Here is a 288,358-nt window from a genome sequence, read left to right as displayed (position 1 = left end):
TAATATGATAAAATCAGTAATATCAAAAGATTTTATAGCTTGTTAATAAGGTGCAGGAGTACTAAGAAGAGAATAGAACATTGAGATAATATAAGTTTTAAGAAAGAGCCTTCGAAGGGAATAGAAACAAGAGAGAAAGGACCAGAATATTCCTGGAGGGAAAAACATAAGCAGAAGAAGATTATGTTATCAAACGTGAAGGCTTGGTAATAGGAAAAGAGAGAATCACCCATTTTGTCACCTCCTTCACAGAATTGTTCTGAAACTGCTCCAGAGGTTTCTCTTTTTCTTTGACCAAACCTTTCTCAGTACAGTTTCAAGTTCTCTGCCACAGGGCATTCCTAATCTATAGCAATGCTTAGTTTATGATTAGCAATTAATTGTTGTATTCAAAAAGAAGGAAGGAAGCCTCTTAGCGGAAGCATTCTAATCTCATTTTGCTCTTTTTACTGAGTATTATTTCCTTTCAGCCACTAGAGGGAAATGTGAACATTCATTTTTCTTCCTAAAACTAGGAGAAATCTTCCTAAAGAAAAGGCCCTGCCCCCATCCATCTAGTGCGTGTTTCTCTTGCAGAGCACTTGGCATGAATCACATTTTCACACTTCCTCCAGTTAGGCTTTTAAGAAAATAACACAGGATCTTAGTAATGTGTGAAATATCATAAAATAGCATGGCTCTGTTTTGACAGTTTTCATTAAATTTCTCTCTTTAGTCTTTAGAAGCCAAATCCTAATATAACTCTTCCCGCTCTATACAAACACAAATACACACACACACATATCATAATCTATCAGGAATGTATTTCCTTCTTTTGTGATATGTTCTTTTTTTTTTTTTTCCAAATACAAGGATGGTAATTCTAAGGAAAAGAATGGAATGGTTTTTCTAGGGATTCTTACTTAAATTGAACACATTTCAAATATATCAACCTAAGTCTTGAGAATGTATCAGTCAGTATTCAATAAAGAAACAGAACCAATGTGTCTGTGTAAATAAAATAATAATGTATTGGCTTATGTGATCATGGAGACTAAAGCGTCCCAAGATATGCAGTTAATAAGCTGGAGACCCAACAGTGCTTGTGGTGTAATTTCTAGTCCAAAAACTGGCAGGCTGAATTCCTAAGCAGAGCAATGTTTTAGTTGGAGTTTGAAGAGCAGAAAAGACCAATGTCCTACCTCAAACTAGTCAAGCAGGAGGTGTTCCCCTGACTTAAGAGAGGGCAATGTGCTTTACTGAATCTACGGATTCAAATGTTAATATCACACAAAAACACCATCAGTGTCAAACTCAGAATAAATGTTGAACAATTGCCTGGGCACCCATGGACCAGTTAAGGTGATACACAAAATTGTCATCACAAACAGACCAAATCCTTAATAATTTTCCTGTGCTATGCCTGGGTCAACTTTTTTTAATATTTTAATTTATATAATTCTTACATCATTTTTCATTTTTGCACAATGTATGCATTTTCATTTTGGTTATATTCCCCATATAATTGCACCCCCCCTTATTTTGACCCTAATCCTTCCTCTCCCTGCCCCCCCACCTCCCGTAGTGTGTCTCTGGTTTATAGTTGCTTGTTGATTTTGATTTTTACTTTGCATTAATTAGTCTTTTTCCTGGCCTTATTTAGGTTTTCTAAATTCCTGCTATAAGTGAGACCATCTGGTATTTTTCTTTTTCTTTGTGACTTATTTCGCTGAGCATTATCCCTTCTAGCTCCATCCATGTTGCTGCAAACTGCATGTGTTTATCTTTTTTGATTGCTGAGTAATATTCCATGGTGTATATGTACCACATCTTCTTGATTACCTGGGTCAATTTTTGCTAGGACAGGAAGAGATCTTTCTCAATTACAGGGATCCCTACTGCTTGAAATTGAGTTCTAGCACCTGAACCCTTTCCCTAACCCTAGCATAAACAATGGCAGCTAGCCCCTTTCACTACGTTGGGTTGGGCTGTATGAGATACTGCAGTCCCACGCAGAACAGTTGGGTTCTCAGATGTATCAGGGCAAGAGAAATATGGACTACCCAGCCATGTAGAATAGATAGTCCCAAAATTGTATTTTTTGAGTTGTTGTATTGGAGACAAACTACAGAGACTGTCTCCTTACTTTGTGGGATCTGTTCTGCAAGAGGAGATACTGGTTACCTTATAGGGAATGATGAATAATAATAAATAAAACATAATTAAGCAATGAGAAAGTGCTTGGTAGAAAACAGGAATCTGAAAGGATGTAGATTTAAAAAAGAAAGAGATCAAAGATCCTATCAGCAGTAAGTCAATATTACAGTAGAGACCTATAAGAGGGAAAATGCCAGAAAGGTCAGTGTGTTCACTTTTTCCCTACCACAAGTGAGTGTTTATTCTTTGTCATACTTTCACCTAAATTTATATGCATAATTTTAATCTTAACCACCACCCAATGAATTCAGTACTACTATTGAATTTGAGAAAGCTTTCGTCAGATTTCTATAGAAAAAACAGAACCAGTCAAGTGTGTGTGTGTGTGTGTGTGTGTGTGTAAAGCTAGGAATTGGCTTTTATCAGGTCCTTATGGGACAGAATCTCAACTATATTTAGGAACATTAGGTAAGTTTCTATAGCTATTAATTTGGAGACAATTTATGTTACTATTTCTATGGATATATTGCCTTCTATTTGCAAAGACAGTTTCTGGGCCAAAATCAAAGGGATCTCTTACAGTATTGCTGAAGTATTTCTAGCAAAATCCCTTGAGGTGTTATTCTCTTTGGGGGAGAGGTAGAGATTGGGAAGGTCAAACCAACATTTCCAGTGTTATTCCACTCTATAACTTTTTTGTTAAACTCTGCTTTTTTATGAAATGGTCAAGGCATCAGTTACTTGAATTCTGGGCCTTGGTTTTCTAATCCATGGAATAGGCATAATGTTTACCACTAATTGGATTGCTGTTAGTTGCAAATGAAAGAACTAGAAGATTATAGTGCAGTTCCTCTCTCTACTGTCCCATATGTCCCTTTGGTATAGTATATACAATCCCATATATACCTACATACTCTCAGACAAGCTGTATTAGACAATGTTCATGTAGTTTGTATTGAACTTCTATGACAACCTGTCAAAATTCACATTTCTCAGAGTCCATTAAAGTTCCATGGGTGCTCTATTTAGTTTTGTATATGTCTCATGAAGGAAGTAACCCAGCACATAGCAAGTTCTAGAGAACTAGAAACTGTGATAGAATCCTGCCTATCACTTAAATTACTGTTTTGTCCTTCCCTGCTTATCCTGCCTAATGTTGATTGGTACTTTACAATTACAAATTCTTTCATTTTACAGTATGCTATTATTTTTTAAGGACCTAGAGCTCAAGATAGAAATTCCTAACTCAGAAGGTGTCATTTTCTGTTATTGCAGGTGTTGTTTTATAGTCACAGGCTAAGTTATTCTCATCTTAAAAAATGGAGTCTTTGGTAATTTTTATGATAACCTGCCCCATTCCTAAAACCTAAAAATACCTCGGTATATTGCAGCAGTTCTGGATCCATTGCTTTGGAGTCACAACCAAAGAAGCTCTCCCATCTTTCTGCAGAGTGATGCAACAGCTAACTTTCAGTAAGCAAAAATAAAAAACCCACACTTGTCAACAAAATAAAATTAGACTCTTACTAATAGGCTACAAAAGGGACTGCTGGTGTTTTAGGCAAAATTTATTGATGATGACAGGAATTTCTGGCTATTTTTTATCTTGTTTTCCTTTACCTTATATTCTGTTTTCCTTATTTGATCCAGAAGTGAGAGCTGAACTTTTTTTTTAAAGATTTATTGATTGATTGATTGATTTATACATACATACATACATACAAGCACTGGGTAGAGTCAGAAGCGCTGGAGGGTGAGAGAATTCACCAGAGCGGGGAGCAGAGCAGGCAGAAGGACTGAAGTACACTGCTGAGGGGAGCAGCGGGCGGCAGGAGAGGTCTGCGCGCCATGTGGGACCCTCCTCCGGTGGCCGTGGCCGGGAAGCAGCTGGGGATCGAACCGGCGCAGCGGAGGTTGCGGGCAGCTTCACAACCCAGTACTCAAATGCTGCACACCGGGGAAGCCCCCGAGAACTGAACTTTTTAGTAGATTATTTCCCCTAGGAACCTATCAGAAAATCTACATTTGGTAGTGTGGATGTATCATTATATATTTGCGTGACCCAAATGGGTCTGTTACATCCTAATCTGTGTGTATATATGACAAATCCAGAGCAGAATGAATATCCATTGGTGTGGGGGGAGCAGGATGTGAGTCAATGGGTCTGTTAAAAGGGGCCTGATTCAAGGTAAACAAAATGCCTTTACGTCTTCAAATAACAGCATAATATTTGAAATCTACCTGATCCTTGTACTCAGGTACAAGTTGAATCTACTCAGGTGTTGCATATTCCCTGGTATATGCAAGTTCCCTGGAAGTGTTGATCCCGAGATAGATATTTATAAAGGAAGTTTATTGAGGAAGTGCCTTCAGAAGAAAAAGGGCTTCATCCCATGTCCACAAGGAGTTCTGGAGCATGAATTATGCCACAGTCAATGCCACTTTGAGGCCGGGAGTCAGTATTGTCAGTCTCTGTCAGACATCGGTGGCTGACCTGTGGGGAGATGACTTCTCTCAAATGGAAGTTCTCTGGGGAAGAGGCAGTTGGGGGACCTTTGCGATGATGTTCAATGCTGTTGGGGTTTGGGTGCACCTTCTCAATGAAGGGGATCTTAGTAGGGTAACAGTAGCATACAGTTCGGTCAGAAATATCTCTTCTCACCCCATTTTAAGAATTTAAAAAAGGTCATTTCCCTTGCTTGTATTTAAGGAATAAAATTAACACTGATTACATGATTTTCAAAGTTGTCAGTCAAAAGCAATTTTAATCAGAACCCAGTATCTGGATGGCACAGGGAACTCTCAATATATTTTTTTAAGATTTATTTATTTATATAAGAACCGGGGTACAGGCCAGATGCGCAGGAGGGTGAGAGGATTCACCAGAGACAGATTGGGGAACAGAACAGGCAGACTGCCTGAAATACACCGCTGAGGGGAGCAGCAGGGGAGACAGAAGAGGTCTGCTGCTCCATGTGGGTTTCTCCCCAGCTGGCCGGTGCTTCAGAGGCTGTGGACAGCTTCAGAGTGCAGCGCTCAACCACCTGCGCCACCAGGGAGGCCCCAAAGATAGCTTTAGCTTCAACGGCAGTTGGGATCATTTGGTTTGTGAGTAATTTGTGGTGACAGACATGTAAGAACATTCAAAGCTTTAATTGAGGCTAATTGCCAGAAAACCACAACAAGAACTAGTTGTATGTTAAAAAAAAAAAAAAAAATTTCCTTCATCAGCCCTACCAATGCCAGAACAAATTTCCATATAATACTCAACTTTAAATCTGCAAATCTGACTTATGTTTATTCATTACTCATATGAGTAGCATATTTTCATAAAAGATTGGTTCAAAAAGGTCAGGAGGTAACCAAAGGGCGAAACTGGACTCGAGTATGATACTGAATCATAGCTGATATTACGAGAATGATCAGTTGCACTGTCAACTGCCCCTCTTAGGGGAGGCTAACTTTTGCAGTTTTAGTCTGATGTTGCCATGAGGAAATACAAAGTGATACCAATAATTTCTGGTTTTGAAGATAAAAAGGAAATATGGATTTTCTATGCAAATAACCAATTTTAATATGTTGCAATAAGTATGTGTAGGCCTACACTGTTGAGGTCAACTCTGCCCAAAGTTATGGTGTTCCACTGGAGGTCTGAATGCCTGCTCATGCAGCTGGAATAAAAAACAATATACTTTGTATCATGTACAAAAGGGAGTTTTGCAATTAAAAGTCAGTAAATATTTATTAAATGATTGGCTGAGAAATTATGGAGGCTTACAGCATTAGTCATTTACCAGCATTTAGGAAGATAAGCAGTTGACCTAGGATCACTGTGCTAGGCTTGAAACTAGAGGTAAAAGATTGTATATTCACCATTCAGGTGTTTGCTGTGTATCTAGCTAGATAAACAGATATGGAGAAGACAGAGACAGGCTATGAGGTTGAAAATAAAACAGGAAAGTTAACAGTTTCAAGAGCTATGAAAAAGGTAAACACAGCAGAGGAGCAGCTAATCATTCAAGATAAACTCCCCAGAAGAGATAAGAGCAAAACTGAGCTTTGGACACCAAGTTGTTGGCCTGTCAGTAGGCCTGGCAGGAGAGAAGAAGTACTTTCAACAGAAAAAAAATAGTACATGCAAATCTATGGAACAGTGGTGGTTCAGGGTGATGCACATTTGACACCTTAGGGTGAAAGCTGAGAAGAGTTATCACAGGTGAATCAGCAGTCAGTTTGGTTGGAAAGTGTGCCTTGGAAGCTTGGCTTATAGCACAGAAGTGATGGGAGCCATTGAAAATCTAAAAGAAGAGGGTGAGCACATTTTGAGATTGGCACATGAGTAGATACAATAATTTCTCCTGCTACGTGGTAGTACCTCCTGCTTGCATGAGTGAGTCTATGAAGACAACATCTGTCTGTATCATCAAGCACTTCTTATTGGCCAGGATTCCATCATATGGCTACTGATGTAACCAGGGTATCCCCAGTGAATTTAAGATCAAACAAAATAAAACTTGTTTTTTAGAAATCAAAGATGCTAATATAAATAATGTACCCCCCAAAATTGTAACTTAGGGCCTCCCCTGGTGGCGCAGCAGTTGAGCGCTGGGCTGCGAAGCTGCCCGCAGCCTCTGCAGTGCCGGTTAGATCCCCAGTCGCCGGCGAGGGTCCCGCCATGATAGACTCTCCTGCTGCACCCCCTGCTCCCCTCAGCAGTGTATTTCATCGTCTGCCTGTTCTGCTCCCCACTCTGGCTCTGGTGAATTCTCTCACCCTCCCGCGCTTCTGACTGTGCCCAATGCTTGTATAAATAAATAAATCTTTAAAAAAAAAATTTGTGACTTAAATTAGGACTAAGTGACATTTTGTTATGAAATGCAGCTGTGTATTAAGAAAATTTTTCCTGGAATCAATTGTATTTATAGATAATAAAAATTGTGGGTAATATGAACAGAAATTATGTGTACTAATCATGAGTGACCGTGTGAAATGGAAGTCTAACCAAACATAAAGTTGCTTATTTTGCAGACATAGCTGAAGACAAGTTAGACACAGGGCAGGTTCTAAGAAAGTCAAATCATTTGGAATATTTTTTATTGCAGCTGATAGCACATACTTAAATAATACTCTCATTTTTGTGGTATTTATTAATATTTTTACTATATAAAAATGTTGGAAAAGACTCAAGAAGTCAAGGAGAGATACAACCTCAGCAAGTGACTTAAAAAAAAAATACATTGAGGACCTCCCTGGTGGCAAAGGGGTTAAAGACTCAATGCTATCAAGCTATCACCAGCCACTGTGGCACGAGTGCCATCCCCGGTTAGGGAGCTAACCCACATGGCGCAGCAGACCTCTCCTGTCTCTCCCACTGCACCCCTCAGCAGTGTATTTCAATAGATCCGCCTGTTCTGCTCCCCACTCTGACTCTGGTGAATGTTCTCAACCCCTGCACCTCTGGCCCAGATCCCAGTTCTTATATGCATAAATAAATAAAATACATTTTTTTAAAAAATTACATTGAAACAATCTTGAAAGATTTAGTGCAGATTACTCTGATGTACAAATTATACTTCAATGGCTTTCTCGTGAAGTCAGTAGCTATTTGTATTGCTACTATAACATTATAGTATTTGCTGTATTAGATAATAGTGAAACTTAGATCCAAGGCAGCATAGTTTTAGAAGGACCTGTACATCAATTCTGCCTACTACATTGCTCACAGAAATGTGTGCTAGGAAGTTTAAAATCTTACCCATTATGGATGTGGTTATTAGTTCCATTAACTGGAGATGGTCTTGTACCCAAACCACAGACAGTGCAATACTTTACTTCATGAACAAGTGGTTGGTTCCTATTCTGCTATAGAACATACAAATTTGGTGGCTTGGCCATTCATTACATGGTGCTAAAGACTTTTTAGACTTGTTGGGGGGAAAATATTCTTGTTCATGTTTATTCACAGGGAAATTTTAGAAATAACTTATGGGAGAGTTTAGATCAAAACTTAACCCTTTGGGTTATAATTACAAGCCACATGATTATTTCAAAATTTTTGCATGGGACATTTATTAATGATAGCTAATTATAATATTTCTTTGCTGTTTCCTAAGGAAACAGTTTAAGGAAACTCATTTGTCAAGGTAGAGTAGAATCCACTATCATAATAAAATTGGTCTCCACTCCCCTGAATGAAAGAGATGGCCAAACCTGACCCAAAAGTAGGGATTTGAGTTTGAAGAATGGTTTTCTGATTTGAGGCTTTTAAAAAAGAATTAAAATTGTTCAAAATGTTATTTACAATATTACTGTACTCACTTTTGTGAGTAGAAAAGTAAGAGATATTAAAAACTATTATAAAAATTCCCTGTTAGAATACTGTTGTCACCAGCTTTTATGATAATGAATAAAACAAAACACCATTCCTAGTTTAAAAATATGAGACTGAATTCTATATAACACATACCACAAAGTGCAATCCAAGATCTGATATTGCCAGGTTTCTGGTTCCTAGTCAAAGAACTCCACTACAAAATTTTAAATGCAATAATTAAAAATTTCACACATTTGTGTCTGTATGTATATGTTTAATCCTAAGCAAAATTATCAATCAATGGAACAAATCCAGCAAGCGAGCAAAAATAGGCACAATATAGGCAAAGGATATGGTTTACTCTAATATGTTTTCTTTGTGTTACATCCCTGGTCCAACTTATTTATCTATGTGGTAGTACCAAGATTCTTTGGTCATATAAATTTGCAAACTCTCTTGGTTCCATTCTGGGAAAAAATGGACGATATAAAAGAATGGATAGGCAGATGAATGAATGGGTGTTAGGAGGGAGGGAGGAGGAGGTAGTGGAGAGAGGGAGAGAGGGAGAGGTGAACAGAGCGAGAGGTGGAGGGAGGGAGAGGTAGATGCAGAGACAAATAAATAGCAGCAATGGATGTCACACACTTAGTTGTGCAGGATATACAAATTGTTTATATTTTTATCTCGCTACTTTGAGCTCATAATTACACCAAGAAAAGGGAAACTTAACCTCATTCAGTTTAAGATATCTTCCCCTTTTCTGCAGAACTGTGGTTCAGTACTGAGGAACTTGCATTTGGGTTGCCAGAACACATCATTCATTCCCACCAGTTTTTACCGGGATGTTATGGTTTACCCTGGTCCTCATTTGTGTTTATTCATGCTGCTGCTACACTGTCCCCTCCTCTTGTGTAAAGGCTGTCAAATCTGCTCACAGATTGTGGGCCCCCATTAGAGTCAGAGGGACCATTTTCTTCTACTGTTAGGTCATCCTGGGACATGGTGCTTTTGTCTGTTGTCCTCGGAACTCTCCTGTGTGGATCCATCACAGTCAGCCCTCCTCTCTGACTCTGCTCCTTCTTCTGCAGAGTGTTAATTCTCTCTCCTCCCCTAAATCTCTCAGTGATCTTGTCAGTTGTCTGTGACTCTTCCCAGAAAATAGGATATCAGACCCTCTCACTAGATTCCACCCAATTATCTATTTACATCATATCTGTTCTTCTCGACATCTTCCCCAGTCTAGAGGATCTTTTTCTAGTAAAAAGGGGAAGCTCCAGTGTTGTTTTTCAAACATTTTACATGAACCCAAAGCTATCACTTTTCCCTACAGAGATAAGAATTTTAGAAGCAAAGTAAAGAAATAGCTCTCAACTCAAGAGATGTCAACTTTTTTGCCCTGTCGCTTTCCTCTTCCGAGGTAATAAACAGAGACAATAATTGGGTTAAGGGGGTTCAAGTGTAAGGAGACAGGAACAGATTGAGGAGCTGGGAGGAGAGACAAGATTAGTAGAAGAAAAGAAAAGTTGAGAACCACTGTTATAGGAAATGGTATTTTAAAAGCACTCCAGATGGCCTGGATACTTAAGTCAGAGGGCAGACTTGTCAAGTGTCTGGGTGATGATTCTCATCTTCCTTTTGTTCTGGTTCCTAAACTCCAACTCACTGGATTGGAATCTGAGAATATGATCTGGACACCTGTGTTTGTTTTTTGTTTCATCCTGCTTTGTTTATTAATGCTCAATAGATTTAATCTATTCTCTAGCATTGTAATAATTAAAAGGGAAAGATTGCAAATGCCCTCTCAGATGATTTCCTTCCTTGAAAATAAATATGCTTTTTGAGTAGATTACTCACTCTTTGACTGCTAACATATATGTCTCAGTTTATCTGAGACATTCATGGAAGTGAACTTTTCACAGTGTTAGTTTTATTCCACTGCCAGGTTAATGTTAAATCTTCTACTACGTTTGGTTTGCTTAACAGTGGTATGTGTGGTCATTTGTATCCCTCCATCTAGACACTTAGCCACTCAACATTTGATGGGCATCTACTATGTGTAAGAGGGGGAATACAAATAAGGCTAACATCTGTCACTGTCTTTATTCAGTCTACTGAGAATGTCAGACATACACAGCCCAAACACAAGGGCTCTAGTAGAAACTGGCAAAGCATTTTAGGGAATTTTTGCCTGACTTTGCCTTCCCTCCCTGAAAGACAGCAGAGAGTCAAATAGCCAGTTACTCTTTCTCTAGCCCCTAGTAAGTCTCCTACTTTCCTTTTCCCAGATAATTGCAGCCATCCTAAAAGTATTTTCTTCTTGTCAATTACTTAGTTTCTTTTTTATTCACTTAGCTAATTTTGACCTTCAGATTTAGGGGATTGAGTTAATAATGTTTTCTGATCTCACAGACCACTCAGCAATTTATCAACTACCTACTCACTTAATAAGGCTAGAACCAGCAAACCACCAGGAGCCAGGAGCACAGAGACAATGGACGAATAGTTCGAAGTGAGAAGATAAATCTCTTCTATTGCACATTATTTACTTGTTGTGACAGAAACTTTCATTTCTGAAACCCTGGAGTGTTTCTAAGAAGGAAGGGATCATTAGCTTAATTCAGAACATCTGAGAACTAAGCTCCTTTGTCCTAGTCCTTTTCCCCCTTTCAGCATCCCTTCACCCTCTAATGTTTTAGACCATGTGATGGTCTCTCCATTTGGAGAAATCTCTCTCCATTTGGAGAAATCTCTCCCCTATGTGGGTTAAGTGGGTGACATCAGTTAAGGAAATAAATATTTCTCTAGAAAGCAATGTGGCTTCCTTTTTTGACATGTCATGAAAAGCATAACTAAATGAAATTGAAAAATAATGAAACAGCTTTCAATTCACAAACATTTATTGTATCATAGTCACTTGTTTACTGCCAGTCGTCCTTATGAACTTAGATTCTGGGGGAAGGAATGTCTGTTTTGCTATCAAGTAGCTTTACTTTAATTTCCCAATATAGTAAAATTCAAGTGGTGTATCCTGTTTCTTAGTTTATCTGAGCCCCAGTCTTCTCTGTTAAAATCAGGAATAATAGTGACCTTGTGCTTTTTGCTTCCTTTGTACATGGCATTTTCCTCCTCCTCTGACTCTTTCCATTTACTCTGACTCTTACCCACCCTGAAAATCAAGTGCAATTCACTATTTGCTTGGTTGCTCTAACCACTGTGATCTGTCTCCTTTGAACTCTTTATAGAAAAATGATGTAAAATATATATGAAATAATTTTAAAAAAGTACTCTTTATATAAATAGATCTTCCCTGTGTCACTCAAGGAGCACTTATACTCACTATCTTTGTAAAACATAGTTCTCAAGGAGAGAGAAAAGAGCCAAAGATGTAGGTTTAGAACAAATAGTGGGTTTTTTTCCACCTGTTTTGGTTTCAGGCTGCCATTAAATGCATTCTTGATCCTTCAGCAATAAAATAGACTATCCTGGTACTTCTTAGGCCATATTCCATTGTAAGTTCTCGACTCATTTATCAAGTTCCAGTCTGAAATTTTAAACATAAAGGAAAACATATAACCGAACACTGCCATTCCAGCAGGCTGTAATATTTCTGACTATTCTTGGCCATTTTTCTCACCTCCCAACGGAAACAGGAAAATTAGAAATTTTCCCCTTAGTGACTAAGATCAGTATCACCATTGCTGCCAAACAATTTAAAATTAGTAATTTTCTGTCCAGCACTGCAAACCATTTGGCTAATTGCACACCCCAGTCCTGCTTACCTCTAATGAAATTTCCTCCAAATCACTCTGACACTACAGATGTGTTATTTTGTTACTTCCAATACTTTGACAAGGTCTGGGAGTCATTTTAAATGGTCTTCAAGAAGCCCTACTTCCTATACCAGATGACAGACAACTTGTCCACACCAGTTCCCAAGTGGCCCCATCTGGACAGAGTCCATTCTGTCTGGGACTGTGTTGCACCATCAGCTTGGAATATTGCATTTTCTCTTTGAATTGGATCTCCTAGGGTGTCTAGCCTAAACTTACTTACACACTATGTTCAATATGATTTTAGGATTGCATTTAAAAGGATGTCATCATTCTATGACCTCCAAATGTGTAGTTATCTTTCATTTTACTTATTGATGAACATTCATTTCATTTTTATATTTGGCCACCATCTGCACTGTTTCTCGGTCATTTCTGTTTTGGCTATAGGGTCTACACAGCCTGGATCAAAATTTTTTCTCCTTGAGAATCTCAGACCTTTTAAGAATATCATTCTGGGGGCCTCCCCGGAGGTGCAGCGGTTGAGCGCTGGGTTGCGAAGCTGCCCGCAGCCTCTGCAGTGCCAGTTCGATCCCTGGCCTCTGGGCGAGGGTCTCACATGGTGCACAGACCTCTCCTGCTGCCCACTGCTCCCCTCAGCAGTGTTCTTCGTCATTCTGCCTGTTCTGCTCTCCGCTTTGGCTCTGGTGAATTCTCTCACCCTCCCGTGCTTCTGACTATACCCAGTGCTTGTATAAATAAATAAATAAATAAATCTTTAAAAAAAAAAAAAAAAAAAAAGAATATCATTCTGCTCTCTGTATTTACCAATTGCTACAGATGCTGCATTTTCCAAGATAATATCTAATTCTAATATTCTATTTAAGCTGTATATGTGCATCTTTATTTATAGGCTCTACTCACAGGTTTGGAAAATGAGGTTCTCACAATCTGATCCTAGCTCTTAAGGAAACTTCTATGGTTCTCTTAGAAACAAGAAAGTAAAAATTGTCTTAAAAACAAAATAATAAAAATTGTCAGGCTGTTTAACACAGATGAAAGCACTGTATCATTTCATAACAATTTAGGATCAGGAAGGCAGAGAAATATTACTCTGAAGTAATATCACAAGCATGACCTCAGCAGAGTACTCTACCCATTGACTTTTTAAAGTAAAATACTTGTTAACATCTTTGTTCTGGAGCTGGGGGGTTTAATGGACCTGGAGTGGGATATTCCTGTCAGGAGAACCTACTTTTTGCAGACCTGCAGACAGAATCCCTCTGGCTGTTGCAGCTCCATATGGTCCATGTGGGGATAAACAGAGCATAACTGATAGGGATTCTCACGCTTCCACCTCACAATGAGCCTGGTGTGAAGTAGAGGCTATGACAGAGGTAGTGAAGCTTCCAAGATGGCTTACTGGTGGAAGAGGTCCACGTTTGTCAGCTTACTTTATCCCAGGATCCCACTACCACTTGGCTAGTAGAATCATATGAATTATAAACTTGGCCCAGGGAAAGGACTGGAAGAAGGAAAAGGATATAGGTCTAGGTTCTGACTGTGCTTCTGAAACACACTGAAGTTCCTGGATCTTTGCTTTGCCACCTGCAAAATAAAATGATTGGAGAGGGTGGATAACTCTTTATGCTTTTAAAAATGGTGGTAGCCTTTTGCCAATAAAAAGTTAGGCAAAGCCATGGCATGTGAGAGTCAAAGCAGAACCACACTGAACTGGGGTCTGAAGAGGGGTCTCTTCAGCTTCCCCTATACATGCCTGAGGACATCTTATGATAGAGCCTGAAATTGCTAGCTGCCACATCCCCAAGGGGGCTTCTGGCTCTGACAGAAAGCAATCTTCCAAGTTCCTTGATTATTATGAGGAAATATAATTTCATTCTGTTTTTCTGATGTGAATAAAAGGAAAGAAAGTACAAACTAGGGCATGGCCATGTGTTAAGTGGCTTCATTTTGTTCTGACTTCTTGAGGGTATGAGAACACACCAGAGGTATGGGGGAGTTCTGTGCCTCAACGCAATCTTCCTCCATGAGATAAACCAAATGAACATAAAGAAATAAATGTATCCTGGCAAGACACCACTTCCTTCTCCCTCATCTTCACCTCCATGAAAGAGTCAAGCAAATTTTTGAGCTCCACTTTAAATCCTAATCCTAAAACCTCAAAGGATTGAGGCAGGAGATTAAAATGTGATCTAGAGGGGAGATGGAAGGGGAAACTTTGGCATATGACATGTGGCACTTCCAAGAAGACAAACTGTTGTTGACTTTGGAAGATCAACCTCTGCGTCTTTGGTGATTTTGTTCAGGCTCCTGGAGGTGACCCTCCCTACTAAGGGTGTTACTAGAATTAGTACAATAATCGCTGAATTTACAGATTTCAGATTGTTTACTGCCAAAAAGTTAGCAATCTACTGCAAATCACTAATTCTCACAGGCCCATGAATGAGTAGTGTATGATCTGCTACACAGGAAGTCCATTTTTTTGTAAAGTTTAAAGTGCTGAAAACATGTAAATATGCTCTCTGAGATATCTTCCCAATCTACCCCTCCTTCTCTCACTTTCTTTTACTTCTCCTCCCCTCTTATGAAGAGATAGGGGCAAAGGTAAGGGATTATCTGAATGTATGTGGAAATAAAAAAAAGAGAAGAAAAATAACCATTCTTTTTCCAAATATGCCCACTGCCCCTCCAGTCAAGGGGCAACAGTGCCCTTTACTGGTTTTCTTCAGTTGAGGTGAATTGGGTGTCTTTTGTATTTCCTAAAGGCCTACTGAAAAAGAATTTTGTCTGGAAATATGTAAGCATTAAAGTGTAAAGTATAAATGCTACTTAATTTAGAGGTGAGTCAATTCATTTAATTAAAATATAAGAAGCCAAGACATGTTCTGTTCATTCAACTGAATTCCAAGAAATGTAATCCCACATTGAGTCCAGGTTTAGAAAGAAAGACATGTTGTCTTATTTAATGCTGAGACTTGTCTAACCTGGGAATCTCTACCTGAAAGTTCTTATCACAAACTTATTAGAAACTTCTTATTAGAAACTGTTGGAGAAATTGGTCCATGATACTCAATTAACATTATTTCTCATCTTAATCAGATTAGTCTTTTTTTAAAAAAGTATAGACTTCATAGAAAATTTTAGAGAGAAAGAAAACTTAGATGTGTGACTAATTATGTAAAACAGAGTAAGATCTTTGTTCTTTTCTACTTGGGTGGTTCAATGACCGAGTCCAAAAGTCAGGGATAAGAAGTAGCAGCAGCTAGTTCCATAGGGATTGGACCTGGAAATAGCTAAAGTATCACATCTGCTGTATTCTTCCTGTCATGAAGTCTCAGAAACAAAATTCATAGATAGGACTTGGAGTCTACCTCTCAGTGAAAGTAATATCAAAGAATTTTGGGAATACATACACACAAGCATACATAAAGCGTCACCATGTATATATTTTAGAGATTCTGACTCTCCTTATTGTGTGACCTTGGGGAGATCATTGAATTTCTGTGACCTTCAGTTCCTCATCAATAAAATGTGAATGACCATGATACCTACCTTGTAGTGGTAAGATCATATGTGTGTATACATAGAAAGTACTTAGAATAGCATTGTGCTCCTGGTGGTAAACCCTGCATGTGTTACTATTACTGTTAGTGTTGATATATGAAAAAAATTTGCATATAGAAATGATAAAATCCTATCAACATGTCTTATGATGCGATTAAGACTGGCGTAGGCTCCACAGAAGATCTTCCCACTCTATATGATTTTATTTCATAACAAAATATGTGAATCTACAATATTATGGTGAATCTCAGTGGATACATACATCGCTAGGAGTTTATGCTGACACTTGTGATGTACTCCAATGTTGCAAAAGACAGAAGCCAACATCAAGATTTGCCTTACACTGTTAAGATATACCTACAGATGACTTCATGCTCCCTGGGAAGAAACAATAATACACACATTCTGCTAATCAGTGAATAAGAAGCCTGAGACTATTTGAAGTAACAGTTTTCTATTTTAGTGGAAATTAGAAAATTCACCTAAGCCAAAAACAACTGTAAGATTCATCATGTGAATTATGGGGACTTAGATCACCCCATTGTTAAAGGAAAATCCTCTAAACTAGCTTTGGGCCTCATTCCCTAGTACTTATGTTGAACTCAGCGGTCTGTGTCGCTATTCTGCTGTAACGACTCCTTTTGCTAAGAGTACTGAAGCGCCTCTTGTTGGGATTGAAACACTTGCCTTTTGATATCCCATCAGACAAAAGGTAAATCTCAAAGTGTGATGGGAGATTTGGTCAAATACTAATATTTAAACATTAGTAACCCCTCACCTACTAAGTCACTAGCAGGCACACTCCCCATTCTCCTATGGGCTATATGGAACTTGCTTTGTCTGTAGAAAAAAGTCTTTGGACTGAAGAGATCAAGTACCAGAGGAATAGATGAAAAGCTGGGGACAGAGTTGATGCATAGGGACGATATCCTTCTGCCCTTGTGTGCAGAGAGTTCTATGCCCCGCTTGCTCTGGCATCCCGATAGGCGGACCAGCAGCAGCCGTTAATCCAGGTGCCCTGAGAGGGCCACTGTCATCAGACATTAGCTTGTCAAGCTTGTGCCCACACCCAGCTTTTCCCAAAGTGCCCACAGAAATCCTGTTGTTGTCAGGATCTGAGGGTAGGACCTGAGCTGCCTGGAAAAATGCTCAGCAATGGCGCAACTTAAACAAGTTTCCTACATAGTTTCCCCTCCCACACCTGCTTCACTCTTCTTTAGACAGGGTGATTCATTTCCGATCCTTCCTACCAGAGCGAGTGGAAGAGTCTCTAGCAATGTTCCTGCTTTATTGCAGTGAAAGCTAAACCATCAGGTGTGTGCTGAGCAAAAGTGTTCTCTGTCCCTAGCGTGGGCTTTTCTCCTCATCTGCATGCTGTTTCCCCTGCATATCCCAGTCCTGCTCCACAGACCCTGTGCATTTAACCTTGGGTGAGTAGTTTTTTTTTAAAAGATTGATTTATTTACGCATACAAGAACTGGGGTACAGGCCAGAGGTGGGGGGTGAGAGGATTCACCAGAGACAGAGTGGGGAACAGAACAGGCAGATCTACTGAAATAACACTGCTAGTGGAGCAGCAGGTGAGACAGGAGAGGTCCACTGCGCCATGTGGTTAGCTCCCTGGGCGAGGATCTAACTCGTGCTTCAGTGGCTGCAGACAGCTTCATAGGTTGCATCTTAACCCCTTGCGCCATCAGGGAGGCCCTTGAGTGAGTAGTTTCAATGTGTGCTTTATATGTTTTCATTCACTGTATCCTCACAATAACCCTATGTGGGAGGAAAGGTTATTAACCTCATTTTAGAGTTAAGCCCTCAAGAGAGATTAAGTTCTAGAATTATACCACATGCAGCAGAATATTTGAAATTAAATCCATTAGGCTCATTCCGCACCTTTTAATGTCTGTAATACACTATTCAACCTATTTTCCCTAGTAACTTTGAGAAGTGGAAATTATGAAAAGTAGGAGCAGAAGGAAATACCTCATTAGGTTATAACTAGGCACAGTTCATGTGATATCCTGTAAGGAATCTACAGGAAAACAATAGCAAAATCTTTGTATCTTTACATGAGGGAGGAAAAAAGAAATGAGCAAGACCAGGGGAAAATTGAAGCTAAGACTTGCCTAAGCTAAGACTTCCTCGGGGTTCCTAAGATGTTTTTGTAAGTTTTTTTCTCAGTTTTCTCACTGATGTGTAACCACTTGTTCTGCACTGTCTGTGATAAGTGTGAGGAAGGGATTTCCAAGCTATGATATTGAGAACTCCTGAAAATAGGTCAGCAAAGTGAAGAAACTGATAATTCCCCAACTGAGACTTAAAAGATGATTAGAACCAGGTAAAAGGTGCAGAACATTTTAAACTTGGTGAAGAGTGTGAATAAAGAGATGGAAATCCAAAAAAAGTGTGGCTTAGGGATAACTACAGATAGTTTATTTTTTCTGCAGTATAAAGCACAAGGTGGAAAATGAAAAAATCGAGGTCAAAATAGGCAGACAGAGTCCAGAAAATGGAGTCCACTTGAGGTGTGCTAAAAAGTTTGAACTCTAACCTGTGGATAGTGAAAAACCATCCAGTGTTCTAAAGTAGACAAGGGTTTGCATTTTTATGTTTCTATTAGACATGTGGCTATGATATATGGTTAAGATTTAGGCATAGAAAACTAATAATAAGACTATTAATTGTCCTGATTAGAGATAAGGAGAAACTGACTCAAGTCATTGACAATAACATTGAAAGTGTGGAAAGATCCAGGAGATATTTGAAAATGAGAAATCAAAGACTTGATGCCTGACAGGATATAAGAATTCTGTAACAAAAACGAAATGGCTTGGGTCACACTCCAGGGTTCCCATATTGACATCTTCCATGATAAAGTGCTGCCTTTCACTTTCTCTCTCCTGATGCCAGACCAGAGCCAGCCCACTACATCTTCTCCGTCTTTGTTCATGGAACTCTTCATGGATCTAGCCACACTTCTTTGGTTGGGAGATTGAGGGGTTTTTTTAGTTCAGTCCAGGACACCTTCCTCACAGGCTCAGGAAAGGGGTTCGGAGTTTATCACTCTAAGAGGGCTCACCTCCTTCTTAGTTCTCTGTATCCCATGAGGCTGGAGAGCATCAATAAGTCCATTAAACAATAGCATGACCATGATGCCTTTCACTAGGAGAGGAAACTGCCTCTATATATCTGTATTGGAGAAGAGACAGATGGTGACTTTTTCTTTTAAATTGAGGTTATATTAGTGTACAACAATATTTTTATTTTCCAAGATTACATTTTCTTCCAATGTCCATCCCAAATGTCCCATCACATGGTGACCTTTTAATACTGCTAGCACAAAAGTGTACTCTGCCAGAAAAGGTGGGGGGACCTGAATCAGCTCCATCAGTCTCTAGGTAGCAGTTCAGACTGTGGCAGTGGAGGGAAGCATGCAGGGAGAAATAGAGAATGTGAAAAATGGCACGAGAGTAGATCCTAGGGAAACACCTAGGATATGTGTGGGTGAGGAAGCTAACACTGAAAATGAAGTAACAGGAAAACCAACAGAATAGTTTGCTGTAACAATCTGGGGGTAGAACATTTTAGAAGGGAACAGTAATTAACTGTCAACTCTTTACTAAAATAAGGTTGGTATGGGAAGTATCCATTTGAATTGGACATTAATGTGCTTAATAAAAGTTGGTTCATTGGATTTGTTGGTGCTAAGAGCTAAGATTATAGTAAGTGGGTGTTTGGGAGGTAAAGAAGTGACTGTGAGAAAAAAATCATGTGGAAAGGAAATCATAAGTGATGAAAATAGCGGGGAGATGTTCTGTGTAAGCAGGGGTGTGATCCAAATTAGAGGACTGTATTTGTACTGAGCCAGAGAAAGGGAGATTCATGTTGTTCTACAAACATAGAGAGGAGGAAAAGTATGACCATGGAGAAGTATTACTGCAGCTAGTCAGAGAGAGATTTCATGCCTCAAAACAAACAAACAAACAAACAAACAAAAAAAAACCCTGAAAAATGAAGTACAAAGGGAAAGATCTGAGACTGTATATTTTAATTTTAATTGAATTTATGCTTGCTGCTGAATTTCATGAAGCTAGTCTTAAAGTATGATGCTGTAAGCACTGTTTTAATGTACATTTGTTTGTAGCCATATGCAGGTCAAAGATCAGCTTCTGAAAGAGCAGGTTGGCAACCTCACAGAAGAGGCCTACCTGGTTTTTTTACTCTTGCCCTTCAGAGATGTTAGAACAGTTGCCCTGAGCCAATTCCCTTGTCAGGCAGAGAGGGAAGAATGTGAAAACAGTCTAGACACCCATTATGTCAAGGCCCAGGTGGTCGGATAAACAGGAAGAAGCAGCAACACAAGAGACGAGCTCCTAGAGGTATTTTGCCAGCAAACAAAGCACTTGGCAAGATCCAACTGGCATCATTTTCTGTTCCTTATTTGAAACACACATCTGCCTGGACAGGTGATAACTTGTCTGTGACAGAGCTAAGCTAAGACTTAGCTATCATTTAAGGTCTTTTCCAGCTCTGAGCTACATTTTGTGGTTTTCTGCCAGGGGAAAGTATAGTACATGAACACAGATATCTTCTGGGCATTAGAATAAGCACAGCAAGAAGCGCGCCTAGGAATATGTACAATCAACACAGTGCAATTTGAGGAATGTAGTAGATGAAAATGTTAAGCATCACCTAGGAAAGTTGTCTTTTCTCATTGAAGAAAAAAGTTGTTCGATTATCTTCAGGTTTAGATACCTGAAAAGGTATGGGCCTAGGTGTCAAGTTAGGGCAAATCAGTTTCAGTGGAATTCAAATTATGTCAGGTATTCTAGATGAACAGAAAAATGCCAACAACCATAATGAGGTTCGGGAGCAGGGTTAGGAATTAATTTCCTGTCTTCCTAGAATCAGGGTGTCTCTGTGCCTCTCTCCTGGGGTACAACCTGGCCAGTCTGGAGAACACGGTGTAGATGAGCCACCAGGGCAAACAGAACACAAACAAACTTGCTCTAACTTCCCTGCCCTGTCACTTCCCTCAAAGAGCAGCTTTTTTTTTTACTCTGCATCTACCATACAGCTCCATCTCAATGCATTTTCACAGCATAGATGCTCATGCTCTTCCTCTTTCCCTTCAGCAACATGCATTTTTTTTGGGTCCACTTCCTTGGGCTCTTTAGAACATGACATTGCCAAGGGGATACCCTAAACCAATCTGTCTTTACAGAAAATTCATCATTTTTTTTAATCACAAGGGAAGAAAATAGATAAAAGCTTATCAAGTAAATCTAGTTCTTCTCAAACAAGATAAACCCCATAGGTTTATCTTGGGGTTTAAATGAGCTTAATGAGCTCTTAAATGAGCTAGTAGGGACAAGATTGAGAGGCTAATGTCCCCAAAGTTCAAAAGGTTCCTGTTTATTCAGATGGGAATCATATTAGTTTATGTATTCCATTAATGCTTAAATACATGTACATCTGGAAAGAAATTATAACTCTAATTTTTTTAAAGATTTATTTATTTATGGATACAAGAACTGGGGTATAGGCCAGAGTTGTGGGGTAGGGGTGGGGATGAGAGGATCCACCAGAGACGGAGTGGAAAACTTGAAAAGGAAAACTTTGAGAAGTAAAAGCTAATTATTTACATCTGCACAGTTGTTTTTTTTTTTATTGCAATAATGATGGCAAGTACCCCAGAAAGCTTGTGAGCATCAACACAGCCAAGTGTTGACTCTTAGTTTATGGAATCTTCAGCAAAGATTAGAGAAATCATTGTGGTTAAAAAAAAAAGGCACCCACAAATTTGGGGCATCCCTGGTGGTGCAGGGGTGAAAGACTCAGCACTATCAAGGTAGCCAGCCACTGCGGCCTTTCCCGCTGCTCCCCTCACCAGGGTATTTCACTAGATCCGCCTGTCCGGCTCCCCACTCTGTCTCTGGTGGTTCCTCTCATCCCCACCCCCCCCACCCCACAACTCTGGCCTATACCCCAGTTCTTGTATCCATAAATAAATAAATCTTTAAAAAAATTAGAGTTATAGTTTCTTTCCAGATGTACATGAATCTAAGCATTCCTGGAATACATAAACTAATATGATTCCCACCTGAATAAACAGGAACCTTTTGAACTTTAGGGACATTAGCCTCTCAATCTTGTCCCTACTAGCTCATTTAAGATAATAGATGACATATTCCTTTCAAAAGCAGCCTCTCTGAGCATGGACTTCACACTGGGGGTATACATCTTATAAATGATTGTGAAGATACACTGATGATTGGCCAATATGAATTGTATACATGGATCTCTGGAAAGATGGTTGTCCATAGAAAGAAATCACTATTTCTCTAAAATAAGCTCCAATTTTGACTTATCTTTTGTTCTCTAAAGGTTTTACTTCTCAAAGTTTTCCTTTTCAAAAATTTTGTGTTGCAGAAGAAAATAAAAAAGCAAATGTTTTTCTTCTCTGGATCTTTTATTCATTAGCATTGAATAACTCAATCTACAGCTGCAAAATCTGGTGAAATTTGGATTTTTAATATAATCATTACTAATAACATTGATGTGGATAAAGATAGGTTGCATCAGTGCCCATAACTCTGGTGACTAGCTCATCAAAAGCAGATAGAATAAGGGGGGAATTAGGTCAGTGAATAAGGGTATGCGATTATTTTTTGTAGTGATAATCTGTGGAACCAGAGAAACTAAGAAACTATTGTTTTCCTCACTGCTCTACTTATCCTTTCTTCCATCTTTAAAATGGACTTAGTTATAAGACTGCAAAAAGACAAATTGAATCTCAGCTTGGCAGTAAGCAGATAAGAACACTCCAGTGACTCCTGGAAAATTCTTTGGCCTCTAGAGTAAGACTCTGGGTACAAATGTTGCCTCCAAATATACTAGTTCTATGACTACAGGAAAGTTTTTGAACTTCTTTATGCCTAGTTTATCTACATAGTTGAGTAATACCAGTTCATGCCTGTTAAGGTTGTCAGGAGCCTTACTGTTTGTAAGCACTCAAATTGGTGCCTGAACAGAGTATGTGTCAGAGACTCTTAGCTCTATATACGCTTTTCTCAGTCTTCTAGGAAATTCAGAGTTCTCCTAAATTCTCTGGTTACTGTGGTTATTTATATCTTAACACAGATTGATAGGAAAGGAGAAAGTCAGGCAGAGAAGGAAGAAGCTGGAAAGAATATTATTCTCCAGATTCCATTATAGATTCTTCATAGTAGGAGATACAGAAGAGATTGGAAAGCAATTTAACTCCTTTGGGTGAAATTGAAGGGCTTGGTTTGGACCAGCTGTTGTGTTTTTTAAAAAAAAAAAAAAGATTTATTTTATTTATACAAGAACCGGGGTACAGGCCAGATGCGCGGGAGGGTGAGAAGATTCACCAGAGACAGAGCAGGGAACAGAACAGGCAGGCTGACGAAACACACTGCTAAGGGGAGCAGCGGGCATGACAGGAGAGGTCTGCTCACCATGTGGGTTGCTATGAGGCCTGTGGGGAGGCACTGCAGTGGCTGCGGACAGCTTCACAGCGCGGCTCTCAACTGCCTGAGCCACCCAGGAGGCCCCAGCTGTTGGCTTTTTTAATGAAAGGATCTTCTATGGCAAAAAGTACTCTCTGGAGATCTGGAAAAGTTGAACATAGCTCCCACTGCACAGTATCCTTGAGTAGAGGAAGTAGCACTTTACAGTGAGGAAGAGATGTCCTTCAAAATACATAAAACTTACCTTCCCAATGCCTTCCCAACCACCAATTTTTTAAATTACATTCATCTCCTCCTCTAACTCCTTATACACTCAACCCATGGTTCCTTGCTGTATTTTTTTTTTCTTCATAGTACTTACCATCTTCTAACCTACTCTCTACTTTATGTATCTATGAGTTTGTTATTTAAGGTCTCTTTTTGATTGGAGTTGTTGTACACAGAGAAAAGTGCATCTGTTACATTCTCTGTCATCTCTCTAGAGAGTGTAACAGTGTCTGGCACACTGCAGGGGCTCCATATATATTTGTTGAATAAATGAAGGAAGTAAGAATCATTTGATGCAAGCAATGGTTTAACATGGTGCCACACTTTTTAATTACTGGACCACTCATGTAGCAACACTGACACAAGAGCTGTTTGAGAGGATGAAGAAACCTGAAATAAACACACAGAAACAAAAGAGAAGTAGAAACTCTGCTCATTGTTGCTTTCAATCTCATTTGAAAGCTGTTGGTTGGGTTTAAGCCCTCGAGGAAAAGCTTTGTGTGTCAGCTTTCTCCTTCCCCAGTTCCTGGACCAAGCAGTGTAAGAAGGACTGTGGAAAATCTCAGCTTGCTGCCAGCCCTCAAAGAGGTGTGTAAGAACCTGTGGGAAGCAAACCTGAGGGTAAAATTCCTCTGGACCACACCTCTTCCTCTGGGTAGGGATTGGTGTGCATGGTGTAAAGCATCATAGATCACTGAGCAGAGATGTGTGGGCACCTCAACAGGAGGTGCTCAGATTCTCAAGAGTCCTGTCTTAGCATGCAATATTCATTGGCTCTATAAACCGATGAGTGGATATCAACTGTAGTTTCATTTGTGGTAAGTGCTGATGAGAAAACCTGGGATAGTTCAGCCTAGTTGTTTCCTGAAGATAAGGCCTACCTACCCCCTGACCAGTGGAAAATCTCTAGCCAGGAAACAGTCCTTTATAAGGTATGTGCCTCTAAAGTAACCCCTAGCTGACTAACTTTTTAATCTGTCTAGTTAGAGGACTAATAAAACACATATGAAAGCCAGAATAGAGCTGTAGATGGTAACAATTTGAAGCTATTTATATGCTTTGAACATTGTTAACTCAAAACCCCTATACAAATTAGCCCCTGATTGTCTGTAATTCTATATCCTTCTCTTCCCTAGACCACTACCAGAGCACTCACGAGCACACACACAGCAATTTGCTTATGCCTTTCATACTTTAAACTCTGCTTAGAATGCTTTCTTTTCCTTTTAACCTATTTTATTTTTTTAAGATTTATTTATTTATGGAAGAACTGGGGTACAGACCAGAGGTGCAGGAGGGTGAGAGAATTCACCAGAGACAGAGGTGGGAGCAGAACAGGCAGACAGACCAAAAACACTGCTGAGGGGAGCAGCGGGCAAGACAGAAGAGGTCTGCTGCGCCATGTGGGTATCTCCCTGGCCAGCCAGAAATCAAACCCGCTCAGTAGAGGCTGCAGACAGCTTCACAGTGCTGCGCTCAACCCGCTGCACCACGGGGGAGGACTATCCTTGGATTGCTTTATGACCCAGCTAGATGTCTCCCCTGTCCACAGTTTCATTTTGGGTAAATAGTTTCTATTAATCTCACCCTCCTCTGAACAACAATTAGACCTACATCCCATAACCTTAAACTCAATAGTCTTGCCATGCTCCTGGTCTGTTTTAATGGTTAGGTGAGTGGCTTGCACTGTGAATGTTGGGCGAGTGGCTGTATCTCTCTCCATTTCCTTTTTCTTCTTTGTTTCTCTTCCACTCCAGTTCTATATTAGAATAATTGGCCTGAAAATACAAAGTGATCGTGTCATTCCATATCTTAAAAATCTTCTATTTCTCCCCAATTGCCTATGGAATAGATTCCAGTTGTATTTTGTCAATCAAGTCTCTTCAGTAATTCCCAACCCACTTTCTACATTATCCCCTGCTAACCTGTCTCTAATATTTTGCTCTTGAATGTGTCCCTTTGTTGTCTGGATACCACAGGTCTTTTTATGTGCAGTTTCCTCTGCTTGTGATATCCTTCTTCCCATCATTACCTGCTTACCCTTGTGAACCCCAATTCAAAATTCACCCAGTATTTGCAAAACTTTGTCCACATCTATATAATTACAGTTAACACATATCTCTCTTATAACACTTCCTTATCAGGCTTTTATTGGGCATTTATTATGTTTTAGGGATCAATACTAAGTGCTGGAGACATGGAGAAGAAAAATCTCAAAAAACCTCAAGGAACTCTCAGTCTAGTAGAGAAAAATGACAAGTAATGGGTAATCATGCCATGAGATCAGCACAGCACAGTGCAGGACATTGTGTCAAGTGCTTTAAGAACATGAAGGAAGGCGGCAAGTCTGTTTTGAATGCAAAATGAGAAACTGAGGAAAGTTTTCATGAATGAAATAATAATTAACAGCCTATTTCCTAATTCAGCCTAGAATTCAATAAGGGCAGGAGTTAAAGCTTCATCCTCTTTTTGTCCTTCTTGGATTAGCAGTGTACTCAATGCAGGTTTAGTTAATTAATTGTGAATAAAGGAGGATGGACTAAATGAACTTGAAGTAACTTTCAAACTCTGAAGTCATAAAAGTTGTCTGTATGGAAGTCACTGATACATTAAGAAAATGTTTGCAACTTTTGGTATGAAAATCAGCCACTAGTTCATGAAAATAAGGCCACTAGAGCACATTTACTGTCCTGTTTGAAAGCAACACTATAACAAGAAATAAGACTTTCACATGGGGCTGCAAAATTGAAGGGCAGAAGAGATTTGAAAAACAACCAGTGGGTTTAGGAAGTTGTTCCATAAGAAAGTTAAATCAGAGAGAGAGGAGAAAAAGATATAGTCTCACACAACTAAGTTCTCTACTTCTCAAAATTTTGAGGAAACAGGATGACATGAGACCTCAGGATCATATTGTTCCAACTTTCAGTTTATAGGAAATAAAACTGAGAGCCTCTAGTTAAAACATCACCACAAGGAAATACAAAAACATATCTAGAATGTAGAACATGGGACATTCTATGAGAAAATCTAGCTGATCCTGTCTATTAAGTCCATTGTTACAAAAACAAAAGCAAACAGAGAAACAGGAATCATATGGGACTGTTTTATAATAAAAGTAAAGAAACTGAATTTCATCAAAAGACAGTTCAAAGACAATTGAGAGCAATTTGAATATAGATAAGATATAAGGAGATGCTAGGGAATTATGATTAATGTTTCATTGTGCTCCTGCTAGAGTATCAGCAGAATATTCTTATTTTAGGAAATACCAGCAGAATAGATTAGGATGAAATGTCATTGGAACTTGTCTCAAATGGATGTGGGAAAGAGATAAATAGAAAAGTAAAGTTCTCAAAACATGAGCAACTCTATCAGAGTATATATCTAACAGAGTTTACCAAGCCAGGCTATTATCTTTTTGGTATACCTGCATTGTTTTCATAGTTAAAATATGAGGTAAAAGGAAAAAAAATAATAAGAGGAATTTCTTAATGCAGAAAGAAAAGAACAAGTAGACAACCCACAGTCCAAGAGCACAGAAACTCTGCCAAAGTTCCAGCTTGAGGAAATCCTCCAAATTCAAGTTTCAAGCTTCAGGGAATCCTTCTGGCACTAAGCAGAAGTGATGGTTTTGTGATGAGGGCTAAATAGAGCCATTTCTGCAAGATAAACTGTGAGGCTGAGTTACAAAGGTATGCACATCTCCAAGTCTGACTTAAGGAAAACATAAAAATAGGTTTTGTAGGTTAAGGTTAGAAAGGAACCCTCAGTGTGTCTGTACAGTTTACACAAACTGCATGTTTGATAGCTGTGTTCTACATTTTCTATTGATTAAACTTCGTGAAGGAGTACTTACCCAAAAATTTAGGAATTCCTATGACACCTGAAAAATTAAGGAGGCTAGATATGTCAGTCAACAATATCTCTGGAAAACAGTACCTTGAAAAAAATTACAGAAATATGTTTGGATCCTTTTTACTTTATTCTCTTAGAACCTAAGGAAAATCAAGTACACTTAGTGGAAATTAAGTGGTGAGCCTAAAATTTCTTTCTGTATTCTTCATTTGCTTTTTGTTTTCCCCTGAGAAAGCTAGCTGTATGCTGGCAAAGTATACTATACACTCATGATTCACTATCCTGGGAATGAAGAAACAATAAACTCCCATTGCTCCTGGCTGCATGCTAGATGTTCTACTTTGGAATGCTCCTCCAAATGACCCCGGGCCTGACTTGGCTAAATGGGTGTTGGAACCTCCAACCCCACAGGAAGTAATCCAGACTCACTGCTCACTGACATACCCTCCAAAACTGAAGTATCTTGGGTCTTCCCAGCTCAATCAGTGTTCCATCAAGCAAGGGACCACGTGCTGCATTTGGAAATATTCACGGAAATTACCATGGAGAGTTGTCTCACACCAAAAATACATGTGTCTTTCATCATTCTGCCTTGAGAAAGTGGAAGATAGATACATTCCCTTTGAAACTGAACAGTTCAGAAGAAAGAAGCCAATGCCCATGTGAGCTAATCCAACTTAGGAAAATATTTTATTTTTCATTCAAGTTAAGCCTCCTGCCATTTCAAATTTATGATCAGCATTTAAAGATATCCATAGCTATAGATCTGTACCTACCTATGTAGGTAGGTAGATAGGTTGCATGTACTATATATAAGCTCCTATAGTATATAAGCTTCTGGAATGTTTGTCCCTTAAGTTTCTTCTGTTTCCAGATTTTATAACAAGTTCATGAGTATTTTTTCTGCATATTTCAAACAACTCCTTTATCTGTAGTCCCTAGAATAGAGAGCAGAACTGTCCTAGTGTCCAGTAGCCAAATCCCTAATTTGCAATTTGAGAGCTGAATAGACTTCTAGGAACTTCTCTCCAGCCCAGAGCAGGGGAAAGAAAATTCCTATTTTCCAAAAATCTTCTTTTATTTACACAGTGGCTGAGTGAGAGCAATGGTCACTATGGAGACTCCCCAGTCTTGCCATGGTCAAAAGAAGGTACATAACCATAAAGTCACCGAAGGTATGTCCTCCCAACAACTGTCTTTCAATTCTGCCTCCTCTCATGACCCTTGAGCAGTCTATAAAGTTCATTGGAATTCATTTTCATAGTTTCATTGAATTCCTTATCCTTTCCTTCCCAAGGGATAAATTGCATTTTCTTCTACTATTTTCAAAGTTGTATATTTTTTACTTATAAGATCCATATGTACATGCTTAATAGTTTTGTCTCATGTTGCCTCAATTTTAATTCTGGGTTAGATCCTTCCCCTTCGCCTTTGCCTTTATTTTTTTCCTTTAGTTCTAGGTTTTAAAACAGAGACCATAAACTTCCCCCAAAACATTTGATCACCTTTATGTTCTCATCACTTATTATTGCTCCTGAATAGGTTTCTCTTATTTAGAACATTCTCAAAAAATATTTTCAGTATAGTTTCTTTATGAGATAAGCCTAAGGCTGTGTTGTCTAAGAATATTTTAAATATTAAGAAATATTTTTATTAAACCCTTTTTTGAATGAAAATGTAATTTGTTATAAAATTCTTAGTCCAAAGTTTTTTCTCAAAGCTTTAAAAATAGAACTTCCTATCTATCACCATTGAAGTCTGGGCACCATCTTGAGGGGGTCATACTCTTCCCTTCAATGGCATGTGGTATGTGTAGATGCCCCCTACCCACTCAACCACTTAGGCTAATGATACAATCCATGTCATTAGCTATCTAGACCTTTGCTCTCACAGAAATCCCTCCATAAATATTCGACACCTATTTTGACTTCAGCTAAGTATTGTCTTAGGCTCTTCATATGTAAAAGTTTAAACTTGTCAGGACAAGCTTAGATGAGAGAAATTGATGAGCAAGACCTGATAATTTGATGCCAGAAAGCAGTATATAGTTCACATCAATCATTACAGAAAGCTACTCTGTACATGCCAACAGAGACAGTCACAACTAAGAAAAACACTGCTTAGTTTTCTCTCTAAGGCCAAATCTCAAGACTTGGTAACACCAAGCAGCCATTACTGCTTAATAGACTGTTTCATTATCCTTCTTATAAGATTAAATGGAACCTAAATAAGGTATGTGGATGGGGTGATGCTAGTCAATGACCACTATGAAAAACTTAAGTAGAAAACCTGAGAAGTATAGCCAAACCGTGACTTACTGGCTCATGATTTATCTGTACATCCATTCATTAAATGCACTTTTTAGTACTTACAGTGTGTCAAAGTCTGAGACAACTGTATGCTAGGAATAGAAAGGAAGCTGGCCCATGTGCAATTGACCACATGGTGGGGAAGTAGGTAAGTATGAAGGAATCTCACAGGCAAATGCAACATTATAACTAGGAGAAAGGCTTTGTAAGTTAGAAATTGAAACAGAATTACCAGATGGTTTTCTTTATGTGTGTAATGAAAATAACCAAAGCAAATGAACAACTAACACAAAAAAATTATCTCAGTGAAAATATGGTGTTTACCAGAGAAGGGAGGGGAGGGGAATGGAGACAGGAAAAAAAGATAGAGGGGTCAATTTGATAGTGTAATGGCACAGAAATTTGGTGTGAGTGTGGTGAAGCAAATATCCATATGGAGGTGTGATGCTGTAACCCCAAAATTTATATAGCAGTGGAGAACAATGGTAACCCAATAAAGTTTAATTAAATAATAAGTTTTTAAAAAAGGGGAGTATGACCTATTCAGGGGTGTCAGGGAAGACTTCCTTGTGGAGGACATGACAGATATTTGATGAATGAGCAGTAATTAAACTGAGAAAAAGACCAGGAAAAAGACTAATTACAATGAAGTAAAAATCAAAATCAACAAGCAACTATAAACCAGAAACACACTAAGGAGGAGGGAAGGCGGGAGTAGGATCAAAACAAGGGGGGTGGCAACTGTATGGGGCTATAACCAAAAGAAGATATTCTAGACAAAAGGGAAGCATGTGAAGAGTCTGTGAGAGGAAGGACAGTTGGGCAGATGCATGGACAGAAGGAAGGCCAGAAGGATTCACTAGGGAAAATGATGATTCACAAGATGGAAAAATGGGTTGAGGCCAAAATGTGTGGGGTCTACTGAGCCATTTTGGTCTGTGGCCTGTTATCAAAGGAATGCCTTCAGGTTTTTCGGCACAGTTATGAAGATGTGATTGACATTGCATGTGGAAATTTTCTGCTTGGCTGTAGCACGAAGAATGTACTGCTGTGGGGAGAACCATCCATTGTGTTGCTGAATAACATTTCCAGCAACTAAAAATATGCAAGTTTAAGTGGAAGCAAAATTTTCCCTCACATATCAATTTAGCCTGCTTTGTAATATTGTTTGCCTATGTCCACCAATAGAAAAGTTTTAAATTTTGGAAATTATTCTGACTTCTAGAATAGTTTCAGGAGGAACTCTGGTATTTTTAAAATGGATTTCTGGAGGTCGATCACCTGAAAACTGATAGTATTGTGCCTGATGATTCCTGATGCTGTGGTGCTTATTCTTTCACCAGTATCAGAAGTCATCTGGAGGACCTTTTGAAACAGAGATTGCTGGGTTCTATTACCAGAATTTCTGATTCAGTAAGAATAGAGTGGCGACCAATAATTTGTCTTTTTTACCAAATCTCAGATGATGCTGGTCCAGGAACCACATCTGAGCACCATTCTATATCTCAACTGCTAATGCACATTGAAATCACCTTGGAAACTTTAACAATGCCAACATAGGGTGTCCCCACATCCAATAAATCAGAATATCTCAGGTAATTCTAAGGTCTGCATGTTAGGCTGAGAAATAATCTTCTGGTAAATTAGACAGTTAATATTAGACATTAAGTTACATTATTTCTTCTCTCACCTCCCTTAATTTCCTCCTGACTCTTTAAAAACTAGACAAAAAAAAATTGGAGTTCCACAACAAAAATAATTTTGACATACATTTGATTTATAAAATGTTTATCAGATTTTTCTGTATGTGCAACTGTTTCACCTTTGTTTTCAAAATAGGATCATATTATTCACTATTTTTTAATATGTATTTAATATGATTTTCCCCATTCAACAGTATACCTTGAACAAATTTCCACATTTCCATATCAATGAGTATACTCTTAAAAATATCACTTTTTGTTTATTTTCAGCAATCATCGGGAAATTAATATCAAAATCAAGAGATACGATCTCATACCTCTGAAAATGATCCATAGCAAAATGACCAGAAACAAAAAGTGTCAGCTAGAATGTGGAGAAAAAGAACCATTGTACACTGTTGGTAGAAATGTAGACTGGTTCAACCATATGGACAATAGTGTAGACATTTCTCAAAATATTAAAAATAAATCTATTAATGCTATATGATCTGGTAATTACAGCCCATAGATGCAAAACATTAATTCAAAGGAATATATACCCTCCTTTGTCCATTACAGCACTAAATACAGTAGCCAAGTTGTAGAAACAACCTAAGTGCCTAACCGCAAATGAGTGAATAAAGAAAATGTGGTATATAAACACACAATAGAATACTACTCAGCTATTAAAAAGGTTAAATGTTGCTATTCACAACAACCGGATGGAACTGGAAAGGATTACACTAAACAAAATAAGTCAGAGGGAGAAAGACAAAAACCTGATGATTTCATTCACCCAAAATGAATGTGTTATAAAGAACAAAACAAAGGAATGGACAAAACTAAACCAAAGAAAACCCTAGAAATTTGACTACAGAACTTAGGTTACCAGAAAGGTGTGTTTGGAAAGAAGAGAAAAGGAGTGAGGGGGCCTAATCGCCTGTGGTGGAGGGTTATTGGTGCCATTGTGGTAGGCGTGGTGTAGTTTTATGTATTTGAAGAGATTTGAATCTATTCCCCTAAAACATATACAGGGTTGTAAACCAATGCTATCTCAATAAAATGATTAAAACTACTAATAAAAATATTTAAATATATATCATTTTTAATACTGATATATTACCCTATTGTGTGAATAGCACAATCTCTGAAAACCATTATAATAGTAGCCTTAAAACTCCTAAAATAAGAATTACCAGGTAACTCATGTTTTTCAGGTTTGGTAGATATTGCTAAATTACAGAAAAATGTATATAAATTTATACTCTCATATATGTGTGTTCCATTTCACCACACTTTGACCAATCTCTGTTAATTATTAAAATTATTTTAATGGAATACTTGAAAAATTAAAATATATATAATTTTTTAAAGTTTATCTAATTTTTCCTCATTAAAATGCCAATAATTAACATCCATTCAGTTCTCAAATAGCATATTTAATAAATGCCTACAGTATAGGTATTGGTTAGTTACCATTTTTGTGGCATTGGTTGGTTTTGAAAGCCATATACCCATTCATTGTCTCTCTCATCCTCCCAGATTTTAATATCAAATGTTTTGAAACTCATGGTCCCCCAAAAGAAATTATCATACAGATCAGTACATGTGTGTGTGTATTTCCAGGTTATGACTCACAACCTAGGAGGTGAATATTGGCTTCAGTGACCTAGGTACTTATGAAATTCAGTTGTAGGATTTCCTACCAAACAGATTGTAGTCATCAGGGTGGGGATTCTCTCCCTCTCCACTGCACTCCCAGCCCTAATTCCTCCAAAAATGGACAGCTATATTCAATCATACCAGCAGCTCCCACGCATTTTGATTTTAGTGGTTGCCTAGACCATTTATCTTACTTACTCATAGCCCAATTGGCTCTTGTGGTCAACTTGCCCTCTGCGGCCTGAATGTATTGGACACTTTTTACTTTGGTATATCTTGGATGATAAAGCCAAATGACATTCCAAAGTGCTTTTACCAATTTACATAGCCACCAATAATGTAAATCTCCATATTCTCACCAACACTTAAAGTTATCTTTTTGATCTAATCTAATATGGTGGGAAATACTAGTACCTCATTATGATACTCATTTACATTTTCTTCATGTTTAATGATGTCAAATTTTTTCTTATGCTTTTCCCATTATTTTTTCCCTATTATTTTTAAGAAACTCCAATGAGGTGTTTACTTCTGCCACTCCAGTGAAACTACTCTTGTCTAGTAACAAATGACCTCCATACTGGTAAATCACTTCCAACTTCTGAGCCTCTTGATTTCCAGAGTCATGCATCTTTTGTTTTCCTCCTACCTCACTGACTATTTTTTTTTTTTGTTTTAAAGATTTATTTATGCATACAAGAGCTGGGGTACAGGCCAGATGTGTGGGGGGTAAGAGGATTCACCAGAGACAGAGTGGGGAACAGAACAGGCAGATTGACCAAAGTACACTGCTGAGGGGAGCAGCAGGTGAGTCAGGAGAGGTCTGCTGCACCATGTGGGTTGCTTCCCAGCTGGCTGGTGATTGAATGCATGCTGCAAAGGTTGCGGACAGCTTCATAGGTTGCATTTTAAACCCTTGCGCCACCAGGGGAGCCCCCTCATCGACCATTCTTTCTCAGTCATTTTTTGCCAATTCTGCCAGTTTTTCCTAAATTCCCACATATTAAAAGTGTCCTGTTCACCTTCCTTATCCCCTTTCCCTACTCTATATAATATATAGAATATGACACTTTATTATCTTTCACTACTTCTATAATACAGGATGAAAGTAACATGAGGACAGCAATTGTTTGATTCACTTGTACATTGACATAGTCCTTATACCTAAAACATTTCTTGTCACATTACAAGAATTCAAAAATTATTTGATGAATAAGTGAATGATTGATTGACTGAATGAAGCAATAGAGTGGATATGTTAAGAACTGGAAAATATATTCTCCCAAGAAATAGTTAATGAATAAGCACTATATTCATAACCCTATTTGAAGGTTGACACCCCGGTCTTGGTATGACTTGCATCACCAAAGTTTAAGTTCCAAAGACTGGTGCCTTTGAGTTTACCATTGATACAGAGATGGGTAGAGAGGAATCAAATCCTTCAAAACATCTGGCTTTGTTTTTTGTGGCAAGTGTCAAGATACCTCAAAAGAAAGCACCCAAAATAACTTTGTAATCAGTTTACACTACAATGTAAACTAAGGAAGGGTGTGGTTTGTTAGCAGTCACATTACATCACTTCATTCAGTTCAACCGGAACCTTCAGAACTCAGTAGCTATTGAAATAGTAGCTAAGGTGTAGCTGGAACTAGTTACCAACCTGGACTAAAGTCCAGGTTATAGAATAAAAGTAGTTGATAAGCTAAACTAAAGTCTTCATGGACAGAACAAGCTTCCAAACTGAAAATTAGCACAGAGAAATGCCAAAGTCTGCAAGTTTGGTAATCATAAAAATGCAAAAAATCTCTGGATTTTGATCCAGGGAAAACCAACAGAATCAACAGAACAACAGAATGAATGGATGAGAGATGTAGGCCCATCTCAGGTCAAGAACAGGATAGAAGGATATTGGATGGTTTCACTTATAGCAGGAATATAGGAGAACCAAATAAGACATCAGTGTGAAAAAATAACAGTACAAAACACAACAAAGCAAAAACAGACAATTATAAATCAGAGACATCCTGCAGGGGAGGAGGAGGGACAAGGATCAGAGGGAGGGAGGGAGGAGCACAGGGGGCTGAGGTGATGGTGCACAAGTGCACTGGTGAAGGACTACACCTATGGGGACTACACCTGAGGGGGTGAGGGGAAGCAAAATTATTTAAAATTGAATAATGATGTAAAAAATAATTTAAAAAAGAACAAAAATAGAAGGTACAGAGATTATTTGGTAGCATTTAATATTCATTTTGGGTTCTGGGCTGGACAGCCTAGATCACCTAAAGGCATTTGTGGTATCAGGTGTCATGTTGGCTGGATGCCACCTACAGAAGCATATTTCTAAATTCTTACTGGAGACATAAATTTGAAGAACAGAAAAAAAGTGACGTGGAAGGTTTTACTGTCAGAGCCGAGACACATTCTAGATAGGCTGAGTTTCTTCCTCAGATTCTTGACCACTGTTCAAATTTTCAAAGGTAGATTTGTGGACTGGCTGCCTTCTAGATGTACAAAAAGACATTTTGGCCAGTAAACCACTAATGAATGCTTTTATTCTTGTGTTACTATATTTCACCTTGTATGGTGGATATTATTTGTATTACTTTTATTCTTCCTTCTGAATTATAATTATGAGAAAAGTAGAGGCTATAGTTTGCCCATCTTTAAATCTTTCCTCCTTCCGTTACCTCCACCTACCCCGTTGCCTTAAACATGGCAGGAGCTCAGTAAATACTGTCAAATTGAATGGCATGTCCTCCAATGTGTTAGAAGTCATCTTACCCTTAGGGCATATTGAAACTCTCTTACAGTATGAATTTCTCCTTGCCGCCACCAACACAACTGGACCAAACTGGTTTGCCCACACTTCCTGTCTGGGTAACTAGAAGTGAAACTTTTGCTGAGCTTAAACATTTGTCACAGTCTCTTGAGATAAGATCCTTGCTTCCCCCACAAGATTAAAGGAAATAAACAAACTTGGGTTTATTGAGAATTGGGAATTGAGCTCAGAAATATTTATGTAGCAAATATGGCCTGACTATATCCTGTGGACCTCATATATTTCCTTAATCATTTAAAATAGTCTGCTTTGAAAATAAATAAACATGAGCTTGCATTCTGGTATTTGGTAATCATTTTCTACATTTGGTTCAAATTAGTCAATACCTTCCAAAGTCATTGAGGAATAAATAACTATAAACCACCATGCAATAGACCTGAACTGGAACTCTCACTTCCCCCAGTCATTTCTCTGCTATGAGTAAGTGGTGATGAGTTCACGGTCTCTTGCTCTGTTCTGTCCACAGCAATAATTATCAACGTGTGTGATAGCTGGTACCATCCATTGGAATATGGCCTCTTTTCTGCTTCTAATCCATTTACTTCCTGAAATTGTATTTCTTTTTAAAGTGCTTGTACCTGTGTTTTATCAGGGGTATTTCACAAGAAGGGAGTGGGGAAGAAAGAGAAGGTGGAGAGAAAGCATGCAGTATTATGAAAACTATAATGTATAATCTCATCATGCAAGAAATGATTGTGGGATGTTTGCTCTACTTTGGAGTTTTAATGACAGACTTTCACATATGTTGCTGAGAATTTTTTTCTGTTGTATAGAATAAATAATGTCATATTTATTAAACTCAAGAGCAATGAAGACAATAAGGTTAATTTCATGAATCAATGTTAATAGGCCACAAATACCTGGATATCTGATCAGATATTGGTCTAGATGCCACTGTGAAGCAATATTTTAGATGAGATTTATATTTAAATCAGTGGACTTTGAGTAAAACTAACTTTTAAAAGCACACTATCCTCCATTATGTGGGTGGGCCTCATGTAATCAGTTAAAGACCTTAAGAGAAAAAGACTGACAGACTGTCATATCCCAAAGAAGGAATTCTGCCTCCAAACTGCCTTCATACTCAAGTTTCACCATCAACCATCAACTTTTCTCTGAGTCTCTAGCCTACTGGTCTACCCTGCAGAATTTGAGCTTCCCAGATCCCATAATTACATGAGCCAATGCCATAAAATAAAATCAATCTCTGTCTCACACACACACACACACACACTTTGTTCATGCACTCACCCATAGAGTACCTACCAACACCAAAATATGCATTTCCATTCTTACTCTTGCTTTTGAAAGATAGACATTCCCAAGATGTCCAGAATAGCACTGGCATTCTTGTGGTCAACAACTAGGTGTTCTATACAAGTCAAAGATTGAATAAATTCAAGGTTATTCAGAAGTCATTGGCTTGATTCTAAAAGGAAATATTAACCCATGGAGCATTATTTCCTGAAATATTACTATGAGGAAATTCAATCTATAATCACCAGAATCGATCTACAATAATTATTATACATTGATAATACTATGTGTCCAGTATTTTCCAAATATTCACTCTTAAAACCCTGCAAGAACACACTGTTGAACTCACAGATACCTTTACCCAAAGAGTTGCCTCAATCAACATTGAATTTTTAAAGACTATTAGTTTGATGAATTGTTAATCACTCAGCATTCATTGAGGACTTTTTTTTTTTAAAGATTTTGTTTATTTATTTATACAAGCACTGGGCACAGTCAGAAGTGTGGGAGGGTGAGAGTATTCACCAGAGCCAGAGTGGGGAGCAGAACAGGCTGACAATGAAATACACTGCTGAGGGGAGCAGCGGGTGCAGCAGGAGAGTCTATCGTGGCGGGACCCTCGCTGGCGACAGGGGATTGAACCTGCGCTGCAGAGGCTGCGGGCAGCTTCTCAGCCCAGCGCTCAACCGCTGCGCCACCAGGGGAGGCCCTCATTGAGGACATGTTTTATTAATTGAATGCCTGTTGTATTGCATAATGATGGTCTAAGACGGGTCAGTGGTGATATATTTTAGAAAGATTTCCTGAAAGCAAAAAAAGGTCAACTCTCAATCTTCAGAAAAGAATTAGTGCATATATAAGACATTAAATCTCAGAATTAACCCTGCCTTCTTTCCTTCCCTCCCACATCAATTCCAATCAACCATCTAGTCTTCCAAAGATAGATCTTGAATCAGACCACAACTTTTATTGTTACTGGTAGAATCTTAACCCAATATCATTCACAAAGGCTGCCAAAAGAACTTCCCAATTTGTCATTTTGCTTCTATAATTGTTCCGTACCCTCAGGAGTCAGAATGATCTTTTAAAATATAAATTTGATTATGTTACCCACATCTCCAAATACTATATTCTACACTTACAATGAAATTCTAAACTTCTCTTAGCTTATGAGGTTTCGCATAATGGAACTCCTGTCTTCCTAGTGATGATCACCTTTTAATACTCCTCTGCTTGATCTTCGTGCTTTATCCATTCTGGCTTTATATTTATCCCTATATGTGGCAGTCTCTTCCCTGATTCACACATTCAACCTAGAGTCCCCACCACCATCAAAATATACTTTCCGTTCTTTTGCTTCTGAAGGACAGGCCTCCCTAAATTGTCCAGAATAGGGCTTTCCAAGATGTGTTTCTTTGGCATGTGGATTATTTAGAGCTAAGGTCAATTAAGACCCAGCAGGTTCACAAGAAACTTTCACTACTCCTATAACTACCTAAAAAAAACGGAAATTGGGGATATTACCCAGAATTACAATTTTTACCAGAAATAACCTTTCTATCAGAAAATCTATGTGACAGGGCAAACATGTAATTACAGAACTTCTGGTCTTGATCGCATTAATCTATTTCCCCTCATCATGTGAGTTCACCTCCTCTCTCCTTGCTCTAGACCCCTCTCCCATTCTTTAGATCAGGATAAATGCTCTTGTTTTGCCCCATTTACTTTAGAATCTGTATCCATTTAAGTTCTCCGTATTATGTAATTAAATTTGTTCTCCTACTAATCTTTCTCTTGTTAACTGGTTGTTGAACTAGCCTAAAACAGAAGCCAGAAGAGTAGAGGGAGGATTTCCTTTACTATACCCTCCTATTTCTCCTATTTGTTAGTTTTCCTCTTGTGTATTTAATGTTTAATTAATTATCTTATTTACTTGTTTGCATGCTTTTTATCTGTCTGATCCTATTAACATGTAAGGATTTTCCTAGTCTTCACAGTATTTACAATTCTTAGCACATTACCTGGAGAATGAATTTTTCTTCAGTACATTTTGGATGACTCATTGAAGGTTCTATAAATGTTTCTTTTGAGCACTCATCAATTCCCTTGATGATGGAAGGCTCTTAAGTGAGCTCTGCTCTTAGCCTCTTTTATGGTAAGTAAGCCTTGTCTCTCATCCAACATTGTTGATACTTTTCTACGCAGTTTCTTCAAAGACCTTCCCCAAAACCAATTTATCTACTTTAGTATGGATGTATGTTCACTTATGTCAGAAGCAACATCTATTTTCTTGTAAAAATTCATTAGGTGAACCATTTATTTTTCATCTCCAGAATTTAAACTACTGAAAAGTCACTTTCCTTTGCTTGGGTACTGAAAATGGGAAAACAGATACAATTTACATTATGCTAAGCATAAGGTTATATTCTAATTGAAGTTTTCAAACCATCACCAGATGGACTGTGAACCAGGAACATACCAAGCATTTTCAGGATGTTTCTGCCTGACAACAAAATATTCTATCCATGCAGTTAAAATTTGGTCTGTCTGGTTATGTTTAGTCTCTACAATGATCATCAAAAGGCATTAGCGTCCTTGGACTAAACTAAAAGATTTATCTATTGTGATTTATTGAGCATGTGGCTAAGTTACTATTTTATCTTAAAGTTTTATATTTTTCTTTCATAACTGAGTTTCTTAATAGTTTTAATTATGATAATGATACTTAGTGTTTCTTTAAATCTATTTGCATTTCTTCCCTTTCTTCCCTTTTCTTTTGGAGTTGATGTGTTCTCTCAGGTAAGAAATACAGTTTGGAGAAAATTCCCCTAGAAAGTGAGAATATGTGAAATCCAGTCTTGAGTAGCCCTGTAATTCCATTCTGTGCTCCTACCTGGTAATGGAAATTTCCATGTCTCTCATGATCTAGGTCCATGAAGAGGGGTTTTAAATCCACATGATATGGTCCATTTAAATCCACATGGTCCAGGGCCTCCATGGTGACAGAAGGGGTTAAGTCTCAGCTATCAGTTGAGCTATCTGCATGATATGAAGCTATCAGCAGCCACTGCAATATAAGTTCGATCCCCAGCCAGGGAGCTAACCCACATGGCACAGCAGACCTCTCCTGTCTCCCCCACTGCTCCCCTGAGCAGTGTATTTCAGTAGATCTGCCTTTTCTTCTCCACACTCTGTCTCTGGTAAATCCTCTCACCTCCTCATCTCTGGCCTGCACCCCAGCTCTTTGTATGCATAAATAAATCTTTAAAAATAAATAAATAAATCCATATGGTCCATAAGCAGAGATAGTCCCAAGGTGTGTAGAGTCAGGGCAGCTGAGAGTTTTAAAGAATTAGATAGAGAGATGGCCTGAGGTTAGGTCATTTGTGGTGAAACTTTTTGGACTGATTCTTAAATCCAATTTGTCCCTAATTGGCGGACAAGTCTTCAGACAGAATGTTACAGTTATGGATCACCAGCAGATGATACCTTGTTTTGTTTTTTTAGTCACCAAATGGTGAATTTAGCTGTTTTATTTCCTTGTGGAAGTCTCAATATGGCAGCTTAGAGTCAAAATGAAATCTGTTTCCACAACTGATTGATAGATTAGATGGTGATGATGATGATGTTGAAGGAGGAGGAGGATAGATAGGTTTAAGTTAATCACAGTCCTCTGATAGGTTTGAGTTAATCACAGTCCTCTGAATGCACATTTTTGTCACCGGTCCATGCTGGTTTCTGTTTCTTTCATTCATTCATTGCTGTTTTTTCCTTTTCCCACTCCTGTTCTCTACCTCCAAACCCTACATCAGAGGCAAGAATTCTAATGAGTCTAATGTGTATCTTTTTATTTGTTCTTATGAAATAAGAATTTTATGTACATGAATTTTAAATTTATGTAAATGGAATTATTTATAGATTTCATTATGATTGTCTTTTGTTTGAAACACATAGCCTCTAGCTTTTTTAACATCCATTTATAAAACTCTGGCCATACTTCCTTCACCAAATTGTCCTTCCTTATAGAAATTCTCTATTTTTAATTTGTTTCCACCCCAGGAGTAGACTGGAGGATTGCTTCTAATTATCACCACCAAAAACACCACTCTGATGAGCTTCATTGAAAATTTCCTCTCTGGAAGTGTTTGAGAATGACTTTGCACTGATTATCCAGAAGTGCAATTGTTGGGTCATAAAGTATTGGGGTTATTTATGTAGACTAAGGACTCCTAGAGAGGTCTCTAGACCAATCTACTCTGCCAAAATGATGTACCATAACTCCAGCAACACTTAGCAATGTCCAGCTTTCTCACATTTTTTTTTGCCAGATTAACAAATGTAAAGGGATATCTTATTGTTGATTAATTTGCATTTCTCTGATTACTAATGAGTTTGGGAAGTTTTTTTTTTTTTTCTTTCAAGACAGCTTTATTGATATATGTCATCCACCATACAATACACTCATTTAAAGGGTAAAATTCACTGGCTTTTAGTATGGTCACTGGTATGTGCATTAATCACCTAGAAAAGCTCATTCCCTTTAGCACTCATTTCCTACCTCCGAGTTTGGGAAATTTTTTTTATGCTCGTTAGCCTTTTGGATTTCCTTCTCCATAAATTGCCCAATCATGTTGTTGGCCCATCTTGGGGATTAGAAATTCCCGTCATCTTGTTGATTTTCATGTGTTCCATATATTAAACATTAGTCTCTTGTGGTTTTTAACATTTAAACATCTTCTCCCACTCTGTAATCTGTCTGTAAACTTTGGTCATGGTATCCCTCATTGACTAGAAAGAAATTGTGATGTAATCAAATTCATCAATCATTTTCCTAATGTCTGGGATTATTTTAGAAGGTAGCATTGCTTAAGAGTATTTCCCCCCACCTCAACATCTCAAAATATACTTCATTTTCTAATATATACTTTATAAATTTGGTCTGAATTCCACTGCAAACTACCATTTGCATTGTATTATTCCACATATAACAAACCTACCTTCATATCATCCACAAAAACATCAGCCCTTGCCCCAATTAGTTTGCCAAATTACCTTCTCTGTACTTACACGGGTCTGTTGCTCTGGACTCCGTGATCTTGAAAATATTTTTATTGCTATGACATTTTTGGTATTCTTAATAACTAACAGAGTAAGTCTCTTCTCTATAGTCTTCCTTTTCTGAAATGTTACTTTTTTTTTAGTTTATTCAAAGATTGGTATTAAATTTTTACTGGGTTTACACTGAATTTATAGGTAAATGTGGAATAAATTGGTTTCCTGATAATACTAAGCACTCACATCTAAGATAATAAAGTATATCTTTATTCAAGTCATCTTCTAAATGTATGTTCTTGGGTATTTTAACTTCTGATAAATTTTTTTGTTGTGATTGAGAAATATCTCTTTTTAAATTTCACTTTTACTACTGATGAAATGTGCTCTTGTTATTGCAAAGTAACCTTAAATACAGCAAACTCATTGAACTCTTAATTGTTCTAGTAGTTGATATGTTGGTTTTTCTAATATATCATCATCATCGCTTATAAATCATGAGTTTTATCTTTTTTCATCCAATTCTTGAGTGTACATTTTTAAATTTTCAGGCAGTGTTCATATATGTCTAGTATAGTGTGAAATAGTAACACTGGTCCTTGTCTTATTCCCAGTCTTCAAAGGAATGCACCTAAGATTTCTTCATTCACCACAATGTTTGTTCTAGGTTTGGCACATAAATTTTACTTTGCTAAGGAATTTCCTGGCTACTTTGAGTTTTCTACGATTTTTAGATTATAAATAACTTTTGAATCACCCTTATCTGCCTTTGGAATCAAGACTATACAAGGTTCATGAGTTAAGTAATAACAATTTGTTAGGCAATACACCACCTTCCCTACTATCTTGAATAACATATGTAAGTTAGTAAATCAATGGAAGTTCAGAGTTCCTTTCCAATATGGGCAATTTGGGCTCTGGAAATACAGATTTTATTACATTTCTTGGTAGAAAATATTTGTCTTTTTCAAACTCAGTAATGTTTCTTGTTTGGTGTCTCCTATCTTGGTATGAGGGTGCCTGTCTTTTCAGGTATTACTTTCCATAAACCAAGAAGACTTTACTAAAGGAGGAATTTGCTTACATTGTTGTTCAAACCCAGTTTTGTTACATGATGAGTGGAATCAGTGAAGGATATTAAAACCATCTTTGGTGAACTAATGATTTTTGATGCTTTTTTCTCATTTTAATGTATTTATTGATTTGGTACTCTTTTACACAACTGTATAATTTTGAAATTAAACCTTCATACCTTTATATATTTACATACTTCACTCACCCTCCACCAAGAAGACTTTACTAAAGGAGGAATTTGCTTACATTGTTGTTCAATCCTCATTCCTCCCATATGTGCTCTGGTAACCTGTATATTTTCATAGTCTAAGAATTATTCTTGTTGTCTTATCAGTTTATTTCTTTGGTTTTAAAATACTCTGAAAATGAAAAATAAAATAAAATATTCTGAAAATGAGTGAAACCATATGATAAATTGTCTTTCATCTCAAGATCTATCAGTTTTCACTCAAAACATACCATTTTATCTTTTTAATAGCTGAATAGTATTCCATTGAGTATATACAATTTCTCTATTCAGTCAAGTAGTTCCTCTACTTGACTATTATGAATAATGCTACTATGAAAGCAAGAGTTCTTGTATTAGTGCTTTCATATTCTTTGGGTAAATACCTATAAGTGATATGCTGGTTTTATAGAGTTTTAGTTTCTTGAGGAATGTCCATGCCATTTTCCACAGAGATTGCACCAAGCTACATTTCTACCAGTAGGGGATGAGTATTCTTTTTTCCACATCCTTACCAAAACCTTTTTCCAGAATTTTTTATATAGGCCATTCTCACAGGGGTAAGATGTAAACTTACAAAGGAAGGGAAAGATCTCTACACAGAAAACTATAATACATTGTCAAAGTAAATAAAAGAAGACACAAAGAAATGAAAAAGTGACCAATATGCATGGACTAGGAGAATCAACATTCTTAAAGTAAACATTCTTTTTTTAAAACAAATTATGTATAGAACTGGCTTATAGGCCAGAGGTAGGGGGCAAATGAGGATTCACCAGAGACAGAGTGGGGAGAGAACAGGTGGATCTACTGAAATACTGCTAAGGAGAGCAGCAGGTGAGACAAAAGAGGTCTGCTGCACCATATGTGGGTTAGAGCTCCCTGGCAGGGGATCAGATCAAACTCAGTCTGTAGTGGTGATAGCATGATAGTGCTAAGACTTAACCCCTATATCACCAGAGAGGCCCTTAAAATAAACATTCTTAAAAGCAATGTATTCAATGCAATACCTATCAAAAACCTGTGGTCATTTTTCAATGGAATAGAATAATCAACTAAAATTTGTATGGAAATCACAGAAGACCCTGATTAGCAAGAATAAACATGAGAGAAAAGAAGAAAAACAAGATCTCACACTACTGTCTTCTAACTATAGTGCACAGTAATAATAATTAAAACTATAAGGTATTGGAACCCAAACAGAACCAGAGATGTATGGAATAGAATAGAGAGCCCAAAAATAAATCCGCACAAATATGGACATAGGAGAGAGAGAGAGAGAGAGATCTTTGACATAGGAGTCAATGACATACATTTGAGAAAGAAAAGCCTCTTTAACATATAGTGCTGGAGATCAGAATGTGAACATGGTGGCGAGGAGACGCTGCGAGTAAGATCTCCCATTAAAAAAAGTTAATAGGGAGGAAAAGCGGCAGGTCCCAGTGAGAACTGGGACACGGAAGATAAACAGGTGACTCCAGCAAACTGCCCGAAGAAGAAAGTCGCCATAAAAGAGGACTAGAAGGGAGGAAAGCGCAGAACCCTGCTCCCCTCCCCCACCCACAAAGTCAGCACTCTCCGACCAACAGAGAGGAGGAAAAAAACAAACTAAAACGACCAACAAGAACAAACTACGCAGCAAGCGGGACTGTGAGTGGAAAGGAACTATTGCAGCTACCACACCCCGTGAACGGGAGCTGTGGAGAACCCAGCAGGATTCGCCACGGCGGTGAGCGAACGGCTCTGGGCGCCATTAGAGAACAACAAAGACCACCAGAGGACACCTGCACACAGCACTGGGCCGGCCAAACAGGGACATTTCTTCAGTAAAGACTGCCTGAAACCAGCAGAAAGCTCCCTCAGAAGCCAGAGATGGCTCCTGGAAGAGCCAGAGGGGAGCAGAGAAGTTCACCCAAGATGCCGGCCAGTCCGAGCAACACAGTGTCCCAATGCATACAACAAATTAGAAAACAGACAGTAGGGAGTAGAAGAACCACACGGAACCGAACAACTCCTCAGGAAAGAAGCACACCACAAAAAGAAAACCACCCCCCAGATTGCAACGACAGTAACTTAGAAGAACTTCTGAGCCTTCCAGAAAGAGAATTTAAAATTGCCATGATTAAAAAAATGACAGAACTCATAAAGGAAAACAATGATCAGAAGAAGGAAATTGAGACCCTAAAGAGGGAAAACAATGGTCAGAAGAATGAAATTGAGTCCCTAAAGAGGGAGTAAAAGAAACGCAGGAGATCAAAGAATTAATGGAGGAACTAAAAAACTCTGGGAAAAGCAATGAAAGCAGAATAGATGAAATGGAAGAACGAATAAGTACTCTTGAAGACACAGAAATAAAAAGAACCAAAACAGAAAAGGAAAGAGAAGTACGAAGGAAAAAGAATGAAGAAAGACTTTGGGAACTATCTGACTCCATGAGGAAAGGAAATATAAGAGTTATAGGAATACCAGAAGGAGAAGAGAGAGATGTAGGAACAGAGAAAATATTCCAGGAGATAATTGAAGAGAACTTCCCAAATGGGAAGAAGGAGCTGAAAATTGATATACAAGAAGCAAGAAGAACACCAAACTTCCATGACGAAAGGAAAAATACAGCAAGACACATAATAGTAAAGCTCCCAAGAATCCACGACAAGGAAAAAATAATGAAGCTGACAAGAGGGAAGAAACAGATAACATTCAAAGGAAAACCAATCAGGCTGACATCAGACTTCTCTGAAGAAACACTACAGGCAAGGAGAGAGTGGAGGGACATAGTCAACAGACTCCAAGAAAACAGATGCCAACCAAGAATACTCTATCCCGCAAAGCTCTCCTTCCTCTATGAAGAAAGAATAAGGACCTTCCCAGACAAACAGAAACTCTGGAATTTCATTACGACTAAACCCCCACTCCAAAAAATACGACAAGGAATCCTAAAGCCAGAACCTCAGAGGGACGAATAACAATGAAAGAAGACCAAAAAAAAAAAAGTTATTAAAAGAATAAATAAATAAAATCAAAGGAAAGACAAACACAATGGCAAATACAGATGCTAACATATCAATATTAACTCTAAATGTAAATGGACTAAACTCTTCAATAAAAAGACACAGAGTCGAAGGCTGGATTAAGAAACAAAACCCAACCTTTTGCTGTCTCCAGGAAGCACATTTAGCTACAAAAGATAAAAATAGGCTCAAAGTTAAAGGATTGAAAACAATCCTACAAGCAAATGGACCAAAAATGAAAGCAGGAACAGCTATACTTATATCAGATAAAACAGACTTCAAACTCAAAAAAATAAAAAGAGACCCCAACGGTCACTACATTATGATCAAAGGGACAATACTTCAAGAAGAAATAACACTCATTAACATATACTCACCAAACGAAGGAGCACCAAAATATATCAGACAACTGTTGTCCTCTCTGAAAACAGACATCAGAGAAAACACATAGTGGGAGACTTCAACACACCACTATCAACAATGGATAGATCAACAAGACAAAAAAATAAGTAAAGAAACTAAAGCTCTAAATAAGGACCTAGAGTATTTGGGCTTAAGAGACATCTATAGAACACTAAACCCAAAAAAAAACGGAGTACACATTTTTCTCAAGCGCACATGGATCATTCTCCAGGATCGATCACATACTGGGGCACAAGACAAACATCAACAGATACACCAAGATTGAAATCATACCAACCATCTTTTCTGACCATGAAGGCATCAAACTAGAAATAAACCATAAAAAGAAGGCAAGGAACTATCCTACCTCATGGAGATTGAAAACCACACTACTGGAAGACCACTGGACTAACGAGGAGATCAAAGAAGAAATTAAAAATTTCTTTGAATTGAATGACAAGGAGGACACCAATATCCTAAAAGTATGGGATGCAGCAAAAGCAGTAATAAGAGGAAAATATATAGCAATAGAAGCTCACATAAAAAAACAAGAAAGAACTCAAAGAAACAACCTAATCTCGAAGCTCAAAGATCTAGAAAAGAACAACAAAAAAACCCCAAAACCAGTAGAAGAAAAGAAATAATAAAAACCAAAGCAGAAATAAATGAAATTGAAACTAAAAAAACAATCCAAAAGATCAATGAAACCAAGAGCTGGTTCTTTGAAAAAATCAATAAAATAGACAAACCCCTAGCCAGGCTCACAAAGGAAAAAAGGGAGAAAGCACAAATAAACAGGATCATAAATGAAAGAGGAGAAATCACAATGGACGCAGCAGAAATCAAAAGAATAATCAGTAACTACTATGAATAGTTATATGGAAACAAGTTCAACAATCTAGAGGAGATGGACAAATTCCTACAACTCTACAATCACCCAAAGCTAGATAAAGAAGAAATAGAGGGCCTCCCCGGTGGCGCAGCGGTTGAGCGCTGGGTTGCGAAGCTGCCCGCAGCCTCTGCGGCGCCGGTTCGATCCCCGGCTGCTCCCCGGCCACCAGAGGAGGGTCCCACATGGCGCGCAGACCTCTCCTGCCGCCCGCTGCTCCCCTCAGCAGTGTACTTTGGTCCTTCTGCCTGCTCTGCTCCCCGCTCTGGCTCTGGTGAATTCTCTCACCCTCCCGCGCTTCTGACTGTACCCAGTGCATGTATAAACAAAACAAACAAACAAATAAATAAAACATGCCTCTGTAGAGAAGAAAAAGGGAAAAAAAAAATAAAAAAAAAAAAAAAAAAAAAGAAGAAATAGAACACCTAAACAGACCAATTACAAGTAGAGAAATTGAAATGGTAATCAAAAACCTCCCCAAAAACAAAAGCCCAGGACCTGATGGATTTACAAATGAATTCTACCAAACATTCAGAGATGAATTAGTGCCTATCCTTCACAAACTCTTCCAAAAAAAATGAGAAGGAAGGGACAATACCAAACACGTTCTATGAAGCCAACATTACACTAATACCAAAACGGAACAAGGACAACACAAAAAAGGAAAACTACAGGCCAATCTCCCTAATGAACACTGATGCAAAAATCCTCAATAAAATTTTAGCTATCAGAATCCAACAATGTATCCATAAGATAATTCACCATGACCAAGTAAGATTCATGCCAGGGACACAAGGATGGTTCAACATCCGAAAATCAATCAACGTTATCCAACACATCAACAAAAAGAAATATAAAAACCATATGATAATATCAATAGATGCTGAGAAAGCTTTAGACAAAGTGCAACACCCATTCATGATAAAAGCCCTTGAAATTCTTGGGATACAAGGAACATACCTCAACATCATAAAGGCCATCTATGACAAGCCAACAGCCAGTATCATTCTCAATGGTGAAAAGCTGAAAGCAATTCCATTAAGATCTGGAACAAGACAAGGATGTCCACTCTCACCACTGCTTTTCAATATAATACTGGAAGTCCTAGCCAGAGCAATAAGACAAGAGAAAGACATCCAAGGAATCCAAATAGGAAAAGAAGAAGTCAAACTATCACTATTTGTAGATGACATGATAATATACATAGAGAACCCCAAAAACTCCACAAAAAAACTAATTCAACTCATCAATCAGTTCAGCAAAGTGGCAGGATACAAAATCAACACACAAAAGTCAGTAGCCTTCCTATACACAAACAATAAATCTGAAGTAGAAGAAATAAAAAAAAAATCCCTTTTATTATTGAAACAAAAAAATCAAATATTTGGCCATAAATCTAACAAAAGAGGTAAAGGACCTATACAAAGAAAACTATAAAACACTGTTAAAAGAAATAGAAGAAGACACAAAGAAATGGAAAGACATCCCTGCTCATGGATTGGAAGAATAAACATTATTAAAATGGCCATCCTACCAAAAGCAATATACAGATTCAATGCTATTCCAATAAAAATCTCAATGTCATTCTTCAAAGATAGAACAATTATTGATGAAATTCATATGGAATCACAAAAACCCCGAATGGCCAAAGCTCTCCTGAAAAAAAAGGAAGGAAATGGAGGCATCACACGCCCAGACTTCAAACTATACTACAAAGCCATAATCATCAAAACTGCATGGTATTGGAACAAGAACAGACATACAGACCAATGGATCAAATAGAAAATCCAGAAATAAACCCACAGATTTATGATCAACTAATCTTTGACAAAGGAGCAAAGACTATGCATTGGAGCAAAGAAAGTCTGTTCAATAAATAGTGCTGGGAAAACTGGGTCGCTACATGCAAAAGAATGAAGCTTGACCACTACCTCACACCATACACAAAAATCAACTCAAAATGGATTAAAGAACTAGACATAAGACCTGAAACCATAAAATACATAGAAGGAAATATAGGCGAAACACTACATGATTTGCACACAAAGATATCTTTACAGACACATCACCCAAAGCAGTGATAGTGAAGGCAAAGATAAACAGCTGGGACTACATCAAATTAAAGAGCTTCTGCACAGCAAAAGAGACAATAACAAAAACAAAGAGAAACCCCACCAACTGGGAGAACATTTTTGCACCCAACACTAATGATAAAGGACTGATCACAAAAATCTGCAAAGAGCTGATGAGACTCAACAACAAAGAAAATAATCCCATCAAAAAATGGGTAGAAGAGCTAAAAAGAAACTTCTCTGAAGAGGAAATGCAAATGGCCAACAGACATATGAAAAAATGTTCAACATCACTTGTAATCAGGGAAATGCAAATCAAAACTACAATGAGATACCATCTTACACCAGTGAGAATGGCACATATTAAAAAAACTAGCAACAACAAATGTTGGCGAGGGTGTGGAGAAAAAGGAACTCTTCTGCACTGTTGGTGGGAGTGCAAACTGGTCCAACCACTGTGGAAAGCTGTGTGGAGATTTCTGGACCTACTAAACATAGAGCTTCCATATGATCCAGCAATTCCACTCCTAGGTATTTACCCAAAGGACACAGAAACATCAATTCCAAAGAACACCTGCACCCCTATGTTTATAGCAGCACTGTTTACAATAGCTAAGCTTTGGAAACAACCCAAATGCCCAAAAATAGATGACTGGATCAAGAAGATGTGGTACATATATACCATGGAATATTACTCAGCATTCAAAAAAGATAAACACATGCAATTTGCAGCAACATGGATGGCGCTGGAAGGGATCATGCTCAGCGAAATAAGCCAAAAAGAAAAAGAAAAATACCGGATGGTCTCACTCATAGCAGGAATCTAGAAAACTTAAATAAGGGACCAGGAAAATGAATAACTATAAGAAAGTGAAAATCAAAATCAACAAAAACTATGAACCAGAGACACTTTTAGGGGGCAGGGGCGGGACGGGAGGGATTGGGGTCAGAATGGGGCGCTGCAATTGTATGGGAAATATAACAATAAAATTTATTATCTAATAAAAAAATAAATAAATAAATAAATAAAATAAAAAAAATAAAAAAAAATAAAAAAACTAGCAACAACAAATGTTGGCAAGGATGTGGAGAAAAAGGAACTCTTCTACACTGTTGGTGGGGGTGCAAACTGGTCCAACCACTATGGAGAGCTGTGTGGAGATTTCTGGACCTACTAAACATAGAGCTTCCATATGATCCAGCAATTCCACTCCTAGGTATTTACCCAAAGGACACAGAAACATCAATTCCAAAGAACACCTGCACTCCTATGTTTATAGCAGCACTATTTACAATAGCTAAGCTTTGGAAACAGCCCAAATGCCCAAAAATAGATGACTGGATCAAGAAGATGTGGTACATATATACCATGGAATATTACTCAGCATTCAAAAAAGATAAACACATGCAATTTGCAGCAACATGGATGGCGCTGGAAGGGATCATGCTCAGCAAAATAAGCCAAAAAGAAAAAGAAAAATACCGGATGGTCTCACTCATAGCAGGACTCTAGAAAACTTAAATAAGGGACCAGGAAAATGAATAACTATAAGAAAGTGAAAATCAAAATCAACAAAAAAACTATGAACCAGAGACACTTTTTGGGGGGTGAGGGGCCAGAGGGGAGGGATTGGGGTCAGAATGGGGGGGTTGCAATTGTATGGGGGAATATAAAAATAAAATTTATTATTTAAAAAAAAACAGTCTGGAAGCTTTAGACAGTCACAGACAAAAAAGGTGAAATTAAATCATTACATAACTCCACACAAAAAGTAGTTTAAAGTGGATTCAAGACTTGGACATATAAGGCCTGAAACCATAAAATACTTAAAATACACTCCTGACCCTCAACCAGAGAGATTCATGGTTGAATCTTAGAGACAAAATTCTAACAGCAAGGGAATCAAAGATCCAAAATAAGCCAGAAAGAAAAAGAAAAATACCGGATGGTCTCACTCATAGCAGGAATTTAGAAAACCTAAATAAGGGACCAGGAAAAATACCAATTATAATAAAGTAAAAATCAAAATTAACAAGCAGCTATAAACCAGAGACACACTACAGCTGGGTGGGGCGGGGGAGGGGAGAGAGGGTTTAGGGTCAAAAAAAAGGCGGTGGGAATTGTATGGGGAAATATAACCAAGATGAAAATGCATACATTGTGCAAAAATGAAAAATGGTGTAAAGATATGTGAAATAAAATTAAAAAACTAATGGGACTATATCAAACTAAAAAGCTTTTGTATCGTGAATGAAACTGTTACAAAGGCTAAAAGACAACCTGCAGACTATGAAAAGATACTTGGACAAGAAGACACTTGTCCAACAAGGGGTTAATTTCCGAAATACGTAAAGAATTTATATAACTCACCAACAAAAACAAAACAACCCAATCAAAAAATGGTTGAAAAACCTAAATAGACACTTCTCCAAAAAAAGACAGAGAACGTGCCTGCTCAGCAGTTAGTAGGAGGCCAATAGTAGTAAGTTCTGGGTGGCCTTCCAGTAACTTAAAAGCAAATAATAATAATAATAACATGACAACCCTTTTTTAGGAAATTAACAAGTTTTGAAGTTTCACCATTAGTGAGGTGGGTTTGACCTAATGGAAGTAATTTGTGGAACAATTGTCTGGCTGAAAGCAGAAGCCAAAAGGTAGACATATTTTACTTGTTAGGCTTCATATTCTTCCCATCATTGTTCCCCACAGGGAATACCAAGAACTAAATGGCTCCAGATTTTAGCACTAATAAGGCCAAAATCAATATTTATGACTCAAAAGTTTTGTTTGTTTTGTTTTTGCTTCCTGTCTGCTATTAGTGTGTTGTTACAACAGGAATTGTTATTAACAAGCAATTGCCAAGTCAGCATCTATGTAACTCAGTTATTAATAGCATTACAGGGCTATGCAGTATGATTTTTGTCCTGTCAAAGCAGAGAAATCCATAAGAAAGACCAAGGTATGGTTAGTCCATGCTGCTATTTCCGGAGATGCTGCTCTTCCACATTTCTTTTTTCACTATTAACTCAGAATCTAATTTGCAAGAATTTCCAGATTTCTTTTGTGATACTGAGGTTTCAGAAAGGATCCCCAAGATAATTAGGATTTCAACAGTTTTCAAGATAAAGCTCAACTTCTAGATTCTAGTCCCAAGAGGTCATGACAAAGCATGTTAAATCCCTGTGCTCACTTGAATCTGTTTCCTATCCGCGGTGAAGTGAAATTGTCTTTGTCATGAGTTTTTGTGAATTGGGGCTCACATGGACCACTCTGAAAGTCGATGAGAGTGTGCTGATGGTAGTGACTTGGAAATGTCTTGCTTTAGCTCAGTGCTGCCATGCAATTTCCTATACGTTCTCCACTTGAATTTACCTCCACCCTTTTCCTTCTGGTACTTTCGTCTTCCAGATAATACCATTCACACTGCAGTGGAAATGTGAAAAGGAAGGGTGAGGCTGAAGAGTTTCTTTAGGTCATTGTCAGCCCTCCTGAGGCAATATGTCAGGGTAGGTTTCTTAATACCCAAAAGACCTGTTCATGCCAGTCGCCCACACTCGCCTCAGGAGGATAAACTTCAGATGGAACTCACATCATCATTCTTGGAACAGCTCCCAGTTGTCCCTGAGGATTAAAGAGACAAAGGATAGGGTAGAGGAGATCAGTCCTATTTGCAAAAGGGAAAACAGCCAATAGTGTGTGTTTAAATATTGCACCTATAAAATTCCTGTATTTTCATTCTTTCATTTTCATGCTTATTGAAGTACCGTTGGTTCATGACATTATATAGGCTTCAGTGTATGGCATTCTTTTTTTATTTATACAAGAACTGGGGTATAGGCCAGATGTGTGGGAGGGTGAAAGGATTCACCAGAGACAGAGCAGGGAACAGAACAGGCAGACTGACTGAAAAACACTGCTGAGGGGAGCAGCGGGCAAGACAGAAGAGGTCTGACACACCATGTGGGTAGCTCCCCAGGATTGAACCCACACTGCAGAGGGCGCGGACATCTTCACAGCACTGTGCTCAACTGCCTGCACCAGCTGGGAGGCCCCAGTATATGGCATTCTAATTTGGTATCCCAGAGTTTCTTGGGTTAGTGAGTTTTACTGAGACAGTACACATAAAATATCTTAGAATTTAGTTTGTATTAGGAAGGTAAGCGAGTTTATCTTCACAGTCCCTCTTTGTCATTCTTAGTTTTAAAATCCTTTATTCATCATGAGTGGAAAAATAAAGTGAGAAAAGTTAAAACTCACAGCATTTTGCTAGCCAAGTGTATATAGCTTTTCTCTTTGTTCCACATGCATTTACGTGCTCACTCAATAAATAGTGAGCCCTTATTTTGTGCAAAGCACTGATATCTTGAAAATAGTGTAGTATTTGGTGACTGATCTTGTGTTAACATGACTTGGGGGAGAGAGGCTTGATAGTTTGGGTTGTTGTTTTGCTTGGCTTAGCTTTTGCTTGCCCCACTCAGTACCTCCTGAGATACTTCCAAATAGAAGGCCAACAAGTATTTCTCGCCATCACAGAGTAAGTCAGGAAAGACTGGGAATTTGAACCCAAGCTACTTTTCTCCTCTCTTGACCAGACTGTGCAGCTGCTAGTTGGGAGTTCTTTAGCAAATCTCACAAGAACATCCACACGAACAAATTTGGTTATTTTTTTTTCCCTCCTCCATCCTTTGTGTTCATTTTCTTTTTTTTAAAGATTTATTTATTTATGCATATAAGACCTGGGGCGCAGACCAGAGATGTGGGGAGTGAGAGGATTCACCAGAGACAGAGTGGGGAGCAGAACAGGCAGCTCCACTGAAATAGACTGCTGAGGGGAGCAGCAGGTGAGACAGAAGAGGTCGCTGCACCTTGCGGGTCACCTCTCCACCTGGGGATTGAACTCATGCTGCAGTGTCTGTGAATAGCTTCATAATGCTGCGTCTCAACCCCTTGCGCTGCCAGGGAGGCCCACCTTTTTTCTCATTTTCTTTCTAGTGAAACATTTGTATGTAGTCAGTCAATTTAAGAAAAATCCTCTTTTATGTAGTTCACAAGCTCAACAGAGATATCTAATAAATGTAATCATGGTCTTATAACTGTACCTTAATCCAATTATTGAAAATTTTTTGGGGGGGATTTATTTATTTATACAAGCACTGGGTACAGTCAGAAGTGTGGGACGGTGAGAGAATTCACCAGAGCCAGAGCAGGTAACAGAACAGGCAGACCGAAGAAATGCACTGCTAAGGGGAGCAGCGGGCATGGCAGGAGAGGTCTGCGCGCCATGTGGGACCCTCGCCAGTGGCTGGGGATCAAACCGTCGCTGCAGAGGCTGCGGGCAGGTTGGCAGCATAGCGCTCAACCGCTGCACCACCAGGGGAGGCCCTTGAAAATTAAAGCAAAAAGAAAAGTAAACTTCAAAAAAGTTTGCACTATGGTAATATTTGAAGGTGGGGCAGTTACCATTCTATAATATGGACTCACTGTTCTACATACTGTAGTTGACACATTGAGAACACTTTACATATATTTCGATTGAAAACCTCTACATAATCTTTTTTTTTTTTTGAAGATTTATTTATTCATTTATGCAAGCACTGGGTACAGTCAGAAGCGCGGGAGGGTGAGAGAATTCACCAGAGCCAGAGTGGGGAAGAGAAACAGTCAGACTGACGAAATACACTGCTGAGGGGAGCAGCGGGCAGCAGGAGAGGTCTGCGTGCCATGTGGGACCCTCGCCGATGGCCGGGGATGGAACCAGCACTGCAGAGGCTACGGGCAGCTTCGCAGCCTAGCGCTCAACCACTGCGCCACCAGGGGAGGCCTCTACATAATCTTTTAAGGCCAAATCCTTTTTTTTAAAGATTTATTTATTTATACAAGAACTGGGGTACAGCCAGAGGTGCGGGAGGGTGAGAGAATTCACCAGAGAAAGAGCGGGGAATAGAACAAGCAGACAGACCGAAGACAATGCTGAGGGGAGCAGCGGGAGAGGCAGAAGAGGTCTGCCACACCATGTGGGTCACTCCCTGGCCGGCCGGGAATCGAACTGGCACTGCAGAAGCTACGGACAGCTTCACAACGCTGCACTCAACCCACTGCACCACCGGGGAGGCCTCATACGGCCAAATCCTTTAAAACCAATGCAAGTTTATGCTCTCTACTCTGTAGGAGATTAACTAAATGAAGAGCTTAGTGACTGATGACCTAAGATCACACAAGTTCTATTTAACAAATCTATGTCTTCATATACTACTTATGCATTTTCTGAGAACAACAGTTTTAGCCTGTGATTCTCTCTCATCCAAGAGACCCCACACCAAACCATAAATGCTTGAGAAATTCTCAGCCAAGCCAGACTGTTGAGAATTACTTCCAGTTCTGAGCTTTTTGTTCCTTGTGGATACTTTGGAAATGAGAACAGTTGTGTGAACTGCCTTCTCTATTTACTCACTTTGGCTTTACTTCCTGCTAAAGGAAGAATATTTTCCCATATATGTACATCCTCAACTTTGATATATTACCAAACAAGTCATGGCAACATCTCTTCTGCAAATGGGAGTCCCATTTGTGGAGCTATCTGCAAAAGGTCTCATTTTCAGTGGCAATGCTATGATGCATTGTCAACACTAAACTCACTGTCTCTCTGGTAGGTCCAGGGCATTCCAGAATATTCATGTGTTTATGCAATGTGAAGAGTAGAAGATATGCTTCATTCTTTTGCAGGATTCACAAAGACCCATGGGAATTCAAGCACACTGATTTGATGCTTTCATGCAAAGGAGTATAGACCCAGATCTGAGAAAAACATCATCTGGCTAATGACTGAGAAAGGAGGTACTGACAGCATATTTTGATATCCAATCAATCTCTTGATAAGAAATTTATATTTCATTTGTGCTTCATTCCTCTAAACTCGGTCGTCATTTCCTTAGCAATGTCATGAAATGGGAACTTCAGGAGGACCCCCAGAAGCAAACTATGATATGTGCTAATAGCCAGCAGGTGGTGCTCTGAGGGTCTACCCTTCATGACCCCCACCCTCACTGTTTGCATCTTCCTTAGTCTTGAGTCTCCACTCCTTGACCCATTCTAATAGGCTAACTGGCTTTCACAGAGTCTAGCAAGCAATCATCTATCCATAGACCTTATGGTCTAGCACTATATACCTTCATTATACCTACATTGTACCTACATCTTCATTGTACCTTCATTGTACCTACATCTAGCACTATGTACCTTCATTGTACCTACATTCTGTGACTTGGTCCCTTTCTGTGTAGTTTAGAAGACAAAGGGAACATATTCAAAGCAATTAAGTGGCCATACAAACTTCCAGGATGGGATTCCTAAAGTAAGGGAGTTCAAGGTGGATTCTAGTGATGGAAAGCACACAGGCAAGAGGAATTCAACTGCTTTTGATGATTTTCATGCCAGAAAGGAAGTCAGAGAAGGGTATTCCAAAAGAAGGGAATTAATAACACGAAGATCAAAGTGTGCAGAGTGGGTATGTGGGGCTGGACAGGAAATTAACAGGGATGAGATCAAATGACAAGAGCAGAAAGTTTTAGGAAATTAAATCATCCTCCCTTGGATTCTAGCCTGCCTTCCTTGTGCACTGGAATCTGTCCTGAACCCCAGGACCTCCTTTGAAAGAGGCAACTGAATCAGCTGAGAGTGTAGTTTAGGTTGCTGTATGAAGCCAATGGAGAACCAGATCCTGTGTTTTTCTTTTTTTTTTTTTTTTTTTTTTTTTTTTTCTTGCAAATCTTTATAAATGAAATGTATTCAACACATATATTAACACAAAAGGTACACTAGTCAGGGTTCTCTAGAGAAATTGAATCAATATAATCTTTTTCTTTCTTTTCCTCTTCTCTCCCTACTCCTCCCTTCTCCTCCTCTATGCTCCCCCTTTCTTTTTTTTTTTTTTTTTATTCTTTTTTTTTTTTTAAATATTAAATTTTATTTTTATATTCCCCCATACAATTGCAAACGCCCCAATCCTGTGTTTTTCTTCTTGCTAGGGCAGCGATAAGGACCTGGCACAGAAGGCTCTCGCTTTCTCTTACTCTCTCAAACTCCCATCCTCACCAGCATCACCAGCCATCATCAAGAAGAGTTGTTCACACCAAGAACAGTGTAGGCAGGCCTACCACATTGCTCACTAGGAACAAAGGCTGAGATATTCTTTTTTTATTTTTATAAAGAACTGGGGTACAGGCCACATGCACAGGAGGGTGAGAGGATTCATCATAGACAGAATGGGGAATAGAACAGGCAGACTGAAGAAATACACTGCTGAGGGGAGCAGCAGAAGAGGTCTGCCATGCCATGTGGGATTCTCACTGGCTGGCCAGGATCAAACCCACGCTGTAGAGTCTAAGGACAGATTCACAGTGCAGCACTCATCTGCCTGTGTGCCCAGGGAGGCCCAGGCCAAGATTCTTAATCTTCCATGTGCTAAGTGTACTCTCTGTCATGCTGGCTGCTGGGCCCAGTGGGTGGCTGCTTTCTAGAGAGCTGTCATCAATTCTTATTTGCTTCAAGATAGTAAAAGCATCTAATAGTCCTTCTGGCTTAAATTTTAATTCAAACACTTCCCCTATGAAAGTAACAAAGGAGAAAATTGTCTTTGTAATACAATTCCTCCTCAGGAAAAAGCACACCAGCCTTTTTCCTCTCACCCGTCAGAATTCAAATTCTCATCAGCTTCTGGGTGATGGTACAAAACAGAACTCAGGTTTCTGTGTACATTTCTCTGACAGAACTTTGAGCTCTCCAAGAACAAAATATTGGGTCTCATCTGCCACTTTCATCTTTGCAACCCACTGCTTAACAGAGTGCCTGATGCCTCTTGAGTGTTCAGCAAGTATAAATGGAGAAAATACCACAAAAGTTCAAGTCATTGTCCGGAAATTCTTTCTAAGACAAAGCAAATCACAAATGAATGAATGATTGACTTAATGAATGAATACATGTATGCTTACTTCACCCAACTCAGTGCCATTAAAACTTTAAATTTAGGTTAATGCTTCCTTGAAATTAAAAAAGATTAAATGTCCCCATCTAATCACTAGGTCTTTTCCAAGTGGCAACTATCAATAGCTTTAAGCAAGGTCTTATCATATATGTTGATTTTGCTGTAAAGAAGATCCAGGTATTTGTGAGAAGATAGAATGAAAGGCTTTGTTTGTTGCATGATGGATGGAAAGGCCTAGGTTGTAGAAAAGTGTGCTAAGAAGACATGTAAATGGTACAAAGGCTACATTATGTCATCAGCTGACCTGTAGTTAATCAAGTTGCATAATTTTTCTGTATTAAGGAAAAGACCCTATTCTTATTGCTAGAAAGTAATCCTTTCTTCTAAATACATAATTAGTATTTTTTTTTTCAGAAATCTTTTTTGCATACCAGAGTGAAGGCTAACAACCCCGCCCCCAAAAAAAACTTTCCATAGAAAAAAGAGAAAAATAATTCTAGTATTAGGTGGAGAACTAGAGGAAAAAAAGAATAAACACTAAATGGGTTTATTAAGAAAATATGTGTCACAAAAAAATTACAAAGAAATGGCAGTCTTTAATTCCTCAAGGCCTCTGAAAAATAGCCAAGATAAAACTCACAAGTTGGTGGCCTTTTATAGAAGTCTATTGCGTGAACACAGCAAATACCCCAAGGTACATGCACAGCTTTCTCCAACAGAGCCATTGCCTCACTTTTCTTTGGACTTCATACTCTATCATCAACACAGGCAGGTAATCAAAAGAATGTGACCAATGAACTGGCCTGTGTGTTGAACCCAGGCAATCTAAGCCTTCAATCCCTCTCCCCTAGGAATGTGCATTCCCAGAAGCTCCTCTAAGGATACAGCGTTGGGAAGGTGCATTCTAGTGTGTGGTGTGGTGTTTGACCCTCTAGATTGTTTTGGTGGCTGAATACAGCTAAAACCCCCATAAAACTTTGAGATTACATAAGGGCTTGCACAGAAAAATACTCATCTTGTGACCACCTAAGACAATGCCTTGCAATTAAGTTGCCTTCTTCATCAAAACTGCTGCTACCATTCTGGAGTAGCCTGCCTTTTTGTTGTTCTCTCGCTGCCCTTTGGATATGAGGAGAGTTTCAGATTATACCAGGGATGTACCTGGGTTGGGCCCCAACAAGGAGCTAATTGAAATAATTTATCTTGCCCAAACTTGTCCCACTATTTAAAAGGCCACACCATTCACTGGCATTGTATTTAGGTCAATTGGCAATTCTACCGAGAAAAGAGAAGTAAGAAGGAACAGCATAGTCGTGGTGGCAAAAGAAATTCCCAAAGCTGGAGCCCATAGATGTCTCCTTTGGTTATCATATCAACAGAGCCCTAAGTCTCATGCACTTTAATACCCAACTGCCCTCCTTGCCCCCCACCTCCCATACACATAATGCATTCATACACCCACCTCTCTATTTCCTTCTTGGAGTTTTCCAAGGTTACCCAGCTCTCACTCTCCTTCCTGTTAAAATCTATAGATGACAATTCCCATTTTGCATTTTATTATCTGAGTCTTCTAGTATTTCATATAAGTCTTCTAGTATTTCATGTAAGAATTTTCTCAAACTGCTAAGTCCTTGATGATCAGAGATGTGCTTATAGGATATTTGTCTTGGAACACTCACCTGGCCCTTAAGTTGTGTTCAACATGTCCTAAGCACTTAGAAAATAACGATTGATGGGCTGTTCTAAATGGGGCCTCTCATCCTACAGGTTTATTTAGCAACCTCATCTTTTTTTAAAGGTTTATTATGCATACAAGAACTGGGGTACAGGCCAGAGGTGCAGGGGAGTGAGAGGATTCACCAGAGACAGAGTGGGGAGCAGAACAGGCAGACTGCCTGAAATACGCTGCTGAGGGAAGCAGCAGGCAAGACAGGAAATGTCTGCTGCGCCATGTGGGTAGCTTCCTAGCTGGGGATTGAATTCATGCTGCAGAGGCTGTGGATAGCTTCATAGGCTGTGTCTTAACACCTTGCACCACCAGGGAGGCCCAGCATCCTCATCTTTAGTAAAAAAAAATTCAAACATAGTGTCTTCCAGTGACACTAAGAGAAAAGAGCTAGTTGAATTTACCATCATTTTCCCTAACGCCATTAAAAAAGAAAAGAAAAGAAAAAGAAAAAAATGACAAGACAAATTATACATAAGGGCTCCTATGGGGCAATTTTTACCTTGCATGAAAGGATGTGTCACTGAGACCCAAAAGGTGAAGAAATTACCTCGTACTTCAGAGAGAAAGATCAATGAGCTGTCCCTCCTGCAAAACTCTGGTTTTAATTCCATTAAGGGAGGTCTTGTCATTGGAAATGATGTGAAAACTCCATTACTTGGTAATTACAAACATGTTTCTTCAATAGCCAATATAACTCTCCTTGATATCATTTGCATTGCCTTCAAATTACAAACTCCTTCAGACAAATACCCGGTTCCTATTCATTTGCGGTTCCTATTCTTTTGCAGTTCCTTTAGCTTCCTCCCTAAATTGATTATATGGTATTCAATAAATACTTGATTAAATGACACTATTATTTTCATTTCAGATACCTATATGTGTCATAACAGTTACTCTCAGTCTAGGCAAAAACTCTGCTCCCAGTGACATGGTATCTTGTGAAGATCACATTCCTTAAACCAAGGTTTATAGTCTGCATTCATGAGTGGCCTAATGCTGTAGAACAATGAAGAGTTCAGTCTCAAACTACCTGGGCCTGTGGCCTGGCTTTGCTACTTATTTCTTGTATAAATGTAGACACGTTTCGGGCCTCCCTGGTGGCTCAAGGGGTTAAGTATCAGCAATCCGCAGCTACTGCAGCATGAGTTAGATCCCCAGGTGGCCAGGGAGTAACCCACATGGTGCAGCAGACCTCTCTTGTCATGCCTGCTGCTCCCCTCAGCAACGTATTTCAGTCAATCCACCTGTTCCCCCAACTCTGTCTCTGGTGAATCCTCTCACCCCCTGCACCTCTGACCTGTACCCCAGTTCTTATATGCATAAATAAACAAACCTTAAAAAAAAGTAGACAAGTTCCTTCTCTACTATTATTTGGTGTGGGTATTTTATAAGGATTAAATGATATGATCCACATTGCAACAGTGCCTGGTTTACTACATGTTCAATAGATATTAGTTAGTTCTCCTGTCTAGCTCCAGAGTGTTTTTTAGCTACCTGGAGTTCTAGACACATTCTGTGTATATGCTGAAATCTAGAGCCCCCACACCAAGAGCCTACTGCTCCCTCTTGAATGGCCGTAAGTGGCAGTTCAGGCAACATCCTGGCGCACCGTGGAGTTAGAGCAGAAGACAGAGTCAGGGCAGAGCTTCAACTTGTCCAAGTTCAAGCATATATAATAATCCAAGACACATTCCACGACAAGAGTTTGCAATTGCTTCTTCTCTCTTTGCATGTTTCCTTTCAGTAGAACAGTAGTACAAGTCAGTACAAGCATCAAGAAAATCTCTGGGGCTTCATATGGAGGATTTCTTTCTTAAATGTCATCTGATAAGACCAACGTCCAAAACAAATGATTGGAATTGGAGAGTACTTTGTATGTGTTATGATCAATATGACCTTTGAAAAAAATTTACAGATTAACTTTCTGAAGTGGATATCAAGAAATTATCAACTTATCACTGTTTCTAATTCTGTGTCTGCACTGTCTGGAGAACTTTACAAATAACTTCCTTTTTGCATTTGGATTTTCCCCAAGATAAACTCTGACAGTATTCATTCCTATTCTACTGTCAGAGACTATCTAAATTCACTCCAAGATTTCCCCAAAACAGTAGATCAATACAAGGAGATAAAAATCTTTCTAGAGTTGGGTCACTTCTCAAATATTTCTACCTGTTTTCATGATTTCTTAACAAGGAAGTTTGATTTTCTGGCATAAGTTATAAAAAAATATTTTAAAAAGAATTCTACAATATGAGGAAAGGCAGTGTTCAGTATGGATTTACTTTCAGGGTATAATAACTTTAGGTAGGAATTATTTAGAATTTTTAAAAATATTATTTAAAAATTTCCTGTGAACTAAGATTGCAAAATGCAAATTTTGGAGCATCCTGAGAACCCTCCACAAGGTTGTCATGGGATTTACAAATCTTATCCAAGACATCTTGAATCTTTAATCAGAATTGCTCAATCTCAGAATTCCCTGAAAATTCCAAAACTGAGGAATTCTTTATCACAGATGAGAGACTAAATCTTGTTAATGAGAGAACAATAATAACAGTAGCAGGTGATTCCCTAATATTTCTCTTTATAACTTACAAATGAAATTTTAAGTACATTACCTACTTTAATTCTCACAGCAAACTGTGAAATGCTTATGAATGATATAATTATTCCAATCCTTATATATGAAAGGACAGAAAGAAGAATCAGTGAAGATAACAATGGATGGCCACTTATTCCCTTACCCATTCATTCAAAAATTACTAGTGAATAATTACATATGCCAAAATATAAGATACCTTGAAAAGATAAAACAGTAAACCAAATCCTTACAAAATCTACAGTTAATGAAAGTTACTAATCACTAAAGCGATAATAGCAATATAATAGCAATAAAATAAGTGTTGTGATGGAATGTCTGAGATCAAAGAGCAGAGAGCCCTACTTTATTTTTTTCTTTTTTTAATATATTTTTTAAATTTTTTACATCATTGTTCATTTTTAAACAATAAACAATATTTGCTTCCCCCCACCCTCAGGTGTAGCCCCCATAGTTTCCTTCACCAATGCACCCTTGCACCATCACCTCAGTCCCCTGTGCTCCTCCCTCCCTTTCTCTCCCTCCTCCTCCCCTGCAGTATGTCTCTGATTTATAATTGTCCATTTTTGCTTTGTTGTGTTTTGTACTGTTATTATTTTTTTACATTGATGTCTTATTGTATTAATGTAATTAAATGTTTAACTATGCAGATTTTAGCTCTTTTAAAATCTAGGAGAAGAATGCATGATATAGGATATGTTTTTTATTATTGCTTTTGATTAGTAAAGTGACAAGGCTTTACTATTGAGAGTACAGGAGATAACATTGATTTGAGATTACTGTTTGTGTGGATTGCCAAGTCTTTCATCATTTTCACAATTGTGTAACATAGTTTAATCATATATAATTTTCACCAGGAATACCAAAACACAAATTTAAAATAAATACATTTTTTATAAAAATTTGTGTGTTTAAAACATATACTCTGAATTTAGATTACTTAAGTAGGAATACTAATCTAAGAAAAGGAGCTGCAATCACAATCATTTGTAACTGGTTCACATAAGGACTCTACAAATAGTTTTTCTGAGAGACTCAGGCCAAAAAGCATATTAATAAAAGATAAGAGATTGGCCAGAACCAAGACAATTTTTAAACAGTGGCACAACCCTCCCAGAATTGTTAGGATCGATAGAGCCCAAAATGAATTAAGGCTTGTGGGTAAAAAAAAATTCCAAAGCAAGAAGACTGTTTTGTTTTCGTTATGCTTGTTTATTTTAAAAAGACTAATGGAAGAGAAGAGCATGATTCCTTGGTGATAGTATCATGTTAACTTTTTAACTTTATTATGATAGAGAAAGCTGAGTTTCCCTGGACCTGCTATTTTTTCCTTCATTTTCTGTCACTAACATTTATTGAACACCTGCTGTATGTGAACCCCCCGCATTTCCTGTTTTTGCATATGTGTTTTGCTGGCACATGAAAGTGATTTTGTAGACCTAGCATGCGTGGATTTTACCAAGGAATGTTGCCTTTCTTGCAAGCATACAGGTGGATTTAGAAGATGTTCTGATTGGGCATGTTCGTAATTGTCAATGAAAGGATCTTGACAAGTACCCAGGAAAAAAGTGTACACATAAGACTTTGGTGATAGACACCAGTGAGGACCTGTGCTAGACCATAGGAAAATAAAATAAAGGCATATTTCTATTCTCAAGATTATAGTGGATTAGGAAAAACAGATGCTTATGCAGATAATAACAACTATATATCTGGTACCATAGCAATATAGAACAGAGTCGTCGATTCTGGTGATGTGAGTGTGGAAGGCAATGTCATCCCAATAAGAAAGATCCTTGTACTCATTTTGAAAACTGTTTCTTTTTACCTCATTAAATGATTTTGAAAAACACCTTCTTGTGTTATTTAAACTAGCCAAACCCCAAAATGCATCTGATTGTTTTTATAAAAATAATTCTATCCATTGGTTACTAAAAACTATCTAAAATATTGAGACAGTCTAGTTCTAACTAAAACCATAATTATCACAACTCTGTCTTATTGTTGAAGATCCACATTTTTCTTACTATTGCCCTCATTTCCATTGCTTCTGCCACCACAGACCACTCCTCACTTGGGCTTCCTCAGTAACCTCTTAGGTGGGCTTGCTCTGCTTCTTTCAACATGTCACCCAAAAGCTACCTTCTCAGAAACAAGCCTGATCAACTCATACATTAAAAAGAAAAAAACAAAAACTGAAAAGTCCCTAAATATGAACGCAGAGATTTCTTGAATTAACCCTCTAGCTGCTTGCCCAAGGCTTGAGCTCCTTTTGTCCTAGTATCAGCTCCCATCTCCTCTCTCCATACATCGTCTTGACCAGGACACACTGGACACATTCTCTCTTCCACAATTCTGTGCCTTTGCTCACGCTTCACCCGCTGCAGGGAACTACTTCCTATCTTTCGACACACTTAAATTCAAATGCTTCCTCCTTCTTTCTCTCAGTTAGCTAGAATTTGTTAAAATTGTCTTGTAGGCCTTTTCTTATCATTTGATTCATTCCTTATTGCATCAGAAAATCTAGTAGAAGAAGGACTGGGCTAGGATTTGGATAATCCATATTCCAATCCTGAATTTGCTTCTTAACCCCACATTCTCAGTTTGCAAGTGAGAGACAACTTTTAATTCTTTAATTCTTTGATATGGATCCATCTAGTTCTCTTACTATTGATAGAAGATGATACAGTGTTTTGTATATCTTTGTAAATCACATTGTTTCATAAATCTTCACAATATCCATAGCACCCGGGTGCACCTTGTACTTTGGTAAACTTCAATAGATATTTGTGAAGTTGAGTGAATGAAATAGAGGATGAATACCTGGACATGCCCTTTATAGAAAATAAATTGAGTCATCCTTATGTAAGTAATTTAAATAACTATTTAAATGAAGTATACCCTCTATTAAAATGTTCCAAGAGAAGATCTAAGATAAGGGATGTAAAAGAATAAGTCATAGAGATTAAAGTCTTTCAATATTATTAGCGCCAAGTACCATGAAAATATACAGTATGCAAATGTAGAAAGTGTTAAAAGACTGAATATATACTTGGTTAGTAGAAGGAACACATTGAAATTTAAGATAGAAGTCTACCTAAAATAGCTAGGTATAAAATGCTAATAATACAAAAGTAATTGGCATCAAATGAAATTTTTATTGCCAGTCTCAGCTCTGCTATGAATTCTTTTACCATAATCCTTCAACAGTCCTGTGCAGTAGAAATGTTTATCCTCACTTAGCTGATGAGAAATCGCACAAATTGCTCAAGCTCCTACAAAGTATACATACCAGAGTTGGGATTTTAAGTCTGTCTAAATCTAAACTCATTTCCTAACCACCCACGATATTGCATCCCCTGAGATGATGCATCCTTGAAAATAACAGATGGTTTTTAATTTACTAAAAAGTAGTGGATAAGCCTATTTTTTTAAAGGAAAGAGGAGAAAGAGTAGTTTGTTAAAAGGATTTATAGGTTCAGAACTGAAATTTTGTCAGAAACTGAAGCTTCTCCAGTAATTGACTATTTTCAACCTTTTCTTTCTACTACATTGTGTGGTCTCTCCCTCCCTCCTCTCCTGTACAGAAGGGAGTCTTTGATTTCCCCTTATATTGGTTCTATTCTTTCTGCCTATCAACAGCTGTATGACTTCATTTAACTTTTCTACTGCTAATCAGTATTTTATCTTCCTGTGTTCTAGATCCAATTCCTAAGAAAGGGAATTGCATTTCCCCACCTCATTTTATTGCATCAAGTTGGTTCATACTCTGTGTCTCCAACACTCTGCTGGGAAGAGTGTGTCCTGACTAGTCAACCTAGTTAATCCCTAATAAACTTGCCAAGTAGATGCCTTTCTTTTCTCCCTTAATGCTGAGATTGTTCCCCTTCTACCACTCCACAGACCTTTTTACTTCATTTATCATCTACACTTCCACTTACTCCTCATCTGGCAACACTATTTACCATTTATTCCTCAGTCCTTGAAATCATAATTCTTCCCCTATTATGCCAAAGAAAATTATCTCATTGACATCACCAGCAACTTTCTAAAGATAAAATCTTGGCATGCTGTGAGTCTTCACCTACTCCCTTTGAGGAGAGATGGGGAACAATGAAACTTCCTAATGCAAGCCAGATAGGAGGACACCTAAAGAAACTTTGAAATTATTTCTTGCAGTTGAGAAATAGAAAGAACTCGTGCCTGACTCCCACCTGAGAAAGCTAAAGATGACAGTGGACTGCTTAGCAAATTCACAGGGAAGAGAAAGGCCAACTCCTTCGTAATGGAAAAAGGAGAATCTTGCAGCATTGAAGTGTGACTGTACTCTCTGAGTTGGTAGGGGCATGGCACGTGTACAAGTGGATAGATGCAGGACTCACAGGAGGGTCATGGGCAGTGCAGTGATTCTTCCAGGGTCAGAGTGACCCCCAAAATAGAGAACCACTTCTTAAAGTCAAGGAAAAGTATATGTACCAAAGCATCATTTATAACTTCTATTTAATGATGAATCACCCAGAAGTTGATCAGGTTTTTGCTTCTTTTCTCTAATAAAAAAATACCCCCCCCAATAAAATTGTGTCTTTAGGATAAAACACACATAGGCAGGAATTCATATCCAAGATACATAGATATACTTCACCTAAGGACTTAGTCTGTTCCATCAAATGTACAAGACTATGTTTCTGTTCAATTAACTACCATCTTCTGCAGCAGAGACTTAACCTGTAGTGATACAACATACTCTGGGTCTCCGATGGGGCAAAATGGAAGGTGAAGAACAGTGTGAGAAGAGTTGGTGATAGCTTTGATGGTATGAGTGGGGAGAGTGGAATTGAGAAACTAGATGGAGGTCAGACTGTGAACTCTCTAGCTAACCCATCAGAGGCTGGGACAGCTATAATCAAAAGCTAAACTTCATCCAGCTCTTAGTTTTGCCTAACACTTGCTAGCCCATGTTTTATACATGTAAGGATTTATCTAATATATTCTCTAGATCACTAACATTAGTTTGATGCCCACTGATAAATCAGCTACAGTCCACTTACCATCATGCTTTTATTAAAAGACTAAAATGTTAACAGTTAATTGAAGAAACAAGAAAACAGTACATATAAAAGGAAGGCTGAATTTACAGTACCAGGAAATACTCTTGGTAGCCTCTTTTCTGATTTCTGCAGAGAGCTCTGCTTGCCCTGGATAATCACTCCCATGTGTGTCTTTTGCTGGGAGTATGGCCATTTCACTCTCTCCCTGGCCTGCCTTGATTTTCCCAGAGTGAAGCAGAAACAGAAGGGTTGTAAAGGAGAGTTTTGCAGAGAATGGTGAGCCTATCAACAAGTTCATCTGATTTGTGGTGTTTGCTAGTTACTGTGGTTTAAATACTCCCACCGTGGCCAATTTTAAGGATAGTTGTATTTAGTAACTAGTTGGAAAATCCCTGAAAACTTAACAATTGGCTCTCACTAGCGGCTGCTAGTCCACTCAAGCACACTGCTAGATCAACAAAGATGAATAACACCAAGTTTCCATAAATATATATGATAAAAATTTAATTTCCTGAGAAGATATACAAATGCAAGAAGAACAAGGCATACAAGTCTTTGGCCCTACAATTACTCAGGAGATGTTTTTTTAAAAAAGACTAAGAAATTTCATGGCCTCAGGCTTGGCCTACTCCTGAGCAAGTTTTGATATACACAATACAGTATTTTTAAATTAGCTTTATATGTGATATAATTAATAACAATACAGTCTTTTACAAATATCCATAAATATTTTAAGTTGGATTAACAATTATCATATTACATATCTTTCAAAAAGAACCAACAAGCAGCTAATTAACAGAGTCCAAAGATTTAACAGGGTGTCATTGAGTGCTATTCATTATTTTTAGAAGTTGACATATTTGACCAAGATAGACACTTGGTAGTAGGATATGGTTGGAGTAAACCCTGAGCAACACCCTTGTGCTTCCTTCTCCAACCAGGGGAAGGGGCGGTGTGGGATGTAGAGAAAGATCTGTTGTAGCATTTCTCTACATATCTTGGATTGAAAGTGAATACACATCCTGATGAATGAATATACTAAACTTGATAGACTTACAGAATGATGACAGAAATACTAGCTCTAAAGCTGAGACAGTAGAATACAATGAGAGGCCTGCTGGCCCTGTTAATCTCTAATTCTATGGGTTGAGGCATGTTATCTTTACTCCATCGTCCTCCATATTCTCATTATTAAAATTGTGCCCAAAATACCATCCCTTTAACTTTATAAGCTTGCCATTTGATATATGAGAGTACTTTAGAAAAAGTTCTCATGAAACCCTATGTGAAAGTCCAGAATGACTCTTTTGATCAGTTGGTTTTATAAAGCTCTGCATCCTGAGTGTGATGAAATCAAGGGAAATTCCCAAGTAAAGTGCATTCCATTTGCTGCTACTTATGCCTCTGTCCCAACAGTTTTCTAGAATGTTTCCTATCCTCTAGCACAACTAAAGTGGGGTGGTGTTGGCATATCTGTAGCCACTCTACCAATCTATTTTTTATAGAGGGTCTCAGAAAATGGGGGATATGGGAAATAGTGCAAGAATATAAGAACAAAGCCAGGCTACTCTCCTGGTTCTTTTTTTATGCAAGGTGTGGCTCTCATGGGAATAAGTCCTCATTTAGCCACCCAGCCAGTCAAAGACTCTTTGAGGAGCTTCTGTGCTCCAATCAATTCATTTTGTTGTGAATTAGCAAAGTGTCTTTACTAACTCAGTGTCAATAATAACCAATTATCTTTGTCCCATCTACCAAGTCTCTTTCTGATAAGCAAGAGAAGAAAATTTGCATGTAGAGGAGTTCTGTTTGTGTTGACTTGTGTAGCCAAACTTTAGGTGTTGAAAATTTGCCTCCTCCAACCCCCTACTCTCCCACCCTCTGCATGTGCTAAAGAAGATAGGAAGACCAAATCAAGTCTCTAGGAAATCAATTTGATGTTTTCTATCAAAACGACTGCCAAGTATGTATTGTTCTCTAGAACCTGATGTTCACCGTTGAATATCAACTCTATTGTATCTTCAGCGTGCAGTTTACAAGGCCTTCCTAAATACTGGATTTTAGATTTGTCTGTAACAGTTTGTATGATGTCTTTATTCTTAAGTAGCTGTACTGCAAAACGAGCTTTTTCCTGGTAGGTTGTATTGGGAGCCACTTGACCGTAAATTATGTAGTAGCCTTTCTGGAGAATCCTCAGCTTCCAGTCAGCTATCTTATCCACGCAAGGAGATTCAGGAGATGTCATTTGCCATTTGGAGGCCAATGGTCCTATAGGAAATTTACAAGGGAGAAGAAAACATGGAAAGCATAGTTATTTCATCACTTTCCTAATTATAATTCTTTCCCATTGACAGGTTGTTGTTGTTTTCCCAACCTGGTCTGTACTAGTTCTCTCCAACCACAAGTTTAGTATTTTTAAGTATCTATCTACTCCTTATGCAAATCCTAAGTGTCTCTCTTACTTGGGGAACTCTAAGGAAATGGGTTTGAAGTAGAAAAACAAGTTGATTTTTTAAGTGGCACTGCATCTTTTGTCAATTAATATATGAGCAAGGAATAAAAGCAAGAGGGAGGAGAGAAGGGGGAAAGAATCATACCCCAGGATTATATCAATCAGACCTCACAATACTCATTCCTTTTCTATGAAAATGCTGTTACTACAAGTCACTGTGTCAATGAGATTTCCAGATAAATCCATAAAAAATAGAGCTCTCCTTGCCTTCTTCCCTCTGCCTGCTTTAGTTTTCTTCATAGAAGTTATCACCATCCAGCGTGTTAGAAATTAAGTTGTTTATTATCCATCTCATAATCACTTGAATAGCATCCTGAATTTTTTTGAATTTATATACAAACATTTATTTAAATTTTTTTATTTTATATATTTTTACATTATTTTTCATTTTTGCACAATGTATACCTTTCATCTTGTTATATTTAAGTTCATCCTGAATTTTATTCATTGCTATATCTCAGCACATTATAGAGTTTCTGGTACCTAGTATGTGCTCAATAAATATTTCTTGATGACTGATACATCCATTTTCTTGAATGAGTTGATTTGTGCCTAAATTATGGCTCTTGTTATTAGTTTATAGGTAGTTTATCATTCAAGATCCACTTGGGATATTATTATCCAACCGCAAAGCAGCTACAAGTAAATTCATGAGCTTTAAAATGGAAATTATTTGACTGTTTAAATGTAAGTATCCCTAGTTTGATGCTATCATACAAGGAATGGGGAAAGACCTTGTCATTTATTTTCATAGGTATACATATTTAAATATTTACCAAATGTTGTTTTTGCATAGTAGCATGTTCCAGAGTCCTGAGCAGTGCTCATACCCCCCAAAATGTTTATATGGCCTGTTCTTTAAATCTCCACATATTTAGTTTTGGGGCAAAGTCTTTATTCCATAATGATCAAGAAGCCTTGATAATAAAATACCTTGGAAAATATAACACATTGACTAAAATTCTTATTTATATGTAAATGACAGACCTAAGACTCTGGAGGTAGATTCAGAAAGAGAATGAGAGGTGACTAGAGCAAGAAGCAGTCTCCCTGGGCCCTCACTGATCTCAGTCCCAGTGAATTTATTTCTACTTGACATGTAACAGGCAATAGACAAGTCACCAGGAAGAAGTGCCATTGGTTCTCTTATTTAATTCTGTGGTAGAGGCCACTTAAAGCCTTAGCATCACTTGAGGTTCTCAACTTTTACCACATCAAGGGGCAATTTCAAACATATCATGAGTTCCACTCCCTTCACTAGAAAAACAAAAACAAACCACAATGGCAGAGACAAATGAAAGGATTCCTAATTCCCACAAGCCACGCTGTATAGGAACACAGGGGTAGCTGTTAACTGTAGAAATGTTTTGCTCTCAGCTGCAAATATGTGCTTGACTTGAAACGTATAAACAACCCAAAATGTAATTTTTTTTAAATTTTCTATATATTCTGGAAAATACCCAGAGGCTCAATGTAACTGTAAACTTGAATGTGTTTTCTAAGCAAATACCAAGTCACTGTAAGGGAAAGTGACTCAGAGCTGAGAAGAAGAGGAGAAAGGAGCAGCTCATGGCCATTCCCCTAATTTACATTCTTTTCTTTTTCCAGACTCCTTTTATCTTTTTTTTACTATTAGCTTTTTCTCACATATTTTGGTACACATTTGGAAACAAAGGTGGCTCCTCCCTCTCGTGGCCTCCCCCATACACACAAACACACTCTGCTGGATGACAGCAATTTATAAAATGTAAGGAGTTTGAGTTTATCAGAAGGAAAAGTTGTAGAAACATGGGGCCTCCCTAATGGCGCAAAAGGTTAAGCGCCACACTGTGAAGCAATCCGCAGTCTCTGCAGCACTGAGTTCGATCCCCAGCCAGGCAGGGAGAAACCCACATGGCAAGATAGACCTCTCCTGGCTCACCTGCTGCTCCCCTCAGCAGTGTATTTCAGTCTGCCTGTTCTGCTCCCCACTCTGTCTCTGGTGAATCCTCTCACCCCCCTCATCTCTGGCCTGTACCCCAGCTCTTGTATGCATAAATAAATATATCTTTAACAAAAAAAAAAAAGTTATAGAGACATGAAACTTGTGCTTATTAAAAGTAGATTCCTGGATGTCAGATTCCCTGGCCATAAAAGTGATGTGCATGCCTGGCCGGGCACGTGACCTAGAATGTAAGCTTCATTAGGGCATGGGTTTCTCTGCCTGCTTTACCTCTGAAGGCACCTCCCCTAGGCAGCTGTCTGGCACATGATAAGCAGTTATAAATAGTAGTTGAAGAGTGAATAAAATAGAATACAGGCTTCTTTACAACGCTCGAGTTTGCCTTCTTACACCAAATACTCAGAAAAGTTAAAAGAAGCATGCAAGCCAGGTTACTCACCAGTCTGTGCTCTACAGGGCTCACAGGCAGTCTGCAGGGAAAGAAAAAGGGAAACAGGAAGGATGACAACAATGTCACAGTTTCCTTGATTTATTTATTTAGAATTTCATGTTCTTGAAGCCAACTATTTACCCCTTATCAGATAAAAAAAATCCCTCCCTCCAGCTGTCAGCTTCCCTTTACAGATGAGAAGCTCCATGCCACACCACTTAATATACATACTACAAAATGCCATCAGTGTGGTGAATTTCATAAGAACAAGTATTTAAATTTTAATGGCTCTGAAATACTTAGTCACAAGATAAGATATAGTCACACACACAAAAATGTACCATGTAAAGTTCATTGGTTTTCTTGTGGCAAATGCTGAAGAGACTTTTTGAACTTAAATATATTACGCATTTCTTAAGCATTTCTTGGCTGCTATCCTAGGAATAAAGTAAAGGAAGACGGAGAAAAGCAGTGAAACCTGCTGAGTGACTGTCAGAATCATTTCAGCAAGAAAACCTGGGGCCTCTAGCCCGGATATTAGCAGTGGAGATGATAAGTAAAAAGGCCAAACATGAACAAGGAATGAGAAAATGAGAACAGACAAAGATAACTTCAAGAATTGGGGCCTAACTAGAGAGATGAAGTTGTTAATCACTGAAATCAGCAAGATTTAAGAGCATTAAATTGTGGGAGAAGAAGCAATCATGACTTCATTTTTAGACAGTCAAGAAAATAAAGTTTATTTGATATCCAGAAGGAATTGAATCCATGAAAAAGTAGTTCTAATTATATGTCTAGGGATATTCAGCTTCTGTGTGATGTTTTAAGATATGAGATCATCAAGTCAGTGAGTGTAGACAGACAAGAGTCCTGGAACACGTAATGTTTACAGACCACGGAATGAGGAAGAACCAGCAGAGGAGCCCAGCAAAAAAGTCCATTGAATCAGAAAGGAAACCTGGACAGTGTGATGTTTGGAAACCGAAAGAAGAAAGTGCTTCAGGTGATCTGCTGTGTCAAAAGTTGTGGATGGTTGAAGTAAGAAGAAGACAGAGATGTGACTAATGGATTTGGCAACATAGTAGTTACTAGAGCTCTTGACAGAGTAGTTTGTATGATGTGATATGGACAGATGCTTAGTGAGAATGGAGTTAAAGGTTAGTGGAAAAAGAGAAATCGGAGGAATTTTGTGAAGGTGAACAGAAAAAATGAGTAAAACTAGGTTGGGGATGAGAGGTTGAAGAGATTTCTTTGGGGTTCTGTTTGTTTTAATATGAGGGAAATGACAACATGGTTATCTGTTGACATTTGTTGGGAATGTTCCAGTAAAATGGAGAGGAGTTAATATGCAAGAAGTAGAAGATAACTAGGATTGTGTTTCCTCTTACCTATCACAGGGTATTGCTCCAACAAAAGCTAGCAGCAAAGTTATTGGGTGAGAGTGAGTGTGACGAGAGTACCGGATGTTGAAAGGAGAAGTCAAAGGAGGGAACTAGTTCTAGAGGAGAGGTGAGTGGACTGGGGAAGTGGAGATTGTTTACAGAGCAACACCGAATCCTACTTAGAGTTAGTGGCCATGGATTTAAAGTAAGGCCTTTCCAAAGGCCAGATGTTTTCCCTCAGCTGCTTTCAACTGTGAAAGAGCAGTTGGACTTAGTGTTGGAGATTTTCCAGGTTTGAGGTTTCAATATTAGAATACTGTGAAAGACAAGCAAGAGAGTAGAGTGACACCAGGTAAGGATTATATTCACACGGTGGAATTTAAATTGTATAAAGATGGCAAGAAAGGCCTGAGTGGAGTGTGGGGTAGTATTTCAATTATAAAAAAGAGCATTGAACTATAGAACAATGGATTGAAAATTTAGTATCATGACATGATAACCACACACAAAGATACATTCTTCCATTTTGACCTATATTTCTTTGTGAGGTAATTTTTCATTGGTGAAAGTCAAAACCATGAGTCAAGGTTAATTAGGCTATAATAGAACTTTTATATTATTGTGTCACATAGTGTAAACTATGACTAAAAAGATAAAGGGCTTATTTCGCTGAGCATGATCCCTTCCAGCGCCATCCATGTTGCTGCAAATTGCATGATTTTATCTTTTTTGATTGCTGAGTGATATTCCATTGTATATATGTACCACATCTTCTTGATCCAGTCATCTATTTTGGGGCATTTGGGTTGTTTCCATAGCTTAGCTATTGTAAATTGTGCTGCTAAAACATAGGGGTGCAGGTGCCCTTTGGAATAACTGTTCCTGTGTCATTTGGATAAATACCTAGCAGTGGAATTGCTGGATCATATGGAAGCTCTATGTTTAGTAGGTCAAGAAATCTCCACACAGGGAAGGGTGGGGAAAGGAAGGTCTAGAATCAAAATAGGGGGGGGGTGCAATTGTATGGGGAATATAACCAAAATGAAAATGCATACATTGTGCAAAGATGAAAAAAGATGTAAGAATTATATAAAATTTTTAAATAAAAAAAAAGATAAAGGAAACATATTCATCAAATTGCTAAGATATTACTCCAATTATTTTAGAAAGTTTCATGTAATATGTTAACATATTTAGTAAAATATAATTTTGTTAGAGCAAAATGGTTTTATACTGTGAATAAAATGTATTAATTACATTATTTGGTTCATCCTTATAAATTTCCATTCTGTATATCTTAAATATGCAGAGTATTAATATTTGTTTATAACTTATAGTGATTAGCATATGCATGGATTGTACTCAATAGTGTTTCTGGTAGGAAAATATAATAAAAAATTGGAAGCACTATTCTAGGAGATAAATCACTAGATTCCCTACAATCGCTTTTCTCTATTAATGATTTAACCCTTACTTTGGGGTTTCTTAGAAGAGAGGTTGAAATTAATTTAGTTTAACCCATGATATACATGTGACAAGACTCCCCAAACTGTAATTCCTTCATCTGTAAAATAAGGGAAATGGTTGCTTATGTATTTGAATGAGGTAATTATGAAGGGCTTTGCCCAGATACTCTTTTTGGACCTGCTCAATAAATAATAGCTGTTTTGATATTGATGCTAATTATAATGAAGAATTACACTTAAAAGTGAAAGCATCTATAGTCCAACATCATGCTAGCATTGTAAGCAAGGGAACAAATATAATTTATGGTCCTTGTCTCTTAAGTTTATAATCTTTTTAGAAAGACACAAAGGAAGCAATTGGGTAACGATTTAAAAAAGCACCCGATATCAACTACTGTCATGCATAAAGAGGTGTGGAGAAATCTAAACCACAGACAAATTAATTGCCAGAGCCTGAAATCCTGGATACTGTACCATAAGCTGTTTTAATATCTATTAGAGCTACAGAAACCACCATTGCGATATTCTCTAACAATCACCACAAATGAAAATCTGTCTAAACATAAAATTCATCTATATAGCAGCAAGGAATAGTCTTTGGTTGAGGAAGTGAAATAGATAAGAAATATTCATATTTTTAAAAAGTCTTCTTAATGTATCTGCATTGTAATGTCATTAATTGTAATGGCACAAATAATCATCACTATAATTTATCGAGAACCTATTAAACCTTTTATCAGACACTGTATGAGCTCATTAATCCTTATTACAACTCTATCAGATAAAAACTAGCATGCTTATTGGCAAATGAGGAAATGAGAATGAGAGGAATTAAGTAACTTGCCCCAGTTTGTAGAGCTGATAAGAAGTTAGACTTCTTATCCAAACAGCCTACCTGACTCAAAGTCTCAACCTCACCACTCTGTGGGGGCAGTTTCTGTTTAAAATTCTGCTGCTGTCTGGAAGAAATAAATATCCATTTATTTAAAAAACATATGGACATTCAGTTTAGTGTAGTTCCTTTGTGCTTAGAATGATGAGTTGCTCTTAAAACCCCATGTTGTTTTAAATCCAGATTTACATAATTGGGTTCAAATGGCCAAAATGTAATGCTTTCTCCAAACCAAACCTAATCAGATTATGCTTTGAAATAGAACAATATAATCTATTGGGCTTCAAGTACAACTTCCCTTTTGGCATGTATCTTTCCTTTCATGGAAGCAGAGGAGTCTCCTGAACTTCTGGTTTCTTAGACAACTCCCTGAGGGATAGACCACTGAACGGGGCTCAGTCTAACCTTTCCATTTAATGTCTTCTAAAAGAATGGTTAATAAAAGCATTTTCTCCCAAGGAATTTGCTGTTAGTCTTTGTCAAACCTTTTTGAATGAATGCCTAGAGAATCTGAAAGTGGGATTTTGTATATAAAAGCTAGAGTGGAGACCAAAATAACAAACTCCAAGGTCCAAGGATATGGTGGGAAAGTAGAAGTGGCCACCTCATAATGACTCACCCACTGCCAGTCACTCTAGTCCTCTTTTTTAGATATTTATTTGTGACCAATAGGAAAAGGGAAGTGCAGGCAAGTGGAAAGTGGAATATATAAGCTGAAATTGCATTGTCGACTAGGCCACCCACAGGAAATGTTTCCATGACATCAGGACAATATCCTGAAGACCTTTAGAGGCTGGTCCCCAAATTGGGAATGAACTCTGGGTTATCTCTTTAGATTAAGAATGTTTCATTGAAAAGTTTCATGTTCTCCAGGAGAGAAACAGAAGTTTAATTCTTGCAAGAGGTGTTTTAGATGCCTTTAGCATTTTATTAGAATTCTTTCCTTTTGCAAGAGCCAGTGTGTGGCATTTCTTTACTCTTCTATGCATTGATTCACCTGTCACCTGCAGGAATGACACCTGTAACATACCTATGATCTTCAGGGCCTCCTGGTTAAAAGACTTAAGAAGATTTATAGATGGAAAAAGCACTTCTAAAGTTAAGCTATCACCATTCTCACCTTTCCCCTTCTTCACAATATAAACACTCAGAATTCCTAACCATTGTTTTCTTTCTACTCAAGACTTTATTACTCTATCATGTTCACATTTCTGCTTGATACCTTCATTGAAAGAGCAGGCCTGGGCCTTCCTGGTGGTGCAAGGGTTAAGTACAGCACTATGAAGCTATCTGCAGCCTCTGCAGCATGATTCCAATCCCCAGCCAGCCAGGGAGCTACCTACATGTCACAGCAGACCTCTCCTGTCTCACCTGCTGCTCCCCTCAGCAGTGTATTTCAGCAGATCTGCCTGTTCTGTTCCCTACTCTGTTTCTGGTGAGTCCTTTCACTTCCTGCATCTCTGGCCTATACTCCAGTTCTTGTATGCATAAATAAATAAATCTTAAAAAAAAAAAGAAAGAAAAGAGCAGGACTCTGATAGACATGCCTCTGTTGAACACCCTTTTGTACAATTATGGAATGCAAATTAATGGTCTACTATGTAAAAGTTTGGTTAAAACTTTCACCTGACAACATTAACACCAGAGACTACAGAGTCCTGTTTCTCCTTGAGTCTTTTCTCAATTGCTTTCAAATATCTTAAGTAGTAGAACCATAATTTTGAAATCTTTGCTAGCCAATCCTCTTAGAAAAATATATTTGTGGTCACTGATTTCACAACACAGTCCTTTCTCAGATGGACACCTTATTCTCTCCAAGGCTCAGAATTGTCAAATGTACCCAGAAATGAACTATCCCCTAAATTAAAACATTTCTTATTTTCATTTTGGTCAATAGTCCTAAACACTTCTGATGAAAGCCTAATGTAATTTCATCCCCTTCACTAGACCCACAGCTTGGGCTGGAGATCAATGGGAAATTCCTGATGGGGGCTTCCCCAATAATGTGCTGCCTCCTTCTTCCAGGAGTCTTCCCTGATCACTTCAACCCAAAGTCATTTCCTTCCCCCCACCCCCACCTTTGAACTCCTGAAGCACTTGCTTTATACTACCCTTAGATAAATTATTAGTCACTGTATTGTATAGCCAGAAGGGATATTACAATGAAAAGAAATCCATACTCTTATTATCAATTTTCAGATGAAGAAACTGAGAACCAGAAAGTTTAAAGGCCTTTCTCACATTAATACAGTTATTGAGACACCTAGAACCAGCATCCAGCTCTTATCCCTAGTTCAGCACCACTTCCCCATTCAGAAATAACACAAGCCACCTGTCACTTACCTTATTCTGTCTTCCATTATTTTTAATGCCTCTTTCCTTCAATAAGATTATAGCTTGCATCCCATTCTTTGAGGGCAAACATCATGATTTTTTACCTCTTTACCTCTTTTATTCCACCCAAAGTGTTTATCAGAGTTCCAAGAAAAAAGAAAGATGCTCCACAAGCATCTGTCAACTATCTGATTTAACCACGAGATTTTCCCCATCAAATTCAGTTCTATCACTAACATTTATCACTCCTAACAGCTTTCATTTAAAGACATTTTGATAAATCTCAAAAGTACTTGCCATACCAAGATTGGAATTATATTTACATTATTTGCACCCAGATTTCCCCTTTTGCCAATTATCTCTACTAATAGTGACAATTAAAATAATTATATTAACAAAAGAAAAAAAGTATAACCACCACCTTAGGCACTGTTGTCTCCTTACCTTGCGTGGGAGAAAAGTAAGGATTAGTGCACTCAAGGAGCAAAACAATAGCAAAATGACTATTGTTGAGTAGAGGAGCCATTGTCTCCTGGATGGTCTCTGTGTTCCTTGAGGATTTGCATGGTTAAAAGGCATGTTCTCCATGAGGCTTAAACTCTGCAGGAATGAGAGCTGTGGAAAACAGATATTCACAAGTGATGGGCTAGTGATGTAACTGTCAGTTTTGTAGTAGTATGATAATTAGTAGTGGGTGTGAGGCGGAGTTTTCCTTCTGATTCTGTGTGTTAGAAAACGATACTTCTAGGTTAAGTGCTGACTCTCACTTGGCACTAGACCAAACACAAGAAAGAAGCAGGCTGAAAGCCAACACAAACACAGAGGATGAAAAAAATGACACACGGGAAGTTCAGAAAGGAAAAATTCTTTCCCCAAGCAAGAGGAAGTACAGTTAGGCAGTTACAAATTATATTCAGATTAGAAAGTTGTTTTTTAATAAAAAGTCCAAGATTAAGACTTATCATACTCCGGATATCAGTACATGTGAAACAGAGCGTGGAGAGTTGGAGAGGTTAGGATGCATGGTTTGATTTGGGAAAATGGTTTCATCAACCTCTAAGAACATAAAATCTGTTTCCAGATAGTCTAAGAAAACACCAAATATATCCCTATATTTTCATTTTAAAAATATAAATACAATAGCCTCAATGTTCTCACTATTTTCAAACACTGAAAATTCAGTGCTGGCATAAAATAGAAATAAAGTCATGATACAAAAGGATATTTCCCACCCTATCTAACTTATAAAAAAAAAACGGAAATCTTCCTGCCACCAAAAATGCTTATTTACTACAAAATTGAGGAAGTTCTCTGGTTCTCTCTCTCTCTGTCTTTCAATCTGTTAAAATGCAATGCTACCTTTTCTATAGAATACCAGCATCATACGCTAGAAAAAACATGGGCTTTTAAATCAGACAAACCTGAGACAGCCTGGTGCTATCCAGCCTCTGCTCTCAGTGCCTTGCTCATATACTTGATTTCTCTGTTCCCTTGATTGTAAAATGAAGAAATTTTCCACTTCCCATGCTTTTTCAAGAATGAAAGAAATGTGACCGGTTTGGCTCGCAAGAAATAAACCATGTGTGTTAGTTTATCTCTTCCCCACCTCTCATAGATTGTAAAGATTGAATCCAGTATAAAAGCCTGGAAAAGAGTGGTTATTTCTTTATATTTACCACAGGATGTATTTTATATATATATATATATATATATATATATATATATATATCATTTTATTTTGTTTTATATATTTTATATCATTTTTTCATATTTGCACAATGTATGCATTTTTTTACCCTAATCCCTCCTCCCCTGGCACCCCCCACATAGTGTGTCTCTGGTTTATAGTTGCTTGTTGGTTTTGATTTTTACTTCATTATAATTAGTCTTTTTCCCCGCAGGATGTATTTCAAGTGAGGTTCACTTAAATAAAAGTGTTCACTTTCATAAGATGAAAGTGTGTTGAGGAAAAAAGATTTTAATCTAAGAGAGTTAAAGTTTTTAAAATTAGAATTAGAGCCTAGAGATTTAACAACCTCATTTATGAAAGAGGAAGCTGGGGATAATAGAGGGTGAGTGGTGTATCATACCACTAATGGCTGATATTAACCAGGTCACACTGTTGTGACCTAACTTTCTTCTCTTAGTACCACAGTATTGCAGAAGTACTTCTCACTTGGCCCTAGCTTACCTTGATGGATAAATTGCCTCTTAAGAGAAGTCACAGAGTCACACAGGAATAATTTTTCAGTACAACTGTATTCCATGCTCTGCATTTGAGGCTGTGATGCAGGGATGAACAGCAAACTGACTCTAGAAAGAGAGTCATCCACTGCGTCCACCACTCTTAGTGTTTGTATCATATCTGAAACACATAGGCACAAGCACAGAATTTTAAACTGATCTCTGAAAAGTTAGACTGTTTCCTTCTTACTTCTCCAGTCTGCTCCTTTTCCTGTCACCTCTCCAAATTTTACATGGAACGGCTCCTGCTTACTCACTTCAGTAATATGTATTCAAATTAGGCACTGTTCCAAATAAAATCCAGTTTTCCCTTCGCCTGGTTAAAAGGTTAAACTCTGGCATATCCTCATTAATTATTTTAACCTTATGAAAGAATCTTAAGAGAGATGATGCAAGAAAATGCATTCCACAGCTGCTTTTCATGAAACAAGATTTAGAAAGGAAGAAACTTCAAGTTAGGACAGGTGACAGTGACAGCAGAGAATATTATGTCAGAACACTCAGCATAGAGCTCCTTTGGTAGCACACATACTAAAATTGACATGATATACAGAAGATTAGTGCAGTCCCTGTGCTAGAATGATATGAGGTTCATGAAGTAGTCCATGCATTATTTTAAAGAATCCAGCATAAATGATGAGAAATATTCAATAGATTATAACTCAGTAAGTAATGCTATGCCAGTGATTTTGCCTACTCTTGATATCAGAACATACACTGTGACAAATAGAGCCCATTTCATCTGAAGATACATGATAAATGATCGATGGATGGATAGGTGGATGGATAGATGTGGTTGGGTGGATAGATGGATGGATGATAGATGATACATAGATGAAAGATGATAGTAGAAAATAAACAGCTGTGATACATAAATAGGGTTTTAAAATAAAAATTTTAACAAACAATACTATTTGGTAAGATTAGTAAAGAGAACAGTGTACAGCTCATTACACATAGATAAATATGTGCATCTATATACATATACATATATGTATATACATGCTCACACATATGTACAATTAATCCTAAAAGATATACAGATTTTTCATAGCAGCCACCAAGTCAGCCTCTCTAAGGAACTAATAACAACCCTAGTCAGGGTGGTCTAGAAAATAGTTTGAATTCAAACTGTTTTTCTTCCGTGACCTGGGTTCCTTCTTCTGTGTCCCAAATTTTCTTGTTCTGTGTTGTCTATTTTTGCTCATCTACTTTTATGGAGTCCTCACCAAATTATTTGTGTTTTTTCTGTGTTTTAGTGACTCAAGTCTTTAGCAAATCTATTGGCCAATTTCCATGAGCCCCATTTTATGCTAGCTTACCACTTTACCACTAGTCTTTGTGAAAGACCACATGAGGTTGTGGGTCTCTGTCTAACCTGAGTCCTTTATGTGAGTGATTCTAGTTTTGTGCTCTGTGCGTGTGTGTGTGTGCGTGCGCGTGTGTCTTCTCCAGCCTAGCTAGCTGGATACTCATTGTATGAGTATCCTGGCCAAGGAAGAGGCATCCCCAACACCTTCTGTTGGGAAGAATCACTTCCTGCTTGGAATCAGAAGTGAACATAGATTTTCCATTATGCAATATATCTGCCAGTTAAAACTAAACATCATGATACAAGCATAATGAGTGGGCATTGTTATTCAATCTTACCTTGCCCAATATCGCACAGCTTGCCAGAGAACTATGTATCTCTCCTGTCAACCCAATTGAATAAGAGGGTCCTAATACTGCTGAGACTAAGAACTCCTCAAAACTTGATTTCCTTGAGCAATTCTGGAAGTGGGGGCCAGCAACAGGTATTTCCCCTTTACAGTACTACTGGGTATTTTCATTTGACAAGCTACTAAATACCAGCTCTATCAGTGAAGAGCAATTAGTATATTCACATTTAACATACAACTGTAACATAGTCATTTAGAAATTGTTGAGACAGTTTCTCTTCTCATTTTCTCATTTTTTAAGAACTGACCATGCACCATTCAGTTTAGATACTCTGGTTCATGAGTAGATTTGTTGTTCTTGGCACTGAGATATAAATCAGTGAAGAAGTTTTCTCTATGAAATGATTCCAAAATAGACCAGAAGAACATGTTATTCTCCTGTTCATTTAGAAAACATTATTGAGGCAACTCTCTTGTCCACCTGTGACTATGCAGGTGCCTCTCTTTTTCTTTCTCCTTTTCCTAGTGAATCTGTCCTTTTAAATTGTAGAAAGAGAAAAGAAAAAGCATTTTCAAATGCTTTCTACATACCAAGTACAAAGGTCTGCCCCAAACTTCAAAACTTTTATTTCTTTTGTCTTGTCTTGGTTTGATTTTTTTAGGCAGTGAGGGAAAGAGAAAAATATACAAGGCAATACAAAGAGAAGAGTAGTAGGATTACGAGAACCAAATGCCTGACCTCACTCAGGGTAAGGGGAAGTTGTATAAAGGAGGTAATGTCTAGGCAAAGATATCTAAGAAGAGGTTACCCCGATGGAATTACCCTCATAATATACCACTTTAATAAGCTATTCAATTGTTATTCAGTATTTCATTAATATATGATCTGTATTATTATCTATTGATAAACTTCTGAATAGCATGAAATATAAACACATAAGTATAGTATAATTTATTTATTTTTATTTTTTAAAGATTTGTTTATTTTATACAAGAACGGGGGTACAGGCCAGATACGCGGGAGGGTGAGAGGATTCACCAGAGACAGAGGGGGGAACAGAACAGGTAGACGGGAGAGGTCCGCCTCGCCATGTGGGACCCTCGCCAGCCGGCTGGGATCGAACTGGTGCTGCAGGCTGCAGACAGCTTCACAGCTCAGCGCTCAACTGCCTGTGCTACCAGAGGAGGCCCGTATAGTATAATTTATTTATCTAGTGTGTGTAGTCTTACAACGATTCAAGCATGTTACTTGGCAATAAAGAAACCAAAAGGATTAATTCAGGGTCTCTAATCTTAAGGAATCCATTGTCTGATTATTAATTCTTTTACATCTGCTCCTTCCAAACTTACATTGAAAATAGTATAAGTTCTAATTTCAAGATAAACTTGACCTACTATTTTTGCATGATTAGATGTAACTTCCCCAGAGTTACCAGTTAATTCAATTCAGGTGAAAATTGGCAAATATCTGAAGTTGCTCAAGCCAAACTACAGTGTATCTGGTTTGACAACTCTAGCCATGAATACATTAGGATGTTCCACTATAAAGAGGAAATCTCAAGTTGGCATGCCAATGGAAAAAACACTGAGTCATAGGCAACACCGTGGAATGCTGCTTGATGAAACAGTGCCAACAGAGGTGGCAGGCAGTTTCCATTTGCTAAATTAAGAACAAACCAGCTTGAAGAGTTAGATCATGAATACTATACTAAGATAAGGAGTTGATATTTCAACTCTTTAGTCATCAAACAAGCCTAAAGGAAATGTCTTTGGCTGAAAGTAGGGATAGTCTCCTCCCCACACGTACACAGTCTCAGATTCTTTTCTGGTCCTTGCACCTCTTTTATTGCAACACCCCTGAGTGCTGATTTCAAATGTAAACCATATAAAAAATAAAATAGACAGTTATGAAAGTAAAAGCAAGGAAAAATATATAGTAAAGCCTGATTTCTTCTAAGCACATACTTAAGTTTAAACATTCACATGCATTATTTATTGAGGATTATTTAATCCTCAAAACAACATTACAAAATGGGCCTTATTTCCATTTTACAAATGAGAAAATTGAAATAAGAGATGTTTAACAGCTTAGCCAAAGTCATGAAACTACTAAAATTCAATCCAGATATGTTTAAGTCTAAATCTATTCTTTGTATTCTGTCTTGAGACATAAATAAGTACCTGAACTTGGTGTTAGTAGGGAAGTATTTTTAAATTGAAAATAATTTATATAATATTAAGGATCTTTATATGCCCTGCTTCTGAATATGACATCTAATAATATATTTTTGAAGGAAAAACTTTTACTAAATAAATATATCTGTTTTTTTAAACTGGTGTAATCAGGGCCTTCCCTAGTGGTGCAGCGGTTGAGTGCTGGGCTGTGAAGCTGCCCGCAGCCTCTGCAGCGCCGGTTCGATCCCTGGCTACTGGCCAGGGTGCCACATGGCGCAACAGACCTCTCCTGTCTCACCGGCTGCTCCCCTCAGCAGTGTATTTCGTCAGTCTGCCTGTTCTGTTCCCTGCTCTGGCTCTGGTGAATTCTCTCACCCTCCCGTGCTTCTGACTGTACCCAGTGCTTGTATGAATAGATAAAAAAAATAAATCTTTTAAAAATAAATAAATAAATATTTTTTAAAAAAAACAAATAAAAATGGTGTAATCATTTTTGCTCTGTCTTCAATTTTATAGTCTTCCTTTTAGTCTCAATCTCAAAATGATCAGGTTTCCAGATGAAGTCAGATTTTAAATCATTTTTTAAAATTAGGATTAAGATATAAAGTATAGTGGATATAAAGTCCAGCCACAAAATTTTCCCAAGGTGCACAATTTTTCTTAGCAGAAAATGATGCCAACTAGAAAATGATATACCCTTATTGGCCAATATTGTAGATACAGCATCATTCATTTTTAATTTTATCCTTCATATTTAAGAATGAGAATAAAATTTTGTCAGCAAGCACAGAGTCAGAATAAATTCAAAGAAAAATTTAGAGACAAGGAGAGTTTTGGGAACCAAGTGGTTAAATGTAAATGAACTGATTGGACAGATTTTTTTTTTAAAAATTTATTTATTTATTTATATAAGCACTGGGTACAGTAAGAAGTGCGGGAGGGTGAGAGAATTCACCAGAGCCAGAGCGGGGAACAGAACAGGCAGACCGATGAAATACACTGCTGAGGCGAGCAGCAGGCGTGGCAGGAGAGGTCTACGTGTCATGTGGGACCCTCTCCGATGGCCAGGGATCAAACCGGTGCCGTAGAGGCTGCAGGCAGCTTCGCAGCCCAGCGGTCAACCGCTGCGCCACCGGGGAGGCCCGGACAGATTTTTTTTTTTTAATATACCCAACAGTACAAGGCCTACAAGAGACTCACCTTAGCTTTAAGACCTTCATAGGCTGAAAAATGAATGGGGAAAGATATTACATGCAAGCTATAGAGTAGCTATATTGATATCAGACAGGATGGGTCTTAAGGCAGAGACTCACAAGAGAAAGAAGTTTATAATATAATGATTAAGGAGTCAATGTATCAAGAGAAGGTAATATTTATAAATATTTTTGCACCTAATATAGGAGCACCAGGGCCTCCCCTGGTGGCAAGCGGTTGAGCGCTGCGCTGCAAAGCTGCCTGCAGCCTCTGCAGCGCTGGTTCACTCCCTGGCCGCTGGCAAGGGTCCCACATGGCACGCAGACCTCTCCTGCTGCACCCACTGCTCCCCTCAGCAATGTATTTTGTCAGTCTGTCTGTTCTGTTCCCGGCTCTGGCTCTGGTGAATTCTCTCACCCTCCGCGCTTCTGACTGTACCCCTGTTCTTGTATAAATAAATAAATAAATCTAGCATAGGAGCACCAGATCTTTAAACCAAATATTAAAAAACACAATATAAAGAACTTAAATACCCTGCTCTCAACAATGGATAGATCATCCTGACAGAAATTCAGTAAGAAAACATTGGACTTAAAGTACACATTAGACGATACAATTTAATAGACGAACAAAATATTTGAAGAGCAACAAAATACACATTATTAAGCATACATGCAACATTCTGTAGGCTAGATCATATATTAGATGACAAAAAAATCTGAATAAATTATAAGTTTTAAATCATATCAAATATCATTTCTAGCCACAGCAGTATGAAACTAAAAATCAAGTACAAAAAGAAAAATGGAAAATTTACAAATACATGGAGTTTAAACAATATGTTCCTGAGCTGCCAATGGGTCAAAGAGGGAATAAGGAGATAAATCAAAAAATACCTTGAAACCCAAGAAAATTAAAATACAACATACCTGGGCCTCTCTGGTGGTGCAGCGGTTGAGCGCTGGGTTTCGAAGCTGCCCGCAGCCTCTGCAGCGCTGGTTCGATCCCCGGCTGCTCCCCGGCCACCAGAGGAGGGTCCCACATGGCGCGCAGACCTCTCCTGCCGCCCGCTGCTCCCCTCAGCAGTGTACTTTGGTCCTTCTGCCTGCTCTGCTCCCCGCTCTGGCTCTGGTGAATTCTCTCACCCTCCCATGCTTCTGACTGTACCCAGTGCTTGTATAAATAAATAAATAAATAAATAAATAAATAAATAAATAAATAAATAAATCTTAAAAAAAAAACAAAACAACATACCTAATCCTCTGGGATATGGCAAAAGCAGTTCACATGGTAGGTTTGCATCATTGACTGCAAACCTACCAATGACTGCATCATTGACTTAATTTTACACCTCCAGGAACAAGAAAGGATAGTGTTTGATTTCACTTATATGTGGAATCTAAAAGCCAAACTCAGAAACTGAAGCTGGAATGATGATTTCTAAGGCCTGGCATTTGGGAGGAAAAGGGGGAAATGTTGGTCAAAAAGTACAAACTTTCAGTTATAAGTGGACTAAGTTGGGGATCTAATGTAGAGCATGGTGACTATAGCTAATAATACTGCATTAGATACTGGTAAGTTGCTAAGAGTATATTTTAAATGTTCTCACCACAAAAAAAAAAGGAAATGATAATTGGGTGATGTGGGTGTTAGCTAATGCTGTGTTGGTAATCATTTTGTAATGTGTAAATGTATCAAATCAATACATTATATACCATAAATTTACACAATGTTATAAGTCAATTATGTCTCGATAAAGCTGGGTTGGTATAATGTATTCAATAATATCATCCTAGCAACTGATAAATATGAACACATACAAAGCTTACTAATATATAAAAAAGAATGCTAATTTTTCTCACATTTTTAAAAGATAAAATGTTATGATAGGTATTTTGCAAACAAAATAAAGATATAACAGACTGTTCCATAAAAAATGCACAAGCCCCTAATTGAAACAAAAATTGAATTCCCTCGATAAATATGTTCTTTAAAATAACAGTATAAGAGTAGAAAATCCAAGACACAGTAAATAATTAAAATTACTTGTAGTCATATACCCCAGATTTAAACACTGACAACATGCAAATCTGATTAATTTCCTATGTTCCATATTTATAAAACAAATAAGGTTGATAGTCCAAAGTCATCAATGTATGTGCAGAAATAAGTTTATTGTTCTAATAACTATTGCCAAACTTTGCCATTTTTACAACCTTACCCACCACCTCATACCACCCCCTCCCCACCATCACATATACACAAAACCTACATGTGTAGACTGTGGCAGTTAGAGAAGAGGTGGTATGTGTGTTATCTGCTTTTGCTCTCTCATTTTCCCTGAGCCTTGGTCCATCAGTTCCACATGAAGGCAGGAAGGACACATAGAATTGGAGGTGAGGAGGGGCCATTGCTCAGGCCAGTGACGGCCATTAATGAGATTTGGTGTTATTTTGCTGGACCATGATCCCTTTGGATGACCCATAGTTGTCTCAGGGTATGTACCAATTTCCTTTTGTATTCATAATAAATTACCAATAATTTAGAGGCTACAAGCAGCATCCATTTATTACTTCATACTTCTATAGGTCAAAACTCTTATGGGCTCTACTGGGTACTTTGCTTAGGGTCTTTCTAGGTTGAAATTAACATGCCAGCCAATCTGAAGGCTCTGGAGGAGAACCTGCTCATTTGGTTAGTTGAGAGAATTCAGTCCCTGTCCCTCTTCAAGTCATCAATGACAGTTTAACCTCTTCTTTTTCTTTTGTTTTTATCATTTATGTAACTACAATTTTGGGAGTATGACTTCACACCTCCATATGAGCAAATGCTTCACTCACCCTGTACCTACTCCAGTGTCATTATACTTTGAACTTTCTAACTTCCTGTTTGTGATGTCTATCTCCAACCACAGAAAACTGTCAGTTTTTAAGGACCTTTGTGATTAATTTGAACCCCCCTGGATAATCCAGGCAATTTCCTTCTTTTAAGATTATAATCTTAATTACATGTGCAGAGTCTTTTTGATCATATAAGGTGATATTTACAGGTTCCAGTGACTAGTATATGGATATTTATTGTGTGCAGATCTCAGCCTATTGATAACCAGAGTTGGGGCTGGCCTGACCCTTGTGGTTCTTAGAATAGTTGCATGATGCCTTCAGCAATAGCCATTAGAAAACTAAACAAAGAACAATATGGTATTACTCTCAACCCCTGGAAGAGTCCATGGCATACCTGGGGCCACACAGCAAGGTCATGGGTAGAGAATGAGAGAGAACAAGTTCAGACATGGAAGTCTGCTTTTATTGGGGTTGCGGGGTGGGTGCCCACATGTTAGTAGGCTCGCTCTTTATTGGTGAATTTAAAACCTAAAAGCAGGAATTTAAAGGACTAGAAGAGGAAAATCTGCTCAAATAGTCAGTTATCTAAACTGGGGCCAGGGAAGGTACAGCCTGGCTCTTTATCTAGTTGTGTTATTTGGAGATTGCCATCTTGAAGTGGATATCTCTTTGAAGTGAATGCCTCAGCAGTCAAAGCTTAAATCAGGCACTTGCATTGAAAAATAAACAAAAAACTACTTTCAAGGTTTACACACTATCATCCTTGGTTCTTCTGCCAATCACAGGATGTCAGCTAGTACTCTGTGGCTTTCCAACATCAGTAAGTCCTTTGAAAGCCATGCTATACCCTCCCACCACTCCAGTGAGTTACTTCCAGGAGTACCTCTATGCAGATTCATCTACACACACACACACACACACACACATGCGCGCAGTCTTACAGGTGTATAGCCATTTCTGCCTGTTAACTCCCTCAAGACATAGCCAAGCTCTTGTTAAATCAGTGTTGTGCGCTACGTGATTTGCACATAAAAGACATCTTTACAGACACATCACCCAAAGCAGTGAGAGTGAAGGCAAAGATAAACAGCTGGGACTACATCAAATTAAAGAGCTTCTGCACAGCAAAAGAGACAATAACAAAAACAAAGAGAAACCCCACCAACTGGGAGAACATTTTTGCACCCAACACTAATGATAAAGGACTGATCACAAAAATCTGCAAAGAGCTGATGAGACTTAACAACAACAAAGAAAATAATCCAGTCAAAAAATGGGCAGAAGAGCTAAAAAGAAACTTCTCTGAAGAGGAAATGCGAATGGCCAACAGGCATATGAAAAAATGTTCAACATCACTTGTCATCAGGGAAATGCAAATCAAAACTACCATGAGATACCATCTTACACCAGTGAGAATGGCACATATTAAAAAAACTAGCAACAACAAATGTTGGCGAGGGTGTGGAGAAAAAGGAACTCTCCTGCACTGTTGGTGGGAGTGCAAACTGGTCCAACCACTATGGAGAGCTGTGTGGAGATTTCTGGGCCTACTAAACATAGAGCTTCCATATGATCCAGCAATTCCACTCCTAGGTATTTACCCAAAGGACACAGAAACATCAATTCCAAAGAACACCTGCACCCCTATATTTATTGCAGCACTGTTTACAATAGCTAAGCTTTGGAAACAGCCCAAATGCCCAAAAACAGATGACTGGATCAAGAAGATGTGGTACATATATACCATGGAATATTACTCAGCATTCAAAAAAGATAAACACATGCAATTTGCAGCAACATGGATGGCGCTGGAAGGGATCATGCTCAGCGAAATAAGCCAAAAAGAAAAAGAAAAATACCGGATGGTCTCACTCATAGCAGGAATCTAGAAAACTTAAATAAGGGACCAGGAAAATGAATAACTATAAGAAAGTGAAAATCAAAATCAACAAAAAACTATGAACCAGAGACACTTTTTGGGGGGTGGGGGTGGGAGGGGAGGGATTGGGGTCAGAATGGGGGGGCTGCAATTGTATGGGGAATATAAAAATAAAATTTATTATTAAAAAAAAATAAATCAGTGTTGTGTACCTCACTCTGCAGAGTTGGGAGGCAAGAAGAGGCCATGAAGAGAAGCCATGACTAACCATGACCCCTGCCATACATGGTAACTCCTTAAAAAGGTTTTCCCCAAGCATGTCCTTTTGTATTTTTCCTTGCTGTAATTGACCCTTTCCCCCCAACTCACCTTTTTTTTAAAAAGATTTGTTTATTTATTTACACAAGCACTGGGTACAGTCAGAAGCCGGGAGGGTGAGAGAATTCACCAGAGCTAGAGCAGGGAGTAGAATAGGCAGAACGATGAAATACATTGCTGAGGGGAGCAGCAGGCGTGGCAGGAGAGATCTGTGGGACCCTTGCCAGCGGCCGGGAATCAAACTGGTGCTGCAGAGGCTGTGGGCAGCTTTGCAGCCCAGCGCTCGATGCTGCGCCACCAGGGATGGCCCCCAACTCACCTTTTTAACTGCATAGGAGAAGGAAGTTTGCATGATATATGGTGGAATTACTCTCTGTGAAATCTGTAACAGGCAATTTTTTTAAATTTAATTTTATTTATATATATTTTACATCATTGTTCAGTTTTAAACAATGTTTGCCTCCCCCCCTCCCAGGTGTAGTAGTCCCCATAGAATTTCCTTCACCAATTCACCTGTGCACCATCACCACATTCCCCTGTGCTCCTTCCTCCCTCCCTCCCTCTGATTCCTCCCCCTCCTTCTCCCCTGCAGGATGTCTCTGGTTTTATTATTTTTTCCCCTGCAGGATGTCTCTGGTTTTGTTATTATTCTTCCCCTGATATCTTATTTGGTACCCCTATAAGTGAAAACATCCAATATTTTTCTTTTTCCTTCTGACTTGTTTCACTGAGCATAATTCCTTCTCACTCCATCCATGTTGCTGCAAATGGCATCCATTTATCTTTTTGATTGCTGAATAATATTCCATTGTGTATATATACCATATCTTCTTGATCCAATCACCTATTTTTGGGCATTTGGGTTGTTTCCAGGTTTTACCTATTACAAATAGTGCTGCAATAAACATTGGAATACAGGTAATCTTTTGAATCAATGTTTTTGTGTACTTTGGTTAGATCCCTAGAAGTGGAATTGTGGGGTCATATTGTAACCCCAAATTTAGTAGCCTGAGGAAACTCCACACAGCTTTCCATAGTGATTGGACCAGTTTGCCTTCCTACCAGCAGTGTAGGAGGGTTCCTTTTTCACCACATCCTCGCCAACATTTGTTGTTGCTAGTTTTTTTGATATGTGCCATTCTTACTGGTGTAAGGTGCAACAGGCAATTTTTGAGCTTAGACATTTAACCTTAGAACTTAATAGTCATTTGAGTCTGTGAGTTGTCTCTACAGTGATCCTTTCACTAGTCATCAAGGGGTAGGTATTAAAGGGGAAGAACTGGGACATAATTTAAATACATACACATATATATTATATACATATATACATTATATATCTAGAATCATACTTTTCATACAGGTACACAACTTGCCTTTTATACCGAGTATAGCATAACTGGTATTGTTTTTAATACACAAATAATATTTAATGGATGCATGGTTTCCATTTTGAATGGATATATCAATAGCTTGTTACTTAAAAATTTTAAGAATTTTAATAATATTGATGATAAAAAGATGAGTAGGTACTCAAATGCTTTCACATGGATGTGTCTTTCTCTTATTTGGACCTAAACAGTGTAAAACCAGCATGGAAGTGTTCAGGTGGGACTTAGCCTCTATAAAATATACTAGAATTTTCACCATACGTCCTCAAGTTTATAGCCTATCCTCAAAGCTAAACTGAATGGTGTAAGTGTAAAATGTAGGTTTATTTGGAACAGATGCCTGAATTCTAACTAGCATTCTTCTGATAGGCTCCAAGTCCTTCAGTCCCCGAATAGACTGCCTAAGGGTAATGTGAGGAGGAGCAGTGCTGTTCTGCTGCTGAAGGGACCCAGCCATGTGCTCTGCAACTCTTCTTCTTGTATTTGAGAAGGGTCCTCTTTATACTTCTCTTGGGTGTCCTGCTCAGAGGAAGCTCTTAGATCAAAGTAGGCTAATAAAAGTCCTAGCTTATGGTAAAAATCTGCTTTCTATAAGTACCAAAATCAGAAAGGTCAGCATTAGACAAAACCTCCCTTCAGGTCTTCCCTTTCTTAATCACATTCTGGCAAACTCTTACCATTCTCTAAAATCCTACTGGATGCTACTTCTTCCTAGAGAAACCATCCCTTGTCTATTTCATCTAGTTAAGTGCCTCTTCCTTTTGCTCCCAACACCCCGCCCCCATTTCTCCATACTCTAGTACTTACCACATTATTATTGTCTGCTTAGTTATATAAAATCTTCTGCATTGAGTGTATACCTGAAAATGAGGATCTTTTGTCTCTTTACACCCAATACCTACTTAAAACCAGCATCATAGATTATACACAATGAACATTGGATGGATAAGTAGATGGGTGGATGGAGTGATAGATGGATGAACAGACAGATGGCTTACTGGCTGTCTTTGCTAACATTAGACCATCAGAGCAGCCCCCAGATGAGTTGAACCTCCCAAGGCTTGAATTTATAAGTAGTTTATCCCTTGCTACCTCTGCTAATTATAATCATCTATTATCATCATCAAGTCTATTTTGAATTTTTTGGCTTCTAGTAGAACTCCATGGATGTTTATCCCCTGAGTACCATAAAACAAGTAACATTTTATATTATATAGCTAAAGTGTGGTGGCTTCATACCTGACCATAATGCTCCATGCTCTCCTGTGAGAATAGGACTACTGAGGGTTTTGAGATAACACCAAAGGAAGCAGCAGAGCCTTGTTTGTGTTTATTATATTGCCCAAAGCCTGTCATATAACAGCATGACTCAGACTGCTCTTGTCCAAACTGGAGGCCAGTAGCAAAACTCAGTGTCTAGTAAGATTACTAGATACTCTGGAGGCACTGAGTGATAACTCTGTACATTTCTTTCCTAATGTATGTCAGACAATGCTGTAATATAAACCCTGCCATGGAACCACATCCTTGTTATAGTAAATACAGTCCATAGATTCTTAACAATAGAGATGACAGTCATCAGCTCATCTTAAATGGATTAGGCAGCTGACAATTCCTCCCAAATAACCCCTGAGTTTGTTGTCAGTTTGTAATTGTATTTTTGCTCACTCTTTCATTTTACTTACCATGGAACATTGTACCTGACTCCATAATACCATCTATATCTCCATTAAACTGCAGACCTCTGAAGAGCTGGGGTTGTGTTTATCTTTATATCAACAGTGCCTGGCATAGCATAGGTGTTTGCAATGTGGAAAGAATAAGTGAATAAGCTTCTTTGAGTCAAACATTACACATAATTTTGAATTAGCCTTCCAAGTAAGAATTGTCTATCTCCTTTCACACATTCTGTCCTACATTCCTTAATGGAAAAAAAACATTCATTGAGGGAGTTACAGGCTAGTATTATAAAATAAGTGCATTCTCGGGCCCTGGGTTAGAATAAAATTAAGTGACTCCTATTATAGGCCCAACATCTTGGCCTCCTTAGGACCATTTATTTGCTTGTTTCTCTTAATTCTGACTGACAAATTATATAAAGATGAATTTACATATAGGTTAGAAACATGAAAATATAATGCTGTCAAAGTAGAAATCTCTAATGTTTTTACAAGACAGGATTGGAAACAAAAGGAAGTTCAGAAAATAAATGTAATTAAATAAAATTCATATCATGAAGAAAGGAGAGGTGAGGACTCAATTCCTTAGCCATAAAAGCCCCAATGGGAATGGCAGCATGATAACCCATATCAGAAGACATATAGTTTTAAGAAATGGAAAGAATCAAATGAAAGATAGCATTTGACTGGAATTATCTTGGTGAGCAGTTTTCTAATCAGCTATGAAAATTTGATTTTATCAAATAATGTTTCGGTCCTTTGCTAAAGTCTTTGGTGTGATGTCATTCACCTTTTGCATTTTGAAACCCATAATGTTTACTCTAAGCAGCTTCACTTTTCTGGTGATCTTTCTCCACTGCCACATACAATTTTACCTCCAGTCCATCATTCTGTAGTTCTAAATCCAATTGCCTTATGTTATTCATCATCTCATTTGACATTCTTGTAAGAATTTAAAATTACAAACAAATATTTCATTAAAACCCTTCTGATCATGATTTCCAGGGTACTATTCTTTTTCCAGTACTTTGCTTTTATGTCTCATTTTTAGGCATCTTTATGGATTCTCTCCTGATTTTCCTTTGAAGCTGGGATCCATTGAGATTCAGTTCTTCATTCTCTTTTCATATTACCAAATACATGGAGAAGGTGAAATCAGCAAGATGTCAAACCAGAAAGCTCCAGACAGTTGTTTCTCTGCAAAAATACCAAGTAATCAACAATAGACTGATCAATATAGCTTTGTGGAAGTTCTAGAAACTAATCAAGAGTCTGCAGCAACCTAGCAAATACCCAATAAGAAAAAACTCACACTCAAAATGGTAGAAAATTACATTATATTTTTGCTTTCCCTTGTTCTGTCTTTTCCCCCTCATGACACAATACGGTCAGAAGGTACTGGTTCCTCTCTCTGGACAAAACGAAACAAGTTGACCTTGTTTGCAATGTTCTGCCCTATCTGGGAGCCCCCAAGGGAATGGTTTCTTCCCTGCCCAACATAAATATCCCTATAAAATGAGACACCAGAAAACAAGTTCCTTGACATGGGTCTTAGCAATTATTTTTTCCAATATTACACCCAGAATAAGGGCACAAAGACATAATAAACAAGTGGGACTACATCAGACTCAAAACTGCACAAGAAATGAAGGCATCAACAAAAAAGCATCATTATCCCAATAACATGTCTCTACTCCCAGATTCACTGCAACATTACTCACAATAACCAAGATATGGAAACAAGCTAAGTCTCTATCAACCTATGAATGGATCAAGCAAATGTGATATCTACACACACACATATAAATATGCATATATATGTACATGTCTATGTGTACAGGGGTAAGTGTTATTCCACCATGAGAAAGAAGGAAATCCTTGCATTTGCAACAACACAGGTGGACAGATCTTGAGGTCATTATGCCCTCAAGTGAAATAGGGCAGACAAAGACAGATTAACATTGCATGGTATCACTTATATCTGGAATACATATATATATGTATTCTTCATATATATATGTATATATATATATATATATGAAGAAATCTTAGAAACAGAGCATAGTGATGGTTGCCAGAACTTGGGGTGGGGCATATGGGCAAGAACAGGAATAAGAAGGTACCAACAGAAGTGAGAAACAGATTATCAGAAACAGATTATTGGAAGAAATGATGCCTGTTATAAGTAGAAAAGAAGTTGCTTAGTTTCATTCCATTGCCTTTCAGGATGCACAACTTGAATATGATAAAATTTGGATATTTAGCTGAGATTGCAAAGCAAAGAATTGAAATACATAACACATTCTCCTTGTGGACTGTTCAGCCTTTTGTAAGATTTCTTGCCAGAAAAATCTTCCTGTTGGCTACATCCTTCCTACTGTGTATGCTATATTTGTAATCACTTTTCTACCTTTTAATTCTTTAAGAGCAATGCTAAATGCTTACATTTTTAGTATGTTCTCTTCCCATGTTCCAGGCACTGGCTAGGTCATTTAGCTCAAATGACCTAGCTCATAATGTTGCTCATAATGTAGCTCAAACCTCTCAAAAGTTATGTGAACTGTTCAGATTATTCTTCAGAGAGAAAAATTGACTGGTCCAAGCCTCCCCAGCTAGCAGACTGTTGGTCAGACTGTTGATGCCAAAACAGAATCCAGTGCTTGCAGTTTGCACTCAGAGGCTGTGCTTTGAGCCTCTACACTAAACTTCTCTATTTTTAGTTTCAAAAAGTAATCCACTGGTGAACTAAATTATACTTGTTACCTGTTAGTCAAGAGATTAATAATAGAGATTATAACATAATGTTAGTTTATCGGCTGGCTTTGAGTCCCTTACACCTACCTTAAAAAGTTTGTTTTATGCCTAAAGATAATCTTGATTTTCCTAATAGCCATTTTGAAATGATTTCTGTGATTATAGTGCAAATCAGACATGAGAATGTGGAAGAAGCCATATGAAGAAGTCTCATAGGAAAAAATTCATAAATATATGCTAGGTTTTTAAGTGACAATGTTGGGATGTCAAGTAAATTTTGTTTTCTCATTTTAACTCCAACCAGTTGTCAGTGGCTTTTTGGAGCAGTGCATTGAAAAGGTTTCTAAAACAATGTTGTACTGCAAATCAGTATCTCCCAAAAATGAAATTTTCAAATTATGTAGGAGACCACAAACATTCTGGCTTCCAACAGGATTTGTTCTCTTATGAATAACTTTCAGCTTTGGCTGTAGAGGTATACTTAACTCTTTCCCCACCATGGACAGACTCAAACTCAGCCAAGTATCTAAAAATAAAACTCTAGATGACACATCTTAAAGAAAATTAACCTATCTTGGGTTCCTCCAGAAGGCTACAACACAGACTTACAATTAATTCTCACAAGTAACTTGATGAAAGTGTCATTTATCCTGAGGCACAGAAAAATCCAGTAACTTTAGGAAAATAGCAAGTGGCAGAGCTGAGATTCACATCCTCATATCACTGTGGTAAAGAGCCACGCTACTTCCGGTCCAATAACCACTAGGACACCAAACAGAGAAAATGGGCATTCTCAGGTAAAGACCAACTAGTTTGTGGTTTTTAAACAATACACCTGGCTCTTAGTTACTGGACAGCGCTCTTAAAAGGGAAGCAAATGTGTTAAGTGGAGTTTTCACTTTCTGTTGCTTTGCTTTGTAGGAAAGAATATTATGTAATCTTTCTTATTTTTTATTGAGTTAATATTGGTTACATGGTTGTTCCATAATATAAGTGCAGGATGTCCCCCTTCAGGTGCTGTTGCCACAGTGTGATCACCACCACCACAGACCCTTGAATTTTTTTTTTTAAGGCACAAAATCATCTGTGGAAAAAAAGAAGTCTTTCCTCAAGCTTTGTGTTTCTGTGAGTGATGTCTAGATAAGATCTGACAGTGTCTTCTATTATAACTTTACTGAAGCCTTAAGAATGCTGTCTAAATGTATCAAATGAAGCAGAAGAAAATTTTATCAAATGTTAGGTGAAAGGCATTCTGTAGAAGCTGATAATAGAGGAAACCAGACAAGGTAATTCTTGGGAAAATGTGAAAGAACCTACATTCTCATACAATATAGAAAATCGGAATGTCTTCCCTATGCTGACAAATCATATTTGATGATTTGGTAGATAGATATAAACCAACGATTGGTGAGAGCTATCAAAGGGGAAGAATTGGATTTTTATTCATTGTCTTGCATCTGAATAAAAATGAGTTACTAGTGTATATGTTATAATGTAATCTACTGATTATTTCTAACTTTTATCTAAGATTGGATTTCTCAGTATATCTTGAAAGTGAATGGACTATAGCCTTTGGAAGCTAGACTTTAATTCAGTATCGTATTACAACTACCATCCGCTAGAGAACTAAAGCAGCTGTGACCTATTTCCTTTTGAAGGAAGGGTGGGGTGGGTGAGGGATATAACAATGGCTGCCAAAGCCTCAGATCTTCTAATTGGCTTTTAAGTGTTTTTTTTTTTCTCCTGGATCAAAATTAGCCAAATGGGTTTTTAAAAAAAAGAAGTAGACAATTTCCAAGCATTCACAAGCTTTGGCAGATAAACTTCACGCTGATTTAAGGAAGTGAAATATTTTTTATTCCTCTTTTTTTTAACTACAATAGGTATTTTCCTAACTTAACTTCTTTTTTCTGAGTGGTTCATGGAATTCCCAATTTCCAGAACTGTGAATGACTAGCTAAAGTCAGCTGATTGAGGGTGCAGCTGAATCCAACTGAAAACTTCTCTGTGGACCACAAAATCAAGCACTTATGAATCCTTAGCACCAGTTTGCAAAGCATGGTACCAACTACTCTGCAGTACATAACCTAAGAGCTCTACATATCACCACCCACACCAGTGTCCTGTTTCCTACATTTAATATCAAATAATAAATTATTTAGATGTTTGGCTGTTTTAGGGAATAAGGGATTTAGCAAGTAAGCCTAATGGACAGTAGAAGAGATAGTTAAAAGAAAAGTCACCCTGTTTTAAGGCAGATAGTGAATCTCATATAAGAGATGGTGAGGGGCCTCCCTGGTGGTGCAAGGGGTTAAGCACAGCACCATGAAGCTATCCACAGTCTCAGCAGCATGAGTTCGATCCCCGATCAGCCAGGGAACAACCCACATGGCACAGCAGACCTCTCCTGTCTCACCCGCTGCTCCCCTCAGCAGTGTGTTTCATTCAGTCTGCCTGCTCTGTACCCCACTCTGTTTCTGGTGAATCCTCTCACCCCACCATACCTCTACCCTAAACCCCAGCTCTTTTATGCATAAATAAATAAATCTTTAAAAATAAATAAATAAATAAATAAAGAGATGGTGAACCAAGAGATTGCTTGCAATATTTATCCATACAAAGGGCTCAGCTTCAGATTTTTCTAACGTTTTAATGAAGAGAGTGACCAGTTTTTCTTGCAAAGGAAAACAATGTCAGCTATCAGATGAGCATGCATTTGTATTATTTGGCAAGGGTGTCAGAGATGTTTGTTGTCAGTCACGAAGTAATAATTGAGCACAAATTTCAAACTCAACCAAGTTCTCAAATGGCTAAGAAACTTATAATCAAATTGGGGAAACATAACTCATAGGAGGACCACTTCCAGAAGATATCTCTGAGCTTTGACATGACTGACTACTCTCTCTGTATGTAAATACCCTTACTTTGGTCTCCCTGTCCTACTTTCCATCTCTCTGTTTCATCTTTAGTCTGTATGATGGACATCTCTTTCGTTGTCCATCCCTAGCATATTGGTGTTCATTGCCATTTGGTCCACAGTCCTTTTCACTTTCATGTAGCCACTCTAAGTAGGTAAAGCCCATCCATTCCAAGGACATCAATCACCACTTTTTTTGATATGAATCTCAGTTCAACATCTCAATGCAGATATTATTGGAACTCCATATATACATGTCATACTTCCCCCTGATCATCTGCATTCAACATGTCCAAAATTTAACTCATTGGATGCCATTTAATTATTTCCTTTCTCTTGTATTCCCTATCCTAGTGAATTATTCAGTCCACTCTCAAGCCATCCCGTAACTAATTCTTTATGCCTCTTTCTTATTCACTGATTCCTCCCTCTCCATCCAAATCTTGAATAATTCTTGAATCCATCTCATTTTTCTCTGACCCCACAACCATTACCCAAATTACTACAGCAATGACCTCCACACTGTAGATACCATGATCATTCTGAAAGAGAGAGGAAACAGAGAAAAGGGAGAGACAAGGAGGGAAGGAGGGAAGGAAGGGAAATGTTTTGAAATCTCTTGACTATGAAATATGTTCTCTGTCCACCCATCCAACATCCAAATTGCCAGGTCTGGTTGAGGAGAAGAGAGTTATTTCCTTTGAATTGTTCTTCTAAGGAAAATAAACTGGAATTTAGGGTTTGGAGATTGGCATCCCACAAAGAGTATTTAAAAAGAGTAGGCGACTAGAACATCTGGCAGCAATCTGAACTAAGCATTCACCAGGCATGAAAAATCAGCTGGTAGATTTTGGAGAACTTATGGCTAATATTCTGTAAAGTGGATGCCTGTAATCAGTTCTTCTGAGACTTCTCCTCCTATTTATTTTCAAACCTTAGTAAAACACTGCTGTAAATATATTTGTAAACAGTCCTAGGGAGTGAAGTTGGAGGTGAGAGGGTGGCAAGGAACAAAAGAAACTAGATAGTATTTCATGCCAAAATTGTTATGGGCAGAGAGAAAAGAGCCATTTCCAGAATTAGTTTCATTAAAGCCAAGTTTGCTATAGTAAAGACCAAGAGAATATTGATTTTCCCACATTCCCACACCTCCAAAAATTTTTTAAGTAATGGATGCACACTACCTATAGTTTCTGGGAAGGAGATTGAACAAGTTCATTCAATAATAAAGTGGAAGGTCACTGGAGAGAGCTGGAGAATTTGAAGCATATGATTTACCATACGCTAGCATATGATACATATGTAGCTAGCATATGTAGCATAGTATTTATCACACCATTCTGTTGGGAGAGACCCAGTGCAGTGAGCAGAAGGGCCTTGACCTGAGTCCCTAAGGCACGTGAAAACACATGCGTCTCAGAGGAAAACCTCTGGGTGACAGGACTTGGTGTTGAGTGCCCAGAAAGTGACCTGCTTGGAGTCAGGCCTCTACATCTCCAGTCTGAGAATAACAAAAATAATGAGCAGACTTCCCAGGCTCTAGCTAGGGGGCGATAAGATTATGTGTGTGAGAACTAACCACCTGGTACCCTACTGTTTGAAGTAAATAGATAATAGTAAGAAAGTAGACTAATCATTCATACATGTTATCATTATATGGTATGCTTTAATGTTACACCTGCTGCAATTAAAATAGTATATAACGAGCACTAAGACAATAAAGATTTGCTGCATGCTGGACATGACAGTCCCCCATGTCTGATTTCCCTCACCGTCGCGTCCCAGGTCCAGGACTCACTGGAAGTCCACAAGTGGTGCCCGAATACGGGACCTGAAGGTGACACCTCCCACTGAGAGTGACAAGGTGACTACAGCGGTGGGTGACAGTTTACATAAGGTGGTGAGTAAACAAGGGGAAAATAACAGAATGGGGTATTCTTCTTCTCATCTTTCTACTTTCGCTTCTTTGTTGAAACATTTATTGGCTGAAAACGGGGCAAAAGTCCCACTCTCTCAAATTCTTGACTGTTTATATGTTGTTACAAAATATAATCTTTGGCTTCCTGACACTGGCACTTTTGATACTGAAACATGGGACCAGGTCCAAGAGACAATGGTCCGGAAACATAAGCAGGGGGAGCCGATCCCTGTACAGTTTTGGTCCACATGGGCTATACTTAGAGTAGCTATGTTAGCTGTCAACGGAAAAATCTGTCCTGACGCAGCAGTTTTGGTTCAAACGGCACAGGAATCTTTGCATAAGTATGACCTTGATGATGACACTTTAGCTAAGGCAGCTCAAGCTGTTCCGCAATCTTTAGAAGATTGTGATGATGATGTTCCTTTACAAAAACCCAATCTGAGGAACCTGAATTGACAAAAACTTATGTTGCTATTATGGAAAATGATATTGAACTAAACCTTAGAGACAAAAGATGGGATTTTTAAAAGAAACAAATGGAGGACGGGTTGTAAAATACAAAAACTAGAAAACAAAAGATAATGTGACATGATCTTATAAATGGAGGGAAAAATGCTTCAAGCTTTCCTGTTAATTATTTGGGGAGGAGGCTAGGTTCCCCCCACTAGAGTTTTGCCATTTGTTTCTTTTAGAAAAAATAAAAAAAAAAGGTATTTCTAAATAATAGTATTCAAAGTTCATTCACAATTGTTAAAATGATAGAAAATTGTTAAATTTGACTATATGAGACTATATGACTATAATATGACTAAAAGGTTTTTATTAAAATAGTATAAACCCACTGCAACAGACATGTGGGGGCTGCCCCTGGTCTCAACAAGCAGCTGCCTAGACTTTTTCTCTGGTGTTGAGATCACTGGCAGGTCTCTTCTGCCTTCCTACTGTGGGGGACTGGACTCTCCTTTTGTCCACCTTAACAACGTATTTTGGTTCATTCTCGGAAAAAAGGTTCTATTTCCCTGTCTTTTTCTGATTTTAAAGTCTACATTGTTTAAGGTAAAAACTGCTGAGTTACTTTAGACTTGCAAACAAGCTATACAAAATGCTTATTGGTCGAATAAAAGCTTCTAAATTTACTTATTAGTCCTGTAAAAGGTGAAGTCTTGTTAAAACTAATTAACCTGGTAAAATATAAAGTAATAATACAGACATTTTTGAGCTAAATTCTAAACCTCAGATTTTGATAAAAGCCTAAAAACAGGCAGACTGTAAAAATTTACCTCTTCTCCTGTTCTCAAGATAACAGTGTTCTTTTTTATGTTTTAAAATATGCTTGTTCTCGGTGAGGTAAAGCGTTGACAACCTAAAGCCAAAGAATCATTTCTTAAAAATATAAACTCCAAAAATATTTTCTTATCTAAAAAAGTTAGTAAAAACTGCCGTGACTGCTATGGTCTTGAGCCCAAGGTCTTTGGTAATAATTATGATTAGACACTTATTCTGTGTACAGATTTTAGCTGTTAACTCATTAAAAACCTCAGTATTTTCACACATATTGGTAAAATAACTCTCTCTTAAAATATATACACATGGCCAAAATTTTAAATGTGTATCAAGAGATCTCTGTGTCTGTTTGTGCCTGTTTTTGTGTTTTTGTTTTGTTTTGTTTTTTACCTCCGGAGGACTAATCATAAACGGTGGTTATATAAGTTCTCATAAAAACAAATTTTGAGATCATAATCCAAAATTTTTGATATACAAGAACTAGTTCAAATTTTATAATATAATTCAAAGCATATATGCCTTAAAGTTATAATGTTAAATATTAATAATCTACTCTTTTTAAATGTATCTTTAAAGTATTTTTCTTTCCTTGACTATAAATATATATATATACACTTATATATGTAAATTTTTTGTCTTATTAACTTTATCAAGTGAAACTCAGCTATACTGTTTTTAAGTCAATTTTAAAACACTGCAATGTTTAAAGTAGCATTTTGGGGTGACGAACACACAAAGCACCTCCTTGTGTTCTGAACTACTGAAAACAAACCACCATCATGATTTGTTGAAAGTTTTAGTGGTGTCTGAAAAAAAGAGAAAGAACAATTGATGACTGATGGTAAATAAAAAAAGAAGGAAAGGGAGAGTAGTTTTGTCTTAAAATTAAAATGTCTGGTTGTGCCAGAATGTGGAAGAATAGAGAAAAAGCTAAAATTGAGGGTATGTAGTAAGTTGTAGAAGGTTTGAGGGAAAGTGAATTTTATTTGCCTTGGTTTATAAAACCTGCAAATAATGGGTTTGAAGAGAAACAATGATATGTGTTGGAAATTTAACTGTATTGCATTATTTGATCAATTTATTCATTTGATGGAAAAAAGACTAATACTGAAGGCTGCTTTCACGTGGCCACGCAGGCCATTTCAGTAAAAATTGCCCTCAGAAATCAGGAATTGCTTCAAGAGAAACTAATTCTCCTAATGTTGCAGCTCCTCCTAAAACCTTATGTTCCCAGCTTTAAAAAATTAAGTTATGTACATGTCTCTGTAGACACCTTTTCTCATTTAATTATGGCTACAGCCCGGATAGAAGAAGCCTTTAAAGATGTGTCTCAGCATTTAATGTTTTGCTTTGCTTGTGCAGAAAAGCCTAAGATTATTAAGACAGATAATGCACCTGCTTACACCTCCTTTGCCTTCAAAAAATTTTTTTTTAATTCATTTAACTTGTGGGAGAGGCTATGCTTGTATTTTTCTACAGGACACTGATTCACCCATCTGGATCCCTGATAGACTAATCCAATGCCTTGGTTTCTCCTCTTCTCAGATTGGGACTTGAGTCACAGACCAGTCCTATTTCGTCACCAACTTCTGCCACACTGTGCAGCAACCCGCCTCCCTCTGTTCCTTTGTGTGCTGTTTGTGATTATGTTACAAATGCAGTTTGGAACGTGTCAAAGAATGGGACTGTAAAAGATAAGAAGCAATATGGACTCATGGCTTGGCATGATGGAGGCATGGCACCCCCGAGACCTCTTTTGTCACTTGCAGTGACCTTGTTTGTCACTTAGTGGTGACCTGAACAATGGGACTTTTGGAAGCTAATAGTCACCACCACCCCTATGCAATTTTGGAAAGGCAACTTCTTGGGAACATCATGTTCTATGTCTAGTTATCACCTTGTACATAATACCAGTTTCTATATGCAAGCTTGTATTTGATTCCCTTTTGTAATAGCTTTTGGCACTGTTTCTTTTGATAAAAAAGTTAAAACTGTAACATGTAATTATTGTTCTTTATATTCTTGTGTTAACTCATCTGCTAAGTTTAATATTAGCTGACACTCTCTCATTGTGTTAATAGCTAGAACACATTTGTGGCTACTTGTAAACCTGACCCGACCCTGGGAGGAGTCTCCAGTGACTGGGATATTACTTAAGGTGATTGGAAAACTCCTCCGCCACTCTCGTTGTTTTGTGGGATGGCTTGCCATACTTGGACTGATTGCAACTACGATAGCGGTTGCAGGAGAGGCACTTCATACTGCAGTGCAAACCCATGACTTTGTTGCTAACTGGTCTCATGAATCTGGACTCCTCTGGCAACAACAAGTCCGCATTGATGAAGATTTACAAGAGCGGGTGGGGGAGTTACAACAGACTGTTCAATGGTTGGGTGATCAATTTGTAGCTGTGCAACAACAAATTATGTTACATTGTGATTGGAATGTTAGTATTTATTGTGTAACTCCTGTACAGTTTAATAATGTTTCTACTTCTTGGTCTCAGATTCAACATCATCTTAACTGTGTTCATGGTAATTTGTCTTTGGATGTAAAGTCTTTACAAAATCAAGTACTTCAATACTTTTCTAAAGAACTGCCTACAAATTCTATTGATGAATTAGCTGATGGTATTGCCAATGCTGTACAGGGCATGGACCCCCGTTCATTTGTTCAAAGTCTGACTCATGGTATTGGTAGTGGAATTATAGCTATACTAATATGTGCTTTGTTGTTTGGAATAGGGTACTACTGCCTCTGACGATGGAAAAGCCTCCGGTTCAATTCCGCTACATTGATGCTTGAGTTATTAAAGACAAAAGGGGGAGATGTTGGGAGAGACCCCGTGCAGTGAGCAGAAAGGCCTTGACCTGAGTCCCTAAGGCACATGAAAACACATGCGTCTCAGAGGAAAACCTCTGGGTGACAGGACTTGGTGTTGAGTGCCCGGAAAGTGACCTGCTTGGAGTCAGGCCTCTACATCTCCAGTCTGAGAATAACAAAAATAATGAGCAGACTTCCCAGGCTCTAGCTAGGGGGCGATAAGATTATGTGTGTGAGAACTAACCACCTGGTACCCTACTGTCTGAAGTAAATAGATAATAGTAAGAAAGTAGACTAATCATTCATACGTGTTATCATTATATGGTATGCTTTGATGTTACACCTGCTGCAATTAAAATAGTATATAACGAGCACTAAGACAATAAAGATTTGCTGCATGCTGGACATGACAGTCCCCCATGTCTGATTTTCCTCACCGTTGCATCCCAGGACCAGGACTCATTAGAAGTCCATACTATTCCAAGTTTATATCAAGTGTGGAGAGTAATAACTCTATAGGCAGGTGGGCTCCAGAGTCATACTGCTAGTATTCAAACCCTGGCGCTACATCTACTGGTTATATGACTTTGGGGGCATTGTTTAACCTCTGTGAGTCTTAACTTTATCATTATCTGAGCTGGATATAATAACAGCAACCATCTCCCTCATAGGGTATTGTGAGGACTCTACTATATATGGCATATGCTTTGAAAAGTGTCTGGGAAGTTCAAGGCTGACTCTCATTTCTTTTTTTTTTTTTTTTAAAGATTTATCTATTTATGCATACAAGAGCTGGAGTACAGGCCAGAGATGCAGGGGATGAGAGGATTCACCAGAGACAGAGTGGGGAACAGAACAGGCAGACTGACTGAAATACACTGCTGAGGGGAGCAGCAGGTGTGACTCTCATTTCTTAAAGCCTAGCTCAGTGCTGGGCACACAGGTGCTCTGTAAATATGGACTGAGCTCATCAGTAATGGAATAAATTTGTCACTCCCTGTGCCTAATATCTTCGTTTCGGGTGTCAGGTATGCTATCACTGGTCCATGAAAACCCTTTTTCTTTTTGTCATCTCTAATCCCCATTCCCATCAACTTTATCCCCAAAGGACTTACTGTTATATATCCAATATATGTTCATGAATGTGTATATGTATCGTTTAAATGTATGCATTTTATATTTGTAAAATATATAAAAACATTAATGAATGCATTTATGATATATTATGCATAATAAATGCATTATATATCATAAATGCATTATATTTACATATCTTTTATATATTATATAAATATGCACATATATTTGAAGAAATATACTGTTGCTTTGGGTATGTGTATGTTTTAAATTTATTTACATAAATTTCCATCTGAATTTATTTTTTTGCACTCAAGGAAAACACTCCCTAGGTAGACCAATTTGTAAAATCATGGCACAATGTCAACTTCCCAATTAGGAAGCCAAGAAGAGGATTCCTGAAAAGGTGTTCAAAGTCACTACCAGTCACTGCCCTAGACTGTAGAGGGAACATAAGGCATGAAGGGACACCTAACCAAAGTGCCTGAAACTCTAAAAAATATGTGTGGCTAAATATCTAAACATAAACTGTTCTACTGGAATTATTAAACATTGCCCTCAGGTTCTCTGATATCAGTGCTTGCAAAGAAAAACTAAGCAATACAAAGTATACAGTTGGCAGAGAAAATGGATGTCTTGCCTTAGGCCCTCATGAGACCAGCAAACTTCAAGCCAAAAACTGACCATATCTATGAGTGGCTGCTGCCCTCGGATTACAGCTCAGAATTTTATGGGCTCAGTATACAGAATGACTTCAATTGCGTACAGTAGAGTGAGCTCAGGCAATTGCTTCTTTCTTCAAAACAAATGCTTCAATGCCCTACTCCATTTCTTCCTGTGTTTGTTCCTCAGGGAGCGTTTTCCAAGTCAGCAGTCCCCTTTAGTCCTGAAGCAGGGATTTGGCAACTACACATGCCTGTTTGGAATGCTCAGATCATCTTCTAAAGATGTTTCTGTGGGTGTTCTTTGATGGTGTTCTTTTATAATCCAATTGTTGGACCACACAGGCAAATGTAGAACATCATCCTGTTTCTTACCTTCTTTTCCCAACAGAACGGTAAACTTCTGTCTGACGTTTTCCATCTAAAACATATTTTGCGGTTTTTAAGACAGTGGTACCGTTTCCACAAAGCAGGTGATGGCCAACTCTAAGCCCACAAGACCAATCTAGAAGTCCTAATGTCCAGAGATGAATTATCACCACTTCCAAATTTGGCTCTACTAAACTTATTAATCCCTCTTAAGAGAATAATCAGCCACTAACTTGTGTTTCATAGAGCATTGCCTTCAGACTCATTACTCAGTATGTGAGAGCATACATCAGTTTATGTTAGTAGACTCTGGTCATTTGGAAAAAAACCAAATGCCACGAAATGTATGGAGGGGAATCCCAGAAAAGGAACTGAGGTGTGTGCATTAAAGTGGAAATGTGGGCCCATAAATATTTTAAATATACTAATATAACTGAGAATCCCTGAAAAGACAAACTAACAGATGGGCCAAGCAAGATTATGACTCCAAGGCAGTGTCGTGCCTACCCCAGAAGACATTTTACAATTGGGTTTCATATAGAGGGAAAACATGAAGAAAGAAATAGAGGTAATTTGAGAGTGGAAGGTCTGATGGAAGATGCTGCTACTAACCCCGAGGGAAGGAGAGCAAAAACAGATTCCTCTTGATCAGCCCAAATCAGCTGCTGTGCCACATGACTCTGCTGGGTGTAACTTGGACCTGGAATCCTTTCATCCAAATTTTCAGATGTTTTTGGCAACACGGGAAAAGGCTAGTAGACAAAAAGAGTGGAGAATGGATGTGAACTAAAAAGGAAACTTTGCTCCTATTAAACCCTCATGTGGTACCTCTGGGACAGTGATGGAAAGTCCAGACAAGAAAGGGGCCATCTGAAATAATTTATATTCCCTCTGGGTTAGAAGTCCTGTCAGAGTCTAGGAGATTACAGAAGTCCTCCTCCTAGTCTCAGAGAAAGAACAAACTCACTGTGGAGCAAGAAGACAGGGAAGAGAGCACTACCCTACCTGCTCCCATCTTTTCTTTCCAAAGCACAGATTCTCTGAAGGGCATGAGAAAGAGGCAAGAGCTGGAATTTCTCTCTCACCAATGGAGCAGTTTCTGTTCAGATCCAGATTTCATTCCCAGCTTGATGCTGCCTTGAGGAAGGAGCATGTCTAGACCATTCAGTTTACCACACATATATTTATTGTCACTCTTTTATGTATGAGGTGTTGCCGATAGAACAGAGAATATCAGGGGCCCCAACTTTTTAAAGTCTACAGTCTATCAGCGACTCTGTATAAAGAAAGATGGTGAGGAAGTCTTCTTGGTTTTGACTTTCTCAGAGTTCTCCACATTGTGAGAAGTTCCCAGAGCACTTCTCTCCAGGGAAGCCTAATCTGGCTTGGGCTCATTGAATTCCAATGCCTGAGAAATTAGTTAATTACCAAATACGTTGGCACTTGAGGATGTTTTTCTATTTGGGGACAGTGCAATGTTGGTTAGCTATTATTTCCAAGGTCTGGGGTCCAGAAGCAAGGTCTAAATCAACTCAAATGGGTTGATGGCCTGACCTTATGAGCACTTTATTCTTGTCCCCATTATTATTGTTTTCATTTTTATTCATGAGTAGAAAAGAATTGCCTCACTCTGCAGGTGTGGCTTTATCTTTTCCAGTGACTAATTGTTTGAAAGAAACAGACTCATGCTGCAGCTCAGAGTCTGAGGATTACCAAAGAGGCTGGTGGGTGTGAAAGTGAGTCTGGTGAGAGTTTACTTTCCCAACTGTTTCCTTCTTTGGAGTCTTGGGAGCTCTCCACAGATAAAGGAACAATTATCAACTCATTTTCAAGATTGTTGTGTTCTCTGTGGCTCACTAGGAGGTCTCCTTCTTTATCCACAGAGAGTCCACCCATATTTTTCCAGACCCAGATCCAATGAATAACATCCCAGATACCCCCTAGAAGAATTAGTTGTCCCATTGTACCACTTGTTCACATCACCACTTTACCATTTGTCAGGCAAATTAGAATTGCTCACCTACATATCTCTCCGACTAAAGTGTGGGCACTTCCAAAGAAAGGGGCTTGTATTATTTCCTTTTGGAATTCCCCCATTCTCCCTTGATGAGATGATGGGGTTCAGTGAGTGAGTGGGGTCCTTGGATTCCCCCAGTAAGTGGAACACAGTGAGTTGACTAAGGTAAAAGATATTTGCATAAATACAAAGAGGGAAAGTTTGCATTTAAAAGGGCAAGTTTATTAGGTAGAAGAAAAAAGCAGGCAGAGAGCTGACTTTTGCCAGAACAAGCAGTATCTCTGTATAGTTTCTTTGGGGGGATGATTCATTCCTTTATGGAATTTTAGCTATTGTGGAATATGTCTCTTCTAAGGTCTGGTTGGATTCATCTGTAACAAATGGTGTTTCTTTGTAATGACTCATAATCCTCCAAATCCCCACCTCTGGTCTGTGCCTATAGATTTTCTGTAGCAGTCTGTGCAGTGTCTAAGGAATTTTCCTTTGCTAGTCTAATTACTCTTTAGCCTTTTTCCCCCCCACCTGTAGTTTCTGGCCTTGTAAAGCTTCCATCCTAAATTTTCTACCTGTTTCCATCACCCTCCATAGAACATTACAGAAATTTGGTTGATTTTGTGGAATAAATCAATACATGAATAATATCTTACTTAGATACAGAACTTTACAATTTTATTCACAATAAAAATATATACTTGTATGGTAGTTTAAGAGCTTATAAGGTGTAGGGCCTCCCTGGTAGCCTAGAGGTTAAGCCTCAGCGCTATCACCACTGCAGCCTGATTTTCATGCCTGGCCGGGGACCTAACCCACATATGACACAGCAGACTTCTCCTATCTTGCCCAGTACTCCCCTTTGCAATGAATTTCAGTAAATTTTCTTGTTCTGCTCCCCACTCTGTCTCTGGTGAATCCTCTCCCCTCATACCTCTGGCCTATACCCCAGTTCTTCTATACACACACACATGCAAAAACTTAAAAAAGCTTACAGGGTGTAATTAAACACAAAATTTGGTTTTCAAATATTATAAGGCAGTTATTATTAGCATTCCACTTTCATAGATGCCAGCATTCAGAATGAAGGCAAGAGAATTCTCACTTTATGCAAAACCAATAAAAGATGAAATAGGGACATGAAACCAAACCTTCTAGGTCTAGACATACTACTCATGTCATCACCCTTGGCCCTCTCTGGGATAAGAGGGAATTTTTGAAGAAGGGAACTTTAAGAGTCATTACAGAATAAACAGCCTGATTTCAACTTATGTGTTCTTAGTAGGTGTTCTTAACCTCCCAGGAAGATAAAGCAACTCTTTATTTTGTCAGAGCAGTTTAGGATTTTTAAAAGTTACGGATTTTTGAGCAACTGCATCTAAATCAATAAAGGGATGGGCTGTGAAGATTAAAGAGAACATGGAAAGGGAAATGCTTTTGGAGATGATTTTGGAGGCTTTGGATGAGGGAGGCATTTGGTATTCATTAAAAAGTAATGAGGCAATTCAAGGAAAAAGAAAGAAAAGACATTCAATTTGGAAAGGAAAAAGAAGAATATTTTTTGTTCACAGATAATATTTGTGAATCTAGAAAATTTGCTGGGACCCATCCCCAATTTTTCCAGGCAAAAGAGCAAAGCCATCTGCAAGTGTGAAACATCTATGCAAAATCTGATGCCCTCAGGTAAAGCCAAACTTTTTATACGACCAAGGAATCATATAAAAAGGATTTAACAACTGATACGCAGCCTGTACATCTTGGCACTGCATTCTGTGGAAAGGAAGAGATTAAAGAGGGGGCAGCAGAGGTCTGTATTGCCTCCCTCCAGTATCTGCACGAAGTTGGGAAAACATAAGGTCCTCCTATGGGACTTCTTAATGCCAATGACTTACAGCTGCTGTCTGTATTAACTAAATTCAAATCTGTGTTTATTAGAAAAGTTCTCACACAGTAAAATCTATAGTACTGCTTCCCAGATTTGAATCCTCACTTTGATTATCTAATAAGCTCTTTGCCTGACTATCATTGAGATTTTATTACTAGTTAGCAAATTATCTTACATGTATAAAAATCTGAAGATCTCTCTTTATCTCTCCTCTCTCTCTCTCTCTCTCTCTCTCTCTCTCTCTCTCTCTCTCTCTCAATAAACAAATTCAGGAAAGTTCCAGACTACAAACTCAACAAACAAAAAATTGTATTTCTATACACCAACAATTAACAATTCAAAAAGGAAATTAAACAGTTCCACATACTATCCCATCAAAAAGAATAAAGTAGGAATTGAATTTCAGGAGGCAGAAGATTTGTCAACTGAATACTATAAAACATAACTGAAAGAAGTTAAAGAATATATAAATGCATGGAAATGTTACCAGGAAAAGGTCTAAAACCAGCCACCAATATCAGAAGCTCTCTTGCCAGTTCTGCGTCTGCTCATCTGCTCCACAAATGCAAACAAAGGGCCTTTTTTTTTAATAGATCTTTTTTTTTTTTCCAAAGATTTATTTTATCTATACAAGAACCAGGGTATAGGCCAAATACACGGGAGGGTGAGAGGATTCACCAGAGACAAAGTGGGGAACAGAACAGGCCTACTGACTGAAATACACTGCTGAGCGGAGCAGCGGGTGAGACAGGATTGGTCTGCTTGCCATGTGGGTTGCTACAAGGCCGGCGGGGATCGGACCGGCACTGCAGAGGCTGTGGACAGCTTCATAGCGTTGCGCTCAACCTCCTGCACCACCAGGGAGGCCCCAAAAGGGCCTTTGGTGCAACAACAGCAACAAATTTATTCTAACCAAGAGGAAGAGGGAGAACTAACAAGGTATGAAGAGACGAAGAGGGTCCTGTTACTGACTGATGTGTGAAGTGAAGCTATGGTTGCTGGCAGGGGGCAGCAGAGGCCTTGACAAGCCGGGATAAATCCTTACCAAGCCTTGCCATCATCAAACATAAACGATCAAACTTTTAGAAGTGTGAACATATTACAAAACTTTCTGGAAACAGCCCCCACCCCATGTCAGTTGGCGAGAAGTCAAAGCCATCTATCTACATTGACTTCAACTCAGAACAGACTCAGTCAGTAGCCAGAGCCTGAATAGCTGCTGCCTGAGGGTTAACCCAAGATTTATTTGTCTTCCTTGTTTCAACTGGCACTTTATAGCAAGATGGTGGAATAAGTGACGAATTTAAGCTATAACTTGATAATCTTTTTTTTTTTTTTTTTTGCACAGAACTGGGTGTAGACCAGAGGTGTGGGGGAGTGAGAGGATTCAACAGAGACAGAGTGGGGAGCAGAACAGGCTGATTGACTGAAATACACTGCTGAGGGGAGCAGCGGGCAAGACAGGAGAGGTCTGCTGGGCCATATGTGGGTAAGCTCCCAGGCGGGGATCAAACTCAGGCCATCATGGTGATAGCACTGAGACAACCCCTAGGCCACTAAGGAGTCCCTAACTTGGTAATCTTTAGACAAGTGACAGAGCTTATTCAATGCAAACTGCCCATTCAAAATCATGGAACAACTCAAAATGCAGAGCAAGGATGAGAAACTTCTCACTAGCCAAAAAGTTGCATTAATTCTCACTCTGTGGAACTCAAAGCATCTTCATTTTTAGGAAAAGTGAACTGTAAATTCAGCAAACAGCTACACAGAAAAATTCTGTCACACAGACTTGTTTCCACTTAGTCATCTCTTTTATTTCTAGCTGTCCCAATTGGAATAGATGCATTTTCAGAACCTGCTACGCTCGAACCTTCTTTGCAAGCAGCTTTAGATCTGCCCTTTCCAGTAGTTGTCTCCTTTTCTTGTTGTGCCAGTCTTTCAACTCACTCTAAGGGCCAAGGGACAGATAAAGAAATTTTAACAGTGGGTTCCAAGTATTTCCATGTCCACAGTACATTCTTTTTATTTTAAATATTTATTTGTTTATGCATATAAGAACTGGAGTACAGGTCAGAGGTGCACGGGGTGGGGCTGGGAGGTGAAGCGGATTCACCAGATTCAGAGTGGGGAGCAGAATGGGCACATCTACTGAAACACAATGCTGAGGGAGCAGCTGTGAGGCTGGAGAGATCTGCTATGCCATGTGGGTTAGCTCCATGGCCTGCTGGGGATCGAACTCCTGCTGCAGTGGCTGGTGATAGCTTGATAGCACTGAGACTTTAACCCCTGTGCCCTCCACAGTATATTCTTTAGAAATATAGTATATTCTTTGCCCTCCACAGTATATTCTTTAGAAACCAAGCGAGTGATTAAACTCCAGCATTTGCCTTACCCCGGGTATAGATAACATCAAGTTATCTTTAGGTCAGTTTAAAACCAGAAGCCTGCTGTCAAGAATGATTACATTTTTAACATTAAAACTCACTATTCCTAACATCTGGACTAAATTCATATTTGTGTTTTGTGGAAGGGTTCTCACAGAGTAAAATCTATCAGACTGCTTCCTGCATTGGAACTTCATTTTGACTTTCTGATAAACTCTTTGTCTATCATTAAGACTTTTATTTCAGTCAACAACAGAAAACTTAGGGGATGTTCCTTGTCAGACAGCTGGGAAAATACTGTCAAGAGACATCCTAAGGGGCCTCCCCGGTGGCACAGTGGTTGAGCCCTGGGTTGCAAAGCTGCCCGCAGCCTCTGCAGCGCCGGCTCAATCCCTGGCTGCTCCCCGGCCACTGGAGGAGGGTCCCACATGGCACGCAGACCTCTCCTGCCGCCCGCTGCTCCCCTCAGCAGTATACTTCGGTCCTTCTGCCTGCTCTGCTTCCCACTCTGGCTCTGGTGAATTCTCTCACCCTCCCACGCTTCTGACTGTACCCAGTGCTTGTATAAATAAATAAATAAATAAATAAATCTTTAAAAAATAAAAAAAAGAGACATCCTAAGTCAATTATTTGAGTCTGTTGTTAGAATTCTTATAAAACATTTCAATGAAGAAAATACTGAAAATTTCATGGATAATTAATTTAATGGTATTTCTGATCATTAAAATATGTGTAAAAGTACTTTGACATGTGGGAAGTATCACCCATTGGTCATATGATTTAGCTTAATAGTTTCAAATTCCTGCCTAGAAATTGGATAAATCTGGACTTCTGAATCGATGTTAGCAAGGGAAGTCGCCTCAGGCATTACAGACTTTCTGAAAGCACCTGGTGGATAGAGCCATGCCCTGGGAGGATGGTGAGCCTGAGATTGCCTGCCGTACCCCTGCTATCTATCACTTTGATTTTGGTGGCACCCCCTCTCTTTTCTTTTTAATAGCCTTATTGATAGATAATTCAAATGCCAAAAATCACATAAAATATGCCCCTCAATGTGTTTAGTATATTCATAGAATTTTGCAACTATCACCAAAATCTCATTTTAAAACATTTTATCCCATCAAACTCAAGCTTCATGCCCACTGGCAATCACTCCCTCTTCCCACAGCCTCTAGCACCAGCTCATCTACTTTCTGTCATTGTGCATTTACCCATTCTGGATATTTCATAAAAGTGGTATATGTAATATGTGGACTTTGTGATAGGCTTTTTTCACTTAGCATGTAGTCAGTGTTCCTTCACTTTATAGCCTGAATCAATACTTCATTCTGTTTTATGGCTGAATGATATTACACTGTGGATATCTTTTTTTTTTTCATTTAAAAAAATACTTTTTATTTATTTTTTAATTTAAATTTTATTTTATATTCCCCGTACAATTACAACCCCCTTATTTTTGACCCCAAGCCCTCCTTTCCCCACCCCCCACCCCCCAGAAGAGTGTCTCTGGTTTATAGTTGTTTGTTGATTTTGATATTTTCTTTCTTATAGTTATTCTTTTTCCTCGTCCCTTATTTAAGTTTTCTAGATTCCTGCTATGAGTGAGACCATCCGGTATTTTTCTTTTTCTTTCTGGCTTATTTCACTGAGCATGATCCCTTCCAGCTCCATCCATGTTGCTGCAAATTGCATGTGTTTATCTTTTTTGAACGCTGAGTAATATTCCATGATGTATATGTACCACATCTTCTTGATCCAGTCATATGTTTTTGGGCATTTGGGTTGTGGATATCTCTATCTTTTTATTCATCAGTTGATGGATATTTGAGTTGTTTCCACTTTTTGACTATCAAGAACAGCTTTTTGACTCATGAACAGATTTTTGGTGAGGACATATATTTTTAATTCTCTTGGGTATATGCCTCAGACTAAAATTGCTGGGTTATATGGTTAACTCTATGATTAACAATGTAAGAAATGGTCAAACTGTTTTCTAAAGTGACTATAACATTTTACATTCCCATCAACAATGTGTGAGGGCTTTAATTTCTCCACATCCTCAACAATATTTGTTTTTGTCTATTTTAGTGAGTGTGAAGTGACTGTAATTTTGATTGACATTTACCTACTGAGTAATGACATTGAGCATTTTTCTTATGTTTATTAGCTGTTTATAAATTTTTTTTAAGATTTGTTTTTATTTATTTTTTCCTATAAGAACTGGGGTATAGGCCAGAGATGTGGGGGAAAAGATGATTCACGAGAGACAGATTGGGGAACAGAACAGGTGCATCTACTGAAATACACTGCTGAGGGGAGCAGGGGACAAGACAGGAGAGGTCTGCTGTGCCATGTGGGTTAGCTTCCTGGCCAGGGATGGAAGTCAGGCCACAGTGGCTGGCAGTAGCTTGATAGTGCTGAGACTTTAACCCCTGCAACACCAGGAAGCCCCTGTTGATAAATTTTTAAAACAGCAATCCCTCTCTAAGTTCTTTTCCTATTTGTTAATAGACTTGCCTTTTTATTCTTGAAATGAGTCATTTTAATACATTCTGAACACAGATCTGTTATCAAACATATTTAATTTTTCTTAGTTTGAGTCTGTGACTTTTCTTGACATAATGTTATTTAAAGTACATAAGTTTTTTATTTTAATGATATCCAATATATCTCTTTATTCTCTTATCACTTGTGCTTTTCATGTCTAAGAAACAGTTGCCTAACTCAAGTTCATAAGAATTTTATTCCCAGGTTTACTCCTACAATTTTTATAGTTTTAGTTTATGTCTGTGACTCATTTTGAGTTCATTTTTGGTATATAATGTGAAGTAGAGATCCAACTTCAAATTTTTGCATTTGAGTAATTAGATGTCCATGTACCATTTACTGAAAAGACTACGCTTTCTCATTGATTTATCTTCATACCCTATTGAAAACCTACTGAGCATAAATATAGTTAATACCTGGACTCTCAATCATATTCCGTTGATCTATATTTCTATTCTTATGCCAGTACCATACTGTCTTGATGACTGTAACTTGGTAAAAAGTTTTGAAATCGGATGGTATGAGTCTTCCAACTCTGTACATTTTTTCTCCAAGTTATTTTGACAACTCTGTATAATTTTTCATTTCCATGAAAATTTTAGGATGAGCTTATCAATTTCTGCAAAGAAGAATCTGGACTTTGAATAGGATTGAAATGACTCTAAAGGTCAATATAGAAAGCATTGCCATTGCAACAGTATTAATTGTTCCAATGCATCAATATAGAATATCTTCCATTTATTTTTCAATCTTTCAACAATGTTCCTTAGTTTTCACTGTACTTCTTTTAAAAATGTATTCCCTAATTTCATTTTTAGATTAATATATACAAATACAATTGATTTGTGTATATTGAACTTATACCTTGGAACCTTGCTGAACTATTAATGATTCAGATTTTTCTGCTTTTTTTAAATATAGACAGTTAGAGCTACAAATTTTCCACTAAGAACTATTTTATCTACATGCCTATGTTGAATATACTACATTCCATTTTAATTCCTCTCAATGAGTTTTTTAATCTCCCCTGACGATTTCTTCTTTGATTCACTAGTTAAGAATGTGCTTAATCTCTACTGTTTGTGAAATTTCCTAAATTTCCTTAATGCTGATTTTTAATATAATTTTATAGAGAGACTATAATTCCAACAATGTCAAAGAAAATAATTTGTATTATTTAAAGCCACTGAAATATACTGATGCTGGTTTCTTCATCTAGCATATGACTTATCCTGACATAATTATATATGTGCTTGAGGAAAATAAAATATAATTTCTGCTATTGCGGAATAGAGCATTTTATGTATATCAGTTAAATCTGGTTGATTATGGCTTTTTTTCCAAGTCTTTTTTTTTTTTAAGATTTATTTATTTATGCATACAAGAACTAGGGTGCAGACCAGAGTTGCAGGGGGTGAGAGGACTCACCAGAGACGGAGTGGGGAACAGAACAGGCTAATTGACTGAAATACACTGCTGAGCGAAGCAGCAAGCGAGACAGGAGAGGTCTGCTGCTCCATGTGGGTAGCTCCCTGGCCAGCCGGGGATCGAACTCCTTCTGCAGAGGCTACAGATAGTTTCACAGTGCTGTGCTTAATCCCTCGCACCACCACCGAGACCCTCTAACTCTTTTTATTCTATTTGTTGATCTTTTGGGTACTGAACCCTTCAACTACTATTGTTTAGTTTTCTGTTTCCCTTTAATTCTGTTGGTATTTGTTTTATTTATTTTGTAATTCTATTTTTGGGTGTAAATATGCTTATAATTATGATGATGAATTATAATATGATGAATTGATGATATTTTAATTATAAATGTCCTTCTTTTTCTTAGTAATAATTTTTGGCCTTTAAATTTTATTTGTCAATATTGTCTAGCCACCCCAGCTCTTCTTAGTTATTGTTTGGTCTGCATATTGTTTTTCATCCTTTTGCTTTCATAGTATTTGTGTCTTTGAAGCTATAAAAAGATCATGTTATCTAATATGTTCTTCAACCTATGCTTTTTGATTGGACTGTTTAATCCATTTACATTTATACCTACTATTTTGCTATTTGCTTTTATGCTGCACGCTTCTCTCAACCCTGAGACGGCCTCATCGTCTACTGCTGTGCTGGTCCACGGCACTTTTATATCTTTTAGTTCCTCTATTCCCCTATTGCTGCCTTCTTTTATGTTAAATACACATTTTCTACTGTACCAATATGATACCCTTGTTGTTTCTATTCCTATATTTTCAAGTTATTTTTGTCCTGGGGATTAAAAATAACATTTTAACTTAAAACAATCTAACTCAGGTTAACACTAATTTTATCCCAACAATATATAAAATCTGCTTCAAAACAACTTTGCTGTCTTTACCTTTCTTTGTGCTATTATTTTTATACAAATTATATATACATATGTACAGTCTAAGTACATTAATTCAGTGTTATACTTACTGTATATATAATCTTTTAAATCAGATAAGAGTTAGAAACCAAAATATTATACAGTCCTTTACATTTATTGATGCATTACCTCTCCCAGTACTCTATCTCTTCTTCTGTGGGTTTGAGTTTTCACCTAGTACTCTTCATTCCAGCCTGAATGTCTTCCTTTAATATTTTTTATTCATTAGCTATGCTAGTGACTGTCTTAGATTTTGTTTATCTGGGAATATCTTAATTTCTATTTCACTTGTGATGGGTAGTTTTTTTAAAGATTTATTTATGCATATAAGAACCGGGGTACAGGCCAGAGGTGTGGAGGGTGAGTGTATTCACCAGAGACAGAGTGGGGAGCAGAACAGGCAGATCTACTGAAATACACTGCTGAAGGGAGCAGCGGGCAAGTCAGGAGAGGTCAGCTGCACCATGTGGGTATCTCCCCAGCCAGGGATCGAATTTGCGCTGCAATGGCTGTGGATAGCTTCATAGGTTGCGTCTCAACCCCTTGCGCCACCAGGGAGACCCGTGATGGATAGTTTTACTGGATACAGAATTCTTGGCTGATAGTCATTCTCTTTCTTCCAGTGCTTGACTATGTCATTTCACTGCCTTCTGACCACCACAGTTTCTGATGAGAATTCTTTGTATGTGATGAATCACTTCTCTTGCTGCTTTCAAGATCCTCTCTTTGTCTTTTTTGAAGTTTGATTATGTGTCATTATGAACACATCTCTCTGGGTTTCTTGTTTTCAGTTCATTGAACTTCTAGAAGGTGTAAATTAATTTTTGTATCAAATTTAAAATGTTTAGGGTCATTATTTCTGCAAATATTCCTTCTGTCTCTTTTCTGCTGTGATTCCTATTTGTTTACATTCAAACATTTGATTGTCTCTACAGATCTTTGAGGTACTGTACATTTTCTTTCATCCTTTTATTGCTCTATCCATAGGATTGTATGATTTCAATTGGCCTATCTTCAAGCTCACTGATTATTTCTGCTGCAAACTTTAACTTTTTTTGAGTCCATTTGGCATACCTCTTAAATCCAGTTACTGTATATTTGAACTCCAGAATATCTATAATTTTCTATTAAATCATATCTTTTTCTATATTGCTATTCTCTATTGATATCTGGTAAGATATTCTATAGTTCTTTTGTTATCTTAACATAATTGTAATAGCTGAGTGAAGGCCTTTGTGTACTAAGTTCATCATTAGTAAACATTAACTCTTGGCTCCCTTTTTTTCCTTCTGTATGTAACATTTTCATTTTCTTTCACATGACATAATTTTGTTTGTAACTAAGTATCTTAGATAACATGCTTATATTTTAACATCTGTGATATCAGATCACCCTCTCTTCCAAAGTATTCCGCAGTATGCAACCACTGAGTTCTCTGCTAGATTCTTTTTTTAAATTCTCTTTCTTTATAGGCTAGGACTGTAGGTATCATCCTTGAGTTACTATTTGGTGAGACAGCCAATGGCCTATCAGATTTCCCTAAATATTTTGTCTATAAGTCTTTAGCCCTCTGCAAAGGGGCTCTATGTATGAAGACCTGCCTTCAAATGTCATACAATTTATTACACATCCTTGGCTTTCACTTCCTACTTGTGAGGACCTCAAATGTCAGACAGATATGAACTGGAGTGACTGCAGCCTTCTCCTTTTCCCAGGTCAAGTCCTGTATCTCACACTGCCTCCGGAACTATGCAGAGCTTTTTGAAGTTCCATAGTTCTAGTTGTCTAATTCTCCAGGAGTTGCTTTTAAACATTTGTTCTTTCTTGCCATGACTAGATTTATAGCCTTCAGCCAAAAATTGTGATGTTTCAACAGATTACTCTTATTTTAGGTAACACCCTGGGGATGAACCCAATAGAAAATGAACCAATTAAAACATCCAGATGCATATGCCTCGGGCATCATGGCAGAGGACACTCAGAAAGATGATCCTAAAGTATCTTTCCTTGTTCTCTAAGTCTTGTGCATGGTACTCAATCACATGACCTGCTATTAGGTACTGATACAAGCAGTAGGCTAGCTAAGGTCTAGAGTCTGAATACACTGGGCCCCATATTTTAAATATTGTGCAAATGCCCTAAACTGTGAAATATAGTCACAGGTGTTTGCATGCCTTCTAAAATGTAAAATGAAACCAGATACACCTGAAAAGTCACCAATCCAGGAAGCAGATCTAGCTTGCTACCTCAAGACACAGAACTCTGAGGACAATAATAAGGTTTTGGAGAATGTTATGTGAGTACTAATCATTTACATCATGTATTGCCATGAGGTTACTCCTGGAAAAGAAAGAGGAGATAGGAGTAAAGATAGGGAGAGGAAATCTGAAGAGACTTACCCAAGAGGGACTGAGTTATTCAAAATACATTATTCAAATGGGAAGAGACTGTGATGTAAGAAATGAGAATTTGAGACCCTTTGCCCTCCCTTCCCAAGGGGACATGGAGGTGTTGTGAGGAAGATCCCACTTGTAATATACAATGAAGAAGCTAATTTTCATTGTATATTTAAGTAGAGTACAAGCCCATTTGTGGTCTTATTGCATTCTCTTTTTTCCATATAAAATATGTGATCCTCCCTTCTAATTGAACATGGTTTTACTCGCTCCAGTTTCCTGTCAGACTGTCCTCTCCTTTCTCTCTGGTGTACCTGGCAGATCTGTAAGGGCTACTTTTCCACCTGGCCAAAGCAAATTTCTGTACTTATTCTCATCCCTGAGAAGCTTTATGTATGACCATATACCATGTTTCCATCAAGAGAGAGGACTCCTGTGCTTCTGTTTCCTCTAGCTTGAATGTTTTCCATCTCTTCCCCATCTCTACTTGACCAGCTACCTGTTCTTAATGAATGAACTGGAACTTCTGTCTCCTACTCCTCAGTCTGAGTCAGAGACCTATGCACCCTGTGCACTCTACTCCTTTCCATGTTCCTATAATTCCTCCAACTCCAGTAATATTGAATGTGTTCACATGTTTTCTGTTTCCCCCACTGAACTGTGAGTTCTCGGATGTCTGTTTGTGTTTCATTTGCCTTTTCTCAGTACCTCATCTAGCTCCTGGAAAACAAAGTATTCTTCTGATACTTGGTATTTGTTTTAATTCTGCATCTGAAAATTTACTACTTTGTACATTTTATTCACTAAAATTATTAAGATCCTACCAGAGGTCTAGTGCTAAATAAAATCCAGCCCTTAAATAAGGAGTTTATAATTATATGTGGCATATAAATATACCTAATCAAAATATAATGTGTCTAGTACTTCAAGGGGAAAAAAGTGAGTAGAAAATACAAAGTCCTAACCTTTCATGAGGGCTCAAGGTACATATCATTAAAAAGGATACATTTTATTTGCATATAAAAAATGAGTCAAATTCTATAAGAAAAGTATGGGGTGGTCTGTGGAAGACATTGAACAGTATGTGAAAACCAGGGAAGAACATTCAAGTTTATGTGATCAACATTTATCATTCCATCCAAGAGGGCAAAGGATAAATATAGGATGACTAAAAGTCATGGTTCTATTTACTGGGTACAATCTAGGACATATATGAATTTTAGCTCCATGTTCTAGACCTGAGCTTTCAGCACCAACTTACTTTCTGAGTAAAGCTACAGACTTAAATTATTATATCTAGTCTGTCAAAGGCTTTCATTACCCATGCCATCATTAAATAGGAAAGGATTTTCAGTTATCTCTTCCAGTTTCTCTGACAATGTGGAATCCATCCTAGACTCTCCATGTCAGGAAATCATCCCACAGTCTGGTCCATATTCTGACCATGGTCCCTCTCCAGTAAAATGCTAAAGAGGGGTCCTCCTTGGTGGCGCAAGGGGTTAAGACGTAACCTATGAAGCTATCCGCAGCCACTGCAGCACTAGTTCAATCCCCGGCCAGGTTGGTTCCCACATGGTGCAGCAGACCTCTCCTGACTCACCTGCTGCTCCCCTCAGCAGTGTATTTCAGTCATTCTGCTTGTTCTGCTCCCCACTCTGTCTCTGGTGAATTCTCTCACCCTCCACATCTCTGGCCTGTACCCCATTTCTTGTATGCATAAATAAATAAATCTTTAAAAAAATAAATAAAATGCTAAAGAGGGACATGTACATCTTGATCCTAAGTACATTCTTTACTCAACACCAGTGGTTGGAATGAATGAAAATTAGATCAAAAGTATATCTGGGGCCTCCCCGGTGGCGCAGCGGTTGAGCGCTGGGTTGTGAAGCTGCCCGCAGCCTCGGCGGCGCCGGTTCGATCCCCGGCTGCTCCCCAGCCACCAGAGGAGGGTCCCACATGGCGCGCAGACCTCTCCTGCCGCCCGCTGCTCCCCTCAGCAGTGTACTTCGGTCCTTCTGCCTGCTGTGCTCCCCGCTCTGGCTCTGGTGAATTCTCTCACCCTCCCGCGCTTCTGACTGTACCCAGTGCATGTATAAACAAAACAAACAAATAAATAAATAAAACATGCCTCTATTTTAAAAAAAAAAAAAAAGTATATCTGGATTTCCTCACACGTGCTCTGGTTTGAGGACGTGAATAGGAGAAAAGGAAGCAGTAATTTTCAGTGGTGAAATTCTTGCTGAATTCTTGAAATTATTCATGTGCAGCACATCAGAACAATATCTTACTTCTCTCTGTTTATTTTGTAGGCTATATTCTGTTTCTCTTTCTTTTGTTAATTCACTACCTCATATACACTTTGATATGTCTGTCATTTAATCTGTCTAATTATTGATTCAGTAAATGCACATTGAGCAGCTACAAAGAGATCTTAACTGCAAATGTAAAGCATAGACAATAGCAAATAGTATACAGACATTTTAAAAAAAATGTCTATTTAGACACATAATGATAACCTCTAATGAAGGCAATAGAGTATAAACAATGCTAGAAATATGTTATAAATATAAATTTATAAAGCACACAATATTTTATTTGAGATTCTATGGGTGACTTATTGTCAAATAAATGCATCCAAAGCTCAGCATCTTAGAAAAACATCTCCTCTATCCCAAAGTAGTTGTATATGTGTGGTTGGCCTCATGTTCGCAAGACCTGTGGGTCCTGGGTCTTCTCCCTACTAAAGAAGGAAGGAAGAGAAGGAGAAGGAAGGGAAGAAAAAAACAAGTGCTTTAAAGGGATGAGAAGGGGGCCTCCCCGATGGCCCAGCGCTGGTTTGCAAAGCTGCCTGCAGCCTCTGCAGCGCCGGTTTGATCCCGGCCGCTGGCGAGGGTCCCACATGGCGCGCAGACCTCTCCTGCTGCCTGCTGCTCCCCTCAGCAGTGTACTTCGTCAGTCTGCCTGTTCTGTTCTCCCCTCTGGCTCTGGTGAATTCTCTCACCCTCCCGCGCTTCTGACTGTACCCAATGCTTGTATAAATAAATAAATAAATCTTAAAAAAAATAAATAAAGGGATGAGGAGGGATGAGAAGGGGCCAGTCTCAGAGGGCTATAAGGAATTAGGGAAAGATCATAGAGGTGAGGTAGGGTGTGGGGATTGTGGCTTGAGCTAAAAACAAGCAAATAGGTGGGGTGAGTAGTTACCTTTGCCAGGTAAAGAAGAGAATGTGATTAGGAAAGAGCATGTAGAGGACTTCTAGGGAGACAACACTATTCTAGTGGAAATAAAGCTTTAATTACATGAGTTTTCACAACATCTCATTAGGCCGATCATTAGATTGTGTTTTGAAAGAGAGTGGAATGCTATATTAATTAAAAATGAAGTATTCTTGAAGCCTCCTCTAGAACATTTGAAAGTCAAGGATGAGTAAGACATAGTCATAACTATTAGGAAGTTCCTCCCTTATACACAGCAAGGAGAAGGTGGAAGTGTGGGCTTGGGAATGGATGATGACTTGTGATAAGTCCAGGAAGGTAGACTTGGACAAGATCACAAACACTTTATGCTCAAGGCTAAGGCATTACAACTTTTTCCAGTAAGTAATTGACCACTAAAGGGTTTTTAGGCAGATTTAAGTTATAAGATTTTTTTTTAGAAAAATAACTCTGGTCATAAAATAAAATATGGGCTGGAGAAATGAGGTAAGACCAAGGGTGCAATATCTGATAAAGGCTTATTTTTTCTTAAAGATTCATCCATTTATGCATACAAGAACTGGGGTATAGACCAGAGGTGTGTAGGGGGTGTGTGTGTGTGAAAGGATTCACCAGAGACAGAGTGGGGAACAGAACAGGCAGATTGGCTGAAATACACTACTGAGGGGAGCAGCGGGCAAAACAGGAGAGGTCTGCTGCACCAAGTGGATAGCTCCCTGGCTGGGGATCAAACTCGTGCTGCAGTGGTTGCGGTTAGCTTCATAGGTTGCATCCCAACCCCTTGCACCACCAGGGAGGCCCCAAGTCTTATATTGTTTTAACTTTCTCAGAGACATGTTTTCCTTCTCCAAGAGTTTAGACCTTCTGAACAGCCATCTCAATCATAATTTCCAGGTAATATCCACAATCTTCAGTAAACACAATAAATACAGTGTAGCTGCTTTCATCTTTTTGTTGGCGTAGAAAGAAGGACACAGAGTTATGAACTGAAGAAGTGAATGGATTGATGAGTTTTCATAAAGTCTTGAGTGTCCTAAAATCTGTTGTGCCCAATTTTATCAACATCATCATGCCAGCAGAATTTAGAGCAAATAAGCCCCCAATCAATATGCCTATGTAATATCTAACATATATGTATGTGATTGCAAGTTTAAAGGGGGCCATAGCTGTAAGATTTTCTTGTAGACATCTGATCTGTGGGCACTTGTTTGAAAGGTTGTATTCGAGAGTCACTGCCCAGAATCCAGTTTGAGAAAACATTGATGGGAAAGAAGGAGAACAACAAAGCACCAGAAATGCTGTTATTGCTGTCAGTGATTGCTCAACTTGATAACACTTGCATCATGTCTGTAGGAGAATATGAGAATGAGTTATTTTTAGAATTTTGTTTTCCATGTTCTGACAAGAACCCTTCCCTTTTCTTTTTTCTTAAAGTTTTTTTTTTTCTTTTCAGTCGATGGTTTTGAGTGGGAAATGGCCTAGAGCAGAAAGGGGAAGAAACCTCCAGGAAACCTATGATGAAAAGGGAGGGTTCCAACTTTTTAAGGGAAACTTCTGTGGCTCTGTACATGTGTGTGCATGTATTTTTGAGGTCACAGTGGAAAAAACAGAAGGTAGGGTACAGAGGATTTTCTCCTTTCCTGCTAGTCCTTAGCACACCAGGATAAAGCACACTTCACAAGGACCTAAGAAAGCATGGAAGATCAGATACAAGCTGAGACCCAGTTTAAAAAGCTGTATCAGACTCCCTTGCCTTAAGCTGGCAAGAAAGTAAAGATCAATCAGTGTTCAGGTTTGAAAGTCTTCCCTATCTACCTTGGACAGTAGACTTTATGATGTAAATCACCAGGTCTTTATCCACAAAGAGGAGCTGCATATCAGGAGAAAATCCTTTCCTTCCCAAAATCCTAATTCGTCCAGGTGTTTAAAAAAAAAAAAAAAAATGGAGTCCCACTTACCATGCTCTAAATATTTGATAGTGCTAAGTCAAACTAAGAGGCTATTAAATTAAATGTTTTCTCTTTTCTACCTGTATTATAATAGCTTGGCAGACTAAGTTCAAATTCATAATCTTCAGACACTTCTGAGAGTTCTGTGCTTGACTGTGGTAGCATCAGAGAGCTGGTCCCCAGGCCTCCAACCCGTCATCTACTCCCCGTTTCCACCTCTGACTCTGTTCGGTGGTGTGATAAACCATGAATACCTTATGTGTGTGGCTGTTCCAGCCCACCCAGCCAAGCTCTGTCTATTCCTACAAGTAGCAATCCTGTGGCTAGCTCTTTGGCCAACCTTGGAGTCATATTTTGGGTGAATTTTAGAGAAAAAAAAAAAGAGGGTGAGCCCGTCAACCACGCTCAAGTTACTGGTGCCTGGGAAGAAAAGTCGGGCGAGACTGAGTAGCCAAAACAAACAGCACTTTAATTTAACTTCAGGTGAGGACACTTTCTACAATTCAGCCTCAGGTTTCACAGTGCTGATTGAGATCAGCAGGGTAAAGCCAAAGGCAATCTAGAAGCAATTATTTTTAATAAAGGTGAACTGTGCTCAATGACAGGGACAAAAGACTTTGACAAGGAGCCCAGAATACTGAGTTTTGGTTCCAGATCTATCGCTTGCTAACAGGTCCACCCCCAAAATTTGTAGAGTTATGGGCAAGAGTACAAAGGGTGATCTTCATACCATACATCTAACTATGTGAAAGTTAAAATCAAACATCAAACTATTAAGCATGCCCTGTCCTCTTTCTTTGACAAGGATGCTTTCATAATGATCTAGAAAGCCAGGCACAGATACAGATTTCTTGCATCCTCAAAGCTGGTTTGGAAAATGATGGCGCCAAGAACCTACCCCCGTCCCATACCTCTACTCCTGCTCTTCCCAGCCTTGACACCTCCTACACATTGTGGGATCTCACAAGCATGTATGTAAACATTTTAACTTATACATCCAAGATAGGTCCACTTTCCTCCCCACCCTCCATCACTTTCTGTCTGATGCAAACTGCTGACCCTTGACCACTCTGAGGTTTAGGGATACATACACCCCAAGTGTGGTTGCTCTCTGAAGGATGTCCCAGGGAAAAGATCCAAGTAGGTGATCTAGGTATCAGGTAAGCGTGGTGGAAACAGGCTGGTAGGCGTATCCACTTGGTTCTGCTAACTCCTCACCAGAGAAAGTTCTTGTCAAGAAAAGGCTAGTATGTGGCCTGTGGGCAGCCAGTACTTCCTACATATACCCCAGGGCCCAGGAACAACCTATCCTTGGGGGCCCTCCTCAGGTATCTCCACCCTGTCTTTGACTCCAAGGAGGAGAATCTGAATGAAATGTTGCTTTGAAGACAACTTTGATCTGGGTATATGGCCACTGAACACCCTAAAGACTGGGCCGGTGGGGAAAGAAAATGGGGAAGTGAAAAGCCCAGCCAATTTAGATCAACTTCTGAGGCAGCAGCCATCAGTCTCTTTCTAAATCTTTAGAATTCTCTGAAGTTTTAACCTGAGCAAGAAATTGTAGCTGTAGCATTTAATAATGAGTGGTGAAGATGAAATAAAAATTTTCAGCTGCTATTAATGAAAATAAAACAATTGCATGAAATCAGCCAAAAAGTGAAAGACAGATCTTGGATAGTTTCACTCATTTGCCGAATAGAAATGCCTAAAAAACAATTACATGCAAACAATAGAAGAAATGAAAATTCGAACTTGACCAAACAATAATAATGATTACCAGAGAGATAGGGGAGATGGTCGGGGGGTTGGGAGAGGGAGGAGGTGGGGTATGGGCACAGGTGGTTTGGTCAGGGAAAAAATGTGATACGTAAGAGGAAAATAAAAATACTAGATTTAAATAACTTACATCCTTTTCATAATTATATGTAAATTAACTTTTGAAAATATTTTTAAAGTGGGAAATTTTTTTAAAAGGAAAAAAAAACTTTTGGGGAAAAAACAAGTTTATTGAATAGACAAATAGACCAAACAAATACAAAACCTAGAGATAGACCCATGTAAATAGAGTCAAGTGATTTTTTAGCAAAGAGTAAAGGCAATATATACCCCTATAAAGTGGTAAAGGCAGAAACAACTGGATGTCCACATGCAAAAAGGAAGATGCTAAACACACATTTCATCCTTCACAAAAATTAACTCAAAATGGACCATCCATCTAAGAATGAAATATAAGGCTATGAAACTCCAAGAAGATAACATAAGCAAAATCTTGATGAACTTGGGTTTGGTGATCACTTTCAAGACACATCGAAAGCATAACCTATGAAAGAAAGAGTTGATCAGTGGAGGCTTTGTCAAAATAACCATCACTGATTTTTCACTTTCATAGTCTTTAATCATGTTAATTTTATTTCCCACTCCATCTCTCAATGTGGCCTCTTATTGGCAACATTAGCAGCAGATTTTATGTGCTTGAGTCCATGGTGAAAAAAATATCATAAGATTAAATCAAGCACAATGGGAAATGATGCTGTTAAAAGATGGATAGGAATTTGGGGGCCTCCACTGTCTATCCAGTGGTCTGTGTGAGGATATGGGAGTGGAAAGAGAAAGTTGCATCTTATCCCAGCCCTCAGTCCTACAACCCACAGGCTGCTGTACTGAGTCTCTCTTTCCTCATTTATAAAATAGAGAAAATATTATTTCTCCCTTAGAATTATTCTAAGGACTAGAGGAAATAAGCTGTAGAAGTGTTCAGCACAAAGCTAGCATAATGCTAGGTGTTCAGTAAGTGTTGGTTCCTCCCAATCCTTCCTCCCTTCTTTCTTTGCCTACTTGGTTAGAGTGTGTGTGTAGAAGAACTAGGGTGGAGGCCAGAGGTGTGAGGGGTGAGAAGATTCATCAGAGACAGTGTTGGGAGCAGAACTGGCAGATCTACTGAGGGGAGTAGGGAGAGAGACAGGAGAGGTCTGTTGTGCCATGTGGGTAGCTCACTGGCTGGGGATCGAACTCAGACCATCAAGTGGGCCTTCACAGTGGTAGCACTGAGACTTAACCCTTAGGCCACCAGGGAGGCCTCTATTTGGTTATTTTCTTTGATTCCTCTCCTTTGAGTACTTGAATGTGCAATTCCCAGTCATAATGTTGGTTATCCTTTTGGCATATCTACTAACCAAACACTTCCCTCTACCTTTTGGAACTCTCTATTTCTACTTGGACCACAAGGATGATGGTTTTGTTTATGTAATAGGCCACCACAAATCTTTTTTTTTTTTTTTAAATGAGGAGGAAAAGGCAGGGTGAAACTTGTATATTAAGTGAAAACATAAAGGCCCGTGGGCTAACATAATTCTGTCATCACTCCTGGAAACGCCCTCCCTAAGTCAGCAACTCTGTCTCAGAAGCTCTCTTGGCAGAGACTGCAAGTGCCACAGGAAATCTCTTCTTCAGTTCCTGCACATACAGTTTGACGGGCAAGATTTATTTAGTCTGGCTTCCTTCTGCTTTCTGTAACTGTTAGCCTCTTGTAAACTGCCACTTCCTAAATTGACAGGAGGGTCACATATAAAGGTCAATATCTGTGGGTAGGTCAAGAATAAGGGTTCCAGCACAGATCTGAAGGACCAATTTCCCTTAAAATAAGAACAAGTCATTTTATCATTTTATTCTTTCCTTAAATTGTTTCTTTCATAGAGGAAAAAATTTTAAGAAAAAAAAAAATATTTTTACTCCTTAAAATCCGAGGAGCAGAGTGACCCTGAACATAGATTTCACCTCCCAAGAGCTGTGTCTCTGTTCAGTAGGCCATCTTAAGAAAGCAAGTCTGAGTTGTTTGCTCCTCCCACTGGAGAGAGATGCCAATTTTTATCCCAACTAAAAAAAAATTCCCGCTGACTGTTCCAGCAACCAGAGATTCCTCCTGGGCCTGCCCTAGCTCTTTGCGTCACAGCCGCCCCCTCCTAGCGCCGGTTGCCTCGTGGAGAAGTGGAAGCCCTAGAGTGATCTTATCTTTGCCAGTTTCTCTAAGCTGTTTTTACTTTAAAAGTGAAACCAATCATAGGCTTCCCTCACTTAGCACATTGCTGAGGAGCTGCAGCCACTTGCTGGATTATCCAAGCAGAGAGCCCAAGGCTCCAAAGTGATAGATGACTTCCTTCTTGAATGATTCAGGGAGCCCAGTTCCACCCTCCACCTTTGTTAACCTGCCTGTAGTTTTTCACCTTCACAGTCAGGTTCTTTCATGGCCCCAGGAGGTCAGTCCTCCCTGGTTAATTCTCAAGTAAGGGCATGGAGGTGGTTTCTGCTCCTGGAGAAAGAGAGGGGCCTGGGATAGACTGGACCTGGGAGTCAGTACCAAGGTGACTTAATAATAATAATTAGGCCAAAGAATAATAATTCCTTGAATCACTGCTGCATGCAAGTGAGACACTAACCAGTACCTAACAAAAGGAGCCATTGCAGGTGCCAATAGCTTACCCTGTTCCCTCCTTTGAGCCCTTTGATATGTAAAGACTGAAAAGGATTATTTTTTAATAAAGGAAAGTTGGAAAGGACAAGCCAGCATATTCTCCTTCACCCTTGTTGTAGCTGTATATTGAGAGGATTCCTGTTTGAAGACCCCAGCTATAAAAATCTTAGGGCACTAATCCAATGCCCCAAATCCCCTCCTTGTTCTTTTCCCACTCCTCTCTCAGCCTTTAGTTTGGCTGCATCTTTCTCAGCTGCAATGGAATTACTTAGTATCATGATTTTCTGGCTCCCTTTGCTGGCAATGTGCACACTCCCCTGTCACTGCCTGCCCCAGAGGAGAGCCTGCTAAGCCTGGTTCTTGTGGATGAAAAGGAAAGAATCATCTCAGCCCACACCCCACTACACTTCTTCCCAAGCAGGTATTGACTTGTGCTAACAAAGAAAGGGAAATTTCTTAGGTATAAGTTTCCACACTTTCACTTCAAACAGCTCAATTTTGAACCACACAGGAATGTTTTGCAGATAATCAATGTTCTGAATAAATTCCTTAGATTCTTTTTTGCATTCCATACATTGCTGGAATTTATACCCGGGGGCAGTTTTCAGAAGAAAAAATATTTAACACCCTGTCATTTATCTACTGAATACCCCAAATCTAAAATCTTTGTCAAATTCAAGTTATCAGATATTTTTTGTATAAAGCTCAGTAATATGTCTTAATTGCTGAGAAGAATTAGCCTCAAACTTTTTTTAAATTTTTTAAAATTAGATAAGAGCTTCAAAAAATTAAAAAGCACTTTCTGGGGGGCACTTACTTTAAGTCAAGGACAAATAAAAATGACTAAATGTGTTCAGTCCTTCACAGCCATAAGCTATTTCATGTACTCCCTCCAAATGGGAGGGAGTACTCCATATAGGATGCTTTCAGACACTCTCACTGGGAAACAGAAACTAACTTCAGTCCTTATTTCTATTAATATGTAATGTCCTTCATACACAGCTCTTGAGGACATAGAGGCGCTTGGCAAGTAAAAGTGTAATAAACTCAGTTGCCACTTGGGACGCGGGGCAGCCAAGACGCTCCTTCATTCACTCATTTTTCTGCACATGTACTCATCCCCTCTTAGAGCTACCTGGTTTTCTACACATTTGGGTGAAACATGGTCAGCAGCCAGTTCTTAAATTTGACCTTTTGCAATATCTACCACCAGAGATGGATTTATTAACCTCTAATCTTAGAGATGGAAGGATGGGTGTGTGGATGCATAGATGGATGGATAGATAGATAGAAAGAAAGATAGATAGATAGATAGATAGATAGATAGATAGATAGATAGATAGATAGATAGATAATGTTATGCCCTGAGTCTACCAACCTCAATATATTGAGTCCATCTACTTCCATAGGACTTTTCATGTATTTTACATAGTCAAGTTAAATACTTCAAGTATTTATTTTCTCATTATTTTTAATAGTAAAAGCACTGAGGACTATAAATTGACCCTTAGTACTTCTGAGACCTCACCCTGAAACTTCACTATATTAGGAAGAGTTCTAATTTTCACTTTCTCCAAAGTTTGTTATTAGGTAGCTACCTCACATCTTATTTTAGTGGTTTATTTTAAGTTTTAAGTATTTTCTATGTGATTTTGTCACTTATTAGAATTCTTGCATGAATATAATGATAGCAATAAAGAATTGCTAATGACTGTTTTTCACAGCAGAGAAAGTAGCCTAGAGAATTTCTCCCATGGTTTGTTCATTGATATTTTCTTTTTTTTTTTTTCAAGATTTATTTGTTTATTTATTTATTTGTACAAGCACTGGGTACAGTCAGAAGCGCGGGAGGGTGAGAGAGCTCACCAGAGCCAGAGGGGAGAGCAGAGCAGGCAGAAGGACCGAAGTACACTGCCGAGGGGAGCAGAGGGCGGCAGGAGGGGTCTGCGTGCCATGTGGGACCCTCGCCCAGCAGCCGGGGATTGAACCAGTGCTGCAGAGGCTGCGGGCAGCTTCGCAACCCAGCGCTCAACCCCTGCGCCACCCGGGAGGCCCTATTGATAGTTTCTTTTATGTCTAATTTTAGTGTATGTTTTATAACTATCTAAAAAAAGGGAATTATATATTTTTAGTGTACATACTCCTTGTGCTGCTACCCTTTCTACCTTTTTTAAGCTCCTGTGCATTGAATGCACACCATGACATCGGTTGTGCTTGGTGTCTTGCATAAATTTACCATGACCACAACCCTCCGGAAGTTATTTAATATCAACCCATTTTATAAATGTGGAAACTAAGTCTCATATTTTTTATTTTCCTGTGTTGATGACTGCTTTTGAAGTATAAAAATACTCATTTTATAATGAATTTCTGAAAAAATTTTTCTGACATATTTTGTGTATATGTTAATCTGTGCCAAGAGTATTTTTCTTCACTGCCAATTATTCCTCTTACCAGTGTAAAATTGTTCTTGTTATTCTACTTATTGAATTTTGCTTTGAAATTTTAGTATTGATATGGTATGACTACAGTTGGAGAGAATAAAAAGGAAAGGAAAGAATTAGCATAAATAATCCTACATAATTCATGCATGTGGTGTCATTTATTTTAAGGTCTTTGCAGATACTCTGGACTTGAGGCCAATAGGCATGAGATTTCTTGTCTCAGTGAGTGATTATTATTTTTTCAAAAAGTAATCCTGGCCTCTACCTATCTTGTAGGCACATTTTATGGGAAAAAAAATGAAATTAAAAGTTTTATTTTGATTATTTTGAATACCTATATAAATTAAACATAGCATTATTTCTTCACATGTCCCCACTATCCCCTCTCTGATTTCTCCACCACATTCCCTCTGCCACAGAATTTTATAGTGAAGCTTCTTTAGAGTTCACTATGAAAATCTCTAGGAGTAATATAACTTTTAAGGCTCCTATTTCTTGACCCTGGAATCCTGAGATTCTGGTACAAGGGAAAGAATTCTACCCATGAGAAATATTCCTAGTGCTTATTTTTCATTTTCTCTGAAAGAATTTTAAGGCAGCAAACATCTTGCTAATATTCACCAACATGCTCAAACAACACATGTAGATTCCTGGAGCCAAACAGGTGCACAGATATCTGAAGCAATGAGACTCCTAAATGTCATCCTAGGTGTCACTTGAAGTGTATCCTCAAGACAAGATATCTCAAACTGCTCAGCAAATTGAAGGGAAACTCCCCCCATCAGTGAGCCAAATTCCTAGCATAATTTTCTCTGTAGGTTTCAAAATTTCCCATGTTTTCCCATGAATGCCATCTATACAGAATTTTCCATTGAATTAATGTAGGTTACTTTGAGTTAAAAATTTCATTACTCATTCTTTAAGTATTTATAACTCTGACCAAATTATCCCAGCAATGATTTATATTACCACTTCTCCCCAACATGCCCCAGTCTATAACTATTCATGCATGATATGGGGAGCCAGCTCCATGTTTCATTGATTTCTGTGTCCCCCGGTACCTATGTCACTACCCTTGCAGCTTTATTTGCTAAATTCAATTTGTTGAAATTGCAAAGGGTTTTATTTTTAACAAAACACATAGCTGTCCTTTATTTCCATAAAAAGATGTTAGACAGAAATGCTTGCCTCTTCATCTCACACATAGGAGAGTTATGGGTTTCCATAAGGCTACAGAACGAATATGTGACCATGGCAGACCATAGGAGTTTGAGGTCTAGTGTTCACCTAGACAATCTCAACTTAAAATGTGGGCCAGCAGCTTTGGTGGCAAGGACAGGGCAAGTGCTGCTGTTTTGAGATAAGCTGACAGTCCTAGACTTTGTTAGGACAAAATATGGAAACCAAGTGTGAGAGACACCATCGGTGCTTGTCATATATTGCCACCTACATAGGCATCAGAATTACAGCAGCAAAAAGTGAGACATGAATGCCAGATAACTAGAAACACAGTGTTAGAAGAACAGTAAGGAGCAAACTCTGAGTCAGTGAATGATGTCTTGAATGAAATCCACCCCGATGACTTTACAGACTCTACTCTACCCCCTCCACCACCTCTACCTCCTTGCTGATGAGATCTGAGGAGTGAAGGATTGCAATTCCCAGCATTCCATGAACCTGACCTCCTGAAAAGGGTCCTCTTCTCATTCTCCCTGTAAATAAACCTTTTTTAAATTTTTCTTTGCTGTGGATCTTATCCCAGGTTCTTAAGCATGCTGGTAAGGACTCACACCCAGATGACTTTATTTTCTCCTGGAATTGCCCTGTAACAAACAACAGGAGGCAAAATTAAACATCTGAATCATCTGCTTAGGACAAGGGAACTAAATAAAGTCTGAGAGGCCTGATTATGTGTCCAAAGAGTTGTCAAAGTGCTTCATTAAAGATGCTGCTCTAAACATCTGCCATGTCTAAGCTGACTATATCTGGCCAGGTCTGTCAATCCTGTTGATACTACAGTCCCTGACCAACAAGTTCTGGGGAAAGAATGTGAAGATAGGGAAATGAAAAGTAGCATGTCCTCTTTTGTTTTATGCTATTCTCAGCTTACCTATAGTGATGCTGTTAGGATTTTTGGGTTCCTCTGAAAGAGTCAGCAGACTGTCCTGGATCAGCAGTACATGGCAAGTTTATTAAGGAAAAGAGAAAGAAAGAAAAAAGACACCTGTGTAGACACAGGCAGGCAGTCATAAAGGAAAACATCTGCATTTTGTCAGAGTTAGGGGTATCGTACACAATGTCCTTTTGTTAGGGGGAAAGGATATCCTGCGCTAATCCCATACAGGCTTTGTGGACTCCACCCCCACTCCAGACCAAAGCCATCAGGACATTGGGAAAGACAAATCCCATCACCACCAAAGGGAAGGTAGCTGGGACCTGAGGGTGGAGTTAAGCAGCTAGAGTTGGTATAAAAACCAAACACGTGGGCCTTGGGCTCTCTCCCTCTCTCGCTCACCTCCTGGCTTCACGGCTCCTGGCTCGCGGCCAGCTCTCAGAGCGCCATTTTGGGATTCCAGATCGGCGGATCGGGTAGGACACATTTAAAACTTTGTCTCCCACTTTTCTGAGCTGTACATTTTCTCATTTCCCCTTCCCTTGTAAATAAACCTTTTATTAACCTTTCGCGTGTGCCTGCAGTAGAGCATTGATAAGTCCTTTTAAGCGCGCGGGTGAGGACCCACAGTCAGGCACCCCGTTTTGTATTGGGGCTGCCCTATAACACTTTGATGAAATTACTGTGGAAAATATTGACTTGGGAATCAATTGGGTTGATTTTCTCTAACTCATAATCCTCCCTGCCCCACCTCAGATTCCTGGAAACTTTCTTAGCCAATGGAAAGCCTGTTAATCATCCCTATGCCCACCTATGTTTTTTAACCTCATGAAAACTTCCATTTGAAATTTTTCTACTCTAAGACTCTTCCACCAGTGCTATTGACTAGAAATTCCCGGCAGCATTCATCCAGGCTCAGGCTGGACTGGTCTTTGTGGGTTTTATTATGATTGCAAGAAGCCCTCTGCAGTACACATTAGGAAACTTTGAAAGAGAGAGGTTTATTACTATATTGTACAGAGCATGCCTGGGGTCACACAGGGAGCTCACACAGGGAGACAGGTAGATAGCTAGGTAGGCAAATGATAATCAGATAGATGATAGATAGATGATAGATAGATAGATAGATAGATAGATAGATAGATAGATAGATAGATAGATAGATAGATAGATAGATAGATAGACCAACTGGCACCTGGGGTTTTGCTTTTATTTTGGTTGAGGGTGATGCCTAGAGTTTCAAGGTTCATTCTTTATTTGTGAATTTAAGTGCAGGAAGAAAAGAAAAAAGTGGGCATATGGGCCATTTATCTAAATTAACCAAGCATCTCTTTTAAAAAAGGGATAAGAGGGCTGGTTATTTATCTAATTATGAGACTGACTGACATTGTGCTTCTTTGAGATAGCTGTCTTTGAAATGAATGCCTCTGCAATCAAATCACCGTATTACAAAAGGAAAAACCAACTGTCAGGACTTTTACTCCACCCTCTCCTACTAGAAGCTTTCATGCTGATTCGGAAGTAGGAGTGGAGGAGGTAAGTCATTAAACAATGTTTTAAGATCTGTGTAATATCTTCTCCTGAATATAATAATTACTAATTTCAGATTTTGTTTATTAGTTAAAACTGAATAAAAAACCTTTTTATCCAGGAGTAGAGAAAAATTATCTCCTCTGAATAAATATTAAAGGGATGAAAGGAGACAATAGTTGTTCTCTGCTTATATCATTAGTTGTACATGGTTACTTTTAGACTACATGTAATCCACTTAACAACAGTGAGGGATGGGGGCACTGGTAAAGCCAAGACTTTAAAAGGTTATTTCAAGTCAGTAGCAAGTCAACAAGGGCTCTAAACTGCAAATTCTAAACTGCAAATTCTACCCAAGAAAAGTAGTGTGATTTGGAATAAAAGTCTCAGTGATAGGTAGACAAAGAGTTTATTAAATACACAAAGTAAGGATTCGAACCTAAGAAGTAGTTCATTAGATTTCACACTATGAGTACTATTCCAACAAACACAAGTTTGAATTTAGTTTATATAGGTAGGAACAGGGTGTCATTGACATTAAGATATAATTATTCTGGATGGGGGGATTTTGGCTTTAAGTTATTTTTGTAGGAAGGATAATGAGGAGCAACCTCTGAGCCAGTGGGTGGTGCTCAGGCCAATTCAATGATAAAGGGTGGAGCCTTTGAAATTCCACGCTCTGGCTCCCTGAACAGTAACTATTGGGAACCAGGAGTGGAGCAGAGCTGCCAGATTGACATTTAAAGATCTGAACACAGGTGGGCTGGGCTCTTTATTTTATTTTATTTTTTTAGCTTCCACTGAAATCCTGGTCTCTGTTCAGTGGATGGTACCTGTTTATAGGACAGATGGCATCCTGCTACCTGCCAGCCAATAAATTATTTTCTCCTTCTCTTGCTTAGCTCTCCTTTCCCTCACTTCCTATGCAAATCTGCTTTTGGGTCTTGTCTGTATTAAGTATGCAGGTGTTGACCTACAAAGCAGGTCATCCTCTATTCCCCATGGCTTGCCCCATAGCATTTTGACCTAAAGATATATTAATGCTGTGTGAAGAAGAAGGCAATGACAGGATTTAATCTCTTCAATTTTTAATAGCACATACATTCTAGTTTCTTTACATATAAAATCGTTTCTCTTAATACTTCCACTAGTTTTAATTTCATACTTTAATTAGAAATTTGAACCCTTAAAACCTTAATTTCCCAGTTTCTAGAGAGTAAACAATTATAAAATCTGTTGCATCAAGTCACCTCTGTGTAGTTCCTTTTTTTAATATCAGTTCAGTCCTTTCTGACAAGAAATTCAGATTTAAGGCCTCTAAATTTTCCATTGGTCCAACAAGCAATTCAGAAGTTTTCTAATTCAATATTGACTCAACTTACCAGTAAGTGTCTTTAATTGTACTCAGAAATCCAGAAGTTTATTCCCAACATGAAGCAAGGGGTAAAACCTCTATACACATTAACACTTCTAGCCAAGCTTTGAAACCAAAATTACAATGTTACTGGAATTTCAGGCTTTCAGGTCTAGTTCCCAGCCAAGAATTGATCCCAGGCTGTGGGGGCAGTGCTGAGTCTTTAGCCACTAGACTCCCAAGGGTTGATGTCTAATGAAGTCACAACATGAACTTCTCTGACTCTCAGGCAAACAAGCAAAAAGGAGGCAAATTTTAGAGAAATGGATATAAGGAAAAGTTTATTAAGGAGAAAAGAAACAGAAACAAAGTAGGACTCCCAAGTCCATGGAACCAGCCAGGGAGAAGCAGAGAAGCTGCTGTGCAGTCTTGCCTCAGGGACTATATATGACTTCTTCCCTAGTTATTCTAAAGCCCTGTCAGTCGTCAGTCTCTTTGTGACTGGTTAGTTCTTGGTGGTCTCACTCAGTCTGTCTTTAATGTCTCAATGCCCAGTAGTATATCTTGTTTCATAGGCCTTTTCTTAGAGTCCTTTTTTTTATTGCCCTTGCCTGGGAATGTCCTGCTGCCCCTATTCTTCTTCGGACTTTATTGCCCTTATCTCTGGAGCCTTCCTTATTCCTCAGAGGCTTTTTCCTATTCTATTCTGACCCTAGAAGCTATCTGCTTGCCCTATGACTCAATAACCTATGTCCATCAAATTTGTAACTCTTAGTTCCACTATTTCCTTAGTCTCTATCTCAATACATGTTAAAATCCTACTTTCTTATAACAATAACATAGATTCAGAGTCTAGAGGCATGGGTGGAAATGGCAAGAACCTGGAACACAGGTTTCCTTCCATGGAATAGAAGAGAAAAAAAGCACCTCAAAGCAGAAATCCTCTAGCTAACCTCAGGAAGGCGTTAACAATTTATCATGAAACAGTGCATAGCATGTGATATGAACAAAGCATGGCACACAAGAATTTTTTTGTAAAGATTTTTATTTATTTATTTACACAAGAACGGGGGTACAGGCCAGATTCGCGGGAGGGTGAGAGGATTCACCAGAGACAGCGCGGAACAGAACAGGCAGACTGATGAAATACACTGCTGAGGGGAGCAGCGGGCCAGACAGGAGATGTCTACCACGCCATGTGGGACCCTTGCCGGCCTACCGGGATCAAACCAGCGCTGCGGAGGCTGCGGACAGCTTCACAGTGCGGCGCTCAACCACCTGCGCCACCAGGGGAGGCCCTCACACAAGATTTTTAAAACAAAGTCTCAAGGTTCAGTAAAGAAAAGTCCTTTTATTGCAATTTGATTTTGGTAAAGGAGGAGGAGAGGTTTTGAGACAATATCAAGGTTCTATTGTCTTAGGTATTAAGTGAGTCCCTGACATTAAAAATGTGATTATTCTTCATAAGGACTTCTGGCTCCAAGTTGTTTTGACCTACAGATATGTTGATGTTGTCTATATACAGAGGAAGGCAATGTTGGATTTAATCTCTTCCTTTCTCAGGAATGTACTGTGGACATGCAAAGGCTGGGTCCTCATTGTCTACATTAGTGGGGACCAGCCAAGGACACACTTCCCAAATAGTTTACCGGTCACTGTCTGAGTTCTTCACCCATGTGCATAATTGCAAGACTACTCAGGGTCAGAGAACAACAATGGGATTTCTTTAACAAACCAAGGAAAAACAAAGAGTTACTGAAGCCAAAAATGGCAGTTTACCTCACCCGAAGCAGTGTCCGGTGTTTTTAAGTCCTAAACAAAAAAGCGTCTAAGATGGCACCTTCCTGCCACTGAGGCTTGGAGCATGTGGCAGCCAGATTATAGGCCAAGTTCTAGCTCATGAACACAACAGAAGACACAACAGGAGATGCTCTCAGAGCTGCCAAGATGCCCCAGCACATCACCAGACAAGCGACACTCAAAATAGCAGCTGCAGTGACTGAACAACCTGACAAACAGCCACTCACACAACTCAGTGAGGAGCCCGCTCCGGGTCTTTGCCTTCTCTGCTAGGCTGTAACAAAGTAAAACCAGGATCAGTTTCAGTCGCTCAACTATCTGCAAAGCCTCTGAATGTTTCTTCTCTGAGGTTGGCTGCTGGAGGCTTTTCCACATCCTTCAGAGGCCCACACCAGCCTTCTGGAAGATTGGCACTGTGATGGTCAAACTCATTGAGCCTGGAATTGCTGAAGATTCAAAAACAATCCCAAATGCTGAATGCTCAAAAGTTGAATCCTGAACACGGAATGCTCATATGCTGAACCTTGAACACCGAATCCTGGGGACTGCTTGTCTCTTATCTTTCTTATCAGTCTCCACCACAAAATGTGATACTTTTTAGCATTTTCCCTGGGGCTATCCTCACCAGCAACCCCCTATAACAGTCTGGCTCAGCCACCAGTTACACTTGGTCATTGGTCGTTGGTCATTGGTGGGGGTTGTTGAAAGGATGGTTTGCCAACAGATAGCAGTTTGGCATAGCAGTTTCACAGACTTCAAATTTATTCAGATGGTTTTGCTCTCTTGTCTGCCAGAGCAGGGTGCAGTTATTCCCAAATCATTTGACAGTAAATTCAATCTGAATCATTATAAGGAAGCAATCAAAATATAGTCTATTGAAAAGTTGTTGAACAGCTGCAAATAATAGATGCCCTTGACTCACAGAATGCAAATATTTAGTATACCATTTTCATGGGTTTCTCATTCTTTTCATTGACCTTTTTTCCAAAAACCTGATGAGTAATGTCTAGGTTTTGTAGCTCTTCTTGGCAACAGGAATTGCATGTCTCTTTGGATCCACAAGACTACAAGTTTCAGAATTATCTGTCTAACATTTTTGCTTCATCTCCTCATTGGGAATCTGTGTAATTTGTTGCATAAGCTGAAAGTTGATGGTTCCTATAGAGCTTCTGGGGCCTAGGTGAGCCCTCACCAACAACTGGGACTGGGTTAGCATCAAATGACCCCTTCTTTTGAAGACCAGCTCCTTTTCCCTTATCTCAATTTCCTCTAACATAGTATTTCCTATCCAGACAGAATAACTTTGTTTGGTGAGTTTGTTTCTTTTTTATGGAAATTATTTTTTCCCTAAGTGGTTGCACATCTTTATACCTGATTTAGGCCTGCCCATTCTGGGGACCCTCACCTACCTCTGGTCATCAGGGGAGGGAAGCAGGTCATGCAGCTAAACCCAGCCTTTCCTCTCTGCCTCCAGCATGACCACACTATACCACTGCTTAGCCCAGCAACCTAATTACTCCATATACAGCACCTAAATTCATCACTCTGATGAAGGTACCATGGGCCCTTTGTATCTGTGGATTTTAAGCTTGGATGCCCCCAACCATTCCTACCTCCACCAATATTTCCTCCAGCTTGAGGCTTGGTTTATAATTTTGGAGGACCGATTACTCTGTAGATTGACTCTAGTATGCTTTTTAATCTTCTAAGATTTCTCAAATTTCACATCCACCAATGTAGTAACTATCTAGGTCATTCAGGCTAGTGCTCATTACAAATCAATTGTCCCTTGACCTAGTAGGTCCAGGAGCCAAGTGTATCAGTTAATTCTTATTTTTTAAATAAATTTTATTTTTATATTCCCCATACAATTGCAACCCCCTTATTTTGACCCCAGTCCCTCCCCTCCCTGCCCCCCCATCCCCCATAGAGTGCCTCTGGTTCATAGTTTTTTGTTGATTTTGATTTTCACTTTCTTATAGTTATTCATTTTCCTGGTTCCTTATTTAAGTTTTCTAGATTCCTGCAATGAGTGAGACATACGGTATTTTTCTTTTTCTTTCTGGCTTATTTCGCTGAGCATGATCCCTTCTAGCACCATCCATGTTGCTGCAAATTGCGTGTGTTTATCTTTTTTAAATGCTGAGTAATATTCCATGGTGTATATGTACCACATTTTTTTTTTTTAAGAATTTCCCTTTTAACACTAAGGAATCTTCTAATTCTTTTTTTTTTTAAAAAAAAGATTTATTTATTTATTTGTACAAGCACTGGGTACAGTCAGAAGCACGGGAGGGTGAGAAAATTCACCAGAGCAGGGAGCAGAGCAAGCAGAAGGACCGAAGTACACTGCTGAGGGGAGCAGCGGGCGGCAGGAGAGTCTGCGCGCCTTGTGGGACCCTCCTCCAGTGGCTGGGGAGCAACCGGGCATTGAACCGGCACTGCAGAGGCTGCGGGCAGCTTCGCAGCCCAGCGCTCAACCGCTGCACCACCGGGGAGGCCCTGTACCACATCTTCTTGATCCAGTCATCTGTTTTTGGGCATTTGGGTTGCTTCCAAAGCTTAGCTATTGTAAATAGTGCTGCTATAAACATAGGGGTGCAGGTGCTCTTTGGAATTGATGTTTCTGTGTCCTTTGGGTAAATACCTAGGAGTGGAATTGCTGGATCATATGGAAGCTCTATGTTTAGTAGGTCCAGAAATCTCCACACAGCTCTCCATAGTGGTTGGACCAGTTTGCATTCCCACCAACAGTGCAGGAGAGTTCCTTTTTCTCCACACCCTCGCCAACATTTGTTGTTGCTAGTTTTTTTAATATGTGCCATTCTCACTGGTGTGAGATGGTATCTCATGGTAGTTTTGATTTGCATTTCCCTGATTACAAGTGATGTTGAACATTTTTTCATATGCCTGTTGGCCATTTGCATTTCCTCTTCAGAGAAGTATCTTTTTAGCTCTTCTGCCCATTTTTTGACTGGATTATTTTCTTTGTTGTTGTTGAGTCTCATCAGCTCTTTGCAGATTTTTGTGATCAGTCCTTTATCAGTAGTGTTGTCTGCAAAAGGTTTCTCTTTGTTTTTGTTATTGTCTCTTTTGCTGTGCAGAAGCTCTTTAATTTTTTTTTTTTTATAGAGGCATGCTTTTATTTATTTATTTGTTTGTTTGTTTGTTTTGTTTTGTTTTTATACATGCACTGGGCACAGTCAGAAGCGCGGGAGGGTGAGAGAATTCACCAGAGCCAGAGCGGGGAGCAGAGCAGGCAGAAGGACCGAAGAACACTGCTGAGGGGAGCAGCGGGCGGCAGGAGGGGTCTGCGCGCCATGTGGGACCCTCCTCCAGTGGCCGGGGAGCAGCCGGGGATCGAACCGGCGCTGCAGAGGCTGCGGGCAGCTTCGCAACCCAGCGCTCAACCGCTGCGCCACCGGGGAGGCCCAGAAGCTCTTTAATTTGATGTAGTCCCAGCTGTTTATCTTTGCCTTCACTATCACTGCTTTGGGTGATGTGTCTGTAAAGATGTCTTTGATGTGCATATCACATAGTGTTTTGTCTATATTTCCTTCTATGTATTTTATGGTTTCAGGTCTTATGTCTAGTTCTTTAATCCATTTTGAGTTGATTTTTGTGTATGGTGTGAGGTAGTAGTCAAGCTTCATTCTTTTGCATGTAGCGACCCAGTTTTCCCAGCACCATTTATTGAACAAACTTTCTTTGCTCCAATGCATAGTCTTTGCTCCTTTGTCAAAGATTAGTTGACCATAAATCTATGGGTTTATTTCTGGATTTTCTATTCGATTCCATTGGTCTGTGGGTCTGTTCTTGTCCCAATACCATGCAGTTTTGATGATTATGGCTTTGTAGTATAGTTTGAAGTCTGGGCGTGTGATGCCTCCATTCCCTTCTTTTTTTTTTCAGGAGAGCTTTGGCTATTTGGGGTTTTTGGTGATTCCATATGAATTTCATCAATAATTGTTCTATCTTTGAAGAATGCCATTGAGATTTTGATTGGAATAGCATTGAATCTGTATATTGCTTTTGGTAGGATGGCCATTTTAATAATGTTTATTCTTCCAATCCATGAGCAGGGGATGTCTTTCCATTTCTTTGTGTCTTCTTCTATTTCTTTTAACAGTGTTTTATAGTTTTCTTTGTATAGGTCCTTTACCTCTTTTGTTAGATTTATTCCCAAGTATTTGATTTTTTTTTGTTTCTATAATAAAAGGGATGATTTTTTTGATTTCTTCTTCAGATTTATTGTTTGTGTATAGGAAGGCTACTGACTTTTGCATGTTGATTTTGTATCCTGCCACTTTACTGAACTGATTGATGAGTTGAATTAGTTTTTCTGTGGAGTTTTTGGGGTTCTCTATGTATATTATCATATCATCTGCAAACAGTGATAGTTTGACTTCTTCTTTTCCTATTTGGATTCCTTGGATGTCTTTCTCTTGTCTTATTGCTCTGGCTAGGACTTCCAGTATTATATTGAAAAGCAGTGGTGAGAGTGGACATCCTTGTCTTGTTCCACATCTTAATGGAAATGCTTTCAGCTTTTCACCATTGAGAATAATTCTGGCTGTTGGCTTGTCATAGATGGCCTTTATGATGTTGAGGTATGTTCCTTGTATCCCAAGAATTTCAAGGGCTTTTATCATGAATGGGTGTTGCACTTTGTCAAAAGCTTTCTCAGCATCTATTGATATTATCATATGGTTTTTATTCTTTTTGTTGATGTGCTGGATAACGTTGATTGATTTTCGGATGTTGAACCATCCTTGTGTCCCTGCCATGAATCCTACTTGGTCATAGTGAATTATCTTATGGATACATTGTTGGATTCTGATAGCTAAAATTTTATTGAGGATTTTTGCATCAGTGTTCATTAGGGAGATTGGCCTGTAGTTTTCCTTTTTTGTGTTGTCCTTGTTCTGATTTGGTATTAGTGTAATGCTGGCTTCATAGAATGTGTTTGGTAGTGTCCCTTCCTTCTAAATTTTTTGGAAGAGTTTGTGAAGGACAGGCATTAATTTGTCTCTGAATGTTTGGTAGAATTCATTTGTAAATCCATCAGGTCCTGGGCTTTTGTTTTTGGGGAGGTTTTTGATTATCATTTCAATTTCGCTGCTTGTAATTGGTCTGTTTAGGTGTTCTATTTCTTCTTTATCTAGCTTTGGGTGATTGTAGAGTTGTAGGAATTTGTCCATCTCCTCTAGATTGTTGAACTTGTTTCCATATAACTGTTCATAGTAGTTACTGATTATTCTTTTGATTTATGCTGTGTCCGTTGTGATTTCTCCTCTTTCATTTATGATCCCATTTATTTGTGCTTTCTCCCTTTTTTCTTTTGTGAGCCTGGCTAGGGGTTTGTCTATTTTATTGATTTTTTTGAAGAACCAGCTCTTGGTTTCATTGATCTTTTGGATTGTTTTTTTAGTTTCAATCTCATTTATTTCTGCTTTGGTTTTTATTATTTCTTTTCTTCTACTGGTTTTGGGGGTTTTTTTGTTGCTCTTTTTCTAGATCTTTGAGCTTTGAGATTAGGTTGTTTCTTTGAGTTCTTTCTTGTTTCTTGATGTGAGCCTCTATTGCTATATATTTTCCTCTTATTACTGCTTTTGCTGCATCCCATACATTTAGGAAATTGGTGTCCTCATTGTCATTCAATTCAAAGAATTTTTTAATTTCTTCTTTGATCTCCTCATTAGTCCAGTGGTCTTCCAGTAGTGTGGTTTTCAATCTCCATGAGATAGGAGAGTTCCTTGCCTTCTTTTTATGGTTTATTTCTAGTTTGATGCCTTCATGATCAGAAAAGATGGTTGGTATGATTTCAATCTTGGTGTATCTGTTGATGTTTGTCTTGTGCCCCAGTATGTGATCGATCCTGGAGAATGATCCATGTGCGCTTGAGAAAAATGTGTACTCTGTTTTTTTGGGGTTTAGTGTTCTATAGATGTCTGTTAAGCCCAAGCGCTCTAGGTCCTTATTTAGAGCTTTAGTGTCTTTACTTATTTATTGTCTCGTTGATCTATCCATTGTTGATAGTGGTGTGTTGAAGTCTCCCACTACGTATGTGTTTTCTCTGATGTCTATTTTCAGAGATGACAATAGTTGTCTGATATATTTTGGTGCTCCTTCATTTGGTGAGTGTATGTTAATGAGTGTTATTTCTTCTTGAAGTATTGTCCCCTTGATCATAATGTAGTGACCATTGGGGTCTCTTTTTATTTTTTTGAGTTTGAAGTCTGTTTTATCTGATATAAGTATAGCTGTTCCTGCTTTCTTTTTTGGCCCATTTGCTTGTAGGATTGTTTTCCATCCTTTGACTTTGAGCCTATTTTTATCTTTTGTAGCTAAATGTGTTTCCTGGAGACAGCAAAAGGTTGGGTTTTGTTTCTTAATCCAGCCTGCGACTCTGTGTCTTTTTATTGAAGAGTTTAGTCCATTTACATTTAGAGTTAATATTGATATGTTAACATCTGTATTTGCCATTGTGTTTGTCTTTCCTTTGATTTTATTTATTTATTCTTTTAATAACTTTTTTTTTTTGCCTTCTTTCATTGTTATTCGTCCCTCTGAGGTTGTGGCTTTAGGACTCCTTGTAGTATTTTTTGGAGTGGGGGTTTAGTCGTAATGAAATTCCAGAGTTTGTGTTTGTCTGGGAAGGTCCTTATTCTTTCTTCATAGAGGAAGGAGAGCTTTGCGGGATAGAGTATTCTTGGTTGGCATCTGTTTTCTTGGAGTCTGTTGACTATGTCCTTCCACTCTCTCCTTGCCTGTAGTGTTTCTTCAGAGAAGTCTGATGTCAGCCTGATTGGTTTTCCTTTGAATGTTATTTGTTTCTTCCCTCTTGTCAGCTTCATTATTTTTTCCTTGTCCTGGATTCTTGGGAGCTTTACTATTATGTGTCTTGCTGTATTTTTCCTTTTGTCGTGGAAGTTTGGTGTTCTTCTTGCTTCTTTTATATCAATTTTCAGCTCCTTCTTCACGTTTGGGAAGTTCTTTTCAATTATCTCCTTGAATATTTTCTCTGTTCCTACATCTCTCTCCTCTCCTTCTGGTATTCCTATAACTCATATTTCCTTTCCTCATGGAGTCAGATAGTTCCCCAAGTCTTTCTTTGGTCTTTTTCCTTCATACTTCTCTTTCCTTTTCTGTTTTGGTTCTTTTTATTTCTGTGTCTTCAAGAGTACTTATTCGTTCTTCCATTTCATCTATTCTGCTTTCATTGCTTTTCCCAGAGTTCTTTAGTGCCTCCATTAATTCTTTGATCTCCTGCATTTCTTTTACTTCCCTCTTTAGGGACTCAGTTTCATTCTTCTGATCATTGATTATTTTCCCCTTATCATCGTTTTCCTTTATGACTTCTGTCATTTTTTTAATCATGGCAATTTTAAATTCTCTTTCTGGTAGGCTCAGAAGTTCTTCCAAGTTACTGTCGTTGCAATGTAGGGAGTGGTTTTCTTTTTGTGGTGTGCTTTTTTCCTGAGGACTTGCTAGGTTGCATGTGGTTCTTCTACTCCCTACTGTCTGTTTTCTAATTTGCCTTATGCATTGGGACACTGTGTTGCTCGGACTGGCCGGCATCTTGGGTGAACTTCTCCGCTCCCTCTGCCTCCTCCAGGAGCCATCTGTCAGTTTCAAGAAGTCTTTACTGAAGAAAGGTCCCTGTTCTAAAATGTTGATGCTGGGACACGCTCCCCTGCATGCCTGGTCTGCCCCGGCGGTGGGTTCCCACTCCCCCTCTGGGCTGGGACTGCAGGCCTGAAGGGGTCTGGCGTGGGTGAAATTCCAAGCTCACCTCTGGCTCCTCAGGGAGTCTTCTGTTGGTTTCAGGCAGTCTTTACTGAAGAAATGTCCCTGTTCTAAACTGGTGATGCAGGATGCACTCCCTGCGTGCCTGGTCTGCCCCCGCGGTGGGTTCCCGCTCCCCCTCTGGGCTGGGACTGCAGGCCAGAAGGGGCCTGGGGTGGGCGAACTTCCCAGCTCACCTCTGGCTCCTCAGGGAGCTTTCTGCTGGTTTCAGGCAGTCTTTACTGAAGAAATGACCCTGTTCTAAAATGGCACGCCCAGTCTCAGGCACACTCTTCTGCGCGCCCAGTCTGCCCTGGCCGTGGGTGCCCGTTCCCCCTCTGGGCTCGGACTGCTGGTCAGAAGGGGCCTGGCGTGGGCGAACTTCCAGTTATTTCTTATTTTTAAAGGAAGTAAAGCTTCACTTTCAACTTGATGTTTCAAGAGTATCTACCTATTTGTTCCACAACAACTTTTAAAAGATTTCACTGATTTTGACCAAATTTACTAAAGTTCCAAAGGAATTCACATACACCATGAATTTTATTTACATTTCAGTCTATTCTGACATCTCCCAAGAGGTTAGAGTGGTGTTTATTTAAAAAAATTCCAATATGTGTATCTTAAGTAGTTTTTAAAGAACCACAAACAAAAATACAATACATAAATCTGAGAAATGTAGCTTCCCTGTTCTTCCGAGTCAAACCTTCTTCCTTTTAGAATTTCAGAATTTCATTTGAGTGTCTCAAAAGGAGAAGGTTTATAAGACATTCCTTTATTCATGAGAGAACATAAAGGCAGGGAAATAACTAACTTTTCAAACTCTTGAGACTCAATTCTCTTATTTATTCAGTCTTTGAGAGTAGATATATCATTCCTTGCCAAATAATAAGAATTGTTGGAAATCTCAAGTCAGCTCTCTATTTTAAATAATTTTACATTAGTTATCTTAGACTCACAAAAATACCCCAGTAAATAATAAGCAGTGGAATTCACTGTTGGCCAACAAATATTTCCAGCCAGGTTTCAGTCTCCCAACAGATACTACAGATTCCAAGACAAGCCAACTTTTGGCAAATTCTCCCTTCAAAAAAGAAACAAAGAACATGAGAGCATGAGTAACAATGAACAGTTGGGGGGGGAATGTCACACTTATGCCAAGAGATGATAGCATCAGCACAGCAGCTGGCATATGGCAACAGACTCCTTCAAGCCCATTACTCAACTCATATTGCCAGGCTGACTCTTAGGGTTTTGTCTGATTTAAATTACAGCTGATGTTTTGTCTGAAGAAATACAAATCATTCATTACATTTTCCCAAAAGTGAAGTGTATGGGAAGGGAAGAGGAAGAAGAGTGAGAAGTGCGTATTGATTAAGGCGTATCATAGACAAAAGTGGAAAACTTCCATCTTCTCTTTCTTCTATGGAAGAGGAGCTGTCACGTAATATCAGGAGAAAAAAAGGGAGCAAACAGCATAGCAAAGACTACTAGTTGCCCTTAACTTCTCACTCTCCTGCCTTACTAACAAAACTCTAATTTTGTTAGGGGGAGCAATTGCACCTGGTTAAGAAGCTGTATTTCCTAGCTGGTTGTACAACTATGTTTTCAACAATGAGATATAAGCTACAGTTTCAAATGAGGCATCTAGAAAAGTTCCATTAAAAGTGAACTGGTTCAGGGCCTCCCCGGTGGCGCAGCGGTTGAGCGCTGGGTTGCGAAGCTGCCCGCGGCCTCGGCGGCGTGGGTTCGATCCCCGGCTGCTCCCCAGCCACCGGAGGAGGGTCCCACATGGCGCGCAGACCTCTCCTGCCGCCCGCTGCTCCCCTCAGCAGTATACTTCGGTCCTTCTGCCTGCTCTGCTCCCCGCTCTGGCTCTGGTGAATTCTCTCACCTTCCCGCGCTTCTGACTGTACCCAGTGCATGTATAAACACACAAAAAACAAACAAACAAATAAATAAATAAAACATGCCTCTAAAAAAAAAAACTTTATAAAAAAAAAAAAAGTGAACTGGTTCAGGGGGACTGTTACTTGTTGCTATTGTTTTTTACAAAATATAATAAATAATGGGAAAAATTTGTCTTTGGTGCCAATAAGATCCTTGTCTGCATATCAGGAGATCCATCTCTTTCAAAAATAGAATCAACCCATAATTTTTACTTTGGTGTGAATTTATTCACCTATTATCCATTTACTAGTCACCATCCACTTACTGCCAGGCTCTTAGGGGCTAGAATCACTGATAGACATTAGGGATAAAGCTGTAGACGTAACACAGCTCCTACCTTCACTGAACCTAAATACTAGTAAAGGAAACAGACAAGCAACTTATTAATCACAATTGATACCAGTCAAGATAGCAAGTACAGGATTCAATGAGAGTGTATAGGCAGGATAACTATCTTTACTTGGAATAAAGAAATAAGCATTCCTAGAGTAATAATTAAGCAAATATCTTTACTTGGAATAAAGAAGTAAACATTCCTGGAGTGATAATTAAGACTAGAAAAAAAGAGTAGCCATAAACTAGTTAAAGGAAGGGAAGAAAATATTCCAGGCAGAGAGAATAGAGAAACAGTTTAGGGAACTGAGAGTAATTTACTCTGCTTAAGATTTAGGTCATTGTGGGTGCCTCCCTGGTGGCGCAAAAAGTTGAGACACAACCTATGAAGCTATCTGCAGCCATTGCAGCATGAGTTCAATCCCCCATCTCAGTTCATTCTTTTGAGCATAGCAAGCCAATATTGCATTTAATTGAATTCTTTGGATGTCAGTCCATGACTAGTGGTAATCAGGATCTTCATTCTATGATTTCTTTAATGTAAAAATTAATTCTTATTACATAGGCATAGCCATTTGTGTAATTGTATAAAAATTCTTGAATAGGATCTCACAAATCCTATTGTTCTAGATGAAATATTTGATGCATGCAAAATAATAGATATGTATATGTGTATTATGAAATGTAATAATAAAACAGCCATTATGCACTAATCAATTTAAGAATCAGAATAGCAGCAATACTCTTCATGTTTAAAAACTGTCACTCACATAGAGTTCAAATACCCATACCTCTCAGTTACCTATTACTAATCAGGCTCTGTAAATACACACAGATAAGGAAAGGTGAGAGCAGTATCAGATCATAATGGTCTCATACCTTCCCCAGTGCCATAACTTAACCTAAACCCAAAGCTAATACATCATTAGTGTTTATTACATGTCAGGCTCACTTCTAAATGCCTTACATATTTATCCAAAGAATATCCAAAGAATATTTATCCAAAGAATACGAGAACACTAGTTTGAAAAGATATATGCACCCCTATGTTTATTATACCATTATTCTCAATAATCACGATATGGAAATAACCTAAGTGTCCATCAACAGATGAACAGATAAAGAAAAATGTGGTATACTTACACAGTGGAATACTACTCAATCATAAAAATGATGAAATCTTGCTATTTGTGACAAGATGAATGAAACTTGAGGACATTATGCTAAGTGAAATAAGTCATATCGAGACAAATTCCATATCATTTCACTCATATACGGAAATATTTTTAAAAATGAACAAACGAAACAACCTCATAGGTACAGAGAAGAGACTGGTGATTCCCAGAGAGGAGGGGGTGGGGTAAAGTGAAATGAATTAAGGTAGTCAGTTTTAGGATGAGGGATAGAAACTAGTCTTTTAGTGATGATAATACTATAGTATATAAAAATGTTGAATTATAGCATTGTATACCTGAAACTTAGGCTATAATATTATGAACTAAGTTACCTCAATAAAAAAGTGAAAGTTAGATATACAGTCTGATTATTTGATACTCTAAGATTTTATGTTTGAGTGGTTCTGTATATATATGGTCAATTTGTTATACTCGCCAAGTGTTTTAGTTGAGCAATGTAAGCTACTGCAAAAAAAAAATCTCAGAATCCCTCTCACTTAAATATTGGAAATTTCTTACTATGAAAGCCAAACAGACATTTCTGTTGTTGACAAGAGATGGGGATGAGGTTCTACTGATTGCAGTTGGTTATAGTCCCAGGCTGAAGAAGGCTTCAATTTTGTCTTGGTGGTCAATAGTCAGTCAGTAGATAGGACATAGAGGATTGCAAATGGTCTGGGGTATGACTCACATTCCATTCATTAGATCTCAGCCACATGGCCACTTCTAACTGCAAGGAAGGCTGGGAGTTCCAGAGGAGGAGCAAGTTTTAGTGATTAACTAGTAATCTCTACTTTATATATCTTAGTTTTCTCACCTGTAAAATGGTAAATCTGCCTTTTTCTTTAAATTTTATTAAATCTGAAGAGTTTCCAAAAAAAAAATCTGAAGAGTTTCCAATGATAAAACAAACAGTTACAGGTCTGCCACTTGTTACAGATCACAGTCCTCCCTATTTGCTACTAATCCAAGATGTTCTACTTATCTTCATCATTTCTTGCATACCCATGAATTTCCATCTTTCTATACCTTCTTTAAAGACTTTTATGTCTTTGGTTTCTGTTAAAAAAGGGGGGGGCGTGGATATTAGGCATCAGGGACTATGGTTTCTACAGGTAGATCTAAAGGTTATCCAACATCTTGAAAATATCACAAACTGTGAACTGTGCTTAGTGCTTCATTTAATCCTCACAACAATCTAATGAGATAGGGTTTTTATCTCTGTTTGCATTATGGCTGATTAAGGACAGGGAAGGCAATGAGCAGAGGGCCTACGATTAAGTAATGAACTAAAAGACATAGCTAATAAGTTCCAATTTGAAATCAAGATTCCATTATTTCCAAATCTTTGCTTTATACCTGTCATATCATTTTAATGCTTTTCTATTTTCTACTTGTGTCAGATGCCCCAGCACAGTGTCAGGTACCTGGTGAAAGAAATTAAACAAATATGTGTACAAATAAATTGGATTGAATTTTACATACTCTCACATTCAATAAATCTTTAGTGTAAATCTCCATTTTGAAGGACACATATACTGTCCCTTCCTTGATTTTTCTGTCTTCTCCTTGACAGCTTGATTTTTGCTTCTCCTTCTTTCATTCCCCCTTTTCTTTTCTTGATGCTCCAAAGAGTTGTCTCAACCACCAATCCCAGACCTTACCCCCTAGCCTGATCATTTGAAAATTTTTGGCAAAAGCATTATGAAGAACAGGAATCTACTATAATTTTTCAGAGCAGTTTCTCTGAAACTGCTTTTTTGGGAAGAAAGAATTCAGTCCAATTCTTCTTGTGGAATGTAGATCTAGATCCAATAGTCTGCTTGTCTAGACTTAGCTTGGAACACTAATTTTTCTCTTAGCTCCTTAGCTAAGTTTTATTCCTCTTCCAGCAATACTTGAGTTGGATGATATGAGTTGCATTTTCAATTGACACTAAATTGACAGGGCAATCTGCCAAACCAGAAGGAAGTTATGGTTTTTTGCTGGTCTAAAACCAGCTGGCTGAAACCTCTCACAAATGTCTTCTGTTTATAAGCACATGGCCACATTACAAATCCATTTGTAATCCACATTACAAATTACACTTTCTTTATATCCATGTTCTCTACCAGGTTCCTTGTTCTATGTACATAGAAGTTGTGGGTAGGTAATTAGTAATGGTTCAATTGCTTTTATGTGAGCAGCTTATTATCGTTTATTAGGTTCATCTAACAAATTATAGCCTTAGGAGCTACATTCAGAAAGCATCGGTCCGTAGGGAGCTCTTTCCATATTATCAGTCTAAACAACAACAAAAATATCACCATGGGGCAGGACCAGGACTTACAGAAGGAACAGTTCCCTATTTAGTAAGACATTATTAATGGACCTGTATGAGAGTTTTATTACCATTATCAACATTATGTCTATGTATCTGCTAAGTTTCTTCAACATAAATCATTTATTCATACAAAAATATGTCTTAGCCAACTGCATATGCTTATTACTATGCCAAGTATAGAAACTGTCCTCATGGTACTTGAGAAAAAAAATTGCATCAAACTAATGTGTCAAAAAGAATTATATATGTATGATGGAAATTCAAAATAAGGAAAAGATTTCCTCTTCCTGCTGAAATGAAAGAAGACCTCATGGAAGAGTTTTTGTTGAGTTAAAACTTCAATGATTTTATATTAACTTCATTCTGCATTATACATAGGACAGAATAGCAATAATAAACCCATCATCAATACAATTGGTAAGAATAGTTTAAAACATCTTTAACATACACTCCCCATTCTCCTTTGCCCATTTTAAAGTTATAATATACCTATGTTGCCAGAGGATGTAACTCTTATATCCTATGATCTCTCCCTTTTAAGGCTTGCTTTTTACAAAACTGGGTATTTCATGATCACCACAGTTCCAAGGTCAATATCTTATTATTTTATTTGTCTCAAACTCATTTTCTAAAACATTCTTCAGGAAGGCCTCATGGGAAGAATATATCCTGAGTTCTTAAAACTTGAAAACAATTATCTTTACCCATTATCCTTGCATGTCAGTTGTGCTAAATGTAAAATCCTTGTATCATCTTTCTTTCCTTATGCATTTCAAATATGCTTTCTATTTTCAAAGATACCCATGTCTCTATACCGAGCCCTGCAGATGTTACCTTACTTAGAAAAAGGGACTTTGTGGGTATGATTAACCTTAGGATCTTGAGTTATAGGGGTTATCCTGAATTAACTAGACAGGCCATAAATGTAATCACAGTGCCCTTTAAGAGGGATGTTCAACTACAGAGGCTGAGTCAACTACAAGAAAAAAAGAAAATGAATGGTTGAAGCAAGGGAAGAAAATGGGAGGTGGTGTGGAGCTTTTAATCAAGGAAAACAAACAGCATCTAGAAGCTGGAAAAGATACAGTAATAGATTTCCCTTGAGAGACTCCAGAAGGAGCCAGCTCTGCTGAGACCTTGATTTTTAGCCCTGTAAGATTCATTTCAGACATCTGGCCTCTAGGGCAATATTTATGTTGTTTTAAGCTAATTTGTTTGTGGTAATTTGTTACAGCAGAAATAGGAAACTTATAGTGTTTGCCCCAAGAGTCTGATGATAATAGTTTTGCCAAGATACCCATGTCTCTATACGGAGCCCTGCAGATGTTATCTTAGTTTTGCCTTTTGAGTTTAGTCCTTTTCTCTTGAGTAATTTTACTACAGTACATCTTGCTATTGGTCATTCAGTGTCAGTATTTCTAGGCATGCACTATGCTTTTTGAATGTGTTCTAAATCTTAAGTTTTTTTAATTTAGATGTAGTTGACATATAAAGTGATACTAATTTCAGGTGTACAACATGATTTGATATTGTGAAGTGCTCATAAAATCAAGTTAACATTCACTACTTAACAAAATTTTTTTGGTATGATCAGAACATTTAAAATCTATTCATCAAAAATTATCTCAACTTTCAAATATACAACACAGTATTATTATCTGTGGTTATAATGCTGCACACTATACCCCCATAACTTATTTACCTTATAACCAGAAGTTCGTACCTCTTGACTACCTTCCCCCTTTGGCCTACCTTTTATCCTCTGCTTATGGCAACCACCATTCTGTTCTCTATGAGTCTGAGGTTTTGTTTTATTTTGTCTTAGATTGCACCTACAAGTGAGATTACACAATATCTATATTTGTCTGACTTATTTCACTTAACATAATGCCCTCAAGGACATTCATGTTGATACAAATGGCAAGTTTTCTCTTTTTTCATGGGTGAATAAAGTTATATATCCATTCATCCATCAATGGAAACAGGTTGCTCTCATGTCTTGGCTATTGTAAATAATGCTGAAATATAGAATTTTTTTAAATTGTGGCTTGTGGCATTTTTTGTGTTTTCTGTATTGTTTCTTCTTTAAAGACTCCCATTACATAAATACTGGATCTCCTTTGACTAGTCTCAATATTATCACCTTCTCTTGAACACCAGAACCCATAAAAAACAACCAGAACTCGCATCTGTCTCTGGACACCAACAGGTTTAGGACACTGATGTTTCCTGGAGAAATTAGATCCCTTTGACAAAGAGTTGCACACATTCTTGGCCCAGGCTTTGAGAAGAGAGAAGAAGGAAATCTGGAAGCCACTAGATGAACTGTGGGTTTTGGGTTTGCCCCAAAGCCACATGGTGAGACCCCATATCAGCAATGACAGGAATAAGTGAGCATAGTACCTGGCACTTCACTGCAACCCTTTGAATATAAAAATGATTGCTCTTTCATTTCCACCTTCTCATGCAACTTCTCCTTGTACCTATAAAGGTGAAGGAGTTCTAGGAATGATACCACTAGTTTAGCTAACTTGTACTCATATAAACCCACTGAAGTGCCCTCCTTGTCAACTTGGCAACCATGCCTCCTTAATCACACTTAAATTCCAAATAAAGACAATAGCAAAATGGTGGAGGGAAATTATTGATAAATATGTATGTAAATATAGTCATATCAAAACAGGGAAGAACCACTCATGCTATTGTAATCCTCATTTCCAGAATTTGTCACATGATCATAGATGATATTTGTAGCTTCCTTTTTCCACTATCCACTCCACCTCATTGGTCCCTGACATTTCTTGTTTCAAACAGAATTGGTTTCTTCCTATCTTCAGAGCTTAATTTAAATGTTAGCTCCTCAAAGAGCTCTTTCCAATTTAAAATTGATTACCCCATATTTTTTTCACATAGCATTCTGGTTTTTTCTTTCAAATTATATACTTGCTTGTTGTTTATTTCTGTGTGCCTCTCAAAATAACATTTTTTTAATGAATTAACAAATGCATTCTTTCCTTTATCTGTTACTAACATCCTAGCAATTATAGTTCCTATTAGTTTTTTGTTTCTAACATTTTTCAGGTTCATTCCTCTTTTTCCAGTCATCAACATTCACTTTCTCATCTATATTCTGATTTGTAGCTTCTCCCTACTCCAGTTAATTCTGTACCTTATATTGCCACTTAAGATGAAGAAAAAAGTGGCCTCATATTTTCTGTATGTCTGATTTTTTCCATCCAAAATTGAATGGGGAAATACAAGTGATAACGAATTTTTCCAACTCACCCTTGTAAAAAGTAAGAACATGCTCCAAAGAATTTAAAATCTATATTAAAAAAAAAAAAAAACCCACACATTGTTGTCAGTACTTACTGGAAATAAACTATTTCATATTTGTCTTTATATTTCCAGTGCCTAGCACGGTGGGTACATGATTGCACACAATAAGTATTCCAGTAATTCTCTGTGGATGAATGGATAAATATCACTATTTATATAAGGAATTTTTAATAAATCTCCCAATCTGTCTCTACTCTATATCTCATCCATTAAATACTCAGAGTATGAAAATTCATAGTTGAAATTATTTTGGACTTTCAAATGTCTGCTTTTCAAAAAAATATGTTGTGTATTTGACTTCTAATAAAATGAAATTTGACAGTAAATTGAATAAGAATTGTTTATTATTCATTTAAAAGAAATTTTTATCAATTTTAAAGAGCTTAAAGTAGCTTAAACTACCATGAGATACCATCTTACACCAGTGAGAATGGCACATATTAAAAAAAACTAGCAACAACAAATGTTGGCTAGGTTGTGGAGAAAAAGGAACTCTCCTGCACTGTTGGTGGGAGTGCAAACTGGTCCAGCCACTATGGAGAGCTGAGTGGAGATTTCTTGACCTACTAAACATAGAGCTTCCATATGATTCAGCAATTGCACTCCTAGGTATTTACCCAAAGGACACAGAAACATCAATTCCAAAGAGCACCTGCACCCCTATGTTTATAGCAGCACTGTTTACAATAGCTAAGCTTTGGAAACAACCCAAATGCCCAAAAATAGATGACTGGATCAAGAAGATGTGGTACATATACACCATGGAATATTACTCAGCATTCAAAAACGATAAACACATGCAATTTGCAGCAACATGGATGGCGCTGGAAGGGATCATGCTCAGTGAAATAAGCCAGAAAGAAAAAGAAAAATACCGGATGGTCTCACTCATAGCAGGAATCTAGAAAACTTAAATAAGGGACCAGGAAAAAGAATAACTCTAAGAAAGTAAAAATCAAAATGAACAAACAGCTATGAACCAGAGACACTCTATGGGGATGGGGGCAGGGAGGGGAGGGATTGGGGTCAAAATAAGGGGGTCGCAATTGTATGGGGATATAAAAATAAAATTTATAATAAAAAAATAAAATATGTAAATAGTGTGGTATATTTTATCATTGTTTCTTGTTGATTTCATAGTACTTTTAAGTGCTCATTGGTAATGCATGTGTGTTGGGCATGGAGTGGATAATAGACAAAATAGAAATAAGTATCTGGGACTTGAAAAGTAAGAGTTCATTTTCATTTCTTATGAGAAAAGAAGTATCACTAAATGCCTAATACAGTGCCTGGTGTCTAGTAGGGAAAAAACAAATTTATGTTGACTGCCTGACTACTGCTTAATTTGTAATAGTGAATGAGATTTAGAAAAACAAAAGGTTCTAGCTGCCTTATGGAATGGCCACAGGATTGTAGAAATTCACCTCTTGACAGTGATTATAAGGGGAGGATATAAAGTGTCATACCCTAAAAATAATTAAGATGATGTATTTCCTTATTAATGAAAAGTGAAAAGAGCTGGACTGAAATGACATTTATGATAACTTCAAGTCTTCTGTTGACTACTCTTTCATTTTGTTATTGTTCTTTTTATTTCAAATCTCAAAAACCAAAAGAGTTCAAGATCACCTATCAGGAGAAAAATGAAAGCTCCATTATATTAGTCAGTAAGAAAGACAATATATAAAAATAAAAGCTTTCCCTCAGCCTTGAAAGATCTCCAAAGAAACATTAAATGCTAAGAATATGTGTTTCAGCTCTGACCACCCTCTGTTTCCTTCCGTGGACAGGCCATAGGACAAAGAACAAAGTCATCCAATTTCATCAACCAAAATGCTGGTTGAGACCCTTCTGCTCCTTCTCCTCTCCCTCCTGCTCCTTCTCCTCTTCCCTGTTTTGTGCTAACACTGATTGACAACACTGTATATGATTTAGGGGTATAGGTTCACACCTTTCAGATGTGTGTCACCATACCATGCCCATCACCAAAATGGACTCCTTCCCCTATTTGCTCCCCAACCCCCATCCACCCCTTTTGGATTTCCTTAATTCTGCAGTCAGATTTCTAGGGTTTGCTTTTCTTTAGATTTGTCTGTTCCTTTCTTTAGCTTCTTTATATTCTGCACGTAAGTGATAGCATACAGTATTTCTTTCTCCTGACTTATTACACTTTAGCGTAATCAATTCCATCTACGTTGTCACAAATGGCATGATTTTATCTCTTTTTATAGCTGAGTAGTATTCCTTTGTGTACATATACCATATCTTCTTTATCTGTTCACCTATGGGATCTCTTTTTTTAAAAAAAAAAAAAAGATTTATTTTATTTATTTATGCATACAAGAAATGGGGTATAGGCCAGAAATGCAGGGAAGTGAGAGGATTCACCAGAGACAGAGAGGGGAACAGGGCAGGCGAATTGACTGAAATATATGCTGAGGGGAGCAGCGGGCTAGACAGGAGAGATCTGTGCCATGTGGGTCAGCTCCCTAATGGGGGGGGGCGGGTGTTGAAATCATGCTGCAGTGGCTGCCAATGGCTTCATAGTGCTGAGACTTAACCCTCTGCACCACCAGGGAGGCCCGGACCTCTTCTTAAGATTACAGATGCAATTATTCAAAGAGATTATCCCAGGGTTAAAAATAAGGCAAAAAATCCTGAGGGGGAAAAAGAACAGTAGATAGTAGAATTCTACTTGAATCAGTCTCTTGCACCCAAAGACAAGCCCCTACTGAATGTCTTTTTAAAGGCAAGGATGGGGTTTGGCAGCATCCATTCCCTGGAAGGAGTTTTAATGGCTAAAATTGGAAGCAGATAGGATGCTTGCCCCATGCTCCCCTCATGAGGGAATTAGCTGATCGGAACATGAAAGAAAGAGAAGGATAAATAAAAACGCCAACGCTTTTTTAGCAAATTCTGAGGTCTTTTATTTGTTTCCATGTAAATATGAATATTATTATTAGCTATATTATTAATATCAATATTAAGACTCTCTGGGAGCCAGGAAATAACTAAATATGAAATGATTGCTTAAAATTAGGGACCTGCCCAGTTGGCTTAAGAACAAATTATGATTTGAACCAAGATTGGAATCCCTTAAGATATTCCCAAAATAGAAAGTCACTAAGTAAAGTGGTAGCTGCTCTTCAAGGAGTCACCAAGTAGGCAGAGGGAAGATGTTAGTTGTTCAAAGAAAAATATATCAATATATATCCATAAAAAAAGAGAACTTTACACATTTTTGACTCAGAGCAACCAGTACACTGCTACTTAGTACGTACATTCACAGTTATCACTGTAAGTGTAAGAGTCTAAAATGATCATTGAACAAAGGAGGAAAGTAGGATCCACAAATGGGAAATGACTTGCCCAAAGGACTTGGCTAGTTAATGACTGAGCCAAAATCAGTCCAATCTCCTGACTTCTCATTCATTTCTCTTTCCACAAAACTCTGCTGTGTCCAGAGAAGGGTTAGTTACCACTTTGAAGGGATGACGGAGACAAGCATATTTTAATGGGTGGAGAGTGAGGGAATGAGGTTGGTGCATGGCAGAAACATTCCTGTACAGCTAAGAAAGGACTGGCTGGGAACAGGACCAGGTATACCCAAGGAAGGTGGCACACATGAGGAGGGGCAGTGACACTAAAACAAACCTGAAGAATAATTACATTTAGGTCTGGAAGAGCATGTCCGGGAGGAATAAAATTAGAAATTCCAAACTTGAAAAAGTAAACATACTTTCTTAAATATTATCTATAATCATAAACATTTATATAATAGTTACCCATCATCCAGTAATTGGAACTTTGATGAACATAGTCAATAACAAAGAAGCATACACACACATATTTAAATCCTCTAAGTCGTCAAAACAAATATGATAGAATATCTTGCTCAGAGCAATTTATGCAAAGCACTTCTCCCAAAGCCTGTTCCACAATAGATACTTCATGAATGTTTAACTCAAAGTATGATTATGTGTGTGTGTTGGCAGTCACTTAGAGCTTTATTATTCTTACTTACACACAGTTTATTTTACTTAGCTTTCTTGTATTTAACAAGTTTATTTAGCTTCTCTCCATAACATATTAAAATAGAAGGGGGGGGGGATATTGTTGGAGATAGAGAGACACTTAAGAGGAGCTAGAAAACAAACAGAACACAAAAATCTAAGTGTAATTGAGACCATTTAGTGTAGGAGCAAACTGCCTTTCAACTTTCTGGAGATCCTGAAGATACAATGTGCTGAGCGCAGTAGAATTACTTCGGTGACAGAAGCACCCAGAAAGATTCTACGATGTGTCATGTACTCTAATTTAAATTACTGGGAAGCATTTGTTACCATGAAAGAAATTTGATCAAAAATCTTAATTTGTAAGGGTTTCAACACAGAAAACTTACAAACCACCTGGAAATTTGACTTAGGAAGAATCACATTTCTCCACAATGTCTTAAACTTCGTACATTAAGTGGAACATTTAAATTAAACACAATGGATCTTACTCCTTTGAAAGTTTCAGATGTTTATTGGACCTTCTAGTCTCAATTATTAATATGAAGTCACATGTGATATTATGGTTTTCTAGACAGATCATTATTTTTCATCAGATATAATAGCTTCTTTTGAAATAAAGTTGCATTTGATAATAGAATTGCTTCATGTTTTGAAACTAGCAGTGTGGGCAGACGTACACAAGGTATGAGACAGAGTGGGTGCACTAGGGTGCACAGGTGTTGCTTGCCTACCTATGGCAAAGAATGTGTTTTCCTCCCAAGACTGAATTCCTATTGACTTTTACCCTGAGCGGTTCAGTTTAACTGTTTTCCTACAAAATAGCGATAACCTCCAGAATAAATTAACTTACTCTCCCAACTTGCAAAAATTCCTCATAGTTTCCCTTAAAACACTGAGTCAATTTTTCATTGCATCACAGCCCCTCAAAGGATTCTTTGAAGGGAAACTTCTATTAAGAACATGTGGAGGCTGCGAAAGCATATAGTGGTAAAGAAAAATGCTCAGAACACAGACAATTCCTTAGCCAGCTCTCTTCATCAAATCCTGACAACGGTTCACAAGTTTTCTTCTTGTGAGTTCACCAAATGAGAGAGGTATTTCGGCAACATGCAAACTGCAACGAAGTTCATCTTGGAGATGCAGCTTTAGTTCCCAAGGATCAGTCCTCACCATCTTGACAGGTTTCTAACTCCTGCTCCTGCTCCTGCTCCTGCTCCACTTCATTTTGACAAGCCAGATGTCAAATTTCTAGCAATAGTTGTCACATGTCTTTTTCAGTAAGTCGGTTTATTATGACAATTTCCTGACTAATAGAAGCAATGTGTCTTGAGGAAGAGGCACTGATTTTCTTTTTCTCACAAAGGTGCCTAATGAGCTTGAGGCAATTGTGAGGGATGAGGGCTAGGTCACTTAGAAGATAGGAGGATAAATAAAGTTAATTGGCATGTGAAATAAGTTTTAAATATCCCTGAGTGTTTGGAAGGATCTGTGTCTGGTCACATCCTGTGTCACCACTTATGAAGGCTGAGCTGAGAAGACTCCTCCACTCACAAGGAAGACTCAGTATATGGCCCACCCCCAGCTCGGCCTTTGTGCTTTGGCCTGGCTTAGGTGTGGCCATGATGTCCTCAGTTGACACAGAATTCCCCAGGACTTTGATGAATGAGAATCAGTTCCCCACCATTCACTAGGATGTCTTCGCAGGTGGCATTGTCAGTGGTCACATTAAAGTAGACTTTGTCCTTGTATGCTAGGTAGGCCACTGTGGCAGAGTTGACAGACTTGACATTTTCGTAAGAAAAGAGGGGGTCCGCACCTTCCCGGTAATGGAGCTTGACAGTGATATTCTGGGAAAAGAAACCTTTGAGGGAGATGAGATAAAACCCATCACAGTTGATGATGACTGAGTTATTTTGCACCTTCATGGTTTTACCATTTGTAGATGTGATAATGCAGCCTTTCTTGTTTTCACACTCTAGGTAGTTTGAGAGAGAAGGAACAAATAAGTAAGTAAGTAAATAAATAAATAAATAAATAGTGATTTCTTAGCACAGCTTTGGACAACAATGTATAGAAACAGATGAAGATAAAGCGATAGAGATTTTAAGAATTGAAAGGAGGCAAGCACTGTGTTTCTGTAAGGTTTGGAATGTGCTTTATCTGTGGCAAGGACGAAGAGGCAAAGCTAATATGTAGTGTCCAAGACAGTGTCAAATGGGGCTAGAATTCAAGGCCTGAGAAATTAGAACAATTGACAGTTGTCACAACAGATGTATGGCAAGAAATGTTGGCATGTGTTTCCCTTCTTGACCAATGGACAAACTGGACAAAAGGTAGCAGGAGTGTCCCTTGTCTTGGTCCTACACACCACTTCCACTCAAAGAAACCACGTTTACTTCTTCCCGACCTCTCCATCCCACCTAGAAGAGCCAGTTTGTCACCTCACCTGCTTTAGCCACAGCATTCTCTGCTGACCTCTGCCAGCACTCAAGCTTAGTAATGTCACCATGCAGAAAATGTCCCTGCTTTTAGTAAGCATCTTCAGTAAGATGCATCTTTTAGTAAATGCCGGTGAAAGAGCTCAGTAACACACCCTACTTCTCCCTTTCTACCTATTTACTGCTAGGGTTTTTTTTTTTGGAATGCCTTGGGAAGAGTGGCTACCACAGGAGGAAGGAAAGGAGGAGGAGGATGCAGAGTGATGGTTTCATTAGCTTTGTGTGGGGCCATCTTAAGGGTAAGCCAAAATGCCTAAATTTCTTTCATTTCCACATTAGCCCAATGTCATCCTGAATAACTAAGTAACTACATTGCAGACTCTCCCTCTGGCCAAAGTCCAGGTGATAAGAAAGAATAGATCCCCACTGCTGGGCACAGTTCACTAATCCTTGCTTTGTACCCAGCCCAGAGGGCATACTTGAATGGAAAATGAAAAATGAAAGCCATTTATGGAAAATGGAAAATGAAAAACATTTATGGAAGGCAAGATATACTTCCCCTCAGGCTCAGGATTACTTAATAAATAAATGAGTATGTTTATAGAATCAAAGTTGTCCCAAGTATTAATTGTGGATCTAAATAATGCTTTCCTAGTAGGTAAAGTTAGCCCCTTGCCTTCATATCTGGTGACTTTCCCAAATCTCATGAAGGTATAAAATCCTGTACTCTAATAAAACTAGTGGAAGAAGATGTGTCTTACTTACAGTTAGACACACTTTAAACCTTTGGTTCCCTTATCTAAAAAATGAGAATAATTCTTATTCAAAAGACTTTTGGGAGAATTATTGAGGCATATAAAGTAATTAATACAGTGATAAGCATATATTTAGTAATTAATTACTCCCCTTTTCTTCTTTATACGACTTCATTGTCCCTACTGACTCTAAGTATCCCGAATTTAATGCTTTCCTGAGGAAAGGGAGAGATTGTGTGCTCTGGAAGAAATTAAAAAACTAAGAAATTCTTTTAAAAACATGAATCTATTTTTTGACCATACTTACTGGTAAATTGTGCTTGTATACTTTCAACTGGAGGATTCTGAGGTGACACCTGAAGGAATAAAAATGATATATTTTTAGAAACAAAGTGAGCAAGTGGAATTGACTAGTCTTTTCCCGTGAAATAGAAAAGCATTGAAATTTTGATAGGGATCGCATTGAATCTATATAGATTGCAAGCAATCTATATAATTGCTTTGGATAAGATGGATATTTTAACTATGTCAATTCTTCCAATCCATGAGCGTGGAATAACTTTCCATTTCCTTCTGTCTTCCTCTATTTGTTCTAGTTGTGTCTTAACATTTTCATTGAATAGGTCTTTCACCTCCTTTATTAAGTTTGTTCCAAGGTATTTATACTTTCTATGCTACTATAAATGGGGTTGTTTTCTTGGTTTCTTTTTCTTGTAGTTTATTATTTGCATATAGGAAAACAGCAGATTTTTCTAGATTGATTGCACAGCCTGCCACTTTACCAATGTATTGTTTCTAATAGTTTTTAGTGGTGTTTTTAAGGTTTTCTGAGTATATAGAAGAAATTTTACCTCTTCTTTTCCAATTTGGATTCTTTTTATATCTTTCTCTTGCATGAGAGCTCTAGCAAGGGCTTTCAATACTAATTTGAGTGGTGGTAGTGAGACTGAATCCTTGTTGAGTATCTGATCTTAGAGGGAAAGCACTCAGTTTCTTGCCATTGGTTACAATGCTAGTTATGGGTTTGGCATATATGACCTTTATTATATTGAGGCATGTTCTATAACATCTCTTAAGATAAGTTAGGAGTATTCTGTTCTTTCATGTTAACATTTGAGATTTTTTCATCTCTGTAAACTCTTCTTTGATAAACTGTTTTTGGCTCCCTAAGTCCCAATTTCTCATGTTGGACAACAAAGCACTTAATAGTCATCTTTTTAAGAAACCCACAGCCATAGAGAGCCCCTCATGGAAAAGACTGTGATCGGTCAATCCATCAAATCAAGGGCCTTGAATGCACTGAAAATGAATTCTGGAAACTTTCTGGCTGCTGCTCTTTCACTGTAACAGAAGAAAGAGAGTCCTATTTTCAGTCCATACGAGAAATAAAAACTGATCTAATTTCTAGTAGATTTGAGGGTAGCTTTTTAAAATGTTGGGTCTTTCCCTTCTCTTTAATAGCTGGAAAAATCTAGCTTGAACCAAGTGAGCTTTTAGTAACAAGAACAAAGTAAAACAATGAAGAAAGGAAGACTGGTAGATAAAATGTTTGGAGTAATTTGGTGGTTAAAAGAATAATGTTCAGGGTGGCGCAGCGATTGAGCTCTGGGCTGCGAAGCTGCCCACAGCCTCTGCAGCGCCGGTTAGATCCCCGGCCGCTGGCGAGGGTCCCACATGGCGCACAGACCTCTCCTGCCACCCACTGGTCCCCTCAGCAGTGTACTTCGTCAGTCTGCCTGTTCTGTTCCCCGCTCTGGGCCTGGTGAATTCTCTCACCCTCCCACACTTCTGACTGTACCCAGTGATTGTATAAATAAATAAATAAATCTTTAAAAAAAAAAAAAGAACAATGTTCAATGTGGAACAGAGTACGTAATGAAAAAAACAAAAATCAGAATCATCTATAAAGTATATTACCATTTGTCTCTGAAAATAATAATGCTTGCATGGGCAAGAATACATACACAAGAAAGTGATTATAAATGCGGCTTCTGGAGAAAAGCATTGGAAACCTGAGGTCAGGAGTGGGAGATATTCTTACTTGTAATAATCTTTTTTATTATTTTTCAAATTTTGGACCATCTGCTTAAAAAGCCTCCTAAATGTGTAAATCGAAGGTACCAAGACCTATTGTGCCTGCCAAGAATCACAGCTCTTCCCACAAGATTATTTTTGGCAAGATGTCCTCATCAAAGGTGCGGGAAGGATTGTTTTCAACCCTGGAGAGTGGAATCCCCTCTTTCCAGGCTCCAGGCACACTGGCAAACACAGTGAAGCGCATTCCACTGGGGAACTGCCCACACAGATGAGGAATCCCCTACTTCCCTCATAAGTATAATCACAAACCTTATCATGCTGAAATAGGCAGCAGAGATTAAGGGAAATCCTTTCTGAGCTCTGCCAAATGTCTGGGCCTCAGGAGCAATATTAGGTCAGGGGTGAGCTCATGGAGAGAAGTCTTTATTTAAGTTCACTTGAGTCTTTGACCTTTCCCATTTGTAAATTGCTTGCACAGCTGAATTAGTGCCCTTAATTGTATTTAAGCAGTGTTCTGGAAGAAAGCATCTGAAAAGACATACTGCCCAACCACCATAACCCCCTGGGTTAATAAATTCCCCCAGTGCTCTCTGACTCAGTTGGTCTGAGTATGAATCGCCAACTTATTAAAGTCAGAAGCAGCCTGTGGGGCACCACAAGGAGTGTGCACCAACCTAACAGCAGATACGGTGTGTCTTAGGCAAGTTCCATAATTTCTCTAGACACTAGTTTTCTCATTTTTGAAGACTACTCAAAGATCACAAGTATCTCTTTACAATTTAAATTTAAGAGGCAACTTTACATCAATTTTAATAAAGAAAAAAATCATGAAGCTGCTTCATCCCCAAATTTCCATCAAACTCTCTGATCTAAAATCCCTCGTGATTTGATTATTTGACTGACAATGCAAAAATCTCCAAAAGGTTCCTGCAAATCAAAGAAGTTCCCCAATGTTTCCAAGTGCCCTGATGAAGTAGGGGTGACCAAGAGGACATTCTCTGAGGCCACGATACTGAGACACAGCAAGGAAAGCATCCGTGACTTCCTCTCATGAAATCATCTACTGAAACTCCAGACTCAGGCTTCCTGTTCCTTCTGAAGTCACCAGTGGTGGAAATTTCATGTTCTCAGAAATCTCTTACTACCACCAATACAATCAAGTCTAGGCAATACTGTGAAATGAAATAAGATGGCCTTTCTTCTTGTTCCCAGCCCTTCCACATATTTCCCTTCACCCTACTTGATTACCTCATTGTAACTAGCCTACAATTCAAATATACCTCCACAATACCCAACTCAAGGCCCTCCATAACCTGATTCTAATAATCTTGTTAAGCTTTATTGTCACACATATCCTTTCTCTGTCTTATGCTCTAGCTAACCAGTGGCTCTAATTCCTTTTCCCTTTTACAGAGTCAGGTAGAATAGTACTGAGGGCATAAGCTTAGAAGTTCAATATCATTCAGACTGTGACTTCTCCAGTTTCGTGAATTTGGAAACATTATACACCATTTCTGAGATTTAACTATCATATCTATAAAACTATGACTTACTATTGTTATCGGAATATTCTAGGAGATGACTGTGAAGTTTAAGTAAGATAAGATATGTGAAAGCGACCTGTATTTTTCCTGACTCATGGAAAAATGCTTGCATCCTTTGTTCCTTTGTTCTCTCTGCCACGAATGGAGACTTGGCCCGTCAAAATACTACCATCATCAAGGCTTACATCAAATCTCTGATTGTTGGGTTCTGTGTTCCAATAGCAAGTATATAATGCATTGCCTTGCTGATTTTCAGTTTCTTTGTTTTTACCTAGCTGATTTCTCAGTATCTTGGATAGGAAAATCTGTATTTCAGGGGGTTGTTGTGAATACTGAATCAGGTGATGTGTGTGAATATTCAGCACCTGGCTTGAACATTGCAAGGGGTATATAAATGTCAGCTATTTCTCTTGAATGCACATAGCAAATAAGATCCATGTCATTGCCTTATTTATTCTACATAATACTTTTTAAGCTTTAGATCACTACAGAATGAAGGAATGAGTAAATGAAACAATAAAAATAACCACAGTCCCTAACATATCAGCTCTCTTTGTCTCTGTAACCCAGAAAAATATCATAAAAGGATTCAGTTTTATGGGTTTACCAGAAAACAATCAAAAGGTACATCAGAAAACATGATTTTTCTATGTCACGAGACAAAATTCCCTGATCTGCTCAGATAATAAAAGTAAATGGAAAATATCAAAGGAGTGGGAGGACTTCCGTGTAAGGAAAGTTGCAGAATAAAACTTTTTCAATCTGGAACATGTGAGGAACCCAAAGCATCCTCAAAAGTGAAATACAAACCCCTGGAAGTCTACACCCCAGGATCAAAGTATAGCTCAGAAACTATATTTTGAATGAAATGGCCTTGGGAGCCAGTAATTTAAAAGAAATCATCTTCTAGTTGAATCCTATTTTTACAGATGAAGAAACTGAGGCCCATGGAGGTTAAGGGATTCAACACTCCCCTCCAATCCAGTACAATTTTTCCTCTACCACACAAGTAGATTTTTCTCCTAATACAAATTTGAGGTGAAGAGAAACTGCTATGAAGATTTCATTAATAGTCCATTTCAAGTTTCAAGGAGAAAAGAAACTGCCACATACAGCAGACAGGCAGGGAGATGGTCTCACAATGACCTTGTCAAGAGAGTACACAGGGAGGGAGAGCCCAGAGTTCAGGCTTTGAGGGTTGTTGTAAGTGAAATCAAGAAAACTAAATCAACACAGGATTCAAAAGGCAATGGATATATGGGTTATTTAACCAACTGATCCATAATACATGTGCACCACATCTAGGAATAGCTAAAGATGCAACAGGAAGCCTGCCAGCCCAAACTATGGTTCTGGTTTCCAAACTCTAATATGCATTAGTCATACCTAGAAATATTGTAAGAAAGGACAGACAACTGGCTTATTCAAAGACTCTGATTTGGACCTCCCTGGTGGGTAGGTGTTAAGTCTTAGTGCTATCACCTCTATGGCCTGAGTTTGATCCTCAGCTGGTGAGCTAACACACATAGGGCACAGCAGACTGCTCCTGCCTCATCCCCTGGTCCCCTCAGTAGTGCATTTCAGGCAATCTGCCTGTTCTGCTTCCCACTCTGTCTCTGGTGAATCTTCTCACCCCCTCACCTCTGGCCTACACACCAGTTCTATGCAAAAAAATTTTTAAATAAGAATAAAATAAAACAAAGACTGATTCAAAAGGTCTGGATAGTCACAGGAATCTGAATTTTCACAAGCATCCAAGTTTCAGGATTTGAGAATTACTGCACTAAAGTGTGAACCTCTGAAGGTCTAAATCCAGAGAACATATATTCAGCCTTGCCTTTGGCAAAATGCATGTCTGGTCCAAAACTGGTTCTTGAGAAATGTTTGTTCTACCATAAATATCATCCAGCAGTTCATTAATATGATTGTCATATTATTTGCTGGTTTGGAACAGCATCAACAATTATTAAGTACTTGATATGTGGCAGGCATTACATTCAACTCTGGGAGCATAAAAGGATAGAAGACAAAATCCTTACTTTTGACAAAAGTTGAGGAGGAATCCTAGTATATTAAAACTTTGTTAAAAACCAATTAAAAATGTGTGCCATAAGAGACGAGAGAAATGAAAATTTTTTGCAGGCTGTGGCAGTTCAAGGAGGAAAGATCTACACTTAGATCTTGAAAAGAGAGAGGACCCAGACAAGCAAAAGCCATTCAATTCAGGAAAAGTCTAGAAATGAGAACATTCTTGATGTGTTCTTGGAAAAGAATAAAAACACATTGAGAACTTACTCTTTTTAAATGCATTACCTTACTCTTTTTCAAATGCATTACCTTATTTGCTGCTTAAAATAATCCTATAAATAGGGGTAATAATTAGGCATGTTTTACAGATAGGAAATAAGAATCAATGCCATTAAAAATTTGCTTAGGAATAAACAGGTTCTAATTTGAGTTTGATTGAACTCCAGGATCATGATACTATACCTTCCCTTTATCCTAACCTATCGTAAGAGTAAAGAACCCCTCTCTCTGAGGGTCTAAGATTAATTTGAATTATTTTCATTAATGATACTAAACAAGATTAAAATATAGTCTTTAGATTATTGTCAAAATATTCATACATATCTCAAAATAATTCTTCTCCAGGAATAAGTGCATTAACCAACCCCAATGATTGTCTGCATAGAACAGGTTGGCACAATCTTTAGTTGGGGTCTGATTAGGTACAACTGTACTGGCAAGGGGCAGCAGGTCCATGGACAAACACAAAGTAGGCAGCAAGCAGGTGCTACAAAGAAGAATCAGAAGTAAATTCTTTACAGGCCTCTCTCAGCACCTTGAATGCTGAGCTGACAAAGAACATAGATAAGAAATGAAATACTACTTGGTGAGCAAAAAAGACAAACTCATGCCATTGCAGCAACATGGATGGAGTTATAAGGTATTATGCTAGCTAAAATAAGTCAGGAGTAAAAAAGATAAATGTCAGATGGTTTCACTTATTTGAAGAATACAGAGAAACCAAACAAAAGGTCAAGAAAAGTAGAAAATTAGCAAGCTGACAATAGGTCTGAGGCAAAGAAGAGAGGGGGGTCAAAAGAAGAGAGAAAGAAGAGAGGGGGGTCAAAACAGAAGGGAAGTACACAAGGGAATATGGTGATGGTTCATAGGTGATATGGTAGCAGAGAACTATACCTGAGGGGAGAAGCCAATTACTGTATAAAAATGAACAAAGTTGCAAGAAAACTAATTAAAAAAAAAAAAAAAGGAATAAAGGGGGCCTCCCTGGTGGCTTAAGGGTTAGTCTCAGTGTTTCACCACCGCAGCCTGAGTTCGATCCCCAGCCAAGGAGCTACCCACATAGGGCACAGCAGACCTCTCCTGTCTCACCCACTGCTCCCCTTAGAGTGTATTTCAATCTTTCTGCCTGTACTGCTCCCCATTCTGTCTCTGGTGAATCCTCTCATATGCACCCTCCTCCTCACACGTAAACCAGAGTTCTTCTACACATAAATAAATAAATCTTTAAAAAAATTAAGTCTTAAAAAAAGGAATAAAGGAAAAAAGAGAGATGTCTGGTATCTAGCATTTACCAGCAGCCTGTATCATATTCCCAACAAAGTGATGCTTTGCTTTGGGAAGTATGAGTTTCTAATTCTGACTCACTGGAATGTGGCAACCTTATACTCATTTAGTATTTGTCCTGAAAAGGAGTATCTGGCAACAGATAAATATACTTACCAAGTATAAAAGCAGGAAGTGATCTCTGCATCTCTTTGTGGGCCTTGCCCTTCCTCACTTGCTACTAGGCCACAATGTCATGATCTGTGTATAAGTGGGGTAGGGTTTAAGTCAGTGAGCCATGGTGGGGAAAGAGATCTTTGATGGGGGCTCCCTGGCTCACCATGCCACCTTCACTGAGATGTGAAACTCTCCTCTCCCCTCCTTGGGGCTCATGTCAGTCAAAGGAGAGCAGAGAGATCATGAAAGCATAATCTCACAAGCTCCTCAGCTGTGTTTCAAGGAACCTCCAAAGAGGAAAATGGAAATTTCCATACTTACCCAGTACAACAGGCTGGAAAGGAAGACTCCCAGTCTAATGAATTTAATGTGCCCTCAGTGTACAGAACTTCCTTACAAAGAGATAGTCCCCACTTGTGATCAGCGAAGTTCAGAACTCCACTCAGAGTAAGGAGTAGGAAGAATGGAGAAGTTTCTTTAGCCAAGAAATCTTCCTAACTCAGAAAATCTTAGCCTAGAAGTTACATTTCTTTGAGATAAATGTGTGTGGATTTGTAAATCTTGTTGAATAGTCTATTGGGATTTAATCAACATAAAGCAAGGCTGTTTTAATTATCATCCCAAACCTTCTCTTTCTCCATCTCCACCCTTCACCATTGTACCAACACCTTTGTTCTGCTATCTCTCCCTTAACATTCATTCTCTTCTATGCAGCCCATGTGATATCCAAATATAGCTTTCTTTCTCTAACTACCTCCAATTTTTTTGTCATATTTATCTAGCAATGACTACTTCTCAGACAGACCCCCTATTAACTTACTCTCTCCTCTCTATCTCAGAGAACAAGAATTGCAGTGTCCTTTTCTCAAATCAGAATTGATAGATTCCTCAGTCTTAGAAAGTGTACCCCAAGGATTCATGAGACATAAAAGACCTTCAAAATTTTATGATTGATCTAGTGCAACCAATTATGATAGCCTGAAGGAGAAGATTTTTGCATATCTGAGTTTCCCTTTCCACATTAACTGGGAAGGTTCTCAAAGCCACTGACAGCATCTCCAGAACATTTCTAAGAACTCTCACTGGCCTCCCTGGTGGTGCAGGCAGTTGAGCGTTGCACTGTGAAGTTGTCTGCAGCCTCTGCAGCGCGGGTTCGATCTTGGCCAGCCAGCGAGAGTCCCACATGGCAAAGCAGACCTCTCCTGTCTCACCCACTGCTCCCCTCAGCAGTGTATTTCTTCAGTCTGCCTGTTCTGTTCACCCTCTGCCTCTGGTGAATCCCCTCACCCTCCTGCGCATTTGGCCTGTACCCTGGTTCTTTTAAATAAATCTTTAAAAAAAAAAAAAAAAAGAACTCTCTTTCTCACCACTATGGAGACATTTCCACCATAATATCCTTAGAGCAACTTAGGCCAGAATTAGGCCAGAAAGATAGCTTTACAATGTACTCACATTGCCATGAAGTCTGCAATGTCTCAAACATACTGACATTCAGTAAATGAATGTTTGCTGAGCTAAGCTGAAACTTACCCCTTCTGCTATGCCTCATCCTTAGTTAGTGGCTGTGTGGTCACCCGTCTCACACTAGCTCTAGCCAACACTACACACTATTCAGATTTTTGAGATTGCCTCATTCACTCTTGAGTACAAAGGAAGTAACAGAATTATTATATTCAGTGTCTATTTGAAGTCACTCATTCCCCATCTCATTTGCTATAAAAGAGGAACTATTGCCTTAAGAAGGTCATCTAGTAGTGTGGACAAGGCGTGGATTGAGAATAGAAAAATCTAGATTCTGATCTTGGACAAGAACAAGTCTTTTTCCCTTCCCCAGTTTCTAATTCCCCCATCTTGCTGTTCAACCTCAATTAAGATGGTGGAATAAACATTGCTCATTCAAAACTAAAGCCTTTCTGTTAATGGAAGGGCAACAAAGCACCTAGCGCAGAAGAAAAATATTCTTACTTTATAATCCCAATAAAGAAACTCCCTGGTGGCGCAAGGGGTTAAGATGAAGCAATCCACAGCCACTGCAGCATGGGTTTGATCCCCAGTCATGGAGCTACCCACATGGTGCAGCAGACCTCTCCTGACTCACCTGCTGCTTCCCTCAGCAGTGTATTTCAGTCAATCCGCCTGTTCTGCTCCCCACTCTGTCTCGTGAATCCTCTCACCCCCCACACCTCTGGCCTGTACCCCAGCTCTTTTATGCATAAATAAATATATCTTTTAAAAAAAGAAACTAGTATTGAATTTGTAAATAGCTTTCTGTGAAATTTCTTACTAAAGAACAGTACCCTATTTGTTTATCCAATATTTATCAATGACTATGTTATTGCTTCAACCGTCTTCTTTCTCCACAGGGCTGCACTCTTGTTTTGCTCACCATTGATTCCTCAGTTTCTGGCAGGTAATTAAAGCTTTCTACATATATTTGTATGAGTAAAATAATAAATGGTTTATAGTGAGTTAAATAGTGTCCTTCCAAAGTTTATGTCCACCTGGAACTTTAGTATGTGATCTTTTTGGTCTTTACAGATGTACTTAATCTAGTTGACTTGAGGTCAACTAGATTAAGGTGAGGCCTAAATCCAGTATGGCTGGTGTCATTAGAAGAAGGGAAGATACAGAGATACACACAGCAAAGATGGACTTAGGTGAAGATAGAAGCAGAGCTTAGAGTGATGCAGCCACAGAGGGAGAGAGAGGAGGAGGAGGAGGAAAAAGGAAAATTCAGAGAGAATAAGGATAAGCGAGTTCCCAAATCAAGGTCCCATTTTTAGTTCCATGAATATATCACACATGCAATGCTCTCTTTTATAAACATAATCTAGAAAATGTTGTGTGATCCTTAAAGTTTCACTGGCCATGTTTTCAACATTTGTGTAAATTGATTTAAAGACCTTTTCTTAAAAACCTTTTTTTCTTTCTGTCAGATTATAAATCTTTCCCACAAATTTTCTTCAAAAGCTACCAATATTAGAAAACTTTTAAAATATCCAGTCAAAATTCAACAGGATAGAGTCATGGAATCGGGGCCAAATATAATGGAAAGAAATTGAGACAAGAATTCAAATCTAGTCATTTCTAAACTTAACCTTTCTATGTCAACCTAAGTCTAATGCCTCAGATTTCCTCACTGTCAAACTGTGTATGGGAATCTATCTTCCCCCAAGATCATAGTGAAGAATTGAGGACAAACATAGTGAAAAGATCTGCAAAAGCAAGAGATTGTTATTGCAAGTAGCACCAGGAGTGACACCCTTCAGTCTGTCTCCTTCCCCAACCCCCTCAAAAGTGTTTGGCGTTTCAGTCTTCATCACGTCTTATGCAGGCCCAGGTTAAGATTTCCAGGGACCTTGGAAGCTAAAAACATTAATCACCCAATAAATAATTCAAGTAATTCTGATATTACTAAACTATAAAATGTACGTTTTACAATTTATATCATAACCCAACAAGGTTTTTCACTTTGAGGGCTATTTTGAGTCTCATTTATAATTTTTGTAATAATAATTATCAATTCATCCTGATCTTTAATGCTGCTTAACTGGTTCTTAGTTTCGTGCTATGGCTTCCACCTGAGTGTGTGTGTGTGTGTGTGTGTGTGTGTGTGTGTGTATCATTTAAATTTGCCGGACCCCTCATTCCCCTCCCCCCCACTTACACAATTCATTGTTTGGGGGGATGAAGGTTTTCTATCCACATACTCTTATTAAATTAGTATTGGAAGAACTAAGGTTTGGATTTATTTGTCTATTTTTCTACCAGCCAGAGTACATTAAGTAGCATTTATATTTTATCAAAGTTAGACAACAAACGTATATAAGATAGTAATCCACTTAAGGTATATTTCAGAATGAAAGTGCTGATGAACAGGGAAAAAAATTGTGCCAGTCATATCCCCAATATTTCTAGTATTATGAACTAGAGCATATGTCTCTACAAAATATTATAGTTCCCCCTCATCTATAGGGGATACTGCCTTCCAAGACCCCCAGTGGAGGCCTAAAAGTGAGACAGGAAGTGTCCCAGGACAAGGACAGGACAGCATTTAAGGACAGAATATCGCAGTTCTCGTAGGTTGGTAAACATAATGTGTACCAAACTTAATGACCCCAGGCCCCAATACCTACTGTCATATATTTCCTTGGTGAATTGTTCTTATTATTTATTTTTCCCCAACATGTGCATTCATGAGGTATCTCTTTACAACTTATCAAGTTACCTGTTGCCAAAGAAAGGAGTTACAGACCCTTAGAGCAGACCAGTTCATTGGAGCTGTGGGCACACAGCCACCATGAGATGGCCTCCTGTGAGATTGTTATTGTGAGCTCTGAGCTGCAGCTGGTTGGTGCTCACAGTTAACAACAGTAAACAGACCACAGTCAGACAGACAAATGGACATTAGCCAAGTCCATGCTCCTTGCCTCCTCAACCAATAAAGTTTCATTCCTTTGTTCTCAACGCCCTGGCCCTTATGCCAATATAGACATCTAGCCCTGGCACCTCAGTCTCTCATGCCCAGAGAGGTCTCCTCACAGCTCTCTTTCCTTTCTCCACTCTAAGCAATAAACACTGCCTCCTCGCCTGCCCTCACTGGTATCTATAGAGTCCTCTTCTGTCTTGACCAGAGTGTCTCAATAGCCCTTTCCCAGGCTCAGGAATAGGGCCCCTCGGCCCACCCTCTAAATCCCAGCAGGTGGAACAGTGGGCAGCAGCTGGTTTGCTCCCTTCTAATCCATCTGTGATGCTGGAAGGTGAGATCAGGTTGAGGGGACCCCCTGATCTTCTCCCTTTCTGGTGTCAAAATCATGGATAGTACCAAACCCTATGTGTGTGTGTGTGTGTGTGCGCGTGTGTGTGTATACATTGTGTTTGCCTATAAATACATACCTATGATAGAATTTAACTTATAAATTAGGCATATTGAGATGAAAAAAATAATAATAGAACAATTATAACAACAGACTTCCATTAAAGTTATGTGAATATGGAATTTCTCTCAAAATATTTCATTGTATGTGATATTTTCTGGCCTTAGTTGTGTGCAGCTAACTGAAATGGAGAAAGTGAAACAACAGATAAGTGGGGACTACTGTAAAATTTTCTGTCCCATTTAGCAGCCAAGTCATTGGAAAACTGGATGGAACACATCAAAGGGAGGGGAAAGGAACCAGTGACTCATGTGTTCAAAGTCTAGAATTTTAGCACTCCAAATTACTTCCAGACATAAACCAAATAAAACTTTCTACACTCATAAATTCTCCCCTTTTTCTTCCTATGTTCTCTAATGCAGACATGAACTGTTAATTAGAAATCAATGTTCAAAAAGGATAAGATTTATTTCAAGATCTTTTTTTATTCCTAAAAATTACAGTAGGGAAGTCAAGGTTAATGAAGTTAAGGTCAAGGTTAACTGGGGTATGCTGTCTGAGTTATGGGGTATGTGTGCATACATGTGTGCACATACTCCAAGGTAAATGTTTTATTGGTAGTACATTTATGGGAACACTTTCATTGATCATCATCATCTCAGCATTTATAAAGTTCTATAGGACAACACTTGCTCCTCACAGCACCAAATTCCGATCTTGGAAATGTTTAAAACAATCCTGAAGGAATTAATACAGGATCATAATGCTTAATAATTGGACTACACCAGAGTATTCTAGTTTCTGGCCCAGAGCACCCTATTCGGTACTTCCCCAACCATTTTTTGGTTTTGTACTCATGTACAAAGAAGTGTTTTAATTCCTTCATTTGAAAAAATATATCAGGGCCTCCCTGGTGGCCCAAGGGATTAAGACGCAGCACTATGAAGCAATCCGCAGACACTGCAACACAAGTTCAATCACCGGCCACGGAGGTGACCCACATGGCAGCAGCAGAACACTCCTGACTTACCTGCTGCTCCCCTCAGTAGTGCATTTAGGGCAATCTGCCTGTTCTGCTCCCCATTCTATCTCTGGTGAATCCTCTCACCCCCTGCACCTCTGACCTGTACCCTGGTTCTTGTATGCATAAATAAATAAATCTTTAAAAAAAATACAGTATCAAAAGTATGAATGGCTACAAACAATAAATAAAGCATAGGATTTCCCAGAATCCTATTTCATCCTGACACTCTATATTTCATCAGTTTGGAGAACAGGAGAAGGCCTTTCTCCATGTAATTCACTTGTTTCTTTTCACAAGCTAAATAATAACAACATGTTGTCTGGCTCCTCCAGCATAAATGACTCCAGAACTTTAAAATTAGTTTTCATGATTGAATGGGTGGGAGAGATGCAGGTTCTCTGAGAATGAATGGCACAGGAGTAACTGCTCTTAAAAGAAACATAACCCAAAGGGGGCCAGAGTGGTGAACCCCTAGGCAAGACTAGTTCTGCTGAGGTCTAGTAGGAGGGCCTGAAATCAGAAAAAAAGAAGAGGGAGGTTATATTGCTAGGTCTGTGCCAAGAGCCTTCCTGTGTGCTTCTCAGGTCTCCTCTGCATGGGCTTATTTGCTCCTATACATGTGTACAATATGACAGTTTCTTTTTTTTAAAGATTTATTTATTTATGCATACAAGAATTGGGGTCAGGCCAGATGCGTGGGAGGTGAGAGGATTCACCAGAGACAGAGAAGGCAGCAGAACAGGCAGATGTACTGAAATTCACTGCTGAGGGGAGCAGAGGATAAGACAGAAGAGGTCTGGGGCACAATGTAGCTCTCTGGCGGGCCGCAGGATCAAACTCATGCTGCAGTGGCTGCGGATAGCCTCATAGTGCTGTGTCTTAACCCCTTGTGCCACCAGGGAGACCCTATTATGACATTTTCCAGAACGATCCCCATCCAAGTTATTGCCCTGTCTTATTTGAGTACTTGAGGTGAGAACTTACATCTAGATTTTTTCATTTAGAAAGTACATTACTATCAACAGTGAACCATTATTGTTGCCTGATAGTGTTCATTCTCTTCTAAGTGGATAAATACTTGGCTTCCTGAGAAAAGTTTTCTAATCCTCAGGAAAAGAGGGCAGGTTCACTTCTGAAAGATAACATCATGGTTAGTTTTACTATGGTGCCCCCTAGTGCTGTGTGAGTTCAGATTCACTTTCCATATTTGCCAATATGTAGACCACATAGGAGAAGCGAAATTTGGAGAAGCAACAGTTCTGGTTATTTTTCCTGTGTCTTCTTTTGCCTAAAATAGAATGAAGTGTGTTCCCTTCAGATGAGTCACGATTCCCTTTGTGATCTGCCTCCACCTAGATTTTCATCCTCATCTTCCACCATGTTCCCCATAAACACCCAAAATTGAACCATTCTGGACAACTTGCTATTCTGCCTGGAAAACCTATCCCTAGTCAAGTACCCCATCCCTCTTGTCTATCTAAAGAACTTCTAATCCTCCTTCTAATAACAGCTGAAATATTACCTCCTTCCCCAGGTTCTACCTTCTATTGCTCATGTGTTAAATAGTCTGTCTTTGATACCCACTAAAAAAATGCAGTGATTCTTTGCATTTTCCTTAATTGATTCTAATTATAACCATCATTAACATGGAACTGGTCAGCTCACTTTCCAACAACCCTTCACTTCTGTTTTCCCCCTATAATCAAAAGTGACAAGAATGATGACTTCAAGACCACATATCTATAAAATACTATGTAATATAAATTTACAAAATCTTCTCACCTTGTAGGTTTTTCCTGAAGTCACAGCTAAGTCTAGAAGCCTGATCCTTTAACCAGCAATTTCAACAAATTTCCAAACAGTGTGTATTGGTGTCAGAAGCTCTCAGCTTCATAACTTTGTTTCATATCCATTGTTATAGTATATCCACTTCTTCCCCCTTTCCAAATAAGATATTTTGCTAACCCCAAATAGGTTAGATATGTACATAATATATAAATAAGTACAGAAAACTAATATATGGGCAAACTTTTCTTCTTCCTGTCCCTTCTTAAGAACTAGGAAATCCACAAGTTTTAAAATTCTTCTTATCTTACTTATCTTACTTACTTGTGTTTTGTGTCACTCAAATCCTCCTGTCCTTTCCTACGAATATATACAAAAAAACCACACAGGACACTGAATTGTAAGAATTCTTTCTGATCATTCGTCCAACTGACTCATGTTACAAATGAGAAAAAGCAAGGCCCAAACAGAAAAGTGAATTATACGGAGAGTGGATAAGGGCTCTCTTGTTCTGGCATATTTCAAAAATGAAAACTTTATCCTCTCATAAAGTTAATAAAATTAAACACAATGGTGATAAAGCTGAGATTACTAAATTAACTTGATAGGTGGGAAAGCTGATCGCCAAATAGAGTTTAAGACTTAAATATTCATTTTTATAGGATCATCTGTATAGGCAATTATTTTCTAAAGGTAAAAAATTAAATCTAAGAAGTAAGGGAAAAATCATGATTCTTCTCCAAATACCTTTCTCCTACAACAGAATAGATCCAATTTAACTGGATAAATAATGTACATTTCAGCTCTATTTTTACTGCCTGTACACTTCATTATAATATTGTCTAATGAAAGTAGAGATTTGACTTGCATCACCACCGACCCATCTTTCAACCAAAATTCCAAAAGTTCCTATAGATGAGTTTAGTCTATAGATCAGTTGTTACTGTGTCTATGTGCCTTTTTCAATAGCTACTCTACAACCTTCTCTTTTATATTTTCTCTTTTTCACCCTCACCACACACGCGCGCGCGTGCATACACATACACACACACACACTCACACACAGACACACTGCTGCCATCACTATTTTATCACATTTTCAGGGAAAACACACACTTCCTGTGTGTGCTGTCCTCCTTCCTAATAAAGTATACGAGATTAAATAAAGGACCTAGTGTGTTCTGTCATTATATTATATGAATGTAATATAGAAGTAATTATATTAGCTTAACAGCTAAACAATCTAGCTCAAAATTTTAAAAAAGACATTAATGTCGGGTGAAGAATTTCAAGTATCCAGGTCCAAAAATACCTGTATCCAGAGTATACAGATAATATGTTTCTTGAGCAAACAACTCTAACATATCTGCCATGTCTTACTTCCATTTGTTCCAGGACCAGAGAAAGCTGGTCCCAACGACTGGTTCATCGTGATTTCTAATGTTCTGGAAAACAGCAGTCCACTTGCCTTCCAGGCTTTGTCACAGAATTGCAAGGTGCCTTGCCAGAAAGGACCCCTCCCCTTCTTAGCATCCTCTGGTTATTGATAGTTCAGGCAGCCCCACCACCAAGTGGTTTTACCTTTTGCCCTTTCTTGCTGAGCACCCTAGTGCAATTGTTTATCCTTGACTCTAGCCATCTGCCCTGTCTTTGTATCATCCCACAGTGTGAGGAAATATGTATCACTGTGGTTTTTTTTTTTTTTTTTTTTTGAAAAAGAACTCTCAGAGCTCCTAGACCTGGTGAAGGCACTCAGCTGTTCTATTTTTGGTTACTCTCTTTGTTTTCTTCTCGGAAGAGCCTAATTCCGGTCTATATCTTGGGCATCCTGCCATGGACACACAGCTCCCCTCCCCAGATTGCCTGTTCTAATGTCACCCAAATGGCTCAACACAAAAAGAAACTTGTGATGTGGAGAGGACAGGTGTGTTCTTCCCACTGGTCTGCAGACTTGAGCATCATACCCGCTACGCTTCTGGAATTTGGCGACACGAGACCTCTCTGCGGTACCGTGATCACAACCACACTCTGTGCACCAAAAACCCCTATTTCCTGTAGGTAAAGACAAGCCCAGACATTACGAGGACTGTGCTCCTCTAATCCTGGTTTAACTTGGGGCGACCCTTTTCTGACATGTCCATCAGAAATAAAAATTCCTATTGCCTCCTCTTTACTAAGGAGAGATTTTTCTAACCCAAAATGAACCTGCCAGGGAAATAAGAATCATCAGACTAACCCGGACAGGTCACAGAGGGAGAACACTTATATATTTTATTTTCAGTGGTGTCTCCTGCAGTCAAGAATGTCCTTATGGAGTTAATGCTTATAGATATGAATAAGTAAACAAGCAAAAAATAATATCAAAGAGACCAGAATAAAGAAAAGGAAAAAATAGAGAGTGTATTTATTAATTGGGGAAAATACCAGAGAGGTGATCACCCACTATATAAGGCACTGGACATAGTGAATAAAGACCAAGAGATATCTGTAAGTTCTGATTGGTAAAGATTGTGTGAAATGATACCTGACTCACTTGTTGGGGTAGATGTTTAGACATGTGTGTATACAGACAGGCACACATACACCTTAGCCCTTAAAATGCATAAGTTAGCATTTAAAAGAACTTAATAATATTGACAGCTTTAGCATTTTTCACAAAGCAAATCTAGAGTGTCTATGGGGTTTATGAATATGATGGGAAAAGTAGAACCATTCTCTCTCTCGTTTCCTTTTTCTATTAATTCTCTGGTCATTAGCAGAATAGATAAATCAAGTCTATTAGTAACTCGGAGCTTCAAAGTGACAGCTCCTAAAGGCATACAACGTTTTCACATTGCAAAGTAATCCCGAAGCCCTTGTCGAGTTCCACTGAGCCCAACCACTACAATGTACCGAAAAGAGGGAAGGAAGAGACAGGAGGGTCTTGATACTTAACAGTCGCTGAAGGGAACAGGAAAAAAAACTCGACCATTTTGGCATCCGATCATTTCCATGTGACCGTTTGCAGTTGTTGGAGCAGCGAACAGCATGAGTTGAAGAAAACCAAGCGCTGAGTGTTACATCTTACCTGGTAAGAAAGGAAGTGCTGGCAGATGTACGTGAGACACAGGAGCAGCCCCAGCCCCTGAACCACGGAGACCACCAGCCATAGCTTGTTACTTGGGAATCTCCTCCCGGGTGCGTTCTCCAGATTCTCATCCAGGGGCTGGCCCCCTTCCATCTTCACAGGCTGCATGCAAGGAAGATGAAAAGGATGGTAAAGGAGAGCAAGAGCAAGGACTGACCTTTCTCTGCAAAGGAGAAGCTGAGGGCAAAACAAAGTGTATCAATCAGAAAACAGTCAGTAAGCCCCAACGCCAGAGATAAGAAGCAATTGAAAGAGCAGAACGGACTCTCTCAGTTTTAATGCTGCAGCTCTTCAGGCAGGCGGGGGAACTTCTTTGTGACTAATCTGAATTTCCCCTTTACTTTCTTTCTTTTTTTTTTTCCTCTGGGCTAACAGGGAGTTGTTTTTGTGGCATTCCAGTTCTGATTTGAGTGACTGCGAAGTGACACTCATTAGCGTATGCTATTTTTTTAATTTCTCATTGCACCAGGAACCAAATGGCAGGTCACTCTTTAGATAGGAGGATGATTATCCGTTGATGATAGATAGCTTATCTATCCCTTCCAAGAAATGAAATCATAGAAAAGATTTAAGGAAGATGTTCACCTACAGTTCTTGCATGCATTTTACTGGGTAACTAAGCATTTGATCGAATTCCAGTTTCAGAATAAAAGCACACCCCAAACATTCTTGAAGTGAAAAAGAAGAAAATAGGATGGTGGACCATGTAGAAGTAGAGGAGTGACATCCTGTAGTTTTTAGTCCATTATATTATAATTAAGTAGTATTTAATGAGCAACCACTCCATGTTACACTCTGTGCTACACAACTTTATAATTTTTTCTCATTTTTCTCATTTACTGTTTGAGGCAAATTGTGCTGGCTGGGGAGAGTCTGTTTAAGATGAAATTGGTTCTCTTCTGTGTGGGAAACAACTGAACTCCTTGAACTCCCCATTAGCCACTCAACATGTAAGGAAAGAAAGGAAAAATATTTCATCTTCAACAATATGGTTTTAAGAAAGTGTACATGAGGCTTAGTCAAAAAAGAAACAGCGGTGGGAAATGAAAAACACATGTTTTGTTACACTATTAATCAATAAAAACATGAATAACCTTATAATAATTATGCCTTGCATTTAGCAAATACTTCAGTCTTCAGTAATAAAAATTTTTGTAGAAAAATAAGGTAACTGAGATACTATATCATAGACTCCAAGCAAAACTAGAAACCAAGTTGCAAGTAAACTTACATAGAACTAGTGTTGACCTCAAACAAAAGCAACAGCTATTCCAACAATTAATAGGCTTTATTCAGAAACAGACAAAAGAGGGTAAACAGGAGAGTGTGTTCAGGGTGAGACTCATGCTTCTTCATAGCCCCGGCTAACAACCCCCTGATCAGCCTCTGGAGGACCTCCCCATTAGTTCCACCAGAGAGTGACACAGCATCCCTGTCCATGGGCGATACCAGGCATTTTGGGCCCTGTAGTTTGCTAAAACATGGTGGCACTCTCTTGCCTTCCAACCTCATTTAAATAGGGTTCTGAATATTAATGTTAGTAATAGTTATTCCTATGAGTGAAATACATGTAACACGCAGGGTGTGGTGAAAAAAAATGGGAGAAAAATCAATTGGGGGGACCCAATTCTTGCATAAGACATTAACATTGGTAGTTACTCATTTTCATTTTCAAAAACTGACTAAAAGAATCACAGCAAAAAAAAAAAAAAATACTATGGGAAACTAAAAAATAAATATTGAATTACTTTAAATGCTAAAAATTTCAGAAAATATTTTTAAATGACTGCCAAAAAGATTGAAAAATAAACATTTACAGAATGAACACTTATGGCCTGAGTAGCATCTCTTCTTATTCATGGTTTTATGAAGAAAAGTGGATAATGGCTGCTTTTCCTTATAGACAAGAACTGTGTATGAACTTTCATTTCTATGTGGTTCTAGAAGCCACAGGATCAGCCACGCAAATATTGGGCCTGCACGTCGAAGACACATACCTCATCTCCCATGTCCCGGTCTCCTACTACCGTATCTTTCCTATTTGTAAATTCTTTGTAGAAATTTAAATGATGTTTTACATTTAATTTTTTTTTTTTTTTTATTGAACACATTCTCAGAGCTTCTTCACATTCTTTGTAGAAAGGGGAGAATACACACAGAGAAGCAAATATATATTGGATTGGAAGTTCTAGGGAAGACTTTTGATAGATTATGGAAGTATTTCATCATTTAAAAGTTCATCATTGGGCTGGTCTAGCATTTGGTTTTGTTGTTTTTTTTTTTTTTTAACATTCAAAAGGGCAGGTTTATTATAAAAAGGGAAGGGAAGTCAAGGACACTTGCACAGACACAAGCAGGCAGAAAGAGCTTCCCCTGAAAGGAACAGGTTTGTAAAGAGATGCCTGCATAGTCACAGGCCGGCAGGAGAGCCGCTGCTGATCTAGCATTTTGAACAAATAAAACCATCATCAGAGAGAGCACTGATGAGAGTTCAAACTCTGACAGGTGAGCAAATCCCCCCATCTACATGATTTTACAGAGGGCAAGAATATTACAGGAGTCTGTATACAATTGTTTTAAGTATCTAAAGATCAGATACATGGACACAGCAGAGCTAACCAGCCTTGTAATGAAGTCTCAGACTCTATTCCAAGCAATTATCTTCCCATCAATCCTTACTGTCTAGATGAATACCCACGTCAAGCCTAAACTAAAGTATGGAAAATAAAAAGATTTTGACAACTGTCGGAATAACTCATACTTAGAAAGCAGCAAAAACCTTTTTTTAAAACTTACTTATTTGGGGAAGCTTTTTTCTTTTGTTTTTGTTTTGTTTTTAGTTTGGTCTTGTTTGTTTGCTTGGTTTGGGGTGATAAAATCTTCACTTTTCATTTGTTTCTAAGTCAAGTGGTCATTTGTGGATTTCACAAGCCTGAGCCAGGGGCTTACACACAGACAGGGAGGCGGCACATTCACCGCCTGGAAAGTGCTGACTCCTGGAAGACTGTCAAGTGAAGGGTGCAAAGGGCAGGTTTTTGTTCACTCTGGAGTTACAACTGACACAGCTTCCTTGAGATGAGTCAAGTAAATCTTGGGGAAACCAGAGCAACGTGCACACTAGGGAGAGAAGGGAGGGGTGGTGGTTGCTAGTAGGGAGAGAGGGAAATGCAGTCTCAGAAAGGTCTGCTGTGTTTTGCTTGTTTGGGCAACTAAGACAGGGAGACCAGGTGAAGAAAGAGTCCCCAGGGAAGAGACTGGGAAGTTGTCATGAATGACTTTTTTTTATAAGCTAAGAACTTTGAACTTTGTCCTAAAGACACTGGGGAGAACCTCCCTGGTAGTACACGGGTTAAAGACATAGCACTATCAAACTATCACCAGCCAATGCGGCATGAGTTCAATCTCTGCCAGGCTGCTGACCCACATGGCGCAGCAGACTTCTCCTGTCTCACCCACTGCTCCCCTCAGCAGTGTATCTCAGTAGATCCACCTGTTCTGCTCCCTACTCTGTCTCTGGTGAATCCTTTCACCCTGGCCAACACCCAAGTTCTTGTATGCACAAAATAAATAAATCTTTTAAAATAAAATGACATTGGAGAAACATGAAAAGATTTGAAGCAGAAAATGAGATGATTATAGTTTTGGAAAAGTCTCCTCTCTGCCCTCAGTTCTCCACGCTCTTCATCCTGGAGCAGGAAGTCACATGCTATATTCCCACAGAAGCTGCATCCCTAGACATGAACAAAGAATTACATCCACCCAGATGGGAATTCTTTTTCTAAATCATAAGCTCAAAGGAAACCTTATCCTGATTCACCCAAAGGAGTACTATGAACTGGGGCTGCCCTCGGACTTGCAATTTTTTAAGGAAAAAGAATAATGTCCTAAACTTATCCAAGAGAACAAAAAGAGAAGGTACGTATAGTAGCTGTTCACTCGCCAAACATTTTGAAGGTGCTCTCTTCACCCACCTCTGAGCACATCTAAGCTTTGCCCTATAACAGGAGACAGAGTAGGTGGGAGGTGAAGGAAATAAGAGCATTTTAAATGTTAAATCCCGATTTGCCACCTGCCTTCTCAATCTGATGCCAGCCTGATGTCCCCATTCTGGGTAGTGTTTTCAGCACTCTAGGATCTCAAACCCCAGAATCAGCTTTGACTCTTCCTTGCCCCCAATCAGTCAAGTTTTGTAGGGCTGTTTCTGCTCATTCTTTCCTTCTCTTTGCCCTTCCAACTTGCTGTTTTTGATACAAGTTCTTATTTCTCCTCACTTAACTCTTGAATTAAACTTCCAGCTGTTCTCCCTACTTCCATACTCTTTGATCTTCTATCAAGGGCTCCCATCTCATAAAGGATAAAGTAGAACTAGACAAGTTACTCCATGACAGAGGCTAAGTTTCCTCTCCAGAGTTGTCTCCTCTATTCCTGATTATTTCTGATCTCACTCTGTCTCAAATAACCTTACCCTTCCTCTCTGATCATCAAAACCCTACACACTTCCCCTGAAGAGTAGGCTGCCTTGTGAGACAGGGAACCTGTGATATTCCAGAAGAGGTAAAACAAAAACCCTGAGGGGATACTGTTTAGGGAATTTAGTATTGAATATATTTGTAGGATCTATGGATCCCAAAGGAATAATTCATCAGCAGAATCACTCGGCAAGCTTTTAAAAAATTCTGAGTCCTGATCCCTTCATTCTAGAAATTCTGAGTCATTGGGTTTAGAGTGAGGTCTTCTGAACCTGTATTTCTAAAAATCTTCCTTAGGAATCAGATTTGTGACTCTTTCCAAGTGTCACACATAAGATCTCCTACATCATTACATTTTTATAATAAAGAGCCTTCTCTGAACCTCCCAGAGGAACATAGTTTTTTCCACTCCTGTATTGAGAGCATTAATCATCTTCAGTCTTGTTTTATAATCTTATAACATTTAAGATATTTTCAGTATCCCAAGGATGTTCATCAGTCCTGTATTTCACTTACAGGGTCACAATTTCATCTGCCAAATGAAATTAAATTTGCTTGCAGTTGATCTGAAGGTGCTATGCTATTAATATTTTAAGGATCAGAAAAGAATGAAAGGCTATACAAAACTTAAAATAGCACGATTAAATACACAAGTTCTCCTGATAGCTACACTTTGATCTTGGATATGAAAGATTAGTAAACCTGAAATGTGTACTTTTCATTGAAACCGGATGTACACCATTAGTTCAAATGCAAATGAGAAGCCAAAGAATGATATTCCGTTAGAGTTTCAGGCTCACTAGCCCTCAATTGTCTACCCTTTTGTTCCGGTGCTGATTTTCCCTTTCATTTTTCATGTTTGCTACGTTTCTTTATCATGAATTGACCACTGGCAGTTATTTTAGGGCATGATGAGAGATTCTAAAACCTAATGGCACAAACAGCCACAAATTTTTTTCTCTCCATGGAAATAGGCCCACGAAGCACTGCACCATTAAGGAAAGAAAATATCTAGGCAGATTTTTTGGCACTCACAAAACTACATTTTAACTTGTGTATATAAAATATGTATGCAATGTTAAGAATATTTAAAAATTTCTAAATAGATCCTTTCATTCAGAATAGAATATAAAAAAATTTTCTCAAAATCAACTTGACTGAAATCTAATTATAGACAGTAAACTCTGTCTCCTCAAACAATTCAATAGTTTTCACAGCTTTGAAACTACCAGCACATACAGAAAAACTTTATTCACACCCTCCTCCCCTAATTGAATCAGGGTCAGGAAAGTCTTGACTTAACTCATAAGGCATTTTCTGCTCCCCTCTGAGCCTGAGTGTTTAAAACTCAAGTCAAGAGAAACATTTCCTCTGCTTTGTGTTGGCCCATTCCTTTCCCAAGATAACTGACATAGGTAAGCTAACTAGGTGGGGCCAAGGAGTAAAGAAAACAGCCAGAGGGGAAAAAGTAGATTACTAATTCCAAAGTATAGCTCTAGCACAGAAGGAACCACATGAAAATGTTCCTATAATTAGATATTAGGTGGGATGAGGAGAAGCAGAACAATGAATCATGACTACATGATTTTTTTTCTCACTTTCTGAAGGTAGCATTCCCCCATCTCCCTACCCCCAAGACCACAGTGGATGGTTTTTTTCACTCATTTCCACCTCTGAACCATACTAAGTCATCCTTGAGGTACATCCTTTCTGCAAAAACCACACACACAAAACTCCCCTGAAGCTTTATTCAAATTGACTCAGGGAATTCCTCTTGGCCTTCCTTCCTGTTTTCTTCTGTGTTCTTTGGTGCTTTCTGCAGTTCCTACCCATTTCCTTCCTATCCTGATTCAAAGTTTTCAACTTGCCTTGATTAAACATGGAACTTAGATCTCAACTTCCTGTTCCACACTGATCCAGTAGTCCCTGCCCACATGTTTCCAAACCAGTCCAAGTTGAGGTCCGTCACATTTGTCAGCAGTTCTCTTTGAGTCTTCAGGCCCGCACATGGTCTAATCACCTTGACGTTGCAGACTGGTCTCTATTGCCCTGTTCCTATTTGCTGTGGATTAGGTCCCCCGCCATAGCTATCAGAAACATCACAACAGCCATAAGTTTGATATTTCCATTTAAAGGGTTCATATCTTCCTCCTCATGGTTTCCAGGAGGCAAGGCAAGGGTCACCCATTGCCCCCCAAAGAAAGTATCCTAAGGCTGCTATACACAGACATCCCCTCTTCTTTTATACTCTGTTGAGTTACTAACACCTCGTCTTCTATCCTGGGCCCAGACATGAGGGATAAAATTCCCCTAACATACAATAAAACCACTTTTGATGTTTCTTTGCTGTCCCCACCACTAACCCATATAGTATATTAAAGTTCCTTCAAAATGTATTAAATATGGGATTCTACTACTGCAAGTTCAGTAAATATAATGTTTTTCATTGATCTCATCAGTTTTCATCAGTTACTATTTTGAAAAAAATAAAAGGGAGAATAGTTTATTTGGTGTTTTACCTGTAGAAGAGATTGATTAATACTAACAACTTCTGTAAGTCCTAAGAAAAAGTAATCCAAGCAAGACATGAAGTGTCTGACTACTAAGGTTGTGGCACAAAGATGGGGAGAAATGATCAGATTTGAGATGTACTTTGCAGGTAGAGAATAAATCTTGCTAGATTAGAAATGGTAGATAAGGGAATCAATTCTGGGTCGTTTGGCTACATAGCTGCAGTGATGTTGTTAACTGAGATTAAGAGGAAGACTGAGGAGGAGCAGATGGAGAAGATAGTTTGTAAACCAAGAGCTCTGTTTTGGACAGTTCCATATCTGAGCACCACAGAGGTGCTTAAAGTGATTCCAAGAGCCATTTTATTTTCCCTGTTTCATTCATGAGGAAACTAACACACAGAGAAGAGAGTTTTAGTAACTTGGTCAAGTTCATTTGACAAACTCAACCCAGGTGAATTTCCTTTACACAACAGTGTAGAGTTTAAGACTGTGTGATCTCTTGGCAAGGCCCTTAATTTCTCTAAGCTTTGAGTTTCCTCCTCTTGTAAATAGAAATTTTCTTGCTTAGGGTTTGTGTAAGAGTTAAATGAGACAAAAGGGACAAATGTACATGACATATAATAATATGATAAATGTTTGATAACTGTTTGTATTAAATTCGGTCACCTCCAAAGCTAGGACTATTGTAACATGAGGAAACTAGATTTAACTCTATCTAAAAGAACCCACCTAAAAAGTACATTTTCTCCCTCCAGTAGGCCTTCAGCATTGGTCCTCATTTTATATATCACTGTTAAGACTGTGTACCAGAGTGAGAACCTGGTTGCTTATGATGGATACACTCTGACATCTAAAAATTGGAAGAGGGATGGTAGAGGGAAGAAGAGTACTAAGTGAACCTGAAATAATAAAGCTTGAGTAATAAAAGGAAACATGAGAAGAAAAAGACAAGATTTGAAAACTCCACTGAAAGAGGCTGAAATGACCAATAAAAAAAACTCCCAACCTTAATCAGGGAAAGTTAGTTCATCGGTGAAAAAAAAAATAAATAACCACACACAATACAATCAAGCAGTTGAGATTTTGACACTAGAAGCCAAGGTGAAGCATATTCTTGAGCATTTCCCCATGGTGACCTCACAGGAAGAACTAGTCTAAAATTAGCAAGGTTCAGAGGTTTTAGCTTAAATGCCTGGAAAATTCCTGCTCTATGTACATTCAGAGACAGCAGCACCCTTCATCATCTTAGTGCACACCCTAACCCCACCCTAACATCAGAATACCCCTGGTGATCTTGGCCACTCTCCAGCACAATATGCCCTTTGGCCAGAATGAACAGCAGTGAAAAGTGAATACCAACAAGTGGGAAAATGAGGCTTTTTTAAATTGTGGCCTAAATGGTGACTTTTCAATAACTTTTGAAAGTAAAATAAGGCTGTAGTCATTAGGGCTGGCATGAAAAGCTACCAGAGCAAGACAACAGAGAGAGGAGTGGAATGGGGTTGTGCCTTTCTTCAGAGAGGGGGACCCACCGCACCCCGAAATTCTGCATCCCAGGCAGACTTTTTCCAGGTTTGATCCTAGTTACAGTTTTGGGATAGGGCACCTGGCTCCTGCACCTGTGAGCCGGTCTAGCATTGAGTATAGGAGCAAGAGCTCAGGGGACAGGCTGCCTGAGTCTGAACCCGTTTGCCTCCAGGAAGAATTAGTGCAACATTTGGGTAAATATTCATGGAAGTAATAAATGAAAGTAATATTTGGGTAATAATTCATTAAAGAATTAGTGGAATATTTGGGTAAATTACTAAGCCTTGGTTAACACTCATTAAGCCTTGGTTTCCTCATTACTAAGTGTGGTAGCGAGTATAATGATTATATCTCATACCTAACTCAGAGGGTCGCAGTGAGATGACAGTGAGATAATGCACAAAAAATACCCAGCACATAACTTTTAACGAACATTTACACTTAGCATGTCATATCTGGAGTACAATCTATTTAGACCAAGCTGTCTCTAAGGGAATGAGTCTTTAAAAAAACTCTCAGAAATTTGTTTTTTCAGTCCATTTTCATTGCCACTAGACAAGAAAAGAATATTTATTGAACAGCACTTAGAGTGTTAGGGGGAACAGGATGTCCTAAAGCTAATTCCATACAGGCTTCTTTTGTGTGTGCCTGTAGTGGAGTATTAATAAGTGCCTTTCAAGCGCGCGGGTGAGGACCCACAGCCAGGAACCCGTTCAATATCGGGGCTGCTCTATAACAAGAGCACCAAAAAGTTACTCAACAACATAGTAGGGAACCCATTCCATAAAGTTCAAGACAAAAGAGAGGAAGATTAGACAAAGGTGGACTTCTGAAGGTCAGGAGGAGAGATGAGTCAGTGTGGAAGGCCAACAAGGACCCATTTTCACGTGTCCATGAAGGTCAGGATCATTTTTTTATGAATTATTTTATTTTATATAATTCTTACATCATTTTTCATTTTTGCACAATGTATGCATTTTCACTTTGGTTATATTCCCCATACAATTCCCACCCCCTTTTTCTGATCCTAATCCTTCTTCTCCCCCCCCCATCCCCCACTGTAGTGTGTCTCCGGTCTATAGTTGCTTGTTGATTTTGATTTTTACTTTATTGCAATTAGTCTTTTTCCTGGTCCCTTATTTAGGTTTTCATAATTCCTGCTGTGAGTGAGACCATCTGGTATTTTTCTTTTTCTTTCAGGATCATTTTTAATCTATTGCAGAGTTTGATTTTCTCTTGTGCATTACTTTGAGCCCCCTTCTTTCTTTTCTTTCCCCAATCATGGGAACCCAGACAACCTAGTTGTCTAGAAACTGACAGGAAAAAAGGAAGGGGAAAACTCTTGCAGCTGTCTCTTGTTTCAGCAAGAGCCCCAGGAGGAGAGAAACCCCAGGGGGTGGCCAAAAGCAGAGAGCAGACCAGTTAATCCTGGGGACCTCCAGACAATGAAGAAGATGCAAAAAAAGGGGGTTGCCTGGGGGGATGCCTATCAATCAGCAGCTACTCTGGAAGGAAGGGCCAGAGCCCAAAGCCCCCAGGTGATTTCCTCCTCATAAAAGGCACCCTGGGATCTTGGCTAGAATGCTAAACTGGAGAGCAGAAAGTCCTAGGCAGTAAGGAAATATACACCTGAAACCTATAGCACTGTAGTGTTACCTCAAGTGAAAATAAAAAGTACTAGGGGTAATTTAGTGCCAAACCCCGGATACTTTGTGAGTCAAAGGGAAGAATTTTTAAAATAAAAACTGGGCAAAACTTTGACCACCTGTAATGCCAGCAAGGCACAGAGCAAGTTCTCTGATCCAGGCAGATGGTAAAGGAGAGTCCTGGAGCCCTCTGTGGCTTTGTTATAGGACAGGGAGAGGGTCAGCCCAAACCCCACAAACCTGCCTATTCTAAAAGGGTTCTGCCATCCGCCGCACCAACACAAAACATAGGAGACTTTAATGGGAAGGAACTTTAATAAAACTAGGAAACAATACAGGTAAGGCAAAGAGTCTAGTTTCTAGATGAAGCACCCAAAGTTACCCATCCCCCCGTGGGTAAAAGTCCATCCATATGGGAATGGCGCAGAGCAAAGCCCCAAAGCCTGCTAAAAGTCTAAAGCATCTTCCAGTGGGGACCCACAGAAAAGGGTCACAAACAACCGGACAAGTCCGGAAGGAAAAGAGCAAAATCAACATCAAGATAAAAGCTGCCATTGTCACCTCCCCACAGGTCTCACCCACATCTGTGTCACCCAGTCCACGACCAAAAGACAAGCTCAGTTTCTTCACGCGTCTCTAGGCTCCATGCGCCTCCTCCAGGTCTCCTGGCTCCATCCTGCTTCCTTCCTCAGTCTCTTCTGCAGCTTCTCCTCTTCCTGCTCAGCTCCACCCTCCCTTGGGTGGGGCAGGGAACCTCCCCCTTTCCTGGGACCACCCTGTTACAGCTTCTCAAGCTTTTATTGACTTTTTTACACCATTTGTAGTGTGGTACCCAGGTACAAGGAGGCAGGGGGGTGGGGGTGTTATAGGGCAGCCCCGATATTGAACGGGTTGTCTGGTTGTAGGTCCTCACCCGCGCGCTTAAAAGGGACTTATTAATACTCCACTACTGGCACACACAAAAGGTCAATACAAGGTTTATTTACAAGGGAAAAGGAAATAAGGAAAATGTACAACTCAGGGAGAAAATAGGGAAATAAAGTCTTTAATGCGTCCTACCCGATCCGCCGACTTGGAAACCCAAAGTCACTCTCAGAGCTGGCCAGATGCTGCTAGCTGGTGGAGAGCCAAAATGGGGGACCCTCCCAAAGCCCACGTGTCTGCCTTTTATATCAACCTGGCTGCTTAACCCCACCCTCAGGTCCCAGCCACCTTCCCTTTGGTGGTGATGGGATTTGGAGTTCCCAGTGTCTTTGGCTTTGACCTGGGGTGGGGGTGGAGTCCACAAAGCCTGTATGGAATTAGCTTTAGGACATCCTTTTCCCCCTAACAGGGGTAGGGAGGGGGGCAGCAGGCTGGCAGGTCTCCCAGCCCCCCAGGGAATCTTCACTCTTCCTGGGCTCTCTGGCCATCGTGGTCTCAACTTCTCCTTTGCTGCTCTGCTAGTTCTGTTCTCGTTCTGCTGTTGCTCTTTCTGCTGGTGTCCCCGTGATGTCACCCTTATTAGCCCAGTCTCTCAGCCCAGGTGCACCCACTTATGCAGGCCCCTACCCCACTCCAGGTGCCCGCCATCAGCATGCATGTAGGACCTCGGGGTCCATTATGAATACTAATGGCCGGAGGGCGGAAATGCCTGACAATTTTCATTTACTCTACACCACCCCAGTCACTGTACATTGTCCTACTCTATGTGTTATAGGGCAGCCCCGATATAAAACAGGTTGCCTGGCTGTGGGTCCTCACCCGCGCGCTTGAAAGGGACTTATTAATACTCCACTACTGGCACACACAAAAGGTTAATAAAAGGTTTATTTACAAGGGGAAGGAATTAAGGAAATGTACAACTCAGGGAGAAAATAGGGAAATAAAGTCTTTAATGCGTCCTACCCGATCCGCCGACCTGGAAACCCAAAGGCACTCTCAGAGCTGGCCGAACTTGCGAGCTGGTGGGGAGCCAAAAATGGAGGAACCCCTCCAAAGCCCATGTGTCTGGCTTTATACCAACCTGGCTGCTTAACCCCACCCTCAGGTCCCAGCCACCTTCCCTTTGGTGGTGATGGGATTTGGAGTTTCCAGTGTCTTTTGGCTTTGGCCTGGGGTGGGGGGTGGAGTCCACAAAGCCTGTTTGGAATTAGCTTTAGGACATCCTTTTCCCCCTAACATCTGCACAAATATAGTTAGAAGACTGGAAGATGATGCTGGGGAGTCAAAGGAGGAAAAGGTCAGGAAGCAAAGGAGACATTTTTTGAAGCACTACTGGTACACCAAGGTCGTGCAGAATACTTTTTTTTTGATTTGTTTATACATACAAGATGTATAAATATGTATGTATAAATATGTATGTATGTATGTACAAATAAATGTATGTAGAGGCCAGATATGTGGGAGGGTGAGAGGATTCACCAGAGACAGAGTGGGGAACAGAACCGGCAGACTGACCAAAATACACTGCTGAGGGGAGCAGCAGGCGAGACAGGAGAGGTCTGCTGCACCATTTGGGTATCTCCCTGGCAGGCCAGGATTGAACCTGCACTGCAGAGGCTGTGGACAGCTTCACAGAGCTGCACTCAACCCGCTTTGCCACCAGGGAGGCCCCTGGAGTACTTAATATTCATGTTCCAAGGTAATTCCTGCAGAGTGAATTATAGGGGGAGTGATATAGCTGAAATGTGAGCCCAGGACTGTTGGCAGCTGAAGCTCTTCATCTTTTTTTGCCCCAGGCTCCTGCCTGTTCCCAGCACTCACCATCTAATTAGTAAGCAGTAATGACCATAGGCACGTTTATTGAGTACTTTGACAACTCTGCTGAATACTTTTTATGTGCTTATTACAATCAAATTCCTGCTGGGCAATGAGATAACTGAGATTCAGGGAGGTTAAGTAACTTCCCCAAGGGCACACAACAAAAAAGGGTGCGTCTGGCTGCAAAGTCAGTGTTTTCATAGCCAGATACCTTCCATTTTGCAACAGAAAACACCTGTAGACTAAAATTTAAGAATAAGTGGAATTAAACTCTAACCACTGAATTCCACTCCCTCTTCAGGATTAACTCACCAAATTGAATTCACACTCAAGGATTAACTGTTAACTCACTGAATTGCACCCCCATTCCCTCCTTATGATTAACCACTAACTGGTTCATCTGCTTTCCTGGGAACTTGGAAAACCGGTTGTGTTACATTCCTAATAAAGTTCTCTCAGTCTCTCTGACTTGATAGTGGCATCAGAAACAAATGTCTGCTGATTGCTGAGAAAACCCCCTCCTAAGAAAGTCACACACCTTGACTCCTGTCCCCTAAGCTGCCTGGGACCTCCTTAAACGTGGAGATGTGAAGCCCTGACTTCCCTCACATTCCTTCTCCATTATGAGGTCCCAGCACTCTTGCCATTCAAGAAGCTGGTTGTTTGGGGGCGGGGTGGGGGGGGTGCAATCACGCCAATTCCTTTGATGGCCATCTCAAATAAAACTTCATACCAAGTGTAGGGGCAGGACTGGGCCTTAGTGCAGGTTTTCTGATCCAGCAGACCAGGTAAAGGAGTCAGTCCTCAGTGGCATTTGCAGGTCTTTTATTGGGATTTACCAGGCATATGGCAGGCAGGGGGGCTGGGAGGTCTCCCAGCAAGTCTTCACTTTAAACTCAGTCTCAGCCCAGGTGTATCCACTTCAGGTGCCCGCGATCAGGCATGCATTCAGGACCACAGGGTTCCCTCATCTCTCCTAATGGCGGGAGGGCAGAAAAGCCTGATACTTTTTCCTTACCCTACAGTCCACCCCCTCAGGGTTTTCTGCCATACAATCTACACAAGTCACATACGTTTCTCTTGGCAATAGAGCACTGCAGCCATGGCCCACAAAAACAAATAATATACATCACATTAGAACAACAAAATACATAAAATACAACAGAACACAAATAAGTCCAGGCAGGGCCCCAACCTAGTGGCAAAAGACAATTACTGGCACCAGCAGATGAACCACCAAATCTGCAGCCGAAGGCACTGCTCATACAAGGGAGGGAAACCACTCAGGGCATCTACTGTAATACACCAGGAGCCGTCCGGCTTCCTGGCCTTCTCTGGCTGTAGTCTCGGCTACAAGCCACACACAGCATCCACCCCCAGGATGCACTAGCTCTGGGATTGGCAATTTTATTCTGTTGGGGGTAATCGCCAACCCTCAGGGTTTCTGTCTGAAGTCGCTCCAGCACTTGGCCTTCCTAGCCACCAATGTGACTCGCAGACCCCTGCACAAGCACATGGGTCGGGGATCCTTGGATACGAACTCTACATTTGGCTTGGGCTCCACCCAAAGCCACATTCCCCACCCGTCCCCCAAGGACGGGCTCCTCAGCTCCTCACCCTCACTCAAGAATGAGCAGGGCATCACCCACAGGTGATTTTACGAGACTCACTGGCCTTCCTCAGCTTACTTCATGCTTAACAGCCACTCAGGGCTTCCCAAACTTAGCACCAGCTTTTGCCTTCTCAAAATTGGCTTTTCTCCTGCCTAGCTGCTGGGCTATACACTGGCTGCTTTTGGCCACCAAGGCCCACTGGCCATCCCCAGATTCCCATCTCCAGGGGTGTACAAACAATCCTCCCCCAGGGTCCCAAAACATTAACTTGCCAAAGATCCTCCACCTTCTGGCGGGATTGTCAGTCCATGTCCATCAGTCCATTAGTCCAAGTCCGTTGGCCTCTCCCTGCGTCAGCACTGGCAAGCTCCAAATCGTGGTTGTAAGGGCAGGAATGGACACAGTGCAGGTTTTCTAGGATCCCACTGTAAGGGCCAGGACTGGACACAGTGCAGGTTTTCTGATCCCATGCAGACCGGGTAAAGGAGGAGTCAGAGTCCTCAGTAGTTTTGCAGGTTTTTTATTGGGGTTCACCAGGCATATGGCAGGCAGGGGTGCTGGCTGGGGGGCTGGGAGGCTGGCAGGCCAGCAAGTCTTCACTCTATCTGGGCTCTCTAGCGTTCGTTCTGCTGCTTCTCGGCCTCTCTTTCGGCTTTGGCTTCGGCTTCGGCGGCGGCGGCGGCTGCTGCTGCGTCCCCGTGACGCCGCCCTTAAAAGCACAGTCTTAGCTCAGCTGAATCCCATCTACCTATGCCCACACCCTATTCCAGGTGCCCGCCATCAGGCATGCATTCAGGACCGCAAGGATCCATCATCTATCCTGATGGAGGGAGGGCAGAAAAGCCTGACATTTTCTTTACCCTACACCCACGTAGACCAGTAGAGGAGGAGTCAGAGTCCTCAGTGGTTTTGCAGGCTTTTATTGGGACTACCAGGTACACGGCAGGCAGGGGTGCTGGGGGGCAGGGAAGCTGGCAGGCCTCCCAGCCCCCAGCAAATCCTCACTCTCTCTGGGCAGTTCTCTGCTTCTGCTTCTTTTGCTTCTCGCTCAGCTTCTGCTTGGCTTCTCTTTTGGCTGCTGCTGCTGGCGTCCCTGTGACGCCGCCCTTAAAAGCCTAGTCTTAGCCCAGGTGTACCCAGTCCAGGTGCCCGCCATCAGGCATGCATTCAGGATCACAGGGTTCCCTCATCTATCCTGATGGCGGGAGGCAGAAAAGTCTGACATTTTTCTTTACCCTACAGTGGTCCTCTCTTCCCCCACGATTGTGCTGCCTCAGGGGTCGTTGGCTGGTCCTCTTGGGGGCATCTCCTCCACGTGAGGTCTCGTCCCGCAGCTCCCGGACCTTGTCCCTCTCCTGTGCCGCCATGGCGCCTCCAGCGCTATCACAGGCAAATAGTCTGTTACTCCTCAGTCCCTCCAGGTCTTCGGAGGGCTCCATACCCACCTGCATGGATCATCTTGCCGACTTACGCCAATTGTAGGGGCAGGACTGGACACAGTGCAGGTTTTCTGATCCAGCAGACCGGGTAAAGGAGGAGTCAGAGTCCTCAGTGGGTTTTGTAGGTCTTTTATTTAGATTTACCAGACACATGGCAGGCAGGGGTGCAGGGGGGCCAGGAGGCTGGCGGGCCTCTCAGCCCCCAGCAAGTCTTCACTATATCTGGACTCTCTGGCGTTCTCTCTGCTTCTCTTCTTCTCTCGGCTTCCGTTCGTTCTTGGCTTCTGCTGGCATCCCCGTGACACTGCCCCTATAAACTCAGTCTCTCAGCCCAGGTGTACCCACTTCAGGTGCCCGCGATCAGGCATGCATTCAGGACCACAGGGTTCCCTCATCTAGCCTAATAGCGGAAGGGCAAAAAAGCCTGATACTTTTTCCTTACCCTATACCAAGACAGTTCTCATGACGTGCAGTTTGGCTTTCTGAGTATAAGGGAAAGACCAGGGTTGATAGTTTAAATTTTCATTCACTATGCTGTAGAGAAGAAGAATGGCATTAAACTGAGTGCACAGAAGGGGCCTCCTGCACTGGGCAGCATGAGCACACAGAGAATGTGGCACAGAAGCAAACTCTCCATAGGATAAGTGATGGTCAGGCTTTTGCACCATTGGCCTTTGTGGCTATCACCTGTGGCCCTGAGTGCAGGAGGCGCTTGCAAATGTGGGTTCAGGGTACGCATGCCTGATGCATATGGTGTGGGCATGCATAGGTGGGCACACCTGAGCTGGAGTGATGGACAGTGGTGAGGAGGGGGCAAGCTGGGAGAGGAAGCCCAGAGGAAAGAGCTTAAGAGATTTTTGGGGAGTTGGGAGAGTGGCACAAGTTGCTTTCTCCCTGCTGGTGTGTTTCCCCTGCATACTATTAAAAAACCTGTGAGGATGATGCCAGGGGCTCCAGGTTTCTCTTTGAAGCTGGCTGAACCAATGATGAACCTATCTTGCCTGGTTTGGTTGTAGAACACCCTCCCACCTAAACCTTGACCCCAACCAAATCTACCTTTCCTGCCCACAATCCCTTGGCAATTAATTGACCACACTCTTCTCCCACTTTATAATCATCTCATTCTCTCTGCCTATCTATAAACTGTTCTTCTCAAAGTTGTGGGACACATGGGAGTTCTTGAATCTTTTGAGAATGAATTCAACAAAGTCCCTATAACTGGCACATAGCAAGTTTATTAAGAAAAAAGACACCTGCATAGACATAAGAAGGTGAAGGCTGCATTTTTAAGAGAACAGTGTGGCCTTTTATATTATTCTTAGTTGGAATGTCTCATTTTGGGGCTAGTTGGGTTAGCTGGTACAACTACTAGTCTTCTGGCTTTGTGAAATTTGCATAGCTATTTTTAACAACTACATTAGTCATCTCTATCCTCACACCTCTGGCTTATCCAGAAGGGCAATCCTGGAGTCAAGCTGTTTGGCTTTCCCAGAAGGATGTTCTCTTCAGCAGTCAGCACATTTGTTTCTGATGCTGCCTTCAACCTTAGAGGGTACAGAGAATTTAATCAGAATGTAATATGACCAATTTTTCAAGTTCCAAGGAATGTAGTTGGAGCCAGTTAAAGGTTAATCACAAGGAGTGCAATTCAGTGATTAATTTCTTGTTTCTAAATTTCTAGTCTAAGGGACATTCTGTTGTGAAATGGAGGGAGCCCTGTAATATCAGGATTATACTTCATTTCTGCCACAGTGCTTTATTAGTACAGTTCTCTGTCCAGCCTGTCGTTGCTATCATTTTTCTTGACATACAGACTTACCAACTTTCAGAACTCTGACTTTGTACTCCTTTTGTTATTCCAAGGCAACTAGAAAGTCCTGGGCATGTATAAGAAATGGGTTAAACACTACTGCCTTAGGTTGGATGTTCAGAGGTCTTCTTTCCCCAACACCAACACCTAATGAAGAATTCCCCAGGAGAAACAGAAGTACTCTTTATAATATCTATACATCTCCTCTAAGTCTTTTCTGACTTCAAAATACTACCAACTCTCAATTTTCATAGTTCTCGGTGGCATAAAAAATTCATTGAAAGTGAAAAATCATAAATAATCTCCAGATTTCCATCTGGTTATTAACTTTCTTCCTCCTCACTTCAGCCAGTACTTTGAATAGACTTCTAACACACGTGCATGCTTGGCCTTGCACTTGAACCAGATTTTGTAGCAAGGCACCAAAATTCACTAGGTGATATGCTCCTATGGAAGCGACTGAAGCATTTCTCAGGGCCTGGCACATGCTAGTGTTTTATATATTTTTTGGGTGAATGAGACCCAGATAAATAACTGCTCCAACAAGTTCCAAGTTAAACAGTACTCAAAAATTTCTGGGGGCTATGTAAGCCCCAAGAAATCTGGGTAAAATCTGGGTAAAAAGAAGAACCAGGCCTCTTTGGTGGCGGAAGAGGTTAAGACGCAACCTATGAAGCTATCCACAGATACTGCAGCATGAGTTCGATCGCCAGCCAGTGAGATACCCCATTGTACAGCAGACCTCTCCTGCCTCACCCGCTGCTCCCCTCAGCAGTATACTTCAGTCTATCTGCCTGTTCTGTTACCCCCCCTGTCTCTGGTGAATCCTCTCACCCCCCAAGCCTCTGGCATGTACTCCAGTTCTTACATGCATAAATAAATAAATATTTTTTTAAAAAAACCATAAATTGGAATTAAATTACTATCCCTGGACCAAAATATAAAGAAGTTCAAAATTAAAAAATAGAAATTAGGTGGTTTACAGTTGTTGAGCACAGAGATTGTAGAGGAAAATGCATAGCAACTACAGATGTATAGGAGAAATTAGAATTTCCTAGTCATTTTAGTAGAAAACAAAAGAATAAAACAAAGACTATTAAGCACCTAATATCTACTAAACCCTCATTTATTTATTTTTAAATAAACATATTTTATCTGAATTTTAAAATGCGTAATAACATGTATATGATCTTTTTTAAGTTAAAGAATGAATCCAGTATTGATTTGGGTGAGTGTAATTTCATCAGACTTAACTACAGATACATCACCATTTACTTCATGTTTTTTTTCCAGAGCTTGTCTTTTTTTTTTTCCAGTCAATTTTGCGCAAATATCTGTGGGATAGATTGCTAGTTGATCCCCAAAACCTATTCTGTTATTTTTAGACTTTTCATCATCCCAGTAGAGACTACATTTTCCAGTTTTACAGGTAGTTGTGGTCATATGATTTAGTTTCTGCCAGTGGAATTATACATACACACACACACACACACACAAACACACACACACATGCACATGTATCTGCTCTATCTCTTGCTTGAAGGAAATTCCCTGCCCTAGACTTCCTCTGTCCCTTCCTTTAACAGAAACATGGACCTACCACTTGATTTAGCTTTCAGTATGCAGATGAATCTGACTCCCTAGGAAGAGACAGAGCAACAGGTAGAAGGGCCAGGACCCCTGATTGACCTCATTCGAGCTAAAGAGGGACATAACTTCTATTTTTTTTTTAAGATTTATTTATTTATTTATTATTTATTTATGCAAGCACTGGGCACAGTCAGAAGCGCAGGAGGGCAGGAGAACTCACCAGAGCCAGAGCGGGGAGAAGAACAGGCAGAAGGACTGAAGTACACTGCTGTGGGGAGCAGCGGGTGGCAGGAGAGGTCGGCGCACCATGTGGGACCCTCCCCGGTGGCCAGGGATTGAACCAGCGCTGCAGAGGCTGCAGGCAGCTTTGCAGCCCAGCGCTCAACCGCTGTGCCACCAGGGGAGGCCCAACTTCTATCTTTTTTAAGTCACTGTATTTCAGGTCCCTTTTTCAGTATCATAGTTTTTTTCAGAATTAACACATTTAAATTCACCAGATTTTTCAAGAGCTCTCTTAACGTTTACATATGAAAATCATTCTCTTTTGAGTCATCTTATTATCTTTGTTGATTACTTCTTCAGTTGTTAACTAGTATGAATCTTCCAAAGCCCCCCTTTCAAAAGCTTTAAGTAGGGTTCTCCAGTTATACTTTCACAGATTTTTTAACATCTTAACTCTTCTTGCAAGATGTTCAGTTTTACTCACCACTCCAAATGTTCACAATCTTAGACTTAGAAAAGATGGGGAAGGATATTTTTGTGGGGACTAATTTCATTATCTGTCAATTCATCGTGAATATTTTATGTCGTAAAAACTTTTGTTTCTCCTTATGACCTAACTGTAGGGATGATTAGGTAAGTGCCAAATCATCATATATGAGAAGTTCAAAAGGTGTTCAGGAAAGCAATAGCTGTTGGTCTATTCATGGTTAATATAATATTTTAATAGACATATTTAATTAACTCAAAATTTCATAAATATTTTTGCCTTCCTCTTAAACACTACAAGGATGTAGAATGGTTTAGCTCTAATCAGCACTATTCCTGAACATAAATGCTATAGCTGGCTCATATGTTGGTTCTATCTTAATCTGCTTTATATCACCAATTGGGAATTCTCATACTACTATTATTTTATACAGCCAATGTTTGTTTTTATTTAACCACATATTTGTTCACATATCTACTCAGTATTTCTTTTTGCAACTCAGATTTTCCACTCATGCCCAAACCTCAGAGAAGACTGACTTGTGGTTATAAGTCCTCTGGGGAGGATTTTTTTCACCCTCCACTCAAACCAAGGTCAAACCAGATTGGTTTCCTTGTCCCATTCTATAGGGCAAATTTATTTTGAGTTTAAAAACTGAGGTCATAGATCTTTAGTGTTCCATATTTATGTGTGGGTCCCTTATTAGTACCCCCTCTCAGTCCAACATCAGGTCTTATTCCTTGTCTTCTTAGTCCTGTGCATCCACCCAAACAAAACACCAAGGACACTGAGGTTTGTCAGATAACCTCAAATGAAATCTGCTTTAATGCTCATTTGCTCCAGTTCTGAAAATATAGGTTCCCATTTTTAACCTCTGTGAATATCTTCTTTTCTTACTGGCTCAGATACATTTTCTTAAAACTATTCTTTATTCTCTAGCCATTTCTTTTGATCATTTCAATAGGAGGATAATTTATAGTATCTTAGCTGCTGGAGATGACAGCCTGAAATTTCTCTCTTAAATTTTCACTTATGTTAAGGTAACTAATCTTCAGAACACCACTAAAAATTCAAACTCAGATAATCTGACACCAGAGCCCATGTTTTTAAGTGTCTATGTCTACAGAGCATGGGAAAAAGAAGCTTGGATTACATGTTATAGGAAGAAAAAATGGAATTGCCTTTCCAATACTAGGAATGAGTCAAACACCGCCTCTTAATGGCACATGTGTTTGAAAGACTCTTGCCTGCTACCCAGATGATTACTGGCACAAACAAAAGCCAGTATAGTAATAAGGTTTCGTTGTAGATGCCACATCCTTTGCGTGAGTGACAATGGGGCTCTGCCTAGAGAAAGAGGCTGAGATTACCTCTAAGCTCAGGGAGAAAGAGGATTTTGAGAGATTCTCAGTGTCTGCCATGGATCAGAATATGGAAGTGCCATCTTGGGATTACTATTGATCTAAGGACATGGAACAGAGCAAAATCCATCCCTTAAATGATGTATTTTCCTGCCACCTACCCAGGCAACTGAGCCAACATTTCCCTGATTCCCAAGCTCTGTGGCAGATCTTATCTTCTGTCCCTAATTACCATTGATAAAACACCTTACCCAGGTAGGCCACCCTCTCACCAGAGTCCTCAATAATTTTTGTAAGTATAAAGATGTGGGATTAAAAAAAATACTGAGAATTGCTGGTCTACATATACACTATGATAGAAGTATAATTATTATTCTCTGTGTGTGTTTTATCTAACTGTATTACATGCAGCTCTAAGGATAAACTGACCCATGTCTTTAGAACTGAGAATAAAATAGAATGAATGGAATAAAAAGTGGATATAGAAATGTCAATTCTAAGTGGGGAGCAGAGAGAGAACGATTGAGAGGCTTGTCCTCACCTTCCTAAGCTTCTGAAATCCACAAATACCAAGAAGCATCTTCAAAGATAGCAAAGGTAAATTCCAGAGTCTTTATCTAAGAGTTTGAACATTAATACCAGCAAGCTATTTGACATTGGGAAGGTTATGGATAGTTCCATTATCTATAAAATGAGAATAATAATTATACTTCTATCATAGTGTAAATGTAGACCAGCAATTCTCAATATTTTTTTAATCCCACATCTTTATACTTACAAAAACTATTGAGGGCTCTTAAGAGATTTGTGTGTCATATCTATTAATATCTACCACAGAAAACATTAAAACTGAGGATTTTTAAATATTTATTCACTTAAAAATGAATCCATTCCTTTTTAACACCAACAACAAATTTTTGTGAAAAAAACTATAATTTTCAAAAGTTATCAAGAAGTTTACTTTTTTTTAAAGATTTATTTATTTACTTATACAAGATCTGAGGTATAGGCCAGGTGCGCGGGAGGGTGAGAGGATTCACCAGAGACAGAGTGGGGAACAGAACAGGCAGACTGACTGAAATACACTGCTGAGGGGAGCAGCGGGCAAGACAGGAGAGGTCTGCAGTGCCATGTAGGACCCTCACTGGCCGGCCGGGATCGAACCGGCTCTGTAGAGGTTGCGGACAGCTTCACAGCATGGTGCTCAACCACCTGTGCCACCAGGGGAGGCCCAAGAAATTTACATTTTTATATTTTTTTAAATGTTTGGATTAATGAAAGGAAACTGAACTCACTTGTCTGCTGCATTAAATCTGTTGTGAAATGCTGTTTGGGTTGATAATATATGAAGAAACTAAATTCCAAATGTGTATTTGGAAGAGAGAAATATTTTAATATCCTTTTACATAATTATGGATATTATCATTTGATTACATATCAGAACTTGGCAAGTGGTAGTTTCTTAAAAGCTAGTTGCCTTATAGAATCAAAAATCTTATCAATAAATTTATTTTATACTTTTACTTTAAGATCCATTGAAATGTCTTGCATTTATCTTTTACTCATGCATGAGTTTGTAACAGAATTTATTGGTCAGTTAAAACATTAGTTCATTAAGTGTTATTTTTATATTTATATAATATATATATCTTCCAAACATTGACCCATTGCATTATGCGATAACAAAAAAAATTTATTAATATTGTTAGGGGAGATACCATGTTCCCTACCCCCACTTAATGAGGGGCAGTACAGAACATCCGCTAAAGCTATATAACCCTGAGGTAGGTGGGCTCAGGGGGAGACATGTGGAGAAAAAGGGTGCACTTTCTTCTCACCTTTGGGCTTGTACCAGGGCACATGAAAGGAGACAAATGGAGGAGAGACATGTAGAGATACTTGGGAGAGAAACATTTGTGTGAGAGACATGAGGGGAGGCTGACAGTGGCAGCTATTATCTTGATCTGTACTTTGATTTTGCTCTTTTCTTCCCACCTTTTGCCCCTTTTTTATGTTTCCCCACCAAAAGGGTGCCTTAGACTTGTGGCAAGCTTTCAAACTTTAGCAGCCCCACTTTGGGTCTACAAGGGGATGGGTGACTGTTGGGTGTTTTGTTTGAAAACTATTATCCTTTCTTTGACTTCTCTTTCTACATATGTGCATTAATTCTACTAAAGTTCTTTCACACTAGGTTTCCTTTGTAGATGGCCAGACCCCTTCAGAGCATGCAGGTTTGGGGGTCCTGGGACACACCTCAGTTGCACATCAACAATATCACCACCAAAGCCACTAGAAAAGGCTTTCACCATTGGAAAATTGTCAGTCTCAAGGTGGGATACAAGTTTTCTAAAGTTAAATTACATTTGAAAGCTTAAATGCTATCATTGATTTAAAAAAAAATACCAATAGCTCTTTTTCTCAATGTAATGGGCTCACTCACTCCTTTTATTTTTTTTAAGATTTATTTATTTACACATACAAGAGCTGGGGTACAGGCCAAAGGTGTGGGGTGTGAGAGGATTCACCAGAGATAGAGTAGGAAACAGAACAGGCAGATTAACTGAAATACACTGCTGAGGGGAGCTGCAGGTGAGACAGGAGAGGTCTGCCGTACCATGTGGGTCACCTCCCTGGCCTGGAATCGAACTCGTGCTGCAGTGGCTGTGATTGCTTCATGGTGCTGCAACTTAACCCCTTGCACCACCAGGGAGAACTTCACTCCTTTTATCTTTGAGAAAATATCTACCAATTACTTCCAGTCTGAAAAATCAAAAAGGTCAACTGGTTTTCAGTCCTTTTTTTTTTTTTTTAAGATATATTTATTTATTTATTTATTTATTTATTTATTTATACAAACGCTGGGTACAGTCAGACGCATGGGAGGGTGAGAGAATGCACCAGAGCCAGAGCAGGGAACAGAACAGGCAGACTGACGAAATACACTGCTGAGGGGAGCAGCGGGCGAGACAGGAGAGGTCTTTCGAGCCATGTGGGACACTCGCCGGTGGCCGGGGATCAAACTGGTGCTGCAGAGGCTGTGGGCAGCTTCGCACTCAACTGCTGCACCACCAGGGGAGGCCCCAGTCTTTTTTTTTTTTTTTGAATGAAAATTGCGTATCATGAAAAAAAAACTACTCAGCTCTCAACTCAAGCACAAAAGAACCTTCCCTTCAGACAACCACACCCATCTTTATGGAGTGCACATATCTTCTGACCACTTCTGATTTCATCACCCAGAGAATTAAAAGCATTTTTCCTCAGTGTAAAGATTTAAGAATAATTAATTTTTGCTGCTTCATCAGGATATTCTTAAATGAAACTGATTCTTTTGTTTACTGTGGGGGCTTGAAGAATAAGGTGACTTACCAAATGGCATCATCACCTTAATTCAAGCCAACGTGACAGCAGATTTTTCCACCATCAGTACAAATGCCAACACAGGGAAAGAAGTAATAATGCCTTAGTATTTGTCATCTAAATAGTTTTGACCTCACAGACCTCTTAATAAACTTAAAACCCAGTTGACCACACTTGAAAACTGCTATTAAAGTTAAGTTTTAAGGGCCTCCTCGGTGGCGCAGCAGTTGAGTGCTGGGTTGCAAAGCTGCCCACAGCCTCTGCAGCGCCGGTTCAATCCCCGGCCACCGGGCGAGGCTCTCACATGGCGTGCAGACCTCTCCTGCTGCCCGCTGCTCCCCTCAGCAGTGTACTTCATCTCTCTGCCTGCTCTGCTCTCCGCTCTGGCTCTGGTGAATTCTCTCACCCTCCCGCAATTCTGACCATACCCAGTGCTTGTGTAAATAAATAAATCTTTAAAAAATAATAATAATTGGCCTCCCCGGTGGCGCAGCGGTTGAGCGCTGGGTTGCGAAGCTGCCCGCTGCCTCTGCGGCGCCGGTTCGATCCCCGGCTGCTCCCCGGCCACCGGCGGAGGATCCCACATGGCGCGCAGACCTCTCCTGCCGCCCGCTGCTCCCCTCAGCAGTGTACTTCGGTCCTTCTGCCTGCTCTGCTCCCCGCTCTGGCTCTGGTGAATTCTCTCACCCTCCCGCGCTTCTGACTGTACCCAGTGCATGTATAAACAAAAAACAAACAAACAAAATAAATAAATAAAAAACATGCCTCTATAAAAAAAAATAAATAAATAAAATAAAATAAAAAAAATAAAAAATAATAATAATAAAATAAAGTTGTTTTAAGCAAACTTTTCTGTAAAGGGTCAGATAGTGTATATATTCAACTATACAGTCTCTGTTGCAACTCAACTCTGTTCTCACAGTGCAAATGCAGACAAGTGAACAAGATTATGTTCCTATAGACCTTTATTTTGCAAAAACAGTCAACACAGAGGAGTTCACCCCAGTAGTTGTCACCCCCAGATATAAACCAAATGAGATAATGAATAAAAAGTACTTACTGTTAGCAGATAGAATGAGGGGCATCCCAGAACCCCCAAACCTGCCTGCTCTAAATGGGTTCTGCCATCTGCCACATAAAGACAAATATACTCCTAGTGCATAAGACCTTCAATGGGAAAGAATTTAATACAATTATTGTGTAATAAAGAGATGACTAGTGTGCAATAGAATAAAGTTAAAATATTTCCTCATGAAACACCCAAATTTACCCATCCCCTTATTAGTAAATGCCCAGCCAAACAAGGTTGGCCCACACAGGACTACTGAGACCCAAAAGTTTGCGACAAGCCTAAGGTTCCTTCTCATGGGGAATCATAGGAAAGGGCAGAAGGTGCCAGGCAGGTCTGGAAGGAAAAGAGCAAAAGCAAAATACAAGTCAAGATAATGGCTGCCATTGTCAGCCTCCCCACGGGCTTTCACACCTATGACTCTGTCTCTTTCACGCACCTCCTTCCATGTCCCCCAAGTCCCTGGTACACTTACCACAATACCTGCTGCACCTCCCCCTGCAGTGACCCTCAGGGCTAATGGCTGTTGCCATGATCCCTGAGGCGTGGGCAAGGAACCATGCGCGCAGGGGGAGAACAGCAAACTCCCTAAGATGCAGAAAAGCCGAATGCCTGCCAAGAGATAACGACCACCAGAAGCTGCCACAAAGATGATTAAAAGAAATGCTGACCACCTGGAACCTTATCTCACTTTCTCAAGGTCCACAAACTTTATTCTGCTACAACTGTCTTTCTAAAATCTTTCCTTTTTCTGGTCATTGATTGCTAATTAAAAAACATACATAATTTAATAAACAGGCTAATCCAAATGAAACATTACTAAACAGTGTGTAATAATAGAATTGTTAGTTTAATAATCTTCTATTATATGCTTGACTTTAGTACCTATGATATTAACTGCATTATAAAATAAATTCACCCATGACAATTAATTATGAGTAAAAATGAGTAGGTAATAGTGATAGTGCAACTAGAAAATAATTATATAGAACAGTAGAAAGAATTAATAGACTGTCCAATTAGGAATGAGGCTAGGTCCAGGTGTAACTTCGGACATAAATCACTGCCCTGTCAATTAAGCTAAGCCTATGAGCAAACTGATCTCTTTGATGTTCACTGTTCCTATGCCTTTAGAAAAAACATATATATACTGACCACTAACTTAATTAAAGCGCACTCAGATTTACACTTTCTTGAAGTGTGTCTGTTTGTCATTTCTTTAACCGAATCCCTGACCACCCTGCCCAGTCTCTCAACCCTGAGACGGCCTCATCGTCTACTGCTGTGCTGGTCCGCAGCAATACCTAGTGTGTAGTCTCATGATAGTAATTACTCACCTAACAGCAGTTGTGATGAGATGTTTTCTTAGCTCTCTAAAACACACTCAAGCTTTAAAAATACAATACTGCCTTTTATCATAATTGAATAATCAAGGTAACCAATTGCTGAAAAGAGAGCAAAAGATTGTTTAAAAGATAGATCCAAATTCATTAAAGAAATAATAATATAAGTTAAGCAGAAAGGTATTAAGTGAATAGTTTTAGGAGTATGCAAATTCACTTCACAGGACAGCATGGCAACTGCACAAACATAGGACCAGCCGCCTGGAGCTCCCAGTCCCGACCCATCATTTACTAATTCACATCCTGAAATTCTCTGGGCCCACGTCTCCAAGTGCGCAAAGGAAGGAAGAGAAGGAGTGAAGGAGGTAGAAGTGAGAGCGATGGGTAAAGTAAAGGAATGAGAAAGGATTGTGAGAGGGAAAAGAAGAGAAGGAAGAAATGAGTGACACAAGTAAATCTTGGAGAACCACATAAAACTGGAACCTGAAAAAAAGTTATTAGAAACCCATTAGAAAAAAATTTGCTCATTCTTAGGAACTGGTTTCAAAAAAGCAATCTATTAAGTTTCCACTCAGAATAAACTGGATAGAAACTGTGATTATCTATTATCCACTTTATTTTTAATCTTTCTGTAAAGTTAATTTAGCATAAAGCATGTCTAATTATTTTAAACTTGCACAGCTTTATTATAGAACAAACCAAACTTGATAGATTATCAATGTCTAAAAATTGAAAGTGAGAATTTAAAGCATGTTTTTTGTTTTTGAGTTTATTTTCTACCATAGTTTCAGATCATATTCAAAGCTTTACCTCATTTCCTCACAACATTTACTGACAGATGTCAATATTTTTTGACTATACATCTCTGATTCGATACTAAGTTTGTTCTCAAAGTGTTTCCAGCATATGTTCTGTTATTTTCATCTTGTGTGGCTTTGCCTTATTTCATGTCTTCCTTATTAGCTGTTTTCTACAGTGTAATTTTAGCTCTACAAACAAAAATCACTTTGAAGAGGTCACCTAATTTAGTAAGAGGGGAAAAAAGATGGCTCCAAATCTTTGTGCTTATTAAGGTGCTATTATGATAAAGGTTAAGATATGTTTATATCTAAAGAGCTAGAAAATTGGAGTCAGCCAAGAATCTGAAGCCATAATGATTAACATTTCCCATCTGTAGAACTTCTAAATTTTGAAACTAAATTGAGCTAATATATGTTTGGAGAATGAAGTGTAAGAAACAAGATCTCACTCCTACCCTCAAGAATCTATGTCCCATCCATGACACTTTTAATTACCTAGACAAGTGACCCCCACTTCCCTGAACAAATCTTGCCTTATCCATATAGAAGGAGATCAGAAACCCAAAGAAAGACCTTAAAGTTTTCTCCCATATATTACAACGCATTCTTTCAATTTTCTTAGATTTTTTTCTTCCTATTGCTGGAGGACCCAATGAACACACTGAGAATTTAGTCCTTTTTATCATCAGATACCAAATTATCTCTCGGTGGTACTGATCCTGAAGCATCCATGGGCTACACACTGTAAAAAGAAATCATTTATCACCAGGGAAAGAAAATACAAGGAGTCCTGAATGCATTTGATGTGACAGGCATTGCGGAGGTGCCTGTCACATTGAAGGTTGTTCTATTGGAAGACTTATGTGCTAAGAGTATGTTTGTCTTTGTGTGCTAGATGGCAGAACCCATTTAGAGCAGGCAGGTTGGAGGGATCCTGGGTTGCCCCTCTTTTGGCCTGCTAACAATAAGTACTCTTTATTCATTGTCTCATCTGGTTTATATGAGGGGTTGACAACTACCTGGGTACTCTGTACCATGTCATACTGAAATCCTTCCAGGGTGATTTAATTACCCTGTTTAACAGAAAAAAATAAACTGAGGCTCAGAGAAAATTACTGTTGCCCAAAGTCACTAATTCACTCATTATTCACCCATTTAATAAATATTTTTTTCTCTCTGCTGGCCAGATAATGGGAGATTCCTTTCTGTCTTTATATTGTGTGCACAATGGGAAATACATCTACTGGAGGAATAGACAATGGAAGTATCAAATAAAACCCAAACAAACAATGCATCAAGTATTATAAGGACTATGAAAAAAACAAGCAGTGTAGGAAATGAAGTAAACACAGACCTGTACCACATGAAGAAGAGCTCCAAGTAAAGATTTAGAAAGAAGATTTAGAAAGCTAGCAACCTTAATGCAACAACGTGTAGTGGACTTAAAATTAGGTCTCCCTGACATGCAAAGTTCCTCTCTTTCTAACGTGCCCAAAGAACAAAGGTAGATTCCAGTCAAAAATGGGCAGAAAAGCTAAAAAGAAACTTCTCCAAAGAGGAAATACAAATGTCCAACAGGCATATGAAAAAATGTTCAACATCACTTGCAATCAGGGAAATGCAAATCAAAACTACAATGAGATACCATCTCACACCAGTGAGAATGGCACATATTAAAAAAACTAGCAACAACAAATGTTGGCGAGGATATGGAGAAAAAGGAACACTCCTGCACTGCTGGTGGGAGTGCAAACTGGTCCAACCACTATGGAAAGCTGTGTGGAGATTCCTCAACCTACTAAAGATAGAGCTTCCATATGATCCAGCAATTCCACTCCTAGTTATTTACCCAAAGGACACAGAAATATTAATTCCAAAGAGCACCTGCACCCTTTGTTTATAGCAGCTAGCTAAGCTTTGGAAACAACCCAAATGCCCAAAAATAGTTGACTGAATCAAGAAGATGTGGTCCATATATACCATGGAATATTACTCAGCATTCAAAAAAGATAAACACATGTGATTTGCATTTGGAGCTAGAAGGGATCATGCTCAGCGAAATAAGCCAGAAAGAAAAAGAAAAATGCCAGATGGTCTCACTCATAGTAGGAATCTAGAAAACCTAAATAAGGGACCAGGGAAAAGAATAACTATAAGAAAGAAAAAGTCAAAATCAACAAACAACTGTGAACCAGAGACAAATTATTGGGGGGGAAGGAGGGATTGGGGTCAAAATAAGGGGGTTGCAATTGTATGGGAATATAAAAATAAAATTAAAAAAAAGAACAAATGTAGATTTAATCAATTTCTGTGGAACTGTTTGTATAAAATATCAAAATAATTTCAGCAAAAAAAAAAGTATGCCCCATCTTTACCAAAAAAAGAAAAAAAGAAAAAAAAAAGCAGTCTAGTAAAGGTGGCTTCAAGACTTTCTGGTTAAAAGTGAAGGAAACTTTTCCAAATTGAGATATAGCGAAAGTCTATGGAAGCATCTTCTATTGAAAGGGATGTCAAAGTATAATTCATATAAGGAATGGGTGAGTTAGAATGTTCTCCAGCTCTTGTGGCTTTGTGATTCAATTTTCCAGAGACATCAAAATCCATCTTTTCCAGAGACATCATTATTGAAAACTATGCAGAATGAATACATACATAGGGGTGAGGTATTACAGACAGGCTTAATGGAGGGCCTCTGTGTTCTAACTTGCTGTTTTAACTTCTTTTAGAATCAGAGAATTCCATCACTCGAGGTTAAGACTATTTTTCCATGACATATTCCATTAGAGTCGATCTACCACCCAGCAACCCAACCAGCACTGCTCCACAAAGAGCCACTCATACCCACACCATTGTTCAGTAATTCCAGAAAGAATCTTCTGAACTCAAATGCGTATTGCACACCCACCAACGAAAAGTCTGCAAACCTGCTATCCAACTCTAAAGCAAAGACAGAACACTCATCACTTTTTCCTTATAAGTCCCCCTTCCTGGATGTATACAGATGTTCTGATCCCATGTGCATCCCAAACCCCCACTCCCAGGGCCAACCCATGGAACTTTCCATGTTCATCCTTTTTCAACAGCTTACCTTGTTCTGTCTTATCTGTCCTTTATGGGCATGAATGATCTGTCATTATACACATCCTCTCTTCCTTACACCATTCTCACATTCCTCTCTGCTCAAGAGTAAATCCTACATTCCCAGGAACTTGTATTCCATCGATTTCCCCTGATTAGGGAGGCTACTTAGTAAGTGCTTAGTAAGTGCTTAACTTGAATTTCATGTGATCCTAAATTAGTGGGAAAAGAAAGGATGAGAAGGATAATTTTAAACCTCTTCTAATACAATGTAGTCTTCAGTCTTGGGGCACAGAGGCACAAAGCAATCATCCATTGCCTATTCACATTCAAGCACCTTTAAAGAAACAGAATTTACATAAACTATAGACTGACTATAGGTGCTGCCAATACATTCATTTATTTTTCTACTGAAGAGTCATTTCTTCTACATGACTGTAATTCAGATTAGAGACTAATTACAAGTCTTAGAGAGTCAATCATCAAACCAACCAACCATCCTCTAGTTCCTATTTACATCTGAGTCACTTCTAAGTATTCCTACCAAGCGTGTCAGTCTCAGCTTCAATAAACTGTCATGGTTAGGGCTCATCAGCTTTCTAGAGAATAAATTCTATCTGTAGATTATTTTATAAGAAATACCTTCCTTATAAGTGCCTTCAAATCAGCTTCTGGTCCTTGGTTCCTTCATACTTCTAGATTGAGTGCCTAGAAATTCCCAGCTTCAGGTACCTGCTGAGGCAGCAAATATTTCCTAAAAGAGAACACACTGGTGACTGTGGTGGTAGAACAGGGCACAAAATAGCTAGGAAGAAAGGCATTAAAGAATGTCTTCAAGCAAAGAAAGTATCACTTGATGTTACAACAATAACTAGATTATGTGTAATCTAATTCTCTAATTATGAGAGCTTAAAACAGTGCAGATAATGGGGTCCAGAGCACCCAGGTTCCAACTCCAGTTTTTCCTTCAACTACCATCAGACCTGGGACAATGCAACTAATCTCTAAGGACCTCAGTTTTCCCTCTGAAAATGCAGGGTGGGGGTTAGTGGTGGAGGAGGGTACAGATGATCATCAAGATCCCTCAGGGGAATAGAACAAAATTATGGTCTTTGGCATCAACCAGATCCAAGCTCCACTTCTGTCATTTTGTGTGACACTGTATGTCACTGAGCAGATTGTAAGCCTCCCTGAGTCTGTGAGTGATGATGATCATTATGTCACTGCACTATTAGATAATTAAATGAACTGTCCAATATAAATTCTTAACATTCAAGAACTACTTCTCCCTCTTTTTTCCTTCTTTCAGTGATCCACCCTGGGAACTTAATATGCCCAATTTGCTCAGGAGCCAAGCCAGTCATCACGTATTCCAGAACAGAAATCTGCTGTTCCAAAGATCTGTTGATACTCAAAATTAACAGCATAATTTTAAAGGAAAGAAGGAAACAAATAAGAAGAAAGAAAGAAGAGTCAATCATAACTCCCATAACTATTATTATCAGTTAGTTGTATCTTATTCTATTTTTCTCATTTGCACTTCCCATCCACAATCCCATCTGTCTCCTCCACTGCATACAGAAACACTCTTGTTCAGCCTACTTATTATAAATTTCTTTAGAGATTTCTATAAAGATATAAAAATATATAAGTTTTGCATTTGGGTCTTTAAATAAAATGGACTGTCTGTAAGTGCTACCCTGTTTTTTAGTTATTTTTATTCTATATTATGTTTTTGAGATCTATCCATGTTGTAGAATATACACCTAAATTATTTTTATTTGACTGATGCTGAGAATCCAGTCTTATCAGTACATTAAAATTATCCATTGCTGGAGCTAGAAGGGATGATGCTAAGCAAAATAAACCAGAAGAAGAAAGATAAATACTGGATGATTCCACTTATATGTAGAATACAGAGAAACCAAACAAAGGGTCAGGCAAAGAAAAACTTTAAAACCAACCCTTGAAAGTTGACCATAGATCTGAGCAACCAAGAAGTGAAGGCGAGAGGGTCAGGAAATGGGGAGGGGTAAGGAAGGGGGTGGTATAGGAGAGAGCACAATGGACTATGGTGAAGGACTACGGGTGCTTTGGCGAAAGGAGAATTATGATGACCACACTTGAGGGAAGAAATCCAATACTGTCAAAATATTAACAAGGATGTAAAAAAATGGTACTTCATTAATAAAAATTAATTCAATTATCCATTGCCTTGGAAATCAATGGTCATTTAGTTTCCTCCCAATTCTTTGTAACCACAGATATCACTTGACTAAACACCTTCATAAACACATCCTTGAGGATGTCTGTGATATTTCCGAAGAGCAGATGCTAGTTACAGACCACAGGTATGCTTAGTTTTCTAAATATGTCAGATTGCACACTGGAATAGCCACACCAGTTTCTACTGGACCCATGGTGGTGAGGATTTGTTCTCCCACATCTTTTTTTTTTTTAACGTCTTTTTTTTTAAGATTTATTTATTTATTTATTTATTTGTTTGTTTGTTTGTTTGTTTGTTTATACAAGCACTGGGTACAGTCAGAAGCATGGGAGGGTGAGAGAATTCACCAGAGCCAGAGTGGGGAGCAGAACAGGCAGACTGACAAAGTACACTGCTAAGGGGAGCAGCAGGCACAGCAGGAGAGGTCTGTGCGCCATGTGGGACCCTCACTGGCGGCCGGGGATTGAACCAGTGCTGCAGAGGCTGCGGGCAGCTTCGCAGCCCAGCGCTCAACCACTGCGCCACCAGGGAGGCCTGTTCTCTCATATCTTGATGAAAACTTGGTGTTATCTGACTTCCTAATTTTGACAAATGATGACCTGTTCAAATATTAATTAACTATCAGAATTTTCCTTTCTTCCAATGAACTAGTCATCTTCCTTATTGATTTGTAGTTCCTTTTATATTCTACACACCAAATTCTTCTAAATTTAGATCTTGCTTATTACAGGCATACTTCCTATTGCTATGAAAGTCAAGACAAACGTTTCATTGAAACAATGAGATACCATAGGACCTTGTCTTGATGAGAACCTTTCTTCACTTCCCCTGCCCTCCACTGCAACATATTCTAGCATCTAGTAATACAGTCTTTGAACAGTCTCAGGAGACCCAAAGAAGCCAGTGAGCTGCATATGAAAACAATTTCCTTATGCTCTGTCCTTTCACATTTCTGTTCTGTTACTGGAAAACCCTAGAAAAAATTCCAACTTCATCATATATTGAATTCTGATCTCCTCGAGTATTAACTCTTTTCCCTTTCCCATAGACCGACCTGTGGTTCTTAGTAAAGCACTAAGAGCATTCATGTGTCTCTTTCCAGCACACAGACCAAGTACTTTGCATCAAGGAAAGCAGACATATTCTGATCACTTCCTATTCACTGCCCTAAATAGTATAAGTCACCAAACACATGACATCTAATACTGAACAGATGAGACTGGTGGCAATTCATTAGTCACCTATTCTCAGGGCCCAGGGGAGGTGGTAGACCATACAGACTGGAGACCACATGGGGATGGCACGTGGGAACAGGCTTTTCTGCTAGACAATGTAATTTGCTAGGTTTATAGGCTGGCAGGAAGGAGAAGCCCTTTAGGTCAAAGGCTAGGTGGGGAGCAGATCTCTGGTTTTGATTAGGAAACTAGTCAGGTGTAAAGTCTTTCCCACTAAGTTTGGGACATATCTGGTTGGAGCAGAAGGATTCATGGCAAGGTCTTTGGAGTCCAGGGAGGCTCAAAAGTTGCCAAAAAACAGCACTTGACATTTTAATTATTATAATCTGTGATGCTTGCAGTTTCACAGAGACAAGTTCCTTCCCTATACCGTTCTTACCATGCTTGCTTGATTTTAAATTAAAAATAAAACAAAAATTCTGCCTTCACAGTCTGCAATGAGATTTTTTAATTGAATAGCACTACAGGCCTCTTGCCTTCTCTGAGAAAAATGAGAGTGGTTAAAGTATTTCATTCTCCTTTTGGAATAATCTGGTTGTAGTGATAGAAGGTTGCTTACTAATCACAAGTATTCGTGCTTGTCATCCAGCCTCCAAACATCAAAAAACTGAGCTGGTTCTGGGGCCTTGAGACATATGATATTTAGAGACTCCCATCTTTAGACAGGTCAGAAGAAACAGACTAGGGTGGAAATAAGCTTTATAGGAAGTAGAAAGAGGAAAGAATTCTTTTGGCTAGCTTTAGCATTTTTATTTCATATTGATTAAAATAATTAGAGTAGGGGGGTCGTCCCTAGTGGCCTAGGGGTTATGTATCAGTGCTATCACTTACAGCCTGAGTTTGATCCCCACCATGAACTAACCCACATATGGTGCAACAGACCTCTGCTGTCTTGCCTGCTGCTCCCCTCAGCAGTGTATTTCAGTAAATCTGCCTATTCTGCTCCCCACTCTGTCTCTGGTGAATCCTCTCACCCCTCACACCTCTGGCCTGTACCCCTGTACTTCTATGCAGAGAGAGAGAAAGAGAGAACCAAAGAAGGAGTTATCCTGAAGTGGACAGAATGATGGCTGTGGAATATTAACAGACATAGCAACAGGGATTTTGCAGATGTGATTAAGGACCTTGAGAAATGATGATTAACCAGGTGAGCCAAATGGAATACTGAACATCCTAAAAAGCAGAGGACCTTTACAGAGGAAGCTGTGACTGTGGAAGAATGGTCAGGGAAACATGCAACATAAGTGGCTTTGAAGAGGCAAGGGACAATGTGTCAAGGAAGGTGGGTGGTCTCTAGAAGGTGGAGAAGACATGGAAATTGATTCTTTTCAAGAGTCTTCAGGAGGAATACAGTTTTTCCAACACCTTGATTTTAGTTTATAGAGACCCATGTCAAATTTACAGAACTATACAATTATTTGTGTTGGCTGAGATCACTAAGTTTGTTTTACTTGTTAGAGCAGCAATAGAAAGCTAATATGCATCTCTTATATTGGCAAGTGAAAATAAAAGGCATCTAAGCCATCCCCAAAACAGAATACAAAAAGTCAAAGATGAAAATCTTTCCATTTCTTTATGACTTCCCCTTCGCGGTACTACCCTCCCGCGACATTCTCATACCTCCCTCATCAACTCACTGGGATGGCATCTCCCTGTCCTTGTTCCTCTGACTCATGTTCCAGGGCACTCCAGACCAGCCCATGCTCTCTCTGTCCCTGTCTTCACCCTTCGACCGGTGTGTGTTGAGACTATTTCGCAGTTCCCTCTTTTATTTTTACTTTGAGACTTGTTCCCCTCTATTCCACAATAATTTTAATTCTCTTCCTCTCCTTAGAGAAAATGAGGCAAAGTTTGTCTCTGTAAGTCATTGGGAATTTTCCAGAACTGGAAGTGGCTGTTTGTAATTTCAAAATTAGGTCAGAACAATAATCTCTTTACCAGTACTGTCAAAGCCACTCTTCTAATCTTATGTTTATATGCTAAAGAACAAATATTAAACATTTAAATCATAAAGTTCCAGTTATAACCACAAGACATTTGGCAGAATAAACTTCTTCTTTCAGGAATTACAATGCTAGAATCAAATAAAAACATTCCACATTAAGAGAATTCTTTGTTATATCTTAGAGCCGAGTCCCATCCCTGGTATGACGCTGTAGGGAGGAGGGAAAGTATTAACTAAACAGCCTGTTACAGTTGTAAATCCAGCTAATCCCATTAAAATAAGAGCTTTGAGCAGTGATAAATGAAAACATAAATTTTGGAATTAATAAAATTCTTGAGAGGACACGGAACTTACAAAAAAGGTTAAGGTGATCCAAATACTTAGGTAATATCTGGATACCTGCATCCAATACATGTGTTGCTTCGTACTATAAAGCACAGCATGCTCTGAATATCTTCTTGCAGGGATGTAGCATGTCATTGTATATGTGTCTGTATGAAACACATGCCTGAAAAAGTGTTACTTCCTAATCCTCTTCTTGTGTAGTTGGATTTAGAAGGTCAACCTGGTGTGATCTCAACTTTATCTGTATCATGATGAGTTATACTAGATTAGTAGTTTCCCAACTGAATTCTAATCAGGCCTCTTCCCTGTAGAACGAAAGAAGAAACAAGTAGAAGGAATTTAGAGGGTCCTACCTCAGTTTCATTCAAAGGAGCTTTGCTTTTAACTGTTTTCTACCTAGTTTTGGTATGATATTTCATTTGAAAAGCAAAACCGAAAACAGAGATCCCCTTGCTTTTTAAAAATTTGAAAGTCACTGGGCTAGGTGACTTTATCATCCATGATTTTTTTAAATGTAATTTTTTGTGGTGGGTAATCATATTTTTATTATCATTTTTCATATTTAATTTCTCAAGGAGGAAATATGCTTTGGGAGAGATTATTCTGGCTTCCCCTGCTTTCTTCATTCAAAATACTCAATGTGTGACAGGTCAAATAACAAATTCTTTTTTTTTTAAAGATTAATTTATTTATGCATACAAGAACTGGGGTGTAGGCCAGAAGTGAGGAGGGGTGAAAGGATTTACCAGAGACAGAGTGGAGAGCAGAACAGGCAGATCCACTGAAATACTCTGCTGAGGGGAGCAGCAGGTAAGTCAGGAGAGGTCTGCTTTGCCCTGGCCAGAGGTCAGCTCCCTGGCCAGGGAGTGAACTCATGCTGCAAAGGTTGAGGATAGCTTCACAGTGCTGACACTTAACCCTTTGCACCACCAGGGAGGCCCTGAAGTAACAAATTCCTAACAAGAACTTCATGAGAAAAACTAACCATAAATGTGTTGAATATATCTAGCAACTTCTTTGACATGAAATATTGTAATGAATTTATGAGCACACATTCTAAAGTATTACTTGCAAATATATACATTTCTTCTCAGAATTTAATTCCAATTATGATAAAGTGTGTGCATATAATAGTAACAGTAATGAACAGTTCTGTTCTCCCACCTTGGGACACATACACCAGCACTATCAGTGCTAAGTCTTTGGCTCTTCTGTCCTCCAAGCTTTCTCTTTCTCTTTTCAAGTCTTCCTAAGTGTGAGACAAGAACTTGATAAACTTGGGAGTAGGTCCACTTTCCTAAAAGCGCCAGAGTTCCATTTCTATACCCTCTTCCCACTATCAATATGGCTTTCCTCTAATCTTGTTTTCCCAGGGAACCCAATGCCTTAAATGTTTTCTCCTCTTAAACCCTACCAAACCTGGCTTACATTGGCAATGAAGTCAAAGTCTTCTCCCTCCCAGGGATTTGCCTTCCAACAGGGACTTCTGATCAATGAGTACCATCTACATAAGTTGTATCTGGAAGTAGGGCATTCCTCGATTCTGAGTATCTTTTCAACTGGTGCTAAATGGCATGAAAATGAAAGCAATTAAAGCATAGGACGCTTAGGTAAGGTTAGATATTGTCTGGGTTTTTTTTTCCAAACCTGTGGTCCAATGGCTGCTAATAAAGTAGACTGTAGGATATGTCTTGGTGGAGGAGTGCAGGAAAAGATATAGCTTTAGATGAGTTTTAATGAAAGTAGAACAATAAGGTTAACAGAGAACCTCCCTGGTGGCACAAGAGGTTAAGCACAGCACTGTGAAGCTGTCCGCAGCCTCTGCAGCACAAGTTCAATCCCCAGCCAGGCAGTTACCCACATGGCGCAGCAGACCTCTCCTGACTCACCCGTTGCTCCCCTCAGCAGTGTATTTCAGTCAGTCTGCCTGTTCTGTTCCCCACTCCATCCCTGGTGAATCCTCTCACCCCCCACACCTCTGGCTTGTACCCAGTTCTTGTATGCATAAATTTAAAAAATCCTTTTTAAAAAAAAAAAAGGTTAATAGAAAAAAATTGCACATTCTAGCATGAACCGGGCCTACCAAGATCTCAATGGAGAGCACAGGGCAGAAGAATAGAGTAAGAAGACTGACCTCAGTCACCTCACAATAACAACCACTGAATTCACCTGCCATTTGCAGTTTTACTTAGACATAAAACAAGGTTTCTGACACCTCTCACCCAGTTTGGATTTTTGTTTTTTTTAAACAAATAAAAAATAGTACAGATAAGAACTTTGTGTACAGGATTTTAGTGACTGAGAAAAGTACAGAAATACAATTCTTGCCCCCCTTATTAAGTCTTTCATTGATTGATTAATTAATCAATTAGCTATTTCTGTTATTCTTACTATGTATGAAGCCATGTGATACATTTATGAACTAAATAGGGTCTCAGCCATCTCTGAGTTTACAGGCTCATAGTCAAGATAGACTATCAAATGAGTATTTACTGATAAAGTGAATAAGTATATTAGAGAAGTTTGAGTCATTTATAGAATCATACGTTCCTTAGTTTAGAAGACTCTATAGAAAGGTTCCTGGGGGAGGAATATTTAAATGTATGTTAGAAAGATGAATAGGAATTGAGGGGAGAGTATGTCAGAGAGAGAACAGCATATTAGAAGGCCCAGATGGAAGACAATAGTTGGCCCTTTTAAGAAGTAAAAACAGGGCCTCCCTGGTGGGGCAGGGGTTAAAGTCTCAGTGCTATCAAGCTATCGGCAGCCACTGTGACATGAGTTCTATCCCTGGCCAGGGAGCTAACCCACATGGTGCAGCAGACCTCTTCTGTCTCACCTGCTGCTCCCCTTAGCAGTGTATATCATTAGATCTGCCTGTTTTGCTCCCTACTCTGCCTCTGGTGAATCCTCTCACTCCTCCACACCTTTGGCCTACACCTCCAGTTCTTGTATACATAAATAAATAAATCTTTAAGTTAAAAAAAAGAATAAGCAAAACAAATTCTTCACCATGGGAGTGTTAAATGGTCAAAGACAGACGGCAGAGGGAAGTAAGGGCCAAACCTGGACCATCTAAGTCATATTATGGATTTTGAAGCTTATGCTGTAGCAATGGAAAGCTGTTAGAGGGTGTGTAAGAATGCAACAAAATAATTTGTTTTATAAGGCTCATTTTGCAACATGAAGAAAAGCTAAAAGAGTAGCAAACAAAGAGAAAGCAAAGAGGTAGTTGTGGTATGGGGAAAGAGTGGATGATCTTTTAAGAAGAAGAATTGCTAAGGCTGGATTAATTCCATGTGTAAGGGATGGGAAGAAAACAGTGAAGAACAGGTTTTTGACTTGGACAACTGTGAGCATGACAGAGCTGATCTTTAAAGTGGAAATACGAGAAGAGCTTGACATGTTTGCAGAGACTGGAAGATGGTTGAGTTCCAATGTGGACATATGAAAATTGAGATATATTTCAAAGCAGCAAGAGAATTTGTGAGTGCTGCCAAGTTGATCTAGATAGCAGAAAGATCTTTGTTTTTCTCTGAGGACATTCCTCACATGATCAAAATGCAAGGTTGAGGGAAACATCCAGGGATAAAACTGTCCATTCCATTTCTCCAAAATGACCTACCCTGGGGTGACTATACTCCTGGTGTCTTTGGCTGGATGACATGTGCTGTCCCTTGTGATGTCACTAGCTGCAATGCCACATCCTGCACACCAAAGGGTGGGAGGACACAAGAAAAGGGCAATGCTCAGCTGGGCTTGACATCAGTGGGAGGACTTGGGCAGAGTACTTGTGACTGCTGGGAAGTAGCCTGAGTCTACCCACTCATTTCACAATCCTCCACCCTTCCATGAAGTCAAAGTTTGTGCACCTGGACACCCAAGCTTCCTGCCCTAACCAAAACACCAACACTTAGTACCACTAGTGTTAAGGATTTCTAAGCTTTAGTAAAATGGAGATGACAGATGACAGTCCTCACAGCTTTTGTGAGGACTAAGAGACAATGCATAATGCATGCTAAGAACATAACACTGCACACACAGTGAACACTCAGTCAATGCTGATGATGGTGACAGTTGTGGGTATACTGATAACTCACAGGCATTACATGATCCTGAAACTTTTATTCATCAGATCATCTGATGCTCATGTATTTTTTTTTTTTTTTCAAAAACTCAGCGTAGAGTATTCTTAATTTTATTCTGAGTATTTAAAATGTTGATAATCCATATATGGCAACTTCCTGTTCATCAATACATGTGATAAGCCATTCAATGTCTATATTCTGTGTACATGGTACCTAGTGGATGATTAAGATATTTATTTCAATTTGATGGGTATTTTTGTATTTCTTTATTATATGAAAACTTTGAAAGGACTGAACTAATTTTGATGATTTTAGCACATTAATAAACTTTATTGATGCAGCTGATCATCTTGAAACAAACTTTGAGCATTAAAGAGAACATTAAAGCTGAAAGTTAACATAGAGGTAGAGGTTAAGACAGAAAATTTTGTGTTATATATCAAAACTTCCAGCCATAGAGTCTTACTCACTTGCCCTATCTCTGGCTTCTTAACAAAGATCTCAATACAGATCTTGGAAGGATAGAATAGTGAAAAGTAGAGTAAGCGCTGAGGCCTTAAAGAGCAAGTATTTATTGAAAGAATCAACTCACTAGGGATCTCATCAGAAATAATTATTCCATAATAGAACTAGGAAAAATAAAATTAGACATAGATGATCTTGGAAGGATTTTCAAAGCATCCACATCACCGGGGAACTTTTTAGAAACACAAATTCTAAGACTCCACCTAAAATACTGAATTAGAAATATTGGGGATGGGGCTAAGCCATCTACTTTAACAAGATCTCCAGGCAATTTGAGGTACACTGAGGTTTGGAAAACATTGAGGAGGAAGCCACAAAGTGGGACCATAGATGTTATAGAACCTCTGGGTGTTTCAAATGGCAAATGCTAACTAGGTAGATAGAGGTCTTGGTCAAAATTCAAGCAGCTTTGCTCCTAGAATTCTGTATTCCCTTGACACATCATTTAAGTTAACTGCAGATTCTAGGAGCCATCTGTTTTCCACTTCTGGGTAGTTGCCCAAGGAAGAGATCTAAAGAGGAATTTTGTTATAGAAGGAAATTGGAAGAAATTGAATTAATCTGTGAACTTCTTAAGGGAATAGAAAAATATTCATGACAGAACCTCCATCGTGAGCATGCCTGGCATATAGAAAGCATTCAACACCTACTTGTTGGATGAGTAGGGATAGTCCACATTGGGAAGCACTAACCCAGGTGGTCCCTCAAGATGGTCTAAATGAGAGGTTAAGATAAAGATCTAGGCTTGAGGCCTACAGTTGTGTGAAGTTGTACTCATTGCTTAAACTCTCTAAGCTATATTTTGCTTATTTGTACAACAGAGATAATAGCCATCTATCCTAGACTTATTACAAAGACTAAAAAGAAAATATATTTGAAGGACATAGGAAATTAATGTTTGCTTTTTAAAAATAAATAATAGGTGGCTTGGTGGAGGGAAGAAAAAATTTTAATTAAAAATAAAAATAAATAATAATTTAAAAAGTGTTTCTTATGGCTATTTTTTCTCATTTTTATGTTATTATAGCAGTACTGCTTTGGGGAGTTAATATTTAAGAGTAAGGCCTCTCTCTTGTTTAGCATGCATTATAAAACTTAAATTTACTCTTCATGACAACCTGTTTTTCTTGAAAAGAAACTTAGGAAACTCTGCTTTATGAAAATCCTTTCCAAAAGGCAAAAAATTACAACAGGGAATATGGTAGTGCCCTTCTGTTTTGTGACATGAGTTTTAGGCAGGTTTCCTTTGACTAACAAGGTGAGCAGTTTTGTTTATAGAGGTACCTCTGCTACAGTAATGATTCTTCCATTTTTAACGATATTTCCAGTCCTTAGCTTTTGTCATAGAAAAAGAAAGTAGGAAGGAAAGGAAGAGGTGAGGGAAAAAATTAAAATTTCCCTGAGATTCTATCTTAAATTATGTCCAATCATTAGTAATTATGCTGAGGCATGTAGGCCTACAATTCTAATAGCTTAGTTAGGGACTCTCCTGATACAAATCTAATCAGAAATTCAAGTTCTGATTACTGAAATAAAAAATTAGTCATTGAAATTTTAAATATAAGAAATTATTCAAAAAACCCTTCCAGCATGAAATCTCCTATTTTTCTTTTCCTTCTGGATAATTATCTATATAATACTAAATATCATATAGTTAAATACACTCTACACCCCTGTCCTAAGTTGGAGGAATGATTCTTTGCCTTGCACAGGAAGTGTCTTGATGTCTGTATTTTTATCTGCAATGGTGTGGTCTCCAACCAGGAAGCAGTTCTTCCCACAAGAGTAGGATGTGTGTTCCATCACTGTGAGCAGGCCAGCACTGAACACAGAGAAAGCAGCAACTCACACACCAGGGGGAGCACTAATGGGCGTGAGACCAGAGAGACTTCCCCAGGTTAACTAGGAACTACAGCTGTTACTTCACAGAGCACTTTGGAGGTAGCAAACCCCCGTAGCAGTTATCTACAGAATTCTACTTAAAAGCTACCTTGGAAGCTGTAGACAAAATGATTACCAGCTTACTTGAAGCAGGATAAGCTTTAGAATTTCCTTGGAATCTTTCATGCCTCTTTTCCATGGCATTGGACAAGGTCAACTGGAAGATTCCCATCCACTGACTTCCTCAAATTTGGAAATATAGCCAAGTTTTTTCTTTTGAACCCACTCATACTGTCTTGCTAGTTCTTTTTTTAATCAACCCTCCCATTTTGACCAACATTTTGCTGTTTGTTCCCTGCTCACTTGGACTTCATAGGTGTTTCAGATTTCCCCTCACAACCAGATATTCTTCAGTGCTCAACTATCAGGCTTTTTTCTCCCCCCAGTATAAGTCCTACCTATATACCAGTCAGTTCCATTCCAACCAAAAGAGGTCATCTTGGAAAACTCCACTTGTCTAAGAAGAAGTTAAGAGCAAGGGTTTTAAAACATGAATGAACAAACTCACCTAGACAGAGTAGAATAAGGTTGAAAAAAACATATACACCCCTATGTTCATTTTAGCAGTATTCATATCAGCCAAGATATGGAAACAAGCCACATGCCTGATTAGGGATGTTTGGATAAAGAAGATGCATTGTATATATGCACAAAGAAATACTATTTGGTCATGAAAAAGAGGAGATCTTGCCATTTGTGACAACATGGATGGATCCTAAAGGGGTTATGGGAAGGGAAATAAATCAGGAGGATAAATACTGCATGGTTTCACTCATTGTGGAATATAAAGACAAAGCAAGCAAACAAACAAAACAAAATTGATTCTGGAAACAGAATGTTGGTAACCAGAGGAAAGGGAAGGCAAGTGGAACAAGCAGAACAAGTTCAAGAAGCAGATTGGTTGGTGGTGGATGGTGATTTGACATTTGGTGGTGAGGGTTTTTTAGGTGAGAAACTATATACCTAAAATGACAGTATTATCAACTAATGTTACCTCAATAAGGTAGGGAGGGAAGGGAAGGAGGGAGGAAGGAAAGTAGGGAAGAGCATATGACAAAGAGGGTCAAGCAGAAAGAAGTTGGAAGAATAGGTATCCCTGGGATACTAGTAACCACCCTTTACATGCTGACAAAGACTTCTCACAAGATACTTCTTTAGGAGTATTAGTTTTCAAAAAATTGAAATTGAAGGTTGAAGAGGGAGAGAACTGGTCGAATAATACTTTGCATATGTGCTTCTTTCTTCCTTCTAATAATAAACAGGAAATTATAAACATTTCTTGTTTAAGCCAAAGCAAGCATATAAATTAGTGTGCTGAGTTTTTCTTCAAGCTTCCAAGTTATTCTATGTCTCTTTAGTCATAGTTAAACATAAGTTGTAGGAGAATGTAGGGTTACAGTATCCAACAAGTATATACATGCAATCATCATTCCTTCCCAGTTCTTCCAAAAGTCATCCCATAATGATAGATACAGAACTGAGGAAACGGAGTCTTTAGGGCTATTATTGTGTTTAGGGTTTTCTGCATAAGAGCTTAAAGTCTCTGATGTTCTATTGAAGAACCATATTATAAATAGATCAGGTTTCTTTAATTTACTCATTTATTTTTTACATCATTGTTAATTTTTGGACAATATTTGATTTCTCCCCTAAGGTGTAGTCCCCTTATTTCTTCCTCCCACCCATGATCCGTTACCATAGTCCCTTGTACTCCTCTCTCCCCTATTTTGACACTTCTCCCTCACCTCCCCTGCCATATGCCTCAGATCTAAACAGATCAATTTTAAAGAGTCAATCCAATGATTGCAGAAGCAACTCTAGCACAGGGAAGTGCAGGAAAACCATTAAAACTAAAACTCCTTACAGAAGGCCCTGAGCCAGGATAGAGATCTACCTTATTTCTCACAAAAAATAAAAAAAAAATTGAGGTTCCTGAAAGAGTAAGAATTACCAGATCTACAATTATGAGGCAAAAATAGAATATTTAGGGTTTATTAGATGTTGTTTAGAAGCATCTTTTGAGCAGAGGTTGGCAGCACACTAGAGTCACCTGCGAGATTTTTTTTAATAGAGTCTGATGTCCAGAGAGTCTGATTTAATTGACTTAAGGAGAAGCTTGTGCAGCTTTTTCAAGCAACATATTTGTGGACTGAAGTTGCACCCAGATACCCACATTCCCACCATGATGCTGGTATAGGGGCAAAACAGAAAAGTTGGCCAGCTACAGTGTGCCTTGGCGCCTTTTCTTTTTTTCAGTCCGTGTGCTATATTTATGCTTTCTTTACGATGGAATAATTACTCTCATGCTCCTCAAAGATGTCAACAAACTGATTCTATAAGAAATCAAGTCAGTTATTATAACATAAAAGCTAATTTATAGAAATATTATTTCTTACCTCTAGGGGGAGCTCGAGGCTCCACCCCAGCTCTCTTTTCAGTTCCGTGTCAAATCATTGCTGAGGTTTAAGTTTATGATTTTATTGACTCTGTAATAGCAGATGGTACCAGATTGTCAAGTGAACAATGTTAAAATGTGGGTATGGCCTATTTTGGAGTTCCTCCTTTACAAACGGGGGCGGAGGGCGCGTGGGAAGGAGAAGAGCATAATAACTGTAACTTGGATTTTTGTTTTGTGAGAATGCAGCATCATTTGGTCCAGATGTTGTTATTTGTTAATCTGGTGTAATATGTCAAATGGGTTGTTAAAACAAAATGTGAGGCAATTCCTGCCAGCAGTCATTTAGTCCACCTGTTTAAACAGGATGCTAGGCAGCTCCCTCCTAACTCTGCTCCCGAGTTAGTCCACTCCTGAGTTCGTTCACTAACCTTTCATGGAGTCTAAGGGGATTACCTTTCCACACAATATGTATGACAATACACAGAAAACTTCCAACTGGGGAAGTACACCCAAGATTTGTATTGGAATTTCATCCAACATTCATGTTGGAATCAGCTGCTGAATCACTTTCTAACCCCACCCACACTCCTCCCCTGGGGACCAGGCAGAAATCACCCTTGTCAAAGCCCCAACTCAGTCTCCTATACTGAGTCATCTCATTAGCATAAATGGTCGTGGGGCGCACCTTGAAACTATCAGGGCTGACCATAAATTACAAAGACATGCTCCCATCACTCAGGAAATTCCAAGGGTTTAGCAGCTACCTCTGGCCACCTCTCAGGAGCCAGGGTTAAAGGTCAAACTATGTTACATCACCCCCACCCTCATCTCTGGCCAAGATCCTTTTAAGATGCCATTAGGAACGTTTGGAGCAGCCAGTGCTGGGTAGATTGAGAGGCTTTTGATTCAATGTCAGTATCATGATCTTACAGGCAATGCCAGTGTTAGGAAATTAAGTGGTAGATGTAACCTGAAAAATAAGAGTAAATAATACTGGCTCTGCCCCGAAACTGGGATTTACACCATTAGCTCTCCTGGTTCCCAGGCCTTTCCTTTGTCTTCAGCTTGCAGACAACAGAGGAAATGCTCATACTCCATAATCACATGAGCCAAGACATCACAATAAATTTCCTTTAAGATAGATAGATAGATAGATAGATAGATAGATAGATAGATAGACAGATGGACACATAGACAGATAGAGATATCCTACTGTTCTAATGAGTCATAGGGCAAGTTAAGATAATCAGGTAGCTTCAGGGACAATGTAGGTGGGGACTTGGGGAGAGTTCAAGAAGCTTCAAAGATAAGGACAACAAGAGGAATAATGGAAGATCCAGAGATCAGGACAACAAATTCCAAAGGGAGCAATTCAAACACCTCAGGACTAGGGACAACAAGGGCAGTAAGACATTCCAGATCAAGGACAATAAAAGATAAAGAGATGTGATGTAGGAATATCCCAAGTACACTAGCAGATTGAGACCACCGAGAACTAACCAATCAGAGAGAGACTGATGGAACTTTAGAATAATGAGGGAAAGTATATATTTCCAAAGCAAAGACTCCATAACTGCTTTTTTTTTGCCCTTGTTGCTTATTTGGTACTTTATACCTGGGAGTCTTTGTTTGTCCTTTTCCCTAAATAAATCTTTCTTTACTCTCTAAGACAAAGTTTGCTTCTCTCTGCTAATCTGAAAATTCTGTGAATTCCTTTTTATGGCTTCATGAGACAGGAACTCAGTGGTGATTAGCAGGGTGAAAATCAGCAGCGCAGCAGAAGCAGCTTTGAGCTCAGTAACCACACACACCAGCATCACTATTTGTCTAGAATACTGAGCGATACACACTATACAATTATTTTGTTACTATAAATGAGGTAGAACAGGAATTTAATACAAAGGCTGCAAGCCACTTCCACTTCCCTATCTAACATTTCTGAAAAACAGCAATGTACCTTTCAAAGCACAGTGACCCAAACCCTATTAGTTTGATTCTAACCTTATTAGTTTATCTCACACATTAGGTGCCACTACTTGTAAAGCTTCTATCTTATGTGACTAATAGGTTAGGGTCTGGTATATTTTGTTAAACAAATACTTCCCCTGTCTGTAAACTGCTGGCCCTTTTGTTAAGCAAAAGTTGTCCCATCTGTGAGTCCCTTCCCTCTCTTACTAAGCCTTTTTGTATTGGTAGCCTTAAGACCCAAGGTGAGAGTCTCATGAGTCTGCCTGGCCTCACTCCTGAGCGCATGTCCTCACTCTCCCCAATGAATTCTTTCCTGTGTAGAATTTAAGAACCTCGGGGTGGGCCTCCCTGGTGATGCAGGCGGTTGAGCGCTGCACTGTGAAGCTGTCCGCAGCCTCTGCAGTGCGGGTTCGATGCCAGCCAGCAAGGGTCCCACATGGCACAGCAGACCTCTCCTGTCTCGCCCGCTGCTCCTCTCAGCAGTGTATTTCGTCAGTCTGCCTGTTCTGCTCCCTGCTCTGTCTCTGGTAAATCCTCTCACCCTCCCGTGCATCTGGCCTGTACCCGGGTTCTTGTATAAATAAATAAATCTTTAAAAAAAAAAAAGGAAAAAGAAAAAAAAAAGAATCTCGGGGTGCCTCAGCACCACTAGTCATCATCATTAAACTTCTGACTTTATATAAATACTCTGGTTTATCCTACATATAAAAATACTTTTTATCACATCTTGAAGATGCAATTTTAGCAGAGATTATTTATGCAAACACGCCCTCTAATCTGATGAACAAAGCAGGTCTTCATTGCCAAATCAATCAAATCATATATACTTTCTGACATAATTTTTCAACTAAAACAGATTAGTATACTAATCTCTGTAACAACCAGCTCTTTTTGAATTAAAATTCTGAGAAAGAGACGAGATACTGACACTTGCCCTAAGCTTGTTACTAAAAGCTGAAAGCCTGGCCTCCCTCCCTGGTTCTTTCTGAAATCCTGCTTTGTGCACAAACCCCTTCCTCAGGATTCCTTAGGGTCACAGTATTTAGTGGCATTCATTGGTGGAGGGAAGAAGGAGTCAAAGTGTTACCTGGGCCCTGGGCACTACAGGGCAAGACTGGCACTATAGAAAAGCTTTAGAAAATGTGGCCTTTGCTAGTGCCAAAGGCTGCTGCATAGAGGCGTTCCCTGCCCTGGGGCTACCTAGGGACACCCAGGAGGTTGAAAGGACCAAAGTAAATAGGTAGGAACTATCAATGGGGAACTAAGGGATTATGAAAAGAAAAAAAAGTGCAGAAGCAAGCCCCAGAGGTATGCATTCTGGCAGATCCCCAAAGCCAATGGTCCATACTTATAGATGTGGAGAGGCCCAGACTGCTTTGTTTTGGGCCTGGGAAGAAAGAAGCTTGCAGCAGCCAAACTCCAGAAAAGAAGCTGAAGAGATTTGCAGGTGACCAGGCAGCTGAATCAGCCTTCAGCCTTTCTGTTGTTGTCTGGAGAGAGAAAGCAAAGACCCCAGGCCTAGTATCTCACTGAACTGCTGGTGTGGGTCAAAGGCTCTCGAAGAGCTGTTTATCAGATCGTCCACCATTGTCTTTGCTGTTGCCTGTTCCAGTGACCAGTGTTGCTCATCCTGACCTTTGGAAAGTCTCTGTAGGCTACTGGTACTTTGTTTCATCAGTGTGTCTGTGAGGTCCTCAGGCTGGGCTGCCACCCTGAGTTGGATCCCAACAGCTTGCTGGTTGCCACACCAGCTTAGAGGAGCAGCCTTTTGTTTGGGACTTCCAAACATTGTGGATTCTAGGATGAGATAGCTTGCACTTATGGCCCTATTAACTCTTTGTTTACCCTCTTTGTTAAAAAAAAAAAATCCCATTATTGTTGTTCCTGAATTTGAGTGGCCTTGTAGTCATGCACTTGATGAGGAACTCATGGACAGTAACCTGTCCTCTGTGGGACACTGTCCTTGGAGAACTTTGTACCCAGAGAGCCCTGCATCAAAAGATGTCATTACCCCTCCCCCCCCCACACACACACCCCACCCAGCATTGAATTTGAATTCAGAATATCGCACCGGGCAATACATCTCATTCTCTGGTATGCTTTGCCTCTAGTGGAAAGAAATGGAAAGCAGAGGAAATAAAAAACAACCCTACAAACAAAAAATGTTGGCCAAAAACTTCTCTGAGACTAATATTTCAAATAGTTCCCTATTAAGAACTGAGAGTAGTTCTTACCAACAGAGCAAGCATACAAAACTCAGGATGGGTGAGAGGTAGTTCTTTTTCTTGTAAAAGAGGAAGAAGTATTGAGAAAGGAGTACAGAATATTCCTAACCCCAAGTGGTGTAATGTCACAGGTTCTTTTTTTTTTTTTCACAGAAACTGAAATTTTAATTAAAATGTAAGCAATAAATCTTAGGATTAGTAGGACCGCTTGCTTTTTTTTTTTTTACATATTAATTTACATCGTTCTTCATTTTTTTGTTTACAATGTATGCTTTCTCATCTCAGTTATATTCCCTGTGAAATTCCCACCACCACTCACCCGTGTACCATCACCATGGTCCCTTGTGTTCCTCCCACCCGTTTTGATCCTACTCTCTTCTCCCCCCCTGCAAAATGTCTCTTTATAGTTGCTTGTTGATTTTGATTTTCACTTTATTATAATAACTTTTTTTTTCCTGATCGCTTATTTGGATCCTCTACATTTCTCCTATAAGTGAAACCATCTGATATTTTTCTTTTTCTTTCTGGCTTTTTTCACTGAGCATGATCCCTTCCAGCTCCATCCATTTTGCCGCGAATGGCATGAGTTTATCTTTTATGATTGCTGAGTAATATTCCAATGTGTATATGTACCACATCTTCTTGATCCAGTCATCTATTTGAGGCATTTGGGTTGTTTCCATAGCTTACCTATTGTAAATAGTGCTTCAGTAAACATAGGGGTGCAGATGACCTTTTGAATTAAAGTTTTTGTGTCCTTTGGGTAGATACCTAGGAGTGGAATTGCTGGATCATATGGAAGCTCCATTTTTAGCAGTTTGTGGAACCTCCACACAGCTTTCCATAGTGGTTGGACCAGTTTGCATTTCTATCAGCACTGTAGGAGAGTTCCTTTTTATCCACATCCTCGCCAACATTTATTGTTGCTAGTTTTTTTGATATGTGCCATTCTCACTGGTGTAAGATGGTAACTCATTGTGGTTTTGATTTGCATTTCCTGTCACAAGTTCATTTTAAGAAAGGAAAGTTATGAATGTAGATAAGTGTTTCCTTAAAACTATAAATCCTCCAAGTAAAATTTTGCTTATCCTCTGGGATACATATTCTCAGTTTATAGATTGCTGGTCCAGCAAGAAGCCAAGCTAGCTGAGATCTACAGAATAAAAAAAAAAAAAAAAAAGTCAGATGAAGGGAAGTCCTAACAGACTACTTTTGGGGATGAGAAACAGCAAATGGGATGCCTGCCTGAATACTGTATATCATGGCAGTGTTAAGTGGACAGGAACTTTTAGACAGTTACTTTTTAATCCCATCAGCAAACATTCCCACACATACACATGTGCTTCTATTTTCTTCCTACTCAAGTGATCACCCACCCATTCTAGCTCCAAACTACAGTTAATATCTAACCACAACTTCCTTCTTCTCTTTGAAGGTTCTGGAACCAATTCCAGTAGATGTGGGGTTTTCCCCACACTGCCATTTCTCATGCACCAGCTGGATCTCCTACTATTCAACTCAATTCTTAACTACCTGGAAATAACAAGCATTAGATTCCATATGTTAAGGGCTCTGTCCTACAAGGCTGCCCCTCAGGCCCTACTTCAGAGGTCAATCACAAGTCTAGTTTCTCACCTCTGATTTTGATGAGGCTGCTATAGATTGGAAGTTACAGCAACCACCTTCTTGGGTTTGATTAATTTGTTAGAGAGACTCACAGAGTAATATGTGCATCTCTGTGAAAGGGAGAGGTGCCTCACAGCACAGGGAACAGACACCATTTTCCCTACCTCCACTTACATGCAGCAACCTTGGACTACAATTCCCATGCCATGCTGAAAGGAGAGCAGCTGGGAAAGAGTATGGTGGATACATACATTGAAGTGGAATGAAGGAGGAAGAAGAGATGTGAGAGAAGAGACACTTGGAGAGAGAAACATGGAGGAGGGACATGTGGAGAGGCTGCTCTTGGGAATTTAACATTCTGGCAGTAACAGTGGCAGCCTCATGGTGGATTAGATACACATTTTGAATTTCAGATGTTTCCTTCTGTCCCAACTCTCTGGACTCTGCCAAACCCCTTTCTTGTGGTTCCCTGCTGGAAGGTGCCTTGAACATATGGCAAACTCCTGGGCGTCAGCCCCCCATCCCCCTCCCCGCTCTGGGGTTTACCCATGAGGGAATGGGTAAATGTTTTAGTTTTATTGGGAATATTACTTGAAACCTCTCTCTCTCTCCCCCCCCCACCTTCCTTTCCCGCTCCCTCTTCCACCCCACACACTAATTCTATTAAATATTTTTCACACTAAGGGTATGTACCCTTGCCTTTGTGCGCACAGATGGCAAGACCCTCTTCTAGAGAATGCACCTCTTAATTAACAGTTGGGGATATCTGGGTAACCCTCAGTTGCACTCTTACAACTCAGAGAAATATTTTACTTACTCAGATTACTAGTTTATTGTGCAAGGATATAACTCAGGAACAACCAAGATGAAAGATGCATAGAGCAGGTATGCAGAAAAGACAAAGAATTTCCATGTCTTCTCCCAAATGTTCACATGTCCACTAACCTGTAATTTCTCTGAATCATCTTTTTTCATTTCATTTCAGACTTTATTACATAGGCATGATTGATTAAATCATCGGCCACTGGTGATTAATTCAACCTCCAGTCCCTTCCTCTCCCCCTCCCTGGAGAGGTGGGATTTAAAGTACCATTTTTCCAATCACACAGTTGACTCCAAGGGCAACCAGCCTCCAACTTCAGGTGCAGGCCAACAGTCACATCATTAACATAACAAAAGACATCTTTGTTGCTCTCAACTCTTGTGAAACTCCTAGGGTTTTAGGAGCTGTGTGCTAGAACAGAAGATGTAGACCAAAAAATATATTTCTTATTATAAATCACAATATCAGGCCTCCCTGGTAGCATAGAAGTTAAGTCTCAGCGCTATCACCCAATCACCGCTGAGGCTCAAGTTCCATTCAGTTTGAGTTTGATCCCCTGATTGCCCAATAGGAAGCTAACCCACACGTAGCGCAGCAGACCTCTCCTGTCTCGCTCACTGCTCCCCTCATCAGTGTATTTCAGTAGGTCTGCCTGCTCTGCTTCCCACTCTGTCTCTGGTGGATCCTCTCACCACCACCCCCTGCACCTCTGACTACTCCCCAGTTCTTGTATGCCTAAATAAATAAAAATAAATCTTTAAAAAATAAAAAATAAATCACAATATCGCCACCTCCATCTCCTCAAAGCTCCTTGGTTGCCATCTGTATCACAGAACTTGCTCTAGACTGTAGTGTTTCTTTGTTGATAGCAGACATTCTCTGGTTTCTGTGAGCAAATTGTGAGCAACCTCAAAGTGTCATTTCTTTGAATACATCTGCATTGTACTATCCAACTGTTTATTTGCCCACCAATTTTTTAGACTTAGCACAAAGTCTGAGCACTCAGCATTTATCGAGTAAAGACATGAACTTCCACCTGACCTAGATGAGTACTTAGCAGACCCTACTGGATAAATATGAGCTACTATAAGTGAATACTGTTTTAAAGTACCAAAAATTTTTTTTTTCTTCTAATCCTTCCTCTTGATGACAAACTTTGGGGCAAATCATTATCTCTGCTTTACAGATGAGGATGTGAAGACATGGAGTGATTAATTCGTCCAAAGTTGCCCATAGCCAAACAGAAAGTTGTGAAGCCAAAATTTAACTCCAAAGCCCTGCTATTTATGTCACATCATATTTCCTTTAATTAATGTTTTTATATAAATTGTTTTTCATGTTTAGTTCACAAATGAATTGTCCTTAATTGGTAGAACTATCGAGATACATGCAATGAATTTTCAAGTCTCACTCATTAACATCTTGTAAAAGGACAGTGTACATGACTGTAGATGATCCATGAGATGACATATAAAACCAAAGCCACCTTTATTTTCTATGTTCTTAACATATTTGGGTCTATTTCTAAATTTTCTGCTTATCTTCACTATTTGAGATCTATTTTCCATGTATATGACTAGTTGTTGCTGGAAAAATGCCTTCTTCTTCCTAACAAAAATATTTCAAAATATCAAAAATTTCAAAATCCAATCCTAGAATATATTATAATAGTTATATCTCCTGCTAAACGATGAGCTTTTGAAGGCAGCGACATTAATTAAGCTTTCTTTATTCTTAGTAGCCAGTCATGCCTGGTATATAGTAGATCTTTTTTTTTTAAAGATTTTATTTTTATTTATTTATGCATACAACAACTGGGGCATAGGCCAGAGATGCAGGGGGTGAGCATATTCATGAGAGACAGAGTGGGGAGCAGAACAGGCAGATCTACTGAAATACACAGCTGAGGGGAGCAGCAGGTGAGACAGGAGAGGACTGCCACACCATATAGGTTAGTTCACCATATAGGTTAGCTCCTATGGTGCAGGGATCAAACTCAGGCCTCAGGTTGCAGTGGCTGACAATAGCTTGGTAGCACTGAGAATTTAGCACTTGGTAGCACTGAGAATTTAGCCCCTGAACCACCAGGGAGGCCCTATATAGCAGATCTTACTAATTATTTATTGGACTGATAAAATATAATGATAATAAAGTCCTCTTAATAGGACACAAACCCTTTTTTCAAAAGTTATAATCATACTGGAACACACACACATATATTACTAATGAATATAAAGAGTATGTGAAAGTAGGAGGAGAATATAGGGATGATATCCACTTCAATCTGGGATAATAGGAATTCTTCTCAAAGGAAGTAACCCAGGATGAGTATTTGAAGGATGAGTGTGCATTAGCTCAATGGATGATGTAATAAACGGCATTGAAGAGAACAGGAACAGCTTCTGAATAGAGACTGGAGATAGTTTTTAAAAACAAGACAAATTACTGTGAGTAGGGTGTGTGTATATCACCATTAAAATAGAGCCCAAATAGGATGACCTCCTGTCACATGAGTCTTGGTTAGTCCTCTCAAAATAGCATGAGTTCCTGTTTGTCTGGCTTCTAATGTACATGGACAACATTAATCAATGCTCAATCAATAACAGTCTGTATTATTGTTTTCTTTTAATATTCTGCACATATATCTTTCCTATAGAAAGCTTTCCCAGCCAACCAACCGATTGAATAAGGTGCCCTTCTTTATGCTTCCTGTGAATTCCTTGGACATGTTCAGTTTAATCTCTTTTCTAGACCTGGATCTCTGCAATGGCCACATTTATTTGTGCATGCCTAGTGTCTATCAAAATGTAAAATGAGCAATCAAAAAATAATAAAACAATAACTGCCATTTACGGTTTACCAAGTGTCTGGTGACTGGTCCTCACATTTGAGGATCCAGGAACTACTTAATATGAGTTGAAACCATATGAAATCAGAGAATGGTTGTCAGTGACAAAAAAACATGTTTTTACTCAGTTGTTATTTAAAAAATTCAAGTGAGCTTGTTTCCCGTGGATATCTAGCGTTCTAAATGTGGAAAAGAACAGTTTTCTATTCATAGGCTATTCATTTCTTTACATAGCACTGGAAATATATACCATCAGTGACTATTATCTGACATTCTGTACAATTTTTACTATATCATTTACATAAATTAAGATCATAGACATATTACTGATCAGCTATTCTCTGTAAAAAAATAAGATATGGAATAGAACATGGACTCAATCTTTTATTAGCAGAGCAATACCCATCCTTGCTGGGAATAATCAAATAATAGTGGGAATAATCAAATTACGTACCCCAATGAACCCTTACCAGGCTGCATTACACATAACTAAACAAAATATATCTTTTCTATAATGGGATTTCAGTGAAAAATAGAGGAAAAAGTCCTTGTGTACTTTTCCCTCAAACATATGTGGCACATATGGAAAATGCTGATTCACATATGGAAAATGCTGATTCTACTCAGCCTTCTGGTAGGCCCATCCAATTATAAAAATATTTTATAATGTTACTTCAACCTACTATTTTACATACCATATTAATTGCTCACCCACATTGTAAGACATTGACCTAATTAGTGAATTTTTTTTACCAGTCCACTATGGTTTCCTAACAAATTACCACAAAAACTTAGTGACTTAAAAACATTGATTAGCTCACAGTTTCTGTTGGTCAAGAATGACCTACATGGTTCTGGCTTGTGGTTTCATCTGCCAGTCAGGGCTACCTGCACTTTAGGCTTGGCTGGGGCTGGAGACCTGCTTCCGAGATTACTCACCGTCAGTTCTCTACCAGACACCAGTACAACGGAATGTATTTTCAGAGAGGAGGTAGAGAGAGAAAAGGAAAAAAAGGAAGAGAGATAGAAAGGGAAGGACAGAAGGTGTTCTTATCAAGAAACACCAGTTTTAATGACAGTAGATTACTTGTCTGAGACCATCAAGAAAAAACAGCACAACATTCTTCAAATGCTTAAAGAAAAGAAATGTTAACCCTGAATCTACATAAGACATGCTTTTAAAAAAACTCTCTAGAAAGAAAATGATAAGTGAATAAGTCTGGGTTCTTCAGGAAGGAAAGAACAATTGAATGAGCAAAAATAGCAGAACATATTTTCACTTCCTGGGGCAATGAGTTGATGTCTAGTCCAAAGATGTCAGTTGTATCTTTGGTTAGCTCCTGTGACCTTTATTAATGTGGGGGCTTAGCTTGGCAGATTTCTTATGTTCACAATTCAAATTTACAAGAAATTTGACTAATTACTATTGTCAAGAAAATTGCCATCTTAGAAAAGATTACAGATGGCTGGGTACGTCAAAAGCAGAATCATAAAGAACTGGCCCACCCCTATCCCTAGGCCCCTGGTTCTCATGGCTTCCACTGGGCACTCAGCACCAGTGCTTTATTGTTTGCTGCTGGATGCTAACTTTAACACCTACCTGTGAGGCTGTGCTACAGCTTTGATCTCTAAGGGTACCGTTTCTCCCCAATTCAGATAAGGACACACAATTACAGGCTCTAAAAGTAAGAAGAGCACTATTCTGCAGCATAAGGCAGCTTGTATTGTAATGTCTTCAGTTAGAATGAAACCTTCTCTTCAACACTATTCAAGCAGAGTGAAACTCTGCCTGTGGTAAAAAAGAAAGCAGTGCAGAGTTTCGTGATACTCACTCTACCACCTTCCATAATGATGAGACAGAAACCTGTCTGGGGTGAACATACGGGGAAATTTGTAGTAGTTATTACTTGTCATAAATGTGACTGCTCCGAATCTGTTATGCTCAACCAGCTTCTAATGTCTTGAGCATAAGAGTAACCAGAAAGAGGCCTAATTACAGTGTGAGGAGAAATGGAAACTTCAACCTGGGATGCAGAGACTGCATTTCTTCCATGACCTGTGTAGTGCATCTAGCCTACTGGCCCCAATTTTCAGAGAATGCTCTAGTCTAGACTTCCTGGGAATTTTAACAGCAGGAACAAAAAAAAAAAAAAAAAATGAGGGGACAAGGTAATAAGGATCAAGAGATACTGACTCATGTGTAAGCTATTCAACACAAACCTGGGATATATTGGTAAATGAATATTATATACTTAATAAATGAATCCAAGGTATGCCTCAAAATAATGGCTACTAACATGAATCAGACTTTATGCTAAAAATTTTCGATGTTCCTTTCATTTCATCTTTACTACCATCCTATGAAGTGAATACTGTTATTGCCCCTCTCCCTTAAAAGACAGAAAACTGAGAGTCAGGGACATTGAGTACCCTGACTAATGACACACAACTCAACAGTGGCTAAACTAAAACTGGAGCCTCAGTCAGTCTGATTCCAAAACTCATGTCCTTAACCATATGTGTTACATGAACACATTCTAACAAAAGGTTCTTGGTAGAAATAGCAAGATGGGATATAAGAAGGAGGATTGTACTCAGGGGAGAATAACACCACCAAGAATCCCAAATGATATACAAATATTTGTGGACTTCTAAATCCTTGTATTAGAACTAAATTCTATATCCAATGAGATTTGCCCATCTAAGAGAAGTGTCAGCCAAATTCTGTCATATTCATTTAAGTAGAAACTCCAATTTTCTTTTTTTTTTGCCAGACAACCCTGAAGAGTATCTTCTCGTGTTCTCCCATTATGTGCATCCAGAGATCCTGACTACCTTGTTAACTATGATATTGCCAGTTCTTCATACAAAGTTTGGTATATTAATAGAATAGATGTTCAATTAATTAAACTAACAATTAAATTTATTTACTTATATATATCTCATACTGTTCTTCCTCATCTTGCAAATATGTGTTTTGGGTTATTTCTAAACTCCCAGGGTAAGCAAGAAACTCTAAACTCCCAGGGTAAGCAAGAAAAGTTTTTTTATTCTTTTAAGTTCACTTATTTCCAGCTGGAATGAATTAATAACACTTGTTAGTATAAGATAATGTAAAAAAGTATATATTGTAATGGTAAAAAAAATGTTACATTTAACACTGTTTAATAACTCTACCACAATCACTTACGACATTTCCACCACAGCATAACCTTTAAGAGGCAGAGCGCAATGAAACTTTCACTGAAAAATGAAATTCTAAAAAAATTGCAATTAACAATTTAATGAATCAAATACGAGTTCAGAGCATAGCTAATATAAGTGGTTGTATAAATGTTGAGAAAAAGAAGTTCCAGTTCTAACTGGGGAAATGGGAGGCATAGCAAGGCAAAGGGATTTCCACATTACAAGTCCCAGCTACTATAAGCATTAAGTAATTAATTGATATGATGATATAATTTTGCCAAGTAATCAAGAAAGAAGGCAACTCCCAATGAAAGCACTAGAAGCCCTAAAAAATAAAAGATCAGCCACAGTGAATGCGTACAGATTAGGTTATGTTACTGATCTATCAACAACAACAAAAAGCATCTTGAAGGAATCATATCTGCGATCCAAACATGTAAGGATTTCATACTGCAAGAGAATTTCTTACTAGCTCAGAAGAAACACAACAGCCAACTAATTTGCCCAATGAGCAAAAATTGTTTTTGCTGTAAATTATCTTTTTACCTAGCCTCCAACCCAAGTATCACTTGGTGACTCTCCAAAGTTAGCAAACTAATGTCCTACTGCAAGTTGTAAATCAAAATCACAATTTCTCATTTTTATAAAAAGGACTTAATGGTGAACTAGTGCACCCCACACTTAAAAATCAAATGTATATATCTACACTTCACACCTTTCTTTCACTCTCTTTGTGATATTCAATGCTGTTGATCACTCTTCTTTATAAAACTCTCCTCCTATGTTTTGAAGGTGTATTCTCACTTGAGTTTTCTTCCAGATCTTTGGACATTCTATTCTTGTCAGTATATGGAAGAATCAAGATATAAATGGATATATTATACTCTGAATGGTAAAAATCTCTTGCTTAGCAAACTGATACTTTGCCATAGAATCTTGGATTTTAACTCTATGACATTAGGCAAGTTACTCCATGTAACTGAATGTTCTTGTCCTCAAAATAAGTTCAAGAACGTGGGAATCTGGAAGAGTGGTATGTGCATACCATATTTCATTTACATGTTATCGTTAGAAAATGAATAAGCACTAATACATGAGTGCATTTTTCAGGAAGCTGTTGCATGCCACTTAAACTGCAAATTGCTATTTAAACTACTTTTCACAACAGACCTAAGATGACAGTTTTCTTAAGAAACCAGTTATACAGTTTCCAGTGGTGGAAAGTGACAAATGTATACATCAGTGTTTCCCTGCATTGCATTACAGGTCAAAGACAAGTTATTCATTCAACAAATAGTGAGACACTGGGTTCAATGTAATATAATATTTGAAGTCCTATATAGGGTGTACTGCAAATTCTGAAGGACCCTCCTGCAATAAAAAAAGTAGACCTTGGATGTAACAGACCTTCAAATGCATTTCTGAGATCTCTCAGAGGCCTCTAAGCAACCTCCCCCCCCACAAAAAAGAACAAAAACACAAGGAGAGAGAGTTGAAACCAGAGTGGTAATCAATGAGAAAAAAGGAAAGGATAAGACTTTCCTCAGGTTTTTTTGATCAGTACCACAGTTACGTGAGAAACTAAGCCTCAAAGAAGGCAATCTAAATCAGAGACTCTCACAGAAAGCGAGAAACCTAGAAGAGATGAAATGGCCCCAGTTCTGTAATGCTTCTTAGTTCAGTAGACACAGCTGGAAATCTCTAGAGGAAAGCACTCCCAATTTATGACCTTAAGATGCTGTTACATTCCTTTTAACCAACTTGGAGCTCTAGGAATACCACTAAGTTTCCCACTCACCATAAAGCACTATGACTGAGATTTGGCCGAGTTAGAAGACAAACTACTTAAAATTTAATATAGAAGAGTTATGTATGAAATGCTTCTAGAAATGTGATTATAAAAAAATGATCAATTATCAATACTCTATCAAAAATGGGAAAGAGGAGTTTTAAAAATCAGAGTGAAAAGGTAGATAACATGCAAAGAAAACTAGTTTAAATTGACAACTGACTTTTCAACAGTAACAATGGAAGCCAAACTAGTATTTCCAACCAAGAATTGGTTGCCAAGCAAGAGTTGTATCAAAACCACTGTTGAAAAGTGAAGTTGAAATAAAGATTTTTCCAACTAAATAAATACTAGGGGTCAACATCAATAGAATGTCACTAAAGAAACTTCTAAATCCAAATGACTAAAGAAAGTTCTAAGAATACATTTCAGGCAATAAGAAAAACAGCCTTTAAAAAAGGTATGAGAAACTAGAAAATAATATGAATAAGGAAACTAGTGAACATAAAGGTGAACCTAATAAACATTTTATTTATAAGAAAATAATACTACTAAAGGCCAATGGGTTAAAAAAAATAAGGACCTAAGTAAATACATGATAATAAATGTATTTAGGATAAAAAGAAAATGAATAAAATTAAAATAATTTGGATCTCTTTATTGTTCAGAAAAAGTAGACTTTGATAAATATGATAGTAAAATTTCAAGAGTGTGAACTAAAAGTAACAGAAACAAAGAGGGAAAAATGGAAGAGAATGGTGGTACAGACAAAGAGCCAGAAATATACCCACTCATATAGTCACCTGATTTGTGTCAAAAAAGACCAATTCAGTGGTAGAAGAATAATCACTTCAGTAAATAGTGTTGGACAGTTGGTTATATATTTTTAAAAATTAAACAACCCCAACCTATGATACATGAAAAAAAAATCTATTCCAAATGAATCATAGATCTAAATATAAAAGCTAGAACAATAAGTATTCTAATGGCAAAAAAGTAGAAAAAAATTTTCCTGAATTTGGGGAAGCCAAACATCTCTTAAAGAGGACACAAAAAAGCATCAACCATAAAGGGAAAGACTGACATATTAAACTTAGATAAAATCAAGAACTTCTGTCACCAAAGACACTAGTAAGATAATGAAAAAGCAAGTCATACACAGAGGTATTTTTTTTTTTTAAAGGCATGTTATATTTATTTATTTATTTATTTGTTTTGTTTGTTTGTTTATACATGCACTGGGTACAGTCAGAAGCGCGGGAGGGTGAGAGAATTCACCAGAGCCAGAGCGGGGAGCAGAGCAGGCAGAAGGACCAAAGTACACTGCTGAGGGGAGCAGCGGGCGGCAGGAGAGGTCTGCGCGCCATGTGGGACCCTCCTCCAGTGGCCGGGGAGCAGCCGGGGATCGAACCGGTGCCGCAGAGGCCGCGGGGAGCTTCTCAACCCAGCGCTCAACCGCTGCGCCACCGGGGAGGCCCTACAGAGGTATTTTTAATACATATATTTGACAAATAATTATTTATCAGAATACATATTTTTAATTTTATAAATCAATAAGGAAAATACAGACAACCTGATAAGGAAAAAAAAGAGCCAAAATCCAGTAACTTAATAAGTCTCAATAAAAAAAATCCAAATGACCAATAGACATACAAAATTATGTTGCACATTATTAGTCATTAGAGTAATACAAATTAAAAACCACAATGAGACATCACTGTACACCCTTCAGAACTACCAAAATTAAACTACAGACACTATCAAGCATTGACAAGGCTGGAGAGCTACTAGAATTTTCATGTAGCACTGGTAAGACGGTAAATAGATACAATTATTTTACAAAATTGGTTGGCATTATCTACTAAGGTGAAACATATTCTATGATTTAACAATTCTACTCTTGGGCATTTAACTACAAACATGAATGCTTAGTCCTACCATGTACAAGAATGTTCATAGATGAGTTATTCCTTATAGCTCCAAACTAGAAAGAACCTAAATGATTGTCAATAATAGGACAAAGAAGTACTTGCATCGTCAAATACTTCAGAAAGTACATTCAAACAACTATTGAAAATATGCTCAAGCAAGGCTTCTCTGGTGGCGCAAGGGGTTAAGATGCAACTTATGAAGCTATCTGCCTCCACTGTGGCATGAGTTCAATCCCCAGCCAGGGACCTACCCACATGGTGCAGCAGACGTATCCTGACTTGCCTGCTGCTCCCCTCAGCATTTTTTAGTCATTCTGCCTGTTCTGCTCCCCCCGCTGTCTCTGGTGGATCCTCCTACCCCCCACACGTCTGGCCTGTACCCCAGTTCTTGTATACATAGATAAATAAAATAAATCATTAAAATAAATCAATAAATAAAAATATGTTCAGGGGTGTAAATGAGAACATGGGTATAAATGAGAGCAGAAATGGGAGATTGTTTAAAGAACCAAATGAACTTCAAGCACTGAAAAATTTAATATCAAAATTTTAAATTTCACTGAAATTGACAGCCAATAAGACACTGTAGAATGATCCATAGACTTGAATATAGGTAATGGAAACCATCCAACTGAAGCACAGAGAGAAAAAAGATGGAAAACATTTTAAAAACTTTGGTGACCTGAAATATAATGTCAAGCAATCGAACAGAAATGTAACTGGAGTCTCAAAGAACAGGAGAAAATCTGGAAATAAATAATAGTTCAACATTTTCTAAATTTGATGAAAATTATAAGCCCACAGACCAAGAATCTCAATGAACCACAAACAGGATAAAAGCAAAGAAAACCTGGTAAACCACATTGTAATTAAACTGCCTTTTTTTAAGTCATGAAGAGAACTTTTTTAAAGCAGTCAGAAAGAAAATATGTTACACCATATGTCATCATATAACATGGCATTTCAAAATCAGGATGAAAGACTGAAGACTAATTGCCATATTATGTACATTGCCAATAATGTATATCAGACTACAAGGAAATGATATTTGAAGTGTTAAGTGTTGGAAAAAGAAAAACTGTCCATATGAATCTATATCTATAAAAGAGTATTCTTCAAATGAAGGGAGAACACTTTTTCACACAAAAGTTAAGGGATCTGTCACTGTCACTACAGAAAAAACATAGGAAGTTCTTAGTCTGAAAGAAAATGATGCCAGATGGAAGGTTACACAAAGGACTGAAGTGACTTGGAAATAAGTATACAATAAATGTAAAAATTCTCTTGCCTTTCCATTTCTTTCGAAGATTTCTTTTGGAAACTGCTAAATCAAAAATAATATGAAAACAGTCTGGTGTCTATAACAATGCTGCTGGCTCCCGCAATTTCTATTCGATATTGTATTAGTAGTTCCTGAGCCATGTATAAGAAAAACAATAAAATTATACATATTTGAAATTAGTTAAATTGTCTTTATTCTAACACAACTCTTTGCAGCTATTCTAAGCACTCTTCATATTTAAAAACATAAAATAAGACTACTATAACTAATAAGTTAATTTAGCAGTATACCAGGACACAAAAATAATAAAAAATAAACTTATGTCTAAATAACAACTTAAAACTGAAATTAAGAAAAAATATTTATAATGGAATAAAATAATTATGAAATTCCTAGGTATGAATTTAACAAAATATGTACAATACTTGTATTCAATGAAACACTATTGAGAGAAATCTTAAAATGTCTAAATTAATGGAGAAATATACCATGTTCAGGGATTAGAATTCTCAATGTCAATAAGATATCAATTCTCCTCAAACTTATCTGTAGAGTCAATGCAATTCCAATCAAAATCCCAGCATGTGCTTTGCAGAAATTGACAGAACTAATTCTGAAATTATATGGAATTGTAAAAAACCTAGGTACCAAATTTTATAAAAGAAGAACAGCATTGAAGAGCTCCCACTACATTTCAAAATAATTCAATACTACAGTAATGAAGATAGTGTGGTATTCACATAAACAATGCATATTCATCAACAAACAGGACAATCTACACAGAGAGATAGACCCATTACATTATCCACATAAATATGATCAATTTGTTTTCAACAAAGGTGTCCTGATAATTCAAATAGCTTTTCTTTCAAAAGCTAACAAATAGTCCTTCCACACTAGACACAAAAATAACTAAAAATGGATCACAGGCCTAAAAATAGAAGTTAAAACTATAAAAGGTCTAGAGGAAAGCATAGAATAGGGTATCCTTATTATCTTAGGGTAAACAAAGCTTTCTTACACAAACACAGATGGCATGAATGATAAAAAAATAAACAATTAAACAAAATTAAAATCTGCTCTTCAAAAAAGAAGACTCGGAGAAAAGCCATAGACAGAGAAAAAATATTTGAAATATATATAACTAATGGAAATTTTGTATCCAGAATATAAAAAGAACACTTACAACTGAATAGTAAGGAGGCAGTCAACCCAATTTTTTAAATGGACAAAATATTTGAATAGCCATATCAGAAAATATTATACCAATGTTTGATAAGCATGTGCAGAGGATGTTTAACATAGCTCAGCATTAGTCATCAGGGAACTGCAACAGAAAACCACAGTTAGATTTTACTACACACCCACCAGAATGGCTAAGATTTAAAAGACTGACAATAACAAGTATTGATGAGGAAATGTAGATTGAAAATGATACAACCATTTTTTTAAAACACTGGACCATTTCTTTTAAAGTTAAATATAGATTCACCATATGACCCAACAATTCCAGACCTAAGTAATTACCCAAGAAAATGAAAGCATATCTCCACATAAATCTCTACATAGGTCTGTTCATCATAGTTTTTACCAGAATGGCCAAAAGCTGAAAATAATACAAACATTTCAAGAAATAAATGGATAAGCCTATTGTGATCTATCTATCCCATGGAATATTAATCTGTAATAAAAAGGAATCAAGTATTACTATATACAACAACATGAACCCTCAAAAACATTTTGTTTTTATAAGTAGAAAAGAAAAGCTAACAAATGGTGCTGGAACAACTGCTACCCATTGGGAAAAAACAGTACTTACTAAAGAATGGAACTAAAGAAACAGAGACAGAATACTATTTGCATTTCTATGAAATCCTACAAATGCCAAAATTAATCTACAACGACAGATTGCAAAGGAGAATGAGGGTACATTTTTGGGGTGATGGAATATGTCCATATTGTAATTGTGGTGATTGAGGAGGTATATTATTCACCGAAGCTCATCTGACTTTACTCTTTAAAATATTTATGTATGTATTTAATGTATGTAAACTAAATTTTGAAGGTCAAATAAAAATATGGTAAATTAAATTGATGGGATATAATAAGGCAACACTGAAAGAAAAATTAGTCTTGAAAGCTTACATCAGAAATGTAGTCAAAGGCAGCATTCATCCACATCTGCTCAAAGCAAGAATATAGCAGAAGGGAATGTGCAGGACAAAATGCAGCCCAAACTGGCTTCCTAATCAGAAGGGAAGGGCATAGGGCCTCCCTGGTAGTGCAAGGGGTTAAGGCGCAACCTATGAAGCTCTCCACAGCCACTACAGCCCAAGTTCAATCCCCGACCAGGGAGCTACCCATATGGCCCAGCAGACCTCTCCTGTCTTGCCCGCTGCTCCCCTCAGCAGTGTATTTCAGTCAATCTGCCTGTTCTGTTCCCCACCCTGACTCTGGTGAAACCTCTCACACCCCACACCTCTGTCCTATACCCCAGTTCTTGTATGCATAAATAAATAAATCTTTTTAAAATTTAAAAAGAAGGGAAGGACATAGATGGATCTGTTGTTGGGAGAGATAAATGGATGTAAAGGCATGATTAGAGAGAAGAGAGGGAGAAAAGCAGAATGTACAACAGAAAACTCTAGAGTAGAAGGGGAAATTAGTTCTGTGTGAGCAGCCAGTTTGGTAATAAATGCCTCTGGTTAGAAGTAAACCAACTACATCTCTCTAGAATTGATCACATGATACTTTTCTTCAATTTTCAACCAAAACCAAGACTGTGCCATCAGGGTTGCAAAAGCTGAAAATTCAAAGGAAACAGCCTGGGGAAGTCCATGCCAACTCTCTCCCCTGACCTGAAGTATGACTTTCAGGACAGGGACTAAGAGGCTGTCATGGGAAAAGATTAAAAATGAGACCAAAGCAACCACGACCACAACAAAAAGAGAGAGTGATAAAGAGAGCCTAGAAATGAACACCTGCTTGCTTTCAGATGAACAAGTTGAGTCAAAGTGGCATTGAGGTGATAGATCCTATGCTGTAGCCAAGAACTCCCAGAACTAAATAAACACAGTGTTTTTCCCTTCCTCTCAATAACGTAATTGCTGCAGTCTACCCGACAGAGCAGGGCAAGGAGAAATCAGTTTTAAAGGAACTATTTACTAAACGTCTGTAATTTAGTTGCCTGGTTTGTCTGTCTCTGCTATGTTTCCTTCTGTTTTGCTTTGAGTTTACTTCAGCTAAACTGGCCTGAGTTGCAATGGTGAGGTAGGAGGAGATGGTTTCTGCCACCTCAGAAAACCCCCATCTTTCTTCTTCATCCCTCCCCTTGGAGTCACCTTCCCCGCTCCTCTCTGTATCATCTGCGCTTCCTTCCACCCCGCCCTCCACATGCTGACTGGGACTCCAGCCAACTGAGGGCCCACAGCTCAAGCTTCTTTCTTTTTTAATTGTAATTATTTATTTTATTGAAGTAATGTCACTCTGTCACACTGTATATGTTTTAGGGTATAGATTCATACCTCTTCAGATACATGTTACACACCACACTACCACCAGATCACCAATAACCTTCCACCATTGTCCATTGGGCCCCCTCCCCGCTTTGCTTCTTTAACCCTCCCCTCCTCCCTTTTTGCTTGGTATAATTCCATCCATGTTGTTACAAATGGCAAATTTTCATCTTTTTGTATAGTCAAGTAGTATTCCATTGTGTATCTACACCACAAAATTCTTTATCTATCCATCTGTTATAGGGTACTTAGGTTGTTTCCATAGCTTGGCCATTGTATTTAGTGCTGCAATGAACACAGGAGTGTTTTATCCCTTTGAATTAATGTTTGCAATTTTCAGATATATACTTTGGAGTGGATTTGCTGTGGCACATCTATTTTTAGTATTTTGAGAAACCTCCATACTGTTTTCTATAGGGATTAGATTAGACCAATTTCACCAGTTATTTACAAAGGGCTTTGATAAGCATTCTTTTTGTGATTGTGCATGACAACCCTATGAAATAGTCAAAATATCATCCTTGCCAACTTTACATTGTCCTATGTAGTAAGTGGCAGATCTTATAATTCCAGTCTCAGAGTTTCTGCAAGCAGATCACACTGGATAAGTGAAATAAAGTTTGTGCCAAATAAAACTAATACCAAAATCTGGTAGCTATATACTTAGTATACCTTAAAGTGAGACTTTAAACTAACAACCGTGTGTATTGATCCCCACTTGGTTTTAAATATTCCACTTACGTATGTGAGATCAAAGCACCAGTCACTTGAATAAGCCAAGTATAATATAATTTAATATTTTTGCAGTCTCATAACAGATGTTGTACCACGCCACCCAGACCCCTGGGTCAAAGTTGGAGCGTGCTCATCATTTCCTGGGATTTAAGCAGTGTATATTGGCTGCAGTGCTGCCCTCAGCCTATGAAACCTGCCTTGCCCAAGATCACATCTCACTTGCGCATCAGTCTGCAACTGGTAAGTAATGAATGAACAATAAAGGCCCAATTTCCTTGCCTTAGATGGAAGGATTCTAACAGGGCCACCCCAGCTATAGAAATACTCAAGGTATGTATTGATGGGATCTTATGGGGCTTTTGGTGGGATTGGTAAGCATGTCAACTCTTCCCTCTGCCCCATCCTATTGCATCAACCCTCCACAGAGTTGCTCTGATTCGCACACAAATCCCTGTCTTTTTTAGATGTATGTTTTCAAGTGGAATCCTATTTAAGACATGCCCAGTGGGACAGGCCCTAAGAGCTGCCTTTAAAGGACTTGACCCAGTGAGGGAAGCAAAGTGGTTACTACAGTATATGGTGCTAAGTCTATAATGGAGGAAGAGATCCAGAAAGATCTCTTAAAGGGGGGAAGAGAAATTGTAGTCCCAGAAACAGTGTATAACCTGATATTCTTTAGTTATAAAATGAAGATGTCTGCATTTTCATCTCATTACACTGATTACAATGGCCAACAATGCTATGGTGTTCCATTTGGGAGAGTAATGACATGCAGGTATGAGAAGAAAATGCCAAAGGACTAGCTTGACAAGACCAAAGCTTGACATCTCCATGATATCAGAGAACTGGGGATTTTCTCTGCATCTCTTCCTGAAATGTCTTTCTACCAGATTAGGATAGCTTAACTTCTAAATTGCACCATGTTTTAGCAAATGATTTGCAGCAGATAAATTTTAGGTGCTTTTTGATTGACTTAGATTTATGGGCTTGGAGTTAAGGCTTTTTTCTGGGGTGATACATATAATGACTTTGCTGAAATAATCTGAATTTATAATCATGAAAGCAGAGTTCATTTTTTTTCACACTATGGTGACTAGAAAAATTGGGATTCAAGCATGTCGCCAAAGTGTGTTGTGGCAGGGGGTGAGGAGGTATGAGTCTAGGCTGAGGAGCTCCTCAATTGCAAGTACTAAGTGATGTATAAACCCTACCTTGGATAGCTCAACATGGCTAAAATTTCTTTTAGGCTGGTTTCTCATGTTCTCTGGAATACAGGTTTTACTAATTTGTTTGAGATACTCAATAAATCCTTTGGCTAATACTGGTGGTTTGATGACTGTTATAAATCTGAGCTCTTCCAAAATAGATGATAGTGATGATGATGGAGGAGGAGGGGATAGATAGATAAAATAATCACTGTAGTTGGTCTTTAAAACCCCTGGGGAAGAACAAGCAACCCCAGAGTCCTTTAGCTAATGGATTAAAATTGGGGGTTTCTCCAGCTAGGAACTTCCTATGAGGAAGAACAGGAGAGAATACCAGAGGCAGAAATACTCAGTGATTCAGAGTATGTGATATGAAAGATAGTGTCTTCTAGCCCTGGTGTTTAAGATTGCATTTTATCAGCCCTTAGAGAATCTCAAAGGTCCCTGGGGCACTTTGTTGTCAGGAGGGATTTTCTTAGGGTAGGGATTTCCCCAAGAGTCTTTGTCAAGTTTCCCTCCCTGTAGTTTTTCAGAGCCAACTATCTCACCATCCCAATGAATTGAATTTGGTTGACCATTGAATGCTGCACATATTAATTGAAATACAAGTAACTGGAATTTTTTTTTCTACTCTTTACTTTCTGGTGGAGAGAAATTTGCTCTTCCCCCACAAATTAAACAAAATCAATACAATAGCCAGTGTCCTGAGTGGAGAATCACTCAATCCAAACTGCTATCCTTTCTGTAATTAATGTGAACAGCTTTCCTTTGACTGACCCTGTTTGGGGAGTGGGAACACGGGATATTGGAGGAGTCTGTCTGCCTTGGAGTCTCAGGTTCCACTTCCTGTCAGCGTGACCTGAGCAAGTTACTGAGGCCCTAAATCAGTGCTTCATCAGCAAAGTGGAGATTCTAATGTCTAGGGCCCTGTAGTTCTAACAAAGAGCAAATGAACTGTTTGGAAATATGTGATGTGTTTTCTTAACAGATGACAACCATTCATACTATTATAGTCTGACTTACCCCAAGTGCTCACTACAAAAATCCATAGTCACTAAAAGGAAAAGCAGTGCATTTAATTTCTTGTTGCCTAAGACTCTTATATATTAAACAGTACACCCAACCTACTTAAATTCCACAGTTGCTTCCAACTCAGATTTTCTATGATTCAATTAGAACTAGCCCATGAAGAAAGCAAATAAACTATTCTTTAACAAGTTTAATAAGAAAATCAGAACACATTTCCTAGAATTTTGACAAATGAAGATGTGACCGAATGTTATTAACTTGTTGGAAATTAAAAAGAGTAACAGAATATAAAACAGTTAAAAATATAAAATTCCATTCCCTTTACCACAATTGTCATTATAATCCTTATCTGAAAGACTGAATTAGTAATGTGATTTAATCTTTGGATTCATTAAGAATAAGTCATGGTTGTTTTTCTTTATGATTAATAGAGCTTTTTATTTATTTATTTATTTGTTTGTTTGTTTGTTTATTTATTTATTAATTTTTGTGTGTGTGTGTGTGTGGGACCCTCGCAGGCAGCAGGGGAACGCGCTGCAGAGGCTGCGGCAGCCTCGCAGCCCAGCGCGCCACCAGGGGAGGCCCAATAGAGCTTTTTGAATATATCAATTATAGATTTTGCAAATATCTTTTCACCATTTTTGTTTTATTTTCATTTTCTTTATGACAACACTTAACAGTCATCCTTAATTTTACTGTAGTCAATTGAACAAATCTTTCCTTTGTGGCTTTGTATTTTTATATCTTGTTTAAGAAATCATCCCCTCTCTACCTGTAAGAATACAGAGGAAATTTCTTCTAGAAAAAGCTTTGTCAGTTTACTTTTCACATCTAGGCCCTTAATCTACTTAAAGTTAAATTTGCTAATTTTTTTTTCATATTTTATCCAAATGCCCCAGCAAAATGTGTTGTTCAGTCTCTGCCTAACCTACTTAAATCATGAATCAAAGGTATGCATATGTATATCAATCTATTTTTGAGCTTTTCATTCTATCCCATTAGTTTTTATCCCAGCGAATTATTATATATTTAGTTACTATTCATATTGAACATTTATATCTGTTCAGACAAATATCCTTATCTTCTTTATTTTTACTCATTTTTTGGATGGTCTTAGATTTTCTTTTTGTAATTTTATAAAATGTAGAAATAACTTGCTAAGCTTTTTCTTTTCTTTTCTTTTCTTTTTTTAAAGATTTATTTATTTATTTATACAAGCACTGGGTACAGTCAGAAGCGCAGGAGGGTGAGAGAATTCACCAGAGCCAGAGCGGGGAACAGAACAGGCAGACTGACGAACTACTGCTGAATGGAGCAGCAGGCATGGCAGGAGAGGTCTGTCGTGCCATGTGGGTCCCTCACCGGAGGCTGGGGATCGAACTGGTGTTGCAGAGGCTGGGGGCAGTTTCAGAGCCCAGCACTCAAGCACTGCGCCACCAGCGGATGCCCAACTTGTTAAGCTTCTAAAGGAAAACCTGTTAGGGCTGTACTTGGTTTACTTTATGTCTATAATTCAACCTGGAAAATTTAATTTCACATTTTTATAATCCAAAACCAGGGTATATTTTTTCCATTTTCCTAGGACTTTTCCTTTTTTTTTTAAATTTATTTATTTATACAAGAGCTGGGGTACAGGCCACAGGCACACGCGAGGGTGAGCGAATCCACCAGAGACAGAGCAGGGAGCAGAACAGGAAGAAGGACCCAAATACACTGCGGAGAGGAGCAGCGAGGGAGACAGGAGAGGTCTGCCACCTGGGAATTTCCCGGCATGGCGCGAATCCAACCGGTGCTGGGAAGGTTGCAGACAGCTTCACAGCGCTGTGCTCAACCTGCCGAGCCTCCGGGGGAACCTTCCTAGGACTTTTTTTTTTTTTTTATGAATTATCTTATTTTATATAATTCTTACATCATTTTTCATTTTTGCATAATGTATGCATTTTCATTTTGGTTATATTCCCCCATACAATTCCCACCCCCTTTTTCTGACCCTAATCCCTCTTCTCCTCCCCCACCACCCACCACTGTAGTGTGTCTCTGGTCTATAGTTGCTTGTTGATTTTGATTTTTACTTTATTGCAATTAGTCTTTTTCAATGAAGTCTTATAATTATCTCATTGAATAAGTGCCTGGCACATAATAAGAGCAAAATGAAGACCAGTTCTTAGTAATAACTGTTACAGCAACAGCATCTCCAAATACTCCCCTTTGCATGAATGCATATTTAGTCACTGATTAATTCATTAAGAAACATCTTCTGAACACATGTTTTCTGGGCACTGGTCTGGAAGGCAAAGTCCCTGCTCTTCTTCAAGTCTCAGCTGTACTGTCATCTCCTTCCAGAGGCCTCTGGTCTCTCAGTCTCTGTCACAGCTCCTCATCCAAGGTCACAACTGTCAGTCCTTCATGTCATTATGTCTTATTTGTTGCAAAAATGTGTATCACTAATCAGAACTACCATGTCTGCTTATTTATTTTCTCATTTATTTCCTGCTTACCATGCACTCACTCCACCCTAACCGCACACAGCACGCAGTCCATGAAGGTCAGGCCTAAACTATGCCTTCTGTTTACACTGTCTTCCCTGTTCAGCACTGACTCACACTCAGTGCTCATATAACCCAACCCATCATTCCATGCCAAACTCCATGGAAAAAATTATTTGAACAACTCAATAGTTTTTCATTGTTGGTTATGGTGATATGTGGAATTTCGGAGGAAAAATTAAAAGAGTTGAGATCATTTAATTTATAGAAGAGAAATAAACTTGAAAAATGCCCTCTAAAATTCCAGAAGCCTGGATCCTAGTGCTGTGAGATTATGTATAAGTCACAGCCTCTCTGACAAATCCACACACAGGGCTGACATAAGAAAAAATACAAATATACTCATCATTAGCATAGGTCCTTATTCTTAACAACATGCTTTAACATACATTTGCCCAGCTAAGTCGTACAAAAGTGATGCAGTGACATAACCCCTAACTACAGACAAACAAGAGGTTATTTGAATACCAGTCTTACAAAGAGGATAATGATATGCAGAGTTTTCCCTCTCCAGCAAGTAAAGAAACAAGGAAAAGAAGAAGTAGAGAGAAGGAATGAACCATAATATTTACAAAATGCTGTTGTTTTTCATGCTCTGTTACTTTTCTTTTCTCCACTACTCCTCTCCTTCACTGTCATCCCATGTTAGAGAAGAGAATCTGTAGTTCAGTTTCAAGTTTAAAGTAATGGTTGACCTACAATTAGATGATCTCTTAGGAAAGACAAAAAGCTCTTCATTTTCACCATGTTGCTACCAAGAAATGATTAAGGGCAAAAGTGTGCAAAAATAGCAATAAGTTATAAAATGAAAAAAAAAAAAAAAACCTAATCACTTTTTAAACAAGAGAATTATCAACTCTTTTCTCCCAGATTTAATGGTGCTCCTGGAGGAAATACATATGGAATAACATGATTAGCTATGAGGGGGAATTTAATACAGTTACAGTGTTTTAGCCACTGATGAGGTTCTGAAGGATATCTTTGAAATATGGTTTGAAGGTGTGATTAAATTCTGGTATCAAACCTTCCACCATTCTAGGATGAGACTTTCTGAATAAAAAGAATCTGTGTGAACACAGAGGAATAGACATTAAAATTCCTGGCTGTGATCCTTGATCTTTATAAAATGAAACTTTTTAAATTATAAAAATGACACGTTTTTACAATTTTTAAAAATTCAGAAGTGGATAATGTTCAAAGGACCCCTCCCCAATACACACACAAACTCCCCGCTAGCCCGTTGCCCCCTAGATATAATCATCAATTTGCCCCCTAGATATAATCATTAAATCAATTTGATGTCGTGCCTTCTACATGGAGTTTATGCATATATAAACTTTCACCTAAATATTCCCTTCCTACTGTTCTCTGTTTTCCTCCTCTGGATTACAGACAATTTTCCAAAGTGGTAGATCTACCTTTTTCATTTCAATAGCTACATAGTGGATATAATTATGACTTTATTTTTCTTTGTTTAAGAATTTAGTAATCATTTCTGAAGAAAGAGATATTGCTCTACTAGTTTCTTTTCATTCTCCTGTCTAGTTTCAACCACACAGTCTTAGTTGTTCCCCCAATATATAGGTGTGAAAACAGTCATTTCTTTCCCAAAAGTTTTGGTCACTTTGTCCACTAATTCTTGACATGAAATAAGTATTTGTTTCTAGAATAAGTATTTGTCTCTAAGTAAAAGTTATATCCTTTCTTTTTCATTCAGAACTTATGTAAAAATCTTCATTGCATGATATTCAAAATATCCCATGGTCAGAGAAGAGACCACAGTCTCATATCATGACACTATTTAGTGTTCTCAAAATGAAGGAATGGAGTTTGGATTTTATCCTGAAAGCAAGGGGCATGGGTGTGGCATGCATGACTTTTTTGTATTTATGATCAGATAAATGATAGAGGAAGACCTCAAGCTAAAGAGAAAGGTTTAGAGTGGAGGAAATCCAGGAGCAAGGAGACCCAGGGGCTCATTAATGGAAGTTCTTGTTAAAATATTAATATTATACCCTATTAATACTTGACCTTTTTAAGATATTACTTCATTTGCTTTACTAAGGTATTAAGTATTATTGGGACAAATTAGCTCTGCACTTCAATATAATCACTGCTAATGGAAGTACAAATAAAACTCTGTCCCTTCCGTGTAAACTCTCCCTTTCCCTTAGTAAATGGCCAAAGAAACCGGCTCCACTTCCAAGGTAGCTTAATTACAAGCTGTGGGTAAGATGCTTAAGTTCCTCACCCCATGGAGCTCTCTCTGTGGGGCTGCTTGAGTGTCTCCAGGTCAGGGAAGCTAGCTTCCTCTACAGCAAGCAATCCAAGCAGGAGGGCAGGGAGGAAGCGACATGCTTATGACCTAGCCTCAAAAGTCACCAAAGTCATTTCCACCACATTCATTTTGTGAGGAGTAAATAGTTCAGTCCATTTCACATTCAAGGGAAGAGGAGTTAAATCTCTCAAAGAGAAGAATTTCAGGAGTCTAGTTTCAAATCCAGATTGATGTGCAGGAGAGGCAGAGCCCGAGAGGACTATGAGTCACAATTCTCCAGGAATTCACAAAATTTCAAGGGCATACTTCAGACTTTCACAGACCATAGAACTGGAAGGATTCCATTTAGTTTATTTATATAGGCATAGAGAGCAGATGATATTTTAACTACACTACTAACATCTGTAGGTCAACAGATGTCTTATTGAGATCTTGTCAGTTCTCATAAATCATGAGACCCTCTGAAGTATTTCGATAATCCCATGTATCTCAACTTTTAATTCCAGTCAAGGAAATCTTACACCTACACTAGCATCCAGCTCTTTCTGGGAAGAATCAGCTCTTTCTGGGAAGAATTAGACATATTTAAGTTGGAGAAAATGAACCTTAGCTTTCAAGTACCCGGATGCCCTTTCCTTCAAGCTTTTGTGATAGGCTTAGCTCAAGTGTGTTTGTTCGCCTGAAATTAGCCTGACAAGTTAATTTGTTTAACTAGTTTACTGAACCAGGTGGACACTGTTGGTAGGGTACAAGGCAACAATAAATCTTATATTTTATCACCCCTTTAATCCCTCTCTAATAATTTCTATACCCTCCCCTAGAAAATAATCTCAAGCAGATCTCATAGCTTTTCCATCATAAAATGTTATTATATTTCACCTGTTCTAAGATGAACATATTTTTCCATGTTAACATTTCATTTCTGAATCTCAATGTCATCTTAAAAGAAGGAGTTTCTCCCTTTCTTGGTGGTATATAAAAATAATAGAACATCTCATGATCAATAGCCTTGGTGGTATATAAAACATCTCATGATCAATAGCCTTGGTGGTATATAAAATAACAGAAAATCTCATGAACAATAACATCTCATGATCAATCTAGTCAAGTATAATAATCAAAACTATTTTCATCAACTCTGAGATTTCTTCTTTCTCTGAGCTCTGACATACATTAAGCTTGGAAATCTCTAACAAAGAGAATGGGGGTGGTTAGGATTCATTCCAGCTCTTGCTCAACCTCCCCTTTTCTCCCAGCTGATACTTTGGGGCCTCCCTGGGTTTGGAGTGAGGTAGTGCAAAGAGCAAGGTTAACTAAATGTCTTATTTCACAGAACAGTTATATTCTGCTGTGGGTGTCCTCTCTCTGAGGGATGTGGTAAATGTTGATTCTGTCTTTCTTGCAGTGGTTTTGTGACTTTTTCAGAGATAGCTTCTATCACTGGGGACCTCTTGCCTTCAGTTTCTTTGACATACACTATGACTTCTCCATCTGGCCACTTATAACTTCCCCTTTACCTCCTGGTCTCTTGTGACCCAATCCTCTATTAAGCTCAGTCCCCTTGGTGCAGTCCCATCCAAAGCAGCCCAAAATAATTCCCTCCTGTAGGTGTCACGGAGTCATGGGAAATTCAAGCATCCTTTGTCATACTAGGGATTAGAATTGGTGGTGGAGTCCAGGAGTCACTTTCCCTCACTCTGCTTCAGGTCAACAGAATTAGGACACTGACTCTCACCTTGAGATTTGCAGCTGTGAGTCAGTCCCTGTGTCCCTCAGCTTCAGGGGACACGTGAAAGTGCTCTCAATGGTTCTGCTGAAAAATACAACCTTATGAATTGCCTTTTAAACAACCTCACATTTGTATTAGACTTTATCACTAATTTAAGACAAACATACACATAAAATGCTAGAAAAAGAAAGTTTTGTTTATTAAATCAATTCATACTCTAACCCCCCCCCATTCTGAGAAATTACTCATAATAAAAGATATAATAATGTGAGATATAGTTAGAGTCAGCTTTATGCCAGGTCCTTTACATATGCACAGTGGATATATTCAGAAGGACAAAATATCACTAATGCCTGCCAAGGAGTCATGATTTAAATCTAATCATAGCAATCAAACCCAGAATTCAGAAACATTGTATAAAACAACTCATCTATGTTATTTTTTTAAAGATTTATTTTTTCTATTATTTATTTGTGATATAAGAGCTGAGGTATACCCAGAGGTGCAGGGGTGAGAGGATTCACCAGAGACAGAGTGGAAAGCAGAAAAGGTAGATCTATTGAAATGCACTGCTGTGGGTAGCAGTGGGTAAGACAGGAGAAGTCTGCTGTGTCGTGTGGGTTTGCTCCCCAGCTGGGGATCGAACTCATGTTGCAGTGGCTGCCCATAGCTTGATAGTGCTGAGACTTAACCCCTTGTTCCACCAGGGAAGTCCCTCATCTATATTATTAAATATGTCAATGTTATGAGTGACAAAGACTGAGGACCTGTTACAAATTAAAGATCAAAGATACATAGCAACTATATGTAATACATGACCTTAGATTGAATTTTGGATCAGAAAAAAAAAAATTTCCATAAAGGACAATTAGAAAAAATGGAATATCGACTCTATATCAGATAATAGTAGCAAATCCAAGTTAATTTTTTGGAATTTCATAATCATACTCTAATCACAGAAAAAAATTTCATTTGTTCTACATAGATACTGAATTACTTCAAGTATTAGGCACAGAGGACTAGCTATCTAAAACTTATTCTCACATGGTTCAGCAAAAACATATAAACAATTATAAATATACATTTTATACACACATGCATGCTCTAAATTTAAAGAGAAAGAAAGAGAATAAATGTGCTAACATGTTAATACATATGAAAGTTCTAAATTAATCTAAGTACATTGGAAAGTTCTTTTAAGTTCCCCTAAAGGATGGAAATTATTTCAAAATAAAAACTAAAAAATTATCTCCTGTGTTCTTTATAATCCTCAAATGAATACGTGCTTATGTTCATTTTACAGAAAAGGAAACAAAAGCTCACAGAAAACTGCCTATGGCTGTGACATTACTGTACTTAACACCTAACTATCTATCAACAAAGCCCATACTCTTTCCATCATACTATGTTATCTCGCAATAGCATAGGCCTTATATGGAAAATAAAGACAAAGAGAAAAAGAAAATGAAGATACAAGAACAATTTGGGTTAGCAAAATTGCTGAGAATCAGCTTAGAATGGAACCTTTGACAGCTAAAACAAAACTTAAAGAAGAACGGTACTGAGGCCACTAGAAGGGGAGGGTGGGAATGGGGTCAAGGTGGGGAGGGGGCCCATGATATACGATAAAGGGATGTGGGTGCTTTGGGGTGAGGTGCAGAGATGAATGTCTGGGGAAGTGTGAACCTATTCCTCTGAATCATATACAGCAATATACCTCAAAAATAAATTAAGAAAAAGAAAAAAATTATAGAACAGTAGATTACTTAAGAACAGACAAGAAAAGTGCCCCTATAAGGACTTACTTTTACCATGGTACAGAATTTTAAAATTTATGTTACATTTTATGTAGAAGACGCTAAAGGATACAATGGACTAGGTGCACACTGTGGAACTGAGTTGAGGAAGTTATCTATGCAAAGACCCAGAAACTGGGCACTGTGGCATATTATTATTGAATGGGATTATAAAAACACAATTTGTTTCTGTGTTTACACCAAAATGTGATTGTTACCAGTCTTCAAGTGAGTAAATTCGTCTGTTCCCTTTCTTTTTTCCCTTGCCTCTTTCACATAAGCTCCCATTTCTAAGAAATATATATCCAGGAGAAAAACTGTTGGGTCACAGGGTGATATGTATTTAATTTTAGGTGACAATGACATACTATTTTCCAAAGTCACTGTAGTCCATGATTAGTACATGATTAGTACAATAATTATTACACTGCATCCTTGCAAATCTTAGAATTGCCTGTGTCTTTAAATTGAGTCATCCTGATGAGCATTAAGAAGTATTACATTATGGTTTTAATTTGAATTCCCCTTATGACTTTAAAGGTTGAGCACTTTTTCAGTGGTTTTTGTTGTTGTTGTTGTTGTTATTGTTCATTTAGTTTTTGGTGGGTTTTTTGTTGGTGTTTTTTGGTTTTGTTTTGTTTTGTTTTTTTCATAGAAGAATTGGATGGAGTATAGGCCAGAGGTGCAGGGGGTGAGAAGATTCACCAGAGACAGAGTGGGGTGCAGAACAGGTGGATCTACTGAAATACACTGCTGAGGGGAGAAGTGGGCAAGACAGGAGAGGTCTGCTATGCCATATGTGGGTCACTCCCTGGCAGGGGATTGAACTCAAGCCATAGTGGTGATAGCGCTGTGACTTAACTTCTAGGCCACCAGGGAGGCCCATTTTCTCAGTGTTGTTGAAATTTGATATTCTTTTTAGTTTTGTGCCTCTTGTTCGTTTTGAATTAGGTTAGCTGGCTCCTTCTTATTGACTATATGAGTTCTTTATCTCATCTGGATACAAGCCCTCTGTCAGTAACAGATGTTGTACAACTTTCCCTTTTGGTGAACTATGTTAAAAATGTACTATTTCCCTGTCCTCTTAGTTTACACTATATACTCCACGCATTTGTCAATTCATTGTCCCTCTTATTTTATTGATTCACATTGGGGTAAAGATCAATGATAAATAGCATCCTCTTTTTTCCTCTCTGAAATTCTAAACCAGGAAACAAAACAAAGACTCAGAAATTAAAAACCAAATTATCATCATTCTCACTGATAATTTGAGGAATGCAGAGGTTAAACTTTCTAATACTTGGCTCCTTGATTAATTACATTTATCACCAATTCTTATCCCCAGTTAGAAGCATAAAACACAGGCCTCTTAATTCAGGAGACAGTGTCCCCTCCTCTAAAAGGAGATAAGAAGATAAGAGGAAGCCAGGATATTGCAATTCTGGGGTAGGTTGGTCAAAAAGGCTGAAGAGCCCAGAAGAGGCTGGGAAACCTGGTCAGTGCAAATGCCAAAACATCCCTCCTCTAGGAGATTCCAGACTCAGGCCTGGGGCTTTGAGACTCCACACATCTTTGTTGGAATTAACCTTTCCTCCGGGTAAGCCCCGATCTTTTAGAGGACAAGCCTGCAAGTCAGCTGAGTTTTAGTCCTCCCTGGCTGGCACAGATGGGCAGCCCTGTGCAGGTGGAAGCCCTGCACACACAATTTTTTTCTCTGAATCACATCAGAAGTTTTAGTAGCTGCACAGAATGCTAGGTGGAGAGTCCCTTCCTTTTTCTACTAAATAACTGATAATTCTCTTTTAGTGCCCTATCTAGGGATTCTAGGAAGAAGAGCAAACAGCTCCCCCCCACCATATAAGTGAACTTGACACATATTTGTTGCCCACTCTACAGCTTGACTTTTTCTTCCTGATTTATTATTTGTTTTCCAGTTTTATGTGATTTTTAATGCAGATAAATTATTGGTGTTTTTTAAAAGATTTATTTATTTATGCATACAAGAACTGGGGTACAGGCCAAGAGGTACAGGGAATGAGAGGATTCACCAGAGACAGAGTGGGGAACAGAGCCGGCAGATTGACCGAAGTACACTGCTAAGGAGAACAGTGGGCGTCTAGACCAACGTTAGGAATCTCTGTCTTAAAATACAAATATTTGGAGTGTTCCTATTACTGAGTGATATATCTATATGACTATTATCAGATCATGATATGCTTTCTATTTTATTCTCTTGTTGCTTGGTTTATAAGGTATCCTTTGTTGTGTTCACTTTTATTGACTTTTCAAGTGGTCTACTAGTCATACAGGTCTACCCTATTTAACTTCTTATCCTATTGCCATCTTTATAGAACAATAATTAGAACAGATACATTTGAACCCATTATTTCTAAATCAAAATCAATAATGATTTCCTTCTGTAAAATCATCCCCTCACCATCCCCACCCTGCTCCCTTTCTCACCAACTTTAACTGATCTTTCTGAACAAAGTGATTATTCTATTTCTTCTTATTTTATGTACCTTAACTTCTAATATTGTTTACATTGTCATAGTTTTATAATCTTAATAAAAAAACCTAATTAGTCACTGCTCTCTATGTTTACTGACTTCTGTTTTATACCATTCTTCCTACTCTTGAGCTCCTAAATGTGATTTATTTCTCAGCTTACTGAACTAAAAGAATATTTGCTAATGCTTTGTCAGTCTGCATATGTCATTGCCTCTACTTCTGGTATTTTCCCAGACTTCAATAGTCTCCATTTGATAATATCCAAATTCCTACTCTGTGTTCCCAGAGCACAGCCATTGTGTGTACTTTTGTCATGAAATTTATTCATTCTGTGTGTCCATGACTGTAATTAAAGACTATTAATTGAGAACTATTACTTTCTGTCATTTCTGCTTTCTTTCCAGTGCTTTGCACAGACTCAATCACTGTTCAACAGAAGAAAACCACTAGCTGAATTTTTTAATATTTGACTATTTAGAACACTGTTTCTTGCTGTAATGCTGGACTTAGAAGCACATAAAAGGGAGAACTGTGTGACACCAGAGTGGGAGATAAAAACCTCTTGAGGAGACACTCATCTAACAGTTTGAAAGCCGCACTCTCCCATGAGAGATATATGGGAGAAAGGGGCTTACCACCAAACATGAACCATGCCTACAGTAAGTGGCAGGAGAATGGAGGGTGGGGTTAAAGGAGAGGAGTAGGCAGCGTGGTGAACACAATGGAAACTGAAGAGGAGAGAGTTCAGGCTGCAGAAGTGGATAACAGTATCTAAAACTGGAGAGAGATCAAGACGGATGAGGAAGAAAAGCGAGGTCATTAGAGGTTAATGATCTTGTTTTCCATCTTTCGTAATGTTTAAGTCTTCTCTATGCTCTTCTGCTGTGATTTAAACCTATAAATATTTAGATAAGCAAAAACTACAATCAGCCTGGGTACTTGCTGAATAGGTCAAGCAGCATATTTGAAAATTCAGTATAGTCACATGTGTGGACATGGATGGTAAGAGAATTTTTTAAATTAATCTGGCATTTCAATCCCTCTCTATTTCATTCCCCCAGAAAAGCTACTTTAATAAATTAAACATTCCATTCACATGTCTTATGGGAGAAATCTAATATGTCTTACAGGGGAAGTCTAATCATCTTTAAAGGTAGAAAATTCGTCATCAAAACAAATATCAAATAAAATATCTCTGGGAACTTTGCACCAATTTGAATTAAACCATAGTCCAGCTTTGAGAAAAGAACACCCAAGATTTTGCAGACCCTATTATATTATGAAAAATGAAATTTATTAAAAACAATTTAATGGTTCAAAAATATAAACATTGAGAAATTAAAATTAAAAATATTAAATTCTAAAACATATAGTATTCATCATTAAATTAAGGATTTAGTCAATTTAAATTATATTAGTTATTGAACAGTATGAATCTAAAATTATCTATTTGAAAACAATATTTTATTTTTTAACTGTATCTTTTTTAATTGTGGTAACATTTTGAAATTACATGTTACCACTTCTTAGTATTGGCAGGAAATCATAATTAGTGGTATTTTAAGGGAGTTACTTGGAGTTAAGCAAAAAGCAAAATATCCTTTTAAAAAATGTAATAGCCAAAGAAAAAATTTGTATGGGTAGTCAAAACATTTTTAAAAATCTGATGAGACTCAACAAAAACAAAGAAAATAATCCAGTCAAAAAATGGGCAGAAGAACTAAAAAGAAACTTCTTTGAAGAGGAAATGCAAATGGCCAACAGGCACATGAAAAATTGTTCAACATCACTTGTAATCAGGGAAATGCAAATCAAAACTACCATGAGATACCATCTTACACCAGTGAGAATGGTACATATTAAAAAAACTAGCAACAACAAATGTTGGCGAGGATGTGGAGAGAAAGGAACTCTTCTGCACTGTTGGTGGGAGTGCAAACTGGTCCAACCACTATGGAGAGCTGTGGGGAGATTTCTGGACCTACTAAACATAGAGCTCCCATATGATCCAGCAATTGCACTTCTAGGTATTTACCCAAAGGACACAGAAACATCAATTCCAAAGAGCACCTGCTCCCCTATGTTTATAGCAGCACTGTTTACAATAGCTAAGCTTTGGAAACAACCCAAATGCCCAAAAATAGATGACTGGATCAAGAAGATGTGGTACATAGACACCATGGAATATTACTCAGCATTCAAAAAGATAAACACATGCAGTTTGCAGCAACATGGATGGAGCTGGAAGGGATCACGCTCAGCGAAATAAGCCAGAAAGAAAAAGAAAAGTACCGGATGGTCTCACTCATAGCAGGAATCTAGAAAACCTAAATAAGAGACCAGGAAAAAGACTAATCAATACAAAGTAAAAATCAAAATCCACAAGAACTATAAACCAGAGGAATGGGGAGGGGGTTTGAGGGAGGGGCGGGGACAGGAAGGACTAGAGTCAAAATAAGGGGGGGGTGCAACTGTATGGGGAATATAACCAAAATGAAAATGCATACATTGTGCAAAGATGAAAAATGATGTAAGAATTATATAAAATAAAATATTTAAAAAAACAAACTCATTTAGAGAGTTTATATTTATATCTCTAATCTTTTTTTTTTTTTTTTTTTTATAGAGGCATGTTTTTATTTATTTATTTGTTTGTTTGTTTGTTTTGTTTACACATGCACTGGGTACAGTCAGAAGCACGGGAGGGTGAGAGAGTTCACCAGAGCCAGAGGGGGAGCAGAGCAGGCAGAAGGACCGAAGTACACTGCTGAGGGGAGCAGCGGGCGGCAGGAGAGGTCTGCGCGCCATGTGGGACCCTCCTCCGGTGGCCGGGGAGCAGCCGGGGATCGAACTGGCTCCTCGGGCGCGGGCAGCTTCGCAACCCAGCGCTCAACCGCTGCGCCACCGGGGAGGCCCTATATCTCTAATCTTATGGTTGCTACATTAAAAGATTTGTGTGTGTGTGTAGAAGCACTGGTGTGTAGGCCAGAGGGTGAGAGAGAGAGAGAGAGAGAGAGAGAGAGAGAGAGAGAGAGATGTTGCAGGAGGATGATTGAGAGGATGGCAATGGAAAGGCTGACCGAAACGCGATTGAGAAAGCTCACGTACACCAGGGCGGAACACAGCTCAGGAGGGACGCCCAGAACTTTTGTCCTTAGAAGTCTTCTTGGTGGTTACCTAGCAACAGAGGCCCATTGGGATAGACAAACCCAATAAGCTCAAGGCCTCGTAGCTCAAGTCCTCACGTATGTGTGTATGAGCTCACGCACACAGTGTGTGAGTCAAGTTTGTATTGGCTTTTTCTGACTTGTGAAAAACAACAGATCTCTTTGTTCATAATTCCTATATAATCATGATGCGAAATAGAGAATCGCTGCTTCTTGCTTATAGCAGCCCTCCGTCTGGTTAGTACTTTGTGATCAGCATCCCAGGTCTCAGAGTCCACTAGAGGCTCACAAGAGAGAGAGCGTCCGAGAGAGAAGATTCACCGTAGACAGAGAGAGGAGCTTAATGTGCCAAAATATCGGTCTTGTTAAGGGAATAAAAGTAGTCAAAGGGCATGACTTGGAGAGACTTGGGAACAGCAAGAGAACTCTGCTATTTCCATGGCAAGTCATGCAAACAGTGACACTCTGCAGGGCTTATTGGAGGGAGAAATATTTATTCCTTATATTCCTGGAATACAAGGAATCAGGATTTGCTAACATCCATTGCTAGAAACATCAAAAACATGACAGGAAGATTTGCCAACATCCATTGCCAGAAACATTAAAAACATGACAGGAAAAAGGAATCAGTGGGATCCTAATAAGACAAACAAAAAAGCAGATGATAGCAAACAAGGCTTAGGATAGTTCCCTTATGTGTAATCTTTTATTTTTTCTAGATGTCATTACTTATTACATGTGTAATTAAAATGTGACATTTGGGGCCTCCCCTGTGGCGCAGCGGTTGAGCGCTGGGTTGCGAAGCTGCCCGCGACCTCTGCGGCACCGGTTTGATCCCCGGCTGCTCCCCGGCCACAGGAGGAGGGTCCCACATGGCGCTCAGACCTCTCCTGCCGCCCGCTGCTCCCCTCAGTTCTGTTCCCGCTCTGGCTCTGGTGAATTCTCTCACCCTCCCGCGCTTCTGACTGTACCCAGTGCATGTATAAACAAAAAACAAACAAACAAACAAACAAATAAATAAATAAAACATGCCTCTATAAAAAAAAAAGTGACATTTGAAAGTAAGGGACTAGGTTAGGAGAAAGGACTCCATCCATAACAACAAAATGATGGGAAATATTGAAGCACATCTTGAATAAGAAATACATATAAAAAAACTACAAAAACACATGTAAAAAATTTGGAATAAATGAGAAGAAATGTCTTATTCTTAGGAAAATCAGATTCTATAAAAAATTCAATTCTTCTGATAGTAGTTTTAGATTTTAACAAAGTCCCAATTAAAATATCAATAGGATTTTCGGGCCACCCCTGGTGGCGCGGGTTGAGCACTGAGCTGGGAGGCTGCCTGCGGCCTCTGCAGTGCCAGCTGGATCCCAGGCCACCGGGGAGGGGCCCACATGGCGCGACAGACCTCGCCTGCTGTCCCTGCTGCTCCCCTCAGCAGTATAAAAAAAAAAAAAAAAAAAAAAACAATAGGATTTTGGGTGAGAGAGAGAGAAAGTGAAAATAATTTTTCTAATGTTTATCAAAAAAGTAAATAGGCAAATATAGTATTTTTAAAAGTTATCTTTAAAGAATAAGAAATAAAAAAAGAAACTACTATCAGCACAAATTAAAAATCTTAAAACAATTAAGAACATTGGTAAATCGAATTGGAATAGAACAAAATGACTTGAAAACAGATACCCACACACTATTTTATTTTATTTATTTATTTATTTATTTTTTTATAAAATTTATTGTTATATTCCCCATACAATTGCAGACCCCCCATTCTGACCCCAATCCCTCCCCTCCCGCCCCCGCCCCCCTAAAAGTGTCTCTGGTTCATAGTTTTTTGTTGATTTTGATTTTCACTTTCTTATAGTTATTCATTTTCCTGGTCCCTTATTTAAGTTTTCTAGATTCCTGCTATGAGTGAGACCATCCGGTATTTTTCTTTTTCTTTTTGGCTTATTTCGCTGAGCATGATCCCTTCCAGCGCCATCCATGTTGCTGCAAATTGCATGTGTTTATCTTTTTTGAATGCTGAGTAATATTCCATGGTATATATGTACCACATCTTCTTGATCCAGTCATCTATTTTTGGGCATTTGGGTTGTTTCCAAAGCTTAGCTATTGTAAACAGTGCTGCTATAAACATAGGGGTGCAGGTGTTCTTTGGAATTGATGTTTCTGTGTCCTTTGGGTAAATACCTAGGAGTGGAATTGCTGGATCATATGGAAGCTCTATGTTTAGTAGGTCCAGAAATCTCCACACAGCTCTCCACAGTGGTTGGACCAGTTTGCACTCCCACCAACAGTGCAGAAGAGTTCCTTTTTCTCCACACCCTCGCCAGCATTTGTTGTTGCTAGTTTTTTTAATATGTGCCATTCTCACTGGTGTAAGATGGTATCTCATGGTAGTTTTGATTTGCATTTCCCTGATGGCAAGTGATGTTGAACATTTTTTCATATGCCTGTTGGCCATTTGCATTTCCTCTTCAGAGAAGTTTCTTTTTAGCTCTTCTGCCCATTTTTTGACTGGATTATTTTCTTTGTTGTTGTTGAGTCTCATCAGCTCTTTGCAGATTTTTGTGATCAGTCCTTTATCATTAGTGTTGGGTGCAAAAATGTTCTCCCAGTTGGTGGGGTTTCTCTTTGTTTTTGTTATTGTCTCTTTTGCTGTGCAGAAGCTCTTTAATTTGATGTAGTCCCAGCTGTTGATCTTTGTCTTCACTATCACTGCTTTGGGTGATGCCCACACACTATTTTAAAATAAAGGATCTCAAATCTCTGGAAAGAAAAGGCTTTTCCAACACATTAGGTAGCTGGATAATTGGTAAATAAATATTTGAAACTACGTAAATTTCCAATCTTCATATCAGATAAGTCGAAAATATCACCAATGGTTTAAATCATTCTCACCTGCCGCTCCCCTTAGCAGTGTATTTCAGTAAAGCTGGAGTAAGCTCCTCTCTCTGTCTACGGTGAATCTTCTCTCTCGGTCGCTCTCTCTCTTGTGAGCCTCTAGTGGACTCTGAGACCTGGGATGCTGATCACAAAGTACTAACCAGACGGAGGGCTGCTATGAGCAAGAAGCAGCGATTCTCTATTTCGCATCATGGTTATATAGGAATTATGAACAAAGAGATCTGCTGTTTTTCACAAGTCAGAAAAAGCCAATACAAACTTGACTCACACACTGTGTGTGTGAGCTCATACACACATACGTGAGGACTTGAGCTACGAGGCCTTGAGCTTATTGGGTTTGTCTATCCCAATGGGCCTCTGTTGCTAGGTAACCACCGAGAAGACTTCCAAGGAAAAAAGTTCTGGGCGTCCTCCTGAACTGTGTTCGGCCCTGGTGTACGTGAGCTTTCTCAGTCGCGTTTCCGTCAGCCTTTCCCTTGCCATCCTCTCAATCATCCTCATGCAACATCTCTCTCTCTCTCTCTCTCTCTCTCTCTCTCTCTCACTCTCTCTCTCACACACACCCTCTGGCCTACACACCAGTGCTTCTACACACACACAAAAAAAATCTTTTAATGTAGCAGCCATAAGATTAGAGATATAAATATAAACTCTCTAAATGAGTTTGTTTTTTAAAATATTTTATTTTATATAATTCTTACATCATTTTTCATCTTTGCACAATGTATGCATTTTCATTTTGGTTATATTCCCCATACAATTGCAACCCCCCTCTTATTTTGACTCTAGCCCTTCCTGTCCCCGCCCCTCCCTCAACCCCCTCCCCATCCCTCTGGTTTATAGTTCTTGTCGATTTTGATTTTTACTTTGTATTGATTAGTCTTTTTCCTGGTCTCTTATTTAGGTTTTCTGGATTCCTGCTATGAGTGAGACCATCCGGTACTTTTCTTTTTCTTTCTGACTTATTTTGCTGAGCATGATCCCTTCCAGCTCCATCCATGTTGCTGCAAACTGCATGTGTTTATCTTTTTTGAATGCTGAGTAATATTCCATGATGAATATGTACCACATCTTCTTGATCCAATCATCTATTTTTGGGCATTTGGGTTATTTCCAAAGCTTAGCTATTGTAAACAGTGCTGCTATAAACATAGGGGTGCAGGTGCTCTTTGGAATTGATGTTTCTGTGTCCTTTGGGTAAATACCTAGAAGTGCAATTGCTGGATCATATGGGAGCTCTATGTTTAGTAGGTCCAGAAATCTCCCCACAGCTCTCCATAGTGGTTGGACCAGTTTGCACTTCCACCAACAGTGCAGAAGAGTTCCTTTTTCTCCACAACCTCGCCAACATTTGTTGTTGCTAGTTTTTTTAATGTGTGCCATTCTCACTGGTGTAAGATGGTATCTCATGGTAGTTTTGATTTGCATTTCCCTGATTACAAGTGATGTTGAACAATTTTTCATGTGCCTGTTGGCCATTTGCATTTCCTCTTCAGAGAAGTTTCTTTTTAGCTCTTCTGCCCATTTTTTGACTGGATTATTTTCTTTGTTGTTGTTGAGTCTCATCAGCTCTTTGCAGATTTTTGTGATCAGTTCTTTATCATTAGTGTTGGGTGCAAAAATGTTCTCCCAGTTAGTGGGGTTTCTCTTTGTTTTCATTATTGTCTCTTCAAAACTGCGTGGTATTGGAACAAGAATAGACACACAGACCAATGGAATCGAATAGAAAATCCAGAAATAGGGCCTCCCCTGGTGGCGCAGCGGTTGAGCGCTGGGCTGCGAGGCTGCCCGCAGCCTCTGCTGCGCCAGTTCGTTCCCCAGCCACTGGCGAGGGTCCCACAAAAAAAAAAAAAAAAAAAGAAAATCCAGAAATAAACCCACAAATTTATGGTCAACTAATCTTTGACAAAGGAGCAAAGAATATGCACTGGAGCAAAGAAAGTTTGTTCAATAAATGGTGCTGGGAAAACTGGGTTGCTACATGCAAAAGAATGAAGCTTGACCACTACCTCACACCATGCACAAAAATCAACTCAAAATGGATTAAAGAACTAGACATAAGACCTGAAACCATAAAATACATAGAAGGAAATATAGGCGAAACACTACATGATATGCACATCAAAGACATCTTTACAGACACATCACCCAAAGCAGTGATAGTGAAGGCAAAGATCAACAGCTGATTTGTTATTTTTAAAGCAATGGAAATCTCTTCCTTTCTTCCTTGAACAGTTTAGTCCTAAAGCGATTAGTCAGTGTGAGGCAGACCAAAGTAGGCACTCTTAAGTTCAGGGAAGTTCAAGTTCAGAGATGGGAACAGAAAATTCACAGTGAAAATTAAAATGATTAACAAAGATATTTTTCTAATTTAACCTCATCAGTCTCTAAAAAAGCACATCAGGTGTTGAGATATATTTTTACATATCAAGAAACTTCAAGGGAATACCCATTTCTGGCAAGGGTACAGAAGCAAGAATCTATACACATAGCTATCAAAACTTTACAGAAAGCAATTGGCTATATGGATCAAAAAGTCTTAAAAATGCTTAGTTTCTTAAATATTAAAAATCAATGTTAGTATATAACATGCACTTTGGCTCAATAACCACACATATGGAAAGCTATTTTAAGGGAATGTTTATCAAATACCAAAGAAAGTTGCCTTATATGTAAAGATGTTCACAGTATCATTTCCTAACATTAAATAATGGAAAACAACTAATAACAGTTAAACAATTATATAAAGTATAATCTACCTACTAAAGGAACTATTATGCATTTTTAAGTTATGCATCAAAGTACTAAGAAATTTCAAAAGGACAACATGAGACATGTTTGAGTCTTGACCATAAATAGATGAGCAGGAATATTTTACCAAGCTACCCTAGACTTATCATTTATATAATTTTGCACTTACTTCCTCAAAAATATCATCTCCAGCATCAAATATTTTCACCAAAATAAGTGTAATCAGTCACGTACAAATTCTAGTCACCATTTCTCCAGTGACATCTATTCATAACTACAGATTAGCTCCTGTTCATGGATTCTTATTAGACCATAGCAGAGTAATCCTAAAATTTTCAAAATAAAATCAGAAAATGAAAATTATAAAAAATAAACCAAATTTGTAGAAAAACATAGAAACTCTCAAGTACAAAGCCATCTTGTTGATTAAGAATGTTCATAAAGCCCTCGACACAGTTTGTAAGAAAAATAAAAAATAAAAAAAGAATGTTCATCACTGTTCAAAACCAGTTTATCCGAGTCAAAAGTAATGATTACTGATATCAATAAGTTGTTAATATATGTGTATATTCTTTCACATAATTTTCATTTCTATCACTTAATAATAAAGAATAATTAACAAGATTAATAATACATTATATGTGATATTCATAAATTAGTATTAAAATTAATTTAATATTAGTTAAACTTTCACATCAATTTTTCACTTAGCCCTTATAACATAAGATCAATATTATTACTACGTTTTACAAACGAGGAAGCTGAGGCTCAAAAAGGCTATGTAATTAACGCAAGGTGAAATGTCGACAAAGGCATGGAGAAAAGCAGATCTGAACGGCGCTGGAAGCCTTGCCAGCTGCTGCAGTAACTGCCTCCTTGCAAAGCTGGAGCTACTGAAAGAGTATCAGCACACAGTAGGCCCTCACTTAATACTAATAGTTATCATTAGTTACAATGTACTTCCAAAATAATCGAGTTAACATCTGATACCTAAGCATTGTGAATTTGTAGTTCAAAGGCAAAGAAATGTATCTTGACAGGATTAAATGTGTTTTAATGTAATGAAAATCATGAGTTAAATATATTATTACCCTTTCTTAGCAAGCTTCAGTTATTTACCTGCAGTCAGCAAGTTATAGTAGTGCACCACTTTTTCTCTTTTCAAACACAAAAAGCCAAAAATATTATTGATAGTCTCAGAAATTCTTTGACTTACACAGAATGTTTATTTTAGTATTTCCAGTTTTCTTGATCTCAACTCAATAACAATTACTGCAAACTTCTGTTTTTAAGGGCAGTATTGTATTTTGGTTTTTTTTTTGGAAAACACCGCTGGGAACACAGTTATCACAGTGACGCATCTTCAAGAGGAAGTGAGTAAGTTTTATTAGGACCCATCCTCCTCTTGAAAGGTTGGGAGGTTAGAAAACCATAGTAGTCAAAAATAAAACTAGCCACTTAAGAGATGTAAACTTCTTCCCTTTCAACAGAGCAAAATGAAAGATCATCAAAATAAAATTAAGAAACAAAGTCTGAAAATAGCAAAATCTTTTCATTTAACATGGATTCTCATTCTTCAGCTCAAAACTGGCATCTCTTTGAAGGTGGGGTCAAGTTACTATCTCTTTTAATCCCTCATCTCTTTTTTTAAAAAAAGATTTATTTATTTATGCATTCAAGAGCTGGGGTACAGGCCAGAGGTGGGGGGGAGGGATTCACCAGAGACAGAGTGGGGAACAGAACAGGCAGACTGACTGAAATACGCTGCTGAGGGGAAAAGCGGGCAAGACAGGAGAGGTCTTCTGCACCATTGAACTCGTGCTGCTGAGGCTACAGATTGCTTCATAGTGTTGTGCTTAACCCCTTGTGCAACCAGGGAAGCCCAATCCCCTATCTCTCTTTTTTTCTTAAAGATTTATTCACCCATGCATACAAGAGCTGGGGTGAAGGCACAGGGGGTGAGAGGATTCACCAGAGACAGAGTGGGGAACAGAACAGGCAGATTGACCAAAGTACACTGCTGAGGGGAGCAGCGGGAGAGTCAGGAGAGGTCTGCTGCGCCATGGGGGTTGCACCCTGACTGGCCGGGAATTGAACTTGTGCTGCAGAGGCTGCGGATCTCTTCATAAGTTGCGACTTAACCCTTGCACTACCAGGGAGGTCCCAATCCCTTATCTCTTAAGGGTCTTTCTTATACTGCCCTTAGAGATCTATAAGAGAAAGAGCTATCAGGTTAAAATCAAATGGGAGTTCTGTTTCTCCTCCTGACACTTGACCAGTTGTGTAAAATAGAGAAAAGAACAAGTTCCTTCCTAATTCACAGATGGGATCATGGAGGTGAAACTCCTTTATAAAGAACAAAGCCCCGGATCAGTGGTTTTACTCCCCTGGGAAATATCTGCCAATATCTCAGTTACATTTGATTGTCACAACTGGGGGTGCAGCAGGTGCTACTTGGCATCTAACAGGTCAAAGCCAGATACACATCCTACAATGTATAGGACAGCCCACTACATCAAAGAATAATCCAGCCCAAATGCCAACAGTGACAAGATTGAGAAACCCTGCTCTAAACATAGGCTAGCTAGCCTCAGCTTCCCAAACCAATGCCTCACACCCAGGGAAATCTCCTTGGGGTGCCAAAATGACTGTGACACTAAAATGAGGACTCTTAGATCAGGCTCTTCCCACCCAGCAAGAGTGAAGAATCAAAGCAGCTCCCCTGTCACCCTAGCCCAGAGCCCCTGGGCGAGCATGTGCACAGGGCTCAGAAACCTTCCTCAGAGTCAAGTTTACTAACACTCCTTAGCTGCTTTCCTGGAAAACTGAGTGGTCACTAACATTCTTTCCAACTGGATTGAATGTACAGCACTAAACAAGCTGTTTATTGAGCACTCGCCTCCTGGCCATTTAGGAAAGATAAAGAAAATATAACAGATTTCTATGTCTCTTGTTTAATAAATAAATTCCTGCCATCACCAACTAGAAATTTAGGATATGGTGGATAACGCAAATAGCCGGTTGAGGAGTCCCAATTTTGTGATACTTGGAGTGGATAGGATATGAATAAGAAGGGACAGAAAAATCTTCGGTGCATAAGGAGTAACAAAGGAAAGTGGCAAGAGTTGGTGTGATTGTGAATTTCATGTGTCACTTGACTAGATGACAGGGCACTCAGACATTTGGTCAAACATTATTCTGGGTTTCTATGATGGTATTTGAGGGTGAGATTAACACCCTCAAATGAATTGGTCATTTGTGAATTGGTCAAATTGTGAAGCAGATGGCTTTGTGTGTGCAGGTCTCATTCAGTCAGTTCCAACTCTGAATAGAACAAAAACACTGACATCCCAGAGTAAGAGGGGACTCCTCCTGCCTGACTGCCTTCAAGCTGGATATCAGTTTTTTTCCTGCATTCGGGCTCAAACAGAAGCATGGACTCTTCCATAGTCTTCTGGGGTTTGGATTTTGCTTTTTTAACTGAAGTTGGTTTGTATCATTGTTTGTATTTTGGAAGTAGAGTCCCGTCCCCCTTCCTGTATTATTACCATAGTGCACCTCCACCAAAGCACTTGTAGTCTACTACCATAGTCCATTGTGCTCCCTCCCTACCCCTCTGGATTTCTCAATTCTATAATCAGCTTTCCAAGGGTTAGTTTTTGTTTTTTTTTTTTTTTTAAAGATTTATTTATTTATTTATCCATGCACTGAGTACAGTCAGAAGCACGGGAGGGTGAGAGTATTCACCAGAGCCAGAGCAGGGAACAGAACGGGCAGACTGACGAAATATACCGCTGAGGGGAGCAGCAGGTGCTGCAGGAGAGGTCTGCATGCCATGTGGGACACTCACCGGCTGCTGGGGATCGAACCAGTGCTACAGAGGTTGCGGGCAGCTTTGCAGCCCAGTGCTCAACCACTGCACCACTGGGGAGGCCCTCCAAGGGTTAGTTTTTAAGTTTGGTTTTATCTGACCCTTTGATTTCTCTATGTTCCACTTATAAGTGATATCCTTTAGTATTTGTCTTTCTCCTTCTAACTTATTTCACTAAACATAATCCTATCCAACTCCATCCATGTTGTCACAAATGGCAACATTTTGTACTTTTTGATTGCTGAGTAATATTCCGTTTTATATCTATGGCAATCTGCTCTTCTGTTTCTCAAGCTTGCTGATAGCACACTTGGGACTTTCCAGCCTCTATAACTGTGGGGGCCAACACTTATAAGAAGTCATATATGTGTGTATGTATGTATGTATAGTATACAAACACATATATATACAAACATGCACACACATATGCTATTGTTTCTGTTTTTCTGGAATAGTCTGCCTAAAACATTGAGAAAGGAGAAAGGGTACAGCAGAAGTAAAGTACAAGAAGTAGCTCTAAGGATGGCCCATTTGAGATAGTGGGCATGACTTTTCAAAAAATGCGGGGTGGGGGTTGTTTTCAGAAGGCTGAACTCTCAGCGTATCCCCAGAATGGATAAGTTTGCAAGGGAAAAATGAAGAGACTGGGACAGATCTCTCTATTCTTCAAATTAAAACAAAATGAGGAAACAGACACAAGAGAAAGCTTTTGTTTCTCTCTCTGGAGGGCTCCCTCCCAGTCATAGTCTGAGATGGCAAAGAAGGTTGAATGGGGAGAAGAGCAAGCAGGGGTGGGGGAGGGAGGGTTCGGTGAAGAGATAAATAGATGGGTAGACTGTCCTTTTCCTTCCTCTCCCTCTTTGTCCATTTCTCAACTTTGCCAGCAGAGAGAGTACCATGTCTGTTAGTGCTATAGCTGGCAAACAGGAGAAAGCCCCTTCCTTGTTAGCTGCATGGGGCAAACAGGGCCCACAGCAGTGAAAATCAACCATGGGCCAATGAGCCATGAGAGAAGACAGAAGGAGATTCAGAGCAATTAATAGAATTCAGAAATTTAAAACATGGTAGAGTTTTATATTTACTTACCAGCAAATATTTAACAAGTGTATCTAGCACAGACCCCTTGCCAGAAAATCACATGGTCTTGTCAATATCAGAGTTGGCTGCCACCATCTTCTGCCCAACTGGGATGAGCGAACAAGAGCTCTCAATGCAGAGTCAGAAAACTGAAGATTAAGTCTCTGCTTGGCCATGGTTAGCTTATACCCCGATGCAAGTTACTTCACTTTTCTAGGCCTCAGTTTGGTGATTTTCAGATTGGAGGCACCCTTTCTCAAAACTATTATGAGATAGAAATATGTGTTATTGTTATATAAGTGTTAGACAAATTCCATATACAGAGAAATTGACCTATAAATATTATTTTCCTTCCTGGGCTCCAGTGAGTCCCTTCTGGTTTAAAATTGTTCCATATTCCATTGTAGAAGTGTGCTGACCATTCCCTGGCCCCAAATCTTGTTCCAGATTCCATGTCCTAGGTCCTGCAGATGTCTCCTTCCTCTTCGTATCAGTGTCTATGACTCTAGGTTTACCCCTAAAACTCCTCCTCCCCGCCCTGATTCATTCTATTCCTATTCTGCTTTTCTAGAGTATGACCACATCACACCCTTGGACAGGCTATTAAGTCCAGTTTCTGGTCTGAAAAATTCTATCTCCATGTTTAACTTTAGGGGAGTCTAATGAAGGTGGGCCCTAGTAGCCTCTCCTGTTGCCAGGCAGAGGGGACTCTTGTGAGTCTATGAATGTGGATGGAGCTCCAGGAGGCTTGTCCAGAAATAGGTACAGCTCCCACAAGAAGTCACAGCCTTAGTGAATCTCCCGGGGACCAGGAAGTGACCACAAGGCCTGCTTTCTGGAAGACACAGGCTCTTTTTTTTTTTTAAGGTTTATTTATTTATGCATACAAGAGCTGGGGTACAGGCCAGAGATGCGGGGGGGTGAGAGGATTCACCAGAGACAGAGTGGGGAGCAGAACAGGCAGACAGAGTGGGGAGCAGAACAGGCAGACTGACTGAAATACACTGCTGAGGGGAGCAGCGGGAGAGTCAGGAGAGGTCTGCTGTGCCATGTGGGTAGCTCTCTGGCTGGGGATCGAACTCGTGCTGCAGTGGCTGTGGATAGCTTCCTAGGTTATGTCTTAACCCCTGCGCCACCAGGGAGGCCTCTGGAAGTCACAGGCTCTTATGCCCTTTCCCCAGATACCTCATAGACATGTGATTGTTTGATAAGTGTCTATGGTTGCCCTGTCTGTGAGCTTTTCCTACCTTTAACAGCTTCTATCATTTGAGAACAAGGGTCCCCACGGTAAATTATGATATGTTATTATATCTTGCTTGTTTCTAACAGTGGGAATGAATCTTGAGTTCAATTCATCCCTTAAAAAAACCACAGCCATATAATGCATTATGTAAAAATTCCATGTCAAAATTCTTATAAACTATTAAATTATTTTCCAAGCACTTTGCTCTCCTCAATAACTCTTCACTTTCTCTGGTCAGCCACCTTTCCCAGTCTCATAAGTGATTGTTCCAAATTTCATTATTTTAGCCCTACACACCAAGGAAACAGAGGTCTTTAACCAAAAACTCTAACTTCCCTTTCCTCCACCTCCTAATGTTTACAGTGTGACTGCACAGCAACCAGGAAACCCATAGCTCTGCAGATTCTCAGAAGAATCCTGTGTGTTGGCCAGAGGGAAAAACCCTACCCAGAAATCTGGAAGTGATCCTTTGGTGGTGGTGATGGCTCAAAACAACATTCATTGGGAGAGAGGGAAAGTTAGTTATTACCACCAGCCAAAACAAAATGGTTTCTTCCCCTTATCAAGTCAGCACTCAGAGTCTAAGGAAGGGGACTTAGTCACTGCTGTACCTGCACCTCCTTAGTAGAGCAATGAGGAGTGTAAGAAGGAATCGGGCCAAATGAGAGTTCTGGCATTTCTTCAGAAGTTCTCATACCTTTGTTTTTGATTTTCCTGTCTCCCAGATCTTTTTTCATGCATTTGACCACTATTTATTGGCTTTCCATATGCCGGCACCCAATCAGACAGAAGTGATTAACAAAGAGTCAAAAGTCCGTTCTCATGAATATTCTATTCCTCCAGAAGTAAATGGGTAAATGAATGCATAGTATGACAGAAGGTGATATTAGTAGGCAAAATGAGGGAAATAGGGTGGGAAGGGGAGTTGATATTACAAATAGGCTAGTCGGGACCTCCCTGGTGGCGCAAGGGGTTGGGCACCACACTATGAAGCAATCTGCAAACTCTGCAGCATGAGTTCAATCCCCTGCTGGCCAGAGAGGAGCCCACATGGCGCAGCAGACCTCTCCTGTCTCACCCGCTGCTCCCCTCAGCAGTGTATTTCAGTCAGTCTGCCTGTTCTGCTCCCCACTCTGTCTCTGGTGAATCCTCTCACCCCCCTCATCTCTGGCCTGTACCCCAGCTCTTGTATGCATGGATAGATAAATCTTAAAAAAAAAAAAAAAAAAAAAAAAGGCTAGTCAAAGAAGACCTGTCTGATAATCTGTCAAGTGAGTCCTAAGGAAATAAGGGAGTTAACCAGACAGATATCTGTGTGAAGACCGCTATAGTAAAAGACCCTCAGGCAGTAGGCAGTTTCATGCATTCGAGGGACTGCAAGAAGCCTAGTGTGACTAAAGCAGAGTGACTAAGGAGGAAAGTGGGAAGGAAAGAGGTTAGAAGGCTAATTGAAGCCATATTATGGTCATTTCATAAGCCTCTGTGATTAACTTGACTTTTATTGGGATAAGGAGGGACATCAGTAGATAATGCTGATAAGAGATGTAGCAGGTAAAATATGTAATATGCCAGATATTGGGAACACTGTGTAGAAAATATGAACAAGGGAAAGTAAGGGTGATGCCACTAGGGAGAGACACTGTTGTAGTTATTTTGCCCTCGCCACTCTGCACTTCGAATACGACTGATTCTTCAAGACTGAGCTCAGATGATACTTCCTCTGAGAAATCGTCTCTGAATCTCCCTCCTCACATTGGTAAGAGTGACTTTTTTCTGTGCCCTCATTGCACCCTCGGTAATCTTTTCCTACAGCAATCATCACACTGTATTGTGACAATCTGTTTATCGGTTCTTTAGTAAGTGCTTGCAAAATGTCTGTTGAAAAAAAATGAAAGGATGATGGTGGGTGGGTGGATGGATGGAGGAGTAGTTGATGGGTGGATGTATGGGTGGGTAACCGGATGGATGAGTGGTGGATGAGTGAATGGATGAGAAGGTGGTGGGGTGGGTGGATGGATGGGTAGATGAATGGAATAGAAACAGAATGAACGCAAGTAGAGAAGGCTTCGGAAGCTAACTGGAATAGTGGTGGTAACACTGGAAATAAAACAGAAGAGTCAGGTAGGGGCATTTTATTTTTATTTTATTTTTATTTATTTAATTTATTTTTTATTATTTTTAAATTTTATGTTTTTTAATAAAATAATTTCATTTTTTAATTTTTTTTTCATTTTTGCACAATGTATGCATTTTCATCTTGGTTATAGTCCCCTTACAATTCCCACCCTCCCCTTGTTTTTATCCTATACCCTTTTCCCCCCTCCCATAGTGTGTCTCTGGTTTATAGTTGCTTGTTGATTTTGATTTTTACTTTATTATAATTAGTCTTTTTCCTGGTCCCTTATTTAGGTTTTCTAAATTCCTCCTATGAATGAGACCATCCGGTATTTTTCTTTTTCTTTCTGGCTTATTTCGCTGAGCATGATCCCTTCCAGCTCCATCCACCCAAATGCCCAAAAATAGATGACTGGATCAAGAAGATGTGGTACCTATACACCATGGAATATTACTCAGCAATCAAAAAAGATAAACTCATGCCATTTGCAGCAACATGGATGGAGCGGGAAGGGATCATGTTCATTGAAATAAGCCAGAAAGGAAAAAAAAAGTATCAAATGGTTTCACTTATAGGAGGAATGTAGAGGATCCAAATAAGGGATCAGGGGGGAAAAAAAGTAGCTATAATAAAGTGAAAATCAAAATCAACAGGCAATTGTAAACCAGAGACATTCTGCAGGGGGGAGAAGGGAGTAGGATCAAAACAGGGGTGGGAAGAGCACAAGGGACCATGGTGATGATTCATGGGGGTGGTGGGAATTTCACGGGGACTATAACTGAGATGAAAATGCATCCATTATACAAAAATGAAAAAATGATGTAACAATATATAAAATAATAATAAAAAGGAGGAAAAAACAAAAGAAAAAAATAAAATAAACTCTCTAAGCTTGACTCTCTACAATTGCAGAGAGAGACCCCAGTACCAAGAACCACTTTGTGAGGTTGTTTATATAATGGGACAATATATGAAAAAACATCTGGAATGAAACTTTGGAATAGTAGGAGCTTTAAGAATATCATTTGGCAGCCTCCACGGTGGCGCAGCAGGTTGAGCAAAGCACTGTGAAGATATCTGCAGCCTCTGCAGTGCAGGTTCAATTCGTGGCTGGCCAGGGAGAAACCCACACGGCATTGGCAGACCTCTCCTGCCTCTCCCGCTACTCCCCTCAGCAATGTCTTCCATCCATCTGCCTGTTCTGCTCCCCACTCTGTCTGGTGAGTTCTCTTGCCCTCCCACGCCTCTGACCTATACCCCAGTTCTTGAATAAATAAATAAATTTTATTATTTTTTTTTTTTAGATTTTTTTTTTTTTTAAATAGAGGCATGTTTTTCTTTATTTATTTGTTTGCTTGTTTGTTTGTTTTGTTTATACATGCACTGGGCACAGTCAGAAGCGCGGGAGGGTGAGAGAACTCACCAGAGCCAGAGCGGGGAGCAGAGCAGGCAGAAGGACTGAAGTACACTGCTGAGGGGAGCAGCAGGCGGCAGGAGAGGTCTGCGTGCCATGTGGGACCCTCCTCCGGTGGCCGGGGAGCAGCCGGGGATTGAACTGGCGCCGCAGAGGCCGCGGGCAGCTTCGCAACCTAGCGCTCTACCGCTGCGCCACCGGGGAGGCCCAAATAAATAAATTTAAAAAAAAAATCTTTTGGCTTCATTCTCTTTTAGTACAAAAACAGTATATAGCAAGTTTGCCTCATGGTTCTCCAGGCTTAAAAATTTGCATAAACCACATTTTCACATATTTCAGTGGTTTGTGCTATAATCCATATTGACACTTTCATTTTCCAGAGAAAACATTTCTCATTTGAACATCAGGAAGCCAGATGTATTATGTGAAGACTTAGAATATGACATTTTGCTTTTCATATCTAGTCCACGCGGAAAAAGTAAAAATAATTTTAAAGTTTTGTGCTCTCAGTGCTCACATAGGCAGGATTTAACACAATCAGGGACATGGTTCCATCAAATCACAGGCAAAGTCATAGAAATAACCATGTCTTTTCAATCCCGCTCATAGAAACAGTTCTGCCCCTTGTAGCTTCAAGTGTATTTTTCAATGCTGAATCTTTACATGGTGGCACTACTTAAATTTCGGTCACATCTGTCGCAGGAGAAATTTAAGGTACTTGAACATAGAGACCTTTGATCCAAAAAGTTAGGCACACGCAGTCTAGGTTTATCCAGGGACACTTTGCAATGAAAAATAGGTACGAAGAATGGAAAATGTGCCTGCAACTTATCAAAACCCAAGGTCAATTTATTTTGTTTCATTTGTCCACAAGGAGTCAAAAAGGAAGAAGAATACATAAGGCTCAGATAGTGAAGGCAAAGATAAACAGCTGGGACTACATCAAATTAAAGAGCTTCTGCAGAGCAAAAGAGACAATAACCAAAACAAAGAGAAATCCCACCGACTGGGAGAAAACTTTTGCACCCAACACTAATGATAAAGGACTGATCACAAAAATCTAAAAAGAGCTGATGAGACTCAACAAAAACAAAGAAAATAATGCAGTCAAAAAATGGGCAGAAGAGCTAAAAAGAAACTTCTCCAAAGAGGAAATACAGGGCCTCTCCTGGTGGCGCAGCTGTTGAGCACTGGGCTGCAAAGCTGCCTGCAGCCTCTGCAGTGCCGGTTCGATCCCCGGGCACCAGCAAGGGTCCCACATGGCGTGACACACCTCTCCTGTCTCGCCAGCTGCTCTCCTCAGCAGTGTATTTCGTCGGTCTGCCTGTTCTATTCCCCACTCTGCTCTGGTGAATTCTCTCACTCTCCCGCGCTTCTGACTGTACCCAGTGCTTGTATAAATAAATAAATAAATCTTCAAAAAAAAAAAAAGAGGAAATACAAATGGCCACCAGGCATATGAAAAAATGTTCAACATCACTTGCAATCAGGGAAATGCAAATCAAAACTACAATGAGATACCATCTCACACCAGTGAGAATGGCACATATTAAAATAAACTAGCAACAGCAAATGTTGGCGAAGATGTGGAGAAAAAGGAACTCTCCTGCACTGCTGGTGGGAGTGCAAACTGGTCCAACCACTTTGGAAATCTGTGTGGATATTCCTCAACCTGCTAAAGATAGAGCTTCCATATGACCCAGCAATTCCACTCCTAGGTATTTACCCAAACAACACAAAAACATTAATTCCAAAGAGCACCTGCACCCCTATGTTTATAGCAGCACAATTTACAATAGCTAAGCTTGGAAACAATCCAAATGCCCAAAAATAGATGACTGGATCAAGAAGATGTGGTACATATACACAATGGAATATTACTCAGCAATCAAAAAAGATAACCACATGCAGTTTGCAGCAACATGGATGGAGCTAGAAGGGATCATGCTCAGCGAAATAAGCCAGAAATAAAAACAAAAATACTGGATGGTCTCACTCATAACAGGAATCTAAAAAACCTAAATAAGGGACCAGGAAAAAGAATAACTATAAGAAAGAAAAAAATCAAAATCAACAAACAACTATGAACCAGAGACACACTTTGGGGGCGGGGGCGGGGAAAAGAGATTGGGGTCAAAATCAGGGGGTTGCAATTGTATGGGGAATATAAAAATTTTAAAAAATTGCAAAAAAAAAAAAAAGAATACATAAGGCTCCTATAGAAAAGACCAATATGTCTTAGGGGGAAAAAATGACTCCAGCAGAAATGTGTGTTTGCTACCAAGTATTTTAGGGAGAAAAAGTCACTTCAACATTGGCAACAGAAAGAGCTGGAACTGCAGCTAAAGTGATTACCATTCCCAGTAACCCTCCCAGAGGTAGACCAGGGAGGCCAGTGGCAGGCTGAGCTGGGTCGACCAGTCTATACCAGAGGCAGCGGAGGTATCACCTAGGAAGGGTCTGAGCCTGCTGCCCCACCATCCTGAAGGAAACAGGAGAGTGCTCTCAGAGTGAGGGCAGAAGCTTGAGATGGGAGGGACTTACAAGAGGACCAAAGAGAGAACATAGGTAGAACCAGAAGAAGAAGACAGTAAAGGAATGTGGAGGTATATATGTGGTTCACCTTCCTGAGTACCTAAGATGAGGCCTGATTTCCCCATCCCACTCCTATGAATAAGTTAGCTTAAAAAAGAAGGTGATGATAGTCTCACCTCCACCCTGTCTGCACACTTACTTGAGCCTTTTAGGAAAAGAACTGCTTCAACAGCTCACACAAATCATACTGTGTATTCTATCCAGAGATGAGTGACAAGTCTTCAGGAAGGAGCAGGTTGTGGAAAAACTGCCTGCATACTCCACTGTGGATTGCTAGACCTGCAATCTAACCAATAATTATCACATAGCCTAAAAATACAAAATGTCCTCTGATTTCTGGCCCCATTCCCACAAAGGAGCTATCTAAAACGAACCCACTAGAGGGCCAAAGTATGGCCCTTACCTTGTTCCTTACCTTGAACTTGATTTTTCATATCACTTTATACACAATTAGGAAAGTATCCCTAGAGGGTGTAGAAGGGAACTGATGGAATTCAGTGTCCCTAAGATTCAGAAGCACAGATGCTCCTAAAACAGCTACCTAGAGAGAGAAAGAAGGGTGTTGTTTTAAATAAGAAAAAAAAAATTCAATGGATCCTCTTTCAAGTGATAAGCCCACTTCCCTGCATGGCCAGTGACTGCTGTTGGGAAAGCATAATTAAAAATAAATCCTCCTTCAAAGTATCTATCTTCAAAAGTAGAAGAGAAAGAAAACAGTCTTATTGAATAAGCATTAAACCAGAGTGTGATGCAAATCTCAGATAATCTGCTAAAGAGATTGCAAGGCAGAAAGAAATCTCATCTTTTTTTTTTTTTTTTTTAACATTTATTTATTTATTCATACAAGCACTGGGTACAGTCAAAAGCGCAGTAGGGTGAGAGAACTCACCAGAGCCAGAGCAGAGAACAGAACAGGCAGACTGACGAAATACACTGCTGAGGGGCGCAGCAGGAACAGCAGGAGAGGTCTGTCATGCCGTGTGGGACCCTCGCCAGTGGCCAGGGATCAAACCGACACTGCAGAGGCTGAAGGCAGCTTCGAAGCCCAGCGCTGAACCACTGTGCCACCAGGGGAGGCCCAGAAATCTCATCCTTTTATATGGCCAAGCAGATGTGGCCCATTGCATATATATTCTCAAGATAAACAATAATGAGTGCTCGAGAGAGCACTCAACAGCACCATGGTGCATCCTAAATTCCCCTGGTATTTGGGTAGCCACCATATGTACTAATTGCCTTTACCCAAAAGAAAAATAAATTTCTCTTTATTTATGCAGGAGGTAGGTTAGTAACTCAGAATCAGGCACCTGCCAAAGTTAGACTCCTACTCTCCCACAGTGACTGGAAGGTAGGGGTGCTTCCTTCCTTGGTTGCTTTTCTCAACTCCTTGAAAAAAAGAGTCCTGAGCAGTAAAACTGTCAAGAGGCTTATTTTGCTTTTAAAAAGATTTATAGACATCTCAACTGGGGCAGAGAAAGAACTCACAATTTTTTTAAGTAAATGCTCTAAAGAAAGAGGGAGGGATCCCTTCAAGCACAAAAATTCAGTTTATATTTTTTATAGTTGTATTTACCTTTACACTGTCTCTGCTTTATTTATCACCGTATTTTCAGCCCATGAAAAATTCCTCTCTGCAAAAAAAGAGAAGAAAATATGTAAAGTTCAACAAGAATGCCCAAAACAGTTATTTTAGGGTTCTGGAAATTAAGTAAAAATTAACTAAAAGATGAGAAGTATTTGTTCTTGGGAAAGTGCTAGAATTTCAGCTAAGAACATCAACAGTTAGGAGTCTTCTTGCATGGAGTTGCTTTCATCCTCTGTCCTGTCCCCTATCAGTCAAGTTAGCAAGAACTACAGTTTAACTAGCATGCGGGTGCCTGGTAAGCCAACAGCTTTGCCACAAGAGGGGAGACCTCAAATGGGACAGGGGGAAGGTGGGAAGATCCATAACTTTGTTAGTGGCAAACTCAGTAGGAAATGAAAATGTGCTAAGAATCAGTAGGAGCTGAGTGGGGAAAACCTGAAATTTTACTAACCTGACACTGAGGTCCTGGTTGTGGGAAGTGGTCAACAAGCTATACATTTAACAGGAAGATGTCAAAAGTATGAGTAAAGGCTAAGATAAGTTTTCCAGATTTCTCTGACCGACTGACAAAACACATGTGTGCTGGGGAGACACGAGAAAGCCCAGAGGGAAAAAGTCAAAGCCAAGAAATTTCAATGCAAAATTCGGTGGCTGCAGCAGTAAATGTACTCCCAACCTACACACAGATCTATCAACAGAGAGAAATAAAATGTTAGCTTTGCTCACAGCCCATTTTTGTGGGAAGCCACCACCTTGTCCAACCTACCTGCAAGAGGTGGGAAAGTGACATTCCCGTTATCCTGGATGAAGAAGAGAGTTGGGTATGGATAAGCTGAAAAAATCTCTGTCAAACTGACTCTTCCATCATCAACCTAAAGACTAGACAGAAAATTGAGTTCTGTTCCCAGCAGTTCATTAGAAAAACCTCCTAGGATTTTTGAAAAACCAAGTCCAAAATCTTAACATGAGCTTCATATGCTCATCAAAAACCCTTTGTTACCTGGACCTGCCTACCTCCTCAGACTCAAGTTCTGCTGCTCTTCACCACGTCCTGATCATGACAAGTACTCCAGATTTTCCATATTCCGAAACACACCATGTTCGCTCTGCGCCCCCACCCATTCTGTTCCCGCTACCTGGAACACTTGCCCAGTCTCTTCTCATGGCTAATTACCACCCGTCATTCAGAGCTCATTCAGAGCTCAAAGTGTCCCTTCCCAGTCACCCCTCTCTTTTATGGTTCCATACACCTTAAATTTCTCGGTTGCAGCACTTCTCACATTTGATTTATTCAACTATTATTTTTAAGCATTTGTTTAATGTTTTCCTTCCCTACTAAAGTACGTTTAAAGACTGTATCAATTCTTTTCTTCGGGGGACAAATCCAGAGAGAGATGGTGGAAGAAAGGAAAGTTTTATGTTTTTCGAACTTGAACTGAAGCAGAGTCAAAATAGTTAAGCTGGTTTCAGAACCTAAAGAGCAAAAACAAAAAAGCAAAAAAAAAAAAATTATCCCAAATGGTTTTCTGAAACTTGCCTTTTACAGACATAGCAAAAGTTGGAGACTTCAGCTGAGCTCCAAGGCCGGCTGGGGACCGAGAACACAGAGAAAGATGGGCCCACCAACAGAAATTCAATACTCCAAGTATCTGAAGAATAGCCTCTTCACACTTCATTTATGAACTGCCCTAAGGCC

At 38.9% G+C, this 288,358-nt stretch overlaps 2 protein-coding genes and 1 non-coding gene across 5 annotated transcripts; 1 reads left to right on the top strand and 2 right to left on the bottom strand.

Moving 5' to 3' along the window:
- Window positions 1-68,738: 68,738 nt before the first annotated feature.
- TNFSF18 (TNF superfamily member 18) lies at window positions 68,739-79,884 on the bottom strand (the record flags this gene model as incomplete). Its single annotated transcript, XM_037508001.1, has 3 exons — window positions 68,739-70,516; window positions 73,142-73,172; window positions 79,651-79,884. Coding segments are annotated over 3 exons (612 nt in total), but the record flags the coding sequence as incomplete, so codon positions are not given.
- A 2,074-nt stretch (window positions 79,885-81,958) lies between these two features.
- On the top strand, window positions 81,959-82,063 carry LOC119242422 (U6 spliceosomal RNA). Its single transcript, XR_005124435.1, has one exon. It is a non-coding gene; the product is annotated as a U6 spliceosomal RNA (small nuclear RNA).
- A 78,649-nt stretch (window positions 82,064-160,712) lies between these two features.
- On the bottom strand, window positions 160,713-285,509 carry TNFSF4 (TNF superfamily member 4). Of its 3 annotated transcripts, XM_037506470.2 has the most exons (5): window positions 285,493-285,509; window positions 214,844-214,955; window positions 183,076-183,237; window positions 165,302-165,350; window positions 160,713-163,776 (listed from the first exon to the last, which is right to left on the bottom strand). In XM_037506470.2, the coding sequence occupies exons 3-5, from the start codon at window positions 183,226-183,228 to the stop codon at window positions 163,430-163,432; spliced, it is 549 nt and encodes a 182-aa protein (XP_037362367.1). In that variant the 5' UTR covers window positions 183,229-183,237; window positions 214,844-214,955; window positions 285,493-285,509; the 3' UTR covers window positions 160,713-163,429. The 3 variants fall into 3 exon arrangements, with proteins under 3 accessions (XP_037362367.1, XP_054549443.1, XP_037362365.1); XM_054693468.1 differs by lacking the exons at window positions 214,844-214,955; window positions 285,493-285,509 and adding an exon at window positions 193,873-193,894; XM_037506468.2 differs by lacking the exons at window positions 214,844-214,955; window positions 285,493-285,509 and having other exon boundaries at window positions 183,076-183,567.
- Between the last annotated feature and the right edge of the window lie 2,849 nt (window positions 285,510-288,358).

The sequence above is a fragment of the Talpa occidentalis genome, unplaced genomic scaffold, assembly GCF_014898055.3.
Source record: "Talpa occidentalis isolate TD23 unplaced genomic scaffold, MPIMG_talOcc4v2.1 talOcc4.12, whole genome shotgun sequence".
In the NCBI taxonomy this organism is placed as follows: Eukaryota; Metazoa; Chordata; class Mammalia; order Eulipotyphla; family Talpidae; genus Talpa; species Talpa occidentalis.
The sequence above is the reverse complement of the archived record's forward strand: the minus strand, read 5'-3'. Positions and strand labels throughout refer to the sequence as shown.

Excerpts from the sequence above, each read along its gene's own strand:
- TNFSF4 (XM_037506468.2), bottom strand. The coding sequence starts at position 183,243 with ATGCAGCCTGTGAAGATGGAAGGGGGCCAGCCCCTGGATGAGAATCTG. Across the intron at positions 165,351-183,075 it reads AGCACTTCCTTTCTTACCAG|GTGTCACCTCAGAATCCTCC; the intron begins GTAAGATGTAAC and ends TTATTCCTTCAG. Across the intron at positions 163,777-165,301 it reads TATACAAGCACAATTTACCA|AGTGTGAAAACAAGAAAGGC; the intron begins GTAAGTATGGTC and ends CAAACTACCTAG.